The sequence below is a fragment of the Pan paniscus genome, chromosome 20 (genome assembly GCF_029289425.2).
Source record: "Pan paniscus chromosome 20, NHGRI_mPanPan1-v2.0_pri, whole genome shotgun sequence".
Classification (NCBI taxonomy): Eukaryota; Metazoa; Chordata; class Mammalia; order Primates; family Hominidae; genus Pan; species Pan paniscus.
In genome coordinates, this window is record NC_073269.2 from 32,431,458 (window position 1) to 32,719,815 (window position 288,358).

Here is a 288,358-nt window from a genome sequence, read left to right on the forward strand (position 1 = left end):
AGAGTTGAACCTTTCTTTAGACAGAGCAGATTTGAAACACTCTTTTTGTGGATTTTACAAGTGGAGATTTCAAGCGATTTGAGGCCAATTGTAGTAAAGGAAATATCCTCGTTTAAAAACTAGACAGAATCATTCTCAGAAACTACTTTGTGATGTGTGCGTTCAACTCACAGAGTTTCAGCTTTCTTTTCATAGAGCAGTTTGGAAACACTCTGTTTGTTAAGTTTGCAAGAGGATATTTGGACCACTTTGAGGCCTTCGTTGGAAACGGGATTTCTCAGTATAATGCTAGACAGATGAATTCCCAGTAACTTCTTTGTGTTGTGTCTATTCAACTCACAGAGTTGAACCTTCCTTTAGACAGAGCAGTTTGCAAACACTCTTTTTGTGGAATTTGCAACTGGAGATTTCAAGCGATTTCAGGCCAATCTTAGAAAGGGAAATATCATGTATAAAAACTAGACAGAATCATTCTCAGAAACTGCTTTGTGCTGTGTGCGTTCCATTCACAGAGTTTAACCTTTCTTTTCATAGAGCAGTTTGGAAACACTCTGTTTGTTAAGTCTGCAAGGGGATAATTAGACCTCTTTGACGCCTTCGTTGTTAAGGGGATTTCTTCCTATACAGCTAGACACATGAATTCTCAGTAACTTCTTTGTGTTTTGTGTATTCAACTCACAGAGTTGAACCTTTCTTTAGACAGAGCAGATTTGAAACACTCTTTTTGTGGATTTTACAAGTGGAGATTTCAAGCGATTTGAGGCCAATTGTAGTAAAGGAAATATCCTCGTTTAAAAACTAGACAGAATCATTCTCAGAAACTACTTTGTGATGTGTGCGTTCAACTCACAGAGTTTCACCTTTCTTTTCATAGAGCAGTTTGGAAACACTCTGTTTGTTAAGTTTGCAAGAGGATATTTGGACCACTTTGAGGCCTTCGTTGGAAACGGGATTTCTCAGTATAATGCTAGACAGATGAATTCCCAGTAACTTCTTTGTGTTGTGTCTATTCAACTCACAGAGTTGAACCTTCCTTTAGACAGAGCAGTTTGCAAACACTCTTTTTGTGGAATTTGCAACTGGAGATTTCAAGCGATTTCAGGCCAATCTTAGAAACGGAAATATCTTTGTATAAAAACTAGACAGAATCATTCTCAGAAACTGCTTTGTGCTGTGTGCGTTCCACTCACAGAGTTTAACCTTTCTTTTCATAGAGCAGTTTGGAAACACTCTGTTTGTTAAGTCTGTAAGGGGATATTTAGACCTCTTTGACGCCTTCGTTGGAAACGGGATTTCTTCCTATACAGCTAGACACATGAATTCTCAGTAACTTCTTTGTGTTGTGTGTATTCAACTCACAGAGTTGAACCTTTCTTTAGACAGAGCAGATTTGAAACACTCTTTTTGTGGATTTTACAAGTGGAGATTTCAAGCGATTTGAGGCCAATTGTAGTAAAGGAAATATCCTCCTTTAAAAACTAGACAGAATCATTCTCAGAAACTACTTTGTGATGTGTGCGTTCAACTCACAGAGTTTCACCTTTCTTTTCATAGAGCAGTTTGGAAACACTCTGTTTGTTAAGTTTGCAAGAGGATATTTGGACCACTTTGAGGCCTTCGTTGGAAACGGGATTTCTCAGTATAATGCTAGACAGATGAATTTCCAGTAACTTCTTTGTGTTGTGTCTATTCAACTCACAGAGTTGAACCTTCCTTTAGACAGAGCAGTTTGCAAACACTCTTTTTCTGGAATTTGCAACTGGAGATTTCAAGCGATTTCAGGCCAATCTTAGAAAGGGAAATATCTTTGTATAAAAACTAGACAGAATCATTCTCAGAAACTGCTTTGTGCTGTGTGCGTTCCACTCACAGAGTTTAACCTTTCTTTTCATAGAGCAGTTTGGAAACACTCTGTTTGTTAAGTCTGCAAGGGGATATTTAGACCTCTTTGACGCCTTCGTTGGAAACGGGATTTCTTCATATACAGCTAGACACATGAATTCTCAGTAACTTCTTTGTGTTGTGTGTATTCAACTCACAGAGTTGAACCTTTCTTTAGACAGAGCAGATTTGAAACACTCTTTTTGTGGATTTTACAAGTGGAGATTTCAAGCGATTTGAGGCCAATTGTAGTAAAGGGAATATCCTCGTTTAAAAACTAGACAGAATCATTTACAGAAACTACTTTGTGATGTGTGCTTTCAACTCACAGAGTTTCAGCTTTCTTTTCATAGAGCAGTTTGGAAACACTCTGTTTGTTAAGTTTGCAAGAGGATATTTGGACCACTTTGAGGCCTTCGTTGGAAACGGGATTTCTCAGTATAATGCTAGACAGATGAATTCCCAGTAACTTCTTTGTGTTGTGTCTATTCAACTCACAGAGTTGAACCTTCCTTTAGACAGAGCAGTTTGCAAACACTCTTTTTGTGGAATTTGCAACTGGAGATTTCAAGCGATTTCAGGCCAATCTTAGAAAGGGAAATATCTTTGTATAAAAACTAGACAGAATCATTCTCAGAAACTGCTTTGTGCTGTGTGCGTTCCACTCACAGAGTTTAACCTTTCTTTTCATAGAGCAGTTTGGAAACACTCTGTTGGTTAAGTCTGCAAGGGGATATTTAGACCTCTTTGACGCCTTCGTTGGAAAGGGGTTTTCTTCATATACAGCTAGACACATGAATTCTCAGTAACTTCTTTGTGTTGTGTGTATTCAACTCACAGAGTTGAACCTTTCTTTAGACAGAGAAGATTTGAAACACTCTTTTTGTGGATTTTACAAGAGGAGATTTCAAGCGATTTGAGGCCAATTGTAGTAAAGGAAATATCCTCGTTTAAAAAGTAGACAGAATCATTCTCAGAAACTACTTTGTGATGTGTGCGTTCAACTCACAGAGTTTCACCTTTCTTTTCATAGAGCAGTTTGGAAACACTCTGTTTGTTAAGTTTGCAAGAGGATATTTGGACCACTTTGAGGCCTTCGTTGGAAACGGGATTTCTCAGTATAATGCTAGACAGATGAGTTCCCAGTAAGTTCTTTGGGTTGTGTCTATTCAACTCAGAGAGTTGAACCTTCGTTTAGACAGAGCAGTTTGAAAACACTCTTTTTGTGGAATTGCAACTGGAGATTTCAAGCGATTTCAGGCCAATCTTAGAAAGGGAAATATCTTTGTATAAAAACTAGACAGAATCATTCTCAGAAACTGCTTTGTGCTGTGTGCGTTCCACTCACAGAGTTTAACCTTTCTTTTCATAGAGCAGTTTGGAAACACTCTGTTTGTTAAGTCTGCAAGGGGATAGTTAGACCTCTTTGACGCCTTCGTTGTAAAGGGGATTTCTCCATATACAGCTAGACACATGAATTCTCAGTAACTTCTTTGTGTTGTGTGTATTCAACTCACAGAGTTGAACCTTTCTTTAGACAGAGCAGATTTGAAAAACTCTTTTTGTGGATTTTACAAGTGGAGATTTCAAGCGATTTGAGGCCAATTGTAGTAAAGGAAATATCCTCCTTTAAAAACTAGACAGAATCATTCTCAGAAACTAATTTGTGATGTGTGCGTTCAACTCACAGAGTTTCACCTTTCTTTTCATAGAGCAGTTTGGAAACACTCTGTTTGTTAAGTTTGCAAGAGGATATTTGGACCACTTTGAGGCCTTCGTTGGAAACGGGATTTCTCAGTATAATGCTAGACAGATGAATTCCCAGTAACTTCTTTGTGTTGTGTCTATTCAACTCACAGAGTTGAACCTTCGTTTAGACAGAGCAGTTTGCAAACACTCTTTTTGTGGAATTTGCAACTGGAGATTTCAAGCGATTTCAGGCCAATCTTAGAAAGGGAAATATCTTTGTATAAAAACTAGACAGAATCATTCTCAGAAACTGCTTTGTGCTGTGTGCGTTCCATTCACAGAGTTTAACCTTTCTTTTCATAGAGCAGTTTGGAAACACTCTGTTTGTTAAGTCTGCAAGGGGATATTTAGACCTCTTTGACGTCTTCGTTGGAAACGGAATTTCTTCATATACAGCTAGACACATGAATTCTCAGTAACTTCTTTGTGTTGTGTGTATTCAACTCACCGAGTTGAACTTTTCTTTAGACAGAGCAGATTTGAAACACTCTTTTTGTGGATTTTACAAGTGGAGATTTCAAGCGATTTGAGGCCAATTGTAGTAAAGGAAATATCCTCCTTTAAAAACTAGACAGAATCATTCTCAGAAACTACTTTGTGATGTGTGCGTTCAACTCACAGAGTTTCACCTTTCTTTTCATAGAGCAGTTTGGAAACTCTCTGTTTGTTAAGTTTGCAAGAGGATATTTGGACCACTTTGAGGCCTTCGTTGGAAACGGGATTTCTCCGTATAATGCTAGACAGATGAATTCCCAGTAACTTCTTTGTGTTGTGTCTATTCAACTCACAGAGTTGAACCTTCCTTTAGACAGAGCAGTTTGCAAACACTCTTTTTGTGGAATTTGCAACTGGAGATTTCAAGCGATTTCAGGCCAATCTTAGAAAGGGAAATATCTTTGTATAAAAACTAGACAGAATCATTCTCAGAAACTGCTTTGTGCTGTGTGCGTTCCACTCACAGAGTTTAACCTTTCTTTTCATAGAGCAGTTTGGAAACACTCTGTTTGTTAAGTCTGCAAGGGGATATTTAGACCTCTTTGACGCCTTCGTTGGAAACGGGATTTCTTCGTATACAGCTAGACACATGAATTCTCAGTAACTTCTTTGTGTTGTGTGTATTCAACTCACAGAGTTGAACCTTTCTTTAGACAGAGCAGATTTGAAACACTCTTTTTGTGGATTTTACAAGTGGAGATTTCAAGCGATTTGAGGCCAATTGTAGTAAAGGAAATATCCTCGTTTAAAAAGTAGACAGAATCATTCTCAGAAACTACTTTGTGATGTGTGCGTTCAACTCACAGAGTTTCACCTTTCTTTTCATAGAGCAGTTTGGAAACACTCTGTTTGTTAAGTTTGCAAGAGGATATTTGGACCACTTTGAGGCCTTCGTTGGAAACGGGATTTCTCAGTATAATGCTAGACAGATGAATTCCCAGTAACTTCTTTGTGTTGTGTCTATTCAACTCACAGAGTTGAACCTTCCTTTAGACAGAGCAGTTTGCAAACACTCTTTTTGTGGAATTTGCAACTGGAGATTTCAAGCGATTTCAGGCCAATCTTAGAAAGGGAAATATCTTTGTATAAAAACTAGACAGAAGCATTCTCAGAAACTGCTTTGTGCTGTGTGCGTTCCACTCACAGAGTTTAACCTTTCTTTTCATAGAGCAGTTTGGAAACACTCTGTTTGTTAAGTCTGCAAGGGGATATTTAGACCTCTTTGAAGCCTTCGTTGGAAACGGGTTTTCTTCATATACAGCTAGACACATGAATTCTCAGTAACTTCTTTGTGTTGTGTGTATTCAACACACAGAGTTGAACCATTCTTTAGACAGAGCAGATTTGAAACACTCTTTTTGTGGATTTTACAAGAGGAGATTTCAAGCGATTTGAGGCCAATTGCAGTAAAGGAAATATCCTCCTTTAAAAACTAGACAGAATCATTCTCAGAAACTACTTTGTGATGTGTGCGTTCAACTCACAGAGTTTCACCTTTCTTTTCATAGAGCAGTTTGGAAACACTCTGTTTGTTAAGTTTGCAAGAGGATATTTGGACCACTTTGAGGCCTTCGTTGGAAATGGGATTTCTCAGTATAATGCTAGACAGATGAATTCCCAGTAACTTCTTTGTGTTGTGTCTATTCAACTCACAGATTTGAACCTTCGTTTAGACAGAGCAGTTTGAAAACACTCTTTTTGTGGAATTTGCAACTGGAGATTTCAAGCGATTTCAGGCCAATCTTAGAAAGGGAAATATCTTTGTATAAAAACTAGACAGAATCATTCTCAGAAACTACTTTGTGTTGTGTGCGTTCCACTCACAGAATTTAACCTTTCTTTTCATAGAGCAGTTTGGAAACACTCTGTTTGTTAAGTCTGCAAGGGGATATTTAGACCTCTTTGACGCCTTCGTTGGAAACGGGATTTCTTCCTATACAGCTAGACACATGAATTCTCAGTAACTTCTTTGTGTTGTGTGTATTCAACTCACAGAGTTGAACCTTTCTTTAGACAGAGGAGATTTGAAACACTCTTTTTGTGGATTTTACAAGTAGAGATTTCTAACGATTTGAGGCCAATTGTAGTAAAGGAAATATCCTCCTTTAAAAACTAGACAGAATCATTCTCAGAAACTACTTTGTGATGTGTGCGTTCAACTCACAGAGTTTCAGCTTTCTTTTCATAGAGCAGTTTGGAAACACTCTGTTTTTTAAGTTTGCAAGAGGATATTTGGACCACTTTGAGGCCTTCGTTGGAAACGGGATTTCTCAGTATAATGCTAGACAGATGAATTCCCAGTAACTTCTTTGTGTTGTGTCTATTCAACTCACAGATTTGAACCTTCGTTTAGACAGAGCAGTTTGAAAACACTCTTTTTGTGGAATTTGCAACTGGAGATTTCAAGCGATTTCAGGCCAATCTTAGAAAGGGAAATATCTTTGTATAAAAACTAGACAGAATCATTCTCAGAGACTACTTTGTGTTGTGTGCGTTCCACTCAAAGAGTTTAACCTTTCTTTTCATAGAGCAGTTTGGAAACACTCTGTTTGTTAAGTCTGCAAGGGGATATTTAGACCTCTTTGACGCCTTCGTTGGAAACGGGATTTCTTCATATATAGCTAGACACATGAATTCTCAGTAACTTCTTTGTGTTGTGTGTATTCAACTCACAGAGTTGAACCTTTCTTTAGACAGAGCAGATTTGAAACACTCTTTTTGTGGATTTTACAAGTGGAGATTTCTAGCGATTTGAGGCCAATTGTAGTAAAGGAAATATCCTCGTTTAAAAACTAGACAGAATCATTCTCAGAAACTACTTTGTGATGTGTGCATTCAACTCACAGAGTTTCACCTTTCTTTTCATAGAGCAGTTTGGAAACCCTCTGTTTGTTAAGTTTGCAAGAGGATATTTGGACCACTTTGAGGCCTTCGTTGGAAACGGGATTTCTCAGTATAATGCTAGACAGATTAATTCCCAGTAACTTCTTTATGTTGTGTCTATTCAACTCACAGAGTTGATCCTTCCTTTAGACAGAGCAGTTTGCAAACACTCTTTTTGTGGAGTTTGCAACTGGAGATTTCAAGCGATTTCAGGCCAATCTTAGAAAGGGAAATATCTTTGTATAAAAACAAGACAGAATCATTCTCAGAAACTTATTTGTGCTCTGTGCGTTCCACTCACAGAGTTTAACCTTTCTTTTCATAGAGCAGTTTGGAAACACTCTGTTTGTTAAGTCTGCAAGGGGATATTTAGACCTCTTTGACGCCTTCGTTGGAAACGGGATTTCTTCATATACAGCTAGACACATGAATTCTCAGTAACTTCTTTGTGTTGTGTTATTCAACTCACAGAGTTGAACCTTTCTTTAGACAGAGCAGATTTGAAACACTCTTTTTGTGGATTTTACAAGTGGAGATTTCAAGCGATTTGAGGCCAATTGTAGTAAAGGAAATATCCTCCTTTAAAAACTAGACAGAATCATTCTCAGAAACTACTTTGTGATGTGTGCGTTCAACTCACAGAGTTTCACCTTTCTTTTCATAGAGCAGTTTGGAAACACTCTGTTTGTTAAGTTTGCAAGAGGATATTTGGACCACTTTGAGGCCTTCGTTGGAAACGGGATTTCTCAGTATAATGCTAGACAGATGAATTCCCAGTAACTTCTTTGTGTTGTGTCTATTCAACTCACAGAGTTGAACCTTCCTTTAGACAGAGCAGTTTGCAAACACTCTTTTTGTGGAATTTGCAACTGGAGATTTCAAGCGATTTCAGGCCAATCTTAGAAAGGGAAATATCTTTGTATGAAAACTGGACAGAATCATTCTCAGAAACTGCTTTGTGCTGTGTGCGTTCCAGTCACAGAGTTTAACCTTTCTTTTCATAGAGCAGTTTGGAAACACTCTGTTTGTTAAGTCTGCAAGGGGATATTTAGACCTCTTTGACGCCTTCGTTGGAAACGGGATTTCTTCCTATACAGCTAGACACATGAATTCTCAGTAACTTCTTTGTGTTGTGTGTATTCAACTCACAGAGTTGAACCTTTCTTTAGACAGAGCAGATTTGAAACACTCTTTTTGTGGATTTTACAAGTGGAGATTTCAAGCGATTTGAGGCCAATTGTAGTAAAGGAAATATCCTCGTTTAAAAACTAGACAGAATCATTCTCAGAAACTACTTTGTGATGTGTGCGTTCAACTCACAGAGTTTCACCTTTCTTTTCATAGAGCAGTTTGGAAACACTCTGTTTGTTAAGTTTGCAAGAGGATATTTGGACCACTTTGAGGCCTTCGTTGGAAACGGGATTTCTCAGTATAATGCTAGACAGATGAATTCCCAGTAACTTCTTTGTGTTGTGTCTATTCAACTCACAGAGTTGAACCTTCGTTTAGAGAGAGCAGTTTGCAAACACTCTTTTTGTGGAATTTGCAACTGGAGATTTCAAGCGATTTCAGGCCAATCTTAGAAAGGGAAATATCTTTGTATAAAAACTGGACAGAATCATTCTCAGAAACTGCTTTGTGCTGTGTGCGTTCCATTCACAGAGTTTAACCTTTCTTTTCATAGAGCAGTTTGGAAACACTCTGTTTGTTAAGTCTGCAAGGGGATAATTAGACCTCTTTGACGCCTTCGTTGTTAAGGGGATTTCTTCCTATACAGCTAGACACATGAATTCTCAGTAACTTCTTTGTGTTGTGTGTATTCAACTCACAGAGTTGAACCTTTCTTTAGACAGAGCAGATTTGAAACACTCTTTTTGTGGATTTTACAAGTGGAGATTTCAAGCGATTTGAGGCCAATTGTAGTAAAGGAAATATCCTCGTTTAAAAACTAGACAGAATCATTCTCAGAAACTACTTTGTGATGTGTGCGTTCAACTCACAGAGTTTCACCTTTCTTTTCATAGAGCAGTTTGGAAACACTCTGTTTGTTAAGTTTGCAAGAGGATATTTGGACCACTTTGAGGCCTTCGTTGGAAACGGGATTTCTCAGTATAATGCTAGACAGATGAATTCCCAGTAACTTCTTTGTGTTGTGTCTATTCAACTCACAGAGTTGAACCTTCCTTTAGACAGAGCAGTTTCAAAACACTCTTTTTGTGGAATTTGCAACTGGAGATTTCAAGCGATTTCAGGCCAATCTTAGAAACGGAAATATCTTTGTATAAAAACTAGACAGAATCATTCTCAGAAACTGCTTTGTGCTGTGTGCGTTCCACTCACAGAGTTTAACCTTTCTTTTCATAGAGCAGTTTGGAAACACTCTGTTTGTTAAGTCTGCAAGGGGATATTTAGACCTCTTTGACGCCTTCGTTGGAAACGGGATTTCTTCCTATACAGCTAGACACATGAATTCTCAGTAACTTCTTTGTGTTGTGTGTATTCAACTCACAGAGTTGAACCTTTCTTTAGACAGAGCAGATTTGAAACACTCTTTTTGTGGATTTTACAAGTGGAGATTTCAAGCGATTTGAGGCCAATTGTAGTAAAGGAAATATCCTCCTTTAAAAACTAGACAGAATCATTCTCAGAAACTACTTTGTGATGTGTGCGTTCAACTCACAGAGTTTCACCTTTCTTTTCATAGAGCAGTTTGGAAACACTCTGTTTGTTAAGTTTGCAAGAGGATATTTGGACCACTTTGAGGCCTTCGTTGGAAACGGGATTTCTCAGTATAATGCTAGACAGATGAATTTCCAGTAACTTCTTTGTGTTGTGTCTATTCAACTCACAGAGTTGAACCTTCCTTTAGACAGAGCAGTTTGCAAACACTCTTTTTCTGGAATTTGCAACTGGAGATTTCAAGCGATTTCAGGCCAATCTTAGAAAGGGAAATATCTTTGTATAAAAACTAGACAGAATCATTCTCAGAAACTGCTTTGTGCTGTGTGCGTTCCACTCACAGAGTTTAACCTTTCTTTTCATAGAGCAGTTTGGAAACACTCTGTTTGTTAAGTCTGCAAGGGGATATTTAGACCTCTTTGACGCCTTCGTTGGAAACGGGATTTCTTCATATACAGCTAGACACATGAATTCTCAGTAACTTCTTTGTGTTGTGTGTATTCAACTCACAGAGTTGAACCTTTCTTTAGACAGAGCAGATTTGAAACACTCTTTTTGTGGATTTTACAAGTGGAGATTTCAAGCGATTTGAGGCCAATTGTAGTAAAGGGAATATCCTCGTTTAAAAACTAGACAGAATCATTTACAGAAACTACTTTGTGATGTGTGCTTTCAACTCACAGAGTTTCAGCTTTCTTTTCATAGAGCAGTTTGGAAACACTCTGTTTGTTAAGTTTGCAAGAGGATATTTGGACCACTTTGAGGCCTTCGTTGGAAACGGGATTTCTCAGTATAATGCTAGACAGATGAATTCCCAGTAACTTCTTTGTGTTGTGTCTATTCAACTCACAGAGTTGAACCTTCCTTTAGACAGAGCAGTTTGCAAACACTCTTTTTGTGGAATTTGCAACTGGAGATTTCAAGCGATTTCAGGCCAATCTTAGAAAGGGAAATATCTTTGTATAAAAACTAGACAGAATCATTCTCAGAAACTGCTTTGTGCTGTGTGCGTTCCACTCACAGAGTTTAACCTTTCTTTTCATAGAGCAGTTTGGAAACACTCTGTTTGTTAAGTCTGCAAGGGGATATTTAGACCTCTTTGACGCCTTCGTTGGAAAGGGGTTTTCTTCATATACAGCTAGACACATGAATTCTCAGTAACTTCTTTGTGTTGTGTGTATTCAACTCACAGAGTTGAACCTTTCTTTAGACAGAGAAGATTTGAAACACACTTTTTGTGGATTTTACAAGAGGAGATTTCAAGCGATTTGAGGCCAATTGTAGTAAAGGAAATATCCTCGTTTAAAAAGTAGACAGAATCATTCTCAGAAACTACTTTGTGATGTGTGCGTTCAACTCACAGAGTTTCACCTTTCTTTTCATAGAGCAGTTTGGAAACACTCTGTTTGTTAAGTTTGCAAGAGGATATTTGGACCACTTTGAGGCCTTCGTTGGAAACGGGATTTCTCAGTATAATGCTAGACAGATGAGTTCCCAGTAACTTCTTTGGGTTGTGTCTATTCAACTCAGAGAGTTGAACCTTCGTTTAGACAGAGCAGTTTGAAAACACTCTTTTTGTGGAATTTGCAACTGGAGATTTCAAGCGATTTCAGGCCAATCTTAGAAAGGGAAATATCTTTGTATAAAAACTAGACAGAATCATTCTCAGAAACTGCTTTGTGCTGTGTGCGTTCCACTCACAGAGTTTAACCTTTCTTTTCATAGAGCAGTTTGGAAACACTCTGTTTGTTAAGTCTGCAAGGGGATATTTAGACCTCTTTGACGCCTTCGTTGTAAAGGGGATTTCTCCATATACAGCTAGACACATGAATTCTCAGTAACTTCTTTGTGTTGTGTGTATTCAACTCACAGAGTTGAACCTTTCTTTAGACAGAGCAGATTTGAAACACTCTTTTTGTGGATTTTACAAGTGGAGATTTCAAGCGATTTGAGGCCAATTGTAGTAAAGGAAATATCCTCCTTTAAAAACTAGACAGAATCATTCTCAGAAACTAATTTGTGATGTGTGCGTTCAACTCACAGAGTTTCACCTTTCTTTTCATAGAGCAGTTTGGAAACACTCTGTTTGTTAAGTTTGCAAGAGGATATTTGGACCACTTTGAGGCCTTCGTTGGAAACGGGATTTCTCAGTATAATGCTAGACAGATGAATTCCCACTAACTTCTTTGTGTTGTGTCTATTCAACTCACAGAGTTGAACCTTCCTTTAGACAGAGCAGTTTGCAAACACTCTTTTTGTGGAATTTGCAACTGGAGATTTCAAGCGATTTCAGGCCAATCTTAGAAAGGGAAATATCTTTGTATAAAAACTAGACAGAATCATTCTCAGAAACTGCTTTGTGCTGTGTGCGTTCCACTCACAGAGTTTAACCTTTCTTTTCATAGAGCAGTTTGGAAACACTCTGTTTGTTAAGTCTGCAAGGGGATATTTAGACCTCTTTGACGCCTTCGTTGGAAACGGGATTTCTTCCTATACAGCTAGACACATGAATTCTCAGTAACTTCTTTGTGTTGTGTGTATTCAACTCACAGAGTTGAACCTTTCTTTAGACAGAGCAGATTTGAAACACTCTTTTTGTGGATTTTACAAGTGGAGATTTCAAGCGATTTGAGGCCAATTGTAGTAAAGGAAATATCCTCCTTTAAAAACTAGACAGAATCATTCTCAGAAACTACTTTGTGATGTGTGCGTTCAACTCACAGAGTTTCACCTTTCTTTTCATAGAGCAGTTTGGAAACACTCTGTTTGTTAAGTTTGCAAGAGGATATTTGGACCACTTTGAGGCCTTCGTTGGAAACGGGATTTCTCAGTATAATGCTAGACAGATGAATTTCCAGTAACTTCTTTGTGTTGTGTCTATTCAACTCACAGAGTTGAACCTTCCTTTAGACAGAGCAGTTTGCAAACACTCTTTTTCTGGAATTTGCAACTGGAGATTTCAAGCGATTTCAGGCCAATCTTAGAAAGGGAAATATCTTTGTATAAAAACTAGACAGAATCATTCTCAGAAACTGCTTTGTGCTGTGTGCGTTCCACTCACAGAGTTTAACCTTTCTTTTCATAGAGCAGTTTGGAAACACTCTGTTTGTTAAGTCTGCAAGGGGATATTTAGACCTCTTTGACGCCTTCGTTGGAAACGGGATTTCTTCATATACAGCTAGACACATGAATTCTCAGTAACTTCTTTGTGTTGTGTGTATTCAACTCACAGAGTTGAACCTTTCTTTAGACAGAGCAGATTTGAAACACTCTTTTTGTGGATTTTACAAGTGGAGATTTCAAGCGATTTGAGGCCAATTGTAGTAAAGGGAATATCCTCGTTTAAAAACTAGACAGAATCATTTACAGAAACTACTTTGTGATGTGTGCTTTCAACTCACAGAGTTTCAGCTTTCTTTTCATAGAGCAGTTTGGAAACACTCTGTTTGTTAAGTTTGCAAGAGGATATTTGGACCACTTTGAGGCCTTCGTTGGAAACGGGATTTCTCAGTATAATGCTAGACAGATGAATTCCCAGTAACTTCTTTGTGTTGTGTCTATTCAACTCACAGAGTTGAACCTTCCTTTAGACAGAGCAGTTTGCAAACACTCTTTTTGTGGAATTTGCAACTGGAGATTTCAAGCGATTTCAGGCCAATCTTAGAAAGGGAAATATCTTTGTATAAAAACTAGACAGAATCATTCTCAGAAACTGCTTTGTGCTGTGTGCGTTCCACTCACAGAGTTTAACCTTTCTTTTCATAGAGCAGTTTGGAAACACTCTGTTTGTTAAGTCTGCAAGGGGATATTTAGACCTCTTTGACGCCTTCGTTGGAAAGGGGTTTTCTTCATATACAGCTAGACACATGAATTCTCAGTAACTTCTTTGTGTTGTGTGTATTCAACTCACAGAGTTGAACCTTTCTTTAGACAGAGAAGATTTGAAACACACTTTTTGTGGATTTTACAAGAGGAGATTTCAAGCGATTTGAGGCCAATTGTAGTAAAGGAAATATCCTCGTTTAAAAAGTAGACAGAATCATTCTCAGAAACTACTTTGTGATGTGTGCGTTCAACTCACAGAGTTTCACCTTTCTTTTCATAGAGCAGTTTGGAAACACTCTGTTTGTTAAGTTTGCAAGAGGATATTTGGACCACTTTGAGGCCTTCGTTGGAAACGGGATTTCTCAGTATAATGCTAGACAGATGAGTTCCCAGTAACTTCTTTGGGTTGTGTCTATTCAACTCAGAGAGTTGAACCTTCGTTTAGACAGAGCAGTTTGAAAACACTCTTTTTGTGGAATTTGCAACTGGAGATTTCAAGCGATTTCAGGCCAATCTTAGAAAGGGAAATATCTTTGTATAAAAACTAGACAGAATCATTCTCAGAAACTGCTTTGTGCTGTGTGCGTTCCACTCACAGAGTTTAACCTTTCTTTTCATAGAGCAGTTTGGAAACACTCTGTTTGTTAAGTCTGCAAGGGGATAGTTAGACCTCTTTGACGCCTTCGTTGTAAAGGGGATTTCTCCATATACAGCTAGACACATGAATTCTCAGTAACTTCTTTGTGTTGTGTGTATTCAACTCACAGAGTTGAACCTTTCTTTAGACAGAGCAGATTTGAAACACTCTTTTTGTGGATTTTACAAGTGGAGATTTCAAGCGATTTGAGGCCAATTGTAGTAAAGGAAATATCCTCCTTTAAAAACTAGACAGAATCATTCTCAGAAACTAATTTGTGATGTGTGCGTTCAACTCACAGAGTTTCACCTTTCTTTTCATAGAGCAGTTTGGAAACACTCTGTTTGTTAAGTTTGCAAGAGGATATTTGGACCACTTTGAGGCCTTCGTTGGAAACGGGATTTCTCAGTATAATGCTAGACAGATGAATTCCCACTAACTTCTTTGTGTTGTGTCTATTCAACTCACAGAGTTGAACCTTCCTTTAGACAGAGCAGTTTGCAAACACTCTTTTTGTGGAATTTGCAACTGGAGATTTCAAGCGATTTCAGGCCAATCTTAGAAAGGGAAATATCTTTGTATAAAAACTAGACAGAATCATTCTCAGAAACTGCTTTGTGCTGTGTGCGTTCCACTCACAGAGTTTAACCTTTCTTTTCATAGAGCAGTTTGGAAACACTCTGTTTGTTAAGTCTGCAAGGGGATATTTAGACCTCTTTGACGCCTTCGTTGGAAACGGGATTTCTTCCTATACAGCTAGACACATGAATTCTCAGTAACTTCTTTGTGTTGTGTGTATTCAACTCACAGAGTTGAACCTTTCTTTAGACAGAGCAGATTTGAAACACTCTTTTTGTGGATTTTACAAGTGGAGATTTCAAGCGATTTGAGGCCAATTGTAGTAAAGGAAATATCCTCCTTTAAAAACTAGACAGAATCATTCTCAGAAACTACTTTGTGATGTGTGCGTTCAACTCACAGAGTTTCACCTTTCTTTTCATAGAGCAGTTTGGAAACACTCTGTTTGTTAAGTTTGCAAGAGGATATTTGGACCACTTTGAGGCCTTCGTTGGAAACGGGATTTCTCAGTATAATGCTAGACAGATGAATTTCCAGTAACTTCTTTGTGTTGTGTCTATTCAACTCACAGAGTTGAACCTTCCTTTAGACAGAGCAGTTTGCAAACACTCTTTTTCTGGAATTTGCAACTGGAGATTTCAAGCGATTTCAGGCCAATCTTAGAAAGGGAAATATCTTTGTATAAAAACTAGACAGAATCATTCTCAGAAACTGCTTTGTGCTGTGTGCGTTCCACTCACAGAGTTTAACCTTTCTTTTCATAGAGCAGTTTGGAAACACTCTGTTTGTTAAGTCTGCAAGGGGATATTTAGACCTCTTTGACGCCTTCGTTGGAAACGGGATTTCTTCATATACAGCTAGACACATGAATTCTCAGTAACTTCTTTGTGTTGTGTGTATTCAACTCACAGAGTTGAACCTTTCTTTAGACAGAGCAGATTTGAAACACTCTTTTTGTGGATTTTACAAGTGGAGATTTCAAGCGATTTGAGGCCAATTGTAGTAAAGGGAATATCCTCGTTTAAAAACTAGACAGAATCATTTACAGAAACTACTTTGTGATGTGTGCTTTCAACTCACAGAGTTTCAGCTTTCTTTTCATAGAGCAGTTTGGAAACACTCTGTTTGTTAAGTTTGCAAGAGGATATTTGGACCACTTTGAGGCCTTCGTTGGAAACGGGATTTCTCAGTATAATGCTTGACAGATGAATTCCCAGTAACTTCTTTGTGTTGTGTCTATTCAACTCACAGAGTTGAACCTTCCTTTAGACAGAGCAGTTTGCAAACACTCTTTTTGTGGAATTTGCAACTGGAGATTTCAAGCGATTTCAGGCCAATCTTAGAAAGGGAAATATCTTTGTATAAAAACTAGACAGAATCATTCTCAGAAACTGCTTTGTGCTGTGTGCGTTCCACTCACAGAGTTTAACCTTTCTTTTCATAGAGCAGTTTGGAAACACTCTGTTTGTTAAGTCTGCAAGGGGATATTTAGACCTCTTTGACGCCTTCGTTGGAAAGGGGTTTTCTTCATATACAGCTAGACACATGAATTCTCAGTAACTTCTTTGTGTTGTGTGTATTCAACTCACAGAGTTGAACCTTTCTTTAGACAGAGAAGATTTGAAACACACTTTTTGTGGATTTTACAAGAGGAGATTTCAAGCGATTTGAGGCCAATTGTAGTAAAGGAAATATCCTCGTTTAAAAAGTAGACAGAATCATTCTCAGAAACTACTTTGTGATGTGTGCGTTCAACTCACAGAGTTTCACCTTTCTTTTCATAGAGCAGTTTGGAAACACTCTGTTTGTTAAGTTTGCAAGAGGATATTTGGACCACTTTGAGGCCTTCGTTGGAAACGGGATTTCTCAGTATAATGCTAGACAGATGAGTTCCCAGTAACTTCTTTGGGTTGTGTCTATTCAACTCAGAGAGTTGAACCTTCGTTTAGACAGAGCAGTTTGAAAACACTCTTTTTGTGGAATTTGCAACTGGAGATTTCAAGCGATTTCAGGCCAATCTTAGAAAGGGAAATATCTTTGTATAAAAACTAGACAGAATCATTCTCAGAAACTGCTTTGTGCTGTGTGCGTTCCACTCACAGAGTTTAACCTTTCTTTTCATAGAGCAGTTTGGAAACACTCTGTTTGTTAAGTCTGCAAGGGGATAGTTAGACCTCTTTGACGCCTTCGTTGTAAAGGGGATTTCTCCATATACAGCTAGACACATGAATTCTCAGTAACTTCTTTGTGTTGTGTGTATTCAACTCACAGAGTTGAACCTTTCTTTAGACAGAGCAGATTTGAAACACTCTTTTTGTGGATTTTACAAGTGGAGATTTCAAGCGATTTGAGGCCAATTGTAGTAAAGGAAATATCCTCCTTTAAAAACTAGACAGAATCATTCTCAGAAACTAATTTGTGATGTGTGCGTTCAACTCACAGAGTTTCACCTTTCTTTTCATAGAGCAGTTTGGAAACACTCTGTTTGTTAAGTTTGCAAGAGGATATTTGGACCACTTTGAGGCCTTCGTTGGAAACGGGATTTCTCAGTATAATGCTAGACAGATGAATTCCCACTAACTTCTTTGTGTTGTGTCTATTCAACTCACAGAGTTGAACCTTCCTTTAGACAGAGCAGTTTGCAAACACTCTTTTTGTGGAATTTGCAACTGGAGATTTCAAGCGATTTCAGGCCAATCTTAGAAAGGGAAATATCTTTGTATAAAAACTAGACAGAATCATTCTCAGAAACTGCTTTGTGCTGTGTGCGTTCCACTCACAGAGTTTAACCTTTCTTTTCATAGAGCAGTTTGGAAACACTCTGTTTGTTAAGTCTGCAAGGGGATATTTAGACCTCTTTGACGCCTTCGTTGGAAACGGGATTTCTTCCTATACAGCTAGACACATGAATTCTCAGTAACTTCTTTGTGTTGTGTGTATTCAACTCACAGAGTTGAACCTTTCTTTAGACAGAGCAGATTTGAAACACTCTTTTTGTGGATTTTACAAGTGGAGATTTCAAGCGATTTGAGGCCAATTGTAGTAAAGGAAATATCCTCGTTTAAAAAAGTAGACAGAATCATTCTCAGAAACTACTTTGTGATGTGTGCGTTCAACTCACAGAGTTTCACCTTTCTTTTCATAGAGCAGTTTGGAAACACTCTGTTTGTTAAGTTTGCAAGAGGATATTTGGACCACTTTGAGGCCTTCGTTGGAAACGGGATTTCTCAGTATAATGCTAGACAGATGAATTCCCAGTAACTTCTTTGTGTTGTGTCTATTCAACTCACAGAGTTGAACCTTCCTTTAGACAGAGCAGTTTGCAAACACTCTTTTTGTGGAATTTGCAACTGGAGATCTCAAGCGATTTCAGGCCAATCTTAGAAAGGGAAATATCTTTGTATAAAAACTAGACAGAATCATTCTCAGAAACTGCTTTGTGCTGTGTGCGTTCCATTCACAGAGTTTAACCTTTCTTTTCATAGAGCAGTTTGGAAACACTCTGTTTGTTAAGTCTGCAAGGGGATATTTAGACCTCTTTGACGTCTTCGTTGGAAACGGGATTTCTTCATATACAGCTAGACACATGAATTCTCAGTAACTTCTTTGTGTTGTGTGTATTCAACTCACCGAGTTGAACTTTTCTTTAGACAGAGCAGATTTGAAACACTCTTTTTGTGGATTTTACAAGTGGAGATTTCAAGCGATTTGAGGCCAATTGTAGTAAAGGAAATATCCTCCTTTAAAAACTAGACAGAATCATTCTCAGAAACTACTTTGTGATGTGTGCGTTCAACTCACAGAGTTTCAGCTTTCTTTTCAGAGAGCAGTTTGGAAACACTCTGTTTGTTAAGTTTGCAAGAGGATATTTGGACCACTTTGAGGCCTTCGTTGGAAACGGGATTTCTCAGTATAATGCTAGACAGATGAATTCCCAGTAACTTCTTTGTGTTGTGTCTATTCAACTCACAGAGTTGAACCTTCCTTTAGACAGAGCAGTTTGCAAACACTCTTTTTGTGGAATTTGCAACTGGAGATTTCAAGCGATTTCAGGCCAATCTTAGAAAGGGAAATATCTTTGTATAAAAACTAGACAGAATCATTCTCAGAAACTGCTTTGTGCTGTGTGCGTTCCACTCACAGAGTTTAACCTTTCTTTTCATAGAGCAGTTTGGAAACACTCTGTTTGTTAAGTCTGCAAGGGGATATTTAGACCTCTTTGACGCCTTCGTTGGAAACGGGATTTCTTCATATACAGCTAGACACATGAATTCTCAGTAACTTCTTTGTGTTGTGTGTATTCAACTCACAGAGTTGAACCTTTCTTTAGACAGAGCAGATTTGAAACACTCTTTTTGTGGATTTTACAAGTGGAGATTTCAAGCGATTTGAGACCAATTGTAGTAAAGGAAATATCCTCGTTTAAAAAGTAGACAGAATCATTCTCAGAAACTACTTTGTGATGTGTGCGTTCAACTCACAGAGTTTCACCTTTCTTTTCATAGAGCAGTTTGGAAACACTCTGTTTGTTAAGTTTGCAAGAGGATATTTGGACCACTTTGAGGCCTTCGTTGGAAACGGGATTTCTCAGTATAATGCTAGACAGATGAGTTCCCAGTAACTTCTTTGGGTTGTGTCTATTCAACTCAGAGAGTTGAACCTTCGTTTAGACAGAGCAGTTTGAAAACACTCTTTTTGTGGAATTTGCAACTGGAGATTTCAAGCGATTTCAGGCCAATCTTAGAAAGGGAAATATCTTTGTATAAAAACTAGACAGAATCATTCTCAGAAACTGCTTTGTGCTGTGTGCGTTCCACTCACAGAGTTTAACCTTTCTTTTCATAGAGCAGTTTGGAAACACTCTGTTTGTTAAGTCTGCAAGGGGATAGTTAGACCTCTTTGACGCCTTCGTTGTAAAGGGGATTTCTCCATATACAGCTAGACACATGAATTCTCAGTAACTTCTTTGTGTTGTGTGTATTCAACTCACAGAGTTGAACCTTTCTTTAGACAGAGCAGATTTGAAACACTCTTTTTGTGGATTTTACAAGTGGAGATTTCAAGCGATTTGAGGCCAATTGTAGTAAAGGAAATATCCTCCTTTAAAAACTAGACAGAATCATTCTCAGAAACTAATTTGTGATGTGTGCGTTCAACTCACAGAGTTTCACCTTTCTTTTCATAGAGCAGTTTGGAAACACTCTGTTTGTTAAGTTTGCAAGAGGATATTTGGACCACTTTGAGGCCTTCGTTGGAAACGGGATTTCTCAGTATAATGCTAGACAGATGAATTCCCACTAACTTCTTTGTGTTGTGTCTATTCAACTCACAGAGTTGAACCTTCCTTTAGACAGAGCAGTTTGCAAACACTCTTTTTGTGGAATTTGCAACTGGAGATTTCAAGCGATTTCAGGCCAATCTTAGAAAGGGAAATATCTTTGTATAAAAACTAGACAGAATCATTCTCAGAAACTGCTTTGTGCTGTGTGCGTTCCACTCACAGAGTTTAACCTTTCTTTTCATAGAGCAGTTTGGAAACACTCTGTTTGTTAAGTCTGCAAGGGGATATTTAGACCTCTTTGACGCCTTCGTTGGAAACGGGATTTCTTCATATACAGCTAGACACATGAATTCTCAGTAACTTCTTTGTGTTGTGTGTATTCAACTCACAGAGTTGAACCTTTCTTTAGACAGAGCAGATTTGAAACACTCTTTTTGTGGATTTTACAAGTGGAGATTTCAAGCGATTTGAGGCCAATTGTAGTAAAGGAAATATCCTCGTTTAAAAAAGTAGACAGAATCATTCTCAGAAACTACTTTGTGATGTGTGCGTTCAACTCACAGAGTTTCACCTTTCTTTTCATAGAGCAGTTTGGAAACACTCTGTTTGTTAAGTTTGCAAGAGGATATTTGGACCACTTTGAGGCCTTCGTTGGAAACGGGATTTCTCAGTATAATGCTAGACAGATGAATTCCCAGTAACTTCTTTGTGTTGTGTCTATTCAACTCACAGAGTTGAACCTTCCTTTAGACAGAGCAGTTTGCAAACACTCTTTTTGTGGAATTTGCAACTGGAGATTTCAAGCGATTTCAGGCCAATCTTAGAAAGGGAAATATCTTTGTATAAAAACTAGACAGAATCATTCTCAGAAACTGCTTTGTGCTGTGTGCGTTCCACTCACAGAGTTTAACCTTTCTTTTCATAGAGCAGTTTGGAAACACTCTGTTTGTTAAGTCTGCAAGGGGATATTTAGACCTCTTTGACGCCTTCGTTGGAAACGGGATTTCTTCATATACAGCTAGACACATGAATTCTCAGTAACTTCTTTGTGTTGTGTGTATTCAACTCACAGAGTTGAACCTTTCTTTAGACAGAGCAGATTTGAAACACTCTTTTTGTGGATTTTACAAGTGGAGATTTCAAGCGATTTGAGACCAATTGTAGTAAAGGAAATATCCTCGTTTAAAAAGTAGACAGAATCATTCTCAGAAACTACTTTGTGATGTGTGCGTTCAACTCACAGAGTTTCACCTTTCTTTTCATAGAGCAGTTTGGAAACACTCTGTTTGTTAAGTTTGCAAGAGGATATTTGGACCACTTTGAGGCCTTCGTTGGAAACGGGATTTCTCAGTATAATGCTAGACAGATGAATTCCCAGTAACTTCTTTGTGTTGTGTCTATTCAACTCACAGAGTTGAACCTTCGTTTAGACAGAGCAGTTTGCAAACACTCTTTTTGTGGAATTTGCAACTGGAGATTTCAAGCGATTTCAGGCCAATCTTAGAAAGGGAAATATCTTTGTATAAAAACTAGACAGAATCATTCTCAGAAACTGCTTTGTGCTGTGTGCGTTCCACTCACAGAGTTTAACCTTTCTTTTCATAGAGCAGTTTGGAAACACTCTGTTTGTTAAGTCTGCAAGGGGATATTTAGACCTCTTTGACGCCTTCGTTGGAAACGGGTTTTCTTCATATACAGCTAGACACATGAATTCTCAGTAACTTCTTTGTGTTGTGTGTATTCAACACACAGAGTTGAACCATTCTTTAGACAGAGCAGATTTGAAACACTCTTTTTGTGGATTTTACAAGAGGAGATTTCAAGCGATTTGAGGCCAATTGCAGTAAAGGAAATATCCTCCTTTAAAAACTAGACAGAATCATTCTCAGAAACTACTTTGTGATGTGTGCGTTCAACTCACAGAGTTTCACCTTTCTTTTCATAGAGCAGTTTGGAAACACTCTGTTTGTTAAGTTTGCAAGAGGATATTTGGACCACTTTGAGGCCTTCGTTGGAAATGGGATTTCTCAGTATAATGCTAGACAGATGAATTCCCAGTAACTTCTTTGTGTTGTGTCTATTCAACTCACAGATTTGAACCTTCGTTTAGACAGAGCAGTTTGAAAACACTCTTTTTGTGGAATTTGCAACTGGAGATTTCAAGCGATTTCAGGCCAATCTTAGAAAGGGAAATATCTTTGTATAAAAACTAGACAGAATCATTCTCAGAAACTACTTTGTGTTGTGTGCGTTCCACTCACAGAATTTAACCTTTCTTTTCATAGAGCAGTTTGGAAACACTCTGTTTGTTAAGTCTGCAAGGGGATATTTAGACCTCTTTGACGCCTTCGTTGGAAACGGGATTTCTTCCTATACAGCTAGACACATGAATTCTCAGTAACTTCTTTGTGTTGTGTGTATTCAACTCACAGAGTTGAACCTTTCTTTAGACAGAGGAGATTTGAAACACTCTTTTTGTGGATTTTACAAGTAGAGATTTCTAACGATTTGAGGCCAATTGTAGTAAAGGAAATATCCTCCTTTAAAAACTAGACAGAATCATTCTCAGAAACTACTTTGTGATCTGTGCGTTCAACTCACAGAGTTTCAGCTTTCTTTTCATAGAGCAGTTTGGAAACACTCTGTTTTTTAAGTTTGCAAGAGGATATTTGGACCACTTTGAGGCCTTCGTTGGAAACGGGATTTCTCAGTATAATGCTAGACAGATGAATTCCCAGTAACTTCTTTGTGTTGTGTCTATTCAACTCACAGAGTTGAACCTTCCTTTAGACAGAGCAGTTTGCAAACACTCTTTTTGTGGAATTTGCAACTGGAGATTTCAAGCGATTTCAGGCCAATCTTAGAAAGGGAAATATCTTTGTATAAAAACTAGACAGAATCATTCTCAGAAACTACTTTGTGTTGTGTGCGTTCCACTCACGGAGTTTAACCTTTCTTTTCATAGAGCAGTTTGGAAACACTCTGTTTGTGAAGTCTGCAAGGGGATATTTAGACCTCTTTGACGCCTTCGTTGGAAACGGGATTTCTTCAAATACAGCTAGACACATGAATTCTCAGTAACTTCTTTGTGTTGTGTGTATTCAACTCACAGAGTTGAAACTTTCTTTAGACAGAGCAGATTTGAAACACTCTTTTTGTGGATTTTACAAGTGGAGATTTCAAGCGATTTGAGGCCAATTGTAGTAAAGTAAATATCCTCCTTTAAAAACTAGACAGAATCATTCTCAGAAACTACTTTGTGATGTGTGCGTTCAACTCACAGAGTTTCAGCTTTCTTTTCATAGAGCAGTTTGGAAACACTATGTTTGTTAACTTTGCAAGAGGATATTTGGACCACTTTGAGGCCTTCGTTGGAAACGGGATTTCTCAGTATAATGCTAGACAGATTAATTCCCAGTAACTTCTTTATGTTGTGTCTATTCAACTCACAGAGTTGATCCTTCCTTTAGACAGAGCAGTTTGCAAACACTCTTTTTGTGGAGTTTGCAACTGGAGATTTCAAGCGATTTCAGGCCAATCTTAGAAAGGGAAATATCTTTGTATAAAAACAAGACAGAATCATTCTCAGAAACTTATTTGTGCTCTGTGCGTTCCACTCACAGAGTTTAACCTTTCTTTTCATAGAGCAGTTTGGAAACACTCTGTTTGTTAAGTCTGCAAGGGGATATTTAGACCTCTTTGACGCCTTCGTTGGAAACGGGATTTCTTCATATACAGCTAGACACATGAATTCTCAGTAACTTCTTTGTGTTGTGTTATTCAACTCACAGAGTTGAACCTTTCTTTAGACAGAGCAGATTTGAAACACTCTTTTTGTGGATTTTACAAGTGGAGATTTCAAGCGATTTGAGGCCAATTGTAGTAAAGGAAATATCCTCCTTTAAAAACTAGACAGAATCATTCTCAGAAACTACTTTGTGATGTGTGCGTTCAACTCACAGAGTTTCACCTTTCTTTTCATAGAGCAGTTTGGAAACACTCTGTTTGTTAAGTTTGCAAGAGGATATTTGGACCACTTTGAGGCCTTCGTTGGAAACGGGATTTCTCAGTATAATGCTAGACAGATGAATTCCCAGTAACTTCTTTGTGTTGTGTCTATTCAACTCACAGAGTTGAACCTTCCTTTAGACAGAGCAGTTTGCAAACACTCTTTTTGTGGAATTTGCAACTGGAGATTTCAAGCGATTTCAGGCCAATCTTAGAAAGGGAAATATCTTTGTATAAAAACTAGACAGAATCATTCTCAGAAACTGCTTTGTGCTGTGTGCGTTCCACTCACAGAGTTTAACCTTTCTTTTCATAGAGCAGTTTGGAAACACTCTGTTTGTTAAGTCTGCAAGGGGATATTTAGACCTCTTTGACGCCTTCGTTGGAAACGGGATTTCTTCATATACAGCTAGACACATGAATTCTCAGTAACTTCTTTGTGTTGTGTGTATTCAACTCACAGAGTTGAACCTTTCTTTAGACAGAGCAGATTTGAAACACTCTTTTTGTGGATTTTACAAGTGGAGATTTCAAGCGATTTGAGGCCAATTGTAGTAAAGGAAATATCCTCGTTTAAAAAAGTAGACAGAATCATTCTCAGAAACTACTTTGTGATGTGTGCGTTCAACTCACAGAGTTTCACCTTTCTTTTCATAGAGCAGTTTGGAAACACTCTGTTTGTTAAGTTTGCAAGAGGATATTTGGACCACTTTGAGGCCTTCGTTGGAAACGGGATTTCTCAGTATAATGCTAGACAGATGAATTCCCAGTAACTTCTTTGTGTTGTGTCTATTCAACTCACAGAGTTGAACCTTCCTTTAGACAGAGCAGTTTGCAAACACTCTTTTTGTGGAATTTGCAACTGGAGATTTCAAGCGATTTCAGGCCAATCTTAGAAAGGGAAATATCTTTGTATAAAAACTAGACAGAATCATTCTCAGAAACTGCTTTGTGCTGTGTGCGTTCCACTCACAGAGTTTAACCTTTCTTTTCATAGAGCAGTTTGGAAACACTCTGTTTGTTAAGTCTGCAAGGGGATATTTAGACCTCTTTGACGCCTTCGTTGGAAACGGGATTTCTTCATATACAGCTAGACACATGAATTCTCAGTAACTTCTTTGTGTTGTGTGTATTCAACTCACAGAGTTGAACCTTTCTTTAGACAGAGCAGATTTGAAACACTCTTTTTGTGGATTTTACAAGTGGAGATTTCAAGCGATTTGAGACCAATTGTAGTAAAGGAAATATCCTCGTTTAAAAAGTAGACAGAATCATTCTCAGAAACTACTTTGTGATGTGTGCGTTCAACTCACAGAGTTTCACCTTTCTTTTCATAGAGCAGTTTGGAAACACTCTGTTTGTTAAGTTTGCAAGAGGATATTTGGACCACTTTGAGGCCTTCGTTGGAAACGGGATTTCTCAGTATAATGCTAGACAGATGAATTCCCAGTAACTTCTTTGTGTTGTGTCTATTCAACTCACAGAGTTGAACCTTCGTTTAGACAGAGCAGTTTGCAAACACTCTTTTTGTGGAATTTGCAACTGGAGATTTCAAGCGATTTCAGGCCAATCTTAGAAAGGGAAATATCTTTGTATAAAAACTAGACAGAATCATTCTCAGAAACTGCTTTGTGCTGTGTGCGTTCCACTCACAGAGTTTAACCTTTCTTTTCATAGAGCAGTTTGGAAACACTCTGTTTGTTAAGTCTGCAAGGGGATATTTAGACCTCTTTGACGCCTTCGTTGGAAACGGGTTTTCTTCATATACAGCTAGACACATGAATTCTCAGTAACTTCTTTGTGTTGTGTGTATTCAACACACAGAGTTGAACCATTCTTTAGACAGAGCAGATTTGAAACACTCTTTTTGTGGATTTTACAAGAGGAGATTTCAAGCGATTTGAGGCCAATTGCAGTAAAGGAAATATCCTCCTTTAAAAACTAGACAGAATCATTCTCAGAAACTACTTTGTGATGTGTGCGTTCAACTCACAGAGTTTCACCTTTCTTTTCATAGAGCAGTTTGGAAACACTCTGTTTGTTAAGTTTGCAAGAGGATATTTGGACCACTTTGAGGCCTTCGTTGGAAATGGGATTTCTCAGTATAATGCTAGACAGATGAATTCCCAGTAACTTCTTTGTGTTGTGTCTATTCAACTCACAGATTTGAACCTTCGTTTAGACAGAGCAGTTTGAAAACACTCTTTTTGTGGAATTTGCAACTGGAGATTTCAAGCGATTTCAGGCCAATCTTAGAAAGGGAAATATCTTTGTATAAAAACTAGACAGAATCATTCTCAGAAACTACTTTGTGTTGTGTGCGTTCCACTCACAGAATTTAACCTTTCTTTTCATAGAGCAGTTTGGAAACACTCTGTTTGTTAAGTCTGCAAGGGGATATTTAGACCTCTTTGACGCCTTCGTTGGAAACGGGATTTCTTCCTATACAGCTAGACACATGAATTCTCAGTAACTTCTTTGTGTTGTGTGTATTCAACTCACAGAGTTGAACCTTTCTTTAGACAGAGGAGATTTGAAACACTCTTTTTGTGGATTTTACAAGTAGAGATTTCTAACGATTTGAGGCCAATTGTAGTAAAGGAAATATCCTCCTTTAAAAACTAGACAGAATCATTCTCAGAAACTACTTTGTGATCTGTGCGTTCAACTCACAGAGTTTCAGCTTTCTTTTCATAGAGCAGTTTGGAAACACTCTGTTTTTTAAGTTTGCAAGAGGATATTTGGACCACTTTGAGGCCTTCGTTGGAAACGGGATTTCTCAGTATAATGCTAGACAGATGAATTCCCAGTAACTTCTTTGTGTTGTGTCTATTCAACTCACAGAGTTGAACCTTCCTTTAGACAGAGCAGTTTGCAAACACTCTTTTTGTGGAATTTGCAACTGGAGATTTCAAGCGATTTCAGGCCAATCTTAGAAAGGGAAATATCTTTGTATAAAAACTAGACAGAATCATTCTCAGAAACTACTTTGTGTTGTGTGCGTTCCACTCACGGAGTTTAACCTTTCTTTTCATAGAGCAGTTTGGAAACACTCTGTTTGTGAAGTCTGCAAGGGGATATTTAGACCTCTTTGACGCCTTCGTTGGAAACGGGATTTCTTCAAATACAGCTAGACACATGAATTCTCAGTAACTTCTTTGTGTTGTGTGTATTCAACTCACAGAGTTGAAACTTTCTTTAGACAGAGCAGATTTGAAACACTCTTTTTGTGGATTTTACAAGTGGAGATTTCAAGCGATTTGAGGCCAATTGTAGTAAAGTAAATATCCTCCTTTAAAAACTAGACAGAATCATTCTCAGAAACTACTTTGTGATGTGTGCGTTCAACTCACAGAGTTTCAGCTTTCTTTTCATAGAGCAGTTTGGAAACACTATGTTTGTTAACTTTGCAAGAGGATATTTGGACCACTTTGAGGCCTTCGTTGGAAACGGGATTTCTCAGTATAATGCTAGACAGATTAATTCCCAGTAACTTCTTTATGTTGTGTCTATTCAACTCACAGAGTTGATCCTTCCTTTAGACAGAGCAGTTTGCAAACACTCTTTTTGTGGAGTTTGCAACTGGAGATTTCAAGCGATTTCAGGCCAATCTTAGAAAGGGAAATATCTTTGTATAAAAACAAGACAGAATCATTCTCAGAAACTTATTTGTGCTCTGTGCGTTCCACTCACAGAGTTTAACCTTTCTTTTCATAGAGCAGTTTGGAAACACTCTGTTTGTTAAGTCTGCAAGGGGATATTTAGACCTCTTTGACGCCTTCGTTGGAAACGGGATTTCTTCATATACAGCTAGACACATGAATTCTCAGTAACTTCTTTGTGTTGTGTTATTCAACTCACAGAGTTGAACCTTTCTTTAGACAGAGCAGATTTGAAACACTCTTTTTGTGGATTTTACAAGTGGAGATTTCAAGCGATTTGAGGCCAATTGTAGTAAAGGAAATATCCTCCTTTAAAAACTAGACAGAATCATTCTCAGAAACTACTTTGTGATGTGTGCGTTCAACTCACAGAGTTTCACCTTTCTTTTCATAGAGCAGTTTGGAAACACTCTGTTTGTTAAGTTTGCAAGAGGATATTTGGACCACTTTGAGGCCTTCGTTGGAAACGGGATTTCTCAGTATAATGCTAGACAGATGAATTCCCAGTAACTTCTTTGTGTTGTGTCTATTCAACTCACAGAGTTGAACCTTCCTTTAGACAGAGCAGTTTGCAAACACTCTTTTTGTGGAATTTGCAACTGGAGATTTCAAGCGATTTCAGGCCAATCTTAGAAAGGGAAATATCTTTGTATAAAAACTAGACAGAATCATTCTCAGAAACTGCTTTGTGCTGTGTGCGTTCCACTCACAGAGTTTAACCTTTCTTTTCATAGAGCAGTTTGGAAACACTCTGTTTGTTAAGTCTGCAAGGGGATATTTAGACCTCTTTGACGCCTTCGTTGGAAACGGGATTTCTTCATATACAGCTAGACACATGAATTCTCAGTAACTTCTTTGTGTTGTGTGTATTCAACTCACAGAGTTGAACCTTTCTTTAGACAGAGCAGATTTGAAACACTCTTTTTGTGGATTTTACAAGTGGAGATTTCAAGCGATTTGAGGCCAATTGTAGTAAAGGAAATATCCTCGTTTAAAAAAGTAGACAGAATCATTCTCAGAAACTACTTTGTGATGTGTGCGTTCAACTCACAGAGTTTCACCTTTCTTTTCATAGAGCAGTTTGGAAACACTCTGTTTGTTAAGTTTGCAAGAGGATATTTGGACCACTTTGAGGCCTTCGTTGGAAACGGGATTTCTCAGTATAATGCTAGACAGATGAATTCCCAGTAACTTCTTTGTGTTGTGTCTATTCAACTCACAGAGTTGAACCTTCCTTTAGACAGAGCAGTTTGCAAACACTCTTTTTGTGGAATTTGCAACTGGAGATTTCAAGCGATTTCAGGCCAATCTTAGAAAGGGAAATATCTTTGTATAAAAACTAGACAGAATCATTCTCAGAAACTGCTTTGTGCTGTGTGCGTTCCACTCACAGAGTTTAACCTTTCTTTTCATAGAGCAGTTTGGAAACACTCTGTTTGTTAAGTCTGCAAGGGGATATTTAGACCTCTTTGACGCCTTCGTTGGAAACGGGATTTCTTCATATACAGCTAGACACATGAATTCTCAGTAACTTCTTTGTGTTGTGTGTATTCAACTCACAGAGTTGAACCTTTCTTTAGACAGAGCAGATTTGAAACACTCTTTTTGTGGATTTTACAAGTGGAGATTTCAAGCGATTTGAGACCAATTGTAGTAAAGGAAATATCCTCGTTTAAAAAGTAGACAGAATCATTCTCAGAAACTACTTTGTGATGTGTGCGTTCAACTCACAGAGTTTCACCTTTCTTTTCATAGAGCAGTTTGGAAACACTCTGTTTGTTAAGTTTGCAAGAGGATATTTGGACCACTTTGAGGCCTTCGTTGGAAACGGGATTTCTCAGTATAATGCTAGACAGATGAATTCCCAGTAACTTCTTTGTGTTGTGTCTATTCAACTCACAGAGTTGAACCTTCGTTTAGACAGAGCAGTTTGCAAACACTCTTTTTGTGGAATTTGCAACTGGAGATTTCAAGCGATTTCAGGCCAATCTTAGAAAGGGAAATATCTTTGTATAAAAACTAGACAGAATCATTCTCAGAAACTGCTTTGTGCTGTGTGCGTTCCACTCACAGAGTTTAACCTTTCTTTTCATAGAGCAGTTTGGAAACACTCTGTTTGTTAAGTCTGCAAGGGGATATTTAGACCTCTTTGACGCCTTCGTTGGAAACGGGTTTTCTTCATATACAGCTAGACACATGAATTCTCAGTAACTTCTTTGTGTTGTGTGTATTCAACACACAGAGTTGAACCATTCTTTAGACAGAGCAGATTTGAAACACTCTTTTTGTGGATTTTACAAGAGGAGATTTCAAGCGATTTGAGGCCAATTGCAGTAAAGGAAATATCCTCCTTTAAAAACTAGACAGAATCATTCTCAGAAACTACTTTGTGATGTGTGCGTTCAACTCACAGAGTTTCACCTTTCTTTTCATAGAGCAGTTTGGAAACACTCTGTTTGTTAAGTTTGCAAGAGGATATTTGGACCACTTTGAGGCCTTCGTTGGAAATGGGATTTCTCAGTATAATGCTAGACAGATGAATTCCCAGTAACTTCTTTGTGTTGTGTCTATTCAACTCACAGATTTGAACCTTCGTTTAGACAGAGCAGTTTGAAAACACTCTTTTTGTGGAATTTGCAACTGGAGATTTCAAGCGATTTCAGGCCAATCTTAGAAAGGGAAATATCTTTGTATAAAAACTAGACAGAATCATTCTCAGAAACTACTTTGTGTTGTGTGCGTTCCACTCACAGAATTTAACCTTTCTTTTCATAGAGCAGTTTGGAAACACTCTGTTTGTTAAGTCTGCAAGGGGATATTTAGACCTCTTTGACGCCTTCGTTGGAAACGGGATTTCTTCCTATACAGCTAGACACATGAATTCTCAGTAACTTCTTTGTGTTGTGTGTATTCAACTCACAGAGTTGAACCTTTCTTTAGACAGAGGAGATTTGAAACACTCTTTTTGTGGATTTTACAAGTAGAGATTTCTAACGATTTGAGGCCAATTGTAGTAAAGGAAATATCCTCCTTTAAAAACTAGACAGAATCATTCTCAGAAACTACTTTGTGATCTGTGCGTTCAACTCACAGAGTTTCAGCTTTCTTTTCATAGAGCAGTTTGGAAACACTCTGTTTTTTAAGTTTGCAAGAGGATATTTGGACCACTTTGAGGCCTTCGTTGGAAACGGGATTTCTCAGTATAATGCTAGACAGATGAATTCCCAGTAACTTCTTTGTGTTGTGTCTATTCAACTCACAGAGTTGAACCTTCCTTTAGACAGAGCAGTTTGCAAACACTCTTTTTGTGGAATTTGCAACTGGAGATTTCAAGCGATTTCAGGCCAATCTTAGAAAGGGAAATATCTTTGTATAAAAACTAGACAGAATCATTCTCAGAAACTACTTTGTGTTGTGTGCGTTCCACTCACGGAGTTTAACCTTTCTTTTCATAGAGCAGTTTGGAAACACTCTGTTTGTGAAGTCTGCAAGGGGATATTTAGACCTCTTTGACGCCTTCGTTGGAAACGGGATTTCTTCAAATACAGCTAGACACATGAATTCTCAGTAACTTCTTTGTGTTGTGTGTATTCAACTCACAGAGTTGAAACTTTCTTTAGACAGAGCAGATTTGAAACACTCTTTTTGTGGATTTTACAAGTGGAGATTTCAAGCGATTTGAGGCCAATTGTAGTAAAGTAAATATCCTCCTTTAAAAACTAGACAGAATCATTCTCAGAAACTACTTTGTGATGTGTGCGTTCAACTCACAGAGTTTCAGCTTTCTTTTCATAGAGCAGTTTGGAAACACTATGTTTGTTAACTTTGCAAGAGGATATTTGGACCACTTTGAGGCCTTCGTTGGAAACGGGATTTCTCAGTATAATGCTAGACAGATTAATTCCCAGTAACTTCTTTATGTTGTGTCTATTCAACTCACAGAGTTGATCCTTCCTTTAGACAGAGCAGTTTGCAAACACTCTTTTTGTGGAGTTTGCAACTGGAGATTTCAAGCGATTTCAGGCCAATCTTAGAAAGGGAAATATCTTTGTATAAAAACAAGACAGAATCATTCTCAGAAACTTATTTGTGCTCTGTGCGTTCCACTCACAGAGTTTAACCTTTCTTTTCATAGAGCAGTTTGGAAACACTCTGTTTGTTAAGTCTGCAAGGGGATATTTAGACCTCTTTGACGCCTTCGTTGGAAACGGGATTTCTTCATATACAGCTAGACACATGAATTCTCAGTAACTTCTTTGTGTTGTGTTATTCAACTCACAGAGTTGAACATTTCTTTAGACAGAGCAGATTTGAAACACTCTTTTTGTGGATTTTACAAGTGGAGATTTCAAGCGATTTGAGGCCAATTGTAGTAAAGGAAATATCCTCCTTTAAAAACTAGACAGAATCATTCTCAGAAACTACTTTGTGATGTGTGCGTTCAACTCACAGAGTTTCACCTTTCTTTTCATAGAGCAGTTTGGAAACACTCTGTTTGTTAAGTTTGCAAGAGGATATTTGGACCACTTTGAGGCCTTCGTTGGAAACGGGATTTCTCAGTATAATGCTAGACAGATGAATTCCCAGTAACTTCTTTGTGTTGTGTCTATTCAACTCACAGAGTTGAACCTTCCTTTAGACAGAGCAGTTTGCAAACACTCTTTTTGTGGAATTTGCAACTGGAGATTTCAAGCGATTTCAGGCCAATCTTAGAAAGGGAAATATCTTTGTATGAAAACTGGACAGAATCATTCTCAGAAACTGCTTTGTGCTGTGTGCGTTCCAGTCACAGAGTTTAACCTTTCTTTTCATAGAGCAGTTTGGAAACACTCTGTTTGTTAAGTCTGCAAGGGGATATTTAGACCTCTTTGACGCCTTCGTTGGAAACGGGATTTCTTCCTATACAGCTAGACACATGAATTCTCAGTAACTTCTTTGTGTTGTGTGTATTCAACTCACAGAGTTGAACCTTTCTTTAGACAGAGCAGATTTGAAACACTCTTTTTGTGGATTTTACAAGTGGAGATTTCAAGCGATTTGAGGCCAATTGTAGTAAAGGAAATATCCTCGTTTAAAAACTAGACAGAATCATTCTCAGAAACTACTTTGTGATGTGTGCGTTCAACTCACAGAGTTTCACCTTTCTTTTCATAGAGCAGTTTGGAAACACTCTGTTTGTTAAGTTTGCAAGAGGATATTTGGACCACTTTGAGGCCTTCGTTGGAAACGGGATTTCTCAGTATAATGCTAGACAGATGAATTCCCAGTAACTTCTTTGTGTTGTGTCTATTCAACTCACAGAGTTGAACCTTCGTTTAGACAGAGCAGTTTGCAAACACTCTTTTTGTGGAATTTGCAACTGGAGATTTCAAGCGATTTCAGGCCAATCTTAGAAAGGGAAATATCTTTGTATAAAAACTGGACAGAATCATTCTCAGAAACTGCTTTGTGCTGTGTGCGTTCCATTCACAGAGTTTAACCTTTCTTTTCATAGAGCAGTTTGGAAACACTCTGTTTGTTAAGTCTGCAAGGGGATAATTAGACCTCTTTGACGCCTTCGTTGTAAAGGGGATTTCTTCCTATACAGCTAGACACATGAATTCTCAGTAACTTCTTTGTGTTGTGTGTATTCAACTCACAGAGTTGAACCTTTCTTTAGACAGAGCAGATTTGAAACACTCTTTTTGTGGATTTTACAAGTGGAGATTTCAAGCGATTTGAGGCCAATTGTAGTAAAGGAAATATCCTCGTTTAAAAACTAGACAGAATCATTCTCAGAAACTACTTTGTGATGTGTGCGTTCAACTCACAGAGTTTCACCTTTCTTTTCATAGAGCAGTTTGGAAACACTCTGTTTGTTAAGTTTGCAAGAGGATATTTGGACCACTTTGAGGCCTTCGTTGGAAACGGGATTTCTCAGTATAATGCTAGACAGATGAATTCCCAGTAACTTCTTTGTGTTGTGTCTATTCAACTCACAGAGTTGAACCTTCCTTTAGACAGAGCAGTTTGCAAACACTCTTTTTGTGGAATTTGCAACTGGAGATTTCAAGCGATTTCAGGCCAATCTTAGAAAGGGAAATATCTTTGTATAAAAACTAGACAGAATCATTCTCAGAAACTGCTTTGTGCTGTGTGCGTTCCACTCACAGAGTTTAACCTTTCTTTTCATAGAGCAGTTTGGAAACACTCTGTTTGTTAAGTCTGCAAGGGGATATTTAGACCTCTTTGACGCCTTCATTGGAAACGGGATTTCTTCATATACAGCTAGACACATGAATTCTCAGTAACTTCTTTGTGTTGTGTGTATTCAACTCACAGAGTTGAACCTTTCTTTAGACAGAGCAGATTTGAAACACTCTTTTTGTGGATTTTACAAGTGGAGATTTCAAGCGATTTGAGGCCAATTGTAGTAAAGGAAATATCCTCCTTTAAAAACTGGACAGAATCATTCTCAGAAACTACTTTGTGATGTGTGCGTTCAACTCACAGAGTTTCACCTTTCTTTTCATAGAGCAGTTTGGAAACACTCTGTTTGTTAAGTTTGCAAGAGGATATTTGGACCACTTTGAGGCCTTCGTTGGAAACGGGATTTCTCAGTATAATGCTAGACAGATGAATTCCCAGTAACTTCTTTGTGTTGTGTCTATTCAACTCACAGAGTTGAACCTTCCTTTAGACAGAGCAGTTTGCAAACACTCTTTTTGTGGAATTTGCAACTGGAGATTTCAAGCGATTTCAGGCCAATCTTAGAAAGGGAAATATCTTTGTATAAAAACAAGACAGAATCATTCTCAGAAACTTATTTGTGCTCTGTGCGTTCCACTCACAGAGTTTAACCTTTCTTTTCATAGAGCAGTTTGGAAACACTCTGTTTGTTAAGTCTGCAAGGGGATATTTAGACCTCTTTGACGCCTTCGTTGGAAATGGGATTTCTTCATATACAGCTAGACACATGAATTCTCAGTAACTTCTTTGTGTTGTGTTATTCAACTCACAGAGTTGAACCTTTCTTTAGACAGAGCAGATTTGAAACACTCTTTTTGTGGATTTTACAAGTGGAGATTTCAAGCGATTTGAGGCCAATTGTAGTAAAGGAAATATCCTCCTTTAAAAACTAGACAGAATCATTCTCAGAAACTACTTTGTGATGTGTGCGTTCAACTCACAGAGTTTCACCTTTCTTTTCATAGAGCAGTTTGGAAACACTCTGTTTGTTAAGTTTGCAAGAGGATATTTGGACCACTTTGAGGCCTTCGTTGGAAACGGGATTTCTCAGTATAATGCTAGACAGATGAATTCCCAGTAACTTCTTTGTGTTGTGTCTATTCAACTCACAGAGTTGAACCTTCGTTTAGACAGAGCAGTTTGCAAACACTCTTTTTGTGGAATTTGCAACTGGAGATTTCAAGCGATTTCAGGCCAATCTTAGAAAGGGAAATATCTTTGTATGAAAACTGGACAGAATCATTCTCAGAAACTGCTTTGTGCTGTGTGCGTTCCAGTCACAGAGTTTAACCTTTCTTTTCATAGAGCAGTTTGGAAACACTCTGTTTGTTAAGTCTGCAAGGGGATAATTAGACCTCTTTGACGCCTTCGTTGTGAAGGGGATTTCTTCCTATACAGCTAGACACATGAATTCTCAGTAACTTCTTTGTGTTGTGTGTATTCAACTCACAGAGTTGAACCTTTCTTTAGACAGAGCAGATTTGAAACACTCTTTTTGTGGATTTTACAAGTGGAGATTTCAAGCGATTTGAGGCCAATTGTAGTAAAGGAAATATCCTCGTTTAAAAACTAGACAGAATCATTCTCAGAAACTACTTTGTGATGTGTGCGTTCAACTCACAGAGTTTCACCTTTCTTTTCATAGAGCAGTTTGGAAACACTCTGTTTGTTAAGTTTGCAAGAGGATATTTGGACCACTTTGAGGCCTTCGTTGGAAACGGGATTTCTCAGTATAATGCTAGACAGATGAATTCCCAGTAACTTCTTTGTGTTGTGTCTATTCAACTCACAGAGTTGAACCTTCGTTTAGACAGAGCAGTTTGCAAACACTCTTTTTGTGGAATTTGCAACTGGAGATTTCAAGCGATTTCAGGCCAATCTTAGAAAGGGAAATATCTTTGTATAAAAACTGGACAGAATCATTCTCAGAAACTGCTTTGTGCTGTGTGCGTTCCATTCACAGAATTTAACCTTTCTTTTCATAGAGCAGTTTGGAAACACTCTGTTTGTTAAGTCTGCAAGGGGATAATTAGACCTCTTTGACGCCTTCGTTGTAAAGGGGATTTCTTCCGATACAGCTAGACACATGAATTCTCAGTAACTTCTTTGTGTTGTGTGTATTCAACTCACAGAGTTGAACCTTTCTTTAGACAGAGCAGATTTGAAACACTCTCTTTGTGGATTTTACAAGTGGAGATTTCAAGCGATTTGAGGCCAATTGTAGTAAAGGAAATATCCTCGTTTAAAAACTAGACAGAATCATTCTCAGAAACTACTTTGTGATGTGTGCGTTCAACTCACAGAGTTTCACCTTTCTTTTCATAGAGCAGTTTGGAAACACTCTGTTTGTTAAGTTTGCAAGAGGATATTTGGACCACTTTGAGGCCTTCGTTGGAAACGGGATTTCTCAGTATAATGCTAGACAGATGAATTCCCAGTAACTTCTTTGTGTTGTGTCTATTCAACTCACAGAGTTGAACCTTCCTTTAGACAGAGCAGTTTGCAAACACTCTTTTTGTGGAATTTGCAACTGGAGATTTCAAGCGATTTCAGGCCAATCTTAGAAAGGGAAATATCTTTGTATAAAAACTAGACAGAATCATTCTCAGAAACTGCTTTGTGCTGTGTGCGTTCCACTCACAGAGTTTAACCTTTCTTTTCATAGAGCAGTTTGGAAACACTCTGTTTGTTAAGTCTGCAAGGGGATATTTAGACCTCTTTGACGCCTTCATTGGATACGGGATTTCTTCATATACAGCTAGACACATGAATTCTCAGTAACTTCTTTGTGTTGTGTGTATTCAACTCACAGAGTTGAACCTTTCTTTAGACAGAGCAGATTTGAAACACTCTTTTTGTGGATTTTACAAGTGGAGATTTCAAGCGATTTGAGGCCAATTGTAGTAAAGGAAATATCTTTGTATAAAAACTAGACAGAATCATTCTCAGAAACTACTTTGTGTTGTGTGCGTTCCACTCACAGAGTTTAACCTTTCTTTTCATAGAGCAGTTTGGAAACACTCTGTTTGTTAAGTCTGCAAGGGGATATTTGGACCACTTTGAGGCCTTCGTTGGAAACGGGATTTCTCAGTATAATGCTAGACAGATGAATTCCCAGTAACTTCTTTGTGTTGTGTCTATTCAACTCACAGAGTTGAACCTTCCTTTAGACAGAGCAGTTTGCAAACACTCTTTTTGTGGAATTTGCAACTGGAGATTTCAAGCGATTTCAGGCCAATCTTAGAAAGGGAAATATCTTTGTATAAAAACTAGACAGAATCATTCTCAGAAACTGCTTTGTGCTGTGTGCGTTCCACTCACAGAGTTTAACCTTTCTTTTCATAGAGCAGTTTGGAAACACTCTGTTTGTTAAGTCTGCAAGGGGATATTTAGACCTCTTTGACGCCTTCGTTGGAAACGGGTTTTCTTCATATACAGCTAGACACATGAATTCTCAGTAACTTCTTTGTGTTGTGTGTATTCAACTCACAGAGTTGAACCTTTCTTTAGACAGAGAAGATTTGAAACACTCTTTTTGTGGATTTTACAAGAGGAGATTTCAAGCGATTTGAGGCCAATTGTAGTAAAGGAAATATCCTCCTTTAAAAACTAGACAGAATCATTCTCAGAAACTACTTTGTGATGTGTGCGTTCAACTCACAGAGTTTCAGCTTTCTTTTCATAGAGCAGTTTGGAAACACTCTGTTTGTTAAGTTTGCAAGAGGATATTTGGACCACTTTGAGGCCTTCGTTGGAAACGGGATTTCTCAGTATAATGCTAGACAGATGAATTCCCAGTAACTTCTTTGTGTTGTGTCTATTCAACTCACAGAGTTGAACCTTCCTTTAGACAGAGCAGTTTGCAAACACTCTTTTTGTGGAATTTGCAACTGGAGATTTCAAGCGATTTCAGGCCAATCTTAGAAAGGGAAATATCTTTGTATAAAAACTAGACAGAATCATTCTCAGAAACTGCTTTGTGCTGTGTGCGTTCCACTCACAGAGTTTAACCTTTCTTTTCATAGAGCAGTTTGGAAACACTCTGTTTGTTAAGTCTGCAAGGGGATATTTAGACCTCTTTGACGCCTTCGTTGGAAACGGGATTTCTTCATATACAGCTAGACACATGAATTCTCAGTAACTTCTTTGTGTTGTGTGTATTCAACTCACAGAGTTGAACCTTTCTTTAGACAGAGCAGATTTGAAACACTCTTTTTGTGGATTTTACAAGTGGAGATTTCAAGCGATTTGAGGCCAATTGTAGTAAAGGAAATATCCTCCTTTAAAAACTAGACAGAATCATTCTCAGAAACTACTTTGTGATGTGTGCGTTCAACTCACAGAGTTTCAGCTTTCTTTTCATAGAGCAGTTTGGAAACACTCTGTTTGTTATGTTTGCAAGAGGATATTTGGACCACTTTGAGGCCTTCGTTGGAAACGGGATTTCTCAGTATAATGCTAGACAGATGAATTCCCAGTAACTTCTTTGTGTTGTGTCTATTCAACTCACAGAGTTGAACCTTCCTTTAGACAGAGCAGTTTGCAAACACTCTTTTTGTGGAATTTGCAACTGGAGATTTCAAGCGATTTCAGGCCATTCTTAGAAAGGGAAATATCTTTGTATAAAAACTAGACAGAATCATTCTCAGAAACTGCTTTGTGCTGTGTGCGTTCCACTCACAGAGTTTAACCTTTCTTTTCATAGAGCAGTTTGGAAACACTCTGTTTGTTAAGTCTGCAAGGGGATATTTAGACCTCTTTGACGCCTTCATTGGAAACGGGATTTCTTCATATACAGCTAGACACATGAATTCTCAGTAACTTCTTTGTGTTGTGTGTATTCAACTCACAGAGTTGAACCTTTCTTTAGACAGAGCAGATTTGAAACACTCTTTTTGTGGATTTTACAAGTGGAGATTTCAAGCGATTTGAGGCCAATTGTAGTAAAGGAAATATCTTTGTATAAAAACTAGACAGAATCATTCTCAGAAACTACTTTGTGTTGTGTGCGTTCCACTCACAGAGTTTAACCTTTCTTTTCATAGAGCAGTTTGGAAACACTCTGTTTGTTAAGTCTGCAAGGGGATATTTAGACCTCTTTGACGCCTTCGTTGGAAACGGGATTTCTTCATATATAGCTAGACACATGAATTCTCAGTAACTTCTTCGTGTTGTGTGTATTCAACTCACAGAGTTGAACCTTTCTTTAGACAGAGCAGATTTGAAACACTCTTTTTGTGGATTTTACAAGTGGAGATTTCTAGCGATTTGAGGCCAATTGTAGTAAAGGAAATATCCTCCTTTAAAAACTAGACAGAATCATTCTCAGAAACTACTTTGTGATGTGTGCGTTCAACTCACAGAGTTTCACCTTTCTTTTCATAGAGCAGTTTGGAAACACTCTGTTTGTTAAGTTTGCAAGAGGATATTTGGACCACTTTGAGGCCTTCGTTGGAAACGGGATTTCTCAGTATAATGCTAGACAGATGAATTCCCAGTAACTTCTTTGTGTTGTGTCTATTCAACTCACAGAGTTGAACCTTCCTTTAGACAGAGCAGTTTGCAAACACTCTTTTTGTGGAATTTGCAACTGGAGATTTCAAGCGATTTCAGGCCAATCTTAGAAAGGGAAATATCTTTGCATAAAAACTAGACAGAATCATTCTCAGAAACTGCTTTGTGCTGTGTGCGTTCCACTCACAGAGTTTAACCTTTCTTTTCATAGAGCAGTTTGGAAACACTCTGTTTGTTAAGTCTGCAAGGGGATATTTAGACCTCTTTGACGCCTTCGTTGGAAACGGGATTTCTTCATATACAGCTAGACACATGAATTCTCAGTAACTTCTTTGTGTTGTGTGTATTCAACTCACAGAGTTGAACCTTTCTTTATACAGAGCAGATTTGAAACACTCTTTTTGTGGATTTTACAAGTGGAGATTTCAAGCGATTTGAGGCCAATTGTAGTAAAGGAAATATCCTCGTTTAAAAAAGTAGACAGAATCATTCTCAGAAACTACTTTGTGATGTGTGCGTTCAACTCACAGAGTTTCACCTTTCTTTTCATAGAGCAGTTTGGAAACACTATGTTTGTTAAGTTTGCAAGAGGATATTTGGACCACTTTGAGGCCTTCGTTGGAAACGGGATTTCTCAGTATAATGCTAGACAGATGAATTCCCAGTAACTTCTTTGTGTTGTGTCTATTCAACTCACAGAGTTGAACCTTCCTTTAGACAGAGCAGTTTGCAAACACTCTTTTTGTGGAATTTGCAACTGGAGATTTCAAGCGATTTCAGGCCAATCTTAGAAAGGGAAATATCTTTGTATAAAAACTAGACAGAATCATTCTCAGAAACTGCTTTGTGCTGTGTGCGTTCCATTCACAGAGTTTAAGCTTTCTTTTCATAGAGCAGTTTGGAAACACTCTGTTTGTTAAGTCTGCAAGGGGATATTTAGACCTCTTTGACGTCTTCGTTGGAAACGGGATTTCTTCATATACAGCTAGACACATGAATTCTCAGTAACTTCTTTGTGTTTTGTGTATTCAACTCACAGAGTTGAACTTTTCTTTAGACGGAGCAGATTTGAAACACTCTTTTTGTGGATTTTACAAGTGGAGATTTCAAGCGATTTGAGGCCAATTGTAGTAAAGGAAATATCCTCGTTTAAAAAGTAGACAGAATCATTCTCAGAAACTACTTTGTGATGTGTGCGTTCAACTCACAGAGTTTCACCTTTCTTTTCATAGAGCAGTTTGGAAACACTCTGTTTGTTAAGTTTGCAAGAGGATATTTGGACCACTTTGAGGCCTTCGTTGGAAACGGGATTTCTCAGTATAATGCTAGACAGATGAATTCCCAGTAACTTCTTTGTGTTGTGTCTATTCAACTCACAGAGTTGAACCTTCCTTTAGACAGAGCAGTTTGCAAACACTCTTTTTGTGGAATTTGCAACTGGAGATTTCAAGCGATTTCAGGCCAATCTTAGAAAGGGAAATATCTTTGTATAAAAACTAGACAGAATCATTCTCAGAAACTGCTTTGTGCTGTGTGCGTTCCACTCACAGAGTTTAACCTTTCTTTTCATAGAGCAGTTTGGAAACACTCTGTTTCTTAAGTCTGCAAGGGGATATTTAGACCTCTTTGACGCCTTCGTTGGAAACGGGATTTCTTCATATACAGCTAGACACATGAATTCTCAGTAACTTCTTTGTGTTGTGTGTATTCAACTCACAGAGTTGAACCTTTCTTTAGACAGAGCAGATTTGAAACACTCTTTTTGTGGATTTTACAAGTGGAGATTTCAAGCGATTTGAGGCCAATTGTAGTAAAGGAAATATCCTCGTTTACAAAGTAGACAGAATCATTCTCAGAAACTACTTTGTGATGTGTGCGTTCAACTCACAGAGTTTCACCTTTCTTTTCATAGAGCAGTTTGGAAACACTCTGTTTGTTAAGTTTGCAAGAGGATATTTGGACCACTTTGAGGCCTTCGTTGGAAACGGGATTTCTCAGTATAATGCTAGACAGATGAATTCCCAGTAACTTCTTTGTGTTGTGTCTATTCAACTCACAGAGTTGAACCTTCCTTTAGACAGAGCAGTTTGCAAACACTCTTTTTGTGGAATTTGCAACTGGAGATTTCAAGCGATTTCAGGCCAATCTTAGAAAGGGAAATATCTTTGTATAAAAACTAGACAGAATCATTCTCAGAAACTGCTTTGTGCTGTGTGCGTTCCATTCACAGAGTTTAACCTTTCTTTTCATAGAGCAGTTTGGAAACACTCTGTTTGTTAAGTCTGCAAGGGGATATTTAGACCTCTTTGACGTCTTCGTTGGAAACGGGATTTCTTCATATACAGCTAGACACATGAATTCTCAGTAACTTCTTTGTGTTGTGTGTATTCAACTCACAGAGTTGAACTTTTCTTTAGACAGAGCAGATTTGAAACACTCTTTTTGTGGATTTTACAAGTGGAGATTTCAAGCGATTTGAGGCCAATTGTAGTAAAGGAAATATCCTCGTTTAAAAACTAGACAGAATCATTCTCAGAAACTACTTTGTGATGTGTGCGTTCAACTCAGAGTTTCAGCTTTCTTTTCATAGAGCAGTTTGGAAACACTCTGTTTGTTAAGTTTGCAAGAGGATATTTGGACCACTTTGAAGCCTTCGTTGGAAACGGGATTTCTCTGTATAATGCTAGACAGATGAATTCCCAGTAACTTCTTTGTGTTGTGTCTATTCAACTCACAGAGTTGAACCTTCCTTTAGACAGAGCAGTTTGCAAACACTCTTTTTGTGGAATTTGCAACTGGAGATTTCAAGCGATTTCAGGCCAATCTTAGAAAGGGAAATATCTTTGTATAAAAACTAGACAGAATCATTCTCAGAAACTGCTTTGTGCTGTGTGCGTTCCACTCACAGAGTTTAACCTTTCTTTTCATAGAGCAGTTTGGAAACACTCTGTTTGTTAAGTCTGCAAGGGGATATTTAGACCTCTTTGACGCCTTCGTTGGAAACGGGTTTTCTTCATATACAGCTAGACACATGAATTCTCAGTAACTTCTTTGTGTTGTGTGTATTCAACTCACAGAGTTGAACCATTCTTTAGACAGAGCAGATTTGAAACACTCTTTTTGTGGATTTTACAAGAGGAGATTTCAAGCGATTTGAGGCCAATTGCAGTAAAGGAAATATCCTCCTTTAAAAACTAGACAGAATCATTCTCAGAAACTACTTTGTGATGTGTGCGTTCAACTCACAGAGTTTCACCTTTCTTTTCATAGAGCAGTTTGGAAACACTATGTTTGTTAAGTTTGCAAGAGGATATTTGGACCACTTTGAGGCCTTCGTTGGAAACGGGATTTCTCAGTATAATGCTAGACAGATGAATTCCCAGTAACTTCTTTGTGTTGTGTCTATTCAACTCACAGAGTTGAACCTTCCTTTAGACAGAGCAGTTTGCAAACACTCTTTTTGTGGAATTTGCAACTGGAGATTTCAAGCGATTTCAGGCCAATCTTAGAAAGGGAAATATCTTTGTATGAAAACTGGACAGAATCATTCTCAGAAACTGCTTTGTGCTGTGTGCGTTCCAGTCACAGAGTTTAACCTTTCTTTTCATAGAGCAGTTTGGAAACACTCTGTTTGTTAAGTCTGCAAGGGGATATTTAGACCTCTTTGACGCCTTCGTTGGAAACGGGATTTCTTCCTATACAGCTAGACACATGAATTCTCAGTAACTTCTTTGTGTTGTGTGTATTCAACTCACAGAGTTGAACCTTTCTTTAGACAGAGCAGATTTGAAACACTCTTTTTGTGGATTTTACAAGTGGAGATTTCAAGCGATTTGAGGCCAATTGTAGTAAAGGAAATATCCTCGTTTAAAAACTAGACAGAATCATTCTCAGAAACTACTTTGTGATGTGTGCGTTCAACTCACAGAGTTTCACCTTTCTTTTCATAGAGCAGTTTGGAAACACTCTGTTTGTTAAGTTTGCAAGAGGATATTTGGACCACTTTGAGGCCTTCGTTGGAAACGGGATTTCTCAGTATAATGCTAGACAGATGAATTCCCAGTAACTTCTTTGTGTTGTGTCTATTCAACTCACAGATTTGAACCTTCGTTTAGACAGAGCAGTTTGAAAACACTCTTTTTGTGGAATTTGCAACTGGAGATTTCAAGCGATTTCAGGCCAATCTTAGAAAGGGAAATATCTTTGTATAAAAACTAGACAGAATCATTCTCAGAAACTACTTTGTGTTGTGTGCGTTCCAGTCACAGAGTTTAACCTTTCTTTTCATAGAGCAGTTTGGAAACACTCTGTTTGTTAAGTCTGCAAGGGGATATTTAGACCTCTTTGACGCCTTCGTTGGAAACGGGATTTCTTCATATACAGCTAGACACATGAATTCTCAGTAACTTCTTTGTGTTGTGTTATTCAACTCACAGAGTTGAACCTTTCTTTAGACAGAGCAGATTTGAAACACTCTTTTTGTGGATTTTACAAGTGGAGATTTCAAGCGATTTGAGGCCAATTGTAGTAAAGGAAATATCCTCGTTTAAAAACTAGACAGAATCATTCTCAGAAACTACTTTGTGATGTGTGCGTTCAACTCACAGAGTTTCACCTTTCTTTTCATAGAGCAGTTTGGAAACACTCTGTTTGTTAAGTTTGCAAGAGGATATTTGGACCACTTTGAGGCCTTCGTTGGAAACGGGATTTCTCAGTATAATGCTAGACAGATGAATTCCCAGTAACTTCTTTGTGTTGTGTCTATTCAACTCACAGAGTTGAACCTTCGTTTAGACAGAGCAGTTTGCAAACACTCTTTTTGTGGAATTTGCAACTGGAGATTTCAAGCGATTTCAGGCCAATCTTAGAAAGGGAAATATCTTTGTATAAAAACTGGACAGAATCATTCTCAGAAACTGCTTTGTGCTGTGTGCGTTCCATTCACAGAGTTTAACCTTTCTTTTCATAGAGCAGTTTGGAAACACTCTGTTTGTTAAGTCTGCAAGGGGATAATTAGACCTCTTTGACGCCTTCGTTGTAAAGGGGATTTCTTCCTATACAGCTAGACACATGAATTCTCAGTAACTTCTTTGTGTTGTGTGTATTCAACTCACAGAGTTGAACCTTTCTTTAGACAGAGCAGATTTGAAACACTCTTTTTGTGGATTTTACAAGTGGAGATTTCAAGCGATTTGAGGCCAATTGTAGTAAAGGAAATATCCTCGTTTAAAAACTAGACAGAATCATTCTCAGAAACTACTTTGTGATGTGTGCGTTCAACTCACAGAGTTTCACCTTTCTTTTCATAGAGCAGTTTGGAAACACTCTGTTTGTTAAGTTTGCAAGAGGATATTTGGACCACTTTGAGGCCTTCGTTGGAAACGGGATTTCTCAGTATAATGCTAGACAGATGAATTCCCAGTAACTTCTTTGTGTTGTGTCTATTCAACTCACAGAGTTGAACCTTCCTTTAGACAGAGCAGTTTGCAAACACTCTTCTTGTGGAATTTGCAACTGGAGATTTCAAGCGATTTCAGGCCAATCTTAGAAAGGGAAATATCTTTGTATAAAAACTAGACAGAATCATTCTCAGAAACTGCTTTGTGCTGGGTGCGTTCCACTCACAGAGTTTAACCTTTCTTTTCATAGAGCAGTTTGGAAACACTCTGTTTGTTAAGTCTGCAAGGGGATATTTAGACCTCTTTGACGCCTTCGTTGGAAACGGGATTTCTTCCTATACAGCTAGACACATGAATTCTCAGTAACTTCTTTGTGTTGTGTGTATTCAACTCACAGAGTTGAACCTTTCTTTAGACAGAGCAGATTTGAAACACTCTTTTTGTGGATTTTACAAGTGGAGATTTCAAGGGATTTGAGGCCAATTGTAGTAAAGGAAATATCCTCCTTTAAAAACTAGACAGAATCATTCTCAGAAACTACTTTGTGATGTGTGCGTTCAACTCACAGAGTTTCACCTTTCTTTTCATAGAGCAGTTTGGAAACACTCTGTTTGTTAAGTTTGCATGAGGATATTTGGACCACTTTGAGGCCTTCGTTGGAAACGGGATTTCTCAGTATAATGCTAGACAGATGAATTTCCAGTAACTTCTTTGTGTTGTGTCTATTCAACTCACAGAGTTGAACCTTCCTTTAGACAGAGCAGTTTGCAAACACTCTTTTTCTGGAATTTGCAACTGGAGATTTCAAGCGATTTCAGGCCAATCTTAGAAAGGGAAATATCTTTGTATAAAAACTAGACAGAATCATTCTCAGAAACTGCTTTGTGCTGTGTGCGTTCCACTCACAGAGTTTAACCTTTCTTTTCATAGAGCAGTTTGGAAACACTCTGTTTGTTAAGTCTGCAAGGGGATATTTAGACCTCTTTGACGCCTTCGTTGGAAACGGGATTTCTTCCTATACAGCTAGACACATGAATTCTCAGTAACTTCTTTGTGTTGTGTGTATTCAACTCACAGAGTTGAACCTTTCTTTAGACAGAGCAGATTTGAAACACTCTTTTTGTGGATTTTACAAGTAGAGATTTCTAACGATTTGAGGACAATTGTAGTAAAGGAAATATCCTCCTTTAAAAACTAGACAGAATCATTCTCAGAAACTACTTTGTGATGTGTGCGTTCAACTCACAGAGTTTCAGCTTTCTTTTCATAGAGCAGTTTGGAAACACTCTGTTTGTTAAGTTTGCAAGAGGATATTTGGACCACTTTGAGGCCTTCGTTGGAAACGGGATTTCTCAGTATAATGCTAGACAGATGAATTCCCAGTAACTTCTTTGTGTTGTGTCTATTCAACTCACAGAGTTGAACCTTCCTTTAGACAGAGCAGTTTGCAAACACTCTTTTTGTGGAATTTGCAACTGGAGATTTCAAGCGATTTCAGGCCAATCTTAGAAAGGGAAATATCTTTGTATAAAAACTAGACAGAATCATTCTCAGAAACTGCTTTGTGCTGTGTGCGTTCCACTCACAGAGTTTAACCTTTCTTTTCATAGAGCAGTTTGGAAACACTCTGTTTGTTAAGTCTGCAAGGGGATATTTAAACCTCTTTGACGCCTTCGTTGGAAAGGGGATTTCTTCATATACAGCTAGACACATGAATTCTCAGTAACTTCTTTGTGTTGTGTGTATTCAACTCACAGAGTTGAACCTTTCTTTAGACAGAGAAGATTTGAAACACTCTTTTTGTGGATTTTACAAGTGGAGATTTCAAGCGATTTGAGGCCAATTGTAGTAAAGGAAATATCCTCGTTTAAAAACTAGACAGAATCATTCTCAGAAACTACTTTGTGATGTGTGCGTTCAACTCACAGAGTTTCAGCTTTCTTTTCATAGAGCAGTTTGGAAACACTCTGTTTGTTAAGTTTGCAAGAGGATATTTGGACCACTTTGAGGCCTTCGTTGGAAACGGGATTTCTCAGTATAATGCTAGACAGATGAATTCCCAGTAACTTCTTTGTGTTGTGTCTATTCAACTCACAGAGTTGAACCTTCCTTTAGACAGAGCAGTTTGCAAACACTCTTTTTGTGGAATTTGCAACTGGAGATTTCAAGCGATTTCAGGCCAATCTTAGAAAGGGAAATATCTTTGTATAAAAACTAGACAGAATCATTCTCAGAAACTGCTTTGTGCTGTGTGCGTTCCATTCACAGAGTTTAACCTTTCTTTTCATAGAGCAGTTTGGAAACACTCTGTTTGTTAAGTCTGCAAGGGGATAATTAGACCTCTTTGACGCCTTCGTTGTAAAGGGGATTTCTTCCTATACAGCTAGACACATGAATTCTCAGTAACTTCTTTGTGTTGTGTGTATTCAACTCACAGAGTTGAACCTTTCTTTAGACAGAGCAGATTTGAAACACTCTTTTTGTGGATTTTACAAGTGGAGATTTCAAGCGATTTGAGGCCAATTGTAGTAAAGGAAATATCCTCGTTTAAAAACTAGACAGAATCATTCTCAGAAACTACTTTGTGATGTGTGCGTTCAACTCACAGAGTTTCACCTTTCTTTTCATAGAGCAGTTTGGAAACACTCTGTTTGTTAAGTTTGCAAGAGGATATTTGGACCACTTTGAGGCCTTCGTTGGAAACGGGATTTCTCAGTATAATGCTAGACAGATGAATTCCCAGTAACTTCTTTGTGTTGTGTCTATTCAACTCACAGAGTTGAACCTTCCTTTAGACAGAGCAGTTTGCAAACACTCTTTTTGTGGAATTTGCAACTGGAGATTTCAAGCGATTTCATGCCAATCTTAGAAACGGAAATATCTTTGTATAAAAACTAGACAGAATCATTCTCAGAAACTGCTTTGTGCTGTGTGCGTTCCACTCACAGAGTTTAACCTTTCTTTTCATAGAGCAGTTTGGAAACACTCTGTTTGTTAAGTCTGCAAGGGGATATTTAGACCTCTTTGACGCCTTCGTTGGAAACGGGATTTCTTCCTATACAGCTAGACACATGAATTCTCAGTAACTTCTTTGTGTTGTGTGTATTCAACTCACAGAGTTGAACCTTTCTTTAGACAGAGCAGATTTGAAACACTCTTTTTGTGGATTTTACAAGTGGAGACTTCAAGCGATTTGAGGCCAATTGTAGTAAAGGAAATATCCTCCTTTAAAAACTAGACAGAATCATTCTCAGAAACTACTTTGTGATGTGTGCGTTCAACTCACAGAGTTTCACCTTTCTTTTCATAGAGCAGTTTGGAAACACTCTGTTTGTTAAGTTTGCAAGAGGATATTTGGACCACTTTGAGGCCTTCGTTGGAAACGGGATTTCTCAGTATAATGCTAGACAGATGAATTTCCAGTAACTTCTTTGTGTTCTGTCTATTCAACTCACAGAGTTGAACCTTCCTTTAGACAGAGCAGTTTGCAAACACTCTTTTTGTGGAATTTGCAACTGGAGATTTCAAGCGATTTCAGGCCAATCTTAGAAAGGGAAATATCTTTGTATAAAAACTAGACAGAATCATTCTCAGAAACTGCTTTGTGCTGTGTGCGTTCCACTCACAGAGTTTATCCTTTCTTTTCATAGAGCAGTTTGGAAACACTCTGTTTGTTAAGTCTGCAAGGGGATATTTAGACCTCTTTGACGCCTTCGTTGGAAACGGGATTTCTTCATATACAGCTAGACACATGAATTCTCAGTAACTTCTTTGTGTTGTGTATTCAACTCACAGAGTTGAACCTTTCTTTAGACAGAGCAGATTTGAAACACTCTTTTTGTGGATTTTAGAAGTGGAGATTTCAAGCGATTTGAGGCCAATTGTAGTAAAGGAAATATCCTCGTTTAAAAACTAGACAGAATCATTTACAGAAACTACTTTGTGATGTGTGCGTTCAACTCACAGAGTTTCAGCTTTCTTTTCATAGAGCAGTTTGGAAACACTCTGTTTGTTAAGTCTGCAAGGGGATATTTAGACCTCTTTGACGCCTTCGTTGGAAAGGGGTTTTCTTCATATACAGCTAGACACATGAATTCTCAGTAACTTCTTTGTGTTGTGTGTATTCAACTCACAGAGTTGAACCTTTCTTTAGACAGAGAAGATTTGAAACACTCTTTTTGTGGATTTTACAAGAGGAGATTTCAAGCGATTTGAGGCCAATTGTAGTAAAGGAAATATCCTCGTTTAAAAAGTAGACAGAATCATTCTCAGAAACTACTTTGTGATGTGTGCGTTCAACTCACAGAGTTTCACCTTTCTTTTCATAGAGCAGTTTGGAAACACTCTGTTTGTTAAGTTTGCAAGAGGATATTTGGACCACTTTGAGGCCTTCGTTGGAAACGGGATTTCTCAGTATAATGCTAGACAGATGAGTTCCCAGTAACTTCTTTGGGTTGTGTCTATTTAACTCAGAGAGTTGAACCTTCGTTTAGACAGAGCAGTTTGAAAACACTCTTTTTGTGGAATTTGCAACTGGAGATTTCAAGCGATTTCAGGCCAATCTTAGAAAGGGAAATATCTTTGTATAAAAACTAGACAGAATCATTCTCAGAAACTGCTTTGTGCTGTGTGCGTTCCACTCACAGAGTTTAACCTTTCTTTTCATAGAGCAGTTTGGAAACACTCTGTTTGTTAAGTCTGCAAGGGGATATTTAGACCTCTTTGACGCCTTCGTTGTAAAGGGGATTTCTCCATATACAGCTAGACACATGAATTCTCAGTAACTTCTTTGTGTTGTGTGTATTAAACTCACAGAGTTGAACCTTTCTTTAGACAGAGCAGATTTGAAACACTCTTTTTGTGGATTTTACAAGTGGAGATTTCAAGCGATTTGAGGCCAATTGTAGTAAAGGAAATATCCTCCTTTAAAAACTAGACAGAATCATTCTCAGAAACTAATTTGTGATGTGTGCGTTCAACTCACAGAATTTCACCTTTCTTTTCATAGAGCAGTTTGGAAACACTCTGTTTGTTAAGTTTGCAAGAGGATATTTGGACCACTTTGAGGCATTCGTTGGAAACGGGATTTCTCAGTATAATGCTAGACAGATGAATTCCCACTAACTTCTTTGTGTTGTGTCTATTCAACTCACAGATTTGAACCTTCGTTTAGACAGAGCAGTTTGAAAACACTCTTTTTGTGGAATTTGCAACTGGAGATTTCAAGCGATTTCAGGCCAATCTTAGAAAGGGAAATATCTTTGTATAAAAACTAGACAGAATCATTCTCAGAAACTACTTTCTGTTGTGTGCGTTCCACTCACAGGATTTAACCTTTCTTTCATAGAGCAGTTTGGAAACACTCTGTTTGTTAAGTCTGCAAGGGGATATTTAGACCTCTTTGACGCCTTCGTTGGAAACGGGATTTCTTCCTACACAGCTAGACACATGAATTCTCAGTAACTTCTTTGTGTTGTGTGTATTCAACTCACAGAGTTGAACCTTTCTTTAGACAGAGCAGATTTGAAACACTCTTTTTGTGGATTTTACAAGTGGAGATTTCAAGCGATTTGAGGCCAATTGTAGTAAAGGAAATATCCTCGTTTAAAAACTAGACAGAATCATTCTCAGAAACTACTTTGTGATGTGTGCGTTCAACTCACAGAGTTTCACCTTTCTTTTCATAGAGCAGTTTGGAAACACTCTGTTTGTTAAGTTTGCAAGAGGATATTTGGACCACTTTGAGGCCTTCGTTGGAAACGGGATTTCTCAGTATAATGCTAGACAGATGAATTCCCAGTAACTTCTTTGTGTTGTGTCTATTCAACTCACAGAGTTGAACCTTCCTTTAGACAGAGCAGTTTGCAAACACTCTTTTTGTGGAATTTGCAACTGGAGATTTCAAGCGATTTCAGGCCAATCTTAGAAACGGAAATATCTTTGTATAAAAACTAGACAGAATCATTCTCAGAAACTGCTTTGTGCTGTGTGCGTTCCACTCACAGAGTTTAACCTTTCTTTTCATAGAGCAGTTTGGAAACACTCTGTTTGTTAAGTCTGCAAGGGGATATTTAGACCTCTTTGACGCCTTCGTTGGAAACGGGATTTCTTCCTATACAGCTAGACACATGAATTCTCAGTAACTTCTTTGTGTTGTGTGTATTCAACTCACAGAGTTGAACCTTTCTTTAGACAGAGCAGATTTGAAACACTCTTTTTGTGGATTTTACAAGTGGAGATTTCAAGCGATTTGAGGCCAATTGTAGTAAAGGAAATATCCTCCTTTAAAAACTAGACAGAATCATTCTCAGAAACTACTTTGTGATGTGTGCGTTCAACTCACAGAGTTTCACCTTTCTTTTCATAGAGCAGTTTGGAAACACTCTGTTTGTTAAGTTTGCATGAGGATATTTGGACCACTTTGAGGCCTTCGTTGGAAACGGGATTTCTCAGTATAATGCTAGACAGATGAATTCCCAGTAACTTCTTTGTGTTGTGTCTATTCAACTCACAGAGTTGAACCTTCGTTTAGACAGAGCAGTTTGCAAACACTCTTTTTCTGGAATTTGCAACTGGAGATTTCAAGCGATTTCAGGCCAATCTTAGAAAGGGAAATATCTTTGTATAAAAACTGGACAGAATCATTCTCAGAAACTGCTTTGTGCTGTGTGCGTTCCATTCACAGAGTTTAACCTTTCTTTTCATAGAGCAGTTTGGAAACACTCTGTTTGTTAAGTCTGCAAGGGGATAATTAGACCTCTTTGACGCCTTCGTTGTAAAGGGGATTTCTTCCTATACAGCTAGACACATGAATTCTCAGTAACTTCTTTGTGTTGTGTGTATTCAACTCACAGAGTTGAACCTTTCTTTAGACAGAGCAGATTTGAAACACTCTTTTTGTGGATTTTACAAGTGGAGATTTCAAGCGATTTGAGGCCAATTGTAGTAAAGGAAATATCCTCGTTTAAAAACTAGACAGAATCATTCTCAGAAACTACTTTGTGATGTGTGCGTTCAACTCACAGAGTTTCAGCTTTCTTTTCATAGAGCAGTTTGGAAACACTCTGTTTGTTAAGTTTGCAAGAGGATATTTGGACCACTTTGAGGCCTTCGTTGGAAACGGGATTTCTCAGTATAATGCTAGACAGATGAATTCCCAGTAACTTCTTTGTGTTGTGTCTATTCAACTCACAGAGTTGAACCTTCCTTTAGACAGAGCAGTTTGCAAACACTCTTTTTGTGGAATTTGCAACTGGAGATTTCAAGCGATTTCAGGCCAATCTTAGAAACGGAAATATCTTTGTATAAAAACTAGACAGAATCATTCTCAGAAACTGCTTTGTGCTGTGTGCGTTCCACTCACAGAGTTTAACCTTTCTTTTCATAGAGCAGTTTGGAAACACTCTGTTTGTTAAGTCTGCAAGGGGATATTTAGACCTCTTTGACGCCTTCGTTGGAAACGGGATTTCTTCCTATACAGCTAGACACATGAATTCTCAGTAACTTCTTTGTGTTGTGTGTATTCAACTCACAGAGTTGAACCTTTCTTTAGACAGAGCAGATTTGAAACACTCTTTTTGTGGATTTTACAAGTGGAGATTTCAAGCGATTTGAGGCCAATTGTAGTAAAGGAAATATCCTCCTTTAAAAACTAGACAGAATCATTCTCAGAAACTACTTTGTGATGTGTGCGTTCAACTCACAGAGTTTCACCTTTCTTTTCATAGAGCAGTTTGGAAACACTCTGTTTGTTAAGTTGGCATGAGGATATTTGGACCACTTTGAGGCCTTCGTTGGAAACGGGATTTCTCAGTATAATGCTAGACAGATGAATTTCCAGTAACTTCTTTGTGTTGTGTCTATTCAACTCACAGAGTTGAACCTTCCTTTAGACAGAGCAGTTTGCAAACACTCTTTTTCTGGAATTTGCAACTGGAGATTTCAAGCGATTTCAGGCCAATCTTAGAAAGGGAAATATCTTTGTATAAAAACTAGACAGAATCATTCTCAGAAACTGCTTTGTGCTGTGTGCGTTCCACTCACAGAGTTTAACCTTTCTTTTCATAGAGCAGTTTGGAAACACTCTGTTCGTTAAGTCTGCAAGGGGATATTTAGACCTCTTTGACGCCTTCGTTGGAAACGGGATTTCTTCCTATACAGCTAGACACATGAATTCTCAGTAACTTCTTTGTGTTGTGTGTATTCAACTCACAGAGTTGAACCTTTCTTTAGACAGAGCAGATTTGAAACACTCTTTTTGTGGATTTTACAAGTAGAGATTTCTAACGATTTGAGGACAATTGTAGTAAAGGAAATATCCTCCTTTAAAAACTAGACAGAATCATTCTCAGAAACTACTTTGTGATGTGTGCGTTCAACTCACAGAGTTTCAGCTTTCTTTTCATAGAGCAGTTTGGAAACACTCTGTTTGTTAAGTTTGCAAGAGGATATTTGGACCACTTTGAGGCCTTCGTTGGAAACGGGATTTCTCAGTATAATGCTAGACAGATGAATTCCCAGTAACTTCTTTGTGTTGTGTCTATTCAACTCACAGAGTTGAACCTTCCTTTAGACAGAGCAGTTTGCAAACACTCTTTTTGTGGAATTTGCAACTGGAGATTTCAAGCGATTTCAGGCCAATCTTAGAAAGGGAAATATCTTTGTATAAAAACTAGACAGAATCATTCTCAGAAACTGCTTTGTGCTGTGTGCGTTCCACTCACAGAGTTTAACCTTTCTTTTCATAGAGCAGTTTGGAAACACTCTGTTTGTTAAGTCTGCAAGGGGATATTTAGACCTCTTTGACGCCTTCGTTGGAAACGGGATTTCTTCCTATACAGCTAGACACATGAATTCTCAGTAACTTCTTTGTGTTGTGTGTATTCAACTCACAGAGTTGAACCTTTCTTTAGACAGAGCAGATTTGAAACACTCTTTTTGTGGATTTTACAAGTGGAGATTTCAAGCGATTTGAGGCCAATTGTAGTAAAGGAAATATCCTCGTTTAAAAACTAGACAGAATCATTCTCAGAAACTACTTTGTGATGTGTGCGTTCAACTCACAGAGTTTCAGCTTTCTTTTCATAGAGCAGTTTGGAAACACTCTGTTTGTTAAGTTTGCAAGAGGATATTTGGACCACTTTGAGGCCTTCGTTGGAAACGGGATTTCTCAGTATAATGCTAGACAGATGAATTCCCAGTAACTTCTTTGTGTTGTGTCTATTCAACTCACAGAGTTGAACCTTCCTTTAGACAGAGCAGTTTGCAAACACTCTTTTTGTGGAATTTGCAACTGGAGATTTCAAGCGATTTCAGGCCAATCTTAGAAAGGGAAATATCTTTGTATAAAAACTAGACAGAATCATTCTCAGAAACTGCTTTGTGCTGTGTGCGTTCCATTCACAGAGTTTAACCTTTCTTTTCATAGAGCAGTTTGGAAACACTCTGTTTGTTAAGTCTGCAAGGGGATAATTAGACCTCTTTGACGCCTTCGTTGTAAAGGGGATTTCTTCCTATACAGCTAGACACATGAATTCTCAGTAACTTCTTTGTGTTGTGTGTATTCAACTAACAGAGTTGAACCTTTCTTTAGACAGAGCAGATTTGAAACACTCTTTTTGTGGATTTTACAAGTGGAGATTTCAAGCGATTTGAGGCCAATTGTAGTAAAGGAAATATCCTCCTTTAAAAACTAGACAGAATCATTCTCAGAAACTACTTTGTGATGTGTGCGTTCAACTCACAGAGTTTCACCTTTCTTTTCATAGAGCAGTTTGGAAACACTCTGTTTGTTAAGTTTGCAAGAGGATATTTGGACCACTTTGAGGCCTTCGTTGGAAACGGGATTTCTCAGTATAATGCTAGACAGATGAATTCCCAGTAACTTCTTTGTGTTGTGTCTATTTAACTCACAGAGTTGAACCTTCCTTTAGACAGAGCAGTTTGCAAACACTCTTTTTGTGGAATTTGCAACTGGAGATTTCAAGCGATTTCAGGCCAATCTTAGAAAGGGAAATATCTTTGTATAAAAACTAGACAGAATCATTCTCAGAAACTGCTTTGTGCTGTGTGCGTTCCACTCACAGAGTTTAACCTTTCTTTTCATAGAGCAGTTTGGAAACACTCTGTTTGTTAAGTCTGCAAGGGGATATTTAGACCTCTTTGACGCCTTCGTTGGAAACGGGATTTCTTCCTATACAGCTAGACACATGAATTCTCAGTAACTTCTTTGTGTTGTGTGTATTCAACTCACAGAGTTGAACCTTTCTTTAGACAGAGCAGATTTGAAACACTCTTTTTGTGGATTTTACAAGTGGAGACTTCAAGCGATTTGAGGCCAATTGTAGTAAAGGAAATATCCTCCTTTAAAAACTAGACAGAATCATTCTCAGAAACTACTTTGTGATGTGTGCGTTCAACTCACAGAGTTTCAGCTTTCTTTTCATAGAGCAGTTTGGAAACACTCTGTTTGTTAAGTTTGCAAGAGGATATTTGGACCACTTTGAGGCCTTCGTTGGAAACGGGATTTCTCAGTATAATGCTAGACAGATGAATTTCCAGTAACTTCTTTGTGTTGTGTCTATTCAACTCACAGAGTTGAACCTTCCTTTAGACAGAGCAGTTTGCAAACACTCTTTTTCTGGAATTTGCAACTGGAGATTTCAAGCGATTTCAGGCCAATCTTAGAAAGGGAAATATCTTTGTATAAAAACTAGACAGAATCATTCTCAGAAACTGCTTTGTGCTGTGTGCGTTCCACTCACAGAGTTTATCCTTTCTTTTCATAGAGCAGTTTGGAAACACTCTGTTTGTTAAGTCTGCAAGGGGATATTTAGACCTCTTTGACGCCTTCGTTGGAAACGGGATTTCTTCCTATACAGCTAGACACATGAATTCTCAGTAACTTCTTTGTGTTGTGTGTATTCAACTCACAGAGTTGAACCTTTCTTTAGACAGAGCAGATTTGAAACACTCTTTTTGTGGATTTTACAAGTGGAGATTTCAAGCGATTTGAGGCCAATTGTAGTAAAGGAAATATCCTCGTTTAAAAACTAGACAGAATCATTTACAGAAACTACTTTGTGATGTGTGCGTTCAACTCACAGAGTTTCACCTTTCTTTTCATAGAGCAGTTTGGAAACACTCTGTTTGTTAAGTTTGCAAGAGGATATTTGGACCACTTTGAGGCCTTCGTTGGAAACGGGATTTCTCAGTATAATGCTAGACAGATGAATTCCCAGTAACTTCTTTGTGTTGTGTCTATTTAACTCACAGAGTTGAACCTTCCTTTAGACAGAGCAGTTTGCAAACACTCTTTTTGTGGAATTTGCAACTGGAGATTTCAAGCGATTTCAGGCCAATCTTAGAAACGGAAATATCTTTGTATAAAAACTAGACAGAATCATTCTCAGAAACTGCTTTGTGCTGTGTGCGTTCCACTCACAGAGTTTAACCTTTCTTTTCATAGAGCAGTTTGGAAACACTCTGTTTGTTAAGTCTGCAAGGGGATATTTAGACCTCTTTGACGCCTTCGTTGTAAAGGGGATTTCTCCATATACAGCTAGACACATGAATTCTCAGTAACTTCTTTGTGTTGTGTGTATTCAACTCACAGAGTTGAACCTTTCTTTAGACAGAGCAGATTTGAAACACTCTTTTTGTGGATTTTACAAGTGGAGATTTCAAGCGATTTGAGGCCAATTGTAGTAAAGGAAATATCCTCCTTTAAAAACTAGACAGAATCATTCTCAGAAACTAATTTGTGATGTGTGCGTTCAACTCACAGAATTTCACCTTTCTTTTCATAGAGCAGTTTGGAAACACTCTGTTTGTTAAGTTTGCAAGAGGATATTTGGACCACTTTGAGGCCTTCGTTGGAAACGGGATTTCTCAGTATAATGCTAGACAGATGAATTCCCACTAACTTCTTTGTGTTGTGTCTATTCAACTCACAGATTTAAACCTTCGTTTAGACAGAGCAGTTTGAAAACACTCTTTTTGTGGAATTTGCAACTGGAGATTTCAAGCGATTTCAGGCCAATCTTAGAAAGGGAAATATCTTTGTATAAAAACTAGACAGAATCATTCTCAGAAACTACTTTCTGTTGTGTGCGTTCCACTCACAGAATTTAACCTTTCTTTTCATAGAGCAGTTTGGAAACACTCTGTTTGTTAAGTCTGCAAGGGGATATTTAGACCTCTTTGACGCCTTCGTTGGAAACGGGATTTCTTCCTACACAGCTAGACACATGAATTCTCAGTAACTTCTTTGTGTTGTGTGTATTCAACTCACAGAGTTGAACCTTTCTTTAGACAGAGCAGATTTGAAACACTCTTTTTGTGGATTTTACAAGTAGAGATTTCTAACGATTTGAGGCCAATTGTAGTAAAGGAAATATCCTCCTTTAAAAACTAGACAGAATCATTCTCAGAAACTACTTTGTGATGTGTGCGTTCAACTCACAGAGTTTCACCTTTCTTTTCATAGAGCAGTTTGGAAACACTCTGTTTTTTAAGTTTGCAAGAGGATATTTGGACCACTTTGAGGCCTTCGTTGGAAACGGGATTTCTCAGTATAATGCTAGACAGATGAATTCCCAGTAACTTCTTTGTGTTGTGTCTATTCAACTCACAGATTTGAACCTTCGTTTAGAAAGAGCAGTTTGAAAACACTCTTTTTGTGGAATTTGCAACTGGAGATTTCAAGCGATTTCAGGCCAATCTTAGAAAGGGAAATATCTTTGTATAAAAACTAGACAGAATCATTCTCAGAGACTACTTTGTGTTGTGTGCGTTCCACTCACAGAGTTTAACCTTTCTTTTCATAGAGCAGTTTGGAAACACTCTGTTTGTTAAGTCTGCAAGGGGATATTTAGACCTCTTTGACGCCTTCATTGGAAACGGGATTTCTTCATATATAGCTAGACACATGAATTCTCAGTAACTTCTTTGTGTTGTGTGTATTCAACTCACAGAGTTGAACCTTTCTTTAGACAGAGCAGATTTGAAACACTCTTTTTGTGGATTTTACAAGTGGAGATTTCTAGCGATTTGAGGCTAATTGTAGTAAAGGAAATATCCTCGTTTAAAAACTAGACAGAATCATTCTCAGAAACTACTTTGAGATGTGTGCATTCAACTCACAGTGTTTCAGCTTTCTTTTCATAGAGCAGTTTGGAAACACTCTGTTTGTTAAGTTTGCAAGAGGATATTTGGACCACTTTGAGGCCTTCGTTGGAAACGGGATTTCTCAGTATAATGCTAGACAGATGAATTCCCAGTAACTTCTTTGTGTTGTGTCTATTCAACTCACAGAGTTGAACCTTCCTTTAGACAGAGCAGTTTGCAAACACTCTTTTTGTGGAATTTGCAACTGGAGATTTCAAGCGATTTCAGGCCAATCTTAGAAAGGGAAATATCTTTGTATAAAAACTAGACAGAATCATTCTCAGAAACTACTTTGTGTTGTGTGCGTTCCACTCACGGAGTTTAACCTTTCTTTTCATAGAGCAGTTTGGAAACACTCTGTTTGTTAAGTCTGCAAGGGGATATTTAGACCTCTTTGACGCCTTCGTTGGAAACGGGATTTCTTCATATACAGCTAGACACATGAATTCTCAGTAACTTCTTTGTGTTGTGTGTATTCAACTCACAGAGTTGAACCTTTCTTTAGACAGAGCAGATTTGAAACACTCTTTTTGTGGATTTTACAAGTGGAGATTTCAAGCGATTTGAGGCCAATTGTAGTAAAGTAAATATCCTCCTTTAAAAACTAGACAGAATCATTCTCAGAAACTACTTTGTGATGTGTGCGTTCAACTCACAGAGTTTCAGCTTTCTTTTCATAGAGCAGTTTGGAAACACTATGTTTGTTAACTTTGCAAGAGGATAGTTGGACCACTTTGAGGCCTTCGTTGGAAACGGGATTTCTCAGTATAATGCTAGACAGATTAATTCCCAGTAACTTCTTTATGTTGTGTCTATTCAACTCACAGAGTTGATCCTTCCTTTAGACAGAGCAGTTTGCAAACACTCTTTTTGTGGAATTTGCAACTGGAGATTTCAAGCGATTTCAGGCCAATCTTAGAAAGGGAAATATCTTTGTATAAAAACAAGACAGAATCATTCTCAGAAACTGCTTTGTGCTGTGTGCGTTCCATTCACAGAGTTTAACCTTTCTTTTCATAGAGCAGTTTGGAAACACTCTGTTTGTTAAGTCTGCAAGGGGATATTTAGACCTCTTTGACGCCTTCGTTGGAAACGGGATTTCTTCCTATACAGCTAGACACATGAATTCTCAGTAACTTCTTTGTGTTGTGTGTATTCAACTCACAGAGTTGAACCTTTCTTTAGACAGAGCAGATTTGAAACACTCTTTTTGTGGATTTTACAAGTGGAGATTTCAAGCGATTTGAGGCCAATTGTAGTAAAGGAAATATCCTCCTTTAAAAACTAGACAGAATCATTCTCAGAAACTACTTTGTGATGTGTGCGTTCAACTCACAGAGTTTCACCTTTCTTTTCATAGAGCAGTTTGGAAACACTCTGTTTGTTAAGTTTGCAAGAGGATATTTGGACCACTTTGAGGCCTTCGTTGGAAACGGGATTTCTCAGTATAATGCTAGACAGATGAATTCCCAGTAACTTCTTTGTGTTGTGTCTATTCAACTCACAGAGTTGAACCTTCCTTTAGACAGAGCAGTTTGCAAACACTCTTTTTCTGGAATTTGCAACTGGAGATTTCAAGCGATTTCAGGCCAATCTTAGAAAGGGAAATATCTTTGTATAAAAACTAGACAGAATCATTCTCAGAAACTGCTTTGTGCTGTGTGCGTTCCACTCACAGAGTTTAACCTTTCTTTTCATAGAGCAGTTTGGAAACACTCTGTTTGTTAAGTCTGCAAGGGGATATTTAGACCTCTTTGACGCCTTCGTTGGAAACGGGATTTCTTCATATACAGCTAGACACATGAATTCTCAGTAACTTCTTTGTGTTGTGTGTATTCAACTCACAGAGTTGAACCTTTCTTTAGACAGAGCAGATTTGAAACACTCTTTTTGTGGATTTTACAAGTGGAGATTTCAAGCGATTTGAGGCCAATTGTAGTAAAGGAAATATCCTCCTTTAAAAACTAGACAGAATCATTCTCAGAAACTACTTTGTGATGTGTGCGTTCAACTCACAGAGTTTCACCTTTCTTTTCATAGAGCAGTTTGGAAACACTCTGTTTGTTAAGTTTGCAAGAGGATATTTGGACCACTTTGAGGCCTTCGTTGGAAACGGGATTTCTCAGTATAATGCTAGACAGATGAATTCCCAGTAACTTCTTTGTGTTGTGTCTATTCAACTCACAGAGTTGAACCTTCCTTTAGACAGAGCAGTTTGCAAACACTCTTTTTGTGGAATTTGCAACTGGAGATTTCAAGCGATTTCAGGCCAATCTTAGAAAGGGAAATATCTTTGTATAAAAACTAGACAGAATCATTCTCAGAAACTGCTTTGTGCTGTGTGCGTTCCATTCACAGAGTTTAACCTTTCTTTTCATAGAGCAGTTTGGAAACACTCTGTTTGTTAAGTCTGCAAGGGGATATTTAGACCTCTTTGACGCCTTCGTTGGAAACGGGATTTCTTCCTATACAGCTAGACACATGAATTCTCAGTAACTTCTTTGTGTTGTGTGTATTCAACTCACAGAGTTGAACCTTTCTTTAGACAGAGCAGATTTGAAACACTCTTTTTGTGGATTTTACAAGTAGAGATTTCAAACGATTTGAGGACAATTGTAGTAAAGGAAATATCCTCCTTTAAAAACTAGACAGAATCATTCTCAGAAACTACTTTGTGATGTGTGCGTTCAACTCACAGAGTTTCAGCTTTCTTTTCATAGAGCAGTTTGGAAACACTCTGTTTGTTAAGTTTGCAAGAGGATATTTGGACCACTTTGAGGCCTTCGTTGGAAACGGGATTTCTCAGTATAATGCTAGACAGATGAATTCCCAGTAACTTCTTTGTGTTGTGTCTATTCAACTCACAGATTTGAACCTTCGTTTAGACAGAGCAGTTTGAAAACACTCTTTTTGTGGAATTTGCAACTGGAGATTTCAAGAGATTTCAGGCCAATCTTAGAAAGGGAAATATCTTTGTATAAAAACTAGACAGAATCATTCTCAGAGACTACTTTGTGTTGTGTGCGTTCCACTCACAGAGTTTAACCTTTCTTTTCATAGAGCAGTTTGGAAACACTCTGTTTGTTAAGTCTGCAAGGGGATATTTAGACCTCTTTCACGCCTTCGTTGGAAACGGGATTTCTTCATATATAGCTAGACACATGAATTCTCAGTAACTTCTTTGTGTTGTGTGTATTCAACTCACAGAGTTGAACCTTTCTTTAGACAGAGCAGATTTGAAACACTCTTTTTGTGGATTTTACAAGTGGAGATTTCTAGCGAATTGAGGCCAATTGTAGTAAAGGAAATATCCTCGTTTAAAAACTAGACAGAATCATTCTCAGAAACTACTTTGTGATGTGTGCATTCAACTCACAGAGTTTCACCTTTCATTTCATAGAGCAGTTTGGAAACACTCTGTTTGTTAAGTTTGCAAGAGGATATTTGGACCACTTTGAGGCCTTCGTTGGAAACGGGATTTCTCAGTATAATGCTAGACAGATGAATTCCCAGTAACTTCTTTGTGTTGTGTCTATTCAACTCACAGAGTTGAACCTTCCTTTAGACAGAGCAGTTTGCAAACACTCTTTTTGTGGAATTTGCAACTGGAGATTTCAAGCGATTTCAGGCCAATCTTAGAAAGGGAAATATCTTTGTATAAAAACTAGACAGAATCATTCTCAGAAACTACTTTGTGTTGTGTGCGTTCCACTCACAGAGTTTAACCTTTCTTTTCATAGAGCAGTTTGGAAACACTCTGTTTGTTAAGTCTGCAAGGGGATATTTAGACCTCTTTGACGCCTTCGTTGGAAACGGGATTTATTCATATATAGCTAGACACATGAATTCTCAGTAACTTCTTTGTGTTGTGTGTATTCAACTCACAGAGTTGAAACTTTCTTTAGACAGAGCAGATTTGAAACACTCTTTTTGTGGATTTTACAAGTGGAGATTTCTAGCGATTTGAGGCCAATTGTAGTAAAGGAAATATCCTCCTTTAAAAACTAGACAGAATCATTCTCAGAAACTACTTTGTGATGTGTGCGTTCAACTCACAGAGTTTCACCTTTCTTTTCATAGAGCAGTTTGGAAACACTCTGTTTGTTAAGTTTGCAAGAGGATATTTGGACCACTTTGAGGCCTTCGTTGGAAACGGGATTTCTCAGTATAATGCTAGACAGATGAATTCCCAGTAACTTCTTTGAGCTGTGTCTATTCAACTCACAGAGTTGAACCTTCCTTTAGACAGAGCAGTTTGCAAACACTCTTTTTGTGGAATTTGCAACTGGAGATATCAAGCGATTTCAGGCCAATATTAGAAAGGGAAATATCTTTGTATAAAAACTAGACAGAATCATTCTCAGAGACTGCTTTGTTCGGTGTGCGTTCCACTCACAGAGTTTAACCTTTCTTTTCATAGAGCAGTTTGGAAACACTCTGTTTGTTAAGTCTGCAAGGGGATATTTAGACCTCTTTGACGCCTTCCTTGGAAAGGGGATTTCTTCATATACAGCTAGACACATGAATTCTCAGTAACTTCTTTGTGTTGTGTGTATTCAACTCACAGAGTTGAGACTTTCTTTAGACAGAGCAGATTTGAAACACTCTTTTTGTGGATTTTACAAGTGGAGATTTCAAGCGATTTGAGGCCAATTGTAGTAAAGGAAATATCCTCCTTTAAAAACTAGACAGAATCATTCTCAGAAACTACTTTGTGATGTGTGCGTTCAACTCACAGAGTTTCAGCTTTCTTTTCATAGAGCAGTTTGGAAACACTCTGTTTGTTAAGTTTGCAAGAGGATATTTGGACCACTTTGAGGCCTTCGTTGGAAACGGGATTTCTCAGTATAATGCTAGACAGATTAATTCCCAGTAACTTCTTTATGTTGTGTCTATTCAACTCACAGAGTTGATCCTTCCTTTAGACAGAGCAGTTTGCAAACACTCTTTTTGTGGAATTTGCAACTGGAGATTTCAAGCGATTTCAGGCCAATCTTAGAAAGGGAAATATCTTTGTATAAAAACAAGACAGAAACATTCTCAGAAACTTATTTGTGCTCTGTGCGTTCCACTCACAGAGTTTAACCTTCTTTTCATAGAGCAGTTTGGAAACACTCTGTTTGTTAAGTCTGCAAGGGGATATTTAGACCTCTTTGACGCCTTCGTTGGAAACGGGATTTCTTCATATACAGCTAGACACATGAATTCTCAGTAACTTCTTTGTGTTGTGTGTATTCAACTCACAGAGTTGAACCTTTCTTTATACAGAGCAGATTTGAAACACTCTTTTTGTGGATTTTACAGGTGGAGATTTCAAGCGATTTGAGGCCAATTGTAGTAAAGGAAATATCCTCCTTTAAAAACTAGACAGAATCATTCTCAGAAACTACTTTGTGATGTGTGCGTTCAACTCACAGAGTTTCACCTTTCTTTTCATAGAGCAGTTTGGAAACACTCTGTTTGTTAAGTTTGCAAGAGGATATTTGGACCACTTTGAGGCCTTCGTTGGAAACGGGATTTCTCAGTATAATGCTAGACAGATGAATTCCCAGTAACTTCTTTGTGTTGTGTCTATTCAACTCACAGAGTTGAACCTTCCTTTAGACAGAGCAGTTTGCAAACACTCTTTTTGTGGAATTTGCAACTGGAGATTTCAAGCGATTTCAGGCCAATCTTAGAAAGGGAAATATCTTTGTATAAAAACTAGACAGAATCATTCTCAGAAACTGCTTTGTGCTGTGTGCGTTCCACTCACAGAGTTTAACCTTTCTTTTCATAGAGCAGTTTGGAAACACTCTGTTTGTTAAGTCTGCAAGGGGATATTTAGACCTCTTTGACGCCTTCGTTGGAAACGGGATTTCTTCATATACAGCTAGACACATGAATTCTCAGTAACTTCTTTGTGTTGTGTGTATTCAACTCACAGAGTTGAACCTTTCTTTAGACAGAGCAGATTTGAAACACTCTTTTTGTGGATTTTACAAGTGAAGATTTCTAGCGATTTGAGGCCAATTGTAGTAAAGGAAATATCCTCCTTTAAAAACTAGACAGAATCATTCTCAGAAACTACTTTGTGATGTGTGCGTTCAACTCACAGAGTTTCACCTTTCTTTTCATAGAGCAGTTTGGAAACACTCTGTTTGTTAAGTTTGCAAGAGGATATTTGGACCACTTTGAGGCCTTCGTTGGAAACGGGATTTCTCAGTATAATGCTAGACAGATGAATTCCCAGTAACTTCTTTGTGTTGTGTCTATTCAACTCACAGAGTTGAACCTTCCTTTAGACAGAGCAGTTTGCAAACACTCTTTTTGTGGAATTTGCAACTGGAGATTTCAAGCGATTTCAGGCCAATCTTAGAAAGGGAAATATCTTTGTATAAAAACTAGACAGAATCATTCTCAGAAACTGCTTTGTGCTGTGTGCGTTCCACTCACAGAGTTTAACCTTTCTTTTCATAGAGCAGTTTGGAAACACTCTGTTTGTTAAGTCTGCAAGGGGATATTTAGACCTCTTTGACGCCTTCGTTGGAAACGGGATTTCTTCATATACAGCTAGACACATGAATTCTCAGTAACTTCTTTGTGTTGTGTGTATTCAACTCACAGAGTTGAACCTTTCTTTAGACAGAGCAGATTTGAAACACTCTTTTTGTGGATTTTACAAGTGGAGATTTCAAGCGATTTGAGGCCAATTGTAGTAAAGGAAATATCCTCCTTTAAAAACTAGACAGAATCATTCTCAGAAACTACTTTGTGATGTGTGCGTTCAACTCACAGAGTTTCAGCTTTCTTTTCATAGAGCAGTTTGGAAACACTCTGTTTGTTAAGTTTGCAAGAGGATATTTGGACCACTTTGAGGCCTTCGTTGGAAACGGGATTTCTCTGTATAATGCTAGACAGATGAATTCCCAGTAACTTCTTTGTGTTGTGTCTATTCAACTCACAGAGTTGAACCTTCCTTTAGACAGAGCAGTTTGCAAACACTCTTTTTGTGGAATTTGCAACTGGAGATTTCAAGCGATTTCAGGCCAATCTTAGAAAGGGAAATATCTTTGTATAAAAACAAGACAGAAACATTCTCAGAAACTTATTTGTGCTCTGTGCGTTCCACTCACAGAGTTTAACCTTTCTTTTCATAGAGCAGTTTGGAAACACTCTGTTTGTTAAGTCTGCAAGGGGATATTTAGACCTCTTTGACGCCTTCGTTGGAAACGGGATTTCTTCATATACAGCTAGACACATGAATTCTCAGTAACTTCTTTGTGTTGTGTGTATTCAACTCACAGAGTTGAACCTTTCTTTAGACAGAGCAGATTTGAAACACTCTTTTTGTGGATTTTACAAGTGGAGATTTCTAGCGATTTGAGGCCAATTGTAGTAAAGGAAATATCCTCCTTTAAAAACTAGACAGAATCATTCTCAGAAACTACTTTGTGATGTGTGCGTTCAACTCACAGAGTTTCACCTTTCTTTTCATAGAGCAGTTTGGAAACACTCTGTTTGTTAAGTTTGCAAGAGGATATTTGGACCACTTTGAGGCCTTCGTTGGAAACGGGATTTCTCAGTATAATGCTAGACAGATGAATTCCCAGTAACTTCTTTGTGCTGTGTCTATTCAACTCACAGAGTTGAACCTTCCTTTAGACAGAGCAGTTTGCAAACACTCTTTTTGTGGAATTTGCAACTGGAGATATCAAGCGATTTCAGGCCAATCTTAGAAAGGGAAAAATCTTTGTATAAAAACTAGACAGAATCATTCTCAGAGACTGCTTTGTTCTGTGTGCGTTCCACTCACAGAGTTTAACCTTTCTTTTCATAGAGCAGTTTGGAAACACTCTGTTTGTTAAGTCTGCAAGGGGATATTTAGACCTCTTTGACGCCTTCGTTGGAAACGGGATTTCTTCATATACAGCTAGACACATGAATTCTCAGTAACTTCTTTGTGTTGTGTGTATTCAACTCACAGAGTTGAACCTTTCTTTAGACAGAGCAGATTTGAAACACTCTTTTTGTGGATTTTACAAGTGGAGATTTCAAGCGATTTGAGGCCAATTGTAGTAAAGGAAATATCCTCCTTTAAAAACTAGACAGAATCATTCTCAGAAACTACTTTGTGATGTGTGCGTTCAACTCACAGAGTTTCACCTTTCTTTTCATAGAGCAGTTTGGAAACACTCTGTTTGTTAAGTTTGCAAGAGGATATTTGGACCACTTTGAGGCCTTCGTTGGAAACGGGATTTCTCAGTATAATGCTAGACAGATGAATTCCCAGTAACTTCTTTGTGTTGTGTCTATTCAACTCACAGAGTTGAACCTTCCTTTAGAGAGAGCAGTTTGCAAACACTCTTTTTGTGGAATTTGCAACTGGAGATTTCAAGCGATTTCAGGCCAATCTTAGAAAGGGAAATATCTTTGTATAAAAACTAGACAGAATCATTCTCAGAAACTGCTTTGTGCTGTGTGCGTTCCATTCACAGAGTTTAACCTTTCTTTTCATAGAGCAGTTTGGAAACACTCTGTTTGTTAAGTCTGCAAGGGGATAATTAGACCTCTTTGACGCCTTCGTTGTAAAGGGGATTTCTTCCTATACAGCTAGACACATGAATTCTCAGTAACTTCTTTGTGTTGTGTGTATTCAACTCACAGAGTTGAACCTTTCTTTAGACAGAGCAGATTTGAAACACTCTTTTTGTGGATTTTACAAGTGGAGATTTCAAGCGATTTGAGGCCAATTGTAGTAAAGGAAATATCCTCGTTTAAAAACTAGACAGAATCATTCTCAGAAACTACTTTGTGATGTGTGCGTTCAACTCACAGAGTTTCACGTTTCTTTTCATAGAGCAGTTTGGAAACACTCTGTTTGTTAAGTTTGCAAGAGGATATTTGGACCACTTTGAGGCCTTCGTTGGAAACGGGATTTCTCAGTATAATGCTAGACAGATGAATTCCCAGTAACTTCTTTGTGTTGTGTCTATTCAACTCACAGAGTTGAACCTTCCTTTAGACAGAGCAGTTTGCACACACTCTTTTTGTGGAATTTGCAACTGGAGATTTCAAGCGATTTCAGGCCAATCTTAGAAAGGGAAATATCTTTGTATAAAAACTAGACAGAATCATTCTCAGAAACTGCTTTGTGCTGTGTGCGTTCCACTCACAGAGTTTAACCTTTCTTTTCATAGAGCAGTTTGGAAACACTCTGTTTGTTAAGTCTGCAAGGGGATATTTAGACCTCTTTGACGCCTTCGTTGGAAACGGGATTTCTTCCTATACAGCTAGACACATGAATTCTCAGTAACTTCTTTGTGTTGTGTGTATTCAACTCACAGAGTTGAACCTTTCTTTAGACAGAGCAGATTTGAAACACTCTTTTTGTGGATTTTACAAGTGGAGATTTCAAGCGATTTGAGGCCAATTGTAGTAAAGGAAATATCCTCGTTTAAAAACTAGACAGAATCATTTACAGAAACTACTTTGTGATGTGTGCGTTCAACTCACAGAGTTTCAGCTTTCTTTTCATAGAGCAGTTTGGAAACACTCTGTTTGTTAAGTTTGCAAGAGGATATTTGGACCACTTTGAGGCCTTCGTTGGAAACGGGATTTCTCAGTATAATGCTAGACAGATGAATTCCCAGTAACTTCTTTGTGTTGTGTCTATTCAACTCACAGAGTTGAACCTTCCTTTAGACAGAGCAGTTTGCAAACACTCTTTTTGTGGAATTTGCAACTGGAGATTTCAAGCGATTTCAGGCCAATCTTAGAAAGGGAAATATCTTTGTATAAAAACTAGACAGAATCATTCTCAGAAACTGCTTTGTGCTGTGTGCGTTCCACTCACAGAGTTTAACCTTTCTTTTCATAGAGCAGTTTGGAAACACTCTGTTTGTTAAGTCTGCAAGGGGATATTTAGACCTCTTTGACGCCTTCGTTGGAAACGGGATTTCTTCATATACAGCTAGACACATGAACTCTCAGTAACTTCTTTGTGTTGTGTGTATTCAACTCACAGAGTTGAACCTTTCTTTAGACAGAGCAGATTTGAAAAACTCTTTTTGTGGATATTACAAGTGGAGATTTCAAGCGATTTGAGGCCAATTGTAGTAAAGGAAATATCCTCCTTTAAAAACTAGACAGAATCATTCTCAGAAACTACTTTGTGATGTGTGCGTTCAACTCACAGAGTTTCAGCTTTCTTTTCATAGAGCAGTTTGGAAACACTCTGTTTGTTATGTTTGCAAGAGGATATTTGGACCACTTTGAGGCCTTCGTTGGAAACGGGATTTCTCAGTATAATGCTAGACAGATGAATTCCCAGTAACTTCTTTGTGTTGTGTCTATTCAACTCACAGAGTTGAACCTTCCTTTAGACAGAGCAGTTTGCACACACTCTTTTTGTGGAATTTGCAACTGGAGATTTCAAGCGATTTCAGGCCAATCTTAGAAAGGGAAATATCTTTGTATAAAAACTAGACAGAATCATTCTCAGAAACTGCTTTGTGCTGTGTGCGTTCCACTCACAGAGTTTAACCTTTCTTTTCATAGAGCAGTTTGGAAACACTCTGTTTGTTAAGTCTGCAAGGGGATATTTAGACCTCTTTGACGCCTTCATTGGAAACGGGATTTCTTCATATACAGCTAGACACATGAATTCTCAGTAACTTCTTTGTGTTGTGTGTATTCAACTCACAGAGTTGAACCTTTCTTTAGACAGAGCAGATTTGAAACACTCTTTTTGTGGATTTTACAAGTGGAGATTTCAAGCGATTTGAGGCCAATTGTAGTAAAGGAAATATCCTCGATTAAAAACTAGACAGAATCATTCTCAGAAACTACTTTGTGATGTGTGCGTTCAACTCACAGAATTTCAGCTTTCTTTTCATAGAGCAGTTTGGAAACACTCTGTTTGTTAAGTTTGCAAGAGGATATTTGGACCACTTTGAGGCCTTCGTTGGAAACGGGATTTCTCAGTATAATGCTAGACAGATGAATTCCCAGTAACTTCTTTGTGTTGTGTCTATTCAACTCACAGAGTTGAACCTTCCTTTAGACAGAGCAGTTTGCAAACACTCTTTTTGTGGAATTTGCAACTGGAGATTTCAAGCGATTTCAGGCCAATCTTAGAAAGGGAAATATCTTTGTATAAAAACTAGACAGAATCATTCTCAGAAACTGCTTTGTGCTGTGTGCGTTCCACTCACAGAGTTTAACCTTTCTTTTCATAGAGCAGTTTGGAAACACTCTGTTTGTTAAGTCTGCAAGGGGATATTTAGACCTCTTTGACGCCTTCGTTGGAAACGGGATTTCTTCATATACAGCTAGACACATGAATTCTCAGTAACTTCTTTGTGTTGTGTGTATTCAACTCACAGAGTTGAACCTTTCTTTAGACAGAGCAGATTTGAAAAACTCTTTTTGTGGATATTACAAGTGGAGATTTCAAGCGATTTGAGGCCAATTGTAGTAAAGGAAATATCCTCCTTTAAAAACTAGACAGAATCATTCTCAGAAACTACTTTGTGATGTGTGCGTTCAACTCACAGAGTTTCAGCTTTCTTTTCATAGAGCAGTTTGGAAACACTCTGTTTGTTATGTTTGCAAGAGGATATTTGGACCACTTTGAGGCCTTCGTTGGAAACGGGATTTCTCAGTATAATGCTAGACAGATGAATTCCCAGTAACTTCTTTGTGTTGTGTCTATTCAACTCACAGAGTTGAACCTTCCTTTAGACAGAGCAGTTTGCAAACACTCTTTTTGTGGAATTTGCAACTGGAGATTTCAAGCGATTTCAGGCCAATCTTAGAAAGGGAAATATCTTTGTATAAAAACTAGACAGAATCATTCTCAGAAACTGCTTTGTGCTGTGTGCGTTCCACTCACAGAGTTTAACCTTTCTTTTCATAAAGCAGTTTGGAAACACTCTGTTTGTTAAGTCTGCAAGGGGATATTTAGACCTCTTTGACGCCTTCGTTGGAAACGGGATTTCTTCATATACAGCTAGACACATGAATTCTCAGTAACTTCTTTGTGTTGTGTGTATTCAACTCACAGAGTTGAACCTTTCTTTAGACAGAGCAGATTTGAAACACTCTTTTTGTGGATTTTACAAGTGGAGATTTCAAGCGATTTGAGGCCAATTGTAGTAAAGGAAATATCCTCGATTAAAAACTAGACAGAATCATTCTCAGAAACTACTTTGTGATGTGTGCGTTCAACTCACAGAATTTCAGCTTTCTTTTCATAGAGCAGTTTGGAAACACTCTGTTTGTTAAGTTTGCAAGAGGATATTTGGACCACTTTGAGGCCTTCGTTGGAAACGGGATTTCTCAGTATAATGCTAGACAGATGAATTCCCAGTAACTTCTTTGTGTTGTGTCTATTCAACTCACAGAGTTGAACCTTCCTTTAGACAGAGCAGTTTGCAAACACTCTTTTTGTGGAATTTGCAACTGGAGATTTCAAGCGATTTCAGGCCAATCTTAGAAAGGGAAATATCTTTGTATAAAAACTAGACAGAATCATTCTCAGAAACTGCTTTGTGCTGTGTGCGTTCCACTCACAGAGTTTAACCTTTCTTTTCATAGAGCAGTTTGGAAACACTCTGTTTGTTAAGTCTGCAAGGGGATATTTAGACCTCTTTGACGCCTTCGTTGGAAACGGGATTTCTTCATATACAGCTAGACACATGATTTCTCAGTAACTTCTTTGTGTTGTGTGTATTCAACTCACAGAGTTGAACCTTTCTTTAGACAGAGCAGATTTGAAAAACTCTTTTTGTGGATATTACAAGTGGAGATTTCAAGCGATTTGAGGCCAATTGTAGTAAAGGAAATATCCTCCTTTAAAAACTAGACAGAATCATTCTCAGAAACTACTTTGTGATGTGTGCGTTCAACTCACAGAGTTTCAGCTTTCTTTTCATAGAGCAGTTTGGAAACACTCTGTTTGTTATGTTTGCAAGAGGATATTTGGACCACTTTGAGGCCTTCGTTGGAAACGGGATTTCTCAGTATAATGCTAGACAGATGAATTCCCAGTAACTTCTTTGTGTTGTGTCTATTCAACTCACAGAGTTGAACCTTCCTTTAGACAGAGCAGTTTGCAAACACTCTTTTTGTGGAATTTGCAACTGGAGATTTCAAGCGATTTCAGGCCAATCTTAGAAAGGGAAATATCTTTGTATAAAAACTAGACAGAATCATTCTCAGAAACTGCTTTGTGCTGTGTGCGTTCCACTCACAGAGTTTAACCTTTCTTTTCATAGAGCAGTTTGGAAACACTCTGTTTGTTAAGTCTGCAAGGGGATATTTAGACCTCTTTGACGCCTTCATTGGAAACGGGATTTCTTCATATACAGCTAGACACATGAATTCTCAGTAACTTCTTTGTGTTGTGTGTATTCAACTCACAGAGTTGAACCTTTCTTTAGACAGAGCAGATTTGAAACACTCTTTTTGTGGATTTTACAAGTGGAGATTTCAAGCGATTTGAGGCCAATTGTAGTAAAGGAAATATCCTCGTTTAAAAACTAGACAGAATCATTCTCAGAAACTACTTTGTGATGTGTGCGTTCAACTCACAGAGTTTCAGCTTTCTTTTCATAGAGCAGTTTGGAAACACTCTGTTTGTTAAGTTTGCAAGAGGATATTTGGACCACTTTGAGGCCTTCGTTGGAAACGGGATTTCTCAGTATAATGCTAGACAGATGAATTCCCAGTAACTTCTTTGTGTTGTGTCTATTCAACTCACAGAGTTGAACCTTCCTTTAGACAGAGCAGTTTGCAAACACTCTTTTTGTGGAATTTGCAACTGGAGATTTCAAGCGATTTCAGGCCAATCTTAGAAAGGGAAATATCTTTGTATAAAAACTAGACAGAATCATTCTCAGAAACTGCTTTGTGCTGTGTGCGTTCCACTCACAGAGTTTAACCTTTCTTTTCATAGAGCAGTTTGGAAACACTCTGTTTGTTAAGTCTGCAAGGGGATATTTAGACCTCTTTGACGCCTTCGTTGGAAACGGGATTTCTTCATATACAGCTAGACACATGAATTCTCAGTAACTTCTTTGTGTTGTGTGTATTCAACTCACAGAGTTGAACCTTTCTTTAGACAGAGCAGATTTGAAAAACTCTTTTTGTGGATATTACAAGTGGAGATTTCAAGCGATTTGAGGCCAATTGTAGTAAAGGAAATATCCTCCTTTAAAAACTAGACAGAATCATTCTCAGAAACTACTTTGTGATGTGTGCGTTCAACTCACAGAGTTTCAGCTTTCTTTTCATAGAGCAGTTTGGAAACACTCTGTTTGTTATGTTTGCAAGATGATAATTGGACCACTTTGAGGCCTTCGTTGGAAACGGGATTTCTCAGTATAATGCTAGACAGATGAATTCCCAGTAACTTCTTTGTGTTGTGTCTATTCAACTCACAGAGTTGAACCTTCCTTTAGACAGAGCAGTTTGCACACACTCTTTTTGTGGAATTTGCAACTGGAGATTTCAAGCGATTTCAGGCCAATCTTAGAAAGGGAAATATCTTTGTATAAAAACTAGACAGAATCATTCTCAGAAACTGCTTTGTGCTGTGTGCGTTCCACTCACAGAGTTTAACCTTTCTTTTCATAGAGCAGTTTGGAAACACTCTGTTTGTTAAGTCTGCAAGGGGATATTTAGACCTCTTTGACGCCTTCATTGGAAACGGGATTTCTTCATATACAGCTAGACACATGAATTCTCAGTAACTTCTTTGTGTTGTGTGTATTCAACTCACAGAGTTGAACCTTTCTTTAGACAGAGCAGATTTGAAACACTCTTTTTGTGGATTTTACAAGTGGAGATTTCAAGCGATTTGAGGCCAATTGTAGTAAAGGAAATATCCTCGTTTAAAAACTAGACAGAATCATTCTCAGAAACTACTTTGTGATGTGTGCGTTCAACTCACAGAGTTTCAGCTTTCTTTTCATAGAGCAGTTTGGAAACACTCTGTTTGTTAAGTTTGCAAGAGGATATTTGGACCACTTTGAGGCCTTCGTTGGAAACGGGATTTCTCAGTATAATGCTAGACAGATGAATTCCCAGTAACTTCTTTGTGTTGTGTCTATTCAACTCACAGAGTTGAACCTTCGTTTAGACAGAGCAGTTTGCAAACACTCTTTTTGTGGAATTTGCAACTGGAGATTTCAAGCGATTTCAGGCCAATCTTAGAAAGGGAAATATCTTTGTATAAAAACTAGACAGAATCATTCTCAGAAACTGCTTTGTGCTGTGTGCATTCCATTCACAGAGTTTAACCTTTCTTTTCATAGAGCAGTTTGGAAACACTCTGTTTGTTAAGTCTGCAAGGGGATAATTAGACCTCTTTGACGCCTTCGTTGTAAAGGGGATTTCTTCCTATACAGCTAGACACATGAATTCTCAGTAACTTCTTTGTGTTGTGTGTATTCAACTCACAGAGTTGAACCTTTCTTTAGACAGAGCAGATTTGAAACACTCTTTTTGTGGATTTTACAAGTGGAGATTTCAAGCGATTTGAGGCCAATTGTAGTAAAGGAAATATCCTCGTTTAAAAACTAGACAGAATCATTCTCAGAAACTACTTTGTGATGTGTGCGTTCAACTCACAGAGTTTCACCTTTCTTTTCATAGAGCAGTTTGGAAACACTCTGTTTGTTAAGTTTGCAAGAGGATATTTGGACCACTTTGAGGCCTTCGTTGGAAACGGGATTTCTCAGTATAATGCTAGACAGATGAATTTCCAGTAACTTCTTTGTGTTGTGTCTATTCAACTCACAGAGTTGAACCTTCCTTTAGACAGAGCAGTTTGCAAACACTCTTTTTGTGGAATTTGCAACTGGAGATTTCAAGCGATTTCAGGCCAATCTTAGAAAGGGAAATATCTTTGTATAAAAACTAGACAGAATCATTCTCAGAAACTGCTTTGTGCTGTGTGCGTTCCACTCACAGAGTTTAACCTTTCTTTTCATAGAGCAGTTTGGAAACACTCTGTTTGTTAAGTCTGCAAGGGGATATTTAGACCTCTTTGACGCCTTCGTTGGAAACGGGATTTCTTCATATACAGCTAGACACATGAATTCTCAGTAACTTCTTTGTGTTGTGTGTATTCAACTCACAGAGTTGAACCTTTCTTTAGACAGAGCAGATTTGAAACACTCTTTTTGTGGATTTTACAAGTGGAGATTTCTAGCGATTTGAGGCCAATTGTAGTAAAGGAAATATCCTCGTTTAAAAACTTGACAGAATCATTTACAGAAACTACTTTGTGATGTGTGCGTTCAACTCACAGAGTTTCAGCTTTCTTTTCATAGAGCAGTTTGGAAACACTCTGTTTGTTAAGTTTGCAAGAGGATATTTGGACCACTTTGAGGCCTTCGTTGGAAACGGGATTTCTCAGTATAATGCTAGACAGATGAATTCCCAGTAACTTCTTTGTGTTGTGTCTATTCAACTCACAGAGTTGAACCTTCCTTTAGACAGAGCAGTTTGCAAACACTCTTTTTGTGGAATTTGCAACTGGAGATTTCAAGCGATTTCAGGCCAATCTTAGAAAGGGAAATATCTTTGTATAAAAACTAGACAGAATCATTCTCAGAAACTGCTTTGTGCTGTGTGCGTTCCACTCACAGAGTTTAACCTTTCTTTTCATAGAACAGTTTGGAAACACTCTGTTTGTTAAGTCTGCAAGGGGATATTTAGACCTCTTTGACGCCTTCGTTGGAAACGGGATTTCTTCATATACAGCTAGACACATGAATTCTCAGTAACTTCTTTGTGTTGTGTGTATTCAACTCACAGAGTTGAACCTTTCTTTAGACAGAGCAGATTTGAAAAACTCTTTTTGTGGATATTACAAGTGGAGATTTCAAGCGATTTGAGGCCAATTGTAGTAAAGGAAATATCCTCCTTTAAAAACTAGACAGAATCATTCTCAGAAACTACTTTGTGATGTGTGCGTTCAACTCACAGAGTTTCAGCTTTCTTTTCATAGAGCAGTTTGGAAACACTCTGTTTGTTATGTTTGCAAGAGGATATTTGGACCACTTTGAGGCCTTCGTTGGAAACGGGATTTCTCAGTATAATGCTAGACAGATGAATTCCCAGTAACTTCTTTGTGTTGTGTCTATTCAACTCACAGAGTTGAACCTTCCTTTAGACATATCAGTTTGCAAACACTCTTTTTGTGGAATTTGCAACTGGAGATTTCAAGCGATTTCAGGCCAATCTTAGAAAGGGAAATATCTTTGTATAAAAACTAGACAGAATCATTCTCAGAAACTGCTTTGTGCTGTGTGCGTTCCACTCACAGAGTTTAACCTTTCTTTTCATAGAGCAGTTTGGAAACACTCTGTTTGTTAAGTCTGCAAGGGGATATTTAGACCTCTTTGACGCCTTCATTGGAAACGGGATTTCTTCATATACAGCTAGACACATGAATTCTCAGTAACTTCTTTGTGTTGTGTGTATTCAACTCACAGAGTTGAACCTTTCTTTAGACAGAGCAGATTTGAAACACTCTTTTTGTGGATTTTACAAGTGGAGATTTCTAGCGAATTGAGGCCAATTGTAGTAAAGGAAATATCCTCGTTTAAAAACCAGACAGAATCATTCTCAGAAACTACTTTGTGATGTGTGCGTTCAACTCACAGAGTTTCAGCTTTCTTTTCATAGAGCAGTTTGGAAACACTCTGTTTGTTAAGTTTGCAAGAGGATATTTGGACCACTTTGAGGCCTTCGTTGGAAACGGGATTTCTCAGTATAATGCTAGACAGATGAATTCCCAGTAACTTCTTTGTGTTGTGTCTATTCAACTCACAGAGTTGAACCTTCGTTTAGACAGAGCAGTTTGCAAACACTCTTTTTGTGGAATTTGCAACTGGAGATTTCAAGCGATTTCAGGCCAATCTTAGAAAGGGAAATATCTTTGTATAAAAACTAGACAGAATCATTCTCAGAAACTGCTTTGTGCTGTGTGCATTCCATTCACAGAGTTTAACCTTTCTTTTCATAGAGCAGTTTGGAAACACTCTGTTTGTTAAGTCTGCAAGGGGATAATTAGACCTCTTTGACGCCTTCGTTGTAAAGGGGATTTCTTCCTATACAGCTAGACACATGAATTCTCAGTAACTTCTTTGTGTTGTGTGTATTCAACTCACAGAGTTGAACCTTTCTTTAGACAGAGCAGATTTGAAACACTCTTTTTGTGGATTTTACAAGTGGAGATTTCAAGCGATTTGAGGCCAATTGTAGTAAAGGAAATATCCTCGTTTAAAAACTAGACAGAATCATTCTCAGAAACTACTTTGTGATGTGTGCGTTCAACTCACAGAGTTTCACCTTTCTTTTCATAGAGCAGTTTGGAAACACTCTGTTTGTTAAGTTTGCAAGAGGATATTTGGACCACTTTGAGGCCTTCGTTGGAAACGGGATTTCTCAGTATAATGCTAGACAGATGAATTTCCAGTAACTTCTTTGTGTTGTGTCTATTCAACTCACAGAGTTGAACCTTCCTTTAGACAGAGCAGTTTGCAAACACTCTTTTTGTGGAATTTGCAACTGGAGATTTCAAGCGATTTCAGGCCAATCTTAGAAAGGGAAATATCTTTGTATAAAAACTAGACAGAATCATTCTCAGAAACTGCTTTGTGCTGTGTGCGTTCCACTCACAGAGTTTAACCTTTCTTTTCATAGAGCAGTTTGGAAACACTCTGTTTGTTAAGTCTGCAAGGGGATATTTAGACCTCTTTGACGCCTTCGTTGGAAACGGGATTTCTTCATATACAGCTAGACACATGAATTCTCAGTAACTTCTTTGTGTTGTGTGTATTCAACTCACAGAGTTGAACCTTTCTTTAGACAGAGCAGATTTGAAACACTCTTTTTGTGGATTTTACAAGTGGAGATTTCTAGCGATTTGAGGCCAATTGTAGTAAAGGAAATATCCTCGTTTAAAAACTAGACAGAATCATTTACAGAAACTACTTTGTGATGTGTGCGTTCAACTCACAGAGTTTCAGCTTTCTTTTCATAGAGCAGTTTGGAAACACTCTGTTTGTTAAGTTTGCAAGAGGATATTTGGACCACTTTGAGGCCTTCGTTGGAAACGGGATTTCTCAGTATAATGCTAGACAGATGAATTCCCAGTAACTTCTTTGTGTTGTGTCTATTCAACTCACAGAGTTGAACCTTCCTTTAGACAGAGCAGTTTGCAAACACTCTTTTTGTGGAATTTGCAACTGGAGATTTCAAGCGATTTCAGGCCAATCTTAGAAAGGGAAATATCTTTGTATAAAAACTAGACAGAATCATTCTCAGAAACTGCTTTGTGCTGTGTGCGTTCCACTCACAGAGTTTAACCTTTCTTTTCATAGAACAGTTTGGAAACACTCTGTTTGTTAAGTCTGCAAGGGGATATTTAGACCTCTTTGACGCCTTCGTTGGAAACGGGATTTCTTCATATACAGCTAGACACATGAATTCTCAGTAACTTCTTTGTGTTGTGTGTATTCAACTCACAGAGTTGAACCTTTCTTTAGACAGAGCAGATTTGAAAAACTCTTTTTGTGGATATTACAAGTGGAGATTTCAAGCGATTTGAGGCCAATTGTAGTAAAGGAAATATCCTCCTTTAAAAACTAGACAGAATCATTCTCAGAAACTACTTTGTGATGTGTGCGTTCAACTCACAGAGTTTCAGCTTTCTTTTCATAGAGCAGTTTGGAAACACTCTGTTTGTTATGTTTGCAAGAGGATATTTGGACCACTTTGAGGCCTTCGTTGGAAACGGGATTTCTCAGTATAATGCTATACAGATGAATTCCCAGTAACTTCTTTGTGTTGTGTCTATTCAACTCACAGAGTTGAACCTTCCTTTAGACAGAGCAGTTTGCAAACACTCTTTTTGTGGAATTTGCAACTGGAGATTTCAAGCGATTTCAGGCCAATCTTAGAAAGGGAAATATCTTTGTATAAAAACTAGACAGAATCATTCTCAGAAACTGCTTTGTGCTGTGTGCGTTCCACTCACAGAGTTTAACCTTTCTTTTCATAGAGCAGTTTGGAAACACTCTGTTTGTTAAGTCTGCAAGGGGATATTTAGACCTCTTTGACGCCTTCATTGGAAACGGGATTTCTTCATATACAGCTAGACACATGAATTCTCAGTAACTTCTTTGTGTTGTGTGTATTCAACTCACAGAGTTGAACCTTTCTTTAGAGAGAGCAGATTTGAAACACTCTTTTTGTGGATTTTACAAGTGGAGATTTCAAGCGATTTGAGGCCAATTGTAGTAAAGGAAATATCCTCGTTTAAAAACTAGACAGAATCATTCTCAGAAACTACTTTGTGATGTGTGCGTTCAACTCACAGAGTTTCAGCTTTCTTTTCATAGAGCAGTTTGGAAACACTCTGTTTGTTAAGTTTGCAAGAGGATATTTGGACCACTTTGAGGCCTTCGTTGGAAACGGGATTTCTCAGTATAATGCTAGACAGATGAATTTCCAGTAACTTCTTTGTGTTGTGTCTATTCAACTCACAGAGTTGAACCTTCCTTTAGACAGAGCAGTTTGCAAACACTCTTTTTGTGGAATTTGCAACTGGAGATTTCAAGCGATTTCAGGCCAATCTTAGAAAGGGAAATATCTTTGTATAAAAACTAGACAGAATCATTCTCAGAAACTGCTTTGTGCTGTGTGCGTTCCACTCACAGAGTTTAACCTTTCTTTTCATAGAGCAGTTTGGAAACACTCTGTTTGTTAAGTCTGCAAGGGGATATTTAGACCTCTTTGACGCCTTCGTTGGAAACGGGATTTCTTCATATACAGCTAGACACATGAATTCTCAGTAACTTCTTTGTGTTGTGTGTATTCAACTCACAGAGTTGAACCTTTCTTTAGACAGAGCAGATTTGAAACACTCTTTTTGTGGATTTTACAAGTGGAGATTTCAAGCGATTTGAGGCCAATTGTAGTAAAGGAAATATCCTCGTTTAAAAACTAGACAGAATCATTTACAGAAACTACTTTGTGATGTGTGCGTTCAACTCACAGAGTTTCAGCTTTCTTTTCATAGAGCAGTTTGGAAACACTCTGTTTGTTAAGTTTGCAAGAGGATATTTGGACCACTTTGAGGCCTTCGTTGGAAACGGGATTTCTCAGTATAATGCTAGACAGATGAATTCCCAGTAACTTCTTTGTGTTGTGTCTATTCAACTCACAGAGTTGAACCTTCCTTTAGACAGAGCAGTTTGCAAACACTCTGTTTGTGGAATTTGCAACTGGAGATTTCAAGCGATTTCAGGCCAATCTTAGAAAGGGAAATATCTTTGTATAAAAACTAGACAGAATCATTCTCAGAAACTGCTTTGTGCTGTGTGCGTTCCACTCACAGAGTTTAACCTTTCTTTTCATAGAGCAGTTTGGAAACACTCTGTTTGTTAAGTCTGCAAGGGGATATTTAGACCTCTTTGACGCCTTCGTTGGAAAGGGGTTTTCTTCATATACAGCTAGACACATGAATTCTCAGTAACTTCTTTGTGTTGTGTGTATTCAACTCACAGAGTTGAACCTTTCTTTAGACAGAGAAGATTTGAAACACTCTTTTTGTGGATTTTACAAGAGGAGATTTCAAGCGATTTGAGGCCAATTGTAGTAAAGGAAATATCCTCGTTTAAAAAGTAGACAGAATCATTCTCAGAAACTACTTTGTGATGTGTGCGTTCAACTCACAGAGTTTCACCTTTCTTTTCATAGAGCAGTTTGGAAACACTCTGTTTGTTAAGTTTGCAAGAGGATATTTGGACCACTTTGAGGCCTTCGTTGGAAACGGGATTTCTCAGTATAATGCTAGACAGATGAATTCCCAGTAACTTCTTTGGGTTGTGTCTATTCAACTCAGAGAGTTGAACCTTCGTTTAGACAGGGCAGTTTGAAAACACTCTTTTTGTGGAATTTGCAACTGGAGATTTCAAGCGATTTCAGGCCAATCTTAGAAAGGGAAATATCTTTGTATAAAAACTAGACAGAATCATTCTCAGAAACTGCTTTGTGCTGTGTGCGTTCCACTCACAGAGTTTAACCTTTCTTTTCATAGAGCAGTTTGGAAACACTCTGTTTGTTAAGTCTGCAAGGGGATATTTAGACCTCTTTGACGCCTTCGTTGGAAACGGGATTTCTCCATATACAGCTAGACACATGAATTCTCAGTAACTTCTTTGTGTTGTGTGTATTCAACTCACAGAGTTGAACCTTTCTTTAGACAGAGCAGATTTGAAACACTCTTTTTGTGGATTTTACAAGTGGAGATTTCAAGCGATTTGAGGCCAATTGTAGTAAAGGAAATATCCTCCTTTAAAAACTAGACAGAATCATTCTCAGAAACTAATTTGTGATGTGTGCGTTCAACTCACAGAGTTTCACCTTTCTTTTCATAGAGCAGTTTGGAAACACTCTGTTTGTTAAGTTTGCAAGAGGATATTTGGACCACTTTGAGGCCTTCGTTGGAAACGGGATTTCTCAGTATAATGCTAGACAGATGAATTCCCACTAACTTCTTTGTGTTGTGTCTATTCAACTCACAGATTTGAACCTTCGTTTAGACAGAGCAGTTTGCAAACACTCTTTTTGTGGAATTTGCAACTGGAGATTTCAAGCGATTTCAGGCCAATCTTAGAAAGGGAAATATCTTTGTATAAAAACTAGACAGAATCATTCTCAGAAACTACTTTGTGTTGTGTGCGTTCCACTCACAGAATTTAACCTTTCTTTTCATAGAGCAGTTTGGAAACACTCTGTTTGTTAAGTCTGCAAGGGGATATTTAGACCTCTTTGACGCCTTCGTTGGAAACGGGATTTCTTCCTATACAGCTAGACACATGAATTCTCAGTAACTTCTTTGTGTTGTGTGTATTCAACTCACAGAGTTGAACCTTTCTTTAGACAGAGCAGATTTGAAACACTCTTTTTGTGGATTTTACAAGTAGAGATTTCTAACGATTTGAGGCCAATTGTAGTAAAGGAAATATCCTCCTTTAAAAACTAGACAGAATCATTCTCAGAAACTACTTTGTGATGTGTGCGTTCAACTCACAGAGTTTCAGCTTTCTTTTCATAGAGCAGTTTGGAAACACTCTGTTTGTTAAGTTTGCAAGAGGATATTTGGACCACTTTGAGGCCTTCGTTGGAAACGGGATTTCTCAGTATAATACTAGACAGATGAATTCCCAGTAACTTCTTTGTGTTGTGTCTATTCAACTCACAGATTTGAACCTTCGTTTAGACAGAGCAGTTTGAAAACACTCTTTTTGTGGAATTTGCAACTGGAGATTTCAAGAGATTTCAGGCCAATCTTAGAAAGGGAAATATCTTTGTATAAAAACTAGACAGAATCATTCTCAGAGACTACTTTGTGTTGTGTGCGTTCCACTCACAGAGTTTAACCTTTCTTTTCATAGAGCAGTTTGGAAACACTCTGTTTGTTAAGTCTGCAAGGGGATATTTAGACCTTTTTGACGCCTTCGTTGGAAACGGGATTTCTTCATATATAGCTAGACACATGAATTCTCAGTAACTTCTTTGTGTTGTGTGTATTCAACTCACAGAGTTGAACCTTTCTTTAGACAGAACAGATTTGAAACACTCTTTTTGTGGATTTTACAAGTGGAGATTTCTAGCGATTTGAGGCCAATTGTAGTAAAGGAAATATCCTCGTTTAAAAACTAGACAGAATCATTCTCAGAAACTACTTTGTGATGTGTGCATTCAACTCACAGAGTTTCACCTTTCTTTTCATAGAGCAGTTTGGAAACACTCTGTTTGTTAAGTTTGCAAGAGGATATTTGGACCACTTTGAGGCCTTCGTTGGAAACGGGATTTCTCAGTATAATGCTAGACAGATGAATTCCCAGTAACTTTTTTGTGTTGTGTCTATTCAACTCACAGAGTTGAACCTTCCTTTAGACAGAGCAGTTTGCAAACACTCTTTTTGTGGAATTTGCAACTGGAGATTTCAAGCGATTTCAGGCCAATCTTAGAAAGGGAAATATCTTTGTATAAAAACTAGACAGAATCATTCTCAGAAACTACTTTGTGTTGTGTGCGTTCCACTCACGGAGTTTAACCTTTCTTTTCATAGAGCAGTTTGGAAACACTCTGTTTGTTAAGTCTGCAAGGGAATATTTAGACCTCTTTGACGCCTTCGTTGGAAACGGGATTTCTTCATATACAGCTAGACACATGAATTCTCAGTAACTTCTTTGTGTTGTGTGTATTCAACTCACAGAGTTGAAACTTTCTTTAGACAGAGCAGATTTGAAACACTCTTTTTGTGGATTTTACAAGTGGAGATTTCAAGCGATTTGAGGCCAATTGTAGTAAAGTAAATATCCTCCTTTAAAAACTAGACAGAATCATTCTCAGAAACTACTTTGTGATGTGTGCGTTCAACTCACAGAGTTTCAGCTTTCTTTTCATAGAGCAGTTTGGAAACACTATGTTTGTTAACTTTGCAAGAGGATATTTGGACCACTTTGAGGCCTTCGTTGGAAACGGGATTTCTCAGTATAATGCTAGACAGATTAATTCCCAGTAACTTCTTTATGTTGTGTCTATTCAACTCACAGAGTTGATCCTTCCTTTAGACAGAGCAGTTTGCAAACACTCTTTTTGTGGAATTTGCAACTGGAGATTTCAAGCGATTTCAGGCCAATCTTAGAAAGGGAAATATCTTTGTATAAAAACAAGACAGAATCATTCTCAGAAACTGCTTTGTGCTGTGTGCGTTCCATTCACAGAGTTTAACCTTTCTTTTCATAGAGCAGTTTGGAAACACTCTGTTTGTTAAGTCTGCAAGGGGATAATTAGACCTCTTTGACGCCTTCGTTGTAAAGGGGATTTCTTCCTATACAGCTAGACACATGAATTCTCAGTAACTTCTTTGTGTTGTGTGTATTCAACTCACAGAGTTGAACCTTTCTTTAGACAGAGCAGATTTGAAACACTCTTTTTGTGGATTTTACACGTGGAGATTTCAAGCGATTTGAGGCCAATTGTAGTAAAGGAAATATCCTCGTTTAAAAACTAGACAGAATCATTCTCAGAAACTACTTTGTGATGTGAGCGTTCAACTCACAGAGTTTCACCTTTCTTTTCATAGAGCAGTTTGGAAACACTCTGTTTGTTAAGTTTGCAAGAGGATATTTGGACCACTTTGAGGCCTTCGTTGGAAACGGGATTTCTCAGTACAATGCTAGACAGATGAATTCCCAGTAACTTCTTTGTGTTGTGTCTATTCAACTCACAGAGTTGAACCTTCCTTTAGACAGAGCAGTTTGCAAACACTCTTTTTGTGGAATTTGCAACTGGAGATTTCAAGCGATTTCAGGCCAATCTTAGAAACGGAAATATCTTTGTATAAAAACTAGACAGAATCATTCTCAGAAACTGCTTTGTGCTGTGTGCGTTCCACTCACAGAGTTTAACCTTTCTTTTCATAGAGCAGTTTGGAAACACTCTGTTTGTTAAGTCTGCAAGGGGATATTTAGACCTCTTTGACGCCTTCATTGGAAACGGGATTTCTTCCTATACAGCTAGACACATGAATTCTCAGTAACTTCTTTGTGTTGTGTGTATTCAACTCACAGAGTTGAACCTTTCTTTAGACAGAGCAGATTTGAAACACTCTTTTTGTGGATTTTACAAGTGGAGATTTCAAGCGATTTGAGGCCAATTGTAGTAAAGGAAATATCCTCGTTTAAAAACTAGACAGAATCATTCTCAGAAACTACTTTGTGATGTGTGCGTTCAACTCACAGAGTTTCAGCTTTCTTTTCATAGAGCAGTTTGGAAACACTCTGTTTGTTAAGTTTGCAAGAGGATATTTGGACCACTTTGAGGCCTTCGTTGGAAACGGGATTTCTCAGTATAATGCTAGACAGATGAATTTCCAGTAACTTCTTTGTGTTGTGTCTATTCAACTCACAGAGTTGAACCTTCCTTTAGACAGAGCAGTTTGCAAACACTCTTTTTGTGGAATTTGCAACTGGAGATTTCAAGCGATTTCAGGCCAATCTTAGAAAGGGAAATATCTTTGTATAAAAACTAGACAGAATCATTCTCAGAAACTGCTTTGTGCTGTGTGCGTTCCACTCACAGAGTTTAACCTTTCTTTTCATAGAGCAGTTTGGAAACACTCTGTTTGTTAAGTCTGCAAGGGGATATTTAGACCTCTTTGACGCCTTCGTTGGAAACGGGATTTCTTCATATACAGCTAGACACATGAATTCTCAGTAACTTCTTTGTGTTGTGTGTATTCAACTCACAGAGTTGAACCTTTCTTTAGACAGAGCAGATTTGAAACACTCTTTTTGTGGATTTTACAAGTGGAGATTTCAAGCGATTTGAGGCCAATTGTAGTAAAGGAAATATCCTCGTTTAAAAACTAGACAGAATCATTTACAGAAACTACTTTGTGATGTGTGCGTTCAACTCACAGAGTTTCAGCTTTCTTTTCATAGAGCAGTTTGGAAACACTCTGTTTGTTAAGTTTGCAAGAGGATATTTGGACCACTTTGAGGCCTTCGTTGGAAACGGGATTTCTCAGTATAATGCTAGACAGATGAATTCCCAGTAACTTCTTTGTGTTGTGTCTATTCAACTCACAGAGTTGAACCTTCCTTTAGACAGAGCAGTTTGCAAACACTCTGTTTGTGGAATTTGCAACTGGAGATTTCAAGCGATTTCAGGCCAATCTTAGAAAGGGAAATATCTTTGTATAAAAACTAGACAGAATCATTCTCAGAAACTGCTTTGTGCTGTGTGCGTTCCACTCACAGAGTTTAACCTTTCTTTTCATAGAGCAGTTTGGAAACACTCTGTTTGTTAAGTCTGCAAGGGGATATTTAGACCTCTTTGACGCCTTCGTTGGAAAGGGGTTTTCTTCATATACAGCTAGACACATGAATTCTCAGTAACTTCTTTGTGTTGTGTGTATTCAACTCACAGAGTTGAACCTTTCTTTAGACAGAGAAGATTTGAAACACTCTTTTTGTGGATTTTACAAGAGGAGATTTCAAGCGATTTGAGGCCAATTGTAGTAAAGGAAATATCCTCGTTTAAAAAGTAGACAGAATCATTCTCAGAAACTACTTTGTGATGTGTGCGTTCAACTCACAGAGTTTCACCTTTCTTTTCATAGAGCAGTTTGGAAACACTCTGTTTGTTAAGTTTGCAAGAGGATATTTGGACCACTTTGAGGCCTTCGTTGGAAACGGGATTTCTCAGTATAATGCTAGACAGATGAATTCCCAGTAACTTCTTTGGGTTGTGTCTATTCAACTCAGAGAGTTGAACCTTCGTTTAGACAGGGCAGTTTGAAAACACTCTTTTTGTGGAATTTGCAACTGGAGATTTCAAGCGATTTCAGGCCAATCTTAGAAAGGGAAATATCTTTGTATAAAAACTAGACAGAATCATTCTCAGAAACTGCTTTGTGCTGTGTGCGTTCCACTCACAGAGTTTAACCTTTCTTTTCATAGAGCAGTTTGGAAACACTCTGTTTGTTAAGTCTGCAAGGGGATATTTAGACCTCTTTGACGCCTTCGTTGGAAACGGGATTTCTCCATATACAGCTAGACACATGAATTCTCAGTAACTTCTTTGTGTTGTGTGTATTCAACTCACAGAGTTGAACCTTTCTTTAGACAGAGCAGATTTGAAACACTCTTTTTGTGGATTTTACAAGTGGAGATTTCAAGCGATTTGAGGCCAATTGTAGTAAAGGAAATATCCTCCTTTAAAAACTAGACAGAATCATTCTCAGAAACTAATTTGTGATGTGTGCGTTCAACTCACAGAGTTTCACCTTTCTTTTCATAGAGCAGTTTGGAAACACTCTGTTTGTTAAGTTTGCAAGAGGATATTTGGACCACTTTGAGGCCTTCGTTGGAAACGGGATTTCTCAGTATAATGCTAGACAGATGAATTCCCACTAACTTCTTTGTGTTGTGTCTATTCAACTCACAGATTTGAACCTTCGTTTAGACAGAGCAGTTTGAAAACACTCTTTTTGTGGAATTTGCAACTGGAGATTTCAAGCGATTTCAGGCCAATCTTAGAAAGGGAAATATCTTTGTATAAAAACTAGACAGAATCATTCTCAGAAACTACTTTGTGTTGTGTGCGTTCCACTCACAGAATTTAACCTTTCTTTTCATAGAGCAGTTTGGAAACACTCTGTTTGTTAAGTCTGCAAGGGGATATTTAGACCTCTTTGACGCCTTCGTTGGAAACGGGATTTCTTCCTATACAGCTAGACACATGAATTCTCAGTAACTTCTTTGTGTTGTGTGTATTCAACTCACAGAGTTGAACCTTTCTTTAGACAGAGCAGATTTGAAACACTCTTTTTGTGGATTTTACAAGTAGAGATTTCTAACGATTTGAGGCCAATTGTAGTAAAGGAAATATCCTCCTTTAAAAACTAGACAGAATCATTCTCAGAAACTACTTTGTGATGTGTGCGTTCAACTCACAGAGTTTCAGCTTTCTTTTCATAGAGCAGTTTGGAAACACTCTGTTTGTTAAGTTTGCAAGAGGATATTTGGACCACTTTGAGGCCTTCGTTGGAAACGGGATTTCTCAGTATAATACTAGACAGATGAATTCCCAGTAACTTCTTTGTGTTGTGTCTATTCAACTCACAGATTTGAACCTTCGTTTAGACAGAGCAGTTTGAAAACACTCTTTTTGTGGAATTTGCAACTGGAGATTTCAAGAGATTTCAGGCCAATCTTAGAAAGGGAAATATCTTTGTATAAAAACTAGACAGAATCATTCTCAGAGACTACTTTGTGTTGTGTGCGTTCCACTCACAGAGTTTAACCTTTCTTTTCATAGAGCAGTTTGGAAACACTCTGTTTGTTAAGTCTGCAAGGGGATATTTAGACCTTTTTGACGCCTTCGTTGGAAACGGGATTTCTTCATATATAGCTAGACACATGAATTCTCAGTAACTTCTTTGTGTTGTGTGTATTCAACTCACAGAGTTGAACCTTTCTTTAGACAGAGCAGATTTGAAACACTCTTTTTGTGGATTTTACAAGTGGAGATTTCTAGCGATTTGAGGCCAATTGTAGTAAAGGAAATATCCTCGTTTAAAAACTAGACAGAATCATTCTCAGAAACTACTTTGTGATGTGTGCATTCAACTCACAGAGTTTCACCTTTCTTTTCATAGAGCAGTTTGGAAACACTCTGTTTGTTAAGTTTGCAAGAGGATATTTGGACCACTTTGAGGCCTTCGTTGGAAACGGGATTTCTCAGTATAATGCTAGACAGATGAATTCCCAGTAACTTTTTTGTGTTGTGTCTATTCAACTCACAGAGTTGAACCTTCCTTTAGACAGAGCAGTTTGCAAACACTCTTTTTGTGGAATTTGCAACTGGAGATTTCAAGCGATTTCAGGCCAATCTTAGAAAGGGAAATATCTTTGTATAAAAACTAGACAGAATCATTCTCAGAAACTACTTTGTGTTGTGTGCGTTCCACTCACGGAGTTTAACCTTTCTTTTCATAGAGCAGTTTGGAAACACTCTGTTTGTTAAGTCTGCAAGGGAATATTTAGACCTCTTTGACGCCTTCGTTGGAAACGGGATTTCTTCATATACAGCTAGACACATGAATTCTCAGTAACTTCTTTGTGTTGTGTGTATTCAACTCACAGAGTTGAAACTTTCTTTAGACAGAGCAGATTTGAAACACTCTTTTTGTGGATTTTACAAGTGGAGATTTCAAGCGATTTGAGGCCAATTGTAGTAAAGTAAATATCCTCCTTTAAAAACTAGACAGAATCATTCTCAGAAACTACTTTGTGATGTGTGCGTTCAACTCACAGAGTTTCAGCTTTCTTTTCATAGAGCAGTTTGGAAACACTATGTTTGTTAACTTTGCAAGAGGATATTTGGACCACTTTGAGGCCTTCGTTGGAAACGGGATTTCTCAGTATAATGCTAGACAGATTAATTCCCAGTAACTTCTTTATGTTGTGTCTATTCAACTCACAGAGTTGATCCTTCCTTTAGACAGAGCAGTTTGCAAACACTCTTTTTGTGGAATTTGCAACTGGAGATTTCAAGCGATTTCAGGCCAATCTTAGAAAGGGAAATATCTTTGTATAAAAACAAGACAGAATCATTCTCAGAAACTGCTTTGTGCTGTGTGCGTTCCATTCACAGAGTTTAACCTTTCTTTTCATAGAGCAGTTTGGAAACACTCTGTTTGTTAAGTCTGCAAGGGGATAATTAGACCTCTTTGACGCCTTCGTTGTAAAGGGGATTTCTTCCTATACAGCTAGACACATGAATTCTCAGTAACTTCTTTGTGTTGTGTGTATTCAACTCACAGAGTTGAACCTTTCTTTAGACAGAGCAGATTTGAAACACTCTTTTTGTGGATTTTACAAGTGGAGATTTCAAGCGATTTGAGGCCAATTGTAGTAAAGGAAATATCCTCGTTTAAAAACTAGACAGAATCATTCTCAGAAACTACTTTGTGATGTGAGCGTTCAACTCACAGAGTTTCACCTTTCTTTTCATAGAGCAGTTTGGAAACACTCTGTTTGTTAAGTTTGCAAGAGGATATTTGGACCACTTTGAGGCCTTCGTTGGAAACGGGATTTCTCAGTACAATGCTAGACAGATGAATTCCCAGTAACTTCTTTGTGTTGTGTCTATTCAACTCACAGAGTTGAACCTTCCTTTAGACAGAGCAGTTTGCAAACACTCTTTTTGTGGAATTTGCAACTGGAGATTTCAAGCGATTTCAGGCGAATCTTAGAAACGGAAATATCTTTGTATAAAAACTAGACAGAATCATTCTCAGAAACTGCTTTGTGCTGTGTGCGTTCCACTCACAGAGTTTAACCTTTCTTTTCATAGAGCAGTTTGGAAACACTCTGTTTGTTAAGTCTGCAAGGGGATATTTAGACCTCTTTGACGCCTTCGTTGGAAACGGGATTTCTTCCTATACAGCTAGACACATGAATTCTCAGTAACTTCTTTGTGTTGTGTGTATTCAACTCACAGAGTTGAACCTTTCTTTAGACAGAGCAGATTTGAAACACTCTTTTTGTGGATTTTACAAGTGGAGATTTCAAGCGATTTGAGGCCAATTGTAGTAAAGGAAATATCCTCGTTTAAAAACTAGACAGAATCATTCTCAGAAACTACTTTGTGATGTGTGCGTTCAACTCACAGAGTTTCACCTTTCTTTTCATAGAGCAGTTTGGAAACACTCTGTTTGTTAAGTTTGCAAGAGGATATTTGGACCACTTTGAGGCCTTCGTTGGAAACGGGATTTCTCAGTACAATGCTAGACAGATGAATTCCCAGTAACTTCTTTGTGTTGTGTCTATTCAACTCACAGAGTTGAACCTTCCTTTAGACAGAGCAGTTTGCAAACACTCTTTTTGTGGAATTTGCAACTGGAGATTTCAAGCGATTTCAGGCCAATCTTAGAAAGGGAAATATCTTTGTATAAAAACTAGACAGAATCATTCTCAGAAACTGCTTTGTGCTGTGTGCGTTTCACTCACAGAGTTTAACCTTTCTTTTCATAGAGCAGTTTGGAAACACTCTGTTTGTTAAGTCTGCAAGGGGATATTTAGACCTCTTTGACGCCTTCGTTGGAAACGGGATTTCTTCATATACAGCTAGACACATGAATTCTCAGTAACTTCTTTGTGTTGTGTGTATTCAACTCACAGAGTTGAACCTTTCTTTAGACAGAGCAGATTTGAAAAACTCTTTTTGTGGATATTACAAGTGGAGATTTCAAGCGATTTGAGGCCAATTGTAGTAAAGGAAATATCCTCCTTTAAAAACTACACAGAATCATTCTCAGAAACTACTTTGTGATGTGTGCGTTCAACTCACAGAGTTTCAGCTTTCTTTTCATAGAGCAGTTTGGAAACACTCTGTTTGTTATGTTTGCAAGAGGATATTTGGACCACTTTGAGGCCTTCGTTGGAAACGGGATTTCTCAGTATAATGCTAGACAGATGAATTCCCAGTAACTTCTTTGTGTTGTGTCTATTCAACTCACAGAGTTGAACCTTCCTTTAGACAGAGCAGTTTGCAAACACTCTTTTTGTGGAATTTGCAACTGGAGATTTCAAGCGATTTCAGGCCAATCTTAGAAACGGAAATATCTTTGTATAAAAACTAGACAGAATCATTCTCAGAAACTGCTTTGTGCTGTGTGCGTTCCACTCACAGAGTTTAACCTTTCTTTTCATAGAGCAGTTTGGAAACACTCTGTTTGTTAAGTCTGCAAGGGGATATTTAGACCTCTTTGACGCCTTCATTGGAAACGGGATTTCTTCATATACAGCTAGACACATGAATTCTCAGTAACTTCTTTGTGTTGTGTGTATTCAACTCACAGAGTTGAACCTTTCTTTAGACAGAGCAGATTTGAAACACTCTTTTTGTGGATTTTACAAGTGGAGATTTCAAGCGATTTGAGGCCAATTGTAGTAAAGGAAATATCCTCCTTTAAAAACTAGACAGAATCATTCTCAGAAACTACTTTGTGATGTGTGCGTTCAACTCACAGAGTTTCACCTTTCTTTTCATAGAGCAGTTTGGAAACACTCTGTTTGTTAAGTTTGCAAGAGGATATTTGGACCACTTTGAGGCCTTCGTTGGAAACGGGATTTCTCAGTACAATGCTAGACAGATGAATTCCCAGTAACTTCTTTGTGTTGTGTCTATTCAACTCACAGAGTTGAACCTTCCTTTAGACAGAGCAGTTTGCAAACACTCTTTTTGTGGAATTTGCAACTGGAGATTTCAAGCGATTTCAGGCCAATCTTAGAAAGGGAAATATCTTTGTATAAAAACAAGACAGAATCATTCTCAGAAACTGCTTTGTGCTGTGTGCGTTCCATTCACAGAGTTTAACCTTTCTTTTCATAGAGCAGTTTGGAAACACTCTGTTTGTTAAGTCTGCAAGGGGATAATTAGACCTCTTTGACGCCTTCGTTGTAAAGGGGATTTCTTCCTATACAGCTAGACACATGAATTCTCAGTAACTTCTTTGTGTTGTGTGTATTCAACTCACAGAGTTGAACCTTTCTTTAGACAGAGCAGATTTGAAACACTCTTTTTGTGGATTTTACAAGTGGAGATTTCAAGCGATTTGAGGCCAATTGTAGTAAAGGAAATATCCTCGTTTAAAAACTAGACAGAATCATTCTCAGAAACTACTTTGTGATGTGAGCGTTCAACTCACAGAGTTTCACCTTTCTTTTCATAGAGCAGTTTGGAAACACTCTGTTTGTTAAGTTTGCAAGAGGATATTTGGACCACTTTGAGGCCTTCGTTGGAAACGGGATTTCTCAGTACAATGCTAGACAGATGAATTCCCAGTAACTTCTTTGTGTTGTGTCTATTCAACTCACAGAGTTGAACCTTCCTTTAGACAGAGCAGTTTGCAAACACTCTTTTTGTGGAATTTGCAACTGGAGATTTCAAGCGATTTCAGGCGAATCTTAGAAACGGAAATATCTTTGTATAAAAACTAGACAGAATCATTCTCAGAAACTGCTTTGTGCTGTGTGCGTTCCACTCACAGAGTTTAACCTTTCTTTTCATAGAGCAGTTTGGAAACACTCTGTTTGTTAAGTCTGCAAGGGGATATTTAGACCTCTTTGACGCCTTCGTTGGAAACGGGATTTCTTCCTATACAGCTAGACACATGAATTCTCAGTAACTTCTTTGTGTTGTGTGTATTCAACTCACAGAGTTGAACCTTTCTTTAGACAGAGCAGATTTGAAACACTCTTTTTGTGGATTTTACAAGTGGAGATTTCAAGCGATTTGAGGCCAATTGTAGTAAAGGAAATATCCTCGTTTAAAAACTAGACAGAATCATTCTCAGAAACTACTTTGTGATGTGTGCGTTCAACTCACAGAGTTTCACCTTTCTTTTCATAGAGCAGTTTGGAAACACTCTGTTTGTTAAGTTTGCAAGAGGATATTTGGACCACTTTGAGGCCTTCGTTGGAAACGGGATTTCTCAGTACAATGCTAGACAGATGAATTCCCAGTAACTTCTTTGTGTTGTGTCTATTCAACTCACAGAGTTGAACCTTCCTTTAGACAGAGCAGTTTGCAAACACTCTTTTTGTGGAATTTGCAACTGGAGATTTCAAGCGATTTCAGGCCAATCTTAGAAACGGAAATATCTTTGAATAAAAACTAGACAGAATCATTCTCAGAAACTGCTTTGTGCTGTGTGCGTTCCACTCACAGAGTTTAACCTTTCTTTTCATAGAGCAGTTTGGAAACACTCTGTTTGTTAAGTCTGCAAGGGGATATTTAGACCTCTTTGACGCCTTCGTTGGAAACGGGATTTCTTCATATACAGCTAGACACATGAATTCTCAGTAACTTCTTTGTGTTGTGTGTATTCAACTCACAGAGTTGAATCTTTCTTTAGATAGAGCAGATTTGAAAAACTCTTTTTGTGGATATTACAAGTGGAGATTTCAAGCGATTTGAGGCCAATTGTAGTAAAGGAAATATCCTCCTTTAAAAACTACACAGAATCATTCTCAGAAACTACTTTGTGATGTGTGCGTTCAACTCACAGAGTTTCAGCTTTCTTTTCATAGAGCAGTTTGGAAACACTCTGTTTGTTATGTTTGCAAGAGGATATTTGGACCACTTTGAGGCCTTCGTTGGAAACGGGATTTCTCAGTATAATGCTAGACAGATGAATTCCCAGTAACTTCTTTGTGTTGTGTCTATTCAACTCACAGAGTTGAACCTTCCTTTAGACAGAGCAGTTTGCAAACACTCTTTTTGTGGAATTTGCAACTGGAGATTTCAAGCGATTTCAGGCGAATCTTAGAAACGGAAATATCTTTGTATAAAAACTAGACAGAATCATTCTCAGAAACTGCTTTGTGCTGTGTGCGTTCCACTCACAGAGTTTAACCTTTCTTTTCATAGAGCAGTTTGGAAACACTCTGTTTGTTAAGTCTGCAAGGGGATATTTAGACCTCTTTGACGCCTTCGTTGGAAACGGGATTTCTTCCTATACAGCTAGACACATGAATTCTCAGTAACTTCTTTGTGTTGTGTGTATTCAACTCACAGAGTTGAACCTTTCTTTAGACAGAGCAGATTTGAAACACTCTTTTTGTGGATTTTACAAGTGGAGATTTCAAGCGATTTGAGGCCAATTGTAGTAAAGGAAATATCCTCGTTTAAAAACTAGACAGAATCATTCTCAGAAACTACTTTGTGATGTGTGCGTTCAACTCACAGAGTTTCACCTTTCTTTTCATAGAGCAGTTTGGAAACACTCTGTTTGTTAAGTTTGCAAGAGGATATTTGGACCACTTTGAGGCCTTCGTTGGAAACGGGATTTCTCAGTACAATGCTAGACAGATGAATTCCCAGTAACTTCTTTGTGTTGTGTCTATTCAACTCACAGAGTTGAACCTTCCTTTAGACAGAGCAGTTTGCAAACACTCTTTTTGTGGAATTTGCAACTGGAGATTTCAAGCGATTTCAGGCCAATCTTAGAAACGGAAATATCTTTGAATAAAAACTAGACAGAATCATTCTCAGAAACTGCTTTGTGCTGTGTGCGTTCCACTCACAGAGTTTAACCTTTCTTTTCATAGAGCAGTTTGGAAACACTCTGTTTGTTAAGTCTGCAAGGGGATATTTAGACCTCTTTGACGCCTTCGTTGGAAACGGGATTTCTTCATATACAGCTAGACACATGAATTCTCAGTAACTTCTTTGTGTTGTGTGTATTCAACTCACAGAGTTGAATCTTTCTTTAGATAGAGCAGATTTGAAAAACTCTTTTTGTGGATATTACAAGTGGAGATTTCAAGCGATTTGAGGCCAATTGTAGTAAAGGAAATATCCTCCTTTAAAAACTACACAGAATCATTCTCAGAAACTACTTTGTGATGTGTGCGTTCAACTCACAGAGTTTCAGCTTTGTTTTCATAGAGCAGTTTGGAAACACTCTGTTTGTTAACTTTGCAAGAGGATATTTGGACCACTTTGAGGCCTTCGTTGGAAACGGGATTTCTCAGTATAATGCTAGACAGATGAATTCCCAGTAACTTCTTTGTGTTGTGTCTATTCAACTCACGGAGTTGAACCTTCCTTTAGACAGAGCAGTTTGCAAACACTCTTTTTGTGGAATTTGCAACTGGAGATTTCAAGCGATTTCAGGCCAATCTTAGTAAGGGAAATATCTTTGTATAAAAACTAGACAGAATCATTCTCAGAAACTAATTTGTGCTGTGTGCGTTCCACTCACAGAGTTTAACCTTTCTTTTCATAGAGCAGTTTGGAAACACTCTGTTTGTTAAGTCTGCAAGGGGATATTTAGACCTCTTTGACGCCTTCATTGGAAACGGGATTTCTTCATATACAGCTAGACACATGAATTCTCAGTAACTTCTTTGTGTTGTGTGTATTCAACTCACAGAGTTGAACCTTTCTTTAGACAGAGCAGATTTGAAACACTCTTTTTGTGGATTTTACAAGTGGAGATTTCAAGCGATTTGAGGCCAATTGTAGTAAAGGAAATATCCTCGTTTAAAAACTAGACAGAATCATTCTCAGAAACTACTTTGTGATGTGTGCGTTCAACTCACAGAGTTTCACCTTTCTTTTCATAGAGCAGTTTGGAAACACTCTGTTTGTTAAGTTTGCAAGAGGATATTTGGACCACTTTGAGGCCTTCGTTGGAAACGGGATTTCTCAGTATAATGCTAGACAGATGAATTCCCAGTAACTTCTTTGTGTTGTGTCTATTCAACTCACAGAGTTGAACCTTCCTTTAGACAGAGCAGTTTGCAAACACTCTTTTTGTGGAATTTGCAACTGGAGATTTCAAGCGATTTCAGGCCAATCTTAGAAAGGGAAATATCTTTGTATAAAAACTGGACAGAATCATTTTCAGAAACTGCTTTGTGCTGTGTGCGTTCCATTCACAGAGTTTAACCTTTCTTTTCATAGAGCAGTTTGGAAACACTCTGTTTGTTAAGTCTGCAAGGGGATAATTAGACCTCTTTGACGCCTTCGTTGTAAAGGGGATTTCTTCCTATACAGCTAGACACATGAATTCTCAGTAACTTCTTTGTGTTGTGTGTATTCAACTCACAGAGTTGAACCTTTCTTTAGACAGAGCAGATTTGAAACACTCTTTTTGTGGATTTTACAAGTGGAGATTTCAAGCGATTTGAGGCCAATTGTAGTAAAGGAAATATCCTCCTTTAAAAACTAGACAGAATCATTCTCAGAAACTACTTTGTGATGTGTGCGTTCAACTCACAGAGTTTCACCTTTCTTTTCATAGAGCAGTTTGGAAACACTCTGTTTGTTAAGTTTGCAAGAGGATATTTGGACCACTTTGAGGCCTTCGTTGGAAACGGGATTTCTCAGTATAATGCTAGACAGATGAATTCCCAGTAACTTCTTTGTGTTGTGTCTATTCAACTCACAGAGTTGAACCTTCCTTTAGACAGAGCAGTTTGCAAACACTCTTTTTGTGGAATTTGCAACTGGAGATTTCAAGCGATTTCAGGCCAATCTTAGAAACGGAAATATCTTTGAATAAAAACTAGACAGAATCATTCTCAGAAACTGCTTTGTGCTGTGTGCGTTCCACTCACAGAGTTTAACCTTTCTTTTCATAGAGCAGTTTGGAAACACTCTGTTTGTTAAGTCTGCAAGGGGATATTTAGACCTCTTTGACGCCTTCGTTGGAAACGGGATTTCTTCCTATACAGCTAGACACATGAATTCTCAGTAACTTCTTTGTGTTGTGTGTATTCAACTCACAGAGTTGAACCTTTCTTTAGACAGAGCAGATTTGAAACACTCTTTTTGTGGATTTTACAAGTGGAGATTTCAAGCGATTTTAGGCCAATTGTAGTAAAGGAAATATCCTCGTTTAAAAACTAGACAGAATCATTCTCAGAAACTACTTTGTGATGTGTGCGTTCAACTCACAGAGTTTCACCTTTCTTTTCATAGAGCAGTTTGGAAACACTCTGTTTGTTAAGTTTGCAAGAGGATATTTGGACCACTTTGAGGCCTTCGTTGGAAACGGGATTTCTCAGTACAATGCTAGACAGATGAATTCCCAGTAACTTCTTTGTGTTGTGTCTATTCAACTCACAGAGTTGAACCTTCCTTTAGACAGAGCAGTTTGCAAACACTCTTTTTGTGGAATTTGCAACTGGAGATTTCAAGCGATTTCAGGCCAATCTTAGAAAGGGAAATATCTTTGTATAAAAACTGGACAGAATCATTTTCAGAAACTGCTTTGTGCTGTGTGCGTTCCATTCACAGAGTTTAACCTTTCTTTTCATAGAGCAGTTTGGAAACACTCTGTTTGTTAAGTCTGCAAGGGGATATTTAGACCTCTTTGACGCCTTCGTTGGAAACGGGATTTCTTCCTATACAGCTAGACACATGAATTCTCAGTAACTTCTTTGTGTTGTGTGTATTCAACTCACAGAGTTGAACCTTTCTTTAGACAGAGCAGATTTGAAACACTCTTTTTGTGGATTTTACAAGTGGAGATTTCAAGCGATTTGAGGCCAATTGTAGTAAAGGAAATATCCTCGTTTAAAAACTAGACAGAATCATTCTCAGAAACTACTTTGTGATGTGTGCGTTCAACTCACAGAGTTTCAGCTTTGTTTTCATAGAGCAGTTTGGAAACACTCTGTTTGTTATGTTTGCAAGAGGATATTTGGACCACTTTGAGGCCTTCGTTGGAAACGGGATTTCTCAGTATAATGCTAGACAGATGAATTCCCAGTAACTTCTTTGTGTTGTGTCTATTCAACTCACAGAGTTGAACCTTCCTTTAGACAGAGCAGTTTGCAAACACTCTTTTTGTGGAATTTGCAACTGGAGATTTCAAGCGATTTCAGGCCAATCTTAGAAAGGGAAATATCTTTGTATAAAAACTGGACAGAATCATTTTCAGAAACTGCTTTGTGCTGTGTGCGTTCCATTCACAGAGTTTAACCTTTCTTTTCATAGAGCAGTTTGGAAACACTCTGTTTGTTAAGTCTGCAAGGGGATATTTAGACCTCTTTGACGCCTTCGTTGGAAACGGGATTTCTTCCTATACAGCTAGACACATGAATTCTCAGTAACTTCTTTGTGTTGTGTGTATTCAACTCACAGAGTTGAACCTTTCTTTAGACAGAGCAGATTTGAAACACTCTTTTTGTGGATTTTACAAGTGGAGATTTCAAGCGATTTGAGGCCAATTGTAGTAAAGGAAATATCCTCGTTTAAAAACTAGACAGAATCATTCTCAGAAACTACTTTGTGATGTGTGCGTTCAACTCACAGAGTTTCACCTTTCTTTTCATAGAGCAGTTTGGAAACACTCTGTTTGTTAAGTTTGCAAGAGGATATTTGGACCACTTTGAGGCCTTCGTTGGAAACGGGATTTCTCAGTACAATGCTAGACAGATGAATTCCCAGTAACTTCTTTGTGTTGTGTCTATTCAACTCACAGAGTTGAACCTTCCTTTAGACAGAGCAGTTTGCAAACACTCTTTTTGTGGAATTTGCAACTGGAGATTTCAAGCGATTTCAGGCCAATCTTAGAAAGGGAAATATCTTTGTATAAAAACTAGACAGAATCATTCTCAGAAACTGCTTTGTGCTGTGTGCGTTCCACTCACAGAGTTTAACCTTTCTTTTCATAGAGCAGTTTGGAAACACTCTGTTTGTTAAGTCTGCAAGGGGATATTTAGACCTCTTTGACGCCTTCGTTGGAAACGGGTTTTCTTCATATACAGCTAGACACATGAATTCTCAGTAACTTCTTTGTGTTGTGTGTATTCAACTCACAGAGTTGAACCTTTCTTTAGACAGAGCAGATTTGAAAAACTCTTTTTGTGGATATTACAAGTGGAGATTTCAAGAGATTTGAGGCCAATTGTAGTAAAGGAAATATCCTCCTTTAAAAACTACACAGAATCATTCTCAGAAACTACTTTGTGATGTGTGCGTTCAACTCACAGAGTTTCAGCTTTGTTTTCATAGAGCAGTTTGGAAACACTCTGTTTGTTATGTTTGCAAGAGGATATTTGGACCACTTTGAGGCCTTCGTTGGAAACGGGATTTCTCAGTATAATGCTAGACAGATGAATTCCCAGTAACTTCTTTGTGTTGTGTCTATTCAACTCACAGAGTTGAACCTTCCTTTAGACAGAGCAGTTTGCAAACACTCTTTTTGTGGAATTTGCAACTGGAGATTTCAAGCGATTTCAGGCCAATCTTAGTAAGGGAAATATCTTTGTATAAAAACTAGACAGAATCATTCTCAGAAACTAATTTGTGCTGTGTGCGTTCCACTCACAGAGTTTAACCTTTCTTTTCATAGAGCAGTTTGGAAACACTCTGTTTGTTAAGTCTGCAAGGGGATATTTAGACCTCTTTGACGCCTTCATTGGAAACGGGATTTCTTCATATACAGCTAGACACATGAATTCTCAGTAACTTCTTTGTGTTGTGTGTATTCAACTCACAGAGTTGAACCTTTCTTTAGACAGAGCAGATTTGAAACACTCTTTTTGTGGATTTTACAAGTGGAGATTTCAAGCGATTTGAGGCCAATTGTAGTAAAGGAAATATCCTCGTTTAAAAACTAGACAGAATCATTCTCAGAAACTACTTTGTGATGTGTGCGTTCAACTCACAGAGTTTCACCTTTCTTTTCATAGAGCAGTTTGGAAACACTCTGTTTGTTAAGTTTGCAAGAGGATATTTGGACCACTTTGAGGCCTTCGTTGGAAACGGGATTTCTCAGTATAATGCTAGACAGATGAATTCCCAGTAACTTCTTTGTGTTGTGTCTATTCAACTCACAGAGTTGAACCTTCCTTTAGACAGAGCAGTTTGCAAACACTCTTTTTGTGGAATTTGCAACTGGAGATTTCAAGCGATTTCAGGCCAATCTTAGAAAGGGAAATATCTTTGTATAAAAACTGGACAGAATCATTTTCAGAAACTGCTTTGTGCTGTGTGCGTTCCATTCACAGAGTTTAACCTTTCTTTTCATAGAGCAGTTTGGAAACACTCTGTTTGTTAAGTCTGCAAGGGGATAATTAGACCTCTTTGACGCCTTCGTTGTAAAGGGGATTTCTTCCTATACAGCTAGACACATGAATTCTCAGTAACTTCTTTGTGTTGTGTGTATTCAACTCACAGAGTTGAACCTTTCTTTAGACAGAGCAGATTTGAAACACTCTTTTTGTGGATTTTACAAGTGGAGATTTCAAGCGATTTGAGGCCAATTGTAGTAAAGGAAATATCCTCCTTTAAAAACTAGACAGAATCATTCTCAGAAACTACTTTGTGATGTGTGCGTTCAACTCACAGAGTTTCACCTTTCTTTTCATAGAGCAGTTTGGAAACACTCTGTTTGTTAAGTTTGCAAGAGGATATTTGGACCACTTTGAGGCCTTCGTTGGAAACGGGATTTCTCAGTATAATGCTAGACAGATGAATTCCCAGTAACTTCTTTGTGTTGTGTCTATTCAACTCACAGAGTTGAACCTTCCTTTAGACAGAGCAGTTTGCAAACATTCTTTTTGTGGAATTTGCAACTGGAGATTTCAAGCGATTTCAGGCCAATCTTAGAAACGGAAATATCTTTGAATAAAAACTAGACAGAATCATTCTCAGAAACTGCTTTGTGCTGTGTGCGTTCCACTCACAGAGTTTAACCTTTCTTTTCATAGAGCAGTTTGGAAACACTCTGTTTGTTAAGTCTGCAAGGGGATATTTAGACCTCTTTGACGCCTTCGTTGGAAACGGGATTTCTTCCTATACAGCTAGACACATGAATTCTCAGTAACTTCTTTGTGTTGTGTGTATTCAACTCACAGAGTTGAACCTTTCTTTAGACAGAGCAGATTTGAAACACTCTTTTTGTGGATTTTACAAGTGGAGATTTCAAGCGATTTGAGGCCAATTGTAGTAAAGGAAATATCCTCGTTTAAAAACTAGACAGAATCATTCTCAGAAACTACTTTGTGATGTGTGCGTTCAACTCACAGAGTTTCACCTTTCTTTTCATAGAGCAGTTTGGAAACACTCTGTTTGTTAAGTTTGCAAGAGGATATTTGGACCACTTTGAGGCCTTCGTTGGAAACGGGATTTCTCAGTACAATGCTAGACAGATGAATTCCCAGTAACTTCTTTGTGTTGTGTCTATTCAACTCACAGAGTTGAACCTTCCTTTAGACAGAGCAGTTTGCAAACACTCTTTTTGTGGAATTTGCAACTGGAGATTTCAAGCGATTTCAGGCCAATTTTAGAAAGGGAAATATCTTTGTATAAAAACTAGACAGAATCATTCTCAGAAACTGCTTTGTGCTGTGTGCGTTCCACTCACAGAGTTTAACCTTTCTTTTCATAGAGCAGTTTGGAAACACTCTGTTTGTTAAGTCTGCAAGGGGATATTTAGACCTCTTTGACGCCTTCGTTGGAAACGGGTTTTCTTCATTTACAGCTAGACACATGAATTCTCAGTAACTTCTTTGTGTTGTGTGTATTCAACTCACAGAGTTGAACCTTTCTTTAGACAGAGCAGATTTGAAAAACTCTTTTTGTGGATATTACAAGTGGAGATTTCAAGCGATTTGAGGCCAATTGTAGTAAAGGAAATATCCTCCTTTAAAAACTACACAGAATCATTCTCAGAAACTACTTTGTGATGTGTGCGTTCAACTCACAGAGTTTCAGCTTTCTTTTCATAGAGCAGTTTGGAAACACTCTGTTTGTTATGTTTGCAAGAGGATATTTGGACCACTTTGAGGCCTTCGTTGGAAACGGGATTTCTCAGTATAATGCTAGACAGATGAATTCCCAGTAACTTCTTTGTGTTGTGTCTATTCAACTCACAGAGTTGAACCTTCCTTTAGACAGAGCAGTTTGCAAACACTCTTTTTGTGGAATTTGCAACTGGAGATTTCAAGCGATTTCAGGCCAATCTTAGAAAGGGAAATATCTTTGTATAAAAACTGGACAGAATCATTTTCAGAAACTGCTTTGTGCTGTGTGCGTTCCATTCACAGAGTTTAACCTTTCTTTTCATAGAGCAGTTTGGAAACACTCTGTTTGTTAAGTCTGCAAGGGGATATTTAGACCTCTTTGACGCCTTCGTTGGAAACGGGATTTCTTCCTATACAGCTAGACACATGAATTCTCAGTAACTTCTTTGTGTTGTGTGTATTCAACTCACAGAGTTGAACCTTTCTTTAGACAGAGCAGATTTGAAACACTCTTTTTGTGGATTTTACAAGTGGAGATTTCAAGCGATTTGAGGCCAATTGTAGTAAAGGAAATATCCTCGTTTAAAAACTAGACAGAATCATTCTCAGAAACTACTTTGTGATGTGTGCGTTCAACTCACAGAGTTTCACCTTTCTTTTCATAGAGCAGTTTGGAAACACTCTGTTTGTTAAGTTTGCAAGAGGATATTTGGACCACTTTGAGGCCTTCGTTGGAAACGGGGTTTCTCAGTACAATGCTAGACAGATGAATTCCCAGTAACTTCTTTGTGTTGTGTCTATTCAACTCACAGAGTTGAACCTTCCTTTAGACAGAGCAGTTTGCAAACACTCTTTTTGTGGAATTTGCAACTGGAGATTTCAAGCGATTTCAGGCCAATCTTAGAAAGGGAAATATCTTTGTATAAAAACTAGACAGAATCATTCTCAGAAACTGCTTTGTGCTGTGTGCGTTCCACTCACAGAGTTTAACCTTTCTTTTCATAGAGCAGTTTGGAAACACTCTGTTTGTTAAGTCTGCAAGGGGATATTTAGACCTCTTTGACGCCTTCGTTGGAAACGGGTTTTCTTCATATTCAGCTAGACACATGAATTCTCAGTAACTTCTTTGTGTTGTGTGTATTCAACTCACAGAGTTGAACCTTTCTTTAGACAGAGCAGATTTGAAAAACTCTTTTTGTGGATATTACAAGTGGAGATTTCAAGCGATTTGAGGCCAATTGTAGTAAAGGAAATATCCTCCTTTAAAAACTACACAGAATCATTCTCAGAAACTACTTTGTGATGTGTGCGTTCAACTCACAGAGTTTCAGCTTTGTTTTCATAGAGCAGTTTGGAAACACTCTGTTTGTTATGTTTGCAAGAGGATATTTGGACCACTTTGAGGCCTTCGTTGGAAACGGGATTTCTCAGTATAATGCTAGACAGATGAATTCCCAGTAACTTCTTTGTGTTGTGTCTATTCAACTCACAGAGTTGAACCTTCCTTTAGACAGAGCAGTTTGCAAACACTCTTTTTGTGGAATTTGCAACTGGAGATTTCAAGCGATTTCAGGCCAATCTTAGTAAGGGAAATATCTTGTATAAAAACTAGACAGAATCATTCTCAGAAACTGCTTTGTGCTGTGTGCGTTCCACTCACAGAGTTTAACCTTTCTTTTCATAGAGCAGTTTGGAAACACTCTGTTTGTTAAGTCTGCAAGGGGATATTTAGACCTCTTTGACGCCTTCATTGGAAACGGGATTTCTTCATATACAGCTAGACACATGAATTCTCAGTAACTTCTTTGTGTTGTGTGTATTCAACTCACAGAGTTGAACCTTTCTTTAGACAGAGCAGATTTGAAACACTCTTTTTGTGGATTTTACAAGTGGAGATTTCAAGCGATTTGAGGCCAATTGTAGTAAAGGAAATATCCTCGTTTAAAAACTAGACAGAATCATTCTCAGAAACTACTTTGTGATGTGTGCGTTCAACTCACAGAGTTTCACCTTTCTTTTCATAGAGCAGTTTGGAAACACTCTGTTTGTTAAGTTTGCAAGAGGATATTTGGACCACTTTGAGGCCTTCGTTGGAAACGGGATTTCTCAGTATAATGCTAGACAGATGAATTCCCAGTAACTTCTTTGTGTTGTGTCTATTCAACTCACAGAGTTGAACCTTCCTTTAGACAGAGCAGTTTGCAAACACTCTTTTTCTGGAATTTGCAACTGGAGATTTCAAGCGATTTCAGGCCAATCTTAGAAAGGGAAATATCTTTGTATAAAAACTGGACAGAATCATTTTCAGAAACTGCTTTGTGCTGTGTGCGTTCCATTCACAGAGTTTAACCTTTCTTTTCATAGAGCAGTTTGGAAACACTCTGTTTGTTAAGTCTGCAAGGGGATAATTAGACCTCTTTGACGCCTTCGTTGTAAAGGGGATTTCTTCCTATACAGCTAGACACATGAATTCTCAGTAACTTCTTTGTGTTGTGTGTATTCAACTCACAGAGTTGAACCTTTCTTTAGACAGAGCAGATTTGAAACACTCTTTTTGTGGATTTTACAAGTGGAGATTTCAAGCGATTTGAGGCCAATTGTAGTAAAGGAAATATCCTCCTTTAAAAACTAGACAGAATCATTCTCAGAAACTACTTTGTGATGTGTGCGTTCAACTCACAGAGTTTCACCTTTCTTTTCATAGAGCAGTTTGGAAACACTCTGTTTGTTAAGTTTGCAAGAGGATATTTGGACCACTTTGAGGCCTTCGTTGGAAACGGGATTTCTCAGTATAATGCTAGACAGATGAATTCCCAGTAACTTCTTTGTGTTGTGTCTATTCAACTCACAGAGTTGAACCTTCCTTTAGACAGAGCAGTTTGCAAACACTCTTTTTGTGGAATTTGCAACTGGAGATTTCAAGCGATTTCAGGCCAATCTTAGAAACGGAAATATCTTTGAATAAAAACTAGACAGAATCATTCTCAGAAACTGCTTTGTGCTGTGTGCGTTCCACTCACAGAGTTTAACCTTTCTTTTCATAGAGCAGTTTGGAAACACTCTGTTTGTTAAGTCTGCAAGGGGATATTTAGACCTCTTTGACGCCTTCGTTGGAAACGGGATTTCTTCCTATACAGCTAGACACATGAATTCTCAATAACTTCTTTGTGTTGTGTGTATTCAACTCACAGAGTTGAACCTTTCTTTAGACAGAGCAGATTTGAAACACTCTTTTTGTGGATTTTACAAGTGGAGATTTCATGCGATTTGAGGCCAATTGTAGTAAAGGAAATATCCTCCTTTAAAAACTAGACAGAATCATTCTCAGAAACTACTTTGTGATGTGTGCATTCAACTCACAGAGTTTCAGCTTTCTTTTCATAGAGCAGTTTGGAAACACTCTGTTTGTTAAGTTTGCAAGAGGATATTTGGACCACTTTGAGGCCTTCGTTGGAAACGGGATTTCTCAGTATAATGCTAGACAGATGAATTCCCAGTAACTTCTTTGTGTTGTGTCTATTCAACTCACAGAGTTGAACCTTCCTTTAGACAGAGCAGTTTGCAAACACTCTTTTTGTGGAATTTGCAACTGGAGATTTCAAGCGATTTCAGGCCAATCTTAGAAAGGGAAATATCTTTGTATAAAAACTAGACAGAATCATTCTCAGAAACTGCTTTGTGCTGTGTGCGTTCCACTCACAGAGTTTAACCTTTCTTTTCATAGAGCAGTTTGGAAACACTCTGTTTGTTAAGTCTGCAAGGGGATATTTAGACCTCTTTGACGCCTTCGTTGGAAACGGGTTTTCTTCATATACAGCTAGACACATGAATTCTCAGTAACTTCTTTGTGTTGTGTGTATTCAACTCACAGTGTTGAACCTTTCTTTAGACAGAGAAGATTTGAAACACTCTTTTTGTGGATTTTACAAGAGGAGATTTCAAGCGATTTGAGGCCAATTGTAGTAAAGGAAATATCCTCGTTTAAAAAGTAGACAGAATCATTCTCAGAAACTACTTTGTGATGTGTGCGTTCAACTCACAGAGTTTCACTTTTCTTTTCATAGAGCAGTTTAGAAACACTCTGTTTGTTAAGTTTGCAAGAGGATATTTGGACCACTTTGAGGCCTTCGTTGGAAACGGGATTTCTCAGTATAATGCTAGACAGATGAATTCCCAGTAACTTCTTTGGGTTGTGTCTATTCAACTCAGAGAGTTGAACCTTCGTTTAGACAGAGCAGTTTGAAAACACTCTTTTTGTGGAATTTGCAACTGGAGATTTCAAGCGATTTCAGGCCAATCTAAGAAAGGGAAATATCTTTGTATAAAAACTAGACAGAATCATTCTCAGAAACTGCTTTGTGCTGTGTGCGTTCCACTCACAGAGTTTAACCTTTCTTTTCATAGAGCAGTTTGGAAACACTCTGTTTGTTAAGTCTGCAAGGGGATATTTAGACCTCTTTGACGCCTTCGTTGTAAAGGGGATTTCTCCATATACAGCTAGACACATGAATTCTCAGTAACTTCTTTGTGTTGTGTGTATTCAACTCACAGAGGTGAACCTTTCTTTAGACAGAGCAGATTTGAAACACTCTTTTTGTGGATTTTACAAGTGGAGATTTCAAGCGATTTGAGGCCAATTGTAGTAAAGGAAATATCCTCCTTTAAAAACTAGACAGAATCATTCTCAGAAACTAATTTGTGATGTGTGCGTTCAACTCACAGAGTTTCACCTTTCTTTTCATAGAGCAGTTTGGAAACACTCTGTTTGTTAAGTTTGCAAGAGGATATTTGGACCACTTTGAGGCCTTCGTTGGAAACGGGATTTCTCAGTATAATGCTAGACAGATGAATTTCCAGTAACTTCTTTGTGTTGTGTCTATTCAACTCACAGAGTTGAACCTTCCTTTAGACAGAGCAGTTTGCAAACACTCTTTTTCTGGAATTTGCAACTGGAGATTTCAAGCGATTTCAGGCCAATCTTAGAAAGGGAAATATCTTTGTATAAAAACTAGACAGAATCATTCTCAGAAACTGCTTTGTGCTGTGTGCGTTCCACTCACAGAGTTTAACCTTTCTTTTCATAGAGCAGTTTGGAAACACTCTGTTTGTTAAGTCTGCAAGGGGATATTTAGACCTCTTTGACGCCTTCGTTGGAAACGGGATTTCTTCATATACAGCTAGACACATGAATTCTCAGTAACTTCTTTGTGTTGTGTGTATTCAACTCACAGAGTTGAACCTTTCTTTAGACAGAGCAGATTTGAAACACTCTTTTTGTGGATTTTACAAGTGGAGATTTCAAGCGATTTGAGGCCAATTGTAGTAAAGGAAATATCCTCGTTTAAAAACTAGACAGAATCATTCTCAGAAACTACTTTGTGATGTGTGCGTTCAACTCACAGAGTTCCACCTTTCTTTTCATAGAGCAGTTTGGAAACACTCTGTTTGTTAAGTTTGCAAGAGGATATTTGGACCACTTTGAGGCCTTCGTTGGAAACGGGATTTCTCAGTATAATGCTAGACAGATGAATTCCCAGTAACTTCTTTGTGTTGTGTCTATTCAACTCACAGAGTTGAACCTTCGTTTAGACAGAGCAGTTTGCAAACACTCTTTTTGTGGAATTTGCAACTGGAGATTTCAAGCGATTTCAGGCCAATCTTAGAAAGGGAAATATCTTTGTATAAAAACTAGACAGAATCATTCTCAGAAACTGCTTTGTGCTGTGTGCGTTCCACTCACAGAGTTTAACCTTTCTTTTCATAGAGCAGTTTGGAAACACTCTGTTTGTTAAGTCTGCAAGGGGATATTTAGACCTCTTTGACGCCTTCGTTGGAAACGGGATTTCTTCATATACAGCTAGACACATGAATTCTCAGTAACTTCTTCGTGTTGTATGTATTCAACTCACAGAGTTGAACCTTTCTTTAGACAGAGCAGATTTGAAACACTCTTTTTGTGGATTTTACAAGTGGAGATTTCAAGCGATTTGAGGCCAATTGTAGTAAAGGAAATATCCTCCTTTAAAAACTAGACAGAATCATTCTCAGAAACTACTTTGTGATGTGTGCGTTCAACTCACAGAGTTTCAGCTTTCTTTTCATAGAGCAGTTTGGAAACACTCTGTTTGTTATGTTTGCAAGAGGATATTTGGACCACTTTGAGGCCTTCGTTGGAAACGGGATTTCTCAGTACAATGCTAGACAGATGAATTCCCAGTAACTTCTTTGTGTTGTGTCTATTCAACTCACAGAGTTGAACCTTCCTTTAGACAGAGCAGTTTGCAAACCCTCTTTTTGTGGAATTTGCAACTGGAGATTTCAAGCGATTTCAGGCCAATCTTAGAAAGGGAAATATCTTTGTATAAAAACTAGACAGAATCATTCTCAGAAACTGCTTTGTGCTGTGTGCGTTCCACTCACAGAGTTTAACCTTTCTTTTCATAGAGCAGTTTGGAAACACTCTGTTTGTTAAGTCTGCAAGGGGATATTTAGACCTCTTTGACGCCTTCGTTGGAAACGGGATTTCTTCATATACAGCTAGACACATGAATTCTCAGTAACTTCTTTGTGTTGTGTGTATTCAACTCACAGAGTTGAACCTTTCTTTAGACAGAGCAGATTTGAAAAACTCTTTTTGTGGATATTACAAGTGGAGATTTCAAGCGATTTGAGGCCAATTGTAGTAAAGGAAATATCCTCCTTTAAAAACTAGACAGAATCATTCTCAGAAACTACTTTGTGATGTGCGCGTTCAACTCACAGAGTTTCAGCTTTGTTTTCATAGAGCAGTTTGGAAACACTCTGTTTGTTATGTTTGCAAGAGGATATTTGGACCACTTTGAGGCCTTCGTTGGAAACGGGATTTCTCAGTATAATGCTAGACAGATGAATTCCCAGTAACTTCTTTGTGTTGTGTCTATTCAACTCACAGAGTTGAACCTTCCTTTAGACAGAGCAGTTTGCAAACACTCTTTTTGTGGAATTTGCAACTGGAGATTTCAAGCGATTTCAGGCCAATCTTAGAAAGGGAAATATCTTTGTATAAAAACTAGACAGAATCATTCTCAGAAACTGCTTTGTGCTGTGTGCGTTCCACTCACAGAGTTTAACCTTTCTTTTCATAGAGCAGTTTGGAAACACTCTGTTTGTTAAGTCTGCAAGGGGATATTTAGACATCTTTGACGCCTTCATTGGAAACGGGATTTCTTCATATACAGCTAGACACATGAATTCTCAGTAACTTCTTTGTGTTGTGTGTATTCAACTCACAGAGTTGAACCTTTCTTTAGACAGAGCAGATTTGAAACACTCTTTTTGTGGATTTTACAAGTGGAGATTTCAAGCGATTTGAGGCCAATTGTAGTAAAGGAAATACCCTCGTTTAAAAACTAGACAGAATCATTCTCAGAAACTACTTTGTGATGTGTGCGTTCAACTCACAGAGTTTCACCTTTCTTTTCATAGAGCAGTTTGGAAACACTCTGTTTGTTAAGTTTGCAAGAGGATATTTGGACCACTTTGAGGCCTTCGTTGGAAACGGGATTTCTCAGTATAATGCTAGACAGATGAATTCCCAGTAACTTCTTTGTGTTGTGTCTATTCAACTCACAGAGTTGAACCTTCCTTTAGACAGAGCAGTTTGCAAACACTCTTTTTGTGGAATTTGCAACTGGAGATTTCAAGCGATTTCAGGCCAATCTTAGAAAGGGAAATATCTTTGTATAAAAACTAGACAGAATCATTCTCAGAAACTGCTTTGTGCTGTGTGCGTTCCACTCACAGAGTTTAACCTTTCTTTTCATAGAGCAGTTTGGAAACACTCTGTTTGTTAAGTCTGCAAGGGGATATTTAGACCTCTTTGACGCCTTCGTTGGAAACGGGATTTCTTCCTATACAGCTAGACACATGAATTCTCAGTAACTTCTTTGTGTTGTGTGTATTCAACTCACAGAGTTGAACCTTTCTTTAGACAGAGCAGATCTGAAACACTCTTTTTGTGGATTTTACAAGTGGAGATTTCAAGCGATTTGAGGCCAATTGTAGTAAAGGAAATATCCTCGTTTAAAAACTAGACAGAATCATTCTCAGAAACTACTTTGTGATGTGTGCGTTCAACTCACAGAGTTTCAGCTTTCTTTTCATAGAGCAGTTTGGAAACACTCTGTTTGTTAAGTTTGAAAGAGGATATTTGGACCACTTTGAGGCCTTCGTTGGAAACGGGATTTCTCAGTATAATGCTAGACAGATGAATTCCCAGTAACTTCTTTGTGTTGTGTCTATTCAACTCACAGAGTTGAACCTTCCTTTAGACAGAGCAGTTTGCAAACACTCTTTTTGTGGAATTTGCAACTGGAGATTTCAAGCGATTTCAGGCCAATCTTAGAAACGGAAATATCTTTGTATAAAAACTAGACAGAATCATTCTCAGAAACTGCTTTGTGCTGTGTGCGTTCCACTCACAGAGTTTAACCTTTCTTTTCATAGAGCAGTTTGGAAACACTCTGTTTGTTAAGTCTGCAAGGGGATATTTAGACCTCTTTGACGCCTTCGTTGGAAACGGGATTTCTTCATATATAGCTAGACACATGAATTCTCAGTAACTTCTTTGTGTTGTGTGTATTCAACTCACAGAGTTGAACCTTTCTTTAGACAGAGCAGATTTGAAACACTCTTTTTGTGGATTTTACAAGTGGAGATATCAAGCGATTTGAGGCCAATTGTAGTAAAGGAAATATCCTCGTTTAAAAACTAGACAGAATCATTCTCAGAAACTACTTTGTGATGTGTGCGTTCAACTCACAGAGTTTCACCTTTCTTTTCATAGAGCAGTTTGGAAACACTCTGTTTGTTAAGTTTGCAAGAGGATATTTGGACCACTTTGAGGCCTTCGTTGGAAACGGGATTTCTCAGTATAATGCTAGACAGATGAATTCCCAGTAACTTCTTTGTGTTGTGTCTATTCAACTCACAGAGTTGAACCTTCCTTTAGACAGAGCAGTTTGCAAACACTCTTTTTGTGGAATTTGCAACTGGAGATTTCAAGCGATTTCAGGCCAATCTTAGAAACGGAAATATCTTTGTATAAAAACTAGACAGAATCATTCTCAGAAACTTATTTGTGCTCTGTGCGTTCCACTCACAGAGTTTAACCTTTCTTTTCATAGAGCAGTTTGGAAACACTCTGTTTGTTAAGTCTGCAAGGGGATATTTAGACTTCTTTGACGCTTTCGTTGGAAACGGGATTTCTTCCTATACAGCTAGACACATGAATTCTCAGTAACTTCTTTGTGTTGTGTGTATTCAACTCACAGAGTTGAACCTTTCTTTAGACAGAGCAGATTTGAAACACTCTTTTTGTGGATTTTACAAGTGGAGATTTCAAGCGATTTGAGGCCAATTGTAGTAAAGGAAATATCCTCCTTTAAAAACTAGACAGAATCATTCTCAGAAACTACTTTGTGATGTGTGCGTTCAACTCACAGAGTTTCACCTTTCTTTTCATAGAGCAGTTTGGAAACACTCTGTTTGTTAAGTTTGCAAGAGGATATTTGGACCACTTTGAGGCCTTCGTTGGAAACGGGATTTCTCAGTATAATGCTAGACAGATGAATTTCCAGTAACTTCTTTGTGTTGTGTCTATTCAACTCACAGAGTTGAACCTTCCTTTAGACAGAGCAGTTTGCAAACCCTCTTTTTGTGGAATTTGCAACTGGAGATTTCAAGCGATTTCAGGCCAATCTTAGAAAGGGAAATATCTTTGTATAAAAACTAGACAGAATCATTCTCAGAAACTGCTTTGTGCTGTGTGCGTTCCACTCACAGAGTTTAACCTTTCTTTTCATAGAGCAGTTTGGAAACACTCTGTTTGTTAAGTCTGCAAGGGGATATTTAGACCTCTTTGACGCCTTCGTTGGAAACGGGATTTCTTCATATACAGCTAGACACATGAATTCTCAGTAACTTCTTTGTGTTGTGTGTATTCAACTCACAGAGTTGAACCTTTCTTTAGACAGAGCAGATTTGAAACACTCTTTTTGTGGATTTTACAAGTGGAGATTTCAAGCGATTTGAGGCCAATTGTAGTAAAGGAAATATCCTCGTTTAAAAACTAGACAGAATCATTCTCAGAAACTACTTTGTGATGTGTGCGTTCAACTCACAGAGTTTCAGCTTTCTTTTCATAGAGCAGTTTGGAAACACTCTGTTTGTTAAGTTTGCAAGAGGATATTTGGACCACTTTGAGGCCTTCGTTGGAAACGGGATTTCTCAGTATAATGCTAGACAGATGAATTCCCAGTAACTTCTTTGTGTTGTGTCTATTCAACTCACAGAGTTGAACCTTCCTTTAGACAGAGCAGTTTGCAAACACTCTTTTTGTGGAATTTGCAACTGGAGATTTCAAGCGATTTCAGGCCAATCTTAGAAAGGGAAATATCTTTGTATAAAAACTAGACAGAATCATTCTCAGAAACTGCTTTGTGCTGTGTGCGTTCCACTCACAGAGTTTAACCTTTCTTTTCATAGAGCAGTTTGGAAACACTCTGTTTGTTAAGTCTGCAAGGGGATATTTAGACCTCTTTGACGCCTTCGTTGGAAACGGGTTTTCTTCATATACAGCTAGACACATGAATTCTCAGTAACTTCTTTGTGTTGTGTGTATTCAACTCACAGAGTTGAACCTTTCTTTAGACAGAGAAGATTTGAAACACTCTTTTTGTGGATTTTACAAGAGGAGATTTCAAGCGATTTGAGGCCAATTGTAGTAAAGGAAATATCCTCGTTTAAAAAGTAGACAGAATCATTCTCAGAAACTACTTTGTGATGTGTGCGTTCAACTCACAGAGTTTCACCTTTCTTTTCATAGAGCAGTTTGGAAACACTCTGTTTGTTAAGTTTGCAAGAGGATATTTGGACCACTTTGAGGCCTTCGTTGGAAACGGGATTTCTCAGTATAATGCTAGACAGATGAATTCCCAGTAACTTCTTTGGGTTGTGTCTATTCAACTCAGAGAGTTGAACCTTCGTTTAGACAGAGCAGTTTGAAAACACTCTTTTTGTGGAATTTGCAACTGGAGATTTCAAGCGATTTCAGGCCAATCTTAGAAAGGGAAATATCTTTGTATAAAAACTAGACAGAATCATTCTCAGAGACTGCTTTGTTCTGTGTGCGTTCCACTCACAGAGTTTAACCTTTCTTTTCATAGAGCAGTTTGGAAACACTCTGTTTGTTAAGTCTGCAAGGGGATATTTAGACCTCTTTGACGCCTTCGTTGGAAACGGGATTTCTTCATATACAGCTAGACACATGAATTCTCAGTAACTTCTTTGTGTTGTGTGTATTCAACTCACAGAGTTGAAACTTTCTTTAGACAGAGCAGATTTGAAACACTCTTTTTGTGGATTTTACAAGTGGAGATTTCAAGCGATTTGAGGCCAATTGTAGTAAAGGAAATATCCTCGTTTAAAAACTAGACAGAATCATTCTCAGAAACTACTTTGTGATGTGTGCGTTCAACTCACAGAGTTTCACCTTTCTTTTCATAGAGCAGTTTGGAAACACTCTGTTTGTTAAGTTTGCAAGAGGATATTTGGACCACTTTGGGGCCTTCGTTGGAAACGTGATTTTTCAGTATAATGCTAGACAGATTAATTCCCAGTAACTTCTTTATGTTGTGTCTATTCAACTCACAGAGTTGATCCTTCCTTTAGACAGAGCAGTTTGCAAACACTCTTTTTGTGGAATTTGCAACTGGAGATTTCAAGCGATTTCAGGCCAATCTTAGAAAGGGAAATATCTTTGTATAAAAACAAGACAGAATCATTCTCAGAAACTAATTTGTGCTCTGTGCGTTCCACTCACAGAGTTTAACCTTTCTTTTCATAGAGCAGTTTGGAAACACTCTGTTTGTTAAGTCTGCAAGGGGATATTTAGACCTCTTTGACGCCTTCGTTGGAAACGGGATTTCTTCATATACAGCTAGACACATGAATTCTCAGTAACTTCTTTGTGTTGTGTGTATTCAACTCACAGAGTTGAACCTTTCTTTATACAGAGCAGATTTGAAACACTCTTTTTGTGGATTTTACAGGTGGAGATTTCAAGCGATTTGAGGCCAATTGTAGTAAAGGAAATATCCTCCTTTAAAAACTAGACAGAATCATTCTCAGAAACTACTTTGTGATGTGTGCGTTCAACTCACAGAGTTTCACCTTTCTTTTCATAGAGCAGTTTGGAAACACTCTGTTTGTTAAGTTTGCAAGAGGATATTTGGACCACTTTGAGGCCTTCGTTGGAAACGGGATTTCTCAGTAGAATGCTAGACAGATGAATTCCCAGTAACTTCTTTGTGTTGTGTCTATTCAACTCACAGAGTTGAACCTTCCTTTAGAAAGAGCAGTTTGCAAACACTCTTTTTGTGGAATTTGCAACTGGAGATTTCAAGCGATTTCAGGCCAATCTTAGAAAGGGAAATATCTTTGTATAAAAACTAGACAGAATCATTCTCAGAAACTACTTTGTGTTGTGTGCGTTCCACTCACGGAGTTTAACCTTTCTTTTCATAGAGCAGTTTGGAAACACTCTGTTTGTTAAGTCTGCAAGGGGATATTTAGACTTCTTTGACGCCTTCGTTGGAAACGGGATTTCTTCATATATAGCTAGACACATGAATTCTCAGTAACTTCTTTGTGTTGTGTGTATTCAACTCACAGAGTTGAACCTTTCTTTAGACAGAGCAGATTTGAAACACTCTTTTTGTGGATTTTACAAGTGGAGATTTCTAGCGATTTGAGGCCAATTGTAGTAAAGGAAATATCCTCCTTTAAAAACTAGACAGAATCATTCTCAGAAACTACTTTGTGATGTGTGCGTTCAACTCACAGAGTTTCACCTTTCTTTTCATAGAGCAGTTTGGAAACACTCTGTTTGTTAAGTTTGCAAGAGGATATTTGGACCACTTTGAGGCCTTCGTTGGAAACGGGATTTCTCAGTATAATGCTAGACAGATGAATTCCCAGTAACTTCTTTGTGTTGTGTCTATTCAACTCACAGAGTTGAACCTTCCTTTAGACAGAGCAGTTTGCAAACACTCTTTTTGTGGAATTTGCAACTGGAGATTTCAAGCGATTTCAGGCCAATCTTAGAAACGGAAATATCTTTGTATACAAACTAGACAGAATCATTCTCAGAAACTTATTTGTGCTCTGTGCGTTCCACTCACAGAGTTTAACCTTTCTTTTCATAGAGCAGTTTGGAAACACTCTGTTTGTTAAGTCTGCAAGGGGATATTTAGACCTCTTTGACGCCTTCGTTGGAAACGGGATTTCTTCCTATACTGCTAGACACATGAATTCTCAGTAACTTCTTTGTGTTGTGTGTATTCAACTCACAGAGTTGAACCTTTCTTTAGACAGAGCAGATTTGAAACACTCTTTTTGTGGATTTTACAAGTGGAGATTTCAAGCGATTTGAGGCCAATTGTAGTAAAGGAAATATCCTCCTTTAAAAACTAGACAGAATCATTCTCAGAAACTACTTTGTGATGTGTGCGTTCAACTCACAGAGTTTCACCTTTCTTTTCATAGAGCAGTTTGGAAACACTCTGTTTGTTAAGTTTGCAAGAGGATATTTGGACCACTTTGAGGCCTTCGTTGGAAACGGGATTTCTCAGTATAATGCTAGACAGATGAATTTCCAGTAACTTCTTTGTGTTGTGTCTATTCAACTCACAGAGTTGAACCTTCCTTTAGACAGAGCAGTTTGCAAACACTCTTTTTGTGGAATTTGCAACTGGAGATTTCAAGCGATTTCAGGCCAATCTTAGAAAGGGAAATATCTTTGTATAAAAACTAGACAGAATCATTCTCAGAAACTGCTTTGTGCTGTGTGCGTTCCACTCACAGAGTTTAACCTTTCTTTTCATAGAGCAGTTTGGAAATACTCTGTTTGTTAAGTCTGCAAGGGGATATTTAGACCTCTTTGACGCCTTCGTTGGAAACGGGATTTCTTCATATACAGCTAGACACATGAATTCTCAGTAACTTCTTTGTGTTGTTTGTATTCAACTCACAGAGTTGAACCTTTCTTTAGACGGAGCAGATTTGAAACACTCTTTTTGTGGATTTTACAAGTGGAGATTTCAAGCGATTTGAGGCCAATTGTAGTAAAGGAAATATCCTCGTTTAAAAACTAGACAGAATCATTCTCAGAAACTACTTTGTGATGTGTGCGTTCAACTCACAGAGTTTCAGCTTTCTTTTCATAGAGCAGTTTGGAAACACTCTGTTTGTTAAGTTTGCAAGAGGATATTTGGACCACTTTGAGGCCTTCGTTGGAAACGGGATTTCTCAGTATAATGCTAGACAGATGAATTCCCAGTAACTTCTTTGTGTTGTGTCTATTCAACTCACAGAGTTGAACCTTCCTTTAGACAGAGCAGTTTGCAAACACTCTTTTTGTGGAATTTGCAACTGGAGATTTCAAGCGATTTCAGGCCAATCTTAGAAAGGGAAATATCTTTGTATAAAAACTGGACAGAATCATTTTCAGAAACTGCTTTGTGCTGTGTGCGTTCCATTCACAGAGTTTAACCTTTCTTTTCATAGAGCAGTTTGGAAACACTCTGTTTGTTAAGTCTGCAAGGGGATAATTAGACCTCTTTGACGCCTTCGTTGTAAAGGGGATTTCTTCCTATACAGCTAGACACATGAATTCTCAGTAACTTCTTTGTGTTGTGTGTATTCAACTCACAGAGTTGAACCTTTCTTTAGACAGAGCAGATTTGAAACACTCTTTTTGTGGATTTTACAAGTGGAGATTTCAAGCGATTTGAGGCCAATTGTAGTAAAGGAAATATCCTCCTTTAAAAACTAGACAGAATCATTCTCAGAAACTACTTTGTGATGTGTGCGTTCAACTCACAGAGTTTCACCTTTCTTTTCATAGAGCAGTTTGGAAACACTCTGTTTGTTAAGTTTGCAAGAGGATATTTGGACCACTTTGAGGCCTTCGTTGGAAACGGGATTTCTCAGTATAATGCTAGACAGATGAATTTCCAGTAACTTCTTTGTGTTGTGTCTATTCAACTCACAGAGTTGAACCTTCCTTTAGACAGAGCAGTTTGCAAACACTCTTTTTGTGGAATTTGCAACTGGAGATTTCAAGCGATTTCAGGCCAATCTTAGAAAGGGAAATATCTTTGTATAAAAACTAGACAGAATCATTCTCAGAAACTACTTTGTGTTGTGTGCGTTCCACTCACGGAGTTTAACCTTTCTTTTCATAGAGCAGTTTGGAAACACTCTGTTTGTTAAGTCTGCAAGGGGATATTTAGACTTCTTTGACGCCTTCGTTGGAAACGGGATTTCTTCATATATAGCTAGACACATGAATTCTCAGTAACTTCTTTGTGTTGTGTGTATTCAACTCACAGAGTTGAACCTTTCTTTAGACAGAGCAGATTTGAAACACTCTTTTTGTGGATTTTACAAGTGGAGATTTCTAGCGATTTGAGGCCAATTGTAGTAAAGGAAATATCCTCCTTTAAAAACTAGACAGAATCATTCTCAGAAACTACTTTGTGATGTGTGCGTTCAACTCACAGAGTTTCACCTTTCTTTTCATAGAGCAGTTTGGAAACACTCTGTTTGTTAAGTTTGCAAGAGGATATTTGGACCACTTTGAGGCCTTCGTTGGAAACGGGATTTCTCAGTATAATGCTAGACAGATGAATTCCCAGTAACTTCTTTGTGTTGTGTCTATTCAACTCACAGAGTTGAACCTTCCTTTAGACAGAGCAGTTTGCAAACACTCTTTTTGTGGAATTTGCAACTGGAGATTTCAAGCGATTTCAGGCCAATCTTAGAAACGGAAATATCTTTGTATACAAACTAGACAGAATCATTCTCAGAAACTTATTTGTGCTCTGTGCGTTCCACTCACAGAGTTTAACCTTTCTTTTCATAGAGCAGTTTGGAAACACTCTGTTTGTTAAGTCTGCAAGGGGATATTTAGACCTCTTTGACGCCTTCGTTGGAAACGGGATTTCTTCCTATACAGCTAGACACATGAATTCTCAGTAACTTCTTTGTGTTGTGTGTATCCAACTCACAGAGTTGAACCTTTCTTTAGACAGAGCAGATTTGAAACACTCTTTTTGTGGATTTTACAAGTGGAGATTTCAAGCGATTTGAGGCCAATTGTAGTAAAGGAAATATCCTCCTTTAAAAACTAGACAGAATCATTCTCAGAAACTACTTTGTGATGTGTGCGTTCAACTCACAGAGTTTCACCTTTCTTTTCATAGAGCAGTTTGGAAACACTCTGTTTGTTAAGTTTGCAAGAGGATATTTGGACCACTTTGAGGCCTTCGTTGGAAACGGGATTTCTCAGTATAATGCTAGACAGATGAATTTCCAGTAACTTCTTTGTGTTGTGTCTATTCAACTCACAGAGTTGAACCTTCCTTTAGACAGAGCAGTTTGCAAACACTCTTTTTGTGGAATTTGCAACTGGAGATTTCAAGCGATTTCAGGCCAATCTTAGAAAGGGAAATATCTTTGTATAAAAACTAGACAGAATCATTCTCAGAAACTGCTTTGTGCTGTGTGCGTTCCACTCACAGAGTTTAACCTTTCTTTTCATAGAGCAGTTTGGAAATACTCTGTTTGTTAAGTCTGCAAGGGGATATTTAGACCTCTTTGACGCCTTCGTTGGAAACGGGATTTCTTCATATACAGCTAGACACATGAATTCTCAGTAACTTCTTTGTGTTGTGTGTATTCAACTCACAGAGTTGAACCTTTCTTTAGACGGAGCAGATTTGAAACACTCTTTTTGTGGATTTTACAAGTGGAGATTTCAAGCGATTTGAGGCCAATTGTAGTAAAGGAAATATCCTCGTTTAAAAACTAGACAGAATCATTCTCAGAAACTACTTTGTGATGTGTGCGTTCAACTCACAGAGTTTCAGCTTTCTTTTCATAGAGCAGTTTGGAAACACTCTGTTTGTTAAGTTTGCAAGAGGATATTTGGACCACTTTGAGGCCTTCGTTGGAAACGGGATTTCTCAGTATAATGCTAGACAGATGAATTCCCAGTAACTTCTTTGTGTTGTGTCTATTCAACTCACAGAGTTGAACCTTCCTTTAGACAGAGCAGTTTGCAAACACTCTTTTTGTGGAATTTGCAACTGGAGATTTCAAGCGATTTCAGGCCAATCTTAGAAAGGGAAATATCTTTGTATAAAAACTGGACAGAATCATTTTCAGAAACTGCTTTGTGCTGTGTGCGTTCCATTCACAGAGTTTAACCTTTCTTTTCATAGAGCAGTTTGGAAACACTCTGTTTGTTAAGTCTGCAAGGGGATAATTAGACCTCTTTGACGCCTTCGTTGTAAAGGGGATTTCTTCCTATACAGCTAGACACATGAATTCTCAGTAACTTCTTTGTGTTGTGTGTATTCAACTCACAGAGTTGAACCTTTCTTTAGACAGAGCAGATTTGAAACACTCTTTTTGTGGATTTTACAAGTGGAGATTTCAAGCGATTTGAGGCCAATTGTAGTAAAGGAAATATCCTCGTTTAAAAACTAGACAGAATCATTCTCAGAAACTACTTTGTGATGTGTGCGTTCAACTCACAGAGTTTCACCTTTCTTTTCATAGAGCAGTTTGGAAACACTCTGTTTGTTAAGTTTGCAAGAGGATATTTGGACCACTTTGAGGCCTTCGTTGGAAACGGGATTTCTCAGTATAATGCTAGACAGATGAATTCCCAGTAACTTCTTTGGGTTGTGTCTATTCAACTCAGAGAGTTGAACCTTCGTTTAGACAGAGCAGTTTGAAAACACTCTTTTTGTGGAATTTGCAACTGGAGATTTCAAGCGATTTCAGGCCAATCTTAGAAAGGGAAATATCTTTGTATAAAAACTAGACAGAATCATTCTCAGAGACTGCTTTGTTCTGTGTGCGTTCCACTCACAGAGTTTAACCTTTCTTTTCATAGAGCAGTTTGGAAACACTCTGTTTGTTAAGTCTGCAAGGGGATATTTAGACCTCTTTGACGCCTTCGTTGGAAACGGGATTTCTTCATATACAGCTAGACACATGAATTCTCAGTAACTTCTTTGTGTTGTGTGTATTCAACTCACAGAGTTGAAACTTTCTTTAGACAGAGCAGATTTGAAACACTCTTTTTGTGGATTTTACAAGTGGAGATTTCAAGCGATTTGAGGCCAATTGTAGTAAAGGAAATATCCTCGTTTAAAAACTAGACAGAATCATTCTCAGAAACTACTTTGTGATGTGTGCGTTCAACTCACAGAGTTTCACCTTTCTTTTCATAGAGCAGTTTGGAAACACTCTGTTTGTTAAGTTTGCAAGAGGATATTTGGACCACTTTGGGGCCTTCGTTGGAAACGTGATTTTTCAGTATAATGCTAGACAGATTAATTCCCAGTAACTTCTTTATGTTGTGTCTATTCAACTCACAGAGTTGATCCTTCCTTTAGACAGAGCAGTTTGCAAACACTCTTTTTGTGGAATTTGCAACTGGAGATTTCAAGCGATTTCAGGCCAATCTTAGAAAGGGAAATATCTTTGTATAAAAACAAGACAGAATCATTCTCAGAAACTAATTTGTGCTCTGTGCGTTCCACTCACAGAGTTTAACCTTTCTTTTCATAGAGCAGTTTGGAAACACTCTGTTTGTTAAGTCTGCAAGGGGATATTTAGACCTCTTTGACGCCTTCGTTGGAAACGGGATTTCTTCATATACAGCTAGACACATGAATTCTCAGTAACTTCTTTGTGTTGTGTGTATTCAACTCACAGAGTTGAACCTTTCTTTATACAGAGCAGATTTGAAACACTCTTTTTGTGGATTTTACAGGTGGAGATTTCAAGCGATTTGAGGCCAATTGTAGTAAAGGAAATATCCTCCTTTAAAAACTAGACAGAATCATTCTCAGAAACTACTTTGTGATGTGTGCGTTCAACTCACAGAGTTTCACCTTTCTTTTCATAGAGCAGTTTGGAAACACTCTGTTTGTTAAGTTTGCAAGAGGATATTTGGACCACTTTGAGGCCTTCGTTGGAAACGGGATTTCTCAGTAGAATGCTAGACAGATGAATTCCCAGTAACTTCTTTGTGTTGTGTCTATTCAACTCACAGAGTTGAACCTTCCTTTAGAAAGAGCAGTTTGCAAACACTCTTTTTGTGGAATTTGCAACTGGAGATTTCAAGCGATTTCAGGCCAATCTTAGAAAGGGAAATATCTTTGTATAAAAACTAGACAGAATCATTCTCAGAAACTACTTTGTGTTGTGTGCGTTCCACTCACGGAGTTTAACCTTTCTTTTCATAGAGCAGTTTGGAAACACTCTGTTTGTTAAGTCTGCAAGGGGATATTTAGACTTCTTTGACGCCTTCGTTGGAAACGGGATTTCTTCATATATAGCTAGACACATGAATTCTCAGTAACTTCTTTGTGTTGTGTGTATTCAACTCACAGAGTTGAACCTTTCTTTAGACAGAGCAGATTTGAAACACTCTTTTTGTGGATTTTACAAGTGGAGATTTCTAGCGATTTGAGGCCAATTGTAGTAAAGGAAATATCCTCCTTTAAAAACTAGACAGAATCATTCTCAGAAACTACTTTGTGATGTGTGCGTTCAACTCACAGAGTTTCACCTTTCTTTTCATAGAGCAGTTTGGAAACACTCTGTTTGTTAAGTTTGCAAGAGGATATTTGGACCACTTTGAGGCCTTCGTTGGAAACGGGATTTCTCAGTATAATGCTAGACAGATGAATTCCCAGTAACTTCTTTGTGTTGTGTCTATTCAACTCACAGAGTTGAACCTTCCTTTAGACAGAGCAGTTTGCAAACACTCTTTTTGTGGAATTTGCAACTGGAGATTTCAAGCGATTTCAGGCCAATCTTAGAAACGGAAATATCTTTGTATACAAACTAGACAGAATCATTCTCAGAAACTTATTTGTGCTCTGTGCGTTCCACTCACAGAGTTTAACCTTTCTTTTCATAGAGCAGTTTGGAAACACTCTGTTTGTTAAGTCTGCAAGGGGATATTTAGACCTCTTTGACGCCTTCGTTGGAAACGGGATTTCTTCCTATACTGCTAGACACATGAATTCTCAGTAACTTCTTTGTGTTGTGTGTATTCAACTCACAGAGTTGAACCTTTCTTTAGACAGAGCAGATTTGAAACACTCTTTTTGTGGATTTTACAAGTGGAGATTTCAAGCGATTTGAGGCCAATTGTAGTAAAGGAAATATCCTCCTTTAAAAACTAGACAGAATCATTCTCAGAAACTACTTTGTGATGTGTGCGTTCAACTCACAGAGTTTCACCTTTCTTTTCATAGAGCAGTTTGGAAACACTCTGTTTGTTAAGTTTGCAAGAGGATATTTGGACCACTTTGAGGCCTTCGTTGGAAACGGGATTTCTCAGTATAATGCTAGACAGATGAATTTCCAGTAACTTCTTTGTGTTGTGTCTATTCAACTCACAGAGTTGAACCTTCCTTTAGACAGAGCAGTTTGCAAACACTCTTTTTGTGGAATTTGCAACTGGAGATTTCAAGCGATTTCAGGCCAATCTTAGAAAGGGAAATATCTTTGTATAAAAACTAGACAGAATCATTCTCAGAAACTGCTTTGTGCTGTGTGCGTTCCACTCACAGAGTTTAACCTTTCTTTTCATAGAGCAGTTTGGAAATACTCTGTTTGTTAAGTCTGCAAGGGGATATTTAGACCTCTTTGACGCCTTCGTTGGAAACGGGATTTCTTCATATACAGCTAGACACATGAATTCTCAGTAACTTCTTTGTGTTGTTTGTATTCAACTCACAGAGTTGAACCTTTCTTTAGACGGAGCAGATTTGAAACACTCTTTTTGTGGATTTTACAAGTGGAGATTTCAAGCGATTTGAGGCCAATTGTAGTAAAGGAAATATCCTCGTTTAAAAACTAGACAGAATCATTCTCAGAAACTACTTTGTGATGTGTGCGTTCAACTCACAGAGTTTCAGCTTTCTTTTCATAGAGCAGTTTGGAAACACTCTGTTTGTTAAGTTTGCAAGAGGATATTTGGACCACTTTGAGGCCTTCGTTGGAAACGGGATTTCTCAGTATAATGCTAGACAGATGAATTCCCAGTAACTTCTTTGTGTTGTGTCTATTCAACTCACAGAGTTGAACCTTCCTTTAGACAGAGCAGTTTGCAAACACTCTTTTTGTGGAATTTGCAACTGGAGATTTCAAGCGATTTCAGGCCAATCTTAGAAAGGGAAATATCTTTGTATAAAAACTGGACAGAATCATTTTCAGAAACTGCTTTGTGCTGTGTGCGTTCCATTCACAGAGTTTAACCTTTCTTTTCATAGAGCAGTTTGGAAACACTCTGTTTGTTAAGTCTGCAAGGGGATAATTAGACCTCTTTGACGCCTTCGTTGTAAAGGGGATTTCTTCCTATACAGCTAGACACATGAATTCTCAGTAACTTCTTTGTGTTGTGTGTATTCAACTCACAGAGTTGAACCTTTCTTTAGACAGAGCAGATTTGAAACACTCTTTTTGTGGATTTTACAAGTGGAGATTTCAAGCGATTTGAGGCCAATTGTAGTAAAGGAAATATCCTCCTTTAAAAACTAGACAGAATCATTCTCAGAAACTACTTTGTGATGTGTGCGTTCAACTCACAGAGTTTCACCTTTCTTTTCATAGAGCAGTTTGGAAACACTCTGTTTGTTAAGTTTGCAAGAGGATATTTGGACCACTTTGAGGCCTTCGTTGGAAACGGGATTTCTCAGTATAATGCTAGACAGATGAATTTCCAGTAACTTCTTTGTGTTGTGTCTATTCAACTCACAGAGTTGAACCTTCCTTTAGACAGAGCAGTTTGCAAACACTCTTTTTGTGGAATTTGCAACTGGAGATTTCAAGCGATTTCAGGCCAATCTTAGAAAGGGAAATATCTTTGTATAAAAACTAGACAGAATCATTCTCAGAAACTACTTTGTGTTGTGTGCGTTCCACTCACGGAGTTTAACCTTTCTTTTCATAGAGCAGTTTGGAAACACTCTGTTTGTTAAGTCTGCAAGGGGATATTTAGACTTCTTTGACGCCTTCGTTGGAAACGGGATTTCTTCATATATAGCTAGACACATGAATTCTCAGTAACTTCTTTGTGTTGTGTGTATTCAACTCACAGAGTTGAACCTTTCTTTAGACAGAGCAGATTTGAAACACTCTTTTTGTGGATTTTACAAGTGGAGATTTCTAGCGATTTGAGGCCAATTGTAGTAAAGGAAATATCCTCCTTTAAAAACTAGACAGAATCATTCTCAGAAACTACTTTGTGATGTGTGCGTTCAACTCACAGAGTTTCACCTTTCTTTTCATAGAGCAGTTTGGAAACACTCTGTTTGTTAAGTTTGCAAGAGGATATTTGGACCACTTTGAGGCCTTCGTTGGAAACGGGATTTCTCAGTATAATGCTAGACAGATGAATTCCCAGTAACTTCTTTGTGTTGTGTCTATTCAACTCACAGAGTTGAACCTTCCTTTAGACAGAGCAGTTTGCAAACACTCTTTTTGTGGAATTTGCAACTGGAGATTTCAAGCGATTTCAGGCCAATCTTAGAAACGGAAATATCTTTGTATACAAACTAGACAGAATCATTCTCAGAAACTTATTTGTGCTCTGTGCGTTCCACTCACAGAGTTTAACCTTTCTTTTCATAGAGCAGTTTGGAAACACTCTGTTTGTTAAGTCTGCAAGGGGATATTTAGACCTCTTTGACGCCTTCGTTGGAAACGGGATTTCTTCCTATACAGCTAGACACATGAATTCTCAGTAACTTCTTTGTGTTGTGTGTATTCAACTCACAGAGTTGAACCTTTCTTTAGACAGAGCAGATTTGAAACACTCTTTTTGTGGATTTTACAAGTGGAGATTTCAAGCGATTTGAGGCCAATTGTAGTAAAGGAAATATCCTCCTTTAAAAACTAGACAGAATCATTCTCAGAAACTACTTTGTGATGTGTGCGTTCAACTCACAGAGTTTCACCTTTCTTTTCATAGAGCAGTTTGGAAACACTCTGTTTGTTAAGTTTGCAAGAGGATATTTGGACCACTTTGAGGCCTTCGTTGGAAACGGGATTTCTCAGTATAATGCTAGACAGATGAATTTCCAGTAACTTCTTTGTGTTGTGTCTATTCAACTCACAGAGTTGAACCTTCCTTTAGACAGAGCAGTTTGCAAACACTCTTTTTGTGGAATTTGCAACTGGAGATTTCAAGCGATTTCAGGCCAATCTTAGAAAGGGAAATATCTTTGTATAAAAACTAGACAGAATCATTCTCAGAAACTGCTTTGTGCTGTGTGCGTTCCACTCACAGAGTTTAACCTTTCTTTTCATAGAGCAGTTTGGAAATACTCTGTTTGTTAAGTCTGCAAGGGGATATTTAGACCTCTTTGACGCCTTCGTTGGAAACGGGATTTCTTCATATACAGCTAGACACATGAATTCTCAGTAACTTCTTTGTGTTGTGTGTATTCAACTCACAGAGTTGAACCTTTCTTTAGACGGAGCAGATTTGAAACACTCTTTTTGTGGATTTTACAAGTGGAGATTTCAAGCGATTTGAGGCCAATTGTAGTAAAGGAAATATCCTCGTTTAAAAACTAGACAGAATCATTCTCAGAAACTACTTTGTGATGTGTGCGTTCAACTCACAGAGTTTCAGCTTTCTTTTCATAGAGCAGTTTGGAAACACTCTGTTTGTTAAGTTTGCAAGAGGATATTTGGACCACTTTGAGGCCTTCGTTGGAAACGGGATTTCTCAGTATAATGCTAGACAGATGAATTCCCAGTAACTTCTTTGTGTTGTGTCTATTCAACTCACAGAGTTGAACCTTCCTTTAGACAGAGCAGTTTGCAAACACTCTTTTTGTGGAATTTGCAACTGGAGATTTCAAGCGATTTCAGGCCAATCTTAGAAAGGGAAATATCTTTGTATAAAAACTGGACAGAATCATTTTCAGAAACTGCTTTGTGCTGTGTGCGTTCCATTCACAGAGTTTAACCTTTCTTTTCATAGAGCAGTTTGGAAACACTCTGTTTGTTAAGTCTGCAAGGGGATAATTAGACCTCTTTGACGCCTTCGTTGTAAAGGGGATTTCTTCCTATACAGCTAGACACATGAATTCTCAGTAACTTCTTTGTGTTGTGTGTATTCAACTCACAGAGTTGAACCTTTCTTTAGACAGAGCAGATTTGAAACACTCTTTTTGTGGATTTTACAAGTGGAGATTTCAAGCGATTTGAGGCCAATTGTAGTAAAGGAAATATCCTCGTTTAAAAACTAGACAGAATCATTCTCAGAAACTACTTTGTGATGTGTGCGTTCAACTCACAGAATATCACCTTTCTTCTCATAGAGCAGTTTGGAAACACTCTGTTTGTTAAGTTTGCAAGAGGATATTTGGACCACTTTGAGGCCTTCGTTGGAAACGGGATTTCTCAGTATAATGCTAGACAGATGAATTCCCAGTAACTTCTTTGTGTTGTGTCTATTCAACTCACAGAGTTGAACCTTCCTTTAGACAGAGCAGTTTGCAAACACTCTTTTTGTGGAATTTGCAACTGGAGATTTCAAGCGATTTCAGGCCAATCTTAGAAAGGGAAATATCTTTGTATAAAAACTAGACAGAATCATTCTCAGAAACTGCTTTGTGCTGTGTGCGTTCCACTCACAGAGTTTAACCTTTCTTTTCATAGAGCAGTTTGGAAACACTCTGTTTGTTAAGTCTGCAAGGGGATATTTAGACCTCTTTGACGCCTTCGTTGGAAACGGGATTTCTTCCTATACAGCTAGACACATGAATTCTCAGTAACTTCTTTGTGTTGTGTGTATTCAACTCACAGAGTTGAACCTTTCTTTAGACAGAGCAGATTTGAAACACTCTTTTTGTGGATTTTACAAGTGGAGATTTCAAGCGATTTGAGGCCAATTGTAGTAAAGGAAATATCCTCCTTTAAAAACTACACAGAATCATTCTCAGAAACTACTTTGTGATGTGTGCGTTCAACTCACAGAGTTTCAGCTTTCTTTTCATAGAGCAGTTTGGAAACACTCTGTTTGTTATGTTTGCAAGAGGATATTTGGACCACTTTGAGGCCTTCGTTGTAAACGGGATTTCTCAGTACAATGCTAGACAGATGAATTCCCAGTAACTTCTTTGTGTTGTGTCTATTCAACTCACAGAGTTGAACCTTCCTTTAGACAGAGCAGTTTGCAAACACTCTTTTTGTGGAATTTGCAACTGGAGATTTCAAGCGATTTCAGGCCAATCTTAGAAAGGGAAATATCTTTGTATAAAAACTAGACAGAATCATTCTCAGAAACTGCTTTGTGCTGTGTGCGTTCCACTCACAGAGTTTAACCTTTCTTTTCATAGAGCAGTTTGGAAACACTCTGTTTGTTAAGTCTGCAAGGGGATATTTAGACCTCTTTGACGCCTTCGTTGGAAACGGGATTTCTTCATATACAGCTAGACACATGAATTCTCAGTAACTTCTTTGTGTTGTGTGTATTCAACTCACAGAGTTGAACCTTTCTTTAGACAGAGCAGATTTGAAAAACTCTTTTTGTGGATATTACAAGTGGAGATTTCAAGCGATTTGAGGCCAATTGTAGTAAAGGAAATATCCTCCTTTAAAAACTAGACAGAATCATTCTCAGAAACTACTTTGTGATGTGTGCGTTCAACTCACAGAGTTTCAGCTTTCTTTTCATAGAGCAGTTTGGAAACACTCTGTTTGTTAACTTTGCAAGAGGATATTTGGACCACTTTGAGGCCTTCGTTGGAAACGGGATTTCTCAGTATAATGCTAGACAGATTAATTCCCAGTAACTTCTTTATGTTGTGTCTATTCAACTCACAGAGTTGATCCTTCCTTTAGACAGAGCAGTTTGCAAACACTCTTTTTGTGGAATTTGCAACTGGAGATTTCAAGCGATTTCAGGCCAATCTTAGAAAGGGAAATATCTTTGTATAAAAACAAGACAGAATCATTCTCAGAAACTAATTTGTGCTCTGTGCGTTCCACTCACAGAGTTTAACCTTTCTTTTCATAGAGCAGTTTGGAAACACTCTGTTTGTTAAGTCTGCAAGGGGATATTTAGACCTCTTTGACGCCTTCGTTGGAAACGGGATTTCTTCATATACAGCTAGACACATGAATTCTCAGTAACTTCTTTGTGTTGTGTGTATTCAACTCACAGAGTTGAACCTTTCTTTATACAGAGCAGATTTGAAACACTCTTTTTGTGGATTTTACAGGTGGAGATTTCAAGCGATTTGAGGCCAATTGTAGTAAAGGAAATATCCTCCTTTAAAAACTAGACAGAATCATTCTCAGAAACTACTTTGTGATGTGTGCGTTCAACTCACAGAGTTTCACCTTTCTTTTCATAGAGCAGTTTGGAAACACTCTGTTTGTTAAGTTTGCAAGAGGATATTTGGACCACTTTGAGGCCTTCGTTGGAAACGGGATTTCTCAGTAGAATGCTAGACAGATGAATTCCCAGTAACTTCTTTGTGTTGTGTCTATTCAACTCACAGAGTTGAACCTTCCTTTAGAAAGAGCAGTTTGCAAACACTCTTTTTGTGGAATTTGCAACTGGAGATTTCAAGCGATTTCAGGCCAATCTTAGAAACGGAAATATCTTTGTATACAAACTAGACAGAATCATTCTCAGAAACTTATTTGTGCTCTGTGCGTTCCACTCACAGAGTTTAACCTTTCTTTTCATAGAGCAGTTTGGAAACACTCTGTTTGTTAAGTCTGCAAGGGGATATTTAGACCTCTTTGACGCCTTCGTTGGAAACGGGATTTCTTCCTATACAGCTAGACACATGAATTCTCAGTAACTTCTTTGTGTTGTGTGTATTCAACTCACAGAGTTGAACCTTTCTTTAGACAGAGCAGATTTGAAACACTCTTTTTGTGGATTTTACAAGTGGAGATTTCAAGCGATTTGAGGCCAATTGTAGTAAAGGAAATATCCTCCTTTAAAAACTAGACAGAATCATTCTCAGAAACTACTTTGTGATGTGTGCGTTCAACTCACAGAGTTTCACCTTTCTTTTCATAGAGCAGTTTGGAAACACTCTGTTTGTTAAGTTTGCAAGAGGATATTTGGACCACTTTGAGGCCTTCGTTGGAAACGGGATTTCTCAGTATAATGCTAGACAGATGAATTTCCAGTAACTTCTTTGTGTTGTGTCTATTCAACTCACAGAGTTGAACCTTCCTTTAGACAGAGCAGTTTGCAAACACTCTTTTTGTGGAATTTGCAACTGGAGATTTCAAGCGATTTCAGGCCAATCTTAGAAAGGGAAATATCTTTGTATAAAAACTAGACAGAATCATTCTCAGAAACTGCTTTGTGCTGTGTGCGTTCCACTCACAGAGTTTAACCTTTCTTTTCATAGAGCAGTTTGGAAATACTCTGTTTGTTAAGTCTGCAAGGGGATATTTAGACCTCTTTGACGCCTTCGTTGGAAACGGGATTTCTTCATATACAGCTAGACACATGAATTCTCAGTAACTTCATTGTGTTGTGTGTATTCAACTCACAGAGTTGAACCTTTCTTTAGACAGAGCAGATTTGAAACACTCTTTTTGTGGATTTTACAAGTGGAGATTTCAAGCGATTTGAGGCCAATTGTAGTAAAGGAAATATCCTCGTTTAAAAACTAGACAGAATCATTCTCAGAAACTACTTTGTGATGTGTGCGTTCAACTCACAGAGTTTCAGCTTTGTTTTCATAGAGCAGTTTGGAAACACTCTGTTTGTTATGTTTGCAAGAGGATATTTGGACCACTTTGAGGCCTTCGTTGGAAACGGGATTTCTCAGTATAATGCTAGACAGATGAATTCCCAGTAACTTCTTTGTGTTGTGTCTATTCAACTCACAGAGTTGAACCTTCCTTTAGACAGAGCAGTTTGCAAACACTCTTTTTGTGGAATTTGCAACTGGAGATTTCAAGCGATTTCAGGCCAATCTTAGAAAGGGAAATATCTTTGTATAAAAACTGGACAGAATCATTTTCAGAAACTGCTTTGTGCTGTGTGCGTTCCATTCACAGAGTTTAACCTTTCTTTTCATAGAGCAGTTTGGAAACACTCTGTTTGTTAAGTCTGCAAGGGGATAATTAGACCTCTTTGACGCCTTCGTTGTAAAGGGGATTTCTTCCTATACAGCTAGACACATGAATTCTCAGTAACTTCTTTGTGTTGTGTGTATTCAACTCACAGAGTTGAACCTTTCTTTAGACAGAGCAGATTTGAAACACTCTTTTTGTGGATTTTACAAGTGGAGATTTCAAGCGATTTGAGGCCAATTGTAGTAAAGGAAATATCCTCCTTTAAAAACTACACAGAATCATTCTCAGAAACTACTTTGTGATGTGTGCGTTCAACTCACAGAGTTTCAGCTTTCTTTTCATAGAGCAGTTTGGAAACACTCTGTTTGTTATGTTTGCAAGAGGATATTTGGACCACTTTGAGGCCTTCGTTGTAAACGGGATTTCTCAGTACAATGCTAGACAGATGAATTCCCAGTAACTTCTTTGTGTTGTGTCTATTCAACTCACAGAGTTGAACCTTCCTTTAGACAGAGCAGTTTGCAAACACTCTTTTTGTGGAATTTGCAACTGGAGATTTCAAGCGATTTCAGGCCAATCTTAGAAAGGGAAATATCTTTGTATAAAAACTAGACAGAATCATTCTCAGAAACTGCTTTGTGCTGTGTGCGTTCCACTCACAGAGTTTAACCTTTCTTTTCATAGAGCAGTTTGGAAACACTCTGTTTGTTAAGTCTGCAAGGGGATATTTAGACCTCTTTGACGCCTTCGTTGGAAACGGGATTTCTTCATATACAGCTAGACACATGAATTCTCAGTAACTTCTTTGTGTTGTGTGTATTCAACTCACAGAGTTGAACCTTTCTTTAGACAGAGCAGATTTGAAAAACTCTTTTTGTGGATATTACAAGTGGAGATTTCAAGCGATTTGAGGCCAATTGTAGTAAAGGAAATATCCTCCTTTAAAAACTAGACAGAATCATTCTCAGAAACTACTTTGTGATGTGTGCGTTCAACTCACAGAGTTTCAGCTTTCTTTTCATAGAGCAGTTTGGAAACACTCTGTTTGTTAAGTTTGCAAGAGGATATTTGGACCACTTTGAGGCCTTCGTTGGAAACGGGATTTCTCAGTATAATGCTAGACAGATGAATTTCCAGTAACTTCTTTGTGTTGTGTCTATTCAACTCACAGAGTTGAACCTTCCTTTAGACAGAGCAGTTTGCAAACACTCTTTTTCTGGAATTTGCAACTGGAGATTTCAAGCGATTTCAGGCCAATCTTAGAAAGGGAAATATCTTTGTATAAAAACTAGACAGAATCATTCTCAGAAACTGCTTTGTGCTGTGTGCGTTCCACTCACAGAGTTTAACCTTTCTTTTCATAGAGCAGTTTGGAAACACTCTGTTTGTTAAGTCTGCAAGGGGATATTTAGACCTCTTTGACGCCTTCGTTGGAAACGGGATTTCTTCATATACAGCTAGACACATGAATTCTCAGTAACTTCTTTGTGTTGTGTGTATTCAACTCACAGAGTTGAACCTTTCTTTAGACAGAGCAGATTTGAAACACTCTTTTTGTGGATTTTACAAGTGGAGATTTCAAGCGATTTGAGGCCAATTGTAGTAAAGGAAATATCCTCGTTTAAAAACTAGACAGAATCATTCTCAGAAACTACTTTGTGATGTGTGCGTTCAACTCACAGAGTTTCAGCTTTCTTTTCATAGAGCAGTTTGGAAACACTCTGTTTGTTAAGTTTGCAAGAGGATATTTGGACCACTTTGAGGCCTTCGTTGGAAACGGGATTTCTCAGTATAATGCTAGACAGATGAATTCCCAGTAACTTCTTTGTGTTGTGTCTATTCAACTCACAGAGTTGAACCTTCCTTTAGACAGAGCAGTTTGCAAACACTCTTTTTCTGGAATTTGCAACTGGAGATTTCAAGCGATTTCAGGCCAATCTTAGAAAGGGAAACATCTTTGTATAAAAACTAGACAGAATCATTCTCAGAAACTGCTTTGTGCTGTGTGCGTTCCACTCACAGAGTTTAACCTTTCTTTTCATTATGCAGTTTGGAAACACTCTGTTTGTTAAGTCTGCAAGGGGATATTTAGACCTCTTTGACGCCTTCGTTGGAAAGGGGTTTTCTTCATATACAGCTAGACACATGAATTCTCAGTAACTTCTTTGTGTTGTGTGTATTCAACTCACAGAGTTGAACCTTTCTTTAGACAGAGAAGATTTGAAACACTCTTTTTGTGGATTTTACAAGTGGAGATTTCAAGCGATTTGAGGCCAATTGTAGTAAAGGAAATATCCTCGTTTAAAAAGTAGACAGAATCATTCTCAGAAACTACTTTGTGATGTGTGCGTTCAACTCACAGAGTTTCACCTTTCTTTTCATAGAGCAGTTTGGAAACACTCTGTTTGTTAAGTTTGCAAGAGGATATTTGGACCACTTTGAGGCCTTCGTTGGAAACGGGATTTCTCAGTATAATGCTAGACAGATGAATTCCCAGTAACTTCTTTGGGTTGTGTCTATTCAACTCAGAGAGTTGAACCTTCGTTTAGACAGAGCAGTTTGAAAACACTCTTTTTGTGGAATTTGCAACTGGAGATTTCAAGCGATTTCAGGCCAATCTTAGAAAGGGAAATATCTTTGTATAAAAACTAGACAGAATCATTCTCAGAAACTGCTTTGTGCTGTGTGCGTTCCACTCACAGAGTTTAACCTTTCTTTTCATAGAGCAGTTTGGAAACACTCTGTTTGTTAAGTCTGCAAGGGGATATTTAGACCTCTTTGACGCCTTCGTTGGAAACGGGATTTCTCCATATACAGCTAGACACATGAATTCTCAGTAACTTCTTTGTGTTGTGTGTATTCAACTCACAGAGTTGAACCTTTCTTTAGACAGAGCAGATTTGAAACACTCTTTTTGTGGATTTTACAAGTGGAGATTTCAAGCGATTTGAGGCCAATTGTAGTAAAGGAAATATCCTCGTTTAAAAACTAGACAGAATCATTCTCAGAAACTACTTTGTGATGTGTGCGTTCAACTCACAGAGTTTCAGCTTTCTTTTCATAGAGCAGTTTGGAAACACTCTGTTTGTTAAGTTTGCAAGAGGATATTTGGACCACTTTGAGGCCTTCGTTGGAAACGGGATTTCTCAGTATAATGCTAGACAGATGAATTCCCAGTAACTTCTTTGTGTTGTGTCTATTCAACTCACAGAGTTGAACCTTCCTTTAGACAGAGCAGTTTGCAAAAACTCTTTTTCTGGAATTTGCAACTGGAGATTTCAAGCGATTTCAGGCCAATCTTAGAAAGGGAAACATCTTTGTATAAAAACTAGACAGAATCATTCTCAGAAACTGCTTTGTGCTGTGTGCGTTCCACTCACAGAGTTTAACCTTTCTTTTCATAGAGCAGTTTGGAAACACTCTGTTTGTTAAGTCTGCAAGGGGATATTTAGACCTCTTTGACGCCTTCGTTGGAAAGGGGTTTTCTTCATATACAGCTAGACACATGAATTCTCAGTAACTTCTTTGTGTTGTGTGTATTCAACTCACAGAGTTGAACCTTTCTTTAGACAGAGAAGATTTGAAACACTCTTTTTGTGGATTTTACAAGTGGAGATTTCAAGCGATTTGAGGCCAATTGTAGTAAAGGAAATATCCTCGTTTAAAAAGTAGACAGAATCATTCTCAGAAACTACTTTGTGATGTGTGCGTTCAACTCACAGAGTTTCACCTTTCTTTTCATAGAGCAGTTTGGAAACACTCTGTTTGTTAAGTTTGCAAGAGGATATTTGGACCACTTTGAGGCCTTCGTTGGAAACGGGATTTCTCAGTATAATGCTAGACAGATGAATTCCCAGTAACTTCTTTGGGTTGTGTCTATTCAACTCAGAGAGTTGAACCTTCGTTTAGACAGAGCAGTTTGAAAACACTCTTTTTGTGGAATTTGCAACTGGAGATTTCAAGCGATTTCAGGCCAATCTTAGAAAGGGAAATATCTTTGTATAAAAACTAGACAGAATCATTCTCAGAAACTGCTTTGTGCTGTGTGCGTTCCACTCACAGAGTTTAACCTTTCTTTTCATAGAGCAGTTTGGAAACACTCTGTTTGTTAAGTCTGCAAGGGGATATTTAGACCTCTTTGACGCCTTCGTTGTAAAGGGGATTTCTCCATATACAGCTAGACACATGAATTCTCAGTAACTTCTTTGTGTTGTGTGTATTCAACTCACAGAGTTGAACCTTTCTTTAGACAGAGCAGATTTGAAACACTCTTTTTGTGGATTTTACAAGTGGAGATTTCAAGCGATTTGAGGCCAATTGTAGTAAAGGAAATATCCTCGTTTAAAAACTAGACAGAATCATTCTCAGAAACTACTTTGTGATGTGTGCGTTCAACTCACAGAGTTCCACCTTTCTTTTCATAGAGCAGTCTGGAAACACTCTGTTTGTTAAGTTTGCAAGAGGATATTTGGACCACTTTGAGGCCTTCGTTGGAAACGGGATTTCTCAGTATAATGCTAGACAGATGAATTCCCAGTAACTTCTTTGGGTTGTGTCTATTCAACTCAGAGAGTTGAACCTTCGTTTAGACAGAGCAGTTTGAAAACACTCTTTTTGTGGAATTTGCAACTGGAGATTTCAAGCGATTTCAGGCCAATCTTAGAAAGGGAAATATCTTTGTATAAAAACTAGACAGAATCATTCTCAGAGACTGCTTTGTGCTGTGTGCGTTCCACTCACAGAGTTTAACCTTTCTTTTCATAGAGCAGTTTGGAAACACTCTGTTTGTTAAGTCTGCAAGGGGATATTTAGACCTCTTTGACGCCTTCGTTGGAAACGGGATTTCTTCATATACAGCTAGACACATGAATTCTCAGTAACTTCTTTGTGTTGTGTGTATTCAACTCACAGAGTTGAAACTTTCTTTAGACAGAGCAGATTTGAAACACTCTTTTTGTGGATTTTACAAGTGGAGATTTCAAGCGATTTGAGGCCAATTGTAGTAAAGGAAATATCCTCGTTTAAAAACTAGACAGAATCATTCTCAGAAACTACTTTGTGATGTGTGCGTTCAACTCACAGAGTTTCACCTTTCTTTTCATAGAGCAGTTTGGAAACACTCTGTTTGTTAAGTTTGCAAGAGGATATTTGGACCACTTTGAGGCCTTCGTTGGAAACGTGATTTTTCAGTATAATGCTAGACAGATTAATTCCCAGTAACTTCTTTATGTTGTGTCTATTCAACTCACAGAGTTGATCCTTCCTTTAGACAGAGCAGTTTGCAAACACTCTTTTTGTGGAATTTGCAACTGGAGATTTCAAGCGATTTCAGGCCAATCTTAGAAAGGGAAATATCTTTGTATAAAAACAAGACAGAATCATTCTCAGAAACTAATTTGTGCTCTGTGCGTTCCACTCACAGAGTTTAACCTTTCTTTTCATAGAGCAGTTTGGAAACACTCTGTTTGTTAAGTCTGCAAGGGGATATTTAGACCTCTTTGACGCCTTCGTTGGAAACGGGATTTCTTCATATACAGCTAGACACATGAATTCTCAGTAACTTCTTTGTGTTGTGTGTATTCAACTCACAGAGTTGAACCTTTCTTTATACAGAGCAGATTTGAAACACTCTTTTTGTGGATTTTACAGGTGGAGATTTCAAGCGATTTGAGGCCAATTGTAGTAAAGGAAATATCCTCCTTTAAAAACTAGACAGAATCATTCTCAGAAACTACTTTGTGATGTGTGCGTTCAACTCACAGAGTTTCACCTTTCTTTTCATAGAGCAGTTTGGAAACACTCTGTTTGTTAAGTTTGCAAGAGGATATTTGGACCACTTTGAGGCCTTCGTTGGAAACGGGATTTCTCAGTAGAATGCTAGACAGATGAATTCCCAGTAACTTCTTTGTGTTGTGTCTATTCAACTCACAGAGTTGAACCTTCCTTTAGAAAGAGCAGTTTGCAAACACTCTTTTTGTGGAATTTGCAACTGGAGATTTCAAGCGATTTCAGGCCAATCTTAGAAAGGGAAATATCTTTGTATAAAAACTAGACAGAATCATTCTCAGAAACTACTTTGTGTTGTGTGCGTTCCACTCACGAAGTTTAACCTTTCTTTTCATAGAGCAGTTTGGAAACACTCTGTTTGTTAAGTCTGCAAGGGGATATTTAGACTTCTTTGACGCCTTCGTTGGAAACGGGATTTCTTCATATATAGCTAGACACATGAATTCTCAGTAACTTCTTTGTGTTGTGTGTATTCAACTCACAGAGTTGAACCTTTCTTTAGACAGAGCAGATTTGAAACACTCTTTTTGTGGATTTTACAAGTGGAGATTTCTAGCGATTTGAGGCCAATTGTAGTAAAGGAAATATCCTCCTTTAAAAACTAGACAGAATCATTCTCAGAAACTACTTTGTGATGTGTTCGTTCAACTCACAGAGTTTCACCTTTCTTTTCATAGAGCAGTTTGGAAACACTCTGTTTGTTAAGTTTGCAAGAGGATATTTGGACCACTTTGAGGCCTTCGTTGGAAACGGGATTTCTCAGTATAATGCTAGACAGATGAATTCCCAGTAACTTCTTTGTGTTGTGTCTATTCAACTCACAGAGTTGAACCTTCCTTTAGACAGAGCAGTTTGCAAACACTCTTTTTGTGGAATTTGCAACTGGAGATTTCAAGCGATTTCAGGCCAATCTTAGAAACGGAAATATCTTTGTATACAAACTAGACAGAATCATTCTCAGAAACTTATTTGTGCTCTGTGCGTTCCACTCACAGAGTTTAACCTTTCTTTTCATAGAGCAGTTTGGAAACACTCTGTTTGTTAAGTCTGCAAGGGGATATTTAGACCTCTTTGACGCCTTCGTTGGAAACGGGATTTCTTCCTATACTGCTAGACACATGAATTCTCAGTAACTTCTTTGTGTTGTGTGTATTCAACTCACAGAGTTGAACCTTTCTTTGGACAGAGCAGATTTGAAACACTCTTTTTGTGGATTTTACAAGTGGAGATTTCAAGCGATTTGAGGCCAATTGTAGTAAAGGAAATATCCTCCTTTAAAAACTAGACAGAATCATTCTCAGAAACTACTTTGTGATGTGTGCGTTCAACTCACAGAGTTTCACCTTTCTTTTCATAGAGCAGTTTGGAAACACTCTGTTTGTTAAGTTTGCAAGAGGATATTTGGACCACTTTGAGGCCTTCGTTGGAAACGGGATTTCTCAGTATAATGCTAGACAGATGAATTTCCAGTAACTTCTTTGTGTTGTGTCTATTCAACTCACAGAGTTGAACCTTCCTTTAGACAGAGCAGTTTGCAAACACTCTTTTTGTGGAATTTGCAACTGGAGATTTCAAGCGATTTCAGGCCAATCTTAGAAAGGGAAATATCTTTGTATAAAAACTAGACAGAATCATTCTCAGAAACTGCTTTGTGCTGTGTGCGTTCCACTCACAGAGTTTAACCTTTCTTTTCATAGAGCAGTTTGGAAATACTCTGTTTGTTAAGTCTGCAAGGGGATATTTAGACCTCTTTGACGCCTTCGTTGGAAACGGGATTTCTTCATATACAGCTAGACACATGAATTCTCAGTAACTTCTTTGTGTTGTGTGTATTCAACTCACAGAGTTGAACCTTTCTTTAGACGGAGCAGATTTGAAACACTCTTTTTGTGGATTTTACAAGTGGAGATTTCAAGCGATTTGAGGCCAATTGTAGTAAAGGAAATATCCTCGTTTAAAAACTAGACAGAATCATTCTCAGAAACTACTTTGTGATGTGTGCGTTCAACTCACAGAGTTTCAGCTTTCTTTTCATAGAGCAGTTTGGAAACACTCTGTTTGTTAAGTTTGCAAGAGGATATTTGGACCACTTTGAGGCCTTCGTTGGAAACGGGATTTCTCAGTATAATGCTAGACAGATGAATTCCCAGTAACTTCTTTGTGTTGTGTCTATTCAACTCACAGAGTTGAACCTTCCTTTAGACAGAGCAGTTTGCAAACACTCTTTTTGTGGAATTTGCAACTGGAGATTTCAAGCGATTTCAGGCCAATCTTAGAAAGGGAAATATCTTTGTATAAAAACTGGACAGAATCATTTTCAGAAACTGCTTTGTGCTGTGTGCGTTCCATTCACAGAGTTTAACCTTTCTTTTCATAGAGCAGTTTGGAAACACTCTGTTTGTTAAGTCTGCAAGGGGATAATTAGACCTCTTTGACGCCTTCGTTGTAAAGGGGATTTCTTCCTATACAGCTAGACACATGAATTCTCAGTAACTTCTTTGTGTTGTGTGTATTCAACTCACAGAGTTGAACCTTTCTTTAGACAGAGCAGATTTGAAACACTCTTTTTGTGGATTTTACAAGTGGAGATTTCAAGCGATTTGAGGCCAATTGTAGTAAAGGAAATATCCTCCTTTAAAAACTAGACAGAATCATTCTCAGAAACTACTTTGTGATGTGTGCGTTCAACTCACAGAGTTTCACCTTTCTTTTCATAGAGCAGTTTGGAAACACTCTGTTTGTTAAGTTTGCAAGAGGATATTTGGACCACTTTGAGGCCTTCGTTGGAAACGGGATTTCTCAGTATAATGCTAGACAGATGAATTTCCAGTAACTTCTTTGTGTTGTGTCTATTCAACTCACAGAGTTGAACCTTCCTTTAGACAGAGCAGTTTGCAAACACTCTTTTTGTGGAATTTGCAACTGGAGATTTCAAGCGATTTCAGGCCAATCTTAGAAAGGGAAATATCTTTGTATAAAAACTAGACAGAATCATTCTCAGAAACTACTTTGTGTTGTGTGCGTTCCACTCACGGAGTTTAACCTTTCTTTTCATAGAGCAGTTTGGAAACACTCTGTTTGTTAAGTCTGCAAGGGGATATTTAGACTTCTTTGACGCCTTCGTTGGAAACGGGATTTCTTCATATATAGCTAGACACATGAATTCTCAGTAACTTCTTTGTGTTGTGTGTATTCAACTCACAGAGTTGAACCTTTCTTTAGACAGAGCAGATTTGAAACACTCTTTTTGTGGATTTTACAAGTGGAGATTTCTAGCGATTTGAGGCCAATTGTAGTAAAGGAAATATCCTCCTTTAAAAACTAGACAGAATCATTCTCAGAAACTACTTTGTGATGTGTGCGTTCAACTCACAGAGTTTCACCTTTCTTTTCATAGAGCAGTTTGGAAACACTCTGTTTGTTAAGTTTGCAAGAGGATATTTGGACCACTTTGAGGCCTTCGTTGGAAACGGGATTTCTCAGTATAATGCTAGACAGATGAATTCCCAGTAACTTCTTTGTGTTGTGTCTATTCAACTCACAGAGTTGAACCTTCCTTTAGACAGAGCAGTTTGCAAACACTCTTTTTGTGGAATTTGCAACTGGAGATTTCAAGCGATTTCAGGCCAATCTTAGAAACGGAAATATCTTTGTATACAAACTAGACAGAATCATTCTCAGAAACTTATTTGTGCTCTGTGCGTTCCACTCACAGAGTTTAACCTTTCTTTTCATAGAGCAGTTTGGAAACACTCTGTTTGTTAAGTCTGCAAGGGGATATTTAGACCTCTTTGACGCCTTCGTTGGAAACGGGATTTCTTCCTATACAGCTAGACACATGAATTCTCAGTAACTTCTTTGTGTTGTGTGTATTCAACTCACAGAGTTGAACCTTTCTTTAGACAGAGCAGATTTGAAACACTCTTTTTGTGGATTTTACAAGTGGAGATTTCAAGCGATTTGAGGCCAATTGTAGTAAAGGAAATATCCTCCTTTAAAAACTAGACAGAATCATTCTCAGAAACTACTTTGTGATGTGTGCGTTCAACTCACAGAGTTTCACCTTTCTTTTCATAGAGCAGTTTGGAAACACTCTGTTTGTTAAGTTTGCAAGAGGATATTTGGACCACTTTGAGGCCTTCGTTGGAAACGGGATTTCTCAGTATAATGCTAGACAGATGAATTTCCAGTAACTTCTTTGTGTTGTGTCTATTCAACTCACAGAGTTGAACCTTCCTTTAGACAGAGCAGTTTGCAAACACTCTTTTTGTGGAATTTGCAACTGGAGATTTCAAGCGATTTCAGGCCAATCTTAGAAAGGGAAATATCTTTGTATAAAAACTAGACAGAATCATTCTCAGAAACTGCTTTGTGCTGTGTGCGTTCCACTCACAGAGTTTAACCTTTCTTTTCATAGAGCAGTTTGGAAACACTCTGTTTGTTAAGTCTGCAAGGGGATATTTAGACCTCTTTGACGCCTTCGTTGGAAACGGGATTTCTTCATATACAGCTAGACACATGAATTCTCAGTAACTTCTTTGTGTTGTGTGTATTCAACTCACAGAGTTGAACCTTTCTTTAGACAGAGCAGATTTGAAACACTCTTTTTGTGGATTTTACAAGTGGAGATTTCAAGCGATTTGAGGCCAATTGTAGTAAAGGAAATATCCTCGTTTAAAAACTAGACAGAATCATTCTCAGAAACTACTTTGTGATGTGTGCGTTCAACTCACAGAGTTTCACCTTTCTTTTCATAGAGCAGTTTGGAAACACTCTGTTTGTTAAGTTTGCAAGAGGATATTTGGACCACTTTGAGGCCTTCGTTGGAAACGGGATTTCTCAGTATAATGCTAGACAGATGAATTCCCAGTAACTTCTTTGTGTTGTGTCTATTCAACTCACAGAGTTGAACCTTCCTTTAGACAGAGCAGTTTGCAAACACTCTTTTTGTGGAATTTGCAACTGGAGATTTCAAGCGATTTCAGGCCAATCTTAGAAAGGGAAATATCTTTGTATAAAGCTAGACAGAATCATTCTCAGAAACTGCTTTGTGCTGTGTGCGTTCCACTCACAGAGTTTAACCTTTCTTTTCATAGTGCAGTTTGGAAACACTCTGTTTGTTAAGTCTGCAAGGGGATATTTAGACCTCTTTGACGCCTTCGTTGGAAACGGGATTTCTTCATATACAGCTAGACACATGAATTCTCAGTAACTTCTTTGTGTTGTGTGTATTCAACTCACAGAGTTGAACCTTTCTTTAGACAGAGCAGATTTGAAACACTCTTTTTGTGGATTTTACAAGTGGAGATTTCAAGCGATTTGAGGCCAATTGTAGTAAAGGAAATATCCTCGTTTAAAAACTAGACAGAATCATTCTCAGAAACTACTTTGTGATGTGTGCGTTCAACTCACAGAGTTTCACCTTTCTTTTCATAGAGCAGTTTGGAAACACTCTGTTTGTTAAGTTTGCAAGAGGATATTTGGACCACTTTGAGGCCTTCGTTGGAAACGGGATTTCTCAGTATAATGCTAGACAGATGAATTCCCAGTAACTTCTTTGTGTTGTGTCTATTCAACTCACAGAGTTGAACCTTTCTTTAGACAGAGAAGATTTGAAACACTCTTTTTGTGGATTTTACAAGAGGAGATTTCAAGCGATTTGAGGCCAATTGTAGTAAAGGAAATATCCTCGTTTAAAAAGTAGACAGAATCATTCTCAGAAACTACTTTGTGATGTGTGCGTTCAACTCACAGAGTTTCACCTTTCTTTTCATAGAGCAGTTTGGAAACACTCTGTTTGTTAAGTTTGCAAGAGCATATTTGGACCACTTTGAGGCCTTCGTTGGAAACGGGATTTCTCAGTATAATGCTAGACAGATGAATTCCCAGTAACTTCTTTGGGTTGTGTCTATTCAACTCAGAGAGTTGAACCTTCGTTTAGACAGAGCAGTTTGAAAACACTCTTTTTGTGGAATTTGCAACTGGAGATTTCAAGCGATTTCAGGCCAATCTTAGAAAGGGAAATATCTTTGTATAAAAACTAGACAGAATCATTCTCAGAGACTGCTTTGTTCTGTGTGCGTTCCACTCACAGAGTTTAACCTTTCTTTTCATAGAGCAGTTTGGAAACACTCTGTTTGTTAAGTCTGCAAGGGGATATTTAGACCTCTTTGACGCCTTCGTTGGAAACGGGATTTCTTCATATACAGCTAGACACATGAATTCTCAGTAACTTCTTTGTGTTGTGTGTATTCAACTCACAGAGTTGAAACTTTCTTTAGACAGAGCAGATTTGAAACACTCTTTTTGTGGATTTTACAAGTGGAGATTTCAAGCGATTTGAGGCCAATTGTAGTAAAGTAAATATCCTCCTTTAAAAACTAGACAGAATCATTATCAGAAACTACTTTGTGATGTGTGCGTTCAACTCACAGAGTTTCACCTTTCTTTTCATAGAGCAGTTTGGAAACACTCTGTTTGTTAACTTTGCAAGAGGATATTTGGACCACTTTGAGGCCTTCGTTGGAAACGTGATTTCTCAGTATAATGCTAGACAGATTAATTCCCAGTAACTTCTTTATGTTGTGTCTATTCAACTCACAGAGTTGATCCTTCCTTTAGGCAGAGCAGTTTGCAAACACTCTTTTTGTGGAATTTGCAACTGGAGATTTCAAGCGATTTCAGGCCAATCTTAGAAAGGGAAATATCTTTGTATAAAAACAAGACAGAATCATTCTCAGAAACTAATTTGTGCTCTGTGCGTTCCACTCACAGAGCTTAACCTTTCTTTTCATAGAGCAGTTTGGAAACACTCTGTTTGTTAAGTCTGCAAGGGGATATTTAGACCTCTTTGACGCCTTCGTTGGAAACGGGATTTCTTCATATACAGCTAGACACATGAATTCTCAGTAACTTCTTTGTGTTGTGTGTATTCAACTCACAGAGTTGAACCTTTCTTTAGACAGAGCAGATTTGAAACACTCTTTTTGTGGATTTTACAGGTGGAGATTTCAAGCGATTTGAGGCCAATTGTAGTAAAGGAAATATCCTCCTTTAAAAACTAGACAGAATCATTCTCAGAAACTACTTTGTGATGTGTGCGTTCAACTCACAGAGTTTCACCTTTCTTTTCATAGAGCAGTTTGGAAACACTCTGTTTGTTAAGTTTGCAAGAGGATATTTGGACCACTTTGAGGCCTTCGTTGGAAACGGGATTTCTCAGTAGAATGCTAGACAGATGAATTCCCAGTAACTTCTTTGTGTTGTGTCTATTCAACTCACAGAGTTGAACCTTCCTTTAGACAGAGCAGTTTGCAAACACTCTTTTTGTGGAATTTGCAACTGGAGATTTCAAGCGATTTCAGGCCAATCTTAGAAAGGGAAATATCTTTGTATAAAAACTAGACAGAATCATTCTCAGAAACTACTTTGTGTTGTGTGCGTTCCACTCACGGAGTTTAACCTTTCTTTTCATAGAGCAGTTTGGAAACACTCTGTTTGTTAAGTCTGCAAGGGGATATTTAGACTTCTTTGACGCCTTCGTTGGAAACGGGATTTCTTCATATATAGCTAGACACATGAATTCTCAGTAACTTCTTTGTGTTGTGTGTATTCAACTCACAGAGTTGAACCTTTCTTTAGACAGAGCAGATTTGAAACACTCTTTTTGTGGATTTTACAAGTGGAGATTTCTAGCGATTTGAGGCCAATTGTAGTAAAGGAAATATCCTCCTTTAAAAACTAGACAGAATCATTCTCAGAAACTACTTTGTGATGTGTGCGTTCAACTCACAGAGTTTCACCTTTCTTTTCATAGAGAAGTTTGGAAACACTCTGTTTGTTAAGTTTGCAAGAGGATATTTGGACCACTTTGAGACCTTCGTTGGAAACGGGATTTCTCAGTATAATGCTAGACAGATGAATTCCCAGTAACTTCTTTGTGTTGTGTCTATTCAACTCACAGAGTTGAACCTTCCTTTAGACAGAGCAGTTTGCAAACACTCCTTTTGTGGAATTTGCAACTGGAGATTTCAAGCGATTTCAGGCCAATCTTAGAAACGGAAATATCTTTGTATAAAAACGAGACAGAATCATTCTCAGAAACTTATTTGTGCTCTGTGCGTTCCACTCACAGAGTTTAACCTTTCTTTTCATAGAGCAGTTTGGAAACACTCTGTTTGTTAAGTCTGCAAGGGGATATTTAGACCTCTTTGACGCCTTCGTTGGAAACGGGATTTCTTCCTATACAGCTAGACACATGAATTCTCAGTAACTTCTTTGTGTTGTGTGTATTCAACTCACAGAGTTGAACCTTTCTTTAGACAGAGCAGATTTGAAACACTCTTTTTGTGGATTTTACAAGTGGAGATTTCAAGCGATTTGAGGCCAATTGTAGTAAAGGAAATATCCTCCTTTAAAAACTAGACAGAATCATTCTCAGAAACTACTTTGTGATGTGTGCGTTCAACTCACAGAGTTTCACCTTTCTTTTCATGGAGCAGTTTGGAAACACTCTGTTTGTTAAGTTTGCAAGAGGATATTTGGACCACTTTGAGGCCTTCGTTGGAAACGGGATTTCTCAGTATAATGCTAGACAGATGAATTTCCAGTAACTTCTTTGTGTTGTGTCTATTCAACTCACAGAGTTGAACCTTCCTTTAGACAGAGCAGTTTGCAAACACTCTTTTTGTGGAATTTGCAACTGGAGATTTCAAGCGATTTCAGGCCAATCTTAGAAAGGGAAATATCTTTGTATAAAAACTAGACAGAATCATTCTCAGAAACTTATTTGTGCTGTGTGCGTTCCACTCACAGAGTTTAACCTTTCTTTTCATAGAGCAGTTTGGAAACACTCTGTTTGTTAAGTCTGCAAGGGGATATTTAGACCTCTTTGACGCCTTCGTTGGAAACGGGATTTCTTCATATACAGCTAGACACATGAATTCTCAGTAACTTCTTTGTGTTGTGTGTATTCAACTCACAGAGTTGAACCTTTCTTTAGACAGAGCAGATTTGAAACACTCTTTTTGTGGATTTTACAAGTGGAGATTTCAAGCGATTTGAGGCCAATTGTAGTAAAGGAAATATCCTCGTTTAAAAACTAGACAGAATCATTCTCAGAAACTGCTTTGTGCTGTGTGCGTTCCACTCACAGAGTTTAACCTTTCTTTTCATAGAGCAGTTTGGAAACACTCTGTTTGTTAAGTCTGCAAGGGGATATTTAGACCTCTTTGACGCCTTCGTTGGAAACGGGATTTCTTCATATACAGCTAGACACATGAATTCTCAGTAACTTCTTTGTGTTGTGTGTATTCAACTCACAGAGTTGAACCTTTCTTTAGACAGAGCAGATTTGAAACACTCTTTTTGTGGATTTTACAAGTGGAGATTTCAAGCGATTTGAGGCCAATTGTAGTAAAGGAAATATCCTCGTTTAAAAACTAGACAGAATCATTCTCAGAAACTACTTTGTGATGTGTGCGTTCAACTCACAGAGTTTCAGCTTTCTTTTCATAGAGCAGTTTGGAAACACTCTGTTTGTTAAGTTTGCAAGAGGATATTTGGACCACTTTGAGGCCTTCGTTGGAAACGGGATTTCTCAGTATAATGCTAGACAGATGAATTCCCAGTAACTTCTTTGTGTTGTGTCTATTCAACTCACAGAGTTGAACCTTCCTTTAGACAGAGCAGTTTGCAAACACTCTTTTTGTGGAATTTGCAACTGGAGATTTCAAGCGATTTCAGGCCAATCTTAGAAAGGGAAATATCTTTGTATAAAAACTAGACAGAATCATTCTCAGAAACTGCTTTGTGCTGTGTGCGTTCCACTCACAGAGTTTAACCTTTCTTTTCATAGAGCAGTTTGGAAACACTCTGTTTGTTAAGTCTGCAAGGGGATATTTAGACCTCTTTGACGCCTTCGTTGGAAACGAGTTTTCTTCATATACAGCTAGACACATGAATTCTCAGTAACTTCTTTGTGTTGTGTGTATTCAACTCACAGAGTTGAACCTTTCTTTAGACAGAGAAGATTTGAAACACTCTTTTTGTGGATTTTACAAGAGGAGATTTCAAGCGATTTGAGGCCAATTGTAGTAAAGGAAATATCCTCGTTTAAAAAGTAGACAGAATCATTCTCAGAAACTACTTTGTGATGTGTGCGTTCAACTCACAGAGTTTCACCTTTCTTTTCATAGAGCAGTTTGGAAACACTCTGTTTGTTAAGTTTGCAAGAGGATATTTGGACCACTTTGAGGCCTTCGTTGGAAACGGGATTTCTCAGTATAATGCTAGACAGATGAATTCCCAGTAACTTCTTTGGGTTGTGTCTATTCAACTCAGAGAGTTGAAACTTCGTTTAGACAGAGCAGTTTGAAAACACTCTTTTTGTGGAATTTGCAACTGGAGATTTCAAGCGATTTCAGGCCAATCTTAGAAAGGGAAATATCTTTGTATAAAAACTAGACAGAATCATTCTCAGAGACTGCTTTGTTCTGTGTGCGTTCCACTCACAGAGTTTAACCTTTCTTTTCATAGAGCAGTTTGGAAACACTCTGTTTGTTAAGTCTGCAAGGGGATATTTAGACCTCTTTGACGCCTTCGTTGGAAACGGGATTTCTTCATATACAGCTAGACACATGAATTCTCAGTAACTTCTTTGTGTTGTGTGTATTCAACTCACAGAGTTGAAACTTTCTTTAGACAGAGCAGATTTGAAACACTCTTTTTGTGGATTTTACAAGTGGAGATTTCAAGCGATTTGAGGCCAATTGTAGTAAAGTAAATATCCTCCTTTAAAAACTAGACAGAATCATTATCAGAAACTACTTTGTGATGTGTGCGTTCAACTCACAGAGTTTCAGCTTTCTTTTCATAGAGCAGTTTGGAAACACTCTGTTTGTTAACTTTGCAAGAGGATATTTGGACCACTTTGAGGCCTTCGTTGGAAACGGGATTTCTCAGTATAATGCTAGACAGATTAATTCCCAGTAACTTCTTTATGTTGTGTCTATTCAACTCACAGAGTTGATCCTTCCTTTAGACAGAGCAGTTTGCAAACACTCTTTTTGTGGAATTTGCAACTGGAGATTTCAAGCGATTTCAGGCCAATCTTAGAAAGGGAAATATCTTTGTATAAAAACAAGACAGAATCATTCTCAGAAACTAATTTGTGCTCTGTGCGTTCCACTCAAAGAGATTAACCTTTCTTTTCATAGAGCAGTTTGGAAACACTCTGTTTGTTAAGTCTGCAAGGGGATATTTAGACCTCTTTGACGCCTTCGTTGGAAACGGGATTTCTTCATATACAGCTAGACACATGAATTCTCAGTAACTTCTTTGTGTTGTGTGTATTCAACTCACAGAGTTGAACCTTTCTTTATACAGAGCAGATTTGAAACACTCTTTTGGTGGATTTTACAGGTGGAGATTTCAAGCGATTTGAGGCCAATTGTAGTAAAGGAAATATCCTCCTTTAAAAAATAGACAGAATCATTCTCAGAAACTACTTTGTGATGTGTGCGTTCAACTCACAGAGTTTCACCTTTCTTTTCATAGAGCAGTTTGGAAACACTCTGTTTGTTAAGTTTGCAAGAGGATATTTGGACCACTTTGAGGCCTTCGTTGGAAACGGGATTTCTCAGTATAATGCTAGACAGATGAATTTCCAGTAACTTCTTTGTGTTGTGTCTATTCAACTCACAGAGTTGAACCTTCCTTTAGACAGAGCAGTTTGCAAACACTCTTTTTGTGGAATTTGCAACTGGAGATTTCAAGCGATTTCAGGCCAATCTTAGAAAGGGAAATATCTTTGTATAAAAACTAGACAGAATCATTCTCAGAAACTGCTTTGTGCTGTGTGCGTTCCACTCACAGAGTTTAACCTTTCTTTTCATAGAGCAGCTTGGAAACACTCTGTTTGTTAAGTCTGCAAGGGGATATTTAGACCTCTTTGACGCCTTCGTTGGAAACGGGATTTCTTCATATATAGCTAGACACATGAATTCTCAGTAACTTCTTTGTGTTGTGTGTATTCAACTCACAGAGTTGAACCTTTCTTTAGACAGAGCAGATTTGAAACACTCTTTTTGTGGATTTTACAAGTGGAGATTTCAAGCGATTTGAGGCCAATTGTAGTAAAGGAAATATCCTCCTTTAAAAACTAGACAGAATCATTCTCAGAAACTACTTTGTGATGTGTGCGTTCAACTCACAGAGTTTCACCTTTCTTTTCATAGAGCAGTTTGGAAACACTCTGTTTGTTAAGTTTGCAAGACGATATTTGGACCACTTTGAGGCCTTCGTTGGAAACGGGATTTCTCAGTATAATGCTAGACAGATGAATTCCCAGTAACTTCTTTGTGTTGTGTCTATTCAACTCACAGAGTTGAACCTTCCTTTAGACAGAGCAGTTTGCAAACACTCTTTTTGTGGAGTTTGCAACTGGAGATTTCAAGCGATTTCAGGCCAATCTTAGAAAGGGAAATATCTTTGTATAAAAACTAGACAGAATCATTCTCAGAAACTGCTTTGTGCTGTGTGCGTTCCACTCACAGAGTTTAACCTTTCTTTTCATAGAGCAGCTTGGAAACACTCTGTTTGTTAAGTCTGCAAGGGGATATTTAGACCTCTTTGACGCCTTCGTTGGAAACGGGATTTCTTCATATATAGCTAGACACATGAATTCTCAGTAACTTCTTTGTGTTGTGTGTATTCAACTCACAGAGTTGAACCTTTCTTTAGACAGAGCAGATTTGAAACACTCTTTTTGTGGATTTTACAAGTGGAGATTTCAAGCGATTTGAGGCCAATTGTAGTAAAGGAAATATCCTCGTTTAAAAACTAGACAGAATCATTCTCAGAAACTGCTTTGTGCTGTGTGCGTTCCACTCACAGAGTTTAACCTTTCTTTTCATAGAGCAGTTTGGAAACACTCTGTTTGTTAAGTCTGCAAGGGGATATTTAGACCTCTTTGACGCCTTCGTTGGAAACGGGATTTCTTCATATACAGCTAGACACATGAATTCTCAGTAACTTCTTTGTGTTGTGTGTATTCAACTCACAGAGTTGAACCTTTCTTTAGACAGAGCAGATTTGAAACACTCTTTTTGTGGATTTTACAAGTGGAGATTTCAAGCGATTTGAGGCCAATTGTAGTAAAGGAAATATCCTCGTTTAAAAACTAGACAGAATCATTCTCAGAAACTACTTTGTGATGTGTGCGTTCAACTCACAGAGTTTCAGCTTTCTTTTCATAGAGCAGTTTGGAAACACTCTGTTTGTTAAGTTTGCAAGAGGATATTTGGACCACTTTGAGGCCTTCGTTGGAAACGGGATTTCTCAGTATAATGCTAGACAGATGAATTCCCAGTAACTTCTTTGTGTTGTGTCTATTCAACTCACAGAGTTGAACCTTCCTTTAGACAGAGCAGTTTGCAAACACTCTTTTTGTGGAATTTGCAACTGGAGATTTCAAGCGATTTCAGGCCAATCTTAGAAAGGGAAATATCTTTGTATAAAAACTAGACAGAATCATTCTCAGAAACTGCTTTGTGCTGTGTGCGTTCCACTCACAGAGTTTAACCTTTCTTTTCATAGAGCAGTTTGGAAACACTCTGTTTGTTAAGTCTGCAAGGGGATATTTAGACCTCTTTGACGCCTTCGTTGGAAACGAGTTTTCTTCATATACAGCTAGACACATGAATTCTCAGTAACTTCTTTGTGTTGTGTGTATTCAACTCACAGAGTTGAACCTTTCTTTAGACAGAGAAGATTTGAAACACTCTTTTTGTGGATTTTACAAGAGGAGATTTCAAGCGATTTGAGGCCAATTGTAGTAAAGGAAATATCCTCGTTTAAAAAGTAGACAGAATCATTCTCAGAAACTACTTTGTGATGTGTGCGTTCAACTCACAGAGTTTCACCTTTCTTTTCATAGAGCAGTTTGGAAACACTCTGTTTGTTAAGTTTGCAAGAGGATATTTGGACCGCTTTGAGGCCTTCGTTGGAAACGGGATTTCTCAGTATAATGCTAGACAGATGAATTCCCAGTAACTTCTTTGGGTTGTGTCTATTCAACTCAGAGAGTTGAAACTTCGTTTAGACAGAGCAGTTTGAAAACACTCTTTTTGTGGAATTTGCAACTGGAGATTTCAAGCGATTTCAGGCCAATCTTAGAAAGGGAAATATCTTTGTATAAAAACTAGACAGAATCATTCTCAGAGACTGCTTTGTTCTGTGTGCGTTCCACTCACAGAGTTTAACCTTTCTTTTCATAGAGCAGTTTGGAAACACTCTGTTTGTTAAGTCTGCAAGGGGATATTTAGACCTCTTTGACGCCTTCGTTGGAAACGGGATTTCTTCATATACAGCTAGACACATGAATTCTCAGTAACTTCTTTGTGTTGTGTGTATTCAACTCACAGAGTTGAAACTTTCTTTAGACAGAGCAGATTTGAAACACTCTTTTTGTGGATTTTACAAGTGGAGATTTCAAGCGATTTGAGGCCAATTGTAGTAAAGTAAATATCCTCCTTTAAAAACTAGACAGAATCATTATCAGAAACTACTTTGTGATGTGTGCGTTCAACTCACAGAGTTTCAGCTTTCTTTTCATAGAGCAGTTTGGAAACACTCTGTTTGTTAACTTTGCAAGAGGATATTTGGACCACTTTGAGGCCTTCGTTGGAAACGGGATTTCTCAGTATAATGCTAGACAGATTAATTCCCAGTAACTTCTTTATGTTGTGTCTATTCAACTCACAGAGTTGATCCTTCCTTTAGACAGAGCAGTTTGCAAACACTCTTTTTGTGGAATTTGCAACTGGAGATTTCAAGCGATTTCAGGCCAATCTTAGAAAGGGAAATATCTTTGTATAAAAACAAGACAGAATCATTCTCAGAAACTAATTTGTGCTCTGTGCGTTCCACTCAAAGAGTTTAACCTTTCTTTTCATAGAGCAGTTTGGAAACACTCTGTTTGTTAAGTCTGCAAGGGGATATTTAGACCTCTTTGACGCCTTCGTTGGAAACGGGATTTCTTCATATACAGCTAGACACATGAATTCTCAGTAACTTCTTTGTGTTGTGTGTATTCAACTCACAGAGTTGAACCTTTCTTTATACAGAGCAGATTTGAAACACTCTTTTGGTGGATTTTACAGGTGGAGATTTCAAGCGATTTGAGGCCAATTGTAGTAAAGGAAATATCCTCCTTTAAAAACTAGACAGAATCATTCTCAGAAACTACTTTGTGATGTGTGCGTTCAACTCACAGAGTTTCACCTTTCTTTTCATAGAGCAGTTTGGAAACACTCTGTTTGTTAAGTTTGCAAGAGGATATTTGGACCACTTTGAGGCCTTCGTTGGAAACGGGATTTCTCAGTATAATGCTAGACAGATGAATTCCCAGTAACTTCTTTGTGTTGTGTCTATTCAACTCACAGAGTTGAACCTTCCTTTAGACAGAGCAGTTTGCAAACACTCTTTTTGTGGAATTTGCAACTGGAGATTTCAAGCGATTTCAGGCCAATCTTAGAAAGGGAAATATCTTTGTATAAAAACTAGACAGAATCATTCTCAGAAACTGCTTTGTGCTGTGTGCGTTCCACTCACAGAGTTTAACCTTTCTTTTCATAGAGCAGCTTGGAAACACTCTGTTTGTTAAGTCTGCAAGGGGATATTTAGACCTCTTTGACGCCTTCGTTGGAAACGGGATTTCTTCATATATAGCTAGACACATGAATTCTCAGTAACTTCTTTGTGTTGTGTGTATTCAACTCACAGAGTTGAACCTTTCTTTAGACAGAGCAGATTTGAAACACTCTTTTTGTGGATTTTACAAGTGGAGATTTCAAGCGATTTGAGGCCAATTGTAGTAAAGGAAATATCCTCCTTTAAAAACTAGACAGAATCATTCTCAGAAACTACTTTGTGATGTGTGCGTTCAACTCACAGAGTTTCACCTTTCTTTTCATAGAGCAGTTTGGAAACACTCTGTTTGTTAAGTTTGCAAGACGATATTTGGACCACTTTGAGGCCTTCGTTGGAAACGGGATTTCTCAGTATAATGCTAGACAGATGAATTCCCAGTAACTTCTTTGTGTTGTGTCTATTCAACTCACAGAGTTGAACCTTCCTTTAGACAGAGCAGTTTGCAAACACTCTTTTTGTGGAGTTTGCAACTGGAGATTTCAAGCGATTTCAGGCCAATCTTAGAAAGGGAAATATCTTTGTATAAAAACTGGACAGAATCATTCTCAGAAACTGCTTTGTGCTGTGTGCGTTCCATTCACAGAGTTTAACCTTTCTTTTCATAGAGCAGTTTGGAAACACTCTGTTTGTTAAGTCTGCAAGGGGATATTTAGACCTCTTTGACGCCTTCATTGGAAACGGGATTTCTTCATATACAGCTAGACACATGAATTCTCAGTAACTTCTTTGTGTTGTGTGTATTCAACTCACAGAGTTGAACCTTTCTTTAGACAGAGCAGATTTGAAACACTCTTTTTGTGGATTTTACAAGTGGAGATTTCAAGCGATTTCAGGCCAATTGTAGTAAAGGAATTATCCTCGTTTAAAAACTAGACAGAATCATTCTCAGAAACTACTTTGTGATGTGTGCGTTCAACTCACAGAGTTTCAGCTTTCTTTTCATAGAGCAGTTTGGAAACACTCTGTTTGTTAAGTTTGCAAGAGGATATTTGGACCACTTTGAGGCCTTCGTTGGAAACGGGATTTCTCAGTATAATGCTAGACAGATGAATTCCCAGTAACTTCTTTGTGTTGTGTCTATTCAACTCACAGAGTTGAACCTTCGTTTAGACAGAGCAGTTTGCAAACACTCTTTTTGTGGAATTTGCAACTGGAGATTTCAAGCGATTTCAGGCCAATCTTAGAAAGGGAAATATCTTTGTATAAAAACTAGACAGAATCATTCTCAGAAACTACTTTGTGTTGTGTGCGTTCCACTCACAGAGTTTAACCTTTCTTTTCATAGAGCAGTTTGGAAACACTCTGTTTGTTAAGTCTGCAAGGGGATATTTAGACCTCTTTGACGCCTTCGTTGGAAACGGGATTTCTTCATATATAGCTAGACACATGAATTCTCAGTAACTTCTTTGTGTTGTGTGTATTCAACTCACAGAGTTGAAACTTTCTTTAGACAGAGCAGATTTGAAACACTCTTTTTGTGGATTCAACAAGTGGAGATTTCTAGCGATTTGAGGCCAATTGTAGTAAAGGAAATATCCTCGTTTAAAAACTAGACAGAATCATTCTCAGAAACTACTTTGTGATGTGTGCGTTCAACTCACAGAGTTTCACCTTTCTTTTCATAGAGCAGTTTGGAAACACTCTGTTTGTTAAGTTTGCAAGAGGATATTTGGACCACTTTGAGGCCTTCGTTGGAAACGGGATTTCTCAGTATAATGCTAGACAGATGAATTCCCAGTAACTTCTTTGTGTTGTGTCTATTCAACTCACAGACTTGAACCTTCCTTTAGACAGAGCAGTTTGAAAACACTCTTTTTGTGGAATTTGCAACTGGAGATTTCAAGCGATTTCAGGCCAATCTTAGAAAGGGAAATATCTTTGTATAAAAACTAGACAGAATCATTCTCAGAAACTACTTTGTGTTGTGTGCGTTCCACCCACGGAGTTTAACCTTTCTTTTCATAGAGCAGTTTGGAAACACTCTGTTTGTTAAGTCTGCAAGGGGATATTTAGACTTCTTTGACGCCTTCGTTGGAAACGGGATTTCTTCTTATATAGCTAGACACATGAATTCTCAGTAACTTCTTTCTGTTGTGTGTATTCAACTCACAGAGTTGAACCTTTCTTTAGACAGACCAGATTTGAAACACTCTTTTTGTGGATTTTACAAGTGGAGATTTCTAGCGATTTGAGGCCAATTGTAGTAAAGGAAATATCCTCCTTTAAAAACTAGACAGAATCATTCTCAGAAACTACTTTGTGATGTGTGCGTTCAACTCACAGAGTTTCACCTTTCTTTTCATAGAGCAGTTTGGAAACACTCTGTTTGTTAAGTTTGCAAGAGGATATTTGGACCACTTTGAGGCCTTCGTTGGAAACGGGATTTCTCAGTATAATGCTAGACAGATGAATTCCCAGTAACTTCTTTGTGTTGTGTCTATTCAACTCACAGAGTTGAACCTTCCTTTAGACAGAGCAGTTTGCAAACACTCTTTTTGTGGAATTTGCAACTGGAGATTTCAAGCGATTTCAGGCCAATCTTAGGAAGGGAAATATCTTTGTATAAAAACTAGACAGAATCATTCTCAGAAACTGCTTTGTGCTGTGTGCGTTCCACTCACCGAGTTTAACCTTTCTTTTCATAGAGCAGTTTGGAAACACTCTGTTTGTTAAGTCTACAAGGGGATAATTAGACCTCTTTGACGCCTTCGTTGTAAAGGGGATTTCTTCCTATACAGCTAGACACATGAATTCTCAGTAACTTCTTTGTGTTGTGTGTATTCAACTCACAGAGTTGAACCTTTCTTTAGACAGAGCAGATTTGAAACACTCTTTTTGTGGATTTTACAAGTGGAGATTTCAAGCGATTTGAGGCCAATTGTAGTAAAGGAAATATCCTCGTTTAAAAACTAGACAGAATCATTCTCAGAAACTACTTTGTGATGTGTGCGTTCAACTCACAGAGTTTCAGCTTTCTTTTCATAGAGCAGTTTGGAAACACTCTGTTTGTTAAGTTTGCAAGAGGATATTTGGACCACTTTGAGGCCTTCGTTGGAAACGGGATTTCTCAGTATAATGCTAGACAGATGAATTCCCAGTAACTTCTTTGTGTTGTGTCTATTCAACTCACAGAGTTGAACCTTCCTTTAGACAGAGCAGTTTGCGAACACTCTTTTTGTGGAATTTGCAACTGGAGATTTCAAGCGATTTCAGGCCAATCTTAGAAAGGGAAATATCTTTGTATAAAAACTAGACAGAATCATTCTCAGAAACTGCTTTGTGCTGTGTGCGTTCCACTCACAGAGTTTAACCTTTCTTTTCATAGAGCAGTTTGGAAACACTCTGTTTGTTAAGTCTGCAAGGGGATATTTAGACCTCTTTGACGCCTTCGTTGGAAACGGGTTTTCTTCATATACAGCTAGACACATGAATTCTCAGTAACTTCTTTGTGTTGTGTGTATTCAACTCACAGAGTTGAACCTTTCTTTAGACAGAGAAGATTTGAAACACTCTTTTTGTGGATTTTACAAGAGGAGATTTCAAGCGATTTGAGGCCAATTGTAGTAAAGGAAATATCCTCGTTTAAAAAGTAGACAGAATCATTCTCAGAAACTACTTTGTGATGTGTGCGTTCAACTCACAGAGTTTCACCTTTCTTTTCATAGAGCAGTTTGGAAACACTCTGTTTGTTAAGTTTGCAAGAGGATATTTGGACCACTTTGAGGCCTTCGTTGGAAACGGGATTTCTCAGTATAATGCTAGACAGATGAATTCCCAGTAACTTCTTTGGGTTGTGTCTATTCAACTCAGAGAGTTGAACCTTCGTTTAGACAGAGCAGTTTGAAAACACTCTTTTTGTGGAATTTGCAACTGGAGATTTCAAGCGATTTCAGGCCAATCTTAGAAAGGGAAATATCTTTGTATAAAAACTAGACAGAATCATTCTCAGAAACTGCTTTGTGCTGTGTGCGTTCCACTCACAGAGTTTAACCTTTCTTTTCATAGAGCAGTTTGGAAACACTCTGTTTGTTAAGTCTGCAAGGGGATATTTAGACCTCTTTGACGCCTTCATTGGAAACGGGATTTCTTCATATACAGCTAGACACATGAATTCTCAGTAACTTCTTTGTGTTGTGTGTATTCAACTCACAGAGTTGAACCTTTCTTTAGACAGAGCAGATTTGAAACACTCTTTTTGTGGATTTTACAAGTGGAGATTTCAAGCGATTTGAGGCCAATTGTAGTAAAGGAAATATCTTTGTATAAAAACTAGACAGAATCATTCTCAGAAACTACTTTGTGTTGTGTGCGTTCCACTCACAGAGTTTAACCTTTCTTTTAATAGAGTAGTTTGGAAACACTCTGTTTGTTAAGTCTGCAAGGGGATATTTAGACCTCTTTGACGCCTTCGTTGGAAACGGGTTTTCTTCATATACAGCTAGACACATGAATTCTCAGTAACTTCTTTGTGTTGTGTGTATTCAACTCACAGAGTTGAACCTTTCTTTAGACAGAGAAGATTTGAAACACTCTTTTTGTGGATTTTACAAGAGCAGATTTCAAGCGATTTGAGGCCAATTGTAGTAAAGGAAATATCCTCGTTTAAAAAGTAGACAGAATCATTCTCAGAAACTACTTTGTGATGTGTGCGTTCAACTCACAGAGTTTCACCTTTCTTTTCATAGAGCAGTTTGGAAACACTCTGTTTGTTAAGTTTGCAAGAGGATATTTGGACCACTTTGAGGCCTTCGTTGGAAACGGGATTTCTCAGTATAATGCTAGACAGATGAATTCCCAGTAACTTCTTTGGGTTGTGTCTATTCAACTCAGAGAGTTGAACCTTCGTTTAGACAGAGCAGTTTGAAAACACTCTTTTTGTGGAATTTGCAACTGGAGATTTCAAGCGATTTCAGGCCAATCTTAGAAAGGGAAATATCTTTGTATAAAAACTAGACAGAATCATTCTCAGAAACTGCTTTGTGCTGTGTGCGTTCCACTCACAGAGTTTAACCTTTCTTTTCATAGAGCAGTTTGGAAACACTCTGTTTGTTAAGTCTGCAAGGGGATATTTAGACCTCTTTGACGCCTTCGTTGGAAACGGGTTTTCTTCATATACAGCTAGACACATGAATTCTCAGTAACTTCTTTGTGTTGTGTGTATTCAACTCACAGAGTTGAACCTTTCTTTAGACAGATAAGATTTGAAACACTCTTTTTGTGGATTTTACAAGAGCAGATTTCAAGCGATTTGAGGCCAATTGTAGTAAAGGAAATATCCTCGTTTAAAAAGTAGACAGAATCATTCTCAGAAACTACTTTGTGATGTGTGCGTTCAACTCACAGAGTTTCACCTTTCTTTTCATAGAGCAGTTTGGAAACACTCTGTTTGTTAAGTTTGCAAGAGGATATTTGGACCACTTTGAGGCCTTCGTTGGAAACGGGATTTCTCAGTATAATGCTAGACAGATGAATTCCCAGTAACTTCTTTGGGTTGTGTCTATTCAACTCAGAGAGTTGAACCTTCGTTTAGACAGAGCAGTTTGAAAACACTCTTTTTGTGGAATTTGCAACTGGAGATTTCAAGCGATTTCAGGCCAATCTTAGAAAGGGAAATATCTTTGTATAAAAACTAGACAGAATCATTCTCAGAAACTGCTTTGTGCTGTGTGCGTTCCACTCACAGAGTTTAACCTTTCTTTTCATAGAGCAGTTTGGAAACACTCTGTTTGTTAAGTCTGCAAGGGGATATTTAGACTTCTTTGACGCCTTCGTTGGAAACGGGATTTCTTCATATACAGCTAGACACATGAATTCTCAGTAACTTCTTTGTGTTGTGTGTATTCAACTCACAGAGTTGAACCTTTCTTTAGACAGAGCAGATTTGAAACACTCTTTTTGTGGATTTTACAAGTGGAGATTTCAAGCGATTTGAGGCCAATTGTAGTAAAGGAAATATCCTCGTTTAAAAAAGTAGACAGAATCATTCTCAGAAACTACTTTGTGATGTGTGCGTTCAACTCACAGAGTTTCACCTTTCTTTTCATAGAGCAGTTTGGAAACACTCTGTTTGTTAAGTTTGCAAGAGGATATTTGGACCACTTTGAGGCCTTCGTTGGAAACGGGATTTCTCAGTATAATGCTAGACAGATGAATTCCCAGTAACTTCTTTGTGTTGTGTCTATTCAACTCACAGAGTTGAACCTTCCTTTAGACAGAGCAGTTTGCAAACACTCTTTTTGTGGAATTTGCAACTGGAGATTTCAAGCGATTTCAGGCCAATCTTAGAAAGGGAAATATCTTTGTATAAAAACTAGACAGAATCATTCTCAGAAACTGCTTTGTGCTGTGTGCGTTCCATTCACAGAGTTTAACCTTTCTTTTCATAGAGCAGTTTGGAAACACTCTGTTTGTTAAGTCTGCAAGGGGATATTTAGACCTCTTTGACGTCTTCGTTGGAAACGGGATTTCTTCATATACAGCTAGACACATGAATTCTCAGTAACTTCTTTGTGTTGTGTGTATTCAACTCACAGAGTTGAACCTTTCTTTAGACAGAGCAGATTTGAAACACTCTTTTTGTGGATTTTACAAGTGGAGATTTCAAGCGATTTGAGGCCAATTGTAGTAAAGGAAATATCCTCGTTTAAAAAAGTAGACAGAATCATTCTCAGAAACTACTTTGTGATGTGTGCGTTCAACTCACAGAGTTTCACCTTTCTTTTCATAGAGCAGTTTGGAAACACTCTGTTTGTTAAGTTTGCAAGAGGATATTTGGACCACTTTGAGGCCTTCGTTGGAAACGGGATTTCTCAGTATAATGCTAGACAGATGAATTCCCAGTAACTTCTTTGTGTTGTGTCTATTCAACTCTGTGAGTTGAACCTTCCTTTAGACAGAGCAGTTTGCAAACACTCTTTTTGTGGAATTTGCAACTGGAGATTTCAAGCGATTTCAGGCCAATCTTAGAAAGGGAAATATCTTTGTATAAAAACTAGACAGAATCATTCTCAGAAACTGCTTTGTGCTGTGTGCGTTCCACTCACAGAGTTTAACCTTTCTTTTCATAGAGCAGTTTGGAAACACTCTGTTTGTTAAGTCTGCAAGGGGATATTTAGACCTCTTTGACGCCTTCGTTGGAAACGGGTTTTCTTCATATACAGCTAGACACATGAATTCTCAGTAACTTCTTTGTGTTGTGTGTATTCAACTCACAGAGTTGAACCATTCTTTAGACAGAGCAGATTTGAAACACTCTTTTTGTGGATTTTACAAGAGGAGATTTCAAGCGATTTGAGGCCAATTGCAGTAAAGGAAATATCCTCCTTTAAAAACTAGACAGAATCATTCTCAGAAACTACTTTGTGATGTGTGCGTTCAACTCACAGAGTTTCACCTTTCTTTTCATAGAGCAGTTTGGAAACACTCTGTTTGTTAAGTTTGCAAGAGGATATTTGGACCACTTTGAGGCCTTCGTTGGAAACGGGATTTCTCAGTATAATGCTAGACAGATGAATTCCCACTAACTTCTTTGTGTTGTGTCTATTCAACTCACAGATTTGAACCTTCGTTTAGACAGAGCAGTTTGAAAACACTCTTTTTGTGGAATTTGCAACTGGAGATTTCAAGCGATTTCAGGCCAATCTTAGAAAGGGAAATATCTTTGTATAAAAACTAGACAGAATCATTCTCAGAAACTACTTTGTGTTGTGTGCGTTCCACTCACAGAATTTAACCTTTCTTTTCATAGAGCAGTTTGGAAACACTCTGTTTGTTAAGTCTGCAAGGGGATATTTAGACCTCTTTGACGCCTTCGTTGGAAACGGGATTTCTTCCTATACAGCTAGACACATGAATTCTCAGTAACTTCTTTGTGTTGTGTGTATTCAACTCACAGAGTTGAACCTTTCTTTAGACAGAGCAGATTTGAAACACTCTTTTTGTGGATTTTACAAGTAGAGATTTCTAACGATTTGAGGCCAATTGTAGTAAAGGAAATATCCTCCTTTAAAAACTATACAGAATCATTCTCAGAAACTACTTTGTGATGTGTGCGTTCAACTCACAGAGTTTCAGCTTTCTTTTCATAGAGCAGTTTGGAAACACTCTGTTTTTTAAGTTTGCAAGAGGATATTTGGACCACTTTGAGGCCTTCGTTGGAAACGGGTTTTCTCAGTATAATGCTAGACAGATGAATTCCCAGTAACTTCTTTGTGTTGTGTCTATTCAACTCACAGATTTGAACCTTCGTTTAGACAGAGCAGTTTGAAAACACTCTTTTTGTGGAATTTGCAACTGGAGATTTCAAGCGATTTCAGGCCAATCTTAGAAAGGGAAATATCTTTGTATAAAAACTAGACAGAATCATTCTCAGAGAGTACTTTGTGTTGTGTGCGTTCCACTCACAGAGTTTAACCTTTCTTTTCATAGAGCAGTTTGGAAACACTCTGTTTGTTAAGTCTGAAAGGGGATATTTAGACCTCTTTGACGCCTTCGTTGGAAACGGGATTTCTTCATATACAGCTAGACACATGAATTCTCAGTAACTTCTTTGTGTTGTGTGTATTCAACTCACAGAGTTGAAACTTTCTTTAGACAGAGCAGATTTGAAACACTCTTTTTGTGGATTTTACAAGTGGAGATTTCAAGCGATTTGAGGCCAATTGTAGTAAAGTAAATATCCTCCTTTAAAAACTAGAGAGAATCATTCTCAGAAACTACTTTGTGATGTGTGCGTTCAACTCACAGAGTTTCAGCTTTCTTTTCATAGAGCAGTTTGGAAACACTATGTTTGTTAACTTTGCAAGAGGATATTTGGACCACTTTGAGGCCTTCGTTGGAAACGGGATTTCTCAGTATAATGCTAGACAGATTAATTCCCAGTAACTTCTTTATGTTGTGTCTATTCAACTCACAGAGTTGATCCTGCCTTTAGACAGAGCAGTTTGCAAACACTCTTTTTGTGGAATTTGCAACTGGAGATTTCAAGCGATTTCAGGCCAATCTTAGAAAGGGAAATATCTTTGTATAAAAACAAGACAGAATCATTCTCAGAAACTTATTTGTGCTCTGTGCGTTCCACTCACAGAGTTTAACCTTTCTTTTCATAGAGCAGTTTGGAAACACTCTGTTTGTTAAGTCTGCAAGGGGATATTTAGACCTCTTTGACGCCTTCGTTGGAAACGGGATTTCTTCATATACAGCTAGACACATGAATTCTCAGTAACTTCTTTGTGTTGTGTGTATTCAACACACAGAGTTGAACCTTTCTTTATACAGAGCAGATTTGAAACACTCTTTTTGTGGATTTTACAAGAGGAGATTTCAAGCGATTTGAGGCCAATTGTAGTAAAGGAAATATCCTCCTTTAAAAACTAGACAGAATCATTCTCAGAAACTACTTTGTGATGTGTGCGTTCAACTCACAGAGTTTCACCTTTCTTTTCATAGAGCAGTTTGGAAACACTCTGTTTGTTAAGTTTGCAAGAGGATATTTGGACCACTTTGAGGCCTTCGTTGGAAACGGGATTTCTCAGTATAATGCTAGACAGATGAATTCCCAGTAACTTCTTTGTGTTGTGTCTATTCAACTCACAGAGTTGAACCTTCCTTTAGACAGAGCAGTTTGCAAACACTCTTTTTGTGGAATTTGCAACTGGAGATTTCAAGCGATTTCAGGCCAATCTTAGAAAGGGAAATATCTTTGTATAAAAACTAGACAGAATCATTCTCAGAAACTACTTTGTGTTGTGTGCGTTCCACTCACGGAGTTTAACCTTTCTTTTCATAGAGCAGTTTGGAAACACTCTGTTTGTTAAGTCTGCAAGGGGATATTTAGACCTCTTTGACGCCTTCGTTGGAAACGGGATTTCTTCATATACAGCTAGACACATGAATTCTCAGTAACTTCTTTGTGTTGTGTGTATTCAACTCACAGCGTTGAAACTTTCTTTAGACAGAGCAGATTTGAAACACTCTTTTTGTGGATTTTACAAGTGGAGATTTCAAGCGATTTGAGGCCAATTGTAGTAAAGTAAATATCCTCCTTTAAAAACTAGACAGAATCATTCTCAGAAACTACTTTGTGATGTGTGCGTTCAACTCACAGAGTTTCAGCTTTCTTTTCATAGAGCAGTTTGGAAACACTATGTTTGTTAACTTTGCAAGAGGATATTTGGACCACTTTGAGGCCTTCGTTGGAAACGGGATTTCTCAGTATAATGCTAGACAGATTAATTCCCAGTAACTTCTTTATGTTGTGTCTATTCAACTCACAGAGTTGATCCTGCCTTTAGACAGAGCAGTTTGCAAACACTCTTTTTGTGGAATTTGCAACTGGAGATTTCAAGCGATTTCAGGCCAATCTTAGAAAGGGAAATATCTTTGTATAAAAACAAGACAGAATCATTCTCAGAAACTTATTTGTGCTCTGTGCGTTCCACTCACAGAGTTTAACCTTTCTTTTCATAGAGCAGTTTGGAAACACTCTGTTTGTTAAGTCTGCAAGGGGATATTTAGACCTCTTTGACGCCTTCGTTGGAAACGGGATTTCTTCATATACAGCTAGACACATGAATTCTCAGTAACTTCTTTGTGTTGTGTGTATTCAACACACAGAGTTGAACCTTTCTTTATACAGAGCAGATTTGAAACACTCTTTTTGTGGATTTTACAAGAGGAGATTTCAAGCGATTTGAGGCCAATTGTAGTAAAGGAAATATCCTCCTTTAAAAACTAGACAGAATCATTCTCAGAAACTACTTTGTGATGTGTGCGTTCAACTCACAGAGTTTCACCTTTCTTTTCATAGAGCAGTTTGGAAACACTCTGTTTGTTAAGTTTGCAAGAGGATATTTGGACCACTTTGAGGCCTTCGTTGGAAACGGGATTTCTCAGTATAATGCTAGACAGATGAATTCCCAGTAACTTCTTTGTGTTGTGTCTATTCAACTCACAGAGTTGAACCTTCCTTTAGACAGAGCAGTTTGCAAACACTCTTTTTGTGGAATTTGCAACTGGAGATTTCAAGCGATTTCAGGCCAATCTTAGAAAGGGAAATATCTTTGTATAAAAACTAGACAGAATCATTCTCAGAAACTACTTTGTGTTGTGTGCGTTCCACTCACGGAGTTTAACCTTTCTTTTCATAGAGCAGTTTGGAAACACTCTGTTTGTTAAGTCTGCAAGGGGATATTTAGACCTCTTTGACGCCTTCGTTGGAAACGGGATTTCTTCATATACAGCTAGACACATGAATTCTCAGTAACTTCTTTGTGTTGTGTGTATTCAACTCACAGAGTTGAAACTTTCTTTAGACAGAGCAGGTTTGAAACACTCTTTTTGTGGATTTTACAAGTGGAGATTTCAAGCGATTTGAGGCCAATTGTAGTAAAGTAAATATCCTCCTTTAAAAACTAGACAGAATCATTCTCAGAAACTACTTTGTGATGTGTGCGTTCAACTCACAGAGTTTCAGCTTTCTTTTCATAGAGCAGTTTGGAAACACTATGTTTGTTAACTTTGCAAGAGGATATTTGGACCACTTTGAGGCCTTCGTTGGAAACGGGATTTCTCAGTATAATGCTAGACAGATTAATTCCCAGTAACTTCTTTATGTTGTGTCTATTCAACTCACAGAGTTGATCCTGCCTTTAGACAGAGCAGTTTGCAAACACTCTTTTTGTGGAATTTGCAACTGGAGATTTCAAGCGATTTCAGGCCAATCTTAGAAAGGGAAATATCTTTGTATAAAAACAAGACAGAATCATTCTCAGAAACTTATTTGTGCTCTGTGCGTTCCACTCACAGAGTTTAACCTTTCTTTTCATAGAGCAGTTTGGAAACACTCTGTTTGTTAAGTCTGCAAGGGGATATTTAGACCTCTTTGACGCCTTCGTTGGAAACGGGATTTCTTCATATACAGCTAGACACATGAATTCTCAGTAACTTCTTTGTGTTGTGTGTATTCAACACACAGAGTTGAACCTTTCTTTATACAGAGCAGATTTGAAACACTCTTTTTGTGGATTTTACAAGAGGAGATTTCAAGCGATTTGAGGCCAATTGTAGTAAAGGAAATATCCTCCTTTAAAAACTAGACAGAATCATTCTCAGAAACTACTTTGTGATGTGTGCGTTCAACTCACAGAGTTTCACCTTTCTTTTCATAGAGCAGTTTGGAAACACTCTGTTTGTTAAGTTTGCAAGAGGATATTTGGACCACTTTGAGGCCTTCGTTGGAAACGGGATTTCTCAGTATAATGCTAGACAGATGAATTCCCAGTAACTTCTTTGTGTTGTGTCTATTCAACTCACAGAGTTGAACCTTCCTTTAGACAGAGCAGTTTGCAAACACTCTTTTTGTGGAATTTGCAACTGGAGATTTCAAGCGATTTCAGGCCAATCTTAGAAAGGGAAATATCTTTGTATAAAAACTAGACAGAATCATTCTCAGAAACTACTTTGTGTTGTGTGCGTTCCACTCACGGAGTTTAACCTTTCTTTTCATAGAGCAGTTTGGAAACACTCTGTTTGTTAAGTCTGCAAGGGGATATTTAGACCTCTTTGACGCCTTCGTTGGAAACGGGATTTCTTCATATACAGCTAGACACATGAATTCTCAGTAACTTCTTTGTGTTGTGTGTATTCAACTCACAGCGTTGAAACTTTCTTTAGACAGAGCAGATTTGAAACACTCTTTTTGTGGATTTTACAAGTGGAGATTTCAAGCGATTTGAGGCCAATTGTAGTAAAGTAAATATCCTCCTTTAAAAACTAGACAGAATCATTCTCAGAAACTACTTTGTGATGTGTGCGTTCAACTCACAGAGTTTCAGCTTTCTTTTCATAGAGCAGTTTGGAAACACTATGTTTGTTAACTTTGCAAGAGGATATTTGGACCACTTTGAGGCCTTCGTTGGAAACGGGATTTCTCAGTATAATGCTAGACAGATTAATTCCCAGTAACTTCTTTATGTTGTGTCTATTCAACTCACAGAGTTGATCCTGCCTTTAGACAGAGCAGTTTGCAAACACTCTTTTTGTGGAATTTGCAACTGGAGATTTCAAGCGATTTCAGGCCAATCTTAGAAAGGGAAATATCTTTGTATAAAAACAAGACAGAATCATTCTCAGAAACTTATTTGTGCTCTGTGCGTTCCACTCACAGAGTTTAACCTTTCTTTTCATAGAGCAGTTTGGAAACACTCTGTTTGTTAAGTCTGCAAGGGGATATTTAGACCTCTTTGACGCCTTCGTTGGAAACGGGATTTCTTCATATACAGCTAGACACATGAATTCTCAGTAACTTCTTTGTGTTGTGTGTATTCAACACACAGAGTTGAACCTTTCTTTATACAGAGCAGATTTGAAACACTCTTTTTGTGGATTTTACAAGAGGAGATTTCAAGCGATTTGAGGCCAATTGTAGTAAAGGAAATATCCTCCTTTAAAAACTAGACAGAATCATTCTCAGAAACTACTTTGTGATGTGTGCGTTCAACTCACAGAGTTTCACCTTTCTTTTCATAGAGCAGTTTGGAAACACTCTGTTTGTTAAGTTTGCAAGAGGATATTTGGACCACTTTGAGGCCTTCGTTGGAAACGGGATTTCTCAGTATAATGCTAGACAGATGAATTCCCAGTAACTTCTTTGTGTTGTGTCTATTCAACTCACAGAGTTGAACCTTCCTTTAGACAGAGCAGTTTGCAAACACTCTTTTTGTGGAATTTGCAACTGGAGATTTCAAGCGATTTCAGGCCAATCTTAGAAAGGGAAATATCTTTGTATAAAAACTAGACAGAATCATTCTCAGAAACTACTTTGTGTTGTGTGCGTTCCACTCACGGAGTTTAACCTTTCTTTTCATAGAGCAGTTTGGAAACACTCTGTTTGTTAAGTCTGCAAGGGGATATTTAGACCTCTTTGACGCCTTCGTTGGAAACGGGATTTCTTCATATACAGCTAGACACATGAATTCTCAGTAACTTCTTTGTGTTGTGTGTATTCAACTCACAGCGTTGAAACTTTCTTTAGACAGAGCAGATTTGAAACACTCTTTTTGTGGATTTTACAAGTGGAGATTTCAAGCGATTTGAGGCCAATTGTAGTAAAGTAAATATCCTCCTTTAAAAACTAGACAGAATCATTCTCAGAAACTACTTTGTGATGTGTGCGTTCAACTCACAGAGTTTCAGCTTTCTTTTCATAGAGCAGTTTGGAAACACTATGTTTGTTAACTTTGCAAGAGGATATTTGGACCACTTTGAGGCCTTCGTTGGAAACGGGATTTCTCAGTATAATGCTAGACAGATTAATTCCCAGTAACTTCTTTATGTTGTGTCTATTCAACTCACAGAGTTGATCCTGCCTTTAGACAGAGCAGTTTGCAAACACTCTTTTTGTGGAATTTGCAACTGGAGATTTCAAGCGATTTCAGGCCAATCTTAGAAAGGGAAATATCTTTGTATAAAAACAAGACAGAATCATTCTCAGAAACTTATTTGTGCTCTGTGCGTTCCACTCACAGAGTTTAACCTTTCTTTTCATAGAGCAGTTTGGAAACACTCTGTTTGTTAAGTCTGCAAGGGGATATTTAGACCTCTTTGACGCCTTCGTTGGAAACGGGATTTCTTCATATACAGCTAGACACATGAATTCTCAGTAACTTCTTTGTGTTGTGTGTATTCAACACACAGAGTTGAACCTTTCTTTATACAGAGCAGATTTGAAACACTCTTTTTGTGGATTTTACAAGAGGAGATTTCAAGCGATTTGAGGCCAATTGTAGTAAAGGAAATATCCTCCTTTAAAAACTAGACAGAATCATTCTCAGAAACTACTTTGTGATGTGTGCGTTCAACTCACAGAGTTTCACCTTTCTTTTCATAGAGCAGTTTGGAAACACTCTGTTTGTTAAGTTTGCAAGAGGATATTTGGACCACTTTGAGGCCTTCGTTGGAAACGGGATTTCTCAGTATAATGCTAGACAGATGAATTCCCAGTAACTTCTTTGTGTTGTGTCTATTCAACTCACAGAGTTGAACCTTCCTTTAGACAGAGCAGTTTGCAAACACTCTTTTTGTGGAATTTGCAACTGGAGATTTCAAGCGATTTCAGGCCAATCTTAGAAAGGGAAATATCTTTGTATAAAAACTAGACAGAATCATTCTCAGAAACTACTTTGTGTTGTGTGCGTTCCACTCACGGAGTTTAACCTTTCTTTTCATAGAGCAGTTTGGAAACACTCTGTTTGTTAAGTCTGCAAGGGGATATTTAGACCTCTTTGACGCCTTCGTTGGAAACGGGATTTCTTCATATACAGCTAGACACATGAATTCTCAGTAACTTCTTTGTGTTGTGTGTATTCAACTCACAGCGTTGAAACTTTCTTTAGACAGAGCAGATTTGAAACACTCTTTTTGTGGATTTTACAAGTGGAGATTTCAAGCGATTTGAGGCCAATTGTAGTAAAGTAAATATCCTCCTTTAAAAACTAGACAGAATCATTCTCAGAAACTACTTTGTGATGTGTGCGTTCAACTCACAGAGTTTCAGCTTTCTTTTCATAGAGCAGTTTGGAAACACTATGTTTGTTAACTTTGCAAGAGGATATTTGGACCACTTTGAGGCCTTCGTTGGAAACGGGATTTCTCAGTATAATGCTAGACAGATTAATTCCCAGTAACTTCTTTATGTTGTGTCTATTCAACTCACAGAGTTGATCCTGCCTTTAGACAGAGCAGTTTGCAAACACTCTTTTTGTGGAATTTGCAACTGGAGATTTCAAGCGATTTCAGGCCAATCTTAGAAAGGGAAATATCTTTGTATAAAAACAAGACAGAATCATTCTCAGAAACTTATTTGTGCTCTGTGCGTTCCACTCACAGAGTTTAACCTTTCTTTTCATAGAGCAGTTTGGAAACACTCTGTTTGTTAAGTCTGCAAGGGGATATTTAGACCTCTTTGACGCCTTCGTTGGAAACGGGATTTCTTCATATACAGCTAGACACATGAATTCTCAGTAACTTCTTTGTGTTGTGTGTATTCAACACACAGAGTTGAACCTTTCTTTATACAGAGCAGATTTGAAACACTCTTTTTGTGGATTTTACAAGAGGAGATTTCAAGCGATTTGAGGCCAATTGTAGTAAAGGAAATATCCTCCTTTAAAAACTAGACAGAATCATTCTCAGAAACTACTTTGTGATGTGTGCGTTCAACTCACAGAGTTTCACCTTTCTTTTCATAGAGCAGTTTGGAAACACTCTGTTTGTTAAGTTTGCAAGAGGATATTTGGACCACTTTGAGGCCTTCGTTGGAAACGGGATTTCTCAGTATAATGCTAGACAGATGAATTCCCAGTAACTTCTTTGTGTTGTGTCTATTCAACTCACAGAGTTGAACCTTCCTTTAGACAGAGCAGTTTGCAAACACTCTTTTTGTGGAATTTGCAACTGGAGATTTCAAGCGATTTCAGGCCAATCTTAGAAAGGGAAATATCTTTGTATAAAAACTAGACAGAATCATTCTCAGAAACTACTTTGTGTTGTGTGCGTTCCACTCACGGAGTTTAACCTTTCTTTTCATAGAGCAGTTTGGAAACACTCTGTTTGTTAAGTCTGCAAGGGGATATTTAGACCTCTTTGACGCCTTCGTTGGAAACGGGATTTCTTCATATACAGCTAGACACATGAATTCTCAGTAACTTCTTTGTGTTGTGTGTATTCAACTCACAGAGTTGAAACTTTCTTTAGACAGAGCAGATTTGAAACACTCTTTTTGTGGATTTTACAAGTGGAGATTTCAAGCGATTTGAGGCCAATTGTAGTAAAGTAAATATCCTCCTTTAAAAACTAGACAGAATCATTCTCAGAAACTACTTTGTGATGTGTGCGTTCAACTCACAGAGTTTCAGCTTTCTTTTCATAGAGCAGTTTGGAAACACTATGTTTGTTAACTTTGCAAGAGGATATTTGGACCACTTTGAGGCCTTCGTTGGAAACGGGATTTCTCAGTATAATGCTAGACAGATTAATTCCCAGTAACTTCTTTATGTTGTGTCTATTCAACTCACAGAGTTGATCCTGCCTTTAGACAGAGCAGTTTGCAAACACTCTTTTTGTGGAATTTGCAACTGGAGATTTCAAGCGATTTCAGGCCAATCTTAGAAAGGGAAATATCTTTGTATAAAAACAAGACAGAATCATTCTCAGAAACTTATTTGTGCTCTGTGCGTTCCACTCACAGAGTTTAACCTTTCTTTTCATAGAGCAGTTTGGAAACACTCTGTTTGTTAAGTCTGCAAGGGGATATTTAGACCTCTTTGACGCCTTCGTTGGAAACGGGATTTCTTCATATACAGCTAGACACATGAATTCTCAGTAACTTCTTTGTGTTGTGTGTATTCAACACACAGAGTTGAACCTTTCTTTATACAGAGCAGATTTGAAACACTCTTTTTGTGGATTTTACAAGAGGAGATTTCAAGCGATTTGAGGCCAATTGTAGTAAAGGAAATATCCTCCTTTAAAAACTAGACAGAATCATTCTCAGAAACTACTTTGTGATGTGTGCGTTCAACTCACAGAGTTTCACCTTTCTTTTCATAGAGCAGTTTGGAAACACTCTGTTTGTTAAGTTTGCAAGAGGATATTTGGACCACTTTGAGGCCTTCGTTGGAAACGGGATTTCTCAGTATAATGCTAGACAGATGAATTCCCAGTAACTTCTTTGTGTTGTGTCTATTCAACTCACAGAGTTGAACCTTCCTTTAGACAGAGCAGTTTGCAAACACTCTTTTTGTGGAATTTGCAACTGGAGATTTCAAGCGATTTCAGGCCAATCTTAGAAAGGGAAATATCTTTGTATAAAAACTAGACAGAATCATTCTCAGAAACTGCTTTGTGCTGTGTGCGTTCCACTCACAGAGTTTAACCTTTCTTTTCATAGAGCAGTTTGGAAACACTCTGTTTGTTAAGTCTGCAAGGGGATATTTAGACCTCTTTGACGCCTTCGTTGGAAACGGGATTTCTTCATATACAGCTAGACACATGAATTCTCAGTAACTTCTTTGTGTTGTGTGTATTCAACTCACAGAGTTGAACCTTTCTTTAGACAGAGCAGATTTGAAACACTCTTTTTGTGGATTTTACAAGTGGAGATTTCAAGCGATTTGAGGCCAATTGTAGTAAAGGAAATATCCTCCTTTAAAAACTAGACAGAATCATTCTCAGAAACTACTTTGTGATGTGTGCGTTCAACTCACAGAGTTTCACCTTTCTTTTCATAGAGCAGTTTGGAAACACTCTGTTTGTTAAGTTTGCAAGAGGATATTTGGACCACTTTGAGGCCTTCGTTGGAAACGGGATTTCTCAGTATAATGCTAGACAGATGAATTCCCAGTAACTTCTTTGTGTTGTGTCTATTCAACTCACAGAGTTGAACCTTCCTTTAGACAGAGCAGTTTGCAAACACTCTTTTTGTGGAATTTGCAACTGGAGATTTCAAGCGATTTCAGGCCAATCTTAGAAAGGGAAATATCTTTGTATAAAAACTGGACAGAATCATTCTCAGAAACTGCTTTGTGCTGTGTGCGTTCCAGTCACAGAGTTTAACCTTTCTTTTCATAGAGCAGTTTGGAAACACTCTGTTTGTTAAGTCTGCAAGGGGATAATTAGACCTCTTTGACGCCTTCGTTGTAAAGGGGATTTCTTCCTATACAGCTAGACACATGAATTCTCAGTAACTTCTTTGTGTTGTGTGTATTCAACTCACAGAGTTGAACCTTTCTTTAGACAGAGCAGATTTGAAACACTCTTTTTGTGGATTTTACAAGTGGAGATTTCAAGCGATTTGAGGCCAATTGTAGTAAAGGAAATATCCTCGTTTAAAAACTAGACAGAATCATTCTCAGAAACTACTTTGTGATGTGTGCGTTCAACTCACAGAGTTTCACCTTTCTTTTCATAGAGCAGTTTGGAAACACTCTGTTTGTTAAGTTTGCAAGAGGATATTTGGACCACTTTGAGGCCTTCGTTGGAAACGGGATTTCTCAGTATAATGCTAGACAGATGAATCCCCAGTAACTTCTTTGGGTTGTGTCTATTCAACTCACAGAGTTGAACCTTCCTTTAGACAGAGCAGTTTGCAAACACTCTTTTTGTGGAATTTGCAACTGGAGATTTCAAGCGATTTCAGGCCAATCCTAGAAACGGAAATATCTTTGTATAAAAACTAGACAGAATCATTCTCAGAAACTGCTTTGTGCTGTGTGCGTTCCACTCACAGAGTTTAACCTTTCTTGTCATAGAGCAGTTTGGAAACACTCTGTTTGTTAAGTCTGCAAGGGGATATTTAGACCTCTTTGACGCCTTCGTTGGAAACGGGATTTCTTCCTATACAGCTAGACACATGAATTCTCAGTAACTTCTTTGTGTTGTGTGTATTCAACTCACAGAGTTGAACCTTTCTTTAGACAGAGCAGATTTGAAACACCCTTTTTGTGGATTTTACAAGTGGAGATTTCAAGCGATTTGAGGCCAATTGTAGTAAAGGAAATATCCTCCTTTAAAAACTAGACAGAATCATTCTCAGAAACTACTTTGTGATGTGTGCGTTCAACTAACAGAATTTCACCTTTCTTTTCATAGAGCAGTTTGGAAACACTCTGTTTGTTAAGTTTGCAAGAGGATATTTGGACCACTTTGAGGCCTTCGTTGGAAACGGGATTTCTCAGTAGAATGCTAGACAGATGAATTTCCAGTAACTTCTTTGTGTTGTGTCTATTCAACTCACAGAGTTCAACCTTCCTTTAGACAGAGCAGTTTGCAAACACTCTTTTTGTGGAATTTGCAACTGGAGATTTCAAGCGATTTCAGGCCAATCTTAGAAAGGGAAATATCTTTGTATAAAAACTGGACAGAATCATTCTCAGAAACTGCTTTGTGCTGTGTGCGTTCCATTCACAGAGTTTAACCTTTCTTTTCATAGAGCAGTTTGGAAACACTCTGTTTGTTAAGTCTGCAAGGGGATAATTAGACCTCTCTGACGCCTTCGTTGTAAAGGGGATTTCTTCCTATACAGCTAGACACATGAATTCTCAGTAACTTCTTTGTGTTGTGTGTATTCAACTCACAGAGTTGAACCTTTCTTTAGACAGAGAAGATTTGAAACCCTCTTTTTGTGGATTTTACAAGTGGAGATTTCAAGCGATTTGAGGCCAATTGTAGTAAAGGAAATATCCTCGTTTAAAAAGTAGACAGAATCATTCTCAGAAACTACTTTGTGATGTGTGCGTTCAACTAACAGAGTTTCACCTTTCTTTTCATAGAGCAGTTTGGAAACACTCTGTTTGTTAAGTTTGCAAGAGGATATTTGGACCACTTTGAGGCCTTCGTTGGAAACGGGATTTCTCAGTATAATGCTAGACAGATGAATTCCCAGTAACTTCTTTGTGTTGTGTCTATTCAACTCACAGAGTTGAACCTTCCTTTAGACAGAGCAGTTTGCAAACACTCTTTTTGTGGAATTTGCAACTGGAGATTTCAAGCGATTTCAGGCCAATCTTAGAAAGGGAAATATCTTTGTATAAAAACTAGACAGAATCATTCTCAGAAACTGCTTTGTGCTGTGTGCGTTCCACTCACAGAGTTTAACCTTTCTTTTCATAGAGCAGTTTGGAAACACTCTGTTTGTTAAGTCTGCAAGGGGATATTTAGACCTCTTTGACGCCTTCGTTGGAAACGGGATTTCTTCATATACAGCTAGACACATGAATTCTCAGTAACTTCTTTGTGTTGTGTGTATTCAACTCACAGAGTTGAACCTTTCTTTAGACAGAGCAGATTTGAAACACTCTTTTTGTGGATTTTACAAGTGGAGATTTCAAGCGATTTGAGGCCAATTGTAGTAAAGGAAATATCCTCCTTTAAAAACTAGACAGAATCATTCTCAGAAACTACTTTGTGATGTGTGCGTTCAACTCACAGAGTTTCACCTTTCTTTTCATAGAGCAGTTTGGAAACACTCTGTTTGTTAAGTTTGCAAGAGGATATTTGGACCACTTTGAGGCCTTCGTTGGAAACGGGATTTCTCAGTATAATGCTAGACAGATGAATTCCCAGTAACTTCTTTGTGTTGTGTCTATTCAACTCACAGAGTTGAACCTTCCTTTAGACAGAGCAGTTTGCAAACACTCTTTTTGTGGAATTTGCAACTGGAGATTTCAAGCGATTTCAGGCCAATCTTAGAAAGGGAAATATCTTTGTATAAAAACTGGACAGAATCATTCTCAGAAACTGCTTTGTGCTGTGTGCGTTCCAGTCACAGAGTTTAACCTTTCTTTTCATAGAGCAGTTTGGAAACACTCTGTTTGTTAAGTCTGCAAGGGGATAATTAGACCTCTTTGACGCCTTCGTTGTAAAGGGGATTTCTTCCTATACAGCTAGACACATGAATTCTCAGTAACTTCTTTGTGTTGTGTGTATTCAACTCACAGAGTTGAACCTTTCTTTAGACAGAGCAGATTTGAAACACTCTTTTTGTGGATTTTACAAGTGGAGATTTCAAGCGATTTGAGGCCAATTGTAGTAAAGGAAATATCCTCGTTTAAAAACTAGACAGAATCATTCTCAGAAACTACTTTGTGATGTGTGCGTTCAACTCACAGAGTTTCACCTTTCTTTTCATAGAGCAGTTTGGAAACACTCTGTTTGTTAAGTTTGCAAGAGGATATTTGGACCACTTTGAGGCCTTCGTTGGAAACGGGATTTCTCAGTATAATGCTAGACAGATGAATCCCCAGTAACTTCTTTGGGTTGTGTCTATTCAACTCACAGAGTTGAAACTTCCTTTAGACAGAGCAGTTTGCAAACACTCTTTTTGTGGAATTTGCAACTGGAGATTTCAAGCGATTTCAGGCCAATCCTAGAAACGGAAATATCTTTGTATAAAAACTAGACAGAATCATTCTCAGAAACTGCTTTGTGCTGTGTGCGTTCCACTCACAGAGTTTAACCTTTCTTGTCATAGAGCAGTTTGGAAACACTCTGTTTGTTAAGTCTGCAAGGGGATATTTAGACCTCTTTGACGCCTTCGTTGGAAACGGGATTTCTTCCTATACAGCTAGACACATGAATTCTCAGTAACTTCTTTGTGTTGTGTGTATTCAACTCACAGAGTTGAACCTTTCTTTAGACAGAGCAGATTTGAAACACCCTTTTTGTGGATTTTACAAGTGGAGATTTCAAGCGATTTGAGGCCAATTGTAGTAAAGGAAATATCCTCCTTTAAAAACTAGACAGAATCATTCTCAGAAACTACTTTGTGATGTGTGCGTTCAACTAACAGAATTTCACCTTTCTTTTCATAGAGCAGTTTGGAAACACTCTGTTTGTTAAGTTTGCAAGAGGATATTTGGACCACTTTGAGGCCTTCGTTGGAAACGGGATTTCTCAGTAGAATGCTAGACAGATGAATTTCCAGTAACTTCTTTGTGTTGTGTCTATTCAACTCACAGAGTTCAACCTTCCTTTAGACAGAGCAGTTTGCAAACACTCTTTTTGTGGAATTTGCAACTGGAGATTTCAAGCGATTTCAGGCCAATCTTAGAAAGGGAAATATCTTTGTATAAAAACTGGACAGAATCATTCTCAGAAACTGCTTTGTGCTGTGTGCGTTCCAGTCACAGAGTTTAACCTTTCTTTTCATAGAGCAGTTTGGAAACACTCTGTTTGTTAAGTCTGCAAGGGGATAATTAGACCTCTTTGACGCCTTCGTTGTAAAGGGGATTTCTTCCTATACAGCTAGACACATGAATTCTCAGTAACTTCTTTGTGTTGTGTGTATTCAACTCACAGAGTTGAACCTTTCTTTAGACAGAGCAGATTTGAAACACTCTTTTTGTGGATTTTACAAGTGGAGATTTCAAGCGATTTGAGGCCAATTGTAGTAAAGGAAATATCCTCGTTTAAAAACTAGACAGAATCATTCTCAGAAACTACTTTGTGATGTGTGCGTTCAACTCACAGAGTTTCACCTTTCTTTTCATAGAGCAGTTTGGAAACACTCTGTTTGTTAAGTTTGCAAGAGGATATTTGGACCACTTTGAGGCCTTCGTTGGAAACGGGATTTCTCAGTATAATGCTAGACAGATGAATCCCCAGTAACTTCTTTGGGTTGTGTCTATTCAACTCACAGAGTTGAACCTTCCTTTAGACAGAGCAGTTTGCAAACACTCTTTTTGTGGAATTTGCAACTGGAGATTTCAAGCGATTTCAGGCCAATCCTAGAAACGGAAATATCTTTGTATAAAAACTAGACAGAATCATTCTCAGAAACTGCTTTGTGCTGTGTGCGTTCCACTCACAGAGTTTAACCTTTCTTGTCATAGAGCAGTTTGGAAACACTCTGTTTGTTAAGTCTGCAAGGGGATATTTAGACCTCTTTGACGCCTTCGTTGGAAACGGGATTTCTTCCTATACAGCTAGACACATGAATTCTCAGTAACTTCTTTGTGTTGTGTGTATTCAACTCACAGAGTTGAACCTTTCTTTAGACAGAGCAGATTTGAAACACCCTTTTTGTGGATTTTACAAGTGGAGATTTCAAGCGATTTGAGGCCAATTGTAGTAAAGGAAATATCCTCCTTTAAAAACTAGACAGAATCATTCTCAGAAACTACTTTGTGATGTGTGCGTTCAACTAACAGAATTTCACCTTTCTTTTCATAGAGCAGTTTGGAAACACTCTGTTTGTTAAGTTTGCAAGAGGATATTTGGACCACTTTGAGGCCTTCGTTGGAAACGGGATTTCTCAGTAGAATGCTAGACAGATGAATTTCCAGTAACTTCTTTGTGTTGTGTCTATTCAACTCACAGAGTTGAACCTTCCTTTAGACAGAGCAGTTTGCAAACACTCTTTTTGTGGAATTTGCAACTGGAGATTTCAAGCGATTTCAGGCCAATCTTAGAAAGGGAAATATCTTTGTATAAAAACTGGACAGAATCATTCTCAGAAACTGCTTTGTGCTGTGTGCGTTCCAGTCACAGAGTTTAACCTTTCTTTTCATAGAGCAGTTTGGAAACACTCTGTTTGTTAAGTCTGCAAGGGGATAATTAGACCTCTTTGACGCCTTCGTTGTAAAGGGGATTTCTTCCTATACAGCTAGACACATGAATTCTCAGTAACTTCTTTGTGTTGTGTGTATTCAACTCACAGAGTTGAACCTTTCTTTAGACAGAGCAGATTTGAAACACTCTTTTTGTGGATTTTACAAGTGGAGATTTCAAGCGATTTGAGGCCAATTGTAGTAAAGGAAATATCCTCGTTTAAAAACTAGACAGAATCATTCTCAGAAACTACTTTGTGATGTGTGCGTTCAACTCACAGAGTTTCACCTTTCTTTTCATAGAGCAGTTTGGAAACACTCTGTTTGTTAAGTTTGCAAGAGGATATTTGGACCACTTTGAGGCCTTCGTTGGAAACGGGATTTCTCAGTATAATGCTAGACAGATGAATCCCCAGTAACTTCTTTGGGTTGTGTCTATTCAACTCACAGAGTTGAACCTTCCTTTAGACAGAGCAGTTTGCAAACACTCTTTTTGTGGAATTTGCAACTGGAGATTTCAAGCGATTTCAGGCCAATCCTAGAAACGGAAATATCTTTGTATAAAAACTAGACAGAATCATTCTCAGAAACTGCTTTGTGCTGTGTGCGTTCCACTCACAGAGTTTAACCTTTCTTGTCATAGAGCAGTTTGGAAACACTCTGTTTGTTAAGTCTGCAAGGGGATATTTAGACCTCTTTGACGCCTTCGTTGGAAACGGGATTTCTTCCTATACAGCTAGACACATGAATTCTCAGTAACTTCTTTGTGTTGTGTGTATTCAACTCACAGAGTTGAACCTTTCTTTAGACAGAGCAGATTTGAAACACCCTTTTTGTGGATTTTACAAGTGGAGATTTCAAGCGATTTGAGGCCAATTGTAGTAAAGGAAATATCCTCCTTTAAAAACTAGACAGAATCATTCTCAGAAACTACTTTGTGATGTGTGCGTTCAACTAACAGAATTTCACCTTTCTTTTCATAGAGCAGTTTGGAAACACTCTGTTTGTTAAGTTTGCAAGAGGATATTTGGACCACTTTGAGGCCTTCGTTGGAAACGGGATTTCTCAGTAGAATGCTAGACAGATGAATTTCCAGTAACTTCTTTGTGTTGTGTCTATTCAACTCACAGAGTTCAACCTTCCTTTAGACAGAGCAGTTTGCAAACACTCTTTTTGTGGAATTTGCAACTGGAGATTTCAAGCGATTTCAGGCCAATCTTAGAAAGGGAAATATCTTTGTATAAAAACTGGACAGAATCATTCTCAGAAACTGCTTTGTGCTGTGTGCGTTCCATTCACAGAGTTTAACCTTTCTTTTCATAGAGCAGTTTGGAAACACTCTGTTTGTTAAGTCTGCAAGGGGATAATTAGACCTCTCTGACGCCTTCGTTGTAAAGGGGATTTCTTCCTATACAGCTAGACACATGAATTCTCAGTAACTTCTTTGTGTTGTGTGTATTCAACTCACAGAGTTGAACCTTTCTTTAGACAGAGAAGATTTGAAACCCTCTTTTTGTGGATTTTACAAGTGGAGATTTCAAGCGATTTGAGGCCAATTGTAGTAAAGGAAATATCCTCGTTTAAAAAGTAGACAGAATCATTCTCAGAAACTACTTTGTGATGTGTGCGTTCAACTAACAGAGTTTCACCTTTCTTTTCATAGAGCAGTTTGGAAACACTCTGTTTGTTAAGTTTGCAAGAGGATATTTGGACCACTTTGAGGCCTTCGTTGGAAACGGGATTTCTCAGTATAATGCTAGACAGATGAATTCCCAGTAACTTCTTTGTGTTGTGTCTATTCAACTCACAGAGTTGAACCTTCCTTTAGACAGAGCAGTTTGCAAACACTCTTTTTGTGGAATTTGCAACTGGAGATTTCAAGCGATTTCAGGCCAATCTTAGAAAGGGAAATATCTTTGTATAAAAACTAGACAGAATCATTCTCAGAAACTGCTTTGTGCTGTGTGCGTTCCACTCACAGAGTTTAACCTTTCTTTTCATAGAGCAGTTTGGAAACACTCTGTTTGTTAAGTCTGCAAGGGGATATTTAGACCTCTTTGACGCCTTCGTTGGAAACGGGATTTCTTCATATACAGCTAGACACATGAATTCTCAGTAACTTCTTTGTGTTGTGTGTATTCAACTCACAGAGTTGAACCTTTCTTTAGACAGAGCAGATTTGAAACACTCTTTTTGTGGATTTTACAAGTGGAGATTTCAAGCGATTTGAGGCCAATTGTAGTAAAGGAAATATCCTCCTTTAAAAACTAGACAGAATCATTCTCAGAAACTACTTTGTGATGTGTGCGTTCAACTCACAGAGTTTCACCTTTCTTTTCATAGAGCAGTTTGGAAACACTCTGTTTGTTAAGTTTGCAAGAGGATATTTGGACCACTTTGAGGCCTTCGTTGGAAACGGGATTTCTCAGTATAATGCTAGACAGATGAATTCCCAGTAACTTCTTTGTGTTGTGTCTATTCAACTCACAGAGTTGAACCTTCCTTTAGACAGAGCAGTTTGCAAACACTCTTTTTGTGGAATTTGCAACTGGAGATTTCAAGCGATTTCAGGCCAATCTTAGAAAGGGAAATATCTTTGTATAAAAACTGGACAGAATCATTCTCAGAAACTGCTTTGTGCTGTGTGCGTTCCAGTCACAGAGTTTAACCTTTCTTTTCATAGAGCAGTTTGGAAACACTCTGTTTGTTAAGTCTGCAAGGGGATAATTAGACCTCTTTGACGCCTTCGTTGTAAAGGGGATTTCTTCCTATACAGCTAGACACATGAATTCTCAGTAACTTCTTTGTGTTGTGTGTATTCAACTCACAGAGTTGAACCTTTCTTTAGACAGAGCAGATTTGAAACACTCTTTTTGTGGATTTTACAAGTGGAGATTTCAAGCGATTTGAGGCCAATTGTAGTAAAGGAAATATCCTCGTTTAAAAACTAGACAGAATCATTCTCAGAAACTACTTTGTGATGTGTGCGTTCAACTCACAGAGTTTCACCTTTCTTTTCATAGAGCAGTTTGGAAACACTCTGTTTGTTAAGTTTGCAAGAGGATATTTGGACCACTTTGAGGCCTTCGTTGGAAACGGGATTTCTCAGTATAATGCTAGACAGATGAATCCCCAGTAACTTCTTTGGGTTGTGTCTATTCAACTCACAGAGTTGAACCTTCCTTTAGACAGAGCAGTTTGCAAACACTCTTTTTGTGGAATTTGCAACTGGAGATTTCAAGCGATTTCAGGCCAATCCTAGAAACGGAAATATCTTTGTATAAAAACTAGACAGAATCATTCTCAGAAACTGCTTTGTGCTGTGTGCGTTCCACTCACAGAGTTTAACCTTTCTTGTCATAGAGCAGTTTGGAAACACTCTGTTTGTTAAGTCTGCAAGGGGATATTTAGACCTCTTTGACGCCTTCGTTGGAAACGGGATTTCTTCCTATACAGCTAGACACATGAATTCTCAGTAACTTCTTTGTGTTGTGTGTATTCAACTCACAGAGTTGAACCTTTCTTTAGACAGAGCAGATTTGAAACACCCTTTTTGTGGATTTTACAAGTGGAGATTTCAAGCGATTTGAGGCCAATTGTAGTAAAGGAAATATCCTCCTTTAAAAACTAGACAGAATCATTCTCAGAAACTACTTTGTGATGTGTGCGTTCAACTAACAGAATTTCACCTTTCTTTTCATAGAGCAGTTTGGAAACACTCTGTTTGTTAAGAGTGCAAGAGGATATTTGGACCACTTTGAGGCCTTCGTTGGAAACGGGATTTCTCAGTAGAATGCTAGACAGATGAATTTCCAGTAACTTCTTTGTGTTGTGTCTATTCAACTCACAGAGTTCAACCTTCCTTTAGACAGAGCAGTTTGCAAACACTCTTTTTGTGGAATTTGCAACTGGAGATTTCAAGCGATTTCAGTCCAATCTTAGAAAGGGAAATATCTTTGTATAAAAACTGGACAGAATCATTCTCAGAAACTGCTTTGTGCTGTGTGCGTTCCATTCACAGAGTTTAACCTTTCTTTTCATAGAGCAGTTTGGAAACACTCTGTTTGTTAAGTCTGCAAGGGGATAATTAGACCTCTCTGACGCCTTCGTTGTAAAGGGGATTTCTTCCTATACAGCTAGACACATGAATTCTCAGTAACTTCTTTGTGTTGTGTGTATTCAACTCACAGAGTTGAACCTTTCTTTAGACAGAGAAGATTTGAAACCCTCTTTTTGTGGATTTTACAAGTGGAGATTTCAAGCGATTTGAGGCCAATTGTAGTAAAGGAAATATCCTCGTTTAAAAAGTAGACAGAATCATTCTCAGAAACTACTTTGTGATGTGTGCGTTCAACTAACAGAGTTTCACCTTTCTTTTCATAGAGCAGTTTGGAAACACTCTGTTTGTTAAGTTTGCAAGAGGATATTTGGACCACTTTGAGGCCTTCGTTGGAAACGGGATTTCTCAGTATAATGCTAGACAGATGAATTCCCAGTAACTTCTTTGTGTTGTGTCTATTCAACTCACAGAGTTGAACCTTCCTTTAGACAGAGCAGTTTGCAAACACTCTTTTTGTGGAATTTGCAACTGGAGATTTCAAGCGATTTCAGGCCAATCTTAGAAAGGGAAATATCTTTGTATAAAAACTAGACAGAATCATTCTCAGAAACTGCTTTGTGCTGTGTGCGTTCCACTCACAGAGTTTAACCTTTCTTTTCATAGAGCAGTTTGGAAACACTCTGTTTGTTAAGTCTGCAAGGGGATATTTAGACCTCTTTGACGCCTTCGTTGGAAACGGGATTTCTTCATATACAGCTAGACACATGAATTCTCAGTAACTTCTTTGTGTTGTGTGTATTCAACTCACAGAGTTGAACCTTTCTTTAGACAGAGCAGATTTGAAACACTCTTTTTGTGGATTTTACAAGTGGAGATTTCAAGCGATTTGAGGCCAATTGTAGTAAAGGAAATATCCTCGTTTAAAAACTAGACAGAATCATTCTCAGAAACTACTTTGTGATGTGTGCGTTCAACTCACAGAGTTTCACCTTTCTTTTCATAGAGCAGTTTGGAAACACTCTGTTTGTTAAGTTTGCAAGAGGATATTTGGACCACTTTGAGGCCTTCGTTGGAAACGGGATTTCTCAGTATAATGCTAGACAGATGAATTCCCAGTAACTTCTTTGTGTTGTGTCTATTCAACTCACAGAGTTGAACCTTCCTTTAGACAGAGCAGTTTGCAAACACTCTTTTTGTGGAATTTGCAACTGGAGATTTCAAGCGATTTCAGGCCAATCTTAGAAAGGGAAATATCTTTGTATAAAAACTAGACAGAATCATTCTCAGAAACTGCTTTGTGCTGTGTGCGTTCCACTCACAGAGTTTAACCTTTCTTTTCATAGAGCAGTTTGGAAACACTCTGTTTGTTAAGTCTGCAAGGGGATATTTAGACCTCTTTGACGCCTTCGTTGGAAACGGGTTTTCTTCATATACAGCTAGACACATGAATTCTCAGTAACTTCTTTGTGTTGTGTGTATTCAACTCACAGAGTTGAACCTTTCTTTAGACAGAGCAGATTTGAAACACTCTTTTTGTGGATTTTACAAGAGGAGATTTCAAGCGATTTGAGGCCAATTGTAGTAAAGGAAATATCCTCGTTTAAAAAGTAGACAGAATCATTCTCAGAAACTACTTTGTGATGTGTGCGTTCAACTCACAGAGTTTCACCTTTCTTTTCATAGAGCAGTTTGGAAACACTCTGTTTGTTAAGTTTGCAAGAGGATATTTGGACCACTTTGAGGCCTTCGTTGGAAACGGGATTTCTCAGTATAATGCTAGACAGATGAATTCCCAGTAACTTCTTTGGGTTGTGTCTATTCAACTCAGAGAGTTGAACCTTCGTTTAGACAGAGCAGTTTGAAAACACTCTTTTTGTGGAATTTGCAACTGGAGATTTCAAGCGATTTCAGGCCAATCTTAGAAAGGGAAATATCTTTGTATAAAAACTGGACAGAATCATTCTCAGAAACTGCTTTGTGCTGTGTGCGTTCCATTCACAGAGTTTAACCTTTCTTTTCATAGAGCAGTTTGGAAACACTCTGTTTGTTAAGTCTGCAAGGGGATAATTAGACCTCTTTGACGCCTTCGTTGTAAAGGGGATTTCTCCATATACAGCTAGACACATGAATTCTCAGTAACTTCTTTGTGTTGTGTGTATTCAACTCACAGAGTTGAACCTTTCTTTAGACAGAGAAGATTTGAAACCCTCTTTTTGTGGATTTTACAAGTGGAGATTTCAAGCGATTTGAGGCCAATTGTAGTAAAGGAAATATCCTCGTTTAAAAAGTAGACAGAATCATTCTCAGAAACTACTTTGTGATGTGTGCGTTCAACTAACAGAGTTTCACCTTTCTTTTCATAGAGCAGTTTGGAAACACTCTGTTTGTTAAGTTTGCAAGAGGATATTTGGACCACTTTGAGGCCTTCGTTGGAAACGGGATTTCTCAGTATAATGCTAGACAGATGAATTCCCAGTAACTTCTTTGTGTTGTGTCTATTCAACTCACAGAGTTGAACCTTCCTTTAGACAGAGCAGTTTGCAAACACTCTTTTGTGGAATTTGCAACTGGAGATTTCAAGCGATTTCAGGCCAATCTTAGAAAGGGAAATATCTTTGTATAAAAACTAGACAGAATCATTCTCAGAAACTGCTTTGTGCTGAGTGCGTTCCACTCACAGAGTTTAACCTTTCTTTTCATAGAGCAGTTTGGAAACACTCTGTTTGTTAAGTTTGCAAGAGGATATTTGGACCACTTTGAGGCCTTCGTTGGAAACGGGATTTCTCAGTATAATGCTAGACAGATGAATTCCCAGTAACTTCTTTGTGTTGTTTCTATTCAACTCACAGAGTTGAACCTTCCTTTAGACAGAGCAGTTTGCAAACACTCTTTTTGTGGAATTTGCAACTGGAGATTTCAAGCGATTTCAGGCCAATCTTAGAAAGGGAAATATCTTTGTATAAAAACTAGACAGAATCATTCTCAGAAACTGCTTTGTGCTGTGTGCGTTCCACTCACAGAGTTTAACCTTTCTTTTCATAGAGCAGTTTGGAAACACTCTGTTTGTTAAGTCTGCAAGGGGATATTTAGACCTCTTTGACGCCTTCGTTGGAAACGGGATTTCTTCATATACAGCTAGACACATGAATTCTCAGTAACTTCTTTGTGTTGTGTGTATTCAACTCACAGAGTTGAACCTTTCTTTAGACAGAGCAGATTTGAAACACTCTTTTTGTGGATTTTACAAGTGGAGATTTCAAGCGATTTGAGGCCAATTGTAGTAAAGGAAATATCCTCCTTTAAAAACTAGACAGAATCATTCTCAGAAACTACTTTGTGATGTGTGCGTTCAACTCACAGAGTTTCACCTTTCTTTTCATAGAGCAGTTTGGAAACACTCTGTTTGTTAAGTTTGCAAGAGGATATTTGGACCACTTTGAGGCCTTCGTTGGAAACGGGATTTCTCAGTATAATGCTAGACAGATGAATTCCCAGTAACTTCTTTGGGTTGTGTCTATTCAACTCAGAGAGTTGAACCTTCGTTTAGACAGAGCAGTTTGAAAACACTCTTTTTGTGGAATTTGCAACTGGAGATTTCAAGCGATTTCAGGCCAATCTTAGAAAGGGAAATATCTTTGTATAAAAACTAGACAGAATCATTCTCAGAAACTGCTTTGTGCTGTGTGCGTTCCACTCACAGAGTTTAACCTTTCTTTTCATAGAGCAGTTTGGAAACACTCTGTTTGTTAAGTCTGCAAGGGGATATTTAGACCTCTTTGACGCCTTCGTTGGAAACGGGATTTCTTCATATACAGCTAGACACATGAATTCTCAGTAACTTCTTTGTGTTGTGTGTATTCAACTCACAGAGTTGAACCTTTCTTTAGACAGAGCAGATTTGAAACACTCTTTTTGTGGATTTTACAAGTGGAGATTTCAAGCGATTTGAGGCCAATTGTAGTAAAGGAAATATCCTCCTTTAAAAACTAGACAGAATCATTCTCAGAAACTACTTTGTGATGTGTGCGTTCAACTCACAGAGTTTCAGCTTTCTTTTCATAGAGCAGTTTGGAAACACTCTGTTTGTTAAGTTTGCAAGAGGATATTTGGACCACTTTGAGGCCTTCGTTGGAAACGGGATTTCTCAGTATAATGCTAGACAGATGAATTCCCAGTAACTTCTTTGGGTTGTGTCTATTCAACTCAGAGAGTTGAACCTTCGTTTAGACAGAGCAGTTTGAAAACACTCTTTTTGTGGAATTTGCAACTGGAGATTTCAAGCGATTTCAGGCCAATCTTAGAAAGGGAAATATCTTTGTATAAAAACTAGACAGAATCATTCTCAGAAACTGCTTTGTGCTGTGTGCGTTCCACTCACAGAGTTTAACCTTTCTTTTCATAGAGCAGTTTGGAAACACTCTGTTTGTTAAGTCTGCAAGGGGATATTTAGACCTCTTTGACGCCTTCGTTGGAAACGGGATTTCTTCATATACAGCTAGACACATGAATTATCAGTAACTTCTTTGTGTTGTGTGTATTCAACTCACAGAGTTGAACCTTTCTTTAGACAGAGCAGATTTGAAACACTCTTTTTGTGGATTTTACAAGTGGAGATTTCAAGCGATTTGAGGCCAATTGTAGTAAAGGAAATATCCTCCTTTAAAAACTAGACAGAATCATTCTCAGAAACTACTTTGTGATGTGTGCGTTCAACTCACAGAGTTTCAGCTTTCTTTTCATAGAGCAGTTTGGAAACACTCTGTTTGTTAAGTTTGCAAGAGGATATTTGGACCACTTTGAGGCCTTCGTTGGAAACGGGATTTCTCAGTATAATGCTAGACAGATGAATTCCCAGTAACTTCTTTGTGTTGTGTCAATTCAACTCACAGAGTTGAACCTTTCTTTAGACAGAGCAGTTTGCAAACACTCTTTTTGTGGAATTTGCAACTGGAGATTTCAAGCGATTTCAGGCCAATCTTAGAAAGGGAAATATCTTTGTATAAAAACTAGACAGAATCATTCTCAGAAACTGCTTTGTGCTGTGTGCGTTCCACTCACAGAGTTTAACCTTTCTTTTCATAGAGCAGTTTGGAAACACTCTGTTTGTTAAGTCTGCAAGGGGATATTTAGACCTCTTTGACGCCTTCGTTGGAAAAGGGATTTCTTCATATACAGCGAGACACATGAATTCCCAGTAACTTCTTTGTGTTGTGTCTATTCAACTCTGTGAGTTGAACCTTCCTTTAGACAGAGCAGTTTGCAAACACTCTTTTTGTGGAATTTGCAACTGGAGATTTCAAGCGATTTCAGGCCAATCTTAGAAAGGGAAATATCTTTGTATAAAAACTAGACAGAATCATTCTCAGAAACTGCTTTGTGCTGTGTGCGTTCCACTCACAGAGTTTAACCTTTCTTTTCATAGAGCAGTTTGGAAACACTCTGTTTGTTAAGTCTGCAAGGGGATATTTAGACCTCTTTGACGCCTTCGTTGGAAACGGGATTTCTTCATATACAGCTAGACACATGAATTCTCAGTAACTTCTTTGTGTTGTGTGTATTCAACTCACAGAGTTGAACCTTTCTTTAGACAGAGCAGATTTGAAACACTCTTTTTGTGGATTTTACAAGTGGAGATTTCAAGCGATTTGAGGCCAATTGTAGTAAAGGAAATATCTTTGTATAAAAACTAGACAGAATCATTCTCAGAAACTACTTTGTGTTGTGTGCATTCCACTCACAGAGTTTAACCTTTCTTTTCATAGAGCAGTTTGGAAACACTCTGTTTGTTAAGTCTGCAAGGGGATATTTGGACCACTTTGAGGCCTTCGTTGGAAACGGGATTTCTCAGTATAATGCTAGACAGATGAATTTCCAGTAACTTCTTTGTGTTGTGTCTATTCAACTCACAGATTTGAACCTTCCTTTAGACAGAGCAGTTTGCAAACACTCTTTTTGTGGAATTTGCAACTGGAGATTTCAAGCGATTTCAGGCCAATCTTAGATAGGGAAATATCTTTGTATAAAAACTAGACAGAATCATTCTCAGAAACTGCTTTGTGCTGTGTGCGTTCCACTCACAGAGTTTAACCTTTCTTTTCATAGAGCAGTTTGGAAACACTCTGTTTGTTAAGTCTGCAAGGGGATATTTAGACCTCTTTGACGCCTTCGTTGGAAACGGGTTTTCTTCATATACAGCTAGACACATGAATTCTCAGTAACTTCTTTGTGTTGTGTGTATTCAACTCACAGAGTTGAACCTTTCTTTAGACAGAGCAGATTTGAAACACTCTTTTTGTGGATTTTACAAGTGGAGATTTCAAGCGATTTGAGGCCAATTGTAGTAAAGGAAATATCCTCGTTTAAAAAAGTAGACAGAATCATTCTCAGAAACTACTTTGTGATGTGTGCGTTCAACTCACAGAGTTTCACCTTTCTTTTCATAGAGCAGTTTGGAAACACTCTGTTTGTTAAGTTTGCAAGAGGATATTTGGACCACTTTGAGGCCTTCGTTGGAAACGGGATTTCTCAGTATAATGCTAGACAGATGAATTCCCAGTAACTTCTTTGTGTTGTGTCTATTCAACTCACAGAGTTGAACCTTCCTTTAGACAGAGCAGTTTGCAAACACTCTTTTTGTGGAATTTGCAACTGGAGATTTCAAGCGATTTCAGGCCAATCTTAGAAAGGGAAATATCTTTGTATAAAAACTAGACAGAATCATTCTCAGAAACTGCTTTGTGCTGTGTGCGTTCCACTCACAGAGTTTAACCTTTCTTTTCATAGAGCAGTTTGGAAACACTCTGTTTGTTAAGTCTGCAAGGGGATATTTAGACCTCTTTGACGCCTTCGTTGGAAACGGGATTTCTTCATATACAGCTAGACACATGAATTCTCAGTAACTTCTTTGTGTTGTGTGTATTCAACTCACAGAGTTGAACCTTTCTTTAGACAGAGCAGATTTGAAACACTCTTTTTGTGGATTTTACAAGTGGAGATTTCAAGCGATTTGAGGCCAATTGTAGTAAACGAAATATCCTCGTTTAAAAACTAGACAGAATCATTCTCAGAAACTACTTTGTGATGTGTGCGTTCAACTCACAGAGTTTCACCTTTCTTTTCATAGAGCAGTTTGGAAACACTCTGTTTGTTAAGTTTGCAAGAGGATATTTGGACCACTTTGAGGCCTTCGTTGGAAACGGGATTTCTCAGTATAATGCTAGACAGATGAATTCCCAGTAACTTCTTTGTGTTGTGTCTATTCAACTCACAGAGTTGAACCTTCCTTTAGACAGAGCAGTTTGCAAACACTCTTTTTGTGGAATTTGCAACTGGAGATTTCAAGCGATTTCAGGCCAATCTTAGAAAGGGAAATATCTTTGTATAAAAACTAGACAGAATCATTCTCAGAAACTGCTTTGTGCTGTGTGCGTTCCACTCACAGAGTTTAACCTTTCTTTTCATAGAGCAGTTTGGAAACACTCTGTTTGTTAAGTCTGCAAGGGGATATTTAGACCTCTTTGACGCCTTCGTTGGAAACGGGTTTTCTTCATATACAGCTAGACACATGAATTCTCAGTAACTTCTTTGTGTTGTGTGTATTCAACTCACAGAGTTGAACCTTTCTTTAGACAGAGAAGATTTGAAACACTCTTTTTGTGGATTTTACAAGAGGAGATTTCAAGCGATTTGAGGCCAATTGTAGTAAAGGAAATATCCTCGTTTAAAAAGTAGACAGAATCATTCTCAGAAACTACTTTGTGATGTGTGCGTTCAACTCACAGAGTTTCACCTTTCTTTTCATAGAGCAGTTTGGAAACACTCTGTTTGTTAAGTTTGCAAGAGGATATTTGGACCACTTTGAGGCCTTCGTTGGAAACGGGATTTCTCAGTATAATGCTAGACAGATGAATTCCCAGTAACTTCTTTGGGTTGTGTCTATTCAACTCAGAGAGATGAACCTTCGTTTAGACAGAGCAGTTTGAAAACACTCTTTTTGTGGAATTTGCAACTGGAGATTTCAAGCGATTTCAGGCCAATCTTAGAAAGGGAAATATCTTTGTAAAAATACTAGACAGAATCATTCTCAGAAACTGCTTTGTGCTGTGTGCGTTCCACTCACAGAGTTTAACCTTTCTTTTCATAGAGCAGTTTGGAAACACTCTGTTTGTTAAGTCTGCAAGGGGATATTTAGACCTCTTTGACGCCTTCGTTGGAAACGGGATTTCTTCATATACAGCTAGACACATGAATTCTCAGTAACTTCTTTGTGTTGTGTGTATTCAACTCACAGAGTTGAACCTTTCTTTAGACAGAGCAGATTTGAAACACTCTTTTTGTGGATTTTACAAGTGGAGATTTCAAGCGATTTGAGGCCAATTGTAGTAAAGGAAATATCCTCGTTTAAAAAAGTAGACAGAATCATTCTCAGAAACTACTTTGTGATGTGTGCGTTCAACTCACAGAGTTTCACCTTTCTTTTCATAGAGCAGTTTGGAAACACTCTGTTTGTTAAGTTTGCAAGAGGATATTTGGACCACTTTGAGGCCTTCGTTGGAAACGGGATTTCTCAGTATAATGCTAGACAGATGAATTCCCAGTAACTTCTTTGTGTTGTGTCTATTCAACTCACAGAGTTGAACCTTCCTTTAGACAGAGCAGTTTGCAAACACTCTTTTTGTGGAATTTGCAACTGGAGATTTCAAGCGATTTCAGGCCAATCTTAGAAAGGGAAATATCTTTGTATAAAAACTAGACAGAATCATTCTCAGAAACTGCTTTGTGCTGTGTGCGTTCCACTCACAGAGTTTAACCTTTCTTTTCATAGAGCAGTTTGGAAACACTCTGTTTGTTAAGTCTGCAAGGGGATATTTAGACCTCTTTGACGCCTTCGTTGGAAACGGGATTTCTTCATATACAGCTAGACACATGAATTCTCAGTAACTTCTTTGTGTTGTGTGTATTCAACTCACAGAGTTGAACCTTTCTTTAGACAGAGCAGATTTGAAACACTCTTTTTGTGGATTTTACAAGTGGAGATTTCAAGCGATTTGAGGCCAATTGTAGTAAACGAAATATCCTCGTTTAAAAACTAGACAGAATCATTCTCAGAAACTACTTTGTGATGTGTGCGTTCAACTCACAGAGTTTCACCTTTCTTTTCATAGAGCAGTTTGGAAACACTCTGTTTGTTAAGTTTGCAAGAGGATATTTGGACCACTTTGAGGCCTTCGTTGGAAACGGGATTTCTCAGTATAATGCTAGACAGATGAATTCCCAGTAACTTCTTTGTGTTGTGTCTATTCAACTCACAGAGTTGAACCTTCCTTTAGACAGAGCAGTTTGCAAACACTCTTTTTGTGGAATTTGCAACTGGAGATTTCAAGCGATTTCAGGCCAATCTTAGAAAGGGAAATATCTTTGTATAAAAACTAGACAGAATCATTCTCAGAAACTGCTTTGTGCTGTGTGCGTTCCACTCACAGAGTTTAACCTTTCTTTTCATAGAGCAGTTTGGAAACACTCTGTTTGTTAAGTCTGCAAGGGGATATTTAGACCTCTTTGACGCCTTCGTTGGAAACGGGTTTTCTTCATATACAGCTAGACACATGAATTCTCAGTAACTTCTTTGTGTTGTGTGTATTCAACTCACAGAGTTGAACCTTTCTTTAGACAGAGCAGATTTGAAACACTCTTTTTGTGGATTTTACAAGAGGAGATTTCAAGCGATTTGAGGCCAATTGTAGTAAAGGAAATATCCTCGTTTAAAAAGTAGACAGAATCATTCTCAGAAACTACTTTGTGATGTGTGCGTTCAACTCACAGAGTTTCACCTTTCTTTTCATAGAGCAGTTTGGAAACACTCTGTTTGTTAAGTTTGCAAGAGGATATTTGGACCACTTTGAGGCCTTCGTTGGAAACGGGATTTCTCAGTATAATGCTAGACAGATGAATTCCCAGTAACTTCTTTGGGTTGTGTCTATTCAACTCAGAGAGTTGAACCTTCGTTTAGACAGAGCAGTTTGAAAACACTCTTTTTGTGGAATTTGCAACTGGAGATTTCAAGCGATTTCAGGCCAATCTTAGAAAGGGAAATATCTTTGTAAAAATACTAGACAGAATCATTCTCAGAAACTGCTTTGTGCTGTGTGCGTTCCACTCACAGAGTTTAACCTTTCTTTTCATAGAGCAGTTTGGAAACACTCTGTTTGTTAAGTCTGCAAGGGGATATTTAGACCTCTTTGACGCCTTCGTTGGAAACGGGATTTCTTCATATACAGCTAGACACATGAATTCTCAGTAACTTCTTTGTGTTGTGTGTATTCAACTCACAGAGTTGAACCTTTCTTTAGACAGAGCAGATTTGAAACACTCTTTTTGTGGATTTTACAAGTGGAGATTTCAAGCGATTTGAGGCCAATTGTAGTAAAGGAAATATCCTCGTTTAAAAAAGTAGACAGAATCATTCTCAGAAACTACTTTGTGATGTGTGCGTTCAACTCACAGAGTTTCACCTTTCTTTTCATAGAGCAGTTTGGAAACACTCTGTTTGTTAAGTTTGCAAGAGGATATTTGGACCACTTTGAGGCCTTCGTTGGAAACGGGATTTCTCAGTATAATGCTAGACAGATGAATTCCCAGTAACTTCTTTGTGTTGTGTCTATTCAACTCACAGAGTTGAACCTTCCTTTAGACAGAGCAGTTTGCAAACACTCTTTTTGTGGAATTTGCAACTGGAGATTTCAAGCGATTTCAGGCCAATCTTAGAAAGGGAAATATCTTTGTATAAAAACTAGACAGAATCATTCGAAGAAACTGCTTTGTGCTGTGTGCGTTCCACTCACAGAGTTTAACCTTTCTTTTCATAGAGCAGTTTGGAAACACTCTGTTTGTTAAGTCTGCAAGGGGATATTTAGACCTCTTTGACGCCTTCGTTGGAAACGGGATTTCTTCATATACAGCTAGACACATGAATTCTCAGTAACTTCTTTGTGTTGTGTGTATTCAACTCACAGAGTTGAACCTTTCTTTAGACAGAGCAGATTTGAAACACTCTTTTTGTGGATTTTACAAGTGGAGATTTCAAGCGATTTGAGGCCAATTGTAGTAAACGAAATATCCTCGTTTAAAAACTAGACAGAATCATTCTCAGAAACTACTTTGTGATGTGTGCGTTCAACTCACAGAGTTTCACCTTTCTATTCATAGAGCAGTTTGGAAACACTCTGTTTGTTAAGTTTGCAAGAGGATATTTGGACCACTTTGAGGCCTTCGTTGGAAACGGGATTTCTCAGTATAATGCTAGACAGATGAATTCCCAGTAACTTCTTTGTGTTGTGTCTATTCAACTCACAGAGTTGAACCTTCCTTTAGACAGAGCAGTTTGCAAACACTCTTTTTGTGGAATTTGCAACTGGAGATTTCAAGCGATTTCAGGCCAATCTTAGAAAGGGAAATATCTTTGTATAAAAACTAGACAGAATCATTCTCAGAAACTGCTTTGTGCTGTGTGCGTTCCACTCACAGAGTTTAACCTTTCTTTTCATAGAGCAGTTTGGAAACACTCTGTTTGTTAAGTCTGCAAGGGGATATTTAGACCTCTTTGACGCCTTCGTTGGAAACGGGTTTTCTTCATATACAGCTAGACACATGAATTCTCAGTAACTTCTTTGTGTTGTGTGTATTCAACTCACAGAGTTGAACCTTTCTTTAGACAGAGAAGATTTGAAACACTCTTTTTGTGGATTTTACAAGAGGAGATTTCAAGCGATTTGAGGCCAATTGTAGTAAAGGAAATATCCTCGTTTAAAAAGTAGACAGAATCATTCTCAGAAACTACTTTGTGATGTGTGCGTTCAACTCACAGAGTTTCACCTTTCTTTTCATAGAGCAGTTTGGAAACACTCTGTTTGTTAAGTTTGCAAGAGGATATTTGGACCACTTTGAGGCCTTCGTTGGAAACGGGATTTCTCAGTATAATGCTAGACAGATGAATTCCCAGTAACTTCTTTGGGTTGTGTCTATTCAACTCAGACAGTTGAACCTTCGTTTAGACAGAGCAGTTTGAAAACACTCTTCTTGTGGAATTTGCAACTGGAGATTTCAAGCGATTTCAGGCCAATCTTAGAAAGGGAAATATCTTTGTATAAAAACTGGACAGAATCATTCTCAGAAACTGCTTTGTGCTGTGTGCGTTCCATTCACAGAGTTTAACCTTTCTTTTCATAGAGCAGTTTGGAAACACTCTGTTTGTTAAGTCTGCAAGGGGATATTTAGACCTCTTTGACGCCTTCGTTGGAAACGGGATTTCTTCATATACAGCTAGACACATGAATTCTCAGTAACTTCTTTGTGTTGTGTGTATTCAACTCACAGAGTTGAACCTTTCTTTAGACAGAGCAGATTTGAAACACTCTTTTTGTGGATTTTACAAGTGGAGATTTCAAGCGATTTGAGGCCAATTGTAGTAAAGGAAATATCCTCGTTTAAAAAAGTAGACAGAATCATTCTCAGAAACTACTTTGTGATGTGTGCGTTCAACTCACAGAGTTTCAGCTTTCTTTTCATAGAGCAGTTTGGAAACACTCTGTTTGTTAAGTTTGCAAGAGGATATTTGGACCACTTTGAGGCCTTCGTTGGAAACGGGATTTCTCAGTATAATGCTAGACAGATGAATTCCCAGTAACTTCTTTGTGTTGTGTCTATTCAACTCACAGAGTTGAACCTTCCTTTAGACAGAGCAGTTTGCAAACACTCTTTTTGTGGAATTTGCAACTGGAGATTTCAAGCGATTTCAGGCCAATCTTAGAAAGGGAAATATCTTTGTATAAAAACTAGACAGAATCATTCTCAGAAACTGCTTTGTGCTGTGTGCGTTCCACTCACAGAGTTTAACCTTTCTTTTCATAGAGCAGTTTGGAAACACTCTGTTTGTTAAGTCTGCAAGGGGATATTTAGACCTCTTTGACGCCTTCGTTGGAAACGGGTTTTCTTCATATACAGCTAGACACATGAATTCTCAGTAACTTCTTTGTGTTGTGTGTATTCAACTCACAGAGTTGAACCTTTCTTTAGACAGAGAAGATTTGAAACACTCTTTTTGTGGATTTTACAAGAGGAGATTTCAAGCGATTTGAGGCCAATTGTAGTAAAGGAAATATCCTCGTTTAAAAAGTAGACAGAATCATTCTCAGAAACTACTTTGTGATGTGTGCGTTCAACTCACAGAGTTTCACCTTTCTTTTCATAGAGCAGTTTGGAAACACTCTGTTTGTTAAGTTTGCAAGAGGATATTTGGACCACTTTGAGGCCTTCGTTGGAAACGGGATTTCTCAGTATAATGCTAGACAGATGAATTCCCAGTAACTTCTTTGGGTTGTGTCTATTCAACTCAGAGAGTTGAACCTTCGTTTAGACAGAGCAGTTTGAAAACACTCTTTTTGTGGAATTTGCAACTGGAGATTTCAAGCGATTTCAGGCCAATCTTAGAAAGGGAAATATCTTTGTAAAAATACTAGACAGAATCATTCTCAGAAACTGCTTTGTGCTGTGTGCGTTCCACTTACAGAGTTTAACCTTTCTTTTCATAGAGCAGTTTGGAAACACTCTGTTTGTTAAGTCTGCAAGGGGATATTTAGACCTCTTTGACGCCTTCGTTGGAAACGGGATTTCTTCATATACAGCTAGACACATGAATTCTCAGTAACTTCTTTGTGTTGTGTGTATTCAACTCACAGAGTTGAACCTTTCTTTAGACAGAGCAGATTTGAAACACTCTTTTTGTGGATTTTACAAGTGGAGATTTCAAGCGATTTGAGGCCAATTGTAGTAAAGGAAATATCCTCGTTTAAAAAAGTAGACAGAATCATTCTCAGAAACTACTTTGTGATGTGTGCGTTCAACTCACAGAGTTTCACCTTTCTTTTCATAGAGCAGTTTGGAAACACTCTGTTTGTTAAGTTTGCAAGAGGATATTTGGACCACTTTGAGGCCTTCGTTGGAAACGGGATTTCTCAGTATAATGCTAGACAGATGAATTCCCAGTAACTTCTTTGTGTTGTGTCTATTCAACTCACAGAGTTGAACCTTCCTTTAGACAGAGCAGTTTGCAAACACTCTTTTTGTGGAATTTGCAACTGGAGATTTCAAGCGATTTCAGGCCAATCTTAGAAAGGGAAATATCTTTGTATAAAAACTAGACAGAATCATTCTCAGAAACTGCTTTGTGCTGTGTGCGTTCCACTCACAGAGTTTAACCTTTCTTTTCATAGAGCAGCTTGGAAACACTCTGTTTGTTAAGTCTGCAAGGGGATATTTAGACCTCTTTGACGCCTTCGTTGGAAACGGGTTTTCTTCATATACAGCTAGACACATGAATTCTCAGTAACTTCTTTGTGTTGTGTGTATTCAACTCACAGAGTTGAACCTTTCTTTAGACAGAGAAGATTTGAAACACTCTTTTTGTGGATTTTACAAGAGGAGATTTCAAGCGATTTGAGGCCAATTGTAGTAAAGGAAATATCCTCGTTTAAAAAGTAGACAGAATCATTCTCAGAAACTACTTTGTGATGTGTGCGTTCAACTCACAGAGTTTCACCTTTCTTTTCATAGAGCAGTTTGGAAACACTCTGTTTGTTAAGTTTGCAAGAGGATATTTGGACCACTTTGAGGCCTTCGTTGGAAACGGGATTTCTCAGTATAATGCTAGACAGATGAATTCCCAGTAACTTCTTTGGGTTGTGTCTATTCAACTCAGAGAGTTGAACCTTCGTTTAGACAGAGCAGTTTGAAAACACTCTTTTTGTGGAATTTGCAACTGGAGATTTCAAGCGATTTCAGGCCAATCTTAGAAAGGGAAATATCTTTGTAAAAATACTAGACAGAATCATTCTCAGAAACTGCTTTGTGCTGTGTGCGTTCCACTTACAGAGTTTAACCTTTCTTTTCATAGAGCAGTTTGGAAACACTCTGTTTGTTAAGTCTGCAAGGGGATATTTAGACCTCTTTGACGCCTTCGTTGGAAACGGGATTTCTTCATATACAGCTAGACACATGAATTCTCAGTAACTTCTTTGTGTTGTGTGTATTCAACTCACAGAGTTGAACCTTTCTTTAGACAGAGCAGATTTGAAACACTCTTTTTGTGGATTTTACAAGTGGAGATTTCAAGCGATTTGAGGCCAATTGTAGTAAAGGAAATATCCTCGTTTAAAAAAGTAGACAGAATCATTCTCAGAAACTACTTTGTGATGTGTGCGTTCAACTCACAGAGTTTCACCTTTCTTTTCATAGAGCAGTTTGGAAACACTCTGTTTGTTAAGTTTGCAAGAGGATATTTGGACCACTTTGAGGCCTTCGTTGGAAACGGGATTTCTCAGTATAATGCTAGACAGATGAATTCCCAGTAACTTCTTTGTGTTGTGTCTATTCAACTCACAGAGTTGAACCTTCCTTTAGACAGAGCAGTTTGCAAACACTCTTTTTGTGGAATTTGCAACTGGAGATTTCAAGCGATTTCAGGCCAATCTTAGAAAGGGAAATATCTTTGTATAAAAACTAGACAGAATCATTCTCAGAAACTGCTTTGTGCTGTGTGCGTTCCACTCACAGAGTTTAACCTTTCTTTTCATAGAGCAGTTTGGAAACACTCTGTTTGTTAAGTCTGCAAGGGGATATTTAGACCTCTTTGACGCCTTCGTTGGAAACGGGATTTCTTCATATACAGCTAGACACATGAATTCTCAGTAACTTCTTTGTGTTGTGTGTATTCAACTCACAGAGTTGAACCTTTCTTTAGACAGAGCAGATTTGAAACACTCTTTTTGTGGATTTTACAAGTGGAGATTTCAAGCGATTTGAGGCCAATTGTAGTAAACGAAATATCCTCGTTTAAAAACTAGACAGAATCATTCTCAGAAACTACTTTGTGATGTGTGCGTTCAACTCACAGAGTTTCACCTTTCTTTTCATAGAGCAGTTTGGAAACACTCTGTTTGTTAAGTTTGCAAGAGGATATTTGGACCACTTTGAGGCCTTCGTTGGAAACGGGATTTCTCAGTATAATGCTAGACAGATGAATTCCCAGTAACTTCTTTGTGTTGTGTCTATTCAACTCACAGAGTTGAACCTTCCTTTAGACAGAGCAGTTTGCAAACACTCTTTTTGTGGAATTTGCAACTGGAGATTTCAAGCGATTTCAGGCCAATCTTAGAAAGGGAAATATCTTTGTATAAAAACTAGACAGAATCATTCTCAGAAACTGCTTTGTGCTGTGTGCGTTCCACTCACAGAGTTTAACCTTTCTTTTCATAGAGCAGTTTGGAAACACTCTGTTTGTTAAGTCTGCAAGGGGATATTTAGACCTCTTTGACGCCTTCGTTGGAAACGGGTTTTCTTCATATACAGCTAGACACATGAATTCTCAGTAACTTCTTTGTGTTGTGTGTATTCAACTCACAGAGTTGAACCTTTCTTTAGACAGAGAAGATTTGAAACACTCTTTTTGTGGATTTTACAAGAGGAGATTTCAAGCGATTTGAGGCCAATTGTAGTAAAGGAAATATCCTCGTTTAAAAAGTAGACAGAATCATTCTCAGAAACTACTTTGTGATGTGTGCGTTCAACTCACAGAGTTTCACCTTTCTTTTCATAGAGCAGTTTGGAAACACTCTGTTTGTTAAGTTTGCAAGAGGATATTTGGACCACTTTGAGGCCTTCGTTGGAAACGGGATTTCTCAGTATAATGCTAGACAGATGAATTCCCAGTAACTTCTTTGTGTTGTGTCTATTCAACTCACAGAGTTGAACCTTCCTTTAGACAGAGCAGTTTGCAAACACTCTTTTTGTGGAATTTGCAACTGGAGATTTCAAGCGATTTCAGGCCAATCTTAGAAAGGGAAATATCTTTGTATAAAAACTAGACAGAATCATTCTCAGAAACTGCTTTGTGCTGTGTGCGTTCCACTCACAGAGTTTAACCTTTCTTTTCATAGAACAGTTTGGAAACACTCTGTTTGTTAAGTCTGCAAGGGGATATTTAGACCTCTTTGACGCCTTCGTTGGAAACGGGATTTCTTCATATACAGCTAGACACATGAATTCTCAGTAACTTCTTTGTGTTGTGTGTATTCAACTCACAGAGTTGAACCTTTCTTTAGACAGAGCAGATTTGAAACACTCTTTTTGTGGATTTTACAAGTGGAGATTTCAAGCGATTTGAGGCCAATTGTAGTAAACGAAATATCCTCGTTTAAAAACTAGACAGAATCATTCTCAGAAACTACTTTGTGATGTGTGCGTTCAACTCACAGAGTTTCACCTTTCTTTTCATAGAGCAGTTTGGAAACACTCTGTTTGTTAAGTTTGCAAGAGGATATTTGGACCACTTTGAGGCCTTCGTTGGAAACGGGATTTCTCAGTATAATGCTAGACAGATGAATTCCCAGTAACTTCTTTGTGTTGTGTCTATTCAACTCACAGAGTTGAACCTTCCTTTAGACAGAGCAGTTTGCAAACACTCTTTTTGTGGAATTTGCAACTGGAGATTTCAAGCGATTTCAGGCCAATCTTAGAAAGGGAAATATCTTTGTATAAAAACTAGACAGAATCATTCTCAGAAACTGCTTTGTGCTGTGTGCGTTCCACTCACAGAGTTTAACCTTTCTTTTCATAGAGCAGTTTGGAAACACTCTGTTTGTTAAGTCTGCAAGGGGATATTTAGACCTCTTTGACGCCTTCGTTGGAAACGGGTTTTCTTCATATACAGCTAGACACATGAATTCTCAGTAACTTCTTTGTGTTGTGTGTATTCAACTCACAGAGTTGAACCTTTCTTTAGACAGAGAAGATTTGAAACACTCTTTTTGTGGATTTTACAAGAGGAGATTTCAAGCGATTTGAGGCCAATTGTAGTAAAGGAAATATCCTCGTTTAAAAAGTAGACAGAATCATTCTCAGAAACTACTTTGTGATGTGTGCGTTCAACTCACAGAGTTTCACCTTTCTTTTCATAGAGCAGTTTGGAAACACTCTGTTTGTTAAGTTTGCAAGAGGATATTTGGACCACTTTGAGGCCTTCGTTGGAAACGGGATTTCTCAGTATAATGCTAGACAGATGAATTCCCAGTAACTTCTTTGTGTTGTGTCTATTCAACTCACAGAGTTGAACCTTCCTTTAGACAGAGCAGTTTGCAAACACTCTTTTTGTGGAATTTGCAACTGGAGATTTCAAGCGATTTCAGGCCAATCTTAGAAAGGGAAATATCTTTGTATAAAAACTAGACAGAATCATTCTCAGAAACTGCTTTGTGCTGTGTGCGTTCCACTCACAGAGTTTAACCTTTCTTTTCATAGAGCAGTTTGGAAACACTCTGTTTGTTAAGTCTGCAAGGGGATATTTAGACCTCTTTGATGCCTTCGTTGGAAACGGGATTTCTTCATATACAGCTAGACACATGAATTCTCAGTAACTTCTTTGTGTTGTGTGTATTCAACTCACAGAGTTGAACCTTTCTTTAGACAGAGCAGATTTGAAACACTCTTTTTGTGGATTTTACAAGTGGAGATTTCAAGCGATTTGAGGCCAATTGTAGTAAAGGAAATATCCTCCTTTAAAAACTAGACAGAATCATTCTCAGAAACTACTTTGTGATGTGTGCGTTCAACTCACAGAGTTTCAGCTTTCTTTTCATAGAGCAGTTTGGAAACACTCTGTTTGTTAAGTTTGCAAGAGGATATTTGGACCACTTTGAGGCCTTCGTTGGAAACGGGATTTCTCAGTATAATGCTAGACAGATGAATTCCCAGTAACTTCTTTGTGTTGTGTCAATTCAACTCACAGAGTTGAACCTTCCTTTAGACAGAGCAGTTTGCAAACACTCTTTTTGTGGAATTTGCAACTGGAGATTTCAAGCGATTTCAGGCCAATCTTAGAAAGGGAAATATCTTTGTATAAAAACTAGACAGAATCATTCTCAGAAACTGCTTTGTGCTGTGTGCGTTCCACTCACAGAGTTTAACCTTTCTTTTCATAGAGCAGTTTGGAAACACTCTGTTTGTTAAGTCTGCAAGGGGATATTTAGACCTCTTTGACGCCTTCGTTGGAAACGGGATTTCTTCATATACAGCTAGACACATGAATTCTCAGTAACTTCTTTGTGTTGTGTGTATTCAACTCACAGAGTTGAACCTTTCTTTAGACAGAGCAGATTTGAAACACTCTTTTTGTGGATTTTACAAGTGGAGATTTCAAGCGATTTGAGGCCAATTGTAGTAAAGGAAATATCCTCCTTTAAAAACTAGACAGAATCATTCTCAGAAACTACTTTGTGATGTGTGCGTTCAACTCACAGAGTTTCAGCTTTCTTTTCATAGAGCAGTTTGGAAACACTCTGTTTGTTATGTTTGCAAGAGGATATTTGGACCACTTTGAGGCCTTCGTTGGAAACGGGATTTCTCAGTATAATGCTAGACAGATGAATTCCCAGTAACTTCTTTGTGTTGTGTCTATTCAACTCACAGAGTTGAACCTTCCTTTAGACAGAGCAGTTTGCAAACACTCTTTTTGTGGAATTTGCAACTGGAGATTTCAAGCGATTTCAGGCCATTCTTAGAAAGGGAAATATCTTTGTATAAAAACTAGACAGAATCATTCTCAGAAACTGCTTTGTGCTGTGTGCGTTCCACTCACAGAGTTTAACCATTCTTTTCATAGAGCAGTTTGGAAACACTCTGTTTGTTAAGTCTGCAAGGGGATATTTAGACCTCTTTGACGCCTTCGTTGGAAACGGGATTTCTTCATATACAGCTAGACACATGAATTCTCAGTAACTTCTTTGTGTTGTGTGTATTCAACTCACAGAGTTGAACCTTTCTTTAGACAGAGCAGATTTGAAACACTCTTTTTGTGGATTTTACAAGTGGAGGTTTCAAGCGATTTGAGGCCAATTGTAGTAAAGGAAATATCCTCCTTTAAAAACTAGACAGAATCATTCTCAGAAACTACTTTGTGATGTGTGCGTTCAACTCACAGAGTTTCAGCTTTCTTTTCATAGAGCAGTTTGGAAACACTCTGTTTGTTAAGTTTGCAAGAGGATATTTGGACCACTTTGAGGCCTTCGTTGGAAACGGGATTTCTCAGTATAATGCTAGACAGATGAATTCCCAGTAACTTCTTTGTGTTGTGTCAATTCAACTCACAGAGTTGAACCTTCCTTTAGACAGAGCAGTTTGCAAACACTCTTTTTGTGGAATTTGCAACTGGAGATTTCAAGCGATTTCAGGCCAATCTTAGAAAGGGAAATATCTTTGTATAAAAACTAGACAGAATCATTCTCAGAAACTGCTTTGTGCTGTGTGCGTTCCACTCACAGAGTTTAACCTTTCTTTTCATAGAGCAGTTTGGAAACACTCTGTTTGTTAAGTCTGCAAGGGGATATTTAGACCTCTTTGACGCCTTCGTTGGAAACGGGATTTCTTCATATACAGCTAGACACATGAATTCTCAGTAACTTCTTTGTGTTGTGTGTATTCAACTCACAGAGTTGAACCTTTCTTTAGACAGAGCAGATTTGAAACACTCTTTTTGTGGATTTTACAAGTGGAGATTTCAAGCGATTTGAGGCCAATTGTAGTAAAGGAAATATCCTCCTTTAAAAACTAGACAGAATCATTCTCAGAAACTACTTTGTGATGTGTGCGTTCAACTCACAGAGTTTCAGCTTTCTTTTCATAGAGCAGTTTGGAAACACTCTGTTTGTTATGTTTGCAAGAGGATATTTGGACCACTTTGAGGCCTTCGTTGGAAACGGGATTTCTCAGTATAATGCTAGACAGATGAATTCCCAGTAACTTCTTTGTGTTGTGTCTATTCAACTCACAGAGTTGAACCTTCCTTTAGACAGAGCAGTTTGCAAACACTCTTTTTGTGGAATTTGCAACTGGAGATTTCAAGCGATTTCAGGCCATTCTTAGAAAGGGAAATATCTTTGTATAAAAACTAGACAGAATCATTCTCAGAAACTGCTTTGTGGTGTGTGCGTTCCACTCACAGAGTTTAACCATTCTTTTCATAGAGCAGTTTGGAAACACTCTGTTTGTTAAGTCTGCAAGGGGATAATTAGACCTCTTTGACGCCTTCATTGGAAACGGGATTTCTTCATATACAGCTAGACACATGAATTCTCAGTAACTTCTTTGTGTTGTGTGTATTCAACTCACAGAGTTGAACCTTTCTTTAGACAGAGCAGATTTGAAACACTCTTTTTGTGGATTTTACAAGTGGAGATTTCAAGCGATTTGAGGCCAATTGTAGTAAAGTAAATATCCTCCTTTAAAAACTAGACAGAATCATTCTCAGAAACTACTTTGTGATGTGTGCGTTCAACTCACAGAGTTTCAGCTTTCTTTTCATAGAGCAGTTTGGAAACACTATGTTTGTTAACTTTGCAAGAGGATATTTGGACCACTTTGAGGCCTTCGTTGGAAACGGGATTTCTCAGTATAATGCTAGACAGATTAATTCCCAGTAACTTCTTTATGTTGTGTCTATTCAACTCACAGAGTTGATCCTTCCTTTAGACAGAGCAGTTTGCAAACACTCTTTTTGTGGAATTTGCAACTGGAGATTTCAAGCGATTTCAGGCCAATCTTAGAAAGGGAAATATCTTTGTATAAAAACAAGACAGAATCATTCTCAGAAACTTATTTGTGCTCTGTGCGTTCCACTCACAGAGTTTAACCTTTCTTTTCATAGAGCAGTTTGGAAACACTCTGTTTGTTAAGTCTGCAAGGGATATTTAGACCTCTTTGACGCCTTCGTTGGAAACGGGATTTCTTCATATACAGCTAGACACATGAATTCTCAGTAACTTCTTTGTGTTGTGTGTATTCAACACACAGAGTTGAACCTTTCTTTATACAGAGCAGATTTGAAACACTCTTTTTGTGGATATTACAGGTGGAGATTTCAAGCGATTTGAGGCCAATTGTAGTAAAGGAAATATCCTCCTTTAAAAACTAGACAGAATCATTCTCAGAAACTGCTTTGTGCTGTGTGCGTTCCACTCACGGAGTTTAACCTTTCTTTTCATAGAGCAGTTTGGAAACACTCTGTTTGTTAAGTCTGCAAGGGGATATTTAGACCTCTTTGACGCCTTCGTTGGAAACGGGATTTCTTCATATACAGCTAGACACATGAATTCTCAGTAACTTCTTTGTGTTGTGTGTATTCAACTCACAGAGTTGAACCTTTCTTTAGACAGAGCAGATTTGAAACACTCTTTTTGTGGATTTTACAAGTGGAGATTTCAAGCGATTTGAGGCCAATTGTAGTAAAGGAAATATCCTCCTTTAAAAACTAGACAGAATCATTCTCAGAAACTACTTTGTGATGTGTGCGTTCAACTCACAGAGTTTCAGCTTTCTTTTCATAGAGCAGTTTGGAAACACTCTGTTTGTTAAGTTTGCAAGAGGATATTTGGACCACTTTGAGGCCTTCGTTGGAAACGGGATTTCTCAGTATAATGCTAGACAGATGAATTCCCAGTAACTTCTTTGTGTTGTGGCAATTCAACTCACAGAGTTGAACCTTCCTTTAGACAGAGCAGTTTGCAAACACTCTTTTTGTGGAATTTGCAACTGGAGATTTCAAGCGATTTCAGGCCAATCTTAGAAAGGGAAATATCTTTGTATAAAAACTAGACAGAATCATTCTCAGAAACTGCTTTGTGCTGTGTGCGTTCCACTCACAGAGTTTAACCTTTCTTTTCATAGAGCAGTTTGGAAACACTCTGTTTGTTAAGTCTGCAAGGGGATATTTAGACCTCTTTGACGCCTTCGTTGGAAACGGGATTTCTTCATATACAGCTAGACACATGAATTCTCAGTAACTTCTTTGTGTTGTGTGTATTCAACTCACAGAGTTGAACCTTTCTTTAGACAGAGCAGATTTGAAACACTCTTTTTGTGGATTTTACAAGTGGAGATTTCAAGCGATTTGAGGCCAATTGTAGTAAAGGAAATATCCTCCTTTAAAAACTAGACAGAATCATTCTCAGAAACTACTTTGTGATGTGTGCGTTCAACTCACAGAGTTTCAGCTTTCTTTTCATAGAGCAGTTTGGAAACACTCTGTTTGTTAAGTTTGCAAGAGGATATTTGGACCACTTTGAGGCCTTCGTTGGAAACGGGATTTCTCAGTATAATGCTAGACAGATGAATTCCCAGTAACTTCTTTGTGTTGTGTCTATTCAACTCACAGAGTTGAACCTTCCTTTAGACAGAGCAGTTTGCAAACACTCTTTTTGTGGAATTTGCAACTGGAGATTTCAAGCGATTTCAGGCCATTCTTAGAAAGGGAAATATCTTTGTATAAAAACTAGACAGAATCATTCTCAGAAACTGCTTTGTGCTGTGTGCGTTCCACTCACAGAGTTTAACCATTCTTTTCATAGAGCAGTTTGGAAACACTCTGTTTGTTAAGTCTGCAAGGGGATATTTAGACCTCTTTGACGCCTTCATTGGAAACGGGATTTCTTCATATACAGCTAGACACATGAATTCTCAGTAACTTCTTTGTGTTGTGTGTATTCAACTCACAGAGTTGAACCTTTCTTTAGACAGAGCAGATTTGAAACACTCTTTTTGTGGATTTTACAAGTGGAGATTTCAAGCGATTTGAGGCCAATTGTAGTAAAGGAAATATCTTTGTATAAAAACTAGACAGAATCATTCTCAGAAACTACTTTGTGATGTGTGCGTTCAACTCACAGAGTTTCACCTTTCTTTTCATAGAGCAGTTTGGAAACACTCTGTTTGTTAAGTTTGCAAGAGGATATTTGGACCACTTTGAGGCCTTCGTTGGAAACGGGATTTCTCAGTATAATGCTAGACAGATGAATTCCCAGTAACTTCTTTGTGTTGTGTCAATTCAACTCACAGAGTTGAACCTTCCTTTAGACAGAGCAGTTTGCAAACACTCTTTTTGTGGAATTTGCAACTGGAGATTTCAAGCGATTTCAGGCCAATCTTAGAAAGGGAAATATCTTTGTATAAAAACTAGACAGAATCATTCTCAGAAACTGCTTTGTGCTGTGTGCGTTCCACTCACAGAGTTTAACCTTTCTTTTCATAGAGCAGTTTGGAAACACTCCGTTTGTTAAGTCTGCAAGGGGATATTTAGACCTCTTTGACGCCTTCGTTGGAAACGGGATTTCTTCATATACAGCTAGACACATGAATTCTCAGTAACTTCTTTGTGTTGTGTGTATTCAACTCACAGAGTTGAACCTTTCTTTAGACAGAGCAGATTTGAAACACTCTTTTTGTGGATTTTACAAGTGGAGATTTCAAGCGATTTGAGGCCAATTGTAGTAAAGGAAATATCCTCCTTTAAAAACTAGACAGAATCATTCTCAGAAACTACTTTGTGATGTGTGCGTTCAACTCACAGAGTTTCAGCTTTCTTTTCATAGAGCAGTTTGGAAACACTCTGTTTGTTATGTTTGCAAGAGGATATTTGGACCACTTTGAGGCCTTCGTTGGAAACGGGATTTCTCAGTATAATGCTAGACAGATGAATTCCCAGTAACTTCTTTGTGTTGTGTCTATTCAACTCACAGAGTTGAACCTTCCTTTAGACAGAGCAGTTTGCAAACACTCTTTTTGTGGAATTTGCAACTGGAGATTTCAAGCGATTTCAGGCCATTCTTAGAAAGGGAAATATCTTTGTATAAAAACTAGACAGAATCATTCTCAGAAACTGCTTTGTGCTGTGTGCGTTCCACTCACAGAGTTTAACCATTCTTTTCATAGAGCAGTTTGGAAACACTCTGTTTGTTAAGTCTGCAAGGGGATATTTAGACCTCTTTGACGCCTTCATTGGAAACGGGATTTCTTCATATACAGCTAGACACATGAATTCTCAGTAACTTCTTTGTGTTGTGTGTATTCAACTCACAGAGTTGAACCTTTCTTTAGACAGAGCAGATTTGAAACACTCTTTTTGTGGATTTTACAAGTGGAGATTTCAAGCGATTTGAGGCCAATTGTAGTAAAGGAAATATCTTTGTATAAAAACTAGACAGAATCATTCTCAGAAACTACTTTGTGTTGTGTGCGTTCCACTCACAGAGATTAACCTTTCTTTTCATAGAGCAGTTTGGAAACACTCTGTTTGTTAAGTCTGCAAGGGGATATTTAGACCTCTTTGACGCCTTCGTTGGAAACGGGATTTCTTCATATATAGCTAGACACACGAATTCTCAGTAACTTCTTTGTGTTGTGTGTATTCAACTCACAGAGTTGAACCTTTCTTTAGACAGAGCAGATTTGAAACACTCTTTTTGTGGATTTTACAAGTGGAGATTTCTAGCGATTTGAGGCCAAATGTAGTAAAGGAAATATCCTCCTTTAAAAACTAGACAGAATCATTCTCAGAAACTACTTTGTGATGTGTGCGTTCAACTCACAGAGTTTCACCTTTCTTTTCATAGAGCAGTTTGGAAACACTCTGTTTGTTAAGTTTGCAAGAGGATATTTGGACCACTTTGAGGCCTTCGTTGGAAACGGGATTTCTCAGTATAATGCTAGACAGATGAATTCCCAGTAACTTCTTTGTGTTGTGTCAATTCAACTCACAGAGTTGAACCTTCCTTTAGACAGAGCAGTTTGCAAACACTCTTTTTGTGGAATTTGCAACTGGAGATTTCAAGCGATTTCAGGCCAATCTTAGAAAGGGAAATATCTTTGTATAAAAACTAGACAGAATCATTCTCAGAAACTGCTTTGTGCTGTGTGCGTTCCACTCACAGAGTTTAACCTTTCTTTTCATAGAGCAGTTTGGAAACACTCTGTTTGTTAAGTCTGCAAGGGGATATTTAGACCTCTTTGACGCCTTCGTTGGAAACGGGATTTCTTCATATACAGCTAGACACATGAATTCTCAGTAACTTCTTTGTGTTGTGTGTATTCAACTCACAGAGTTGAACCTTTCTTTAGACAGAGCAGATTTGAAACACTCTTTTTGTGGATTTTACAAGTGGAGATTTCAAGCGATTTGAGGCCAATTGTAGTAAAGGAAATATCCTCCTTTAAAAACTAGACAGAATCATTCTCAGAAACTACTTTGTGATGTGTGCGTTCAACTCACAGAGTTTCAGCTTTCTTTTCATAGAGCAGTTTGGAAACACTCTGTTTGTTATGTTTGCAAGAGGATATTTGGACCACTTTGAGGCCTTCGTTGGAAACGGGATTTCTCAGTATAATGCTAGACAGATGAATTCCCAGTAACTTCTTTGTGTTGTGTCTATTCAACTCACAGAGTTGAACCTTCCTTTAGACAGAGCAGTTTGCAAACACTCTTTTTGTGGAATTTGCAACTGGAGATTTCAAGCGATTTCAGGCCAATCTTAGAAAGGGAAATATCTTTGTATAAAAACTAGACAGAATCATTCTCAGAAACTGCTTTGTGCTGTGTGCGTTCCACTCACAGAGTTTAACCTTTCTTTTCATAGAGCAGGTTGGAAACACTCTGTTTGTTAAGTCTGCAAGGGGATATTTAGACCTCTTTGACGCCTTCGTTGGAAACGGGTTTTCTTCATATACAGCTAGACACATGAATTCTCAGTAACTTCTTTGTGTTGTGTGTATTCAACTCACAGAGTTGAACCATTCTTTAGACAGAGCAGATTTGAAACACTCTTTTTGTGGATTTTACAAGAGGAGATTTCAAGCGATTTGAGGCCAATTGCAGTAAAGGAAATATCCTCCTTTAAAAACTAGACAGAATCATTCTCAGAAACTACTTTGTGATGTGTGCGTTCAACTCACAGAGTTTCACCTTTCTTTTCATAGAGCAGTTTGGAAACACTCTGTTTGTTAAGTTTGCAAGAGGATATTTGGACCACTTTGAGGCCTTCGTTGGAAACGGGATTTCTCAGTATAATGCTAGACAGATGAATTCCCAGTAACTTCTTTGTGTTGTGTCTATTCAACTCACGGAGTTGAACCTTCGTTTAGACAGAGCAGTTTGAAAACACTCTTTTTGTGGAATTTGCAACTGGAGATTTCAAGCGATTTCAGGCCAATCTTAGAAAGGGAAATATCTTTGTATAAAAACTAGACAGAATCATTCTCAGAAACTACTTTGTGTTGTGTGCGTTCCACTCACAGAATTTAACCTTTCTTTTCATAGAGCAGTTTGGAAACACTCTGTTTGTTAAGTCTGCAAGGGGATATTTAGACCTCTTTGACGCCTTCGTTGGAAACGGGATTTCTTCCTATACAGCTAGACACATGAATTCTCAGTAACTTCTTTGTGTTGTGTGTATTCAACTCACAGAGTTGAACCTTTCTTTAGACAGAGCAGATTTGAAACACTCTTTTTGTGGATTTTACAAGTAGAGATTTCTAACGATTTGAGGCCAATTGTAGTAAAGGAAATATCCTCCTTTAAAAACTAGACAGAATCATTCTCAGAAACTACTTTGTGATGTGTGCGTTCAACTCACAGAATTTCAGCTTTCTTTTCATAGAGCAGTTTGGAAACACTCTGTTTTTTAAGTTTGCAAGAGGATATTTGGACCACTTTGAGGCCTTCGTTGGAAACGGGATTTCTCAGTATAATGCTAGACAGATGAATTCCCAGTAACTTCTTTGTGTTGTGTCTATTCAACTCACAGATTTGAACCTTCGTTTAGACAGAGCAGTTTGAAAACACTCTTTTTGTGGAATTTGCAACTGGAGATTTCAAGCGATTTCAGGCCAATCTTAGAAAGGGAAATATCTTTGTATAAAAACTAGACAGAATCATTCTCAGAGACTACTTTGTGTTGTGTGCGTTCCACTCACAGAGTTTAACCTTTCTTTTCATAGAGCAGTTTGGAAACACTCTGTTTGTTAAGTCTGCAAAGGGATATTTAGACCTCTTTGACGCCTTCGTTGGAAACGGGATTTCTTCATATATAGCTAGACACATGAATTCTCAGTAACTTCTTTGTGTTGTGTGTATTCAACTCACAGAGTTGAACCTTTCTTTAGACAGAGCAGATTTGAAACACTCTTTTTGTGGATTTTACAAGTGGAGATTTCTAGCGATTTGAGGCCAATTGTAGTAAAGGAAATATCCTCGTTTAAAAACTAGACAGAATCATTCTCAGAAACTACTTTGTGATGTGTGCATTCAACTCACAGAGTTTCACCTTTCTTTTCATAGAGCAGTTTGGAAACACTCTGTTTGTTAAGTTTGCAAGAGGATATTTGGACCACTTTGAGGCCTTCGTTGGAAACGGGATTTCTCAGTATAATGCTAGACAGATGAATTCCCAGTAACTTCTTTGTGTTGTGTCTATTCAACTCACAGAGTTGAACCTTCCTTTAGACAGAGCAGTTTGCAAACACTCTTTTTGTGGAATTTGCAACTGGAGATTTCAAGCGATTTCAGGCCAATCTTAGAAAGGGAAATATCTTTGTATAAAAACTAGACAGAATCATTCTCAGAAACTACTTTGTGTTGTGTGCGTTCCACTCACGGAGTTTAACCTTTCTTTTCATAGAGCAGTTTGGAAACACTCTGTTTGTTAAGTCTGCAAGGGGATATTTAGACCTCTTTGACGCCTTCGTTGGAAACGGGATTTATTCATATACAGCTAGACACATGAATTCTCAGTAACTTCTTTGTGTTGTGTGTATTCAACTCACAGAGTTGAAACTTTCTTTAGACAGAGCAGATTTGAAGCAGTATTTTTGTGGATTTTACAAGTGGAGATTTCAAGCGATTTGAGGCCAATTGTAGTAAAGTAAATATCCTCCTTTAAAAACTAGACAGAATCATTCTCAGAAACTACTTTGTGATGTGTGCGTTCAACTCACAGAGTTTCAGCTTTCTTTTCATAGAGCAGTTTGGAAACACTATGTTTGTTAACTTTGCAAGAGGATATTTGGACCACTTTGAGGCCTTCGTTGGAAACGGGATTTCTCAGTATAATGCTAGACAGATAAATTCCCAGTAACTTCTTTATGTTGTGTCTATTCAACTCACAGAGTTGATCCTTCCTTTAGACAGAGCAGTTTGCAAACACTCTTTTTGTGGAATTTGCAACTGGAGATTTCAAGCGATTTCAGGCCAATCTTAGAAAGGGAAATATCTTTGTATAAACACAAGACAGAATCATTCTCAGAAACTTATTTGTGCTCTGTGCGTTCCACTCACAGAGTTTAACCTTTCTTTTCATAGAGCAGTTTGGAAACACTCTGTTTGTTAAGTCTGCAAGGGGATATTTAGACCTCTTTGACGCCTTCGTTGGAAACGGGATTTCTTCATATACAGCTAGACACATGAATTCTCAGTAACTTCTTTGTGTTGTGTGTATTCAACACACAGAGTTGAACCTTTCTTTATACAGAGCAGATTTGAAACACTCTTTTTGTGGATATTACAGGTGGAGATTTCAAGCGATTTGAGGCCAATTGTAGTAAAGGAAATATCCTCCTTTAAAAACTAGACAGAATCATTCTCAGAAACTACTTTGTGATGTGTGCGTTCAACTCACAGAGTTTCACCTTTCTTTTCATAGAGCAGTTTGGAAACACTCTGTTTGTTAAGTTTGCAAGAGGATATTTGGACCACTTTGAGGCCTTCGTTGGAAACGGGATTTCTCAGTATAATGCTAGACAGATGAATTCCCAGTAACTTCTTTGTGTTGTGTCTATTCAACTCACAGAGTTGAACCTTCCTTTAGACAGAGCAGTTTGCAAACACTCTTTTTGTGGAATTTGCAACTGGAGATTTCAAGCGATTTCAGGCCAATCTTAGAAAGGGAAATATCTTCGTATAAAAACTAGACAGAATCATTCTCAGAAACTGCTTTGTGCTGTGTGCGTTCCACTCACAGAGTTTAACCTTTCTTTTCATAGAGCAGTTTGGAAACACTCTGTTTGTTAAGTCTGCAAGGGGATATTTAGACCTCTTTGACGCCTTCGTTGGAAACGGGATTTCTTCATATACAGCTAGACACATGAATTCTCAGTAACTTCTTTGTGTTGTGTTATTCAACTCACAGAGTTGAACCTTTCTTTAGACAGAGCAGATTTGAAACACTCTTTTTGTGGATTTTACAAGTGGAGATTTCAAGCGATTTGAGGCCAATTGTAGTAAAGGAAATATCCTCCTTTAAAAACTAGACAGAATCATTCTCAGAAACTACTTTGTGATGTGTGCGTTCAACTCACAGAGTTTCACCTTTCTTTTCATAGAGCAGTTTGGAAACACTCTGTTTGTTAAGTTTGCAAGAGGATATTTGGACCACTTTGAGGCCTTCGTTGGAAACGGGATTTCTCAGTATAATGCTAGACAGATGAATTCCCAGTAACTTCTTTGTGTTGTGTCTATTCAACTCACAGAGTTGAACCTTCCTTTAGACAGAGCAGTTTGCAAACACTCTTTTTGTGGAATTTGCAACTGGAGATTTCAAGCGATTTCAGGCCAATCTTAGAAAGGGAAATATCTTTGTATGAAAACTGGACAGAATCATTCTCAGAAACTGCTTTGTGCTGTGTGCGTTCCACTCACGGAGTTTAACCTTTCTTTTCATAGAGCAGTTTGGAAACACTCTGTTTGTTAAGTCTGCAAGGGGATATTTAGACCTCTTTGACGCCTTCGTTGGAAACGGGATTTCTTCATATACAGCTAGACACATGAATTCTCAGTAACTTCTTTGTGTTGTGTGTATTCAACTCACAGAGTTGAAACTTTCTTTAGACAGAGCAGATTTGAAACAGTATTTTTGTGGATTTTACAAGTGGAGATTTCAAGCGATTTGAGGCCAATTGTAGTAAAGTAAATATCCTCCTTTAAAAACTAGACAGAATCATTCTCAGAAACTACTTTGTGATGTGTGCGTTCAACTCACAGAGTTTCAGCTTTCTTTTCATAGAGCAGTTTGGAAACACTATGTTTGTTAACTTTGCAAGAGGATATTTGGACCACTTTGAGGCCTTCGTTGGAAACGGGATTTCTCAGTATAATGCTAGACAGATTAATTCCCAGTAACTTCTTTATGTTGTGTCTATTCAACTCACAGAGTTGATCCTTCCTTTAGACAGAGCAGTTTGCAAACACTCTTTTTGTGGAATTTGCAACTGGAGATTTCAAGCGATTTCAGGCCAATCTTAGAAAGGGAAATATCTTTGTATAAAAACAAGACAGAATCATTCTCAGAAACTTATTTGTGCTCTGTGCGTTCCACTCACAGAGTTTAACCTTTCTTTTCATAGAGCAGTTTGGAAACTCTCTGTTTGTTAAGTCTGCAAGGGGATATTTAGACCTCTTTGACGCCTTCGTTGGAAACGGGATTTCTTCATATACAGCTAGACACATGAATTCTCAGTAACTTCTTTGTGTTGTGTGTATTCAACTCACAGAGTTGAACCTTTCTTTAGACAGAGCAGATTTGAAACACTCTTTTTGTGGATATTACAGGTGGAGATTTCAAGCGATTTGAGGCCAATTGTAGTAAAGGAAATATCCTCCTTTAAAAACTAGACAGAATCATTCGCAGAAACTACTTTGTGATGTGTGCGTTCAACTCACAGAGTTTCACCTTTCTTTTCATAGAGCAGTTTGGAAACACTCTGTTTGTTAAGTTTGCAAGAGGATATTTGGACCACTTTGAGGCCTTCGTTGGAAACGGGATTTCTCAGTATAATGCTAGACAGATGAATTCCCAGTAACTTCTTTGTGTTGTGTCTATTCAACTCACAGAGTTGAACCTTCCTTTAGACAGAGCAGTTTGCAAACACTCTTTTTGTGGAATTTGCAACTGGAGATTTCAAGCGATTTCAGGCCAATCTTAGAAAGGGAAATATCTTCGTATAAAAACTAGACAGAATCATTCTCAGAAACTGCTTTGTGCTGTGTGCGTTCCACTCACAGAGTTTAACCTTTCTTTTCATAGAGCAGTTTGGAAACACTCTGTTTGTTAAGTCTGCAAGGGGATATTTAGACCTCTTTGACGCCTTCGTTGGAAACGGGATTTCTTCATATACAGCTAGACACATGAATTCTCAGTAACTTCTTTGTGTTGTGTTATTCAACTCACAGAGTTGAACCTTTCTTTAGACAGAGCAGATTTGAAACACTCTTTTTGTGGATTTTACAAGTGGAGATTTCAAGCGATTTGAGGCCAATTGTAGTAAAGGAAATATCTTTGTATAAAAACTAGACAGAATCATTCTCAGAAACTACTTTGTGTTGTGTGCGTTCCACTCACAGAGTTTAACCTTTCTTTTCATAGAGCAGTTTGGAAACACTCTGTTTGTTAAGTTTGCAAGAGGATATTTGGACCACTTTGAGGCCTTCGTTGGAAACGGGATTTCTCAGTATAATGCTAGACAGATGAATTCCCAGTAACTTCTTTGTGTTGTGTCAATTCAACTCACAGAGTTGAACCTTCCTTTAGACAGAGCAGTTTGCAAACACTCTTTTTGTGGAATTTGCAACTGGAGATTTCAAGCGATTTCAGGCCAATCTTAGAAAGGGAAATATCTTTGTATAAAAACTAGACAGAATCATTCTCAGAAACTGCTTTGTGCTGTGTGCGTTCCACTCACAGAGTTTAACCTTTCTTTTCATAGAGCAGTTTGGAAACACTCTGTTTGTTAAGTCTGCAAGGGGATATTTAGACCTCTTTGACGCCTTCGTTGGAAACGGGATTTCTTCATATACAGCTAGACACATGAATTCTCAGTAACTTCTTTGTGTTGTGTGTATTCAACTCACAGAGTTGAACCATTCTTTAGACAGAGCAGATTTGAAACACTCTTTTTGTGGATTTTACAAGTGGAGATTTCAAGCGATTTGAGGCCAATTGTAGTAAAGGAAATATCCTCCTTTAAAAACTAGACAGAATCATTCTCAGAAACTACTTTGTGATGTGTGCGTTCAACTCACAGAGTTTCAGCTTTCTTTTCATAGAGCAGTTTGGAAACACTCTGTTTGTTATGTTTGCAAGAGCATATTTGGACCACTTTGAGGCCTTCGTTGGAAACGGGATTTCTCAGTATAATGCTAGACAGATGAATTCCCAGTAACTTCTTTGTGTTGTGTCTATTCAACTCACAGAGTTGAACCTTCCTTTAGACAGAGCAGTTTGCAAACACTCTTTTTGTGGAATTTGCAACTGGAGATTTCAAGCGATTTCAGGCCATTCTTAGAAAGGGAAATATCTTTGTATAAAAACTAGACAGAATCATTCTCAGAAACTGCTTTGTGCTGTGTGCGTTCCACTCACAGAGTTTAACCTTTCTTTTCATAGAGCAGTTTGGAAACACTCTGTTTGTTAAGTCTGCAAGGGGATATTTAGACCTCTTTGACGCCTTCATTGGAAACGGGATTTCTTCATATACAGCTAGACACATGAATTCTCAGTAACTTCTTTGTGTTGTGTGTATTCAACTCACAGAGTTGAACCTTTCTTTAGACAGAGCAGATTTGAAACACTCTTTTTGTGGATTTTACAAGTGGAGATTTCAAGCGATTTGAGGCCAATTGTAGTAAAGGAAATATCTTTGTATAAAAACTAGACAGAATCATTCTCAGAAACTACTTTGTGTTGTGTGCGTTCCACTCACAGAGTTTAACCTTTCTTTTCATAGAGCAGTTTGGAAACACTCTGTTTGTTAAGTCTGCAAGGGGATATTTAGACCTCTTTGACGCCTTCGTTGGAAACGGGATTTCTTCATATATAGCTAGACACATGAATTCTCAGTAACTTCTTTGTGTTGTGTGTATTCAACTCACAGAGTTGAACCTTTCTTTAGACAGAGCAGATTTGAAACACTCTTTTTGTGGATTTTACAAGTGGAGATTTCTAGTGATTTGAGGCCAATTGTAGTAAAGGAAATATCCTCCTTTAAAAACTAGACAGAATCATTCTCAGAAACTACTTTGTGATGTGTGCGTTCAACTCACAGAGTTTCACCTTTCTTTTCATAGAGCAGTTTGGAAACACTCTGTTTGTTAAGTTTGCAAGAGGATATTTGGACCACTTTGAGGCCTTCGTTGGAAACGGGATTTCTCAGTATAATGCTAGACAGATGAATTCCCAGTAACTTCTTTGTGTTGTGTCTATTCAACTCACAGAGTTGAACCTTCCTTTAGACAGAGCAGTTTGCAAACACTCTTTTTGTGGAATTTGCAACTGGAGATTTCAAGCGATTTCAGGCCAATATTAGAAACGGAAATATCTTTGTATAAAAACTAGACAGAATCATTCTCAGAAACTGCTTTGTGCTGTGTGCGTTCCACTCACAGAGTTTAACCTTTCTTTTCATAGAGCAGTTTGGAAACACTCTGTTTGTTCAGTCTGCAAGGGGATATTTAGACCTCTTTGACGCCTTCGTTGGAAACGGGTTTTCTTCACATACAGCTAGACACATGAATTCTCAGTAACTTCTTTGTGTTGTGTGTATTCAACTCACAGAGTTGAACCTTTCTTTAGACAGAGCAGATTTGAAACACTCTTTTTGTGGATTTTACAAGTGGAGATTTCAAGCGATTTGAGGCCAATTGTAGTAAAGGAAATATCCTCGTTTAAAAAAGTAGACAGAATCATTCTCAGAAACTACTTTGTGATGTGTGCGTTCAACTCACAGAGTTTCACCTTTCTTTTCATAGAGCAGTTTGGAAACACTCTGTTTGTTAAGTTTGCAAGAGGATATTTGGACCACTTTGAGGCCTTCGTTGGAAACGGGATTTCTCAGTATAATGCTAGACAGATGAATTCCCAGTAACTTCTTTGTGTTGTGTCTATTCAACTCACAGAGTTGAACCTTCCTTTAGACAGAGCAGTTTGCAAACACTCTTTTTGTGGAATTTGCAACTGGAGATTTCAAGCGATTTCAGGCCAATCTTAGAAAGGGAAATATCTTTGTATAAAAACTAGACAGAATCATTCTCAGAAACTGCTTTGTGCTGTGTGCGTTCCATTCACAGAGTTTAACCTTTCTTTTCATAGAGCAGTTTGGAAACACTCTGTTTGTTAAGTCTGCAAGGGGATATTTAGACCTCTTTGACGCCTTCGTTGGAAACGGGATTTCTTCATATACAGCTAGACACATGAATTCTCAGTAACTTCTTTGTGTTGTGTGTATTCAACTCACAGAGTTGAACTTTTCTTTAGACAGAGCAGATTTGAAACACTCTTTTTGTGGATTTTACAAGTGGAGATTTCAAGCGATTTGAGGCCAATTGTAGTAAAGGAAATATCCTCGTTTAAAAACTAGACAGAATCATTCTCAGAAACTACTTTGTGATGTGTGCGTTCAACTCACAGAGTTTCAGCTTTCTTTTCATAGAGCAGTTTGGAAACACTCTGTTTGTTAAGTTTGCAAGAGGATATTTGGACCACTTTGAGGCCTTCGTTGGAAACGGGATTTCTCAGTATAATGCTAGACAGATGAATTCCCAGTAACTTCTTTGTGTTGTGTCTATTCAACTCACAGAGTTGAAACTTCCTTTAGACAGAGCAGTTTGCAAACACTCTTTTTGTGGAATTTGCAACTGGAGATTTCAAGCGATTTCAGGCCAATCTTAGAAAGGGAAATATCTTTGTATAAAAACTAGACAGAATCATTCTCAGAAACTGCTTTGTGCTGTGTGCGTTCCACTCACAGAGTTTAACCTTTCTTTTCATAGAGCAGTTTGGAAACACTCTGTTTGTTAAGTCTGCAAGGGGATATTTAGACCTCTTTGACGCCTTCGTTGGAAACGGGATTTCTTCATATACAGCTAGACACATGAATTCTCAGTAACTTCTTTGTGTTGTGTGTATTCAACTCACAGAGTTGAACCTTTCTTTAGACAGAGCAGATTTGAAACACTCTTTTTGTGGATTTTACAAGTGGAGATTTCAAGCGATTTGAGGCCAATTGTAGTAAAGGAAATATCCTCGATTAAAAAGTAGACAGAATCATTCTCAGAAACTACTTTGTGATGTGTGCGTTCAACTCACAGAGTTTCACCTTTCTTTTCATAGAGCAGTTTGGAAACACTCTGTTTGTTAAGTTTGCAAGAGGATATTTGGACCACTTTGAGGCCTTCGTTGGAAACGGGATTTCTCAGTATAATGCTAGACAGATGAATTCCCAGTAACTTCTTTGTGTTGTGTCTATTCAACTCACAGAGTTGAACCTTCCTTTAGACAGAGCAGTTTGCAAACACTCTTTTTGTGGAATTTGCAACTGGAGATTTCAAGCGATTTCAGGCCAATCTTAGAAAGGGAAATATCTTTGTATAAAAACTAGACAGAATCATTCTCAGAAACTGCTTTGTGCTGTGTGCGTTCCATTCACAGAGTTTAACCTTTCTTTTCATAGAGCAGTTTGGAAACACTCTGTTTGTTAAGTCTGCAAGGGGATATTTAGACCTCTTTGACGTCTTCGTTGGAAACGGGATTTCTTCATATACAGCTAGACACATGAATTCTCAGTAACTTCTTTGTGTTGTGTGTATTCAACTCACAGAGTTGAACTTTTCTTTAGACAGAGCAGATTTGAAACACTCTTTTTGTGGATTTTACAAGTGGAGATTTCAAGCGATTTGAGGCCAATTGTAGTAAAGGAAATATCCTCGTTTAAAAACTAGACAGAATCATTCTCAGTAACTACTTTGTGATGTGTGCGTTCAACTCACAGAGTTTCAGCTTTCTTTTCATAGAGCAGTTTGGAAACACTCTGTTTGTTAAGTTTGCAAGAGGATATTTGGACCACTTTGAAGCCTTCGTTGGAAACGGGATTTCTCTGTATAATGCTAGACAGATGAATTCCCAGTAACTTCTTTGTGTTGTGTCTATTCAACTCACAGAGTTGAACCTTCCTTTAGACAGAGCAGTTTGCAAACACTCTTTTTGTGGAATTTGCAACTGGAGATTTCAAGCGATTTCAGGCCAATCTTAGAAAGGGAAATATCTTTGTATAAAAACTAGACAGAATCATTCTCAGAAACTGCTTTGTGCTGTGTGCGTTCCACTCACAGAGTTTAACCTTTCTTTTCATAGAGCAGTTTGGAAACACTCTGTTTGTTAAGTCTGCAAGGGGATATTTAGACCTCTTTGACGCCTTCGTTGGAAACGGGTTTTCTTCATATACAGCTAGACACATGAATTCTCAGTAACTTCTTTGTGTTGTGTGTATTCAACTCACAGAGTTGAACCATTCTTTAGACAGAGCAGATTTGAAACACTCTTTTTGTGGATTTTACAAGAGGAGATTTCAAGCGATTTGAGGCCAATTGCAGTAAAGGAAATATCCTCCTTTAAAAACTAGACAGAATCATTCTCAGAAACTACTTTGTGATGTGTGCATTCAACTCACAGAGTTTCACCTTTCTTTTCATAGAGCAGTTTGGAAACACTCTGTTTGTTAAGTTTGCAAGAGGATATTTGGACCACTTTGAGGCCTTCGTTGGAAACGGGATTTCTCAGTATAATGCTAGACAGATGAATTCCCAGTAACTTCTTTGTGTTGTGTCTATTCAACTCACAGATTTGAACCTTCGTTTAGACAGAGCAGTTTGCAAACACTCTTTTTGTGGAATTTGCAACTGGAGATTTCAAGCGATTTCAGGCCAATCTTAGAAAGGGAAATATCTTTGTATAAAAACTAGACAGAATCATTCTCAGAAACTACTTTGTGTTGTGTGCGTTCCACTCACAGAATTTAACCTTTCTTTTCATAGAGCAGTTTGGAAACACTCTGTTTGTTAAGTCTGCAAGGGGATATTTAGACCTCTTTGACGCCTTCGTTGGAAACGGGATTTCTTCATATACAGCTAGACACATGAATTCTCAGTAACTTCTTTGTGTTGTGTGTATTCAACTCACAGAGTTGAACCTTTCTTTAGACAGAGCAGATTTGAAACACTCTTTTTGTGGATTTTACAAGTAGAGATTTCTAACGATTTGAGGCCAATTGTAGTAAAGGAAATATCCTCCTTTAAAAAGTAGACAGAATCATTCTCAGAAACTACTTTGTGATGTGTGCGTTCAACTCACAGAGTTTCAGCTTTCTTTTCATAGAGCAGTTTGGAAACACTCTGTTTTTTAAGTTTGCAAGAGGATATTTGGACCACTTTGAGGCCTTCGTTGGAAACGGGATTTCTCAGTATAATGCTAGACAGATGAATTCCCAGTAACTTCTTTGTGTTGTGTCTATTCAACTCACAGATTTGAACCTTCGTTTAGACAGAGCAGTTTGAAAACACTCTTTTTGTGGAATTTGCAACTGGAGATTTCAAGCGATTTCAGGCCAATCTTAGAAAGGGAAATATCTTTGTATAAAAACTAGACAGAATCATTCTCAGAGACTACTTTGTGTTGTGTGCGTTCCACTCACAGAGTTTAACCTTTCTTTTCATAGAGCAGTTTGGAAACACTCTGTTTGTTAAGTCTGCAAGGGGATATTTAGACCTCTTTGACGCCTTCGTTGGAAACGGGATTTCTTCATATATAGCTAGACACATGAATTCTCAGTAACTTCTTTGTGTTGTGTGTATTCAACTCACAGAGTTGAACCTTTCTTTAGACAGAGCAGATTTGAAACACTCTTTTTGTGGATTTTACAAGTGGAGATTTCTAGCGATTTGAGGCCAATTGTAGTAAAGGAAATATCCTCGTTTAAAAACTAGACAGAATCATTCTCAGAAACTACTTTGTGATGTGTGCATTCAACTCACAGAGTTTCACCTTTCTTTTCATAGAGCAGTTTGGAAACACTCTGTTTGTTAAGTTTGCAAGAGGATATTTGGACCACTTTGAGGCCTTCGTTGGAAACGGGATTTCTCAGTATAATGCTAGACAGATGAATTCCCAGTAACTTCTTTGTGTTGTGTCTATTCAACTCACAGAGTTGAACCTTCCTTTAGACAGAGCAGTTTGCAAACACTCTTTTTGTGGAATTTGCAACTGGAGATTTCAAGCGATTTCAGGCCAATCTTAGAAAGGGAAATATCTTTGTATAAAAACTAGACAGAATCATTCTCAGAAACTGCTTTGTGCTGTGTGCGTTCCATTCACAGAGTTTAACCTTTCTTTTCATAGAGCAGTTTGGAAACACTCTGTTTGTTAAGTCTGCAAGGGGATATTTAGACCTCTTTGACGTCTTCGTTGGAAACGGGATTTCTTCATATACAGCTAGACACATGAATTCTCAGTAACTTCTTTGTGTTGTGTGTATTCAACTCACAGAGTTGAACTTTTCTTTAGACAGAGCAGATTTGAAACACTCTTTTTGTGGATTTTACAAGTGGAGATTTCTAGTGATTTGAGGCCAATTGTAGTAAAGGAAATATCCTCCTTTAAAAACTAGACAGAATCATTCTCAGAAACTACTTTGTGATGTGTGCGTTCAACTCACAGAGTTTCACCTTTCTTTTCATAGAGCAGTTTGGAAACACTCTGTTTGTTAAGTTTGCAAGAGGATATTTGGACCACTTTGAGGCCTTCGTTGGAAACGGGATTTCTCAGTATAATGCTAGACAGATGAATTCCCAGTAACTTCTTTGTGTTGTGTCTATTCAACTCACAGAGTTGAACCTTCCTTTAGACAGAGCAGTTTGCAAACACTCTTTTTGTGGAATTTGCAACTGGAGATTTCAAGCGATTTCAGGCCAATATTAGAAACGGAAATATCTTTGTATAAAAACTAGACAGAATCATTCTCAGAAACTGCTTTGTGCTGTGTGCGTTCCACTCACAGAGTTTAACCTTTCTTTTCATAGAGCAGTTTGGAAACACTCTGTTTGTTAAGTCTGCAAGGGGATATTTAGACCTCTTTGACGCCTTCGTTGGAAACGGGTTTTCTTCACATACAGCTAGACACATGAATTCTCAGTAACTTCTTTGTGTTGTGTGTATTCAACTCACAGAGTTGAACCTTTCTTTAGACAGAGCAGATTTGAAACACTCTTTTTGTGGATTTTACAAGTGGAGATTTCAAGCGATTTGAGGCCAATTGTAGTAAAGGAAATATCCTCGTTTAAAAAAGTAGACAGAATCATTCTCAGAAACTACTTTGTGATGTGTGCGTTCAACTCACAGAGTTTCACCTTTCTTTTCATAGAGCAGTTTGGAAACACTCTGTTTGTTAAGTTTGCAAGAGGATATTTGGACCACTTTGAGGCCTTCGTTGGAAACGGGATTTCTCAGTATAATGCTAGACAGATGAATTCCCAGTAACTTCTTTGTGTTGTGTCTATTCAACTCACAGAGTTGAACCTTCCTTTAGACAGAGCAGTTTGCAAACACTCTTTTTGTGGAATTTGCAACTGGAGATTTCAAGCGATTTCAGGCCAATCTTAGAAAGGGAAATATCTTTGTATAAAAACTAGACAGAATCATTCTCAGAAACTGCTTTGTGCTGTGTGCGTTCCATTCACAGAGTTTAACCTTTCTTTTCATAGAGCAGTTTGGAAACACTCTGTTTGTTAAGTCTGCAAGGGGATATTTAGACCTCTTTGACGCCTTCGTTGGAAACGGGATTTCTTCATATACAGCTAGACACATGAATTCTCAGTAACTTCTTTGTGTTGTGTGTATTCAACTCACAGAGTTGAACTTTTCTTTAGACAGAGCAGATTTGAAACACTCTTTTTGTGGATTTTACAAGTGGAGATTTCAAGCGATTTGAGGCCAATTGTAGTAAAGGAAATATCCTCGTTTAAAAACTAGACAGAATCATTCTCAGAAACTACTTTGTGATGTGTGCGTTCAACTCACAGAGTTTCAGCTTTCTTTTCATAGAGCAGTTTGGAAACACTCTGTTTGTTAAGTTTGCAAGAGGATATTTGGACCACTTTGAGGCCTTCGTTGGAAACGGGATTTCTCAGTATAATGCTAGACAGATGAATTCCCAGTAACTTCTTTGTGTTGTGTCTATTCAACTCACAGAGTTGAAACTTCCTTTAGACAGAGCAGTTTGCAAACACTCTTTTTGTGGAATTTGCAACTGGAGATTTCAAGCGATTTCAGGCCAATCTTAGAAAGGGAAATATCTTTGTATAAAAACTAGACAGAATCATTCTCAGAAACTGCTTTGTGCTGTGTGCGTTCCACTCACAGAGTTTAACCTTTCTTTTCATAGAGCAGTTTGGAAACACTCTGTTTGTTAAGTCTGCAAGGGGATATTTAGACCTCTTTGACGCCTTCGTTGGAAACGGGATTTCTTCATATACAGCTAGACACATGAATTCTCAGTAACTTCTTTGTGTTGTGTGTATTCAACTCACAGAGTTGAACCTTTCTTTAGACAGAGCAGATTTGAAACACTCTTTTTGTGGATTTTACAAGTGGAGATTTCAAGCGATTTGAGGCCAATTGTAGTAAAGGAAATATCCTCGATTAAAAAGTAGACAGAATCATTCTCAGAAACTACTTTGTGATGTGTGCGTTCAACTCACAGAGTTTCACCTTTCTTTTCATAGAGCAGTTTGGAAACACTCTGTTTGTTAAGTTTGCAAGAGGATATTTGGACCACTTTGAGGCCTTCGTTGGAAACGGGATTTCTCAGTATAATGCTAGACAGATGAATTCCCAGTAACTTCTTTGTGTTGTGTCTATTCAACTCACAGAGTTGAACCTTCCTTTAGACAGAGCAGTTTGCAAACACTCTTTTTGTGGAATTTGCAACTGGAGATTTCAAGCGATTTCAGGCCAATCTTAGAAAGGGAAATATCTTTGTATAAAAACTAGACAGAATCATTCTCAGAAACTGCTTTGTGCTGTGTGCGTTCCATTCACAGAGTTTAACCTTTCTTTTCATAGAGCAGTTTGGAAACACTCTGTTTGTTAAGTCTGCAAGGGGATATTTAGACCTCTTTGACGTCTTCGTTGGAAACGGGATTTCTTCATATACAGCTAGACACATGAATTCTCAGTAACTTCTTTGTGTTGTGTGTATTCAACTCACAGAGTTGAACTTTTCTTTAGACAGAGCAGATTTGAAACACTCTTTTTGTGGATTTTACAAGTGGAGATTTCAAGCGATTTGAGGCCAATTGTAGTAAAGGAAATATCCTCGTTTAAAAACTAGACAGAATCATTCTCAGTAACTACTTTGTGATGTGTGCGTTCAACTCACAGAGTTTCAGCTTTCTTTTCATAGAGCAGTTTGGAAACACTCTGTTTGTTAAGTTTGCAAGAGGATATTTGGACCACTTTGAAGCCTTCGTTGGAAACGGGATTTCTCTGTATAATGCTAGACAGATGAATTCCCAGTAACTTCTTTGTGTTGTGTCTATTCAACTCACAGAGTTGAACCTTCCTTTAGACAGAGCAGTTTGCAAACACTCTTTTTGTGGAATTTGCAACTGGAGATTTCAAGCGATTTCAGGCCAATCTTAGAAAGGGAAATATCTTTGTATAAAAACTAGACAGAATCATTCTCAGAAACTGCTTTGTGCTGTGTGCGTTCCACTCACAGAGTTTAACCTTTCTTTTCATAGAGCAGTTTGGAAACACTCTGTTTGTTAAGTCTGCAAGGGGATATTTAGACCTCTTTGACGCCTTCGTTGGAAACGGGTTTTCTTCATATACAGCTAGACACATGAATTCTCAGTAACTTCTTTGTGTTGTGTGTATTCAACTCACAGAGTTGAACCATTCTTTAGACAGAGCAGATTTGAAACACTCTTTTTGTGGATTTTACAAGAGGAGATTTCAAGCGATTTGAGGCCAATTGCAGTAAAGGAAATATCCTCCTTTAAAAACTAGACAGAATCATTCTCAGAAACTACTTTGTGATGTGTGCATTCAACTCACAGAGTTTCACCTTTCTTTTCATAGAGCAGTTTGGAAACACTCTGTTTGTTAAGTTTGCAAGAGGATATTTGGACCACTTTGAGGCCTTCGTTGGAAACGGGATTTCTCAGTATAATGCTAGACAGATGAATTCCCAGTAACTTCTTTGTGTTGTGTCTATTCAACTCACAGATTTGAACCTTCGTTTAGACAGAGCAGTTTGCAAACACTCTTTTTGTGGAATTTGCAACTGGAGATTTCAAGCGATTTCAGGCCAATCTTAGAAAGGGAAATATCTTTGTATAAAAACTAGACAGAATCATTCTCAGAAACTACTTTGTGTTGTGTGCGTTCCACTCACAGAATTTAACCTTTCTTTTCATAGAGCAGTTTGGAAACACTCTGTTTGTTAAGTCTGCAAGGGGATATTTAGACCTCTTTGACGCCTTCGTTGGAAACGGGATTTCTTCATATACAGCTAGACACATGAATTCTCAGTAACTTCTTTGTGTTGTGTGTATTCAACTCACAGAGTTGAACCTTTCTTTAGACAGAGCAGATTTGAAACACTCTTTTTGTGGATTTTACAAGTAGAGATTTCTAACGATTTGAGGCCAATTGTAGTAAAGGAAATATCCTCCTTTAAAAAGTAGACAGAATCATTCTCAGAAACTACTTTGTGATGTGTGCGTTCAACTCACAGAGTTTCAGCTTTCTTTTCATAGAGCAGTTTGGAAACACTCTGTTTTTTAAGTTTGCAAGAGGATATTTGGACCACTTTGAGGCCTTCGTTGGAAACGGGATTTCTCAGTATAATGCTAGACAGATGAATTCCCAGTAACTTCTTTGTGTTGTGTCTATTCAACTCACAGATTTGAACCTTCGTTTAGACAGAGCAGTTTGAAAACACTCTTTTTGTGGAATTTGCAACTGGAGATTTCAAGCGATTTCAGGCCAATCTTAGAAAGGGAAATATCTTTGTATAAAAACTAGACAGAATCATTCTCAGAGACTACTTTGTGTTGTGTGCGTTCCACTCACAGAGTTTAACCTTTCTTTTCATAGAGCAGTTTGGAAACACTCTGTTTGTTAAGTCTGCAAGGGGATATTTAGACCTCTTTGACGCCTTCGTTGGAAACGGGATTTCTTCATATATAGCTAGACACATGAATTCTCAGTAACTTCTTTGTGTTGTGTGTATTCAACTCACAGAGTTGAACCTTTCTTTAGACAGAGCAGATTTGAAACACTCTTTTTGTGGATTTTACAAGTGGAGATTTCTAGCGATTTGAGGCCAATTGTAGTAAAGGAAATATCCTCGTTTAAAAACTAGACAGAATCATTCTCAGAAACTACTTTGTGATGTGTGCATTCAACTCACAGAGTTTCACCTTTCTTTTCATAGAGCAGTTTGGAAACACTCTGTTTGTTAAGTTTGCAAGAGGATATTTGGACCACTTTGAGGCCTTCGTTGGAAACGGGATTTCTCAGTATAATGCTAGACAGATGAATTCCCAGTAACTTCTTTGTGTTGTGTCTATTCAACTCACAGAGTTGAACCTTCCTTTAGACAGAGCAGTTTGCAAACACTCTTTTTGTGGAATTTGCAACTGGAGATTTCAAGCGATTTCAGGCCAATCTTAGAAAGGGAAATATCTTTGTATAAAAACTAGACAGAATCATTCTCAGAAACTGCTTTGTGCTGTGTGCGTTCCATTCACAGAGTTTCACCTTTCTTTTCATAGAGCAGTTTGGAAACACTCTGTTTGTTAAGTCTGCAAGGGGATATTTAGACCTCTTTGACGTCTTCGTTGGAAACGGGATTTCTTCATATACAGCTAGACACATGAATTCTCAGTAACTTCTTTGTGTTGTGTGTATTCAACTCACAGAGTTGAACTTTTCTTTAGACAGAGCAGATTTGAAACACTCTTTTTGTGGATTTTACAAGTGGAGATTTCAAGCGATTTGAGGCCAATTGTAGTAAAGGAAATATCCTCCTTTAAAAACTAGACAGAATCATTCTCAGAAACTACTTTGTGATGTGTGCGTTCAACTCACAGAGTTTCAGCTTTCTTTTCATAGAGCAGTTTGGAAACACTCTGTTTGTTAAGTTTGCAAGAGGATATTTGGACCACTTTGAGGCCTTCGTTGGAAACGGGATTTCTCAGTATAATGCTAGACAGATGAATTCCCAGTAACTTCTTTGTGTTGTGTCTATTCAACTCACAGAGTTGGACCTTCCTTTAGACAGAGCAGTTTGCAAACACTCTTTTTGTGGAATTTGCAACTGGAGATTTCAAGCGATTTCAGGCCAATCTTAGAAAGGGAAATATCTTTGTATAAAAACTAGACAGAATCATTCTCAGAAACTGCTTTGTGCTGTGTGCGTTCCACTCACAGAGTTTAACCTTTCTTTTCATAGAGCAGTTTGGAAACACTCTGTTTGTTAAGTCTGCAAGGGGATATTTAGACCTCTTTGACGCCTTCGTTGGAAACGGGATTTCTTCATATACAGCTAGACACATGAATTCTCAGTAACTTCTTTGTGTTGTGTGTATTCAACTCACAGAGTTGAACCTTTCTTTAGACAGAGCAGATTTGAAACACTCTTTTTGTGGATTTTACAAGTGGAGATTTCAAGCGATTTGAGGCCAATTGTAGTAAAGGAAATATCCTCGTTTAAAAAGTAGACAGAATCATTCTCAGAAACTACTTTGTGATGTGTGCGTTCAACTCACAGAGTTTCACCTTTCTTTTCATAGAGCAGTTTGGAAACACTCTGTTTGTTAAGTTTGCAAGAGGATATTTGGACCACTTTGAGGCCTTCGTTGGAAACGGGATTTCTCAGTATAATGCTAGACAGATGAATTCCCAGTAACTTCTTTGTGTTGTGTCTATTCAACTCACAGAGTTGAACCTTCCTTTAGACAGAGCAGTTTGCAAACACTCTTTTTGTGGAATTTGCAACTGGAGATTTCAAGCGATTTCAGGCCAATCTTAGAAAGGGAAATATCTTTGTATAAAAACTAGACAGACTCATTCTCAGAAACTGCTTTGTGCTGTGTGCGTTCCATTCACAGAGTTTAACCTTTCTTTTCATAGAGCAGTTTGGAAACACTCTGTTTGTTAAGTCTGCAAGGGGATATTTAGACCTCTTTGACGTCTTCGTTGGAAACGGGATTTCTTCATATACAGCTAGACACATGAATTCTCAGTAACTTCTTTGTGTTGTGTGTATTCAACTCACAGAGTTGAACTTTTCTTTAGACAGAGCAGATTTGAAACACTCTTTTTGTGGATTTTACAAGTGGAGATTTCAAGCGATTTGAGGCCAATTGTAGTAAAGGAAATATCCTCGTATAAAAACTAGACAGAATCATTCTCAGAAACTACTTTGTGATGTGTGCGTTCAACTCACAGAGTTTCAGCTTTCTTTTCATAGAGCAGTTTGGAAACACTCTGTTTGTTAAGTTTGCAAGAGGATATTTGGACCACTTTGAAGCCTTCGTTGGAAACGGGATTTCTCTGTATAATGCTAGACAGATGAATTCCCAGTAACTTCTTTGTGTTGTGTCTATTCAACTCACAGAGTTGAACCTTCCTTTAGACAGAGCAGTTTGCAAACACTCTTTTTGTGGAATTTGCAACTGGAGATTTCAAGCGATTTCAGGCCAATCTTAGAAAGGGAAATATCTTTGTATAAAAACTAGACAGAATCATTCTCAGAAACTGCTTTGTGCTGTGTGCGTTCCACTCACAGAGTTTAACCTTTCTTTTCATAGAGCAGTTTGGAAACACTCTGTTTGTTAAGTCTGCAAGGGGATATTTAGACCTCTTTGACGCCTTCGTTGGAAACGGGTTTTCTTCATATACAGCTAGACACATGAATTCTCAGTAACTTCTTTGTGTTGTGTGTATTCAACTCACAGAGTTGAACCATTCTTTAGACAGAGCAGATTTGAAACTCTCTTTTTGTGGATTTTACAAGTAGAGATTTCTAACGATTTGAGGCCAATTGTAGTAAAGGAAATATCCTCCTTTAAAAACTAGACAGAATCATTCTCAGAAACTACTTTGTGATGTGTGCGTTCAACTCACAGAGTTTCAGCTTTCTTTTCATAGAGCAGTTTGGAAACACTCTGTTTTTTAAGTTTGCAAGAGGATATTTGGACTACTTTGAGGCCTTCGTTGGAAACGGGATTTCTCAGTATAATGCTAGACAGATGAATTCCCAGTAACTTCTTTGTGTTGTGTCTATTCAACTCACAGATTTGAACCTTCGTTTAGACAGAGCAGTTTGAAAACACTCTTTTTGTGGAATTTGCAACTGGAGATTTCAAGCGATTTCAGGCCAATCTTAGAAAGGGAAATATCTTTGTATAAAAACTAGACAGAATCATTCTCAGAGACTACTTTGTGTTGTGTGCGTTCCACTCACAGAGTTTAACCTTTCTTTTCATAGAGCAGTTTGGAAACACTCTGTTTGTTAAGTCTGCAAGGGGATATTTAGACCTCTTTGACGCCTTCGTTGGAAACGGGATTTCTTCATATATAGCTAGACACATGAATTCTCAGTAACTTCTTTGTGTTGTGTGTATTCAACTCACAGAGTTGAACCTTTCTTTAGACAGAGCAGATTTGAAACACTCTTTTTGTGGATTTTACAAGTGGAGATTTCTAGCGATTTGAGGCCAATTGTAGTAAAGGAAATATCCTCGTTTAAAAACTAGACAGAATCATTCTCAGAAACTACTTTGTGATGTGTGCATTCAACTCACAGAGTTTCACCTTTCTTTTCATAGAGCAGTTTGGAAACACTCTGTTTGTTAAGTTTGCAAGAGGATATTTGGACCACTTTGAGGCCTTCGTTGGAAACGGGATTTCTCAGTATAATGCTAGACAGATGAATTCCCAGTAACTTCTTTGTGTTGTGTCTATTCAACTCACAGAGTTGAACCTTCCTTTAGACAGAGCAGTTTGCAAACACTCTTTTTGTGGAATTTGCAACTGGAGATTTCAAGCGATTTCAGGCCAATCTTAGAAAGGGAAATATCTTTGTACAAAAACTAGACAGAATCATTCTCAGAAACTACTTTGTGTTGTGTGCGTTCCACTCACGGAGTTTAACCTTTCTTTTCATAGAGCAGTTTGGAAACACTCTGTTTGTTAAGTCTGCAAGGGGATATTTAGACCTCTTTGACGCCTTCGTTGGAAACGGGATTTCTTCATATACAGCTAGACACATGAATTCTCAGTAACTTCTTTGTGTTGTGTTATTCAACTCACAGAGTTGAACCTTTCTTTAGACAGAGCAGATTTGAAACACTCTTTTTGTGGATTTTACAAGTGGAGATTTCAAGCGATTTGAGGCCAATTGTAGTAAAGGAAATATCCTCTTTTAAAAACTAGACAGAATCATTCTCAGAAACTACTTTGTGATGTGTGCGTTCAACTCACAGAGTTTCAGCTTTCTTTTCATAGAGCAGTTTGGAAACACTCTGTTTGTTAAGTTTGCAAGAGGATATTTGGACCACTTTGAGGCCTTCGTTGGAAACGGGATTTCTCAGTATAATGCTAGACAGATGAATTCCCAGTAACTTCTTTGTGTTGTGTCTATTCAACTCACAGAGTTGAACCTTCCTTTAGACAGAGCAGTTTGCAAACACTCTTTTTGTGGAATTTGCAACTGGAGATTTCAAGCGATTTCAGGCCAATCTTAGAAAGGGAAATATCTTTGTATGAAAACTGGACAGAATCATTCTCAGAAACTGCTTTGTGCTGTGTGCGTTCCAGTCACAGAGTTTAACCTTTCTTTTCATAGAGCAGTTTGGAAACACTCTGTTTGTTAAGTCTGCAAGGGGATAATTAGACCTCTTTGACGCCTTCGTTGTAAAGGGGATTTCTTCCTATACAGCTAGACACATGAATTCTCAGTAACTTCTTTGTGTTGTGTGTATTCAACTCACAGAGTTGAACCTTTCTTTAGACAGAGCAGATTTGAAACACTCTTTTTGTGGATTTTACAAGTGGAGATTTCAAGCGATTTGAGGCCAATTGTAGTAAAGGAAATATCCTCCTTTAAAAACTAGACAGAATCATTCTCAGAAACTACTTTGTGATGTGTGCGTTCAACTCACAGAGTTTCAGCTTTCTTTTCATAGAGCAGTTTGGAAACACTCTGTTTGTTATGTTTGCAAGAGGATATTTGGACCACTTTGAGGCCTTCGTTGGAAACGGGATTTCTCAGTATAATGCTAGACAGATGAATTCCCAGTAACTTCTTTGTGTTGTGTCTATTCAACTCACAGAGTTGAACCTTCCTTTAGACAGAGCAGTTTGCAAACACTCTTTTTGTGGAATTTGCAACTGGAGATTTCAAGCGATTTCAGGCCAATCTTAGAAAGGGAAATATCTTTGTATAAAAACTAGACAGAATCATTCTCAGAAACTGCTTTGTGCTGTGTGCGTTCCACTCACAGAGTTTAACCTTTCTTTTCATAGAGCAGTTTGGAAACACTCTGTTTGTTAAGTCTGCAAGGGGATATTTAGACCTCTTTGACGCCTTCATTGGAAACGGGATTTCTTCATATACAGCTAGACACATGAATTCTCAGTAACTTCTTTGTGTTGTGTGTATTCAACTCACAGAGTTGAACCTTTCTTTAGACAGAGCAGATTTGAAACACTCTTTTTGTGGATTTTACAAGTGGAGATTTCAAGCGATTTGAGGCCAATTGTAGTAAAGGAAATATCTTTGTATAAAAACTAGACAGAATCATTCTCAGAAACTACTTTGTGTTGTGTGCGTTCCACTCACAGAGTTTAACCTTTCTTTTCATAGAGCAGTTTGGAAACACTCTGTTTGTTAAGTCTGCAAGGGGATATTTGGACCACTTTGAGGCCTTCGTTGGAAACGGGATTTCTCAGTATAATGCTAGACAGATGAATTCCCAGTAACTTCTTTGTGTTGTGTCTATTCAACTCACAGAGTTGAACCTTCCTTTAGACAGAGCAGTTTGCAAACACTCTTTTTGTGGAATTTGCAACTGGAGATTTCAAGCGATTTCAGGCCAATCTTAGAAAGGGAAATATCTTTGTATAAAAACTAGACAGAATCATTCTCAGAAACTGCTTTGTGCTGTGTGCGTTCCACTCACAGAGTTTAACCTTTCTTTTCATAGAGCAGTTTGGAAACACTCTGTTTGTTAAGTCTGCAAGGGGATATTTAGACCTCTTTGACGCCTTCGTTGGAAACGGGTTTTCTTCATATACAGCTAGACACATGAATTCTCAGTAACTTCTTTGTGTTGTGTGTATTCAACTCACAGAGTTGAACCTTTCTTTAGACAGAGAAGATTTGAAACACTCTTTTTGTGGATTTTACAAGAGGAGATTTCAAGCGATTTGAGGCCAATTGTAGTAAAGGAAATATCCTCGTTTAAAAAGTAGACAGAATCATTCTCAGAAACTACTTTGTGATGTGTGCGTTCAACTCACAGAGTTTCACCTTTCTTTTCATAGAGCAGTTTGGAAACACTCTGTTTGTTAAGTTTGCAAGAGGATATTTGGACCACTTTGAGGCCTTCGTTGGAAACGGGATTTCTCAGTATAATGCTAGACAGATGAATTCCCAGTAACTTCTTTGGGTTGTGTCTATTCAACTCAGAGAGTTGAACCTTCGTTTAGACAGAGCAGTTTGAAAACACTCTTTTTGTGGAATTTGCAACTGGAGATTTCAAGCGATTTCAGGCCAATCTTAGAAAGGGAAATATCTTTGTATAAAAACTAGACAGAATCATTCTCAGAAACTGCTTTGTGCTGTGTGCGTTCCACTCACAGAGTTTAACCTTTCTTTTCATAGAGCAGTTTGGAAACACTCTGTTTGTTAAGTCTGCAAGGGGATATTTAGACCTCTTTGACGCCTTCGTTGGAAACGGGATTTCTTCATATACAGCTAGACACATGAATTCTCAGTAACTTCTTTGTGTTGTGTGTATTCAACTCACAGAGTTGAACCTTTCTTTAGACAGAGCAGATTTGAAACACTCTTTTTGTGGATTTTACAAGTGGAGATTTCAAGCGATTTGAGGCCAATTGTAGTAAAGGCAATATCCTCCTTTAAAAACTAGACAGAATCATTCTCAGAAACTACTTTGTGATGTGTGTGTTCAACTCACAGAGTTTCAGCTTTCTTTTCATAGAGCAGTTTGGAAACACTCTGTTTGTTAAGTTTGCAAGAGGATATTTGGACCACTTTGAGGCCTTCGTTGGAAACGGGATTTCTCAGTATAATGCTAGACAGATGAATTCCCAGTAACTTCTTTGTGTTGTGTCTATTCAACTCACAGAGTTGAACCTTCCTTTAGACAGAGCAGTTTGCAAACACTCTTTTTGTGGAATTTGCAACTGGAGATTTCAAGCGATTTCAGGCCATTCTTAGAAAGGGAAATATCTTTGTATAAAAACTAGACAGAATCATTCTCAGAAACTGCTTTGTGCTGTGTGCGTTCCACTCACAGAGTTTAACCTTTCTTTTCATAGAGCAGTTTGGAAACACTCTGTTTGTTAAGTCTGCAAGGGGATATTTAGACCTCTTTGACGCCTTCATTGGAAACGGGATTTCTTCATATACAGCTAGACACATGAATTCTCAGTAACTTCTTTGTGTTGTGTGTATTCAACTCACAGAGTTGAACCTTTCTTTAGACAGAGCAGATTTGAAACACTCTTTTTGTGGATTTTACAAGTGGAGATTTCAAGCGATTTGAGGCCAATTGTAGTAAAGGAAATATCTTTGTATAAAAACTAGACAGAATCATTCTCAGAAACTACTTTGTGTTGTGTGCGTTCCACTCACAGAGTTTAACCTTTCTTTTCATAGAGCAGTTTGGAAACACTCTGTTTGTTAAGTCTGCAAGGGGATATTTAGACCTCTTTGACGCCTTCGTTGGAAACGGTATTTCTTCATATATAGCTAGACACATGAATTCTCAGTAACTTCTTTGTGTTGTGTGTATTCAACTCACAGAGTTGAACCTTTCTTTAGACAGAGCAGATTTGAAACACTCTTTTTGTGGATTTTACAAGTAGAGATTTCTAACGATTTGAGGCCAATTGTAGTAAAGGAAATATCCTCCTTTAAAAACTAGACAGAATCATTCTCAGAAACTACTTTGTGATGTGTGCGTTCAACTCACAGAGTTTCACCTTTCTTTTCATAGAGCAGTTTGGAAACACTCTGTTTTTTAAGTTTGCAAGAGGATATTTGGACCACTTTGAGGCCTTCGTTGGAAACGGGATTTCTCAGTATAATGCTAGACAGATGAATTCCCAGTAACTTCTTTGTGTTGTGTCTATTCAACTCACAGATTTGAACCTTCGTTTAGACAGAGCAGTTTGAAAACACTCTTTTTGTGGAATTTGCAACTGGAGATTTCAAGCGATTTCAGGCCAATCTTAGAAAGGGAAATATCTTTGTATAAAAACTAGACAGAATCATTCTCAGAGACTACATTGTGTTGTGTGCGTTCCACTCACAGAGTTTAACCTTTCTTTTCATAGAGCAGTTTGGAAACACTCTGTTTGTTAAGTCTGCAAGGGGATAATTAGACCTCTTTGACGCCTTCGTTGTAAAGGGGATTTCCTCCTATACAGCTAGACACATGAATTCTCAGTAACTTCTTTGTGTTGTGTGTATTCAACTCACAGAGTTGAACCTTTCTTTAGACAGAGCAGATTTGAAACACTCTTTTTGTGGATTTTACAAGTGGAGATTTCAAGCGATTTGAGGCCAATTGTAGTAAAGGAAATATCCTCCTTTAAAAACTAGACAGAATCATTCTCAGAAACTACTTTGTGATGTGTGCGTTCAACTCACAGAGTTTCAGCTTTCTTTTCATAGAGCAGTTTGGAAACACTCTGTTTGTTAAGTTTGCAAGAGGATATTTGGACCACTTTGAGGCCTTCGTTGGAAACGGGATTTCTCAGTATAATGCTAGACAGATGAATTCCCAGTAACTTCTTTGTGTTGTGTCAATTCAACTCACAGAGTTGAACCTTTCTTTAGACAGAGCAGTTTGCAAACACTCTTTTTGTGGAATTTGCAACTGGAGATTTCAAGCGATTTCAGGCCAATCTTAGAAAGGGAAATATCTTTGTATAAAAACTAGACAGAATCATTCTCAGAAACTGCTTTGTGCTGTGTGCGTTCCACTCACAGAGTTTAACCTTTCTTTTCATAGAGCAGTTTGGAAACACTCTGTTTGTTAAGTCTGCAAGGGGATATTTAGACCTCTTTGAGGCCTTCGTTGGAAACGGGATTTCTTCATATACAGCTAGACACATGAATTCTCAGTAACTTCTTTGTGTTGTGTGTATTCAACTCACAGAGTTGAACCTTTCTTTAGACAGAGCAGATTTGAAACACTCTTTTTGTGGATTTTACAAGTGGAGATTTCAAGCGATTTGAGGCCAATTGTAGTAAAGGAAATATCCTCCTTTAAAAACTAGACAGAATCATTCTCAGAAACTACTTTGTGATGAGTGCGTTCAACTCACAGAGTTTCAGCTTTCTTTTCATAGAGCAGTTTGGAAACACTCTGTTTGTTATGTTTGCAAGAGGATATTTGGACCACTTTGAGGCCTTCGTTGGAAACGGGATTTCTCAGTATAATGCTAGACAGATGAATTCCCAGTAACTTCTTTGTGTTGTGTCTATTCAACTCACAGAGTTGAACCTTCCTTTAGACAGAGCAGTTTGCAAACACTCTTTTTGTGGAATTTGCAACTGGAGATTTCAAGCGATTTCAGGCCAATCTTAGAAAGGGAAATATCTTTGTATAAAAACTAGACAGAATCATTCTCAGAAACTGCTTTGTGCTGTGTGCGTTCCACTCACAGAGTTTAACCTTTCTTTTCATAGAGCAGTTTGGAAACACTCTGTTTGTTAAGTCTGCAAGGGGATATTTAGACCTCTTTGACGCCTTCATTGGAAACGGGATTTCTTCATATACAGCTAGACACATGAATTCTCAGTAACTTCTTTGTGTTGTGTGTATTCAACTCACAGAGTTGAACCTTTCTTTAGACAGAGCAGATTTGAAACACTCTTTTTGTGGATTTTACAAGTGGAGATTTCAAGCGATTTGAGGCCAATTGTAGTAAAGGAAATATCTTTGTATAAAAACTAGACAGAATCATTCTCAGAAACTACTTTGTGTTGTGTTCGTTCAACTCACAGAGTTTCAGCTTTCTTTTCATAGAGCAGTTTGGAAACACTCTGTTTGTTAAGTTTGCAAGAGGATATTTGGACCACTTTGAGGCCTTCGTTGGAAACGGGATTTCTCAGTATAATGCTAGACAGATGAATTCCCAGTAACTTCTTTGGGTTGTGTCTATTCAACTCAGAGAGTTGAACCTTCGTTTAGACAGAGCAGTTTGAAAACACTCTTTTTGTGGAATTTGCAACTGGAGATTTCAAGCGATTTCAGGCCAATCTTAGAAAGGGAAATATCTTTGTATAAAAACTAGACAGAATCATTCTCAGAAACTGCTTTGTGCTGTGTGCGTTCCACTCACAGAGTTTAACCTTTCTTTTCATAGAGCAGTTTGGAAACACTCTGTTTGTTAAGTCTGCAAGGGGATATTTAGACCTCTTTGACGCCTTCGTTGGAAACGGGATTTCTTCATATACAGCTAGACACATGAATTCTCAGTAACTTCTTTGTGTTGTGTGTATTCAACTCACAGAGTTGAACCTTTCTTTAGACAGAGCAGATTTGAAACACTCTTTTTGTGGATTTTACAAGTGGAGATTTCAAGCGATTTGAGGCCAATTGTAGTAAAGGCAATATCCTCCTTTAAAAACTAGACAGAATCATTCTCAGAAACTACTTTGTGATGTGTGCGTTCAACTCACAGAGTTTCAGCTTTCTTTTCATAGAGCAGTTTGGAAACACTCTGTTTGTTAAGTTTGCAAGAGGATATTTGGACCACTTTGAGGCCTTCGTTGGAAACGGGATTTCTCAGTATAATGCTAGACAGATGAATTCCCAGTAACTTCTTTGTGTTGTGTCTATTCAACTCACAGAGTTGAACCTTCCTTTAGACAGAGCAGTTTGCAAACACTCTTTTTGTGGAATTTGCAACTGGAGATTTCAAGCGATTTCAGGCCATTCTTAGAAAGGGAAATATCTTTGTATAAAAACTAGACAGAATCATTCTCAGAAACTGCTTTGTGCTGTGTGCGTTCCACTCACAGAGTTTAACCTTTCTTTTCATAGAGCAGTTTGGAAACACTCTGTTTGTTAAGTCTGCAAGGGGATATTTAGACCTCTTTGACGCCTTCATTGGAAACGGGATTTCTTCATATACAGCTAGACACATGAATTCTCAGTAACTTCTTTGTGTTGTGTGTATTCAACTCACAGAGTTGAACCTTTCTTTAGACAGAGCAGATTTGAAACACTCTTTTTGTGGATTTTACAAGTGGAGATTTCAAGCGATTTGAGGCCAATTGTAGTAAAGGAAATATCTTTGTATAAAAACTAGACAGAATCATTCTCAGAAACTACTTTGTGTTGTGTGCGTTCCACTCACAGAGTTTAACCTTTCTTTTCATAGAGCAGTTTGGAAACACTCTGTTTGTTAAGTCTGCAAGGGGATATTTAGACCTCTTTGACGCCTTCGTTGGAAACGGTATTTCTTCATATATAGCTAGACACATGAATTCTCAGTAACTTCTTTGTGTTGTGTGTATTCAACTCACAGAGTTGAACCTTTCTTTAGACAGAGCAGATTTGAAACACTCTTTTTGTGGATTTTACAAGTAGAGATTTCTAACGATTTGAGGCCAATTGTAGTAAAGGAAATATCCTCCTTTAAAAACTAGACAGAATCATTCTCAGAAACTACTTTGTGATGTGTGCGTTCAACTCACAGAGTTTCACCTTTCTTTTCATAGAGCAGTTTGGAAACACTCTGTTTTTTAAGTTTGCAAGAGGATATTTGGACCACTTTGAGGCCTTCGTTGGAAACGGGATTTCTCAGTATAATGCTAGACAGATGAATTCCCAGTAACTTCTTTGTGTTGTGTCTATTCAACTCACAGATTTGAACCTTCGTTTAGACAGAGCAGTTTGAAAACACTCTTTTTGTGGAATTTGCAACTGGAGATTTCAAGCGATTTCAGGCCAATCTTAGAAAGGGAAATATCTTTGTATAAAAACTAGACAGAATCATTCTCAGAGACTACATTGTGTTGTGTGCGTTCCACTCACAGAGTTTAACCTTTCTTTTCATAGAGCAGTTTGGAAACACTCTGTTTGTTAAGTCTGCAAGGGGATAATTAGACCTCTTTGACGCCTTCGTTGTAAAGGGGATTTCTTCCTATACAGCTAGACACATGAATTCTCAGTAACTTCTTTGTGTTGTGTGTATTCAACTCACAGAGTTGAACCTTTCTTTAGACAGAGCAGATTTGAAACACTCTTTTTGTGGATTTTACAAGTGGAGATTTCAAGCGATTTGAGGCCAATTGTAGTAAAGGAAATATCCTCCTTTAAAAACTAGACAGAATCATTCTCAGAAACTACTTTGTGATGTGTGCGTTCAACTCACAGAGTTTCAGCTTTCTTTTCATAGAGCAGTTTGGAAACACTCTGTTTGTTAAGTTTGCAAGAGGATATTTGGACCACTTTGAGGCCTTCGTTGGAAACGGGATTTCTCAGTATAATGCTAGACAGATGAATTCCCAGTAACTTCTTTGTGTTGTGTCAATTCAACTCACAGAGTTGAACCTTCCTTTAGACAGAGCAGTTTGCAAACACTCTTTTTGTGGAATTTGCAACTGGAGATTTCAAGCGATTTCAGGCCAATCTTAGAAAGGGAAATATCTTTGTATAAAAACTAGACAGAATCATTCTCAGAAACTGCTTTGTGCTGTGTGCGTTCCACTCACAGAGTTTAACCTTTCTTTTCATAGAGCAGTTTGGAAACACTCTGTTTGTTAAGTCTGCAAGGGGATATTTAGACCTCTTTGAGGCCTTCGTTGGAAACGGGATTTCTTCATATACAGCTAGACACATGAATTCTCAGTAACTTCTTTGTGTTGTGTGTATTCAACTCACAGAGTTGAACCTTTCTTTAGACAGAGCAGATTTGAAACACTCTTTTTGTGGATTTTACAAGTGGAGATTTCAAGCGATTTGAGGCCAATTGTAGTAAAGGAAATATCTTTGTATAAAAACTAGACAGAATCATTCTCAGAAACTACTTTGTGTTGTGTTCGTTCAACTCACAGAGTTTCAGCTTTCTTTTCATAGAGCAGTTTGGAAACACTCTGTTTGTTAAGTTTGCAAGAGGATATTTGGACCACTTTGAGGCCTTCGTTGGAAACGGGATTTCTCAGTATAATGCTAGACAGATGAATTCCCAGTAACTTCTTTGTGTTGTGTCAATTCAACTCACAGAGTTGAACCTTCCTTTAGACAGAGCAGTTTGCAAACACTCTTTTTGTGGAATTTGCAACTGGAGATTTCAAGCGATTTCAGGCCAATCTTAGAAAGGGAAATATCTTTGTATAAAAACTAGACAGAATCATTCTCAGAAACTGCTTTGTGCTGTGTGCGTTCCACTCACAGAGTTTAACCTTTCTTTTCATAGAGCAGTTTGGAAACACTCTGTTTGTTAAGTCTGCAAGGGGATATTTAGACCTCTTTGACGCCTTCGTTGGAAACGGGATTTCTTCATATACAGCTAGACACATGAATTCTCAGTAACTTTTTGTGTTGTGTGTATTCAACTCACAGAGTTGAACCTTTCTTTAGACAGAGCAGATTTGAAACACTCTTTTTGTGGATTTTACAAGTGGAGATTTCAAGCGATTTGAGGCCAATTGTAGTAAAGGAAATATCCTCCTTTAAAAACTAGACAGAATCATTCTCAGAAACTACTTTGTGATGTGTGCGTTCAACTCACAGAGTTTCAGCTTTCTTTTCATAGAGCAGTTTGGAAACACTCTGTTTGTTATGTTTGCAAGAGGATATTTGGACCACTTTGAGGCCTTCGTTGGAAACGGGATTTCTCAGTATAATGCTAGACAGATGAATTCCCAGTAACTTCTTTGTGTTGTGTCTATTCAACTCACAGAGTTGAACCTTCCTTTAGACAGAGCAGTTTGCAAACACTCTTTTTGTGGAATTTGCAACTGGAGATTTCAAGCGATTTCAGGCCAATCTTAGAAAGGGAAATATCTTTGTATAAAAACTAGACAGAATCATTCTCAGAAACTGCTTTGTGCTGTGTGCGTTCCACTCACAGAGTTTAACCTTTCTTTTCATAGAGCAGTTTGGAAACACTCTGTTTGTTAAGTCTGCAAGGGGATATTTAGACCTCTTTGACGCCTTCATTGGAAACGGGATTTCTTCATATACAGCTAGACACATGAATTCTCAGTAACTTCTTTGTGTTGTGTGTATTCAACTCACAGAGTTGAACCTTTCTTTAGACAGAGCAGATTTGAAACACTCTTTTTGTGGATTTTACAAGTGGAGATTTCAAGCGATTTGAGGCCAATTGTAGTAAAGGAAATATCTTTGTATAAAAACTAGACAGAATCATTCTCAGAAACTACTTTGTGTTGTGTGCGTTCCACTCACAGAGTTTAACCTTTCTTTTCATAGAGCAGTTTGGAAACACTCTGTTTGTTAAGTCTGCAAGGGGATATTTAGACCTCTTTGACGCCTTCGTTGGAAACGGGATTTCTTCATATATAGCTAGACACACGAATTCTCAGTAACTTCTTTGTGTTGTGTGTATTCAACTCACAGAGTTGAACCTTTCTTTAGACAGAGCAGATTTGAAACACTCTTTTTGTGGATTTTACAAGTGGAGATTTCTAGCGATTTGAGGCCAATTGTAGTAAAGGAAATATCCTCGTTTAAAAACTAGACAGAATCATTCTCAGAAACTACTTTGTGATGTGTGCGTTCAACTCACAGAGTTTCACCTTTCTTTTCATAGAGCAGTTTGGAAACACTCTGTTTGTTAAGTTTGCAAGAGGATATTTGGACCACTTTGAGGCCTTCGTTGGAAACGGGATTTCTCAGTATAATGCTAGACAGATGAATTCCCAGTAACTTCTTTGTGTTGTGTCTATTCAACTCACAGAGTTGAACCTTCCTTTAGACAGAGCAGTTTGCAAACACTCTTTTTGTGGAATTTGCAACTGGAGATTTCAAGCGATTTCAGGCCAATCTTAGAAAGGGAAATATCTTTGTATAAAAACTAGACAGAATCATTCTCAGAAACTTCTTTGTGCTGTGTGCGTTCCATTCACAGAGTTTAACCTTTCTTTTCATAGAGCAGTTTGGAAACACTCTGTTTGTTAAGTCTGCAAGGGGATATTTAGACCTCTTTGACGTCTTCGTTGGAAACGGGATTTCTTCATATACAGCTAGACACATGAATTCTCAGTAACTTCTTTGTGTTGTGTGTATTCAACTCACAGAGTTGAACTTTTCTTTAGACAGAGCAGATTTGAAACACTCTTTTTGTGGATTTTACAAGTGGAGATTTCAAGCGATTTGAGGCCAATTGTAGTAAAGGAAATATCCTCGTTTAAAAACTAGACAGAATCATTCTCAGAAACTACTTTGTGATGTGTGCGTTCAACTCACAGAGTTTCAGCTTTCTTTTCATAGAGCAGTTTGGAAACAATCTGTTTGTTAAGTTTGCAAGAGGATATTTGGACCACTTTGAAGCCTTCATTGGAAACGGGATTTCTCTGTATAATGCTAGACAGATGAATTCCCAGTAACTTCTTTGTGTTGTGTCTATTCAACTCACAGAGTTGAACCTTCCTTTAGACAGAGCAGTTTGCAAACACTCTTTTTGTGGAATTTGCAACTGGAGATTTCAAGCGATTTCAGGCCAATCTTAGAAAGGGAAATATCTTTGTATAAAAACTAGACAGAATCATTCTCAGAAACTGCTTTGTGCTGTGTGCGTTCCACTCACAGAGTTTAACCTTTCTTTTCATAGAGCAGGTTGGAAACACTCTGTTTGTTAAGTCTGCAAGGGGATATTTAGACCTCTTTGACGCCTTCGTTGGAAACGGGTTTTCTTCATATACAGCTAGACACATGAATTCTCAGTAACTTCTTTGTGTTGTGTGTATTCAACTCACAGAGTTGAACATTTCTTTAGACAGAGCAGATTTGAAACACTCTTTTTGTGGATTTTACAAGAGGAGATTTCAAGCGATTTGAGGCCAATTGCAGTAAAGGAAATATCCTCCTTTAAAAACTAGACAGAATCATTCTCAGAGACTACTTTGTGATGTGTGCGTTCAACTCACAGAGTTTCAGCTTTCTTTTCATAGAGCAGTTTGGAAACACTCTGTTTTTTAAGTTTGCAAGAGGATATTTGGACCACTTTGAGGCCTTCGTTGGAAACGGGATTTCTCAGTATAATGCTAGACAGATGAATTCCCAGTAACTTCTTTGTGTTGTGTCTATTCAACTCACAGATTTGAACCTTCGTTTAGACAGAGCAGTTTGAAAACACTCTTTTTGTGGAATTTGCAACTGGAGATTTCAAGCGATTTCAGGCCAATCTTAGAAAGGGAAATATCTTTGTATAAAAACTAGACAGAATCATTCTCAGAGACTACTTTGTGTTGTGTGCGTTCCACTCACAGAGTTTAACCTTTATTTTCATAGAGCAGTTTGGAAACACTCTGTTTGTTAAGTCTGCAAGGGGATATTTAGACCTCTTTGACGCCTTCGTTGGAAACGGGATTTCTTCATATATAGCTAGACACATGAATTCTCAGTAACTTCTTTGTGTTGTGTGTATTCAACTCACAGAGTTGAACCTTTCTTTAGACAGAGCAGATTTGAAACACTCTTTTTGTGGATTTTACAAGTGGAGATTTCTAGCGATTTGAGGCCAATTGTAGTAAAGGAAATATCCTCGTTTAAAAACTAGACAGAATCATTCTCAGAAACTACTTTGTGATGTGTGCATTCAACTCACAGAGTTTCACCTTTCTTTTCATAGAGCAGTTTGGAAACACTCTGTTTGTTAAGTTTGCAAGAGGATATTTGGACCACTTTGAGGCCTTCGTTGGAAACGGGATTTCTCAGTATAATGCTAGACAGATGAATTCCCAGTAACTTCTTTGTGTTGTGTCTATTCAACTCACAGAGTTGAACCTTCCTTTAGACAGAGCAGTTTGCAAACACTCTTTTTGTGGAATTTGCAACTGGAGATTTCAAGCGATTTCAGGCCAATCTTAGAAAGGGAAATATCTTTGTATAAAAACTAGACAGAATCATTCTCAGAAACTACTTTGTGTTGTGTGCGTTCCACTCACGGAGTTTAACCTTTCTTTTCATAGAGCAGTTTGGAAACACTCTGTTTGTTAAGTCTGCAAGGGGATATTTAGACCTCTTTGACGCCTTCGTTGGAAACGGGATTTTTTCATATACAGCTAGACACATGAATTCTCAGTAACTTCTTTGTGTTGTGTGTATTCAACTCACAGAGTTGAAACTTTCTTTAGACAGAGCAGATTTGAAACACTCTTTTTGTGGATTTTACAAGTGGAGATTTCAAGCGATTTGAGGCCAATTGTAGTAAAGTAAATATCCTCCTTTAAAAACTAGACAGAATCATTCTCAGAAACTACTTTGTGATGTGTGCGTTCAACTCACAGAGTTTCAGCTTTCTTTTCATAGAGCAGTTTGGAAACACTATGTTTGTTAACTTTGCAAGAGGATATTTGGACCACTTTGAGGCCTTCGTTGGAAACGGGATTTCTCAGTATAATGCTAGACAGATTAATTCCCAGTAACTTCTTTATGTTGTGTCTATTCAACTCACAGAGTTGATCCTTCCTTTAGACAGAGCAGTTTGCAAACACTCTTTTTGTGGAATTTGCAACTGGAGATTTCAAGCGATTTCAGGCCAATCTTAGAAAGGGAAATATCTTTGTATAAAAACAAGACAGAATCATTCTCAGAAACTTATTTGTGCTCTGTGCGTTCCACTCACAGAGTTTAACCTTTCTTTTAATAGAGCAGTTTGGAAACACTCTGTTTGTTAAGTCTGCAAGGGGATATTTAGACCTCTTTGACGCCTTCGTTGGAAACGGGATTTCTTCATATACAGCTAGACACATGAATTCTCAGTAACTTCTTTGTGTTGTGTGTATTCAACACACAGAGTTGAACCTTTCTTTATACAGAGCAGATTTGAAACACTCTTTTTGTGGATATTACAGGTGGAGATTTCAAGCGATTTGAGGCCAATTGTAGTAAAGGAAATATCCTCCTTTAAAAACTAGACAGAATCATTCTCAGAAACTACTTTGTGATGTGTGCGTTCAACTCACAGAGTTTCACCTTTCTTTTCATAGAGCAGTTTGGAAACACTCTGTTTGTTAAGTTTGCAAGAGGATATTTGGACCACTTTGAGGCCTTCGTTGGAAACGGGATTTCTCAGTATAATGCTAGACAGATGAATTCCCAGTAACTTCTTTGTGTTGTGTCTATTCAACTCACAGAGTTGAACCTTCCTTTAGACAGAGCAGTTTGCAAACACTCTTTTTGTGGAATTTGCAACTGGAGATTTCAAGCGATTTCAGGCCAATCTTAGAAAGGGAAATATCTTCGTATAAAAACTAGACAGAATCATTCTCAGAAACTTCTTTGTGCTGTGTGCGTTCCATTCACAGAGTTTAACCTTTCTTTTCATAGAGCAGTTTGGAAACACTCTGTTTGTTAAGTCTGCAAGGGGATATTTAGACCTCTTTGACGTCTTCGTTGGAAACGGGATTTCTTCATATACAGCTAGACACATGAATTCTCAGTAACTTCTTTGTGTTGTGTGTATTCAACTCACAGAGTTGAACCTTTCTTTAGACAGAGCAGATTTGAAACACTCTTTTTGTGGATTTTACAAGTGGAGATTTCAAGCGATTTGAGGCCAATTGTAGTAAAGGAAATATCCTCGTTTAAAAACTAGACAGAATCATTCTCAGAAACTACTTTGTGATGTGTGCGTTCAACTCACAGAGTTTCAGCTTTCTTTTCATAGAGCAGTTTGGAAACACTCTGTTTGTTAAGTTTGCAAGAGGATATTTGGAGCACTTTGAAGCCTTCGTTGGAAACGGGATTTCTCAGTATAATGCTAGACAGATGAATTCCCAGTAACTTCTTTGTGTTGTGTCTATTCAACTCACAGAGTTGAACCTTCGTTTAGACAGAGCAGTTTGCAAACACTCTTTTTGTGGAATTTGCAACTGGAGATTTCAAGCGATTTCAGGCCAATCTTAGAAAGGGAAATATCTTTGTATAAAAACTAGACAGAATCATTCTCAGAAACTGCTTTGTGCTGTGTGCGTTCCACTCACAGAGTTTAACCTTTCTTTTCATAGAGCAGGTTGGAAACACTCTGTTTGTTAAGTCTGCAAGGGGATATTTAGACCTCTTTGACGTCTTCGTTGGAAACGGGTTTTCTTCATATACAGCTAGACACATGAATTCTCAGTAACTTCTTTGTGTTGTGTGTATTCAACTCACAGAGTTGAACCATTCTTTAGACAGAGCAGATTTGAAACACTCTTTTTGTGGATTTTACAAGAGGAGATTTCAAGCGATTTGAGGCCAATTGCAGTAAAGGAAATATCCTCCTTTAAAAACTAGACAGAATCATTCTCAGAAACTACTTTGTGATGTGTGCGTTCAACTCACAGAGTTTCACCTTTCTTTTCATAGAGCAGTTTGGAAACACTCTGTTTGTTTAGTTTGCAAGAGGATATTTGGACCACTTTGAGGCCTTCGTTGGAAACGGGATTTCTCAGTATAATGCTAGACAGATGAATTCCCAGTAACTTCTTTGTGTTGTGTCTATTCAACTCACAGATTTGAACCTTCGTTTAGACAGAGCAGTTTGAAAACACTCTTTTTGAGGAATTTGCAACTGGAGATTTCAAGCGATTTCAGGCCAATCTTAGAAAGGGAAATATCTTTGTATAAAAACTAGACAGAATCATTCTCAGAGACTACTTTGTGTTGTGTGCGTTCCACTCACAGAGTTTAACCTTTCTTTTCATAGAGCAGTTTGGAAACACTCTGTTTGTTAAGTCTGCAAGGGGATATTTAGACCTCTTTGACGCCTTCGTTGGAAACGGGATTTCTTCATATACAGCTAGACACATGAATTCTCAGTAACTTCTTTGTGTTGTGTGTATTCAACTCACAGAGTTGAAACTTTCTTTAGACAGAGCAGATTTGAAACACTCTTTTTGTGGATTTTACAAGTGGAGATTTCAAGCGATTTGAGGCCAATTGTAGTAAAGTAAATATCCTCCTTTAAAAACTAGACAGAATCATTCTCAGAAACTACTTTGTGATGTGTGCGTTCAACTCACAGAGTTTCAGCTTTCTTTTCATAGAGCAGTTTGGAAACACTATGTTTGTTAACTTTGCAAGAGGATATTTGGACCACTTTGAGGCCTTCGTTGGAAACGGGATTTCTCAGTATAATGCTAGACAGATTAATTCCCAGTAACTTCTTTATGTTGTGTCTATTCAACTCACAGAGTTGATCCTTCCTTTAGACAGAGCAGTTTGCAAACACTCTTTTTGTGGAATTTGCAACTGGAGATTTCAAGCGATTTCAGGCCAATCTTAGAAAGGGAAATATCTTTGTATAAAAACAAGACAGAATCATTCTCAGAAACTTATTTGTGCTCTGTGCGTTCCACTCACAGAGTTTAACCTTTCTTTTCATAGAGCAGTTTGGAAACACTCTGTTTGTTAAGTCTGCAAGGGGATATTTAGACCTCTTTGACGCCTTCGTTGGAAACGGGATTTCTTCATATACAGCTAGACACATGAATTCTCAGTAACTTCTTTTTGTTGTGTGTATTCAACACACAGAGTTGAACCTTTCTTTATACAGAGCAGATTTGAAACACTCTTTTTGTGGATATTACAGGTGGAGATTTCAAGCGATTTGAGGCCAATTGTAGTAAAGGAAATATCCTCCTTTAAAAACTAGACAGAATCATTCTCAGAAACTACTTTGTGATGTGTGCGTTCAACTCACAGAGTTTCACCTTTCTTTTCATAGAGCAGTTTGGAAACACTCTGTTTGTTAAGTTTGCAAGAGGATATTTGGACCACTTTGAGGCCTTCGTTGGAAACGGGATTTCTCAGTATAATGCTAGACAGATGAATTCCCAGTAACTTCTTTGTGTTGTGTCTATTCAACTCACAGAGTTGAACCTTCCTTTAGACAGAGCAGTTTGCAAACACTCTTTTTGTGGAATTTGCAACTGGAGATTTCAAGCGATTTCAGGCCAATCTTAGAAAGGGAAATATCTTCGTATAAAAACTAGACAGAATCATTCTCAGAAACTGCTTTGTGCTGTGTGCGTTCCATTCACAGAGTTTAACCTTTCTTTTCATAGAGCAGTTTGGAAACACTCTGTTTGTTAAGTCTGCAAGGGGATATTTAGACCTCTTTGACGTCTTCTTTGGAAACGGGATTTCTTCATATACAGCTAGACACATGAATTCTCAGTAACTTCTTTGTGTTGTGTGTATTCAACTCACAGAGTTGAACTTTTCTTTAGACAGAGCAGATTTGAAACACTCTTTTTGTGGATTTTACAAGTGGAGATTTCAAGCGATTTGAGGCCAATTGTAGTAAAGGAAATATCCTCGTTTAAAAACTAGACAGAATCATTCTCAGAAACTACTTTGTGATGTGTGCGTTCAACTCACAGAGTTTCAGCTTTCTTTTCATAGAGCAGTTTGGAAACACTCTGTTTGTTAAGTTTGCAAGAGGATATTTGGACCACTTTGAAGCCTTCGTTGGAAACGGGATTTCTCTGTATAATGCTAGACAGATGAATTCCCAGTAACTTCTTTGTGTTGTGTCTATTCAACTCACAGAGTTGAACCTTCCTTTAGACAGAGCAGTTTGCAAACACTCTTTTTGTGGAATTTGCAACTGGAGATTTCAAGCGATTTCAGGCCAATCTTAGAAAGGGAAATATCTTTGTATAAAAACTAGACAGAATCATTCTCAGAAACTGCTTTGTGCTGTGTGCGTTCCACTCACAGAGTTTAACCTTTCTTTTCATAGAGCAGGTTGGAAACACTCTGTTTGTTAAGTCTGCAAGGGGATATTTAGACCTCTTTGACGCCTTCGTTGGAAACGGGTTTTCTTCATATACAGCTTGACACATGAATTCTCAGTAACTTCTTTGTGTTGTGTGTATTCAACTCACAGAGTTGAACCATTCTTTAGACAGAGCAGATTTGAAACACTCTTTTTGTGGATTTTACAAGAGGAGATTTCAAGCGATTTGAGGCCAATTGCAGTAAAGGAAATATCCTCCTTTAAAAACTAGACAGAATCATTCTCAGAAACTACTTTGTGATGTGTGCGTTCAACTCACAGAGTTTCACCTTTCTTTTCATAGAGCAGTTTGGAAACACTCTGTTTGTTAAGTTTGCAAGAGGATATTTGGACCACTTTGAGGCCTTCGTTGGAAACGGGATTTCTCAGTATAATGCTAGACAGATGAATTCCCAGTAACTTCTTTGTGTTGTGTCTATTCAACTCACAGATTTGAACCTTCGTTTAGACAGAGCAGTTTGAAAACACTCTTTTTGTGGAATTTGCAACTGGAGATTTCAAGCGATTTCAGGCCAATCTTAGAAAGGGAAATATCTTTGTATAAAAACTAGACAGAATCATTCTCAGAAACTACTTTGTGTTGTGTGCGTTCCACTCACAGAATTTAACCTTTCTTTTCATAGAGCAGTTTGGAAACACTCTGTTTGTTAAGTCTGCAAGGGGATATTTAGACCTCTTTGACGCCTTCGTTGGAAACGGGATTTCTTCCTATACAGCTAGACACATGAATTCTCAGTAACTTCTTTGTGTTGTGTGTATTCAACTCACAGAGTTGAACCTTTCTTTAGACAGAGCAGATTTGAAACACTCTTTTTGTGGATTTTACAAGTAGAGATTTCTAACGATTTGAGGCCAATTGTAGTAAAGGATATATCCTCCTTTAAAAACTAGACAGAATCATTCTCAGAAACTACTTTGTGATGTGTGCGTTCAACTCACAGAGTTTCAGCTTTCTTTTCATAGAGCAGTTTGGAAACACTCTGTTTTTTAAGTTTGCAAGAGGATATTTGGACCACTTTGAGGCCTTCGTTGGAAACGGGATTTCTCAGTATAATGCTAGACAGATGAATTCCCAGTAACTTCTTTGTGTTGTGTCTATTCAACTCACAGAGTTGAACCTTCCTTTAGACAGAGCAGTTTGCAAACACTCTTTTTGTGGAATTTGCAACTGGAGATTTCAAGCGATTTCAGGCCAATCTTAGAAAGGGAAATATCTTTGTATAAAAACTAGACAGAATCATTCTCAGAAACTACTTTGTGTTGTGTGCGTTCCACTCACGGAGTTTAACCTTTCTTTTCATAGAGCAGTTTGGAAACACTCTGTTTGTTAAGTCTGCAAGGGGATATTTAGACCTCTTTGACGCCTTCGTTGGAAACGGGATTTCTTCATATACAGCTAGACACATGAATTCTCAGTAACTTCTTTGTGTTGTGTGTATTCAACTCACAGAGTTGAAACTTTCTTTAGACAGAGCAGATTTGAAACACTCTTTTTGTGGATTTTACAAGTGGAGATTTCAAGCGATTTGAGGCCAATTGTAGTAAAGTAAATATCCTCCGTTAAAAACTAGACAGAATCATTCTCAGAAACTACTTTGTGATGTGTGCGTTCAACTCACAGAGTTTCAGCTTTCTTTTCATAGAGCAGTTTGGAAACACTATGTTTGTTAACTTTGCAAGAGGATATTTGGACCACTTTGAGGCCTTCGTTGGAAACGGGATTTCTCAGTATAATGCTAGACAGATTAATTCCCAGTAACTTCTTTATGTTGTCTCTATTCAACTCACAGAGTTGATCCTTCCTTTAGACAGAGCAGTTTGCAAACACTCTTTTTGTGGAATTTGCAACTGGAGATTTCAAGCGATTTCAGGCCAATCTTAGAAAGGGAAATATCTTCGTATAAAAACTAGACAGAATCATTCTCAGAAACTGCTTTGTGCTGTGTGCGTTCCACTCACAGAGTTTAACCTTTCTTTTCATAGAGCAGTTTGGAAACACTCTGTTTGTTAAGTCTGCAAGGGGATATTTAGACCTCTTTGATGCCTTCTTTGGAAACGGGATTTCTTCATATACAGCTAGACACATGAATTCTCAGTAACTTCTTTGTGTTGTGTTATTCAACTCACAGAGTTGAACCTTTCTTTAGACAGAGCAGATTTGAAACACTCTTTTTGTGGATTTTACAAGTGGAGATTTCAAGCGATTTGAGGCCAATTGTAGTAAAGGAAATATCCTCCTTTAAAAACTAGACAGAATCATTCTCAGAAACTACTTTGTGATGTGTGCGTTCAACTCACAGAGTTTCACCTTTCTTTTCATAGAGCAGTTTGGAAACACTCTGTTTGTTAAGTTTGCAAGAGGATATTTGGACCACTTTGAGGCCTTCGTTGGAAACGGGATTTCTCAGTATAATGCTAGACAGATGAATTCCCAGTAACTTCTTTGTGTTGTGTCTATTCAACTCACAGAGTTGAACCTTCGTTTAGACAGAGCAGTTTGCAAACACTCTTTTTGTGGAATTTGCAACTGGAGATTTCAAGCGATTTCAGGCCAATCTTAGAAAGGGAAATATCTTTGTATGAAAACTGGACAGAATCATTCTCAGAAACTGCTTTGTGCTGTGTGCATTCCAGTCACAGAGTTTAACCTTTCTTTTCATAGAGCAGTTTGGAAACACTCTGTTTGTTAAGTCTGCAAGGGGATAATTAGACCTCTTTGACGCCTTCGTTGTAAAGGGGATTTCTTCCTATACAGCTAGACACATGAATTCTCAGTAACTTCTTTGTGTTGTGTGTATTCAACTCACAGAGTTGAAACTTTCTTTAGACAGAGCAGATTTGAAACACTCTTTTTGTGGATTTTACAAGTGGAGATTTCAAGCGATTTGAGGCCAATTGTAGTAAAGGAAATATCCTCCTTTAAAAACTAGACAGAATCATTCTCAGAAACTACTTTGTGATGTGTGCGTTCAACTCACAGAGTTTCAGCTTTCTTTTCATAGAGCAGTTTGGAAACACTCTGTTTGTTAAGTTTGCAAGAGGATATTTGGACCACTTTGAGGCCTTCGTTGGAAACGGGATTTCTCAGTATAATGCTAGACAGATGAATTCCCAGTAACTTCTTTGTGTTGTGTCAATTCAACTCACAGAGTTGAACCTTCCTTTAGACAGAGCAGTTTGCAAACACTCTTTTTGTGGAATTTGCAACTGGAGATTTCAAGCGATTTCAGGCCAATCTTAGAAAGGGAAATATCTTTGTATAAAAACTAGACAGAATCATTCTCAGAAACTGCTTTGTGCTGTGTGCGTTCCACTCACAGAGTTTAACCTTTCTTTTCATAGAGCAGTTTGGAAACACTCTGTTTGTTAAGTCTGCAAGGGGATATTTAGACCTCTTTGACGCCTTCGTTGGAAACGGGATTTCTTCATATACAGCTAGACACATGAATTCTCAGTAACTTCTTTGTGTTGTGTGTATTCAACTCACAGAGTTGAACCTTTCTTTAGACAGAGCAGATTTGAAACACTCTTTTTGTGGATTTTACAAGTGGAGATTTCAAGCGATTTGAGGCCAATTGTAGTAAAGGAAATATCCTCCTTTAAAAACTAGACAGAATCATTCTCAGAAACTACTTTGTGATGTGTGCGTTCAACTCACAGAGTTTCAGCTTTCTTTTCATAGAGCAGTTTGGAAACACTCTGTTTGTTATGTTTGCAAGAGGATATTTGGACCACTTTGAGGCCTTCGTTGGAAACGGGATTTCTCAGTATAATGCTAGACAGATGAATTCCCAGTAACTTCTTTGTGTTGTGTCTATTCAACTCACAGAGTTGAACCTTCCTTTAGACAGAGCAGTTTGCAAACACTCTTTTTGTGGAATTTGCAACTGGAGATTTCAAGCGATTTCAGGCCAATCTTAGAAAGGGAAATATCTTTGTATAAAAACTAGACAGAATCATTCTCAGAAACTGCTTTGTGCTGTGTGCGTTCCACTCACAGAGTTTAACCTTTCTTTTCATAGAGCAGTTTGGAAACACTCTGTTTGTTAAGTCTGCAAGGGGATATTTAGACCTCTTTGACGCCTTCATTGGAAACGGGATTTCTTCATATACAGCTAGACACATGAATTCTCAGTAACTTCTTTGTGTTGTGTGTATTCAACTCACAGAGTTGAACCTTTCTTTAGACAGAGCAGATTTGAAACACTCTTTTTGTGGATTTTACAAGTGGAGATTTCAAGCGATTTGAGGCCAATTGTAGTAAAGGAAATATCTTTGTATAAAAACTAGACAGAATCATTCTCAGAAACTACTTTGTGTTGTGTGCGTTCCACTCACAGAGTTTAACCTTTCTTTTCATAGAGCAGTTTGGAAACACTCTGTTTGTTAAGTCTGCAAGGGGATATTTGGACCACTTTGAGGCCTTCGTTGGAAACGGGATTTCTCAGTATAATGCTAGACAGATGAATTCCCAGTAACTTCTTTGTGTTGTGTCTATTCAACTCACAGAGTTGAACCTTCCTTTAGACAGAGCAGTTTGCAAACACTCTTTTTGTGGAATTTGCAACTGGAGATTTCAAGCGATTTCAGGCCAATCTTAGAAAGGGAAATATCTTTGTATAAAAACTAGACAGAATCATTCTCAGAAACTGCTTTGTGCTGTGTGCGTTCCACTCACAGAGTTTAACCTTTCTTTTCATAGAGCAGTTTGGAAACACTCTGTTTGTTAAGTCTGCAAGGGGATATTTAGACCTCTTTGACGCCTTCGTTGGAAACGGGTTTTCTTCATATACAGCTAGACACATGAATTCTCAGTAACTTCTTTGTGTTGCGTGTATTCAACTCACAGAGTTGAACCTTTCTTTAGACAGAGAAGATTTGAAACACTCTTTTTGTGGATTTTGCAAGAGGAGATTTCAAGCGATTTGAGGCCAATTGTAGTAAAGGAAATATCCTCGTTTAAAAAGTAGACAGAATCATTCTCAGAAACTACTTTGTGATGTGTGCGTTCAACTCACAGAGTTTCACCTTTCTTTTCATAGAGCAGTTTGGAAACACTCTGTTTGTTAAGTTTGCAAGAGGATATTTGGACCACTTTGAGGCCTTCGTTGGAAACGGGATTTCTCAGTATAATGCTAGACAGATGAATTCCCAGTAACTTCTTTGGGTTGTGTCTATTCAACTCAGAGAGTTGAACCTTCGTTTAGACAGAGCAGTTTGAAAACACTCTTTTTGTGGAATTTGCAACTGGAGATTTCAAGCGATTTCAGGCCAATCTTAGAAAGGGAAATATCTTTGTATAAAAACTAGACAGAATCATTCTCAGAAACTGCTTTGTGCTGTGTGCGTTCCACTCACAGAGTTTAACCTTTCTTTTCATAGAGCAGTTTGGAAACACTCTGTTTGTTAAGTCTGCAAGGGGATATTTAGACCTCTTTGACGCCTTCGTTGGAAACGGGATTTCTTCATATACAGCTAGACACATGAATTCTCAGTAACTTCTTTGTGTTGTGTGTATTCAACTCACAGAGTTGAACCTTTCTTTAGACAGAGCAGATTTGAAACACTCTTTTTGTGGATTTTACAAGTGGAGATTTCAAGCGATTTGAGGCCAATTGTAGTAAAGGAAATATCCTCCTTTAAAAACTAAGCAGAATCATTCTCAGAAACTACTTTGTGATGTGTGCGTTCAACTCACAGAGTTTCAGCTTTCTTTTCATAGAGCAGTTTGGAAACACTCTGTTTGTTAAGTTTGCAAGAGAATATTTGGACCACTTTGAGGCCTTCGTTGGAAACGGGATTTCTCAGTATAATGCTAGACAGATGAATTCCCAGTAACTTCTTTGTGTTGTGTCAATTCAACTCACAGAGTTGAACCTTCCTTTAGACAGAGCAGTTTGCAAACACTCTTTTTGTGGAATTTGCAACTGGAGATTTCAAGCGATTTCAGGCCAATCTTAGAAAGGGAAATATCTTTGTATAAAAACTAGACAGAATCATTCTCAGAGACTACTTTGTGTTGTGTGCGTTCCACTCACAGAGTTTAACCTTTCTTTTCATAGAGCAGTTTGGAAACACTCTGTTTGTTAAGTCTGCAAGGGGATATTTAGACCTCTTTGACGCCTTCGTTGGAAACGGGATTTCTTCATATATAGCTAGACACATGAATTCTCAGTAACTTCTTTGTGTTGTGTGTATTCAACTCACAGAGTTGAACCTTTCTTTAGACAGAGCAGATTTGAAACACTCTTTTTGTGGATTTTACAAGTGGAGATTTCTAGCGATTTGAGGCCAATTGTAGTAAAGGAAATATCCTCGTTTAAAAACTAGACAGAATCATTCTCAGAAACTACTTTGTGATGTGTGCATTCAACTCACAGAGTTTCACCTTTCTTTTCATAGAGCAGTTTGGAAACACTCTGTTTGTTAAGTTTGCAAGAGGATATTTGGACCACTTTGAGGCCTTCGTTGGAAACGGGATTTCTCAGTATAATGCTAGACAGATGAATTCCCAGTAACTTCTTTGTGTTGTGTCTATTCAACTCACAGAGTTGAACCTTCCTTTAGACAGAGCAGTTTGCAAACACTCTTTTTGTGGAATTTGCAACTGGAGATTTCAAGCGATTTCAGGCCAATCTTAGAAAGGGAAATATCTTTGTATAAAAACTAGACAGAATCATTCTCAGAAACTACTTTGTGTTGTGTGCGTTCCACTCACGGAGTTTAACCTTTCTTTTCATAGAGCAGTTTGGAAACACTCTGTTTGTTAAGTCTGCAAGGGGATATTTAGACCTCTTTGACGCCTTCGTTGGAAACGGGATTTCTTCATATACAGCTAGACACATGAATTCTCAGTAACTTCTTTGTGTTGTGTGTATTCAACTCACAGAGTTGAAACTTTCTTTAGACAGAGCAGATTTGAAACACTCTTTTTGTGGATTTTACAAGTGGAGATTTCAAGCGATTTGAGGCCAATTGTAGTAAAGTAAATATCCTCCTTTAAAAACTAGACAGAATCATTCTCAGAAACTACTTTGTGATGTGTGCGTTCAACTCACAGAGTTTCAGCTTTCTTTTCATAGAGCAGTTTGGAAACACTATGTTTGTTAACTTTGCAAGAGGATATTTGGACCACTTTGAGGCCTTCGTTGGAAACGGGATTTCTCAGTATAATGCTAGACAGATTAATTCCCAGTAACTTCTTTATGTTGTGTCTATTCAACTCACAGAGTTGATCCTTCCTTTAGACAGAGCAGTTTGCAAACACTCTTTTTGTGGAATTTGCAACTGGAGATTTCAAGCGATTTCAGGCCAATCTTAGAAAGGGAAATATCTTCGTATAAAAACTAGACAGAATCATTCTCAGAAACTGCTTTGTGCTGTGTGCGTTCCACTCACAGAGTTTAACCTTTCTTTTCATAGAGCAGTTTGGAAACACTCTGTTTGTTAAGTCTGCAAGGGGATATTTAGACCTCTTTGATGCCTTCTTTGGAAACGGGATTTCTTCATATACAGCTAGACACATGAATTCTCAGTAACTTCTTTGTGTTGTGTTATTCAACTCACAGAGTTGAACCTTTCTTTAGACAGAGCAGATTTGAAACACTCTTTTTGTGGATTTTACAAGTGGAGATTTCAAGCGATTTGAGGCCAATTGTAGTAAAGGAAATATCCTCCTTTAAAAACTAGACAGAATCATTCTCAGAAACTACTTTGTGATGTGTGCGTTCAACTCACAGAGTTTCACCTTTCTTTTCATAGAGCAGTTTGGAAACACTCTGTTTGTTAAGTTTGCAAGAGGATATTTGGACCACTTTGAGGCCTTCGTTGGAAACGGGATTTCTCAGTATAATGCTAGACAGATGAATTCCCAGTAACTTCTTTGTGTTGTGTCTATTCAACTCACAGAGTTGAACCTTCCTTTAGACAGAGCAGTTTGCAAACACTCTTTTTGTGGAATTTGCAACTGGAGATTTCAAGCGATTTCAGGCCAATCTTAGAAAGGGAAATATCTTTGTATGAAAACTGGACAGAATCATTCTCAGAAACTGCTTTGTGCTGTGTGCATTCCAGTCACAGAGTTTAACCTTTCTTTTCATAGAGCAGTTTGGAAACACTCTGTTTGTTAAGTCTGCAAGGGGATAATTAGACCTCTTTGACGCCTTCGTTGTAAAGGGGATTTCTTCCTATACAGCTAGACACATGAATTCTCAGTAACTTCTTTGTGTTGTGTGTATTCAACTCACAGAGTTGAACCTTTCTTTAGACAGAGCAGATTTGAAACACTCTTTTTGTGGATTTTACAAGTGGAGATTTCAAGCGATTTGAGGCCAATTGTAGTAAAGGAAATATCCTCCTTTAAAAACTAGACAGAATCATTCTCAGAAACTACTTTGTGATGTGTGTGTTCAACTCACAGAGTTTCAGCTTTCTTTTCATAGAGCAGTTTGGAAACACTCTGTTTGTTAAGTTTGCAAGAGGATATTTGGACCACTTTGAGGCCTTCGTTGGAAACGGGATTTCTCAGTATAATGCTAGACAGATGAATTCCCAGTAACTTCTTTGTGTTGTGTCAATTCAACTCACAGAGTTGAACCTTCCTTTAGACAGAGCAGTTTGCAAACACTCTTTTTGTGGAATTTGCAACTGGAGATTTCAAGCGATTTCAGGCCAATCTTAGAAAGGGAAATATCTTTGTATAAAAACTAGACAGAATCATTCTCAGAAACTGCTTTGTGCTGTGTGCGTTCCACTCACAGAGTTTAACCTTTCTTTTCATAGAGCAGTTTGGAAACACTCTGTTTGTTAAGTCTGCAAGGGGATATTTAGACCTCTTTGACGCCTTCGTTGGAAACGGGATTTCTTCATATACAGCTAGACACATGAATTCTCAGTAACTTCTTTGTGTTGTGTGTATTCAACTCACAGAGTTGAACCTTTCTTTAGACAGAGCAGATTTGAAACACTCTTTTTGTGGATTTTACAAGTGGAGATTTCAAGCGATTTGAGGCCAATTGTAGTAAAGGAAATATCCTCCTTTAAAAACTAGACAGAATCATTCTCAGAAACTACTTTGTGATGTGTGCGTTCAACTCACAGAGTTTCAGCTTTCTTTTCATAGAGCAGTTTGGAAACACTCTGTTTGTTATGTTTGCAAGAGGATATTTGGACCACTTTGAGGCCTTCGTTGGAAACGGGATTTCTCAGTATAATGCTAGACAGATGAATTCCCAGTAACTTCTTTGTGTTGTGTCTATTCAACTCACAGAGTTGAACCTTCCTTTAGACAGAGCAGTTTGCAAACACTCTTTTTGTGGAATTTGCAACTGGAGATTTCAAGCGATTTCAGGCCAATCTTAGAAAGGGAAATATCTTTGTATAAAAACTAGACAGAATCATTCTCAGAAACTGCTTTGTGCTGTGTGCGTTCCACTCACAGAGTTTAACCTTTCTTTTCATAGAGCAGTTTGGAAACACTCTGTTTGTTAAGTCTGCAAGGGGATATTTAGACCTCTTTGACGCCTTCATTGGAAACGGGATTTCTTCATATACAGCTAGACACATGAATTCTCAGTAACTTCTTTGTGTTGTGTGTATTCAACTCACAGAGTTGAACCTTTCTTTAGACAGAGCAGATTTGAAACACTCTTTTTGTGGATTTTACAAGTGGAGATTTCAAGCGATTTGAGGCCAATTGTAGTAAAGGAAATATCTTTGTATAAAAACTAGACAGAATCATTCTCAGAAACTACTTTGTGTTGTGTGCGTTCCACTCACAGAGTTTAACCTTTCTTTTCATAGAGCAGTTTGGAAACACTCTGTTTGTTAAGTCTGCAAGGGGATATTTGGACCACTTTGAGGCCTTCGTTGGAAACGGGATTTCTCAGTATAATGCTAGACAGATGAATTCCCAGTAACTTCTTTGTGTTGTGTCTATTCAACTCACAGAGTTGAACCTTCCTTTAGACAGAGCAGTTTGCAAACACTCTTTTTGTGGAATTTGCAACTGGAGATTTCAAGCGATTTCAGGCCAATCTTAGAAAGGGAAATATCTTTGTATAAAAACTAGACAGAATCATTCTCAGAAACTGCTTTGTGCTGTGTGCGTTCCACTCACAGAGTTTAACCTTTCTTTTCATAGAGCAGTTTGGAAACACTCTGTTTGTTAAGTCTGCAAGGGGATATTTAGACCTCTTTGACGCCTTCGTTGGAAACGGGTTTTCTTCATATACAGCTAGACACATGAATTCTCAGTAACTTCTTTGTGTTGTGTGTATTCAACTCACAGAGTTGAACCTTTCTTTAGACAGAGAAGATTTGAAACACTCTTTTTGTGGATTTTACAAGAGGAGATTTCAAGCGATTTGAGGCCAATTGTAGTAAAGGAAATATCCTCGTTTAAAAAGTAGACAGAATCATTCTCAGAAACTACTTTGTGATGTGTGCGTTCAACTCACAGAGTTTCACCTTTCTTTTCATAGAGCAGTTTGGAAACACTCTGTTTGTTAAGTTTGCAAGAGGATATTTGGACCACTTTGAGGCCTTCGTTGGAAACGGGATTTCTCAGTATAATGCTAGACAGATGAATTCCCAGTAACTTCTTTGGGTTGTGTCTATTCAACTCAGAGAGTTGAACCTTCGTTTAGACAGAGCAGTTTGAAAACACTCTTTTTGTGGAATTTGCAACTGGAGATTTCAAGCGATTTCAGGCCAATCTTAGAAAGGGAAATATCTTTGTATAAAAACTAGACAGAATCATTCTCAGAAACTGCTTTGTGCTGTGTGCGTTCCACTCACAGAGTTTAACCTTTCTTTTCATAGAGCAGTTTGGAAACACTCTGTTTGTTAAGTCTGCAAGGGGATATTTAGACCTCTTTGACGCCTTCGTTGGAAACGGGATTTCTTCATATACAGCTAGACACATGAATTCTCAGTAACTTCTTTGTGTTGTGTGTATTCAACTCACAGAGTTGAACCTTTCTTTAGACAGAGCAGATTTGAAACACTCTTTTTGTGGATTTTACAAGTGGAGATTTCAAGCGATTTGAGGCCAATTGTAGTAAAGGAAATATCCTCCTTTAAAAACTAAGCAGAATCATTCTCAGAAACTACTTTGTGATGTGTGCGTTCAACTCACAGAGTTTCAGCCTTCTTTTCATAGAGCAGTTTGGAAACACTCTGTTTGTTAAGTTTGCAAGAGAATATTTGGACCACTTTGAGGCCTTCGTTGGAAACGGGATTTCTCAGTATAATGCTAGACAGATGAATTCCCAGTAACTTCTTTGTGTTGTGTCAATTCAACTCACAGAGTTGAACCTTCCTTTAGACAGAGCAGTTTGCAAACACTCTTTTTGTGGAATTTGCAACTGGAGATTTCAAGCGATTTCAGGCCATTCTTAGAAAGGGAAATATCTTTGTATAAAAACTAGACAGAATCATTCTCAGAAACTGCTTTGTGCTGTGTGCGTTCCACTCACAGAGTTTAACCTTTCTTTTCATAGAGCAGTTTGGAAACACTCTGTTTGTTAAGTCTGCAAGGGGATATTTAGACCTCTTTGACGCCTTCATTGGAAACGGGATTTCTTCATATACAGCTAGACACATGAATTCTCAGTAACTTCTTTGTGTTGTGTGTATTCAACTCACAGAGTTGAACCTTTCTTTAGACAGAGCAGATTTGAAACACTCTTTTTGTGGATTTTACAAGTGGAGATTTCAAGCGATTTGAGGCCAATTGTAGTAAAGGAAATATCTTTGTATAAAAACTAGACAGAATCATTCTCAGAAACTACTTTGTGTTGTGTGCGTTCCACTCACAGAGTTTAACCTTTCTTTTCATAGAGCAGTTTGGAAACACTCTGTTTGTTAAGTCTGCAAGGGGATATTTGGACCACTTTGAGGCCTTCGTTGGAAACGGGATTTCTCAGTATAATGCTAGACAGATGAATTCCCAGTAACTTCTTTGTGTTGTGTCTATTCAACTCACAGAGTTGAACCTTCCTTTAGACAGAGCAGTTTGCAAACACTCTTTTTGTGGAATTTGCAACTGGAGATTTCAAGCGATTTCAGGCCAATCTTAGAAAGGGAAATATCTTTGTATAAAAACTAGACAGAATCATTCTCAGAAACTGCTTTGTGCTGTGTGCGTTCCACTCACAGAGTTTAACCTTTCTTTTCATAGAGCAGTTTGGAAACACTCTGTTTGTTAAGTCTGCAAGGGGATATTTAGACCTCTTTGACGCCTTCGTTGGAAACGGGTTTTCTTCATATACAGCTAGACACATGAATTCTCAGTAACTTCTTTGTGTTGTGTGTATTCAACTCACAGAGTTGAACCTTTCTTTAGACAGAGAAGATTTGAAACACTCTTTTTGTGGATTTTACAAGAGGAGATTTCAAGCGATTTGAGGCCAATTGTAGTAAAGGAAATATCCTCGTTTAAAAAGTAGACAGAATCATTCTCAGAAACTACTTTGTGATGTGTGCGTTCAACTCACAGAGTTTCACCTTTCTTTTCATAGAGCAGTTTGGAAACACTCTGTTTGTTAAGTTTGCAAGAGGATATTTGGACCACTTTGAGGCCTTCGTTGGAAACGGGATTTCTCAGTATAATGCTAGACAGATGAATTCCCAGTAACTTCTTTGGGTTGTGTCTATTCAACTCAGAGAGTTGAACCTTCGTTTAGACAGAGCAGTTTGAAAACACTCTTTTTGTGGAATTTGCAACTGGAGATTTCAAGCGATTTCAGGCCAATCTTAGAAAGGGAAATATCTTTGTATAAAAACTAGACAGAATCATTCTCAGAAACTGCTTTGTGCTGTGTGCGTTCCACTCACAGAGTTTAACCTTTCTTTTCATAGAGCAGTTTGGAAACACTCTGTTTGTTAAGTCTGCAAGGGGATATTTAGACCTCTTTGACGCCTTCGTTGGAAACGGGATTTCTTCATATACAGCTAGACACATGAATTCTCAGTAACTTCTTTGTGTTGTGTGTATTCAACTCACAGAGTTGAACCTTTCTTTAGACAGAGCAGATTTGAAACACTCTTTTTGTGGATTTTACAAGTGGAGATTTCAAGCGATTTGAGGCCAATTGTAGTAAAGGAAATATCCTCCTTTAAAAACTAAGCAGAATCATTCTCAGAAACTACTTTGTGATGTGTGCGTTCAACTCACAGAGTTTCAGCTTTCTTTTCATAGAGCAGTTTGGAAACACTCTGTTTGTTAAGTTTGCAAGAGAATATTTGGACCACTTTGAGGCCTTCGTTGGAAACGGGATTTCTCAGTATAATGCTAGACAGATGAATTCCCAGTAACTTCTTTGTGTTGTGTCAATTCAACTCACAGAGTTGAACCTTCCTTTAGACAGAGCAGTTTGCAAACACTCTTTTTGTGGAATTTGCAACTGGAGATTTCAAGCGATTTCAGGCCATTCTTAGAAAGGGAAATATCTTTGTATAAAAACTAGACAGAATCATTCTCAGAAACTGCTTTGTGCTGTGTGCGTTCCACTCACAGAGTTTAACCTTTCTTTTCATAGAGCAGTTTGGAAACACTCTGTTTGTTAAGTCTGCAAGGGGATATTTAGACCTCTTTGACGCCTTCATTGGAAACGGGATTTCTTCATATACAGCTAGACACATGAATTCTCAGTAACTTCTTTGTGTTGTGTGTATTCAACTCACAGAGTTGAACCTTTCTTTAGACAGAGCAGATTTGAAACACTCTTTTTGTGGATTTTACAAGTGGAGATTTCAAGCGATTTGAGGCCAATTGTAGTAAAGGAAATATCTTTGTATAAAAACTAGACAGAATCATTCTCAGAAACTACTTTGTGTTGTGTGCGTTCCACTCACAGAGTTTAACCTTTCTTTTCATAGAGCAGTTTGGAAACACTCTGTTTGTTAAGTCTGCAAGGGGATATTTAGACCTCTTTGACGCCTTCGTTGGAAACGGGATTTCTTCATATATAGCTAGACACATGAATTCTCAGTAACTTCTTTGTGTTGTGTGTATTCAACTCACAGAGTTGAACCTTTCTTTAGACAGAGCAGATTTGAAACACTCTTTTTGTGGATTTTACAAGTGGAGATTTCTAGCGATTTGAGGCCAATTGTAGTAAAGGAAATATCCTCCTTTAAAAACTAGACAGAATCATTCTCAGAAACTACTTTGTGATGTGTGCGTTCAACTCACAGAGTTTCACCTTTCTTTTCATAGAGCAGTTTGGAAACACTCTGTTTGTTAAGTTTGCAAGGGGATATTTGGACCACTTTGAGGCCTTCGTTGGAAACGGGATTTCTCAGTATAATGCTAGACAGATGAATTCCCAGTAACTTCTTTGTGTTGTGTCTATTCAACTCACAGAGTTGAACCTTCCTTTAGACAGAGCAGTTTGCAAACACTCTTTTTGTGGAATTTGCAACTGGAGATTTCAAGCGATTTCAGGCCAATCTTAGAAAGGGAAATATCTTTGTATAAAAACTAGACAGAATCATTCTCAGAAACTGCTTTGTGCTGTGTGCGTTCCACTCACAGAGTTTAACCTTTCTTTTCATAGAGCAGTTTGGAAACACTCTGTTTGTTAAGTCTGCAAGGGGATATTTAGACCTCTTTGACGCCTTCGTTGGAAACGGGATTTCTTCATATACAGCTAGACACATGAATTCTCAGTAACTTCTTTGTGTTGTGTGTATTCAACTCACAGAGTTGAACCTTTCTTTAGACAGAGCAGATTTGAAACACTCTTTTTGTGGATTTTACAAGTGGAGATTTCAAGCGATTTGAGGCCAATTGTAGTAAAGGAAATATCCTCGTTTAAAAAAGTAGACAGAATCATTCTCAGAAACTACTTTGTGATGTGTGCGTTCAACTCACAGAGTTTCACCTTTCTTTTCATAGAGCAGTTTGGAAACACTCTGTTTGTTAAGTTTGCAAGAGGATATTTGGACCACTTTGAGGCCTTCGTTGGAAACGGGATTTCTCAGTATAATGCTAGACAGATGAATTCCCAGTAACTTCTTTGTGTTGTGTCTATTCAACTCACAGAGTTGAACCTTCCTTTAGACAGAGCAGTTTGCAAACACTCTTTTTGTGGAATTTGCAACTGGAGATTTCAAGCGATTTCAGGCCAATCTTAGAAAGGGAAATATCTTTGTATAAAAACTAGACAGAATCATTCTCAGAAACCGCTTTGTGCTGTGTGCGTTCCACTCACAGAGTTTAACCTTTCTTTTCATAGAGCAGTTTGGAAACACTCTGTTTGTTAAGTCTGCAAGGGGATATTTAGACCTCTTTGACGCCTTCGTTGGAAACGGGTTTTCTTCATATACAGCTAGACACATGAATTCTCAGTAACTTCTTTGTGTTGTGTGTATTCAACTCACAGAGTTGAACCTTTCTTTAGACAGAGAAGATTTGAAACACTCTTTTTGTGGATTTTACAAGAGGAGATTTCAAGCGATTTGAGGCCAATTGCAGTAAAAGAAATATCCTCGTTTAAAAAGTAGACAGAATCATTCTCAGAAACTACTTTGTGATGTGTGCGTTCAACTCACAGAGTTTCACCTTTCTTTTCATAGAGCAGTTTGGAAACACTCTGTTTGTTAAGTTTGCAAGAGGATATTTGGACCACTTTGAGGCCTTCGTTGGAAACGGGATTTCTCAGTATAATGCTAGACAGATGAATTCCCAGTAACTTCTTTGGGTTGTGTCTATTCAACTCAGAGAGTTGAACCTTCGTTTAGACAGAGCAGTTTGAAAACACTCTTTTTGTGGAATTTGCAACAGGAGATTTCAAGCGATTTCAGGCCAATCTTAGAAAGGGAAATATCTTTGTATAAAAACTAGACAGAATCATTCTCAGAAACTGCTTTGTGCTGTGTGCGTTCCACTCACAGAGTTTAACCTTTCTTTTCATAGAGCAGTTTGGAAACACTCTGTTTGTTAAGTCTGCAAGGGGATATTTAGACCTCTTTGACGCCTTCGTTGGAAACGGGATTTCTTCATATACAGCTAGACACATGAATTCTCAGTAACTTCTTTGTGTTGTGTGTATTCAACTCACAGAGTTGAACCTTTCTTTAGACAGAGCAGATTTGAAACACTCTTTTTGTGGATTTTACAAGTGGAGATTTCAAGCGATTTGAGGCCAATTGTAGTAAAGGAAATATCCTCCTTTAAAAACTAGACAGAATCATTCTCAGAAACTACTTTGTGATGTGTGCGTTCAACTCACAGATTTTCAGCTTTCTTTTCATAGAGCAGTTTGGAAACACTCTGTTAAGTTTGCAAGAGAATATTTGGACCACTTTGAGGCCTTCGTTGGAAACGGGATTTCTCAGTATAATGCTAGACAGATGAATTCCCAGTAACTTCTTTGTGTTGTGTCAATTCAACTCACAGAGTTGAACCTTCCTTTAGACAGAGCAGTTTGCAAACACTCTTTTTGTGGAATTTGCAACTGGAGATTTCAAGCGATTTCAGGCCAATCTTAGAAAGGGAAATATCTTTGTATAAAAACTAGACAGAATCATTCTCAGAAACTGCTTTGTGCTGTGTGCGTTCCACTCACAGAGTTTAACCTTTCTTTTCATAGAGCAGTTTGGAAACACTCTGTTTGTTAAGTCTGCAAGGGGATATTTAGACCTCTTTGACGCCTTCGTTGGAAACGGGATTTCTTCATATACAGCTAGACACATGAATTCTCAGTAACTTCTTTGTGTTGTGTGTATTCAACTCACAGAGTTGAACCTTTCTTTAGACAGAGCAGATTTGAAACACTCTTTTTGTGGATTTTACAAGTGGAGATTTCAAGCGATTTGAGGCCAATTGTAGTAAAGGAAATATCCTCCTTTAAAAACTAAGCAGAATCATTCTCAGAAACTACTTTGTGATGTGTGCGTTCAACTCACAGAGTTTCAGCTTTCTTTTCATAGAGCAGTTTGGAAACACTCTGTTTGTTAAGTTTGCAAGAGAATATTTGGACCACTTTGAGGCCTTCGTTGGAAACGGGATTTCTCAGTATAATGCTAGACAGATGAATTCCCAGTAACTTCTTTGTGTTGTGTCAATTCAACTCACAGAGTTGAACCTTCCTTTAGACAGAGCAGTTTGCAAACACTCTTTTTGTGGAATTTGCAACTGGAGATTTCAAGCGATTTCAGGCCATTCTTAGAAAGGGAAATATCTTTGTATAAAAACTAGACAGAATCATTCTCAGAAACTGCTTTGTGCTGTGTGCGTTCCACTCACAGAGTTTAACCTTTCTTTTCATAGAGCAGTTTGGAAACACTCTGTTTGTTAAGTCTGCAAGGGGATATTTAGACCTCTTTGACGCCTTCATTGGAAACGGGATTTCTTCATATACAGCTAGACACATGAATTCTCAGTAACTTCTTTGTGTTGTGTGTATTCAACTCACAGAGTTGAACCTTTCTTTAGACAGAGCAGATTTGAAACACTCTTTTTGTGGATTTTACAAGTGGAGATTTCAAGCGATTTGAGGCCAATTGTAGTAAAGGAAATATCTTTGTATAAAAACTAGACAGAATCATTCTCAGAAACTACTTTGTGTTGTGTGCGTTCCACTCACAGAGTTTAACCTTTCTTTTCATAGAGCAGTTTGGAAACACTCTGTTTGTTAAGTCTGCAAGGGGATATTTAGACCTCTTTGACGCCTTCGTTGGAAACGGGATTTCTTCATATATAGCTAGACACATGAATTCTCAGTAACTTCTTTGTGTTGTGTGTATTCAACTCACAGAGTTGAACCTTTCTTTAGACAGAGCAGATTTGAAACACTCTTTTTGTGGATTTTACAAGTGGAGATTTCTAGCGATTTGAGGCCAATTGTAGTAAAGGAAATATCCTCCTTTAAAAACTAGACAGAATCATTCTCAGAAACTACTTTGTGATGTGTGCGTTCAACTCACAGAGTTTCACCTTTCTTTTCATAGAGCAGTTTGGAAACACTCTGTTTGTTAAGTTTGCAAGGGGATATTTGGACCACTTTGAGGCCTTCGTTGGAAACGGGATTTCTCAGTATAATGCTAGACAGATGAATTCCCAGTAACTTCTTTGTGTTGTGTCTATTCAACTCACAGAGTTGAACCTTCCTTTAGACAGAGCAGTTTGCAAACACTCTTTTTGTGGAATTTGCAACTGGAGATTTCAAGCGATTTCAGGCCAATCTTAGAAAGGGAAATATCTTTGTATAAAAACTAGACAGAATCATTCTCAGAAACTGCTTTGTGCTGTGTGCGTTCCACTCACAGAGTTTAACCTTTCTTTTCATAGAGCAGTTTGGAAACACTCTGTTTGTTAAGTCTGCAAGGGGATATTTAGACCTCTTTGACGCCTTCGTTGGAAACGGGATTTCTTCATATACAGCTAGACACATGAATTCTCAGTAACTTCTTTGTGTTGTGTGTATTCAACTCACAGAGTTGAACCTTTCTTTAGACAGAGCAGATTTGAAACACTCTTTTTGTGGATTTTACAAGTGGAGATTTCAAGCGATTTGAGGCCAATTGTAGTAAAGGAAATATCCTCGTTTAAAAAAGTAGACAGAATCATTCTCAGAAACTACTTTGTGATGTGTGCGTTCAACTCACAGAGTTTCACCTTTCTTTTCATAGAGCAGTTTGGAAACACTCTGTTTGTTAAGTTTGCAAGAGGATATTTGGACCACTTTGAGGCCTTCGTTGGAAACGGGATTTCTCAGTATAATGCTAGACAGATGAATTCCCAGTAACTTCTTTGTGTTGTGTCTATTCAACTCACAGAGTTGAACCTTCCTTTAGACAGAGCAGTTTGCAAACACTCTTTTTGTGGAATTTGCAACTGGAGATTTCAAGCGATTTCAGGCCAATCTTAGAAAGGGAAATATCTTTGTATAAAAACTAGACAGAATCATTCTCAGAAACCGCTTTGTGCTGTGTGCGTTCCACTCACAGAGTTTAACCTTTCTTTTCATAGAGCAGTTTGGAAACACTCTGTTTGTTAAGTCTGCAAGGGGATATTTAGACCTCTTTGACGCCTTCGATGGAAACGGGTTTTCTTCATATACAGCTAGACACATGAATTCTCAGTAACTTCTTTGTGTTGTGTGTATTCAACTCACAGAGTTGAACCTTTCTTTAGACAGAGAAGTTTTGAAACACTCTTTTTGTGGATTTTACAAGAGGAGATTTCAAGCGATTTGAGGCCAATTGCAGTAAAAGAAATATCCTCGTTTAAAAAGTAGACAGAATCATTCTCAGAAACTACTTTGTGATGTGTGCGTTCAACTCACAGAGTTTCACCTTTCTTTTCATAGAGCAGTTTGGAAACACTCTGTTTGTTAAGTTTGCAAGAGGATATTTGGACCACTTTGAGGCCTTCGTTGGAAACGGGATTTCTCAGTATAATGCTAGACAGATGAATTCCCAGTAACTTCTTTGGGTTGTGTCTATTCAACTCAGAGAGTTGAACCTTCGTTTAGACAGAGCAGTTTGAAAACACTCTTTTTGTGGAATTTGCAACAGGAGATTTCAAGCGATTTCAGGCCAATCTTAGAAAGGGAAATATCTTTGTATAAAAACTAGACAGAATCATTCTCAGAAACTGCTTTGTGCTGTGTGCGTTCCACTCACAGAGTTTAACCTTTCTTTTCATAGAGCAGTTTGGAAACACTCTGTTTGTTAAGTCTGCAAGGGGATATTTAGACCTCTTTGACGCCTTCGTTGGAAACGGGATTTCTTCATATACAGCTAGACACATGAATTCTCAGTAACTTCTTTGTGTTGTGTGTATTCAACTCACAGAGTTGAACCTTTCTTTAGACAGAGCAGATTTGAAACACTCTTTTTGTGGATTTTACAAGTGGAGATTTCAAGCGATTTGAGGCCAATTGTAGTAAAGGAAATATCCTCCTTTAAAAACTAGACAGAATCATTCTCAGAAACTACTTTGTGATGTGTGCGTTCAACTCACAGATTTTCAGCTTTCTTTTCATAGAGCAGTTTGGAAACACTCTGTTAAGTTTGCAAGAGAATATTTGGACCACTTTGAGGCCTTCGTTGGAAACGGGATTTCTCAGTATAATGCTAGACAGATGAATTCCCAGTAACTTCTTTGTGTTGTGTCAATTCAACTCACAGAGTTGAACCTTCCTTTAGACAGAGCAGTTTGCAAACACTCTTTTTGTGGAATTTGCAACTGGAGATTTCAAGCGATTTCAGGCCAATCTTAGAAAGGGAAATATCTTTGTATAAAAACTAGACAGAATCATTCTCAGAAACTGCTTTGTGCTGTGTGCGTTCCACTCACAGAGTTTAACCTTTCTTTTCATAGAGCAGTTTGGAAACACTCTGTTTGTTAAGTCTGCAAGGGGATATTTAGACCTCTTTGACGCCTTCGTTGGAAACGGGATTTCTTCATATACAGCTAGACACATGAATTCTCAGTAACTTCTTTGTGTTGTGTGTATTCAACTCACAGAGTTGAACCTTTCTTTAGACAGAGCAGATTTGAAACACTCTTTTTGTGGATTTTACAAGTGGAGATTTCTAGCGATTTGAGGCCAATTGTAGTAAAGGAAATATCCTCCTTTAAAAACTAGACAGAATCATTCTCAGAAACTACTTTGTGATGTGTGCGTTCAACTCACAGAGTTTCACCTTTCTTTTCATAGAGCAGTTTGGAAACACTCTGTTTGTTAAGTTTGCAAGGGGATATTTGGACCACTTTGAGGCCTTCGTTGGAAACGGGATTTCTCAGTATAATGCTAGACAGATGAATTCCCAGTAACTTCTTTGTGTTGTGTCTATTCAACTCACAGAGTTGAACCTTCCTTTAGACAGAGCAGTTTGCAAACACTCTTTTTGTGGAATTTGCAACTGGAGATTTCAAGCGATTTCAGGCCAATCTTAGAAAGGGAAATATCTTTGTATAAAAACTAGACAGAATCATTCTCAGAAACTGCTTTGTGCTGTGTGCGTTCCACTCACAGAGTTTAACCTTTCTTTTCATAGAGCAGTTTGGAAACACTCTGTTTGTTAAGTCTGCAAGGGGATATTTAGACCTCTTTGACGCCTTCGTTGGAAACGGGATTTCTTCATATACAGCTAGACACATGAATTCTCAGTAACTTCTTTGTGTTGTGTGTATTCAACTCACAGAGTTGAACCTTTCTTTAGACAGAGCAGATTTGAAACACTCTTTTTGTGGATTTTACAAGTGGAGATTTCAAGCGATTTGAGGCCAATTGTAGTAAAGGAAATATCCTCGTTTAAAAAAGTAGACAGAATCATTCTCAGAAACTACTTTGTGATGTGTGCGTTCAACTCACAGAGTTTCACCTTTCTTTTCATAGAGCAGTTTGGAAACACTCTGTTTGTTAAGTTTGCAAGAGGATATTTGGACCACTTTGAGGCCTTCGTTGGAAACGGGATTTCTCAGTATAATGCTAGACAGATGAATTCCCAGTAACTTCTTTGTGTTGTGTCTATTCAACTCACAGAGTTGAACCTTCCTTTAGACAGAGCAGTTTGCAAACACTCTTTTTGTGGAATTTGCAACTGGAGATTTCAAGCGATTTCAGGCCAATCTTAGAAAGGGAAATATCTTTGTATAAAAACTAGACAGAATCATTCTCAGAAACCGCTTTGTGCTGTGTGCGTTCCACTCACAGAGTTTAACCTTTCTTTTCATAGAGCAGTTTGGAAACACTCTGTTTGTTAAGTCTGCAAGGGGATATTTAGACCTCTTTGACGCCTTCGTTGGAAACGGGTTTTCTTCATATACAGCTAGACACATGAATTCTCAGTAACTTCTTTGTGTTGTGTGTATTCAACTCACAGAGTTGAACCTTTCTTTAGACAGAGAAGATTTGAAACACTCTTTTTGTGGATTTTACAAGAGGAGATTTCAAGCGATTTGAGGCCATTTGCAGTAAAAGAAATATCCTCGTTTAAAAAGTAGACAGAATCATTCTCAGAAACTACTTTGTGATGTGTGCGTTCAACTCACAGAGTTTCACCTTTCTTTTCATAGAGCAGTTTGGAAACACTCTGTTTGTTAAGTTTGCAAGAGGATATTTGGACCACTTTGAGGCCTTCGTTGGAAACGGGATTTCTCAGTATAATGCTAGACAGATGAATTCCCAGTAACTTCTTTGGGTTGTGTCTATTCAACTCAGAGAGTTGAACCTTCGTTTAGACAGAGCAGTTTGAAAACACTCTTTTTGTGGAATTTGCAACAGGAGATTTCAAGCGATTTCAGGCCAATCTTAGAAAGGGAAATATCTTTGTATAAAAACTAGACAGAATCATTCTCAGAAACTGCTTTGTGCTGTGTGCGTTCCACTCACAGAGTTTAACCTTTCTTTTCATAGAGCAGTTTGGAAACACTCTGTTTGTTAAGTCTGCAAGGGGATATTTAGACCTCTTTGACGCCTTCGTTGGAAACGGGATTTCTTCATATACAGCTAGACACATGAATTCTCAGTAACTTCTTTGTGTTGTGTGTATTCAACTCACAGAGTTGAACCTTTCTTTAGACAGAGCAGATTTGAAACACTCTTTTTGTGGATTTTACAAGTGGAGATTTCAAGCGATTTGAGGCCAATTGTAGTAAAGGAAATATCCTCCTTTAAAAACTAGACAGAATCATTCTCAGAAACTACTTTGTGATGTGTGCGTTCAACTCACAGATTTTCAGCTTTCTTTTCATAGAGCAGTTTGGAAACACTCTGTTAAGTTTGCAAGAGAATATTTGGACCACTTTGAGGCCTTCGTTGGAAACGGGATTTCTCAGTATAATGCTAGACAGATGAATTCCCAGTAACTTCTTTGTGTTGTGTCAATTCAACTCACAGAGTTGAACCTTCCTTTAGACAGAGCAGTTTGCAAACACTCTTTTTGTGGAATTTGCAACTGGAGATTTCAAGCGATTTCAGGCCAATCTTAGAAAGGGAAATATCTTTGTATAAAAACTAGACAGAATCATTCTCAGAAACTGCTTTGTGCTGTGTGCGTTCCACTCACAGAGTTTAACCTTTCTTTTCATAGAGCAGTTTGGAAACACTCTGTTTGTTAAGTCTGCAAGGGGATATTTAGACCTCTTTGACGCCTTCGTTGGAAACGGGATTTCTTCATATACAGCTAGACACATGAATTCTCAGTAACTTCTTTGTGTTGTGTGTATTCAACTCACAGAGTTGAACCTTTCTTTAGACAGAGCAGATTTGAAACACTCTTTTTGTGGATTTTACAAGTGGAGATTTCAAGCGATTTGAGGCCAATTGTAGTAAAGGAAATATCCTCCTTTAAAAACTAAGCAGAATCATTCTCAGAAACTACTTTGTGATGTGTGCGTTCAACTCACAGAGTTTCAGCTTTCTTTTCATAGAGCAGTTTGGAAACACTCTGTTTGTTAAGTTTGCAAGAGAATATTTGGACCACTTTGAGGCCTTCGTTGGAAACGGGATTTCTCAGTATAATGCTAGACAGATGAATTCCCAGTAACTTCTTTGTGTTGTGTCAATTCAACTCACAGAGTTGAACCTTCCTTTAGACAGAGCAGTTTGCAAACACTCTTTTTGTGGAATTTGCAACTGGAGATTTCAAGCGATTTCAGGCCATTCTTAGAAAGGGAAATATCTTTGTATAAAAACTAGACAGAATCATTCTCAGAAACTGCTTTGTGCTGTGTGCGTTCCACTCACAGAGTTTAACCTTTCTTTTCATAGAGCAGTTTGGAAACACTCTGTTTGTTAAGTCTGCAAGGGGATATTTAGACCTCTTTGACGCCTTCATTGGAAACGGGATTTCTTCATATACAGCTAGACACATGAATTCTCAGTAACTTCTTTGTGTTGTGTGTATTCAACTCACAGAGTTGAACCTTTCTTTAGACAGAGCAGATTTGAAACACTCTTTTTGTGGATTTTACAAGTGGAGATTTCAAGCGATTTGAGGCCAATTGTAGTAAAGGAAATATCTTTGTATAAAAACTAGACAGAATCATTCTCAGAAACTACTTTGTGTTGTGTGCGTTCCACTCACAGAGTTTAACCTTTCTTTTCATAGAGCAGTTTGGAAACACTCTGTTTGTTAAGTCTGCAAGGGGATATTTAGACCTCTTTGACGCCTTCGTTGGAAACGGGATTTCTTCATATATAGCTAGACACATGAATTCTCAGTAACTTCTTTGTGTTGTGTGTATTCAACTCACAGAGTTGAACCTTTCTTTAGACAGAGCAGATTTGAAACACTCTTTTTGTGGATTTTACAAGTGGAGATTTCTAGCGATTTGAGGCCAATTGTAGTAAAGGAAATATCCTCCTTTAAAAACTAGACAGAATCATTCTCAGAAACTACTTTGTGATGTGTGCGTTCAACTCACAGAGTTTCACCTTTCTTTTCATAGAGCAGTTTGGAAACACTCTGTTTGTTAAGTTTGCAAGGGGATATTTGGACCACTTTGAGGCCTTCGTTGGAAACGGGATTTCTCAGTATAATGCTAGACAGATGAATTCCCAGTAACTTCTTTGTGTTGTGTCTATTCAACTCACAGAGTTGAACCTTCCTTTAGACAGAGCAGTTTGCAAACACTCTTTTTGTGGAATTTGCAACTGGAGATTTCAAGCGATTTCAGGCCAATCTTAGAAAGGGAAATATCTTTGTATAAAAACGAGACAGAATCATTCTCAGAAACTGCTTTGTGCTGTGTGCGTTCCACTCACAGAGTTTAACCTTTCTTTTCATAGAGCAGTTTGGAAACACTCTGTTTGTTAAGTCTGCAAGGGGATATTTAGACCTCTTTGACGCCTTCGTTGGAAACGGGATTTCTTCATATACAGCTAGACACATGAATTCTCAGTAACTTCTTTGTGTTGTGTGTATTCAACTCACAGAGTTGAACCTTTCTTTAGACAGAGCAGATTTGAAACACTCTTTTTGTGGATTTTACAAGTGGAGATTTCAAGCGATTTGAGGCCAATTGTAGTAAAGGAAATATCCTCGTTTAAAAAAGTAGACAGAATCATTCTCAGAAACTACTTTGTGATGTGTGCGTTCAACTCACAGAGTTTCACCTTTCTTTTCATAGAGCAGTTTGGAAACACTCTGTTTGTTAAGTTTGCAAGAGGATATTTGGACCACTTTGAGGCCTTCGTTGGAAACGGGATTTCTCAGTATAATGCTAGACAGATGAATTCCCAGTAACTTCTTTGTGTTGTGTCTATTCAACTCACAGAGTTGAACCTTCCTTTAGACAGAGCAGTTTGCAAACACTCTTTTTGTGGAATTTGCAACTGGAGATTTCAAGCGATTTCAGGCCAATCTTAGAAAGGGAAATATCTTTGTATAAAAACTAGACAGAATCATTCTCAGAAACCGCTTTGTGCTGTGTGCGTTCCACTCACAGAGTTTAACCTTTCTTTTCATAGAGCAGTTTGGAAACACTCTGTTTGTTAAGTCTGCAAGGGGATATTTAGACCTCTTTGACGCCTTCGTTGGAAACGGGTTTTCTTCATATACAGCTAGACACATGAATTCTCAGTAACTTCTTTGTGTTGTGTGTATTCAACTCACAGAGTTGAACCTTTCTTTAGACAGAGAAGATTTGAAACACTCTTTTTGTGGATTTTACAAGAGGAGATTTCAAGCGATTTGAGGCCAATTGCAGTAAAAGAAATATCCTCGTTTAAAAAGTAGACAGAATCATTCTCAGAAACTACTTTGTGATGTGTGCGTTCAACTCACAGAGTTTCACCTTTCTTTTCATAGAGCAGTTTGGAAACACTCTGTTTGTTAAGTTTGCAAGAGGATATTTGGACCACTTTGAGGCCTTCGTTGGAAACGGGATTTCTCAGTATAATGCTAGACAGATGAATTCCCAGTAACTTCTTTGGGTTGTGTCTATTCAACTCAGAGAGTTGAACCTTCGTTTAGACAGAGCAGTTTGAAAACACTCTTTTTGTGGAATTTGCAACAGGAGATTTCAAGCGATTTCAGGCCAATCTTAGAAAGGGAAATATCTTTGTATAAAAACTAGACAGAATCATTCTCAGAAACTGCTTTGTGCTGTGTGCGTTCCACTCACAGAGTTTAACCTTTCTTTTCATAGAGCAGTTTGGAAACACTCTGTTTGTTAAGTCTGCAAGGGGATATTTAGACCTCTTTGACGCCTTCGTTGGAAACGGGATTTCTTCATATACAGCTAGACACATGAATTCTCAGTAACTTCTTTGTGTTGTGTGTATTCAACTCACAGAGTTGAACCTTTCTTTAGACAGAGCAGATTTGAAACACTCTTTTTGTGGATTTTACAAGTGGAGATTTCAAGCGATTTGAGGCCAATTGTAGTAAAGGAAATATCCTCCTTTAAAAACTAGACAGAATCATTCTCAGAAACTACTTTGTGATGTGTGCGTTCAACTCACAGATTTTCAGCTTTCTTTTCATAGAGCAGTTTGGAAACACTCTGTTAAGTTTGCAAGAGAATATTTGGACCACTTTGAGGCCTTCGTTGGAAACGGGATTTCTCAGTATAATGCTAGACAGATGAATTCCCAGTAACTTCTTTGTGTTGTGTCAATTCAACTCACAGAGTTGAACCTTCCTTTAGACAGAGCAGTTTGCAAACACTCTTTTTGTGGAATTTGCAACTGGAGATTTCAAGCGATTTCAGGCCAATCTTAGAAAGGGAAATATCTTTGTATAAAAACTAGACAGAATCATTCTCAGAAACTGCTTTGTGCTGTGTGCGTTCCACTCACAGAGTTTAACCTTTCTTTTCATAGAGCAGTTTGGAAACACTCTGTTTGTTAAGTCTGCAAGGGGATATTTAGACCTCTTTGACGCCTTCGTTGGAAACGGGATTTCTTCATATACAGCTAGACACATGAATTCTCAGTAACTTCTTTGTGTTGTGTGTATTCAACTCACAGAGTTGAACCTTTCTTTAGACAGAGCAGATTTGAAACACTCTTTTTGTGGATTTTACAAGTGGAGATTTCAAGCGATTTGAGGCCAATTGTAGTAAAGGAAATATCCTCCTTTAAAAACTAGACAGAATCATTCTCAGAAACTACTTTGTGATGTGTGCGTTCAACTCACAGATTTTCAGCTTTCTTTTCATAGAGCAGTTTGGAAACACTCTGTTAAGTTTGCAAGAGAATATTTGGACCACTTTGAGGCCTTCGTTGGAAACGGGATTTCTCAGTATAATGCTAGACAGATGAATTCCCAGTAACTTCTTTGGGTTGTGTCTATTCAACTCAGAGAGTTGAACCTTCGTTTAGACAGAGCAGTTTGAAAACACTCTTTTTGTGGAATTTGCAACTGGAGATTTCAAGCGATTTCAGGCCAATCTTAGAAAGGGAAATATCTTTGTATAAAAACTAGACAGAATCATTCTCAGAAACTGCTTTGTGCTGTGTGCGTTCCACTCACAGAGTTTAACCTTTCTTTTCATAGAGCAGTTTGGAAACACTCTGTTTGTTAAGTCTGCAAGGGGATATTTAGACCTCTTTGACGCCTTCGTTGGAAACGGGATTTCTTCATATACAGCTAGACACATGAATTCTCAGTAACTTCTTTGTGTTGTGTGTATTCAACTCACAGAGTTGAACCTTTCTTTAGACAGAGCAGATTTGAAACACTCTTTTTGTGGATTTTACAAGTGGAGATTTCAAGCGATTTGAGGCCAATTGTAGTAAAGGAAATATCCTCCTTTAAAAACTAAGCAGAATCATTCTCAGAAACTACTTTGTGATGTGTGCGTTCAACTCACAGAGTTTCAGCTTTCTTTTCATAGAGCAGTTTGGAAACACTCTGTTTGTTAAGTTTGCAAGAGAATATTTGGACCACTTTGAGGCCTTCGTTGGAAACGGGATTTCTCAGTATAATGCTAGACAGATGAATTCCCAGTAACTTCTTTGTGTTGTGTCAATTCAACTCACAGAGTTGAACCTTCCTTTAGACAGAGCAGTTTGCAAACACTCTTTTTGTGGAATTTGCAACTGGAGATTTCAAGCGATTTCAGGCCATTCTTAGAAAGGGAAATATCTTTGTATAAAAACTAGACAGAATCATTCTCAGAAACTGCTTTGTGCTGTGTGCGTTCCACTCACAGAGTTTAACCTTTCTTTTCATAGAGCAGTTTGGAAACACTCTGTTTGTTAAGTCTGCAAGGGGATATTTAGACCTCTTTGACGCCTTCATTGGAAACGGGATTTCTTCATATACAGCTAGACACATGAATTCTCAGTAACTTCTTTGTGTTGTGTGTATTCAACTCACAGAGTTGAACCTTTCTTTAGACAGAGCAGATTTGAAACACTCTTTTTGTGGATTTTACAAGTGGAGATTTCAAGCGATTTGAGGCCAATTGTAGTAAAGGAAATATCTTTGTATAAAAACTAGACAGAATCATTCTCAGAAACTACTTTGTGTTGTGTGCGTTCCACTCACAGAGTTTAACCTTTCTTTTCATAGAGCAGTTTGGAAACACTCTGTTTGTTAAGTCTGCAAGGGGATATTTAGACCTCTTTGACGCCTTCGTTGGAAACGGGATTTCTTCATATATAGCTAGACACATGAATTCTCAGTAACTTCTTTGTGTTGTGTGTATTCAACTCACAGAGTTGAACCTTTCTTTAGACAGAGCAGATTTGAAACACTCTTTTTGTGGATTTTACAAGTGGAGATTTCTAGCGATTTGAGGCCAATTGTAGTAAAGGAAATATCCTCCTTTAAAAACTAGACAGAATCATTCTCAGAAACTACTTTGTGATGTGTGCGTTCAACTCACAGAGTTTCACCTTTCTTTTCATAGAGCAGTTTGGAAACACTCTGTTTGTTAAGTTTGCAAGGGGATATTTGGACCACTTTGAGGCCTTCGTTGGAAACGGGATTTCTCAGTATAATGCTAGACAGATGAATTCCCAGTAACTTCTTTGTGTTGTGTCTATTCAACTCACAGAGTTGAACCTTCCTTTAGACAGAGCAGTTTGCAAACACTCTTTTTGTGGAATTTGCAACTGGAGATTTCAAGCGATTTCAGGCCAATCTTAGAAAGGGAAATATCTTTGTATAAAAACTAGACAGAATCATTCTCAGAAACTGCTTTGTGCTGTGTGCGTTCCACTCACAGAGTTTAACCTTTCTTTTCATAGAGCAGTTTGGAAACACTCTGTTTGTTAAGTCTGCAAGGGGATATTTAGACCTCTTTGACGCCTTCGTTGGAAACGGGATTTCTTCATATACAGCTAGACACATGAATTCTCAGTAACTTCTTTGTGTTGTGTGTATTCAACTCACAGAGTTGAACCTTTCTTTAGACAGAGCAGATTTGAAACACTCTTTTTGTGGATTTTACAAGTGGAGATTTCAAGCGATTTGAGGCCAATTGTAGTAAAGGAAATATCCTCGTTTAAAAAAGTAGACAGAATCATTCTCAGAAACTACTTTGTGATGTGTGCGTTCAACTCACAGAGTTTCACCTTTCTTTTCATAGAGCAGTTTGGAAACACTCTGTTTGTTAAGTTTGCAAGAGGATATTTGGACCACTTTGAGGCCTTCGTTGGAAACGGGATTTCTCAGTATAATGCTAGACAGATGAATTCCCAGTAACTTCTTTGTGTTGTGTCTATTCAACTCACAGAGTTGAACCTTCCTTTAGACAGAGCAGTTTGCAAACACTCTTTTTGTGGAATTTGCAACTGGAGATTTCAAGCGATTTCAGGCCAATCTTAGAAAGGGAAATATCTTTGTATAAAAACTAGACAGAATCATTCTCAGAAACCGCTTTGTGCTGTGTGCGTTCCACTCACAGAGTTTAACCTTTCTTTTCATAGAGCAGTTTGGAAACACTCTGTTTGTTAAGTCTGCAAGGGGATATTTAGACCTCTTTGACGCCTTCGTTGGAAACGGGTTTTCTTCATATACAGCTAGACACATGAATTCTCAGTAACTTCTTTGTGTTGTGTGTATTCAACTCACAGAGTTGAACCTTTCTTTAGACAGAGAAGATTTGAAACACTCTTTTTGTGGATTTTACAAGAGGAGATTTCAAGCGATTTGAGGCCAATTGCAGTAAAAGAAATATCCTCGTTTAAAAAGTAGACAGAATCATTCTCAGAAACTACTTTGTGATGTGTGCGTTCAACTCACAGAGTTTCACCTTTCTTTTCATAGAGCAGTTTGGAAACACTCTGTTTGTTAAGTTTGCAAGAGGATATTTGGACCACTTTGAGGCCTTCGTTGGAAACGGGATTTCTCAGTATAATGCTAGACAGATGAATTCCCAGTAACTTCTTTGGGTTGTGTCTATTCAACTCAGAGAGTTGAACCTTCGTTTAGACAGAGCAGTTTGAAAACACTCTTTTTGTGGAATTTGCAACAGGAGATTTCAAGCGATTTCAGGCCAATCTTAGAAAGGGAAATATCTTTGTATAAAAACTAGACAGAATCATTCTCAGAAACTGCTTTGTGCTGTGTGCGTTCCACTCACAGAGTTTAACCTTTCTTTTCATAGAGCAGTTTGGAAACACTCTGTTTGTTAAGTCTGCAAGGGGATATTTAGACCTCTTTGACGCCTTCGTTGGAAACGGGATTTCTTCATATACAGCTAGACACATGAATTCTCAGTAACTTCTTTGTGTTGTGTGTATTCAACTCACAGAGTTGAACCTTTCTTTAGACAGAGCAGATTTGAAACACTCTTTTTGTGGATTTTACAAGTGGAGATTTCAAGCGATTTGAGGCCAATTGTAGTAAAGGAAATATCCTCCTTTAAAAACTAGACAGAATCATTCTCAGAAACTACTTTGTGATGTGTGCGTTCAACTCACAGATTTTCAGCTTTCTTTTCATAGAGCAGTTTGGAAACACTCTGTTAAGTTTGCAAGAGAATATTTGGACCACTTTGAGGCCTTCGTTGGAAACGGGATTTCTCAGTATAATGCTAGACAGATGAATTCCCAGTAACTTATTTGTGTTGTGTCAATTCAACTCACAGAGTTGAACCTTCCTTTAGACAGAGCAGTTTGCAAACACTCTTTTTGTGGAATTTGCAACTGGAGATTTCAAGCGATTTCAGGCCAATCTTAGAAAGGGAAATATCTTTGTATAAAAACTAGACAGAATCATTCTCAGAAACTGCTTTGTGCTGTGTGCGTTCCACTCACAGAGTTTAACCTTTCTTTTCATAGAGCAGTTTGGAAACACTCTGTTTGTTAAGTCTGCAAGGGGATATTTAGACCTCTTTGACGCCTTCGTTGGAAACGGGATTTCTTCATATACAGCTAGACACATGAATTCTCAGTAACTTCTTTGTGTTGTGTGTATTCAACTCACAGAGTTGAACCTTTCTTTAGACAGAGCAGATTTGAAACACTCTTTTTGTGGATTTTACAAGTGGAGATTTCAAGCGATTTGAGGCCAATTGTAGTAAAGGAAATATCCTCCTTTAAAAACTAGACAGAATCATTCTCAGAAACTACTTTGTGATGTGTGCGTTCAACTCACAGATTTTCAGCTTTCTTTTCATAGAGCAGTTTGGAAACACTCTGTTTGTTAAGTTTGCAAGAGAATATTTGGACCACTTTGAGGCCTTCGTTGGAAACGGGATTTCTCAGTATAATGCTAGACAGATGAATTCCCAGTAACTTCTTTGTGTTGTGTCAATTCAACTCACAGAGTTGAACCTTCCTTTAGACAGAGCAGTTTGCAAACACTCTTTTTGTGGAATTTGCAACTGGAGATTTCAAGCGATTTCAGGCCAATCTTAGAAAGGGAAATATCTTTGTATAAAAACTAGACAGAATCATTCTCAGAAACTGCTTTGTGCTGTGTGCGTTCCACTCACAGAGTTTAACCTTTCTTTTCATAGAGCAGTTTGGAAACACTCTGTTTGTTAAGTCTGCAAGGGGATATTTAGACCTCTTTGACGCCTTCGTTGGAAACGGGATTTCTTCATATACAGCTAGACACATGAATTCTCAGTAACTTCTTTGTGTTGTGTGTATTCAACTCACAGAGTTGAACCTTTCTTTAGACAGAGCAGATTTGAAACACTCTTTTTGTGGATTTTACAAGTGGAGATTTCAAGCGATTTGAGGCCAATTGTAGTAAAGGAAATATCCTCCTTTAAAAACTAGACAGAATCATTCTCAGAAACTACTTTGTGATGTGTGCGTTCAACTCACAGAGTTTCAGCTTTCTTTTCATAGAGCAGTTTGGAAACACTCTGTTTGTTATGTTTGCAATAGGATATTTGGACCACTTTGAGGCCTTCGTTGGAAACGGGATTTCTCAGTATAATGCTAGACAGATGAATTCCCAGTAACTTCTTTGTGTTGTGTCTATTCAACTCACAGAGTTGAACCTTCCTTTAGACAGAGCAGTTTGCAAACACTCTTTTTGTGGAATTTGCAACTGGAGATTTCAAGCGATTTCAGGCCATTCTTAGAAAGGGAAATATCTTTGTATAAAAACTAGACAGAATCATTCTCAGAAACTGCTTTGTGCTGTGTGCGTTCCACTCACAGAGTTTAACCTTTCTTTTCATAGAGCAGTTTGGAAACACTCTGTTTGTTAAGTCTGCAAAGGGATATTTAGACCTCTTTGACGCCTTCATTGGAAACGGGATTTCTTCATATACAGCTAGACACATGAATTCTCAGTAACTTCTTTGTGTTGTGTGTATTCAACTCACAGAGTTGAACCTTTCTTTAGACAGAGCAGATTTGAAACACTCTTTTTGTGGATTTTACAAGAGGAGATTTCAAGCGATTTGAGGCCAATTGTAGTAAAGGAAATATCTTTGTATAAAAACTAGACAGAATCATTCTCAGAAACTACTTTGTGTTGTGTGCGTTCCACTCACAGAGTTTAACCTTTCTTTTCATAGAGCAGTTTGGAAACACTCTGTTTGTTAAGTCTGCAAGGGGATATTTAGACCTCTTTGACGCCTTCGTTGGAAACGGGATTTCTTCATATATAGCTAGACACATGAATTCTCAGTAACTTCTTTGTGTTGTGTGTATTCAACTCACAGAGTTGAACCTTTCTTTAGACAGAGCAGATTTGAAACACTCTTTTTGTGGATTTTACAAGTGGAGATTTCTAGCGATTTGAGGCCAATTGTAGTAAAGGAAATATCCTCCTTTAAAAACTAGACAGAATCATTCTCAGAAACTACTTTGTGCTGTGTGCGTTCCACTCACAGAGTTTAACCTTTCTTTTCATAGAGCAGTTTGGAAACACTCTGTTTGTTAAGTCTGCAAGGGGATATTTAGACCTCTTTGACGCCTTCATTGGAAACGGGATTTCTTCATATACAGCTAGACACATGAATTCTCAGTAACTTCTTTGTGTTGTGTGTATTCAACTCACAGAGTTGAACCTTTCTTTAGACAGAGCAGATTTGAAACACTCTTTTTGTGGATTTTACAAGTGGAGATTTCAAGCGATTTGAGGCCAATTGTAGTAAAGGAAATATCTTTGTATAAAAACTAGACAGAATCATTCTCAGAAACTACTTTGTGTTGTGTGCGTTCCACTCACAGAGTTTAACCTTTCTTTTCATAGAGCAGTTTGGAAACACTCTGTTTGTTAAGTCTGCAAGGGGATATTTGGACCACTTTGAGGCCTTCGTTGGAAACGGGATTTCTCAGTATAATGCTAGACAGATGAATTCCCAGTAACTTCTTTGTGTTGTGTCTATTCAACTCACAGAGTTGAACCTTCCTTTAGACAGAGCAGTTTGCAAACACTCTTTTTGTGGAATTTGCAACTGGAGATTTCAAGCGATTTCAGGCCAATCTTAGAAAGGGAAATATCTTTGTATAAAAACTAGACAGAATCATTCTCAGAAACTGCTTTGTGCTGTGTGCGTTCCACTCACAGAGTTTAACCTTTCTTTTCATAGAGCAGTTTGGAAACACTCTGTTTGTTAAGTCTGCAAGGGGATATTTAGACCTGTTTGACGCCTTCGTTGGAAACGGGTTTTCTTCATATACAGCTAGACACATGAATTCTCAGTAACTTCTTTGTGTTGTGTGTATTCAACTCACAGAGTTGAACCTTTCTTTAGACAGAGAAGATTTGAAACACTCTTTTTGTGGATTTTACAAGAGGAGATTTCAAGCGATTTGAGGCCAATTGTAGTAAAGGAAATATCCTCGTTTAAAAAGTAGACAGAATCATTCTCAGAAACTACTTTGTGATGTGTGCGTTCAACTCACAGAGTTTCACCTTTCTTTTCATAGAGCAGTTTGGAAACACTCTGTTTGTTAAGTTTGCAAGAGGATATTTGGACCACTTTGAGGCCTTCGTTGGAAACGGGATTTCTCAGTATAATGCTAGACAGATGAATTCCCAGTAACTTCTTTGGGTTGTGTCTATTCAACTCAGAGAGTTGAACCTTCGTTTAGACAGAGCAGTTTGAAAACACTCTTTTTGTGGAATTTGCAACTGGAGATTTCAAGCGATTTCAGGCCAATCTTAGAAAGGGAAATATCTTTGTATAAAAACTAGACAGAATCATTCGAAGAAACTGCTTTGTGCTGTGTGCGTTCCACTCACAGAGTTTAACCTTTCTTTTCATAGAGCAGTTTGGAAACACTCTGTTTGTTAAGTCTGCAAGGGGATATTTAGACCTCTTTGACGCCTTCGTTGGAAACGGGATTTCTTCATATACAGCTAGACACATGAATTCTCAGTAACTTCTTTGTGTTGTGTGTATTCAACTCACAGAGTTGAACCTTTCTTTAGACAGAGCAGATTTGAAACACTCTTTTTGTGGATTTTACAAGTGGAGATTTCAAGCGATTTGAGGCCAATTGTAGTAAAGGAAATATCCTCCTTTAAAAACTAAGCAGAATCATTCTCAGAAACTACTTTGTGATGTGTGCGTTCAACTCACAGAGTTTCACCTTTCTTTTCATAGAGTAGTTTGGAAACACTCTGTTTGTTAAGTTTGCAAGAGAATATTTGGACCACTTTGAGGCCTTCGATGGAAACGGGATTTCTCAGTATAATGCTAGACAGATGAATTCCCAGTAACTTCTTTGTGTTGTGTCAATTCAACTCACAGAGTTGAACCTTCCTTTAGACAGAGCAGTTTGCAAACACTCTTTTTGTGGAATTTGCAACTGGAGATTTCAAGCGATTTCAGGCCATTCTTAGAAAGGGAAATATCTTTGTATAAAAACTAGACAGAATCATTCTCAGAAACTGCTTTGTGCTGTGTGCGTTCCACTCACAGAGTTTAACCTTTCTTTTCATAGAGCAGTTTGGAAACACTCTGTTTGTTAAGTCTGCAAGGGGATATTTAGACCTCTTTGACGCCTTCATTGGAAACGGGATTTCTTCATATACAGCTAGACACATGAATTCTCAGTAACTTCTTTGTGTTGTGTGTATTCAACTCACAGAGTTGAACCTTTCTTTAGACAGAGCAGATTTGAAACACTCTTTTTGTGGATTTTACAAGTGGAGATTTCAAGCGATTTGAGGCCAATTGTAGTAAAGGAAATATCTTTGTATAAAAACTAGACAGAATCATTCTCAGAAACTACTTTGTGTTGTGTGCGTTCCACTCACAGAGTTTAACCTTTCTTTTCATAGAGCAGTTTGGAAACACTCTGTTTGTTAAGTCTGCAAGGGGATATTTAGACCTCTTTGACGCCTTCCTTGGAAACGGGATTTCTTCATATATAGCTAGACACATGAATTCTCAGTAACTTCTTTGTGTTGTGTGTATTCAACTCACAGAGTTGAACCTTTCTTTAGACAGAGCAGATTTGAAACACTCTTTTTGTGGATTTTACAAGTGGAGATTTCAAGCGATTTGAGGCCAATTGTAGTAAAGGAAATATCCTCGTTTAAAAAGTAGACAGAATCATTCTCAGAAACTACTTTGTGATGTGTGCGTTCAACTCACAGAGTTTCACCTTTCTTTTCATAGAGCAGTTTGGAAACACTCTGTTTGTTAAGTTTGCAAGAGGATATTTGGACCACTTTGAGGCCTTCGTTGGAAACGGGATTTCTCAGTATAATGCTAGACAGATGAATTCCCAGTAACTTCTTTGTGTTGTGTCTATTCAACTCACAGAGTTGAACCTTCCTTTAGACAGAGCAGTTTGCAAACACTCTTTTTGTGGAATTTGCAACTGGAGATTTCAAGCGATTTCAGGCCAATCTTAGAAAGGGAAATATCTTTGTATAAAAACTAGACAGAATCATTCTCAGAAACTGCTTTGTGCTGTGTGCGTTCCACTCACAGAGTTTAACCTTTCTTTTCATAGAGCAGTTTGGAAACACTCTGTTTGTTAAGTCTGCAAGGGGATATTTAGACCTCTTTGACGCCTTCGTTGGAAACGGGATTTCTTCATATACAGCTAGACACATGAATTCTCAGTAACTTCTTTGTGTTGTGTGTATTCAACTCACAGAGTTGAACCTTTCTTTAGACAGAGCAGATTTGAAACACTCTTTTTGTGGATTTTACAAGTGGAGATTTCAAGCGATTTGAGGCCAATTGTAGTAAAGGAAATATCCTCGTTTAAAAAAGTAGACAGAATCATTCTCAGAAACTACTTTGTGATGTGTGCGTTCAACTCACAGAGTTTCACCTTTCTTTTCATAGAGCAGTTTGGAAACACTCTGTTTGTTAAGTTTGCAAGAGGATATTTGGACCACTTTGAGGCCTTCGTTGGAAACGGGATTTCTCAGTATAATGCTAGACAGATGAATTCCCAGTAACTTCTTTGTGTTGTGTCTATTCAACTCACAGAGTTGAACCTTCCTTTAGACAGAGCAGTTTGCAAACACTCTTTTTGTGGAATTTGCAACTGGAGATTTCAAGCGATTTCAGGCCAATCTTAGAAAGGGAAATATCTTTGTATAAAAACTAGACAGAATCATTCTCAGAAACCGCTTTGTGCTGTGTGCGTTCCACTCACAGAGTTTAACCTTTCTTTTCATAGAGCAGTTTGGAAACACTCTGTTTGTTAAGTCTGCAAGGGGATATTTAGACCTCTTTGACGCCTTCGTTGGAAACGGGTTTTCTTCATATACAGCTAGACACATGAATTCTCAGTAACTTCTTTGTGTTGTGTGTATTCAACTCACAGAGTTGAACCTTTCTTTAGACAGAGAAGATTTGAAACACTCTTTTTGTGGATTTTACAAGAGGAGATTTCAAGCGATTTGAGGCCAATTGCAGTAAAGGAAATATCCTCGTTTAAAAAGTAGACAGAATCATTCTCAGAAACTACTTTGTGATGTGTGCGTTCAACTCACAGAGTTTCACCTTTCTTTTCATAGAGCAGTTTGGAAACACTCTGTTTGTTAAGTTTGCAAGAGGATATTTGGACCACTTTGAGGCCTTCGTTGGAAACGGGATTTCTCAGTATAATGCTAGACAGATGAATTCCCAGTAACTTCTTTGGGTTGTGTCTATTCAACTCAGAGAGTTGAACCTTCGTTTAGACAGAGCAGTTTGAAAACACTCTTTTTGTGGAATTTGCAACTGGAGATTTCAAGCGATTTCAGGCCAATCTTAGAAAGGGAAATATCTTTGTATAAAAACTAGACAGAATCATTCTCAGAAACTGCTTTGTGCTGTGTGCGTTCCACTCACAGAGTTTAACCTTTCTTTTCATAGAGCAGTTTGGAAACACTCTGTTTGTTAAGTCTGCAAGGGGATATTTAGACCTCTTTGACGCCTTCGTTGGAAACGGGATTTCTTCATATACAGCTAGACACATGAATTCTCAGTAACTTCTTTGTGTTGTGTGTATTCAACTCACAGAGTTGAACCTTTCTTTAGACAGAGCAGATTTGAAACACTCTTTTTGTGGATTTTACAAGTGGAGATTTCAAGCGATTTGAGGCCAATTGTAGTAAAGGAAATATCCTCCTTTAAAAACTAGACAGAATCATTCTCAGAAACTACTTTGTGATGTGTGCGTTCAACTCACAGATTTTCAGCTTTCTTTTCATAGAGCAGTTTGGAAACACTCTGTTTGTTAAGTTTGCAAGAGAATATTTGGACCACTTTGAGGCCTTCGTTGGAAACGGGATTTCTCAGTATAATGCTAGACAGATGAATTCCCAGTAACTTCTTTGTGTTGTGTCAATTCAACTCACAGAGTTGAACCTTCCTTTAGACAGAGCAGTTTGCAAACACTCTTTTTGTGGAATTTGCAACTGGAGATTTCAAGCGATTTCAGGCCAATCTTAGAAAGGGAAATATCTTTGTATAAAAACTAGACAGAATCATTCTCAGAAACTGCTTTGTGCTGTGTGCGTTCCACTCACAGAGTTTAACCTTTCTTTTCATAGAGCAGTTTGGAAACACTCTGTTTGTTAAGTCTGCAAGGGGATATTTAGACCTCTTTGACGCCTTCATTGGAAACGGGATTTCTTCATATACAGCTAGACACATGAATTCTCAGTAACTTCTTTGTGTTGTGTGTATTCAACTCACAGAGTTGAACCTTTCTTTAGACAGAGCAGATTTGAAACACTCTTTTTGTGGATTTTACAAGAGGAGATTTCAAGCGATTTGAGGCCAATTGTAGTAAAGGAAATATCTTTGTATAAAAACTAGACAGAATCATTCTCAGAAACTACTTTGTGTTGTGTGCGTTCCACTCACAGAGTTTAACCTTTCTTTTCATAGAGCAGTTTGGAAACACTCTGTTTGTTAAGTCTGCAAGGGGATATTTAGACCTCTTTGACGCCTTCGTTGGAAACGGGATTTCTTCATATATAGCTAGACACATGAATTCTCAGTAACTTCTTTGTGTTGTGTGTATTCAACTCACAGAGTTGAACCTTTCTTTAGACAGAGCAGATTTGAAACACTCTTTTTGTGGATTTTACAAGTGGAGATTTCAAGCGATTTGAGGCCAATTGTAGTAAAGGAAATATCCTCGTTTAAAAAAGTAGACAGAATCATTCTCAGAAACTACTTTGTGATGTGTGCGTTCAACTCACAGAGTTTCACCTTTCTTTTCATAGAGCAGTTTGGAAACACTCTGTTTGTTAAGTTTGCAAGAGGATATTTGGACCACTTTGAGGCCTTCGTTGGAAACGGGATTTCTCAGTATAATGCTAGACAGATGAATTCCCAGTAACTTCTTTGTGTTGTGTCTATTCAACTCACAGAGTTGAACCTTCCTTTAGACAGAGCAGTTTGCAAACACTCTTTTTGTGGAATTTGCAACTGGAGATTTCAAGCGATTTCAGGCCAATCTTAGAAAGGGAAATATCTTTGTATAAAAACTAGACAGAATCATTCTCAGAAACCGCTTTGTGCTGTGTGCGTTCCATTCACAGAGTTTAACCTTTCTTTTCATAGAGCAGTTTGGAAACACTCTGTTTGTTAAGTCTGCAAGGGGATATTTAGACCTCTTTGACGTCTTCGTTGGAAACGGGATTTCTTCATATACAGCTAGACACATGAATTCTCAGTAACTTCTTTGTGTTGTGTGTATTCAACTCACAGAGTTGAACTTTTCTTTAGACAGAGCAGATTTGAAACACTCTTTTTGTGGATTTTACAAGTGGAGATTTCAAGCGATTTGAGGCCAATTGTAGTAAAGGAAATATCCTCCTTTAAAAACTAGACAGAATCATTCTCAGAAACTACTTTGTGATGTGTGCGTTCAACTCACAGAGTTTCAGCTTTCTTTTCATAGAGCAGTTTGGAAACACTCTGTTTGTTAAGTTTGCAAGAGGATATTTGGACCACTTTGAGGCCTTCGTTGGAAACGGGATTTCTCAGTATAATGCTAGACAGATGAATTCCCAGTAACTTCTTTTTTTTGTGTCTATTCAACTCACAGAGTTGAACCTTCCTTTAGACAGAGCAGTTTGCAAACACTCTTTTTGTGGAATTTGCAACTGGAGATTTCAAGCGATTTCAGGCCAATCTTAGAAAGGGAAATATCTTTGTATAAAAACTAGACAGAATCATTCTCAGAAACTGCTTTGTGCTGTGTGCGTTCCACTCACAGAGTTTAACCTTTCTTTTCATAGAGCAGTTTGGAAACACTCTGTTTGTTAAGTCTGCAAGGGGATATTTAGACCTCTTTGACGCCTTCGTTGGAAACGGGATTTCTTCATATACAGCTAGACACATGAATTCTCAGTAACTTCTTTGTGTTGTGTGTATTCAACTCACAGAGTTGAACCTTTCTTTAGACAGAGCAGATTTGAAACACTCTTTTTGTGGATTTTACAAGTGGAGATTTCAAGCGATTTGAGGCCAATTGTAGTAAAGGAAATATCCTCGTTTAAAAAGTAGACAGAATCATTCTCAGAAACTACTTTGTGATGTGTGCGTTCAACTCACAGAGTTTCACCTTTCTTTTCATAGAGCAGTTTGGAAACACTCTGTTTGTTAAGTTTGCAAGAGGATATTTGGACCACTTTGAGGCCTTCGTTGGAAACGGGATTTCTCAGTATAATGCTAGACAGATGAATTCCCAGTAACTTCTTTGTGTTGTGTCTATTCAACTCACAGAGTTGAACCTTCCTTTAGACAGAGCAGTTTGCAAACACTCTTTTTGTGGAATTTGCAACTGGAGATTTCAAGCGATTTCAGGCCAATCTTAGAAAGGGAAATATCTTTGTATAAAAACTAGACAGAATCATTCTCAGAAACTGCTTTGTGCTGTGTGCGTTCCACTCACAGAGTTTAACCTTTCTTTTCATAGAGCAGTTTGGAAACACTCTGTTTGTTAAGTCTGCAAGGGGATATTTAGACCTCTTTGACGCCTTCGTTGGAAACGGGTTTTCTTCATATACAGCTAGACACATGAATTCTCAGTAACTTCTTTGTGTTGTGTGTATTCAACTCACAGAGTTGAACCATTCTTTAGACAGAGCAGATTTGAAACACTCTTTTTGTGGATTTTACAAGAGGAGATTTCAAGCGATTTGAGGCCAATTGCAGTAAAGGAAATATCCTCCTTTAAAAACTAGACAGAATCATTCTCAGAAACTACTTTGTGATGTGTGCGTTCAACTCACAGAGTTTCACCTTTCTTTTCATAGAGCAGTTTGGAAACACTCTGTTTGTTAAGTTTGCAAGAGGATATTTGGACCACTTTGAGGCCTTCGTTGGAAACGGGATTTCTCAGTATAATGCTAGACAGATGAATTCCCAGTAACTTCTTTGTGTTGTGTCTATTCAACTCACAGATTTGAACCTTCGTTTAGACAGAGCAGTTTGAAAACACTCTTTTTGTGGAATTTGCAACTGGAGATTTCAAGCGATTTCAGGCCAATCTTAGAAAGGGAAATATCTTTGTATAAAAACTAGACAGAATCATTCTCAGAAACTACTTTGTGTTGTGTGCGTTCCACTCACAGAATTTAACCTTTCTTTTCATAGAGCAGTTTGGAAACACTCTGTTTGTTAAGTCTGCAAGGGGATATTTAGACCTCTTTGACGCCTTCGTTGGAAACGGGATTTCTTCCTATACAGCTAGACACATGAATTCTCAGTAACTTCTTTGTGTTGTGTGTATTCAACTCACAGAGTTGAACCTTTCTTTAGACAGAGCAGATTTGAAACACTCTTTTTGTGGATTTTACAAGTAGAGATTTCTAACGATTTGAGGCCAATTGTAGTAAAGGAAATATCCTCCTTTAAAAACTAGACAGAATCATTCTCAGAAACTACTTTGTGATGTGTGCGTTCAACTCACAGAGTTTCAGCTTTCTTTTCATAGAGCAGTTTGGAAACACTCTGTTTTTTAAGTTTGCAAGAGGATATTTGGACCACTTTGAGGCCTTCGTTGGAAACGGGATTTCTCAGTATAATGCTAGACAGATGAATTCCCAGTAACTTCTTTGTGTTGTGTCTATTCAACTCACAGGTTTGAACCTTCGTTTAGACAGAGCAGTTTGAAAACACTCTTTTTGTGGAATTTGCAACTGGAGATTTCAAGCGATTTCAGGCCAATCTTAGAAAGGGAAATATCTTTGTATAAAAACTAGACAGAATCATTCTCAGAGACTACTTTGTGTTGTGTGCGTTCCACTCACAGAGTTTAACCTTTCTTTTCATAGAGCAGTTTGGAAACACTCTGTTTGTTAAGTCTGCAAGGGGATATTTAGACCTCTTTGACGCCTTCGTTGGAAACGGGATTTCTTCATATACAGCTAGACACATGAATTCTCAGTAACTTCTTTGTGTTGTGTGTATTCAACTCACAGAGTTGAACCTTTCTTTAGACAGAGCAGATTTGAAACACTCTTTTTGTGGATTTTACAAGTGGAGATTTCAAGCGATTTGAGGCCAATTGTAGTAAAGTAAATATCCTCCTTTAAAAACTAGACAGAATCATTCTCAGAAACTACTTTGTGATGTGTGCGTTCAACTCACAGAGTTTCAGCTTTCTTTTCATAGAGCAGTTTGGAAACACTATGTTTGTTAACTTTGCAAGAGGATATTTGGACCACTTTGAGGCCTTCGTTGGAAACGGGATTTCTCAGTATAATGCTAGACATATTAATTCCCAGTAACTTCTTTATGTTGTGTCTATTCAACTCACAGAGTTGATCCTTCCTTTAGACAGAGCAGTTTGCAAACACTCTTTTTGTGGAGTTTGCAACTGGAGATTTCAAGCGATTTCAGGCCAATCTTAGAAAGGGAAATATCTTTGTATAAAAACAAGACAGAATCATTCTCAGAAACTTATTTGTGCTCTGTGCGTTCCACTCACAGAGTTTAACCTTTCTTTTCATAGAGCAGTTTGGAAACACTCTGTTTGTTAAGTCTGCAAGGGGATATTTAGACCTCTTTGACGCCTTCGTTGGAAACGGGATTTCTTCATATACAGCTAGACACATGAATTCTCAGTAACTTCTTTGTGTTGTGTGTATTCAACTCACAGAGTTGAACCTTTCTTTAGACAGAGCAGATTTGAAACACTCTTTTTGTGGATTTTACAAGTGGAGATTTCAAGCGATTTGAGGCCAATTGTAGTAAAGGAAATATCCTCGTTTAAAAAGTAGACAGAATCATTCTCAGAAACTACTTTGTGATGTGTGCGTTCAACTCACAGAGTTTCACCTTTCTTTTCATAGAGCAGTTTGGAAACACTCTGTTTGTTAAGTTTGCAAGAGGATATTTGGACCACTTTGAGGCCTTCGTTGGAAACGGGATTTCTCAGTATAATGCTAGACAGATGAATTCCCAGTAACTTCTTTGTGTTGTGTCTATTCAACTCACAGAGTTGAACCTTCCTTTAGACAGAGCAGTTTGCAAACACTCTTTTTGTGGAATTTGCAACTGGAGATTTCAAGCGATTTCAGGCCAATCTTAGAAAGGGAAATATCTTTGTATAAAAACTAGACAGAATCATTCTCAGAAACTGCTTTGTGCTGTGTGCGTTCCACTCACAGAGTTTAACCTTTCTTTTCATAGAGCAGTTTGGAAACACTCTGTTTGTTAAGTCTGCAAGGGGATATTTAGACCTCTTTGACGCCTTCGTTGGAAACGGGTTTTCTTCATATACAGCTAGACACATGAATTCTCAGTAACTTCTTTGTGTTGTGTGTATTCAACTCACAGAGTTGAACCATTCTTTAGACAGAGCAGATTTGAAACACTCTTTTTGTGGATTTTACAAGAGG